This window comes from Chrysemys picta, chromosome 17 (genome assembly GCF_011386835.1).
Source record: "Chrysemys picta bellii isolate R12L10 chromosome 17, ASM1138683v2, whole genome shotgun sequence".
NCBI classification, from domain to species: Eukaryota; Metazoa; Chordata; order Testudines; family Emydidae; genus Chrysemys; species Chrysemys picta.
Window position 1 is genome coordinate 3,418,273 of NC_088807.1, and position 227,542 is coordinate 3,645,814.

At 55.8% G+C, this 227,542-nt stretch overlaps 6 protein-coding genes and 1 pseudogene across 13 annotated transcripts; 4 read left to right on the plus strand and 3 right to left on the minus strand.

Annotated features, from left to right (window-relative positions):
- Nucleotides 1-2,201: 2,201 nt before the first annotated feature.
- Nucleotides 2,202-101,538, plus strand: PAK4 (p21 (RAC1) activated kinase 4). 6 transcript variants are annotated; one of them, XM_008173188.4, is made up of 9 exons: nt 2,202-2,349; nt 70,651-70,874; nt 83,904-84,599; nt 85,744-86,217; nt 88,376-88,509; nt 90,154-90,280; nt 93,944-94,069; nt 96,104-96,238; nt 97,693-101,538. In XM_008173188.4, exons 2-9 carry the CDS (start codon nt 70,671-70,673, stop codon nt 97,846-97,848), a joined length of 2,052 nt encoding a protein of 683 aa, XP_008171410.2. In that variant the 5' UTR covers nt 2,202-2,349; nt 70,651-70,670; the 3' UTR covers nt 97,849-101,538. The 6 variants fall into 6 exon arrangements, 5 of the variants coding, with proteins under 5 accessions (XP_008171410.2, XP_008171409.2, XP_008171408.2 ...); XM_008173187.4 differs by lacking the exon at nt 2,202-2,349 and adding an exon at nt 43,725-44,009; XM_008173186.4 differs by lacking the exon at nt 2,202-2,349 and adding an exon at nt 51,147-51,291.
- Nucleotides 101,539-109,571: 8,033 nt separating this feature from the next.
- Nucleotides 109,572-117,890, plus strand: LOC112060276 (sushi domain-containing protein 6-like). 2 transcript variants are annotated; one of them, XM_065570886.1, is made up of 5 exons: nt 109,572-109,746; nt 111,444-111,588; nt 112,995-113,207; nt 115,112-115,250; nt 115,926-117,890. In XM_065570886.1, the coding sequence occupies exons 2-5, from the start codon at nt 111,480-111,482 to the stop codon at nt 116,248-116,250; spliced, it is 786 nt and encodes a 261-aa protein (XP_065426958.1). In that variant the 5' UTR covers nt 109,572-109,746; nt 111,444-111,479; the 3' UTR covers nt 116,251-117,890. The 2 variants fall into 2 exon arrangements, with proteins under 2 accessions (XP_065426958.1, XP_065426957.1); XM_065570885.1 differs by having other exon boundaries at nt 109,575-109,746; nt 115,112-115,259.
- Nucleotides 117,891-119,292: 1,402 nt separating this feature from the next.
- Nucleotides 119,293-126,884, plus strand: NCCRP1 (NCCRP1, F-box associated domain containing). Its single transcript, XM_065570887.1, has 6 exons — nt 119,293-119,787; nt 122,498-122,566; nt 123,924-124,011; nt 124,748-124,843; nt 125,622-125,763; nt 126,239-126,884. The coding sequence occupies exons 1-6, from the start codon at nt 119,592-119,594 to the stop codon at nt 126,377-126,379; spliced, it is 732 nt and encodes a 243-aa protein (XP_065426959.1). The 5' UTR covers nt 119,293-119,591; the 3' UTR covers nt 126,380-126,884.
- A 2,817-nt stretch (nt 126,885-129,701) lies between these two features.
- SYCN (syncollin) lies at nt 129,702-130,733 on the minus strand. The gene has a single exon (XM_005293196.4). The coding sequence runs from the start codon at nt 130,725-130,727 to the stop codon at nt 130,329-130,331; it is 399 nt and encodes a 132-aa protein (XP_005293253.1). The 5' UTR covers nt 130,728-130,733; the 3' UTR covers nt 129,702-130,328.
- Nucleotides 130,734-137,638: 6,905 nt separating this feature from the next.
- Nucleotides 137,639-140,951, minus strand: LOC103306473 (interferon lambda-3-like). The gene is made up of 5 exons (XM_008173201.1): nt 140,883-140,951; nt 140,300-140,371; nt 139,920-140,063; nt 138,545-138,634; nt 137,639-137,740 (listed from the first exon to the last, which is right to left on the minus strand). Exons 1-5 carry the CDS (start codon nt 140,949-140,951, stop codon nt 137,639-137,641), a joined length of 477 nt encoding a protein of 158 aa, XP_008171423.1.
- Nucleotides 140,952-152,306: 11,355 nt separating this feature from the next.
- Nucleotides 152,307-164,322, minus strand: LOC101950120 (cytochrome P450 2C23-like; annotated as a pseudogene).
- A 16,097-nt stretch (nt 164,323-180,419) lies between these two features.
- On the plus strand, nt 180,420-192,380 carry LOC101943104 (leucine-rich repeat and fibronectin type III domain-containing protein 1-like protein). 2 transcript variants are annotated; one of them, XR_010593434.1, is made up of 6 exons: nt 180,420-181,448; nt 186,506-187,892; nt 188,368-188,915; nt 191,054-191,171; nt 191,708-191,877; nt 192,099-192,380. XR_010593434.1 is itself a non-coding variant. In XM_065571172.1 (4 exons), exons 2-4 carry the CDS (start codon nt 186,526-186,528, stop codon nt 191,122-191,124), a joined length of 1,986 nt encoding a protein of 661 aa, XP_065427244.1. In that variant the 5' UTR covers nt 180,420-181,448; nt 186,506-186,525; the 3' UTR covers nt 191,125-191,694. The 2 variants fall into 2 exon arrangements, 1 of the variants encoding a protein (XP_065427244.1); XM_065571172.1 differs by lacking the exons at nt 191,708-191,877; nt 192,099-192,380 and having other exon boundaries at nt 191,054-191,694.
- The last annotated feature ends 35,162 nt before the right edge of the window (nt 192,381-227,542 follow it).

The following is a 227,542-nucleotide window of genomic DNA, read 5'->3' on the forward strand; positions in this document are numbered from 1 at the left end:
TAATAACTAGTGTTACTTACACAGCTCTTTATATCCTGTCATCTCAAAGCACTTGCCAGTGGTGGGTCTAATTTATCACCCTCCCTCCCCCGCAGAAAACCCCACTCCAATTTTGCAGATGGGGGAAATTGAGGCACAGAGAGGGGAACTGATCTGTCACAAGTCAGCAGCGGAGATGGGTATGGAATCCAGGCATCCTGCCTTGCCACACCCCCTCCCCATTCTTCTAATCATTCTGACTTGTAAACCCCTTTCTAACCACCAGACCCCACTCCCTCCTCGAGAGAACAGAACCCAGGAATTCGGATCCCCAGTCCTCCCCTGCCCTAAGAGCTAGGCCCTACTCCTCTCGCAGAGCTGGGCATAGAACCCAGGAGTCCAGGCTCGCCCCCCTACCCACCTCGCTCTAACCACTGCCCATTTTGCAGCTCATTTGTAGTCCTGGCAATGCTTCAAGGCTGGGGAATGCGCCGTGGAAATCCACAACTGATCGATTGACCTTTCAAGGGTAAAAAGGAATAAAAAAACACCAAATACCAGACTGACTCCGAACTACTGACATTCCGTAACCTGATCTCCGCACAGATTTCATGACCACATCACTAGAGCAGTTGGGGGAGTGGGGGTGTATACCCTATATAGTTCTACCAATCCAGCCCCTCGTGTAGACACTATTATACCGGTGCCTTATACCGGTATAGCTTCTTTCCCTTCCTGTACAGGGTTCGCTGTAAAGCACCTTTATCCTGGTAGAACTGCATTCACCCCAGGGGGTTGTACTACTTTGACTAGACTGGTATAAGGCACCTATATCATTTGATTATTTATTTGTATTATGGGACCCTCTAGGCGCCCCAGTTGTGACCCAGGACCCTGTCGTGCTAAGTTGCCTGGATGCCCATACAGCCCCATCTTCTCTGCCTCTGCTAGACAGAGTCCCTCCAGGACCCAGGCCGCCCAGTACCTGCTCTGTGATTAAGCAGGGGCTGTCGCTCGTCAGGGCTGTCAGACTGGCACTGAATTAACGCCAGTGACAAGCCGATGACTATTATTAGCTGCCATGTGGGTGGCTCATTCTTTGCCTTGCACTGTCAAAGTGCTTAATATAGTAAGTCGGTGAGGGCTGATTGCTGGCAGGAACTGCTGCTGGGAATGGCTGGGTTCTCAGGGGCAGTGCCGGCTGCGTTGATCCTAAATACAGCCCAGGTGGCCATGCCCTTTGGATCGTGACTTTACCTGTGCCCAATCAGCCTCATGACCCACCTGGGAGCTAGGTATTCTCCCCACAGTTTACAGAAGGGGAAACTGAGGCACAGGCAGGTGAAATGACTTGACCAAGGCCACACATGCAGACTCCCAGTTTCCTCCTTTAATCTCTAGACTGCAGGACACCTGGGTTCTATGTGTGCCACTGGGAAGGAGTTTTGTCTACTGACTGGAGAAGGGGGGTGACTGGGATTCAGGACTCCTGGTCAAATACCATGAGAACACCACAAGGGTTTGCAGCCCCGGGGTCTCACCTCTCACCTCCTGACGACGCCTCATGGTGCAATGATGGGACCGAGCGATGCTGGGGCCTGGACTCATGTCGTTTTGCGGCATGATGTCACATTTCAGCCGGAGCAAGTGACTTCAGGCCCCCAGGGGATGCTGTCGTATCATGCCACGACGTCCCATTTGCAAGACGATGTTAGGGGGGGATCAAATGACCTCAGCAAAAGCATCATAGCGCGTCGTGATGACAACCCCCTGTGGCCGGATGACGTCATGCCTTTTGGTGATGACATCAAAGCACAACATGATGACCCCCTGTCTTGCTCTGAGGACATGATTAGGGTGCCATGGCAACATCACATGCTCAAAATGGTGGCACTGCTGTCCCAAGATGACCCCTGCCCCCCCCCCGTGGCAGTCTGGGAAAGGTCAATAGGAGCCACCCCCCACGCCTCCATGCCCTAATACCCTCTTCCCGGGCTTTGAACCCACACTCCACAGAAAGGGGCGTCGTCCCCTTTAAGAGAAGGCACGCCTCCTTTCCTCCTCCCATCAATCAGCCTTTCCTTCAGCCAATCAGAACGCACAACGCCGCGAGCACTCTCTTCCTCCCTCCCCCGAGTGGGCAGTGCCCGCAGAGCGGCGTCGGTTCCGGCCAATCAGAGGTGGAGACTGGGAGGTGGGGGCGGGATTGCCTCCTCCCCCCCTCAGGAGGCGGTCCCTGTTGCCGGGGGAACGGGGCAGAGCAGAGGAAGGAGGGGGGTGTCCCCGGATGTTGGCTGGTTCCTAATATGGTGGCTGCGGCGGCGGAGTGACCAGGAGCCGGGGGGAGACAGCGCGAGAGCCCCCGAGCAGGTGCGGGGGGGGGCGTGGGTTGAGATGGGGGCACAGTTGGGGGGGAGGGCATGTGGGGGAGGGGGTGAGAGAGGAGGGGGAGTGTGGGGGGCTGGGGAGGGGGATCAAGGTGCGGGAGGGGGTGAGAGGAGGAGCTGAGCGGTATGTGGGGGATTGGGGGCTGGGGAGGGGGGATCAAGGTTGGGGAGGGGGTGAGAGAGGGGGAGAGAGAGGGGGTTTGGGGGCTGGGGAGGGGGATCAAGGTGGGGGAGGGGGTGAGAGAGGCGGAGCTGAGCGGTATGTGGGGGTTTGGAGGCTGGGGAGGGGGTGAGAGAGGAGGGGGAGCTGAGGGGTATGTGGGGGATTGGGGGAGGGGGATCAAGGTGGGGGAGGGGGTGAGAGAGGAGGAGCTGAGCGGTATGTGGGGGTTTGGGGGCTGGGGAGGGGGATCAAGGTGAGGGAGGGGGTGAGAGAGGAGGAGCTGAGCGGTATGTGGGGGTTTGGAGGCTGGGGAGGGGGTGAGAGAGGAGGGGGAGCTGAGGGGTATGTGGGGGATTGGGGGAGGGGGACAAAGGTGAGGGAGGGGTGAGAGGAGGAGCTGAGGGGTATGTGGGGGTTTGGAGGCTGGGGAGGGGGTGAGAGAGGAGGGGGAGCTGAGGGGTATGTGGGGGATTGGGGGAGGGGGATCAAGGTGGGGGAGGGGGTGAGAGAGGAGGAGCTGAGCGGTATGTGGGGGTTTGGGGGCTGGGGAGGGGGATCAAGGTGAGGGAGGGGTGAGAGAGGAGGAGCTGAGCGGTATGTGGGGGTTTGGAGGCTGGGGAGGGGGTGAGAGAGGAGGGGGAGCTGAGGGGTTGGCGGCACGAGGAGGATATAAAGGCATGGGGTGAGGGGGGGGGAGCGCTGTGTGTGCACGTAGAGCCCCGCCAATCTGCGGATGTCTGTGGACCACGTTTGCGGATCGGCATTGGGTACAATTTTTTGTACTGGTGCCGGGCTCTGTGTGGGGCTGGGATGTGTGAGCGGAGTGGGGCTGGGGGAAGGGGGCATGTGAGGGAAGTGAACACCTGAGAGGAAGGGGGAGTTGAGGGTGGGGGTATAGAGGGGAGCTGGGGGCATGTATGGGGCACATGTGCTGGGAGGGGGCAGCTGGGGCAGAGAGGACTTGAGGGAGGTGAGAGGAGTTAAGTGGGGGGGTTAAGAGGCCACTGAAGGGGTAAGTGAGGGGACTGGGGCACGTGAGGGTACTAGAAGGGGCTGCATGTGTGTGTGGCTGGGCAGGGTGAGGGACTCGGGGGTTGTAGAGGGTGGAGATCAGGGTGTAGGTGAATAGAGAAGAGGCCTCTGGATGCTCTGAGGGTGGGTGAGCTAGAAATGCTCGTAGAGGTTGGAGGGTGTCAGTAGAATGGATGGGGGGAGGAATGGCTGAAAAGTCGGGGCTCTGTTATATGTGACATGCTGCTGCGAGGGGTGGGCAGGACTGTTCCAAATGATGCATGACATCGTGTCAAAACCGTATACCAAATATATAACATCTGTGGTCACCACCACTTACTGTGTGGCAGGGGGCCTCAGAGAAAAGTCTTGTGTGGTGCCTCTCATCTGAGGATCTCCAAATGCTTAGTAGAGTTGGGTAAGAATTACCTCCCTCTCTGCGGTAAGATACTGAGATGCAGAGAGAGAGAGAGTGACTGGCTTGTGTCAAATGGGCGCCGGAGCTCGGAGTACAACCCAGGAGTCCGGATTGCTCTGATCCCCAGATAACACGTAGTGAAGACTACTTTAAAGTACCCTCTGCAGCTTTGCATATTCCACCATAGCGCCGCTACCGAATGTGGTCAAGCCTCACTTATTTGAATGAGAAGAGGGAGCTGTGGAAATGAATACATAGGGGATTTGACTGTTGAGGGGTGTTACTTTGTGTCTGGCAAATGGGAATTTTGGATAACCAAGGTCTCAGCAAAATGAGGCTTAGAGGGCAGACAGTGCTGTTTATCCTGAAAGGTTATACTGATATTTTTCCCTGGTGGGGAAAATCAAAGCAGGGGGAAATCGGTAAAATGAGACTGTTACTGCTACAGAAACACTCTAGTATAAAACTTTCCAAGCCCCCAGATGGCTTGTTGGAGGGTTTTTGTAGGAGTTGGCTCTTTTCCTCTGTGTTTGGTAACTGCGCTGGGTATGACAGTCGCTGGGAACAGCTGTCTCCGTTAGGAGATTCTAAGCTTCAATTAGCCTGAGTGGAGATGCCACTAATTGTTAGCAAGTGAAATGCAAGTGTAAATTAAAAGTTAAGTAAGGCTCAGCCTGCAAACGCTGAAGGTATTTTTATTTAGGAAATAAAAGATAGACATCAGTACCCTAGAGTAACAAAGGGAGAGAGCTCAACCCTCCTATATAGGCACATTGATCAGCAGATGTGCTCTGGGATATTTTTGCCATCACTGTTGCTTTTTATGACTGACATTTCAAAGCAGACAGTGTCCTGGTTTGTAACTCAATCCACGCTGATAATTAACGCATTCAATATCTCTGGCCGGCAGGAGCTGCCACATACGGAGGATGCGTTGGGTTAGCAATTTATAGCCACTAGAAAGCAGGTCTGAGAACGAATCCAGCTCTGTATGCTAGCTCCACATAGCTGTTGCAGTTGGAAGGAGCCGTTCATAAGAACACTTTTGAACTGTTAATTGGTTGCTTTTCCAATAGCTTTCATTTTTTTCTAAATATTAGGTCTGTCAATTAATCGCGGTTAACTCATGTGATTAACTCAAAATTAATCGCGTTTAATTGCAGTTTTAATCGCACTGTTAAACAATAGAATACCAATTGAAATGTATTAAATATTTTGAATGTTTTTCTACATTTTCATATATATTGTACAGTTTTCTGCGGTGTAATTGAAATGAAAGTGTATATTTTTGATTACAAATATTTGCACTGTCAAAATGATGAAAAATACCATTTCTTTTGTTTAATTCACCTCATACAAGTACTGTAGTGCAAACTCTTTATCATGAAAGTGCAACTTACAAATGTAGAATTATGCACAAAAAAACTGTTCAAAAATAAAACAATGTCAAATTTTAGAGCCTGCAAGTCCACTCAGTCCTACTTCTTGTTCAGCCAATTGTTCAGACAAACAAGTTGGTTTACATTTGCAGGAGATAATGCTGCCCGCTTCTTGTTTACAAAGTCACCTGAAGGTGAGAACAGGCGTTCTCATGGCACTGTTGCAGTCGGTATCACAAGATATTTACGTGCCAGATGTGCTAAAGATTCACACGTCCCTTCATGCTTCAACCACCATTCCAGGGGACATGCGTCCATGCTGATGACGAACTATGCTCGATAACCATCCAAAGCAGTGCGGACCGACAAATATTCATTTTCATCATTGAGTCAGACGCCACCAGCAGGTTGCTTTTTCTTTTTTGGTGGTTCGGGTTCTGTAGTTTCCATATCAGAGTATTGTTCTTTTAAGACTTCTGAAAGCATGCTCCACGCCTCGTCCCTCTCAGATTTTTGAAGGCACTTCAGATTCTTAAATCTTGGGTCAAGCGCTGTAGCTATCTTTAGAAATCTCACATTGGTACCTTCTTTGCATTTGTGAAATCTGCCGTGAAAGTGTTCTTAAAATGAACATGTGCTGGGTCATCATCTGAGACCGTTATGACATGAAATATATGGCAGAATGTGGGTAAAACAGAGCAGGAGACATACAGTTCTCCCCCACAGAGTTCAGTCTGTTTAAAAAAAAAAAATGCGTTAATTACATTGTTTAAATGAGTGTCATCAGCATGGAAGCATGCCCTCTGGAATGAAGGGGCATACAAATGTTTAGCATATCTGGCACATAAATATCTTGCAGTGCTGGCTACAAAAGTGCCGTGCAAATCTCTGTTCTCACTTTCTGGTGACATTGTAAATAAGAAGAGGGCAGCGTTATCTCCTGTAAATGTAAACACACTTGTTTGTCTTAGGGATGGTTGAACAAGAAGTAGGACTGGTAGGCTCTGAAGTTTTACTTTGTTTTGTTTTTGAGTGCAGTTATGTAACAAAAAACAAAAACCTACATTTGTAAGTTGCACTTTCACGACAAAGATTGCACTACAGGACTTGTATGAGGTGAATTGAAAAATACTATTTTGTTTGTTTTCAGTGCAGATACTTGTAATCAAAAATAAATATAAAGTGAGCGCTGTACACTTTGTATTCTGTGTTGTAATTGAAATCAATATATTTGAAAATGTAGAAAACATCCAAAAATAAATGGTATTCTATGATTGTTTAACAGCGCGATTAATGTTTGTAATCGCTTGACAGCCCTACTAAATATTTATATTTTTAATACTAACCCTGAGCACTTTCATTGCATTTCTCATGCTCGAAGAGCCCAGTAAACACCTGGGGTGGGGAGGGATGTAGATAAGATGATGATTGAGTTGATTCATGGAGCGCTTGAGGCCACCATTTTCCAAAGTGACGTTTGGTTTTTGAGTGCCCGAGGAGAGATGCTTTGGGCCGGACTTTCAGAGGTGCTGAATTCAATGGGAACTGTGAATGCTCAGCGCCTCAAACTGGGTGCCCAAAATTGAGCTTGTCACCAACTTTGTACAGCAGAACACTAGAAAGCCTCATCTCCTGCCTCTGTCCTCTAACCACTATCTAATGTTACCTCTTAAATAAATCCAATGGCAGGGCAAGGTGCTGCATTGACAGCCATGGGTGCAGAACTGCCCCTCTTCATCCCTGGACAGCACAGGCAATAGTAGGGTAAGTGGTTTTTTTTTTTTTTTTTTTTCCCTCTTCTACTCACATGCCTCAGCCCTGACCTGATGGCTAGAGCCCTGTGGATATCAGATGCAGTTGTATTGCTGACCATCTTTGTGGATCGGCTGCTGATCCAAATGTTTGTATCCGCACAGGGCTCTACTGATGGCCCTTCTTCCACTAGGAATGGGAAATGCGCCCATGGGGCATTCCATCCTTGCAGGAGGGGGCAGCAGCCTCTGCTGAGATTGCCAGCAGTGCAGATGGCCAGTGCCAACTATGGTGGCAGATCTTATGATGTGGGACCCACCCATTCATTTGAATTTGTTTTCCGCAGGCCACCAGTCAACCAATGATGGCTGTGCTGGGGTTAAGCTGACGAATGAGATACAAAGAATCCTCTTCTCTGGGTCACCAGGCTCTGAGGCCTAGATCCTCAAGGTGACTTCCATTGGAAGTTAGGAACCTAAATACCTTTTGAGGGTCTGGGACTCGATTACTTTCCCGCAGGGAAGAGCAATACAAAACTCGAAAGACTTCAGGATACTTTTTACTTGCAATTAAAATTTGCTGAACTTGGCAAAATTCAGCTGGACGCTCTTCAGGGTTGCAAGTCGAAATGGGCAGCATCTTTCACAATGGGCTAGTAAGCAGATGGACATTGGGTTTATTGAAAATAAACAGCTGCAAAGAGTGGCTAAAGGAGGACACAAAGGACCTTAGTAGCTTTGAAAAATGCTTTTTATCCAAAAGCCCTAAACACAGCCTGAGATGTCGCCAAGGAATTAGTCAGTTGCTGCCAGTAAAAACATTCGTTAATCCTGGCACCCTTGTAAGGAAAGTGCTTTCCTTTCCGATAAAGGAATAAACCTGTTAGCTGACTATATTGATTGGCCTTTGCATCTTGCAAACCCGGTTGGGGAAAGTTTTCTTGAAACCATGACTAAATTGAATGGACAAACAGAAACATTATGTGAAGCACCAAAAACCCCCCACAGCCCCGTAAGGTTTGGATTTGTTGATGGATGAAGATGTGCCCGGGACAACATCATGTTACTTTATAATCTGTGAATCAAGCTGGGGCTGGTATATCTAGCCAGGTGCTTCCTGGCATTTGTCTGGTGTCTCTTCTCCAATGTTTGTTAGTTTCATGCTTGTTTTGACTTTGCCCTCGCACCTCCTCCCTGCCCTGAAAAGTAAAGCTGGTTTCAGTCATTGAAAGCAGGGTTTATAATGGGAACTGAAACTCAAATATATGATCATAAACCATGTCTTGACCTTCCACTGCTGCTCGCTTTCGCGTTTGGCATGAAACCAACCACTGGAGACCGATCCCAGGGACGATACCAATGTGATTATGATCAGAGTCCACTTGCATTACACTTTACTTCCACTGAGGGGAAACGTGGTCTCTGCTCTCCCCTCCCCGCCCCCCCATGTTTGTTCCAGCACCCACATGTTTTTCAGATACCCAGTTAGTTTTGTATTTTATTTGCATGTGTTTGGATGATCGTTGTTTTTGCTAACACTTATCAGCACCACCAGAAGGAAACTCTTAAAAAATAAATAAATACAAATCACTAGGCTTTCTTCTTGCTCCACTGGTGGCCTCGTTTCATGCCTGTACTACTGCTTTGGGGAACGGCTGATTGTCGTGACTGGCTGCTCCCATGATTCTGCAGGTGTATCTCCAATGGCAAGATGGTGCAACTGACTTCTTTTATGTTTGCTTGTCAAAGAGCGCTCTGGCTGACTTCTTGTTCGTTAGCCACGTGTCTCATTGTGAATCTCTCTTCTCTCCGGCTCTGCCCTGCCAGGATACGTGGAAACTTAGTGTAGCTTTTGAGGCCAGAAGGGACCACTGATTATCGTCTAGTTGTGATCTCCTGCGTATCACAGGCCAGAGAATGTCACTCGGTGATTCCTGTATCTAATACAACTACTTGTGGTTAAACTACGGTATATCTTGGGCTGCCTTTCTAAATCTTGATTTGAAGACTCTTAAGTGATGGAGAATTTACCACATCCCTTGGTAATCTGTTCCAGTGGTTAGCCGCCACTGATCTTAATTTAAAAAAAAACAAACAAACCAACCCATTTTGAACTCTGCTGACTTAAGTTTCTAGCTCTTGGCTCTTCATTTGCCTTTTGTCTGCTGGATTAAAAAGCCTAGTATTGGATATCTTCTCTCCACATAGGTACTTGCAGACGTGATCAAGTTGCCTCTTAACCGTCTCTCTCTGACTTTCCCCTCCCTTCGGATTGTTTTCAATGGTAATGTAGGCTCCTAAGTGAAGGGAACTGCCACTTTCTCAGTTGGGAAGCATGAGGGAGAAGGAGACTTCCAACCACCCAACACTGTGATGATCACATTTATTTCTTTTTATTATTTTTAAATAGTAAAAAAGGCTCCTAGGGACCCGGATGTTCGTTCAGTATAATAATCAATCAGACAGGAACGAGGCCAGCCAGCCCTCTGCAGAAAAGCTCTCTTCCATCTCTTTGTTGTTCGGGGTTTCACACCCTCAGCCTTCTCCAAAAACCCTCTCTGGTTGAGTTCCGACCCAAGTTCATCTGCAGGCTGACAACGCTGAATAAAAACAACCACTCAGATTCTGTTCCTACCCCCTTGGAGGGTTCGGGACCTGAACCGTGGACATAGAAATGAAATCTAAAGCCCCACCCCCACCTCAGTGCTGAAATCATACAGTGCTTTATGACCAAAGAGCCCTTGTCCTCTGCCCCGAACAGCTGAGGTACAAGATGTAGGAGAGCCAGGTGAGAGGAATTGTGAGATGGATGGGTATCTTGCACGAGTCGACTTAAAGGGGGAGAGGAGGCTCACATAAGCTTCTATGGTCATCCGACTAGATGATCCCAATGGTCCCTTCTGCCCTTGGAATGTCTGAATCTTATGAAGGTTGCTTCCTTGGCAAACAGGAAGCATGAGGGGGTACCAGGCTGGGGTGGGGAGAAGAGGATGAATAGTGATGTAACGATCAGGGCATACAAATTGCCGGACTGGATCAGAGACACAGGGTTCACCTAGTCCAGTGTCATGTCTCTGATATTGGCCAGCGCCAAATACTTAAGAGGAAGGTCTAAGAACCTCCCCAGTAGAGCAGATGTGCGATAATCTATCGCCTACATTGGGTCTCGCTCTGGTCTCCTAATGAAAATTGATTCAAGCCCTGAAGCAAAAGGTTTAATATCCTTTACATTTGTTAGCATTAACTATGAGAACTCTGGATATTTTTAACCTAAATGCCCATGTCTCTCTGAATCTTGGCAAGGTCCTGACCTCAGCGACTTCCTGTGACTGTGAGTTCCACAGTCTAATTATTGGTTTTAAATTTGCCACTTTTTACATTTTATTGAATATCCCATGTTCACAAAGGCACAAGGCAGGGCAAGATTCGGGGAGGGGGATAGCTCAGTGGTTTGAGCATTGGCCTGCTAAACCCAGGGTTGTGAGTTCAATCCTTGAGGGGGCCACTTAGGGATGTGGGGCAAAATCAGGATGTGGTCCTGCTAGTGAAGGCAGGGGGCTGGACTCGATGACCTTTCAAGGTCCCTTCCAGCTCTATGAGATAGGATAAGATTCTGAATTCCTCTGAAGGTGAGGACATGGAGGGGAGAGGGAAGATCACCATGCCCAGGTAGATTGGAGTGGCGAGAGCTGAAAGGGAGAAAGAGACCGCAATTAAGATGTGATTCGGATTACTATAATGGAGCACTTGGAGGAACAAGTGGACTTCGGTGGTAGAGAAGGAAAGCAGCAGGACTTAATGAGAGACCAGTTAATGGGGAGGTAGCGAGAGGAGTGAAATGATGGTTCATGCGAGGTTGAGATTGGAAAGCACAGATGATGCTGGCAATGCCAGCATAGGTAGAGAAAGGAGGTGCAGGGGGTGATCAGAAGAAAAGATGTTCAGTTTTAGAAAGACTGAGGTAGAGAAGGTAGCGGGTGCAGAATACACTTATGTAACGTACATCTAATACTCGTCACTCTGAAATCAAAGGGGAGGGTTGATTCCTTGCGACTTGATTTTTTTTCTCTTCAGATTAATAATTTAGGAGTCGGTGGGTGGCAGCAGGGTGGGGTTGGGGGAGGAAGTTTATTTTTACATTGGAGTTGAGAATTGTTTTCTGCAGAGCCTTCTGTTGCTAATTGAGTGCCTGAAGAACCATCTCCCCCCCCACCCCGAACATCTTTGAGAGGCGAAGCTGTCAATTCTCTGCACCATCTGGATTTATGACTGGATCTGTCCTGTAGAGCAGTATTTCTCTGCACCCTAAGATACATCTTTCTACTTATTGGGAATTTGGCAGCCTCAGTCCCCCTCCTTCAGGATTTAGATTTGGGGTTAGTTCCTCTGTGTTTTGTTTTTTGTTTTTTTGTTTTTCTCCAGCCAGATCATTGCTCTGTTGGCTAAGGCCAAAGCACTGACCTCACTCTGTTATTTCATGCTCAATCTTTGTCTTTCCTTTTCATTAGAAGCCATAATTCTTTATGACTGCTTCTGAGTTGAGGAACTTCCTGACCATGCTGCATAGTTTTAAGACGACTTCTTCTAGGTCGAGTGTGTTGCGAATCTGTGGTCAGCCTGCCTAGAAAGGAAGGAGTTACATTTCGATCCCTATTGAATCAAGACCTAGGACCCTCCTGGATCATGTCGTATCCCGTTCATAAACTTATCAAGGATGTTACCGCTGTGCGGCAGTTTTGTCCATGCATGTCCTCTAGGCACATGAGTTTGGGCCTGATCTTGAAAGCAGCTGTGGACCGTTAACTTCCACTGAGGGCAGGGAATGGCAGCGACTCCGCACCCCTCAGAATCAGGCCCAGGACTTACTCTGAGCAGGGTTAGAGGGGAAAAATGCCAGATCCCGGCCTGTACCTCCACTTTTATCACTGCTGTTACCGGTGGTGATGCCCTGGTGATGAATGAAGAGTTCTTTATTTTCCTGCTTTAAACAAGGCCTTACTTCCATGCTCTAATTGTACAGCAAGATGAACAATGGGTTTCTGGGTATTATTTCACTGCAGAGTTAGCGCGAGTCATCAGTCCGTGAGTTAGCTTAGTGCAGGGATTGGCAACGTTTGGCTGCCGCGTCCGCAGGTTCGGGCGATGGTGGCTCCCACTGGCCGCTCCAGGCCAATGGGGGCTGCGGGAAGCGGCGGCCAGCACAGCCCTCATCCCGTGCCACTTCCCGCAGCCCCCGTTGGCCTGGAGCGGCGAACCGCGGCCAGTGAGAGCTTCCATCGGCCAAACCTGCGGACGTGGCAAGTAAACAAAGCGGCCCGGCCTGCCAAACGTTGCCGATCCCTGGCTTAGTGCGAGTGAGAGCAAACGCTCGTGTAGCACAAGGTGATACTGAACAGCAGTGCCCCTACGGCATTACTAGCGCTTGTTTTAGCAGCACCGGAGCTTCGACCCGTGCCCCCTCATGGACCCCAGCTAGCTGTAGTTTAAAACAGGACCTAACGCGAGCCAGAGATTTTTGTGCCTGGTTAGGGGCCGCACTCGAGTCATGTTGGGCTAACGTTGCAGTGAAGACCAGTCCCGTGAGCCTGCAAAAAGCTGAACGAGTGAGTCAGCTAGGACAGGACTGTGTGATTCTGATGCAAGCGGCATAATTAATGCTCATTACGGGAGTCTTGCCAACTCTCACCCGATCCTGTAAAACCAGAGAGACCTCTGCGCTCTGGGAAGTTGTGCTACTGAAATTGAATCTCCCAGGACCGGCGTCTCTTGTAACTGAAGTAGTATTATTAGTTGTTTGCACTGTGGGTATACGAGAAGCTTCGTCTCCACGGTGCTAGGCACCGTGCATTCAAAGTGCCTTTGCCCGTTGGGGGAGTGGTAGTTTATGATCAATTACTCCATGGTCACAAACTCCTCGTGGGTTGGCGTGTGGGTCGTAATGAACGTGGTAGGCCCCTTTTCTGAATGAGCTGTTTTTCAGAAGGCCTTTACGGCTCAGCAAAACATCCCAAGGATGTGCTGGTGCTTCCGTGAGGCCTAATGATGGCTGCATCGCTCTTTTGTGGTTTTTGTTTAATAAACGCTGATTTCCCCTGCGCTTCGGCAAGAACTGGAGGGATCGTAGCAAGAAGTGCTCGGCATTGAGCTGCGGCAGCGTTTGTCGTGTTTCCAAGACCGCTTTATGCAGCACAGGTGCAAACCCATTTTCTCAGCCAGTGCAACGTGTCGCCAGGGAGTTGCTTTTCCAACGATTTAGGCAATTGTTAAAATGGAAGCAGCCCCGTTCGCTCCACTCTCTATCCCCAGGCTTAATGGAAATCAGCCATTCCGAAGAGTCAGGTGCTTTCGGAAACCGAAATAGCGGTTTGCTGGCCCGAAGAATTCCAGATTGCTAATTTCTTATGTGGGCCTGGGGAGGCAGGATCATCTGTTAGCCCGGGGCTGTGACAAACTGGGACCGTTCTTAATGTGGCCTTTGAATGCTGAGCGGGGAGGTTGGCTGGGACGGTCTGCGTTGGGGGATGGGAGACTGGCCTTGAGGGAAGATACCTGAGCATGTAACCTGAGAACCCAGGAAGGGAGTTGGAGGCCAGGTGACACCGCTTCCCAGGGAAACTGGACAAAAGGCTGGGGGAGGAGGAGCCGGGGGAGGCTGGGTGAGAAACGCTGGAGGGAGGGAGAGTTTCAGGAGCTGGCTGGTGTAATGGAGGGAGCCCAGACAGGGCTCTGACCCACCCCCCCCCCCCAACGGGGCTGTGGTGCCCCTGGGACCCCAAGATGGACCTAACCGAGGGGGGTCCTGTTGTCTGTGCCTGCAAGACCTGTCTTGGACTGTGTTCCTGTCGTCTAAATAAACCTTCTGCTTTACTGGCTGGCTGAGAGTCATGGTGAATCGTAGGAAGCCGGGGGTGCAGGGCCTTGCGTCCCCCCACGCTCCGTGACAGGGTCAGAGTGCCACATCAGTGCTTTATGGTTTGGGGATGATTTTGTCTTTTTGTGAATTTTTTGCGGTGGGGGGGGGAGGGGGAGTCTGTCTATTGTTGCTAGTCGGGAGCTCCTGCATTCTTTCTGCAGCTTTGAACTGAATCCTTCAAAGCTCTCGCAAGACTAAATAATTCAGCGTTTGAGTGTGAGTTTCGAGTTCAGTTTACGGGCGATTCTGTTGCAGGTGGACAGAGGTTGTGTGTTGCCTTTCAAGCATCTCCCGAACACGGTAGTGGAGGATTTGACTCCGCGTGGCAGCGTCCCCCTGTTGACTTGGCTGGTGCGGTTTGCTCGGTGGTAATTGGTATTTTTAGGAATCCTTAGTCTCTCATGTAGCTTTCACAGGCTGGAATGTGCGTTCTGACATGTCAGTCTAATGGAAGAGGACAGGGAGAGAACACCTCACCGGACGTCGGCCGTATCAGGAGGGATGAGCTGGAGTGCTGATGAGATGCGCGGTCAGGAAAGTAACTGAAATACTTCCCTCGTGGATTTATTTTCTAAATGGACAACCCATCTAATTCTCAGTTACTGAGGGACAATCTCCACTCACTGATATATTTTGCTTTCCACACCCAAATCTCTGTACAACTTTTCACGAGCGATGTACCCGAGTATTCGGATGCTAATATCTAAACTGGATTGTTAAATCTGTTCACCTCAATTTGGGTTATTGTGGATTATGTACTCTATATATCATACGACTTTTAAAAACAAACTTTGTATTTGTGGTTAATCTAAGCACTGTACCCAGATGTACAGACACTCTTTCTCAACCTATGTATTCTATACTTTTTTTTAACATTAGCTTTAATAAAAATTTTAAATCTAATCCATCACACCGCTAAAAGGATTATTTGGGGTCAGAGTGATGTAAGGAAAACATTTGAGGTCTCCTTGCTAGAGCAGGAAATTGGGCAGAGGCGTGAGTTCAGTGGTTAGGCTTGTCCACTCTGTCTCTTAGGCCTTGGTTATGCCAACAAAATCCAGTCCTACGGCTGCTGCTCTGCCCTGAACACCTCCTGTTAAGGTCCTCCATCTAACTGCGATGTGGGCTGCAGTCACTAGGAATGTTGCCGGGGGATTAAGGTCAGCGTTCTTAAACTCTGAGTGTCCCGCCTCTTTATTTCGGCATAAGCCAGACTCGTTGATATGATCTGTATCTACTACCAACTCTTAGGGCTGGCCTACACCTAAAACACTGCATTGGCGCAGCGTAGAGTTACCGCCTCTCAGGGAGGTGGATTCTTAGTGGGAGACGCTCTCCCACTGACATAGCCCTGTCTCCGTGGATGGGTTGGGGGGAGAGAGGGGGAGCGGTGAGGTTGGTATAACTCTGTCGCTCAGGGGTGCGGATTTTTCACACTCCTGAGCAATGCAGTTATACGATATAGCTCTGTAGTGTAGACCAGACCTATGTTCGATCCCAGGCGTAATCCATCTTCCTCTTTTGTGGGTGCAAGCAAATAAAGCCAGGGCCCTGCCCCTGGATTCTTAAACATCCCATCCTGCAAATGGTTGGTGTGCAGAGAGGCAGTGAAGTCAACAGGCTTGTTGAATGGAGTTGTCTGCCTGGATCAAGCACGAGCAGCAACAAAGGATTGTGAGTAAGATGTCTGCCTATCCAAAGTGGGACAGAGACGACTTATCCTTAGGGCCCTACCAAATTCAGGCCCCGAAAAACTCGTCACGGGCCGTGAAAGCTGGTCTTTTGTCTAGTCTTTTATAGTTTCTACTGTTAGTTCTGCTTTTATGATTTCTCTTTACCCTTCTTTTTCTACCCCCCCCCCCCCCTTTTCTACCTTCAGGCCATACTCTATAGACTGCTTAACTAAAGTTTAGGCCCTGACCATTTCCCCCCCACAAATCTGGTCTTTTTGTGTGGTTTTACCCTATACTGTACAGATTTCTCGGGGGGGGGGGAGGAACAAGCGTTTCTCAAACTGGGGGTCCTGACCCAAAAGGGAGCTGGGTGGGTGGGTGTTGCAGGGTTATTGTGTGTGGGGGGGGTCACGGTATTGCCCCCCTTACTTCTGTGCTGCCTTCAGAGCTGGCTCGCCGGAGAGCGGCGGCTGCTAGCCGACCGCCCAGCTCTGAAGGCAGCAGCACAGATGTAAGGGGGGCAATACTGTGACCCCCCCCCTTACAATAACCACCTGAGCCCCCCCCCATACAAGCCCCTTTTGGGTCAGGACCCCTACAGTTACAACGCGGTGAAATTTCAGATCTAAATATCTGAAATCATGAAACTTACGATTTTTAAAATCCCATGACGGTGAAACTGACCAGAACGGACGGTGAATTTGTTAGGGCCCTACTTATCCTGCACAGAGATCGCTGTTTGCTAATTTGGCTTCGCTGGTTGGTCAGTCTATATTTTCTGCTTTTGGTAATGAATGGTAAGTGAGCGTTGTGGTGAGTAGACTCCACAGAAGATGTTTTTAAGGATGGATCTCAGTGAAGGTGAGGCTTGCAAGGGCAGGGGAGGCATTCCAAGCAGAAGAGGTGTCCTGCAAGAAGCAAAGTTGGCTGGTAGAAGGACGCAAATGGATCGACAAGGTGGGAAGGCTGGAGTGGAGCAAAGAGGGTGTCGGAAGGCGGGCATTGAAATAGGCAGGCGGGGAGTTGGACAGGGTCTTGAAGGGGAGCATTGGGGGGGGCTAACTGTGTGGATGCCTAGAGAAGGGCTTTGAATGGGGGTGACACCTGCTGAGCGCTTTGATAGGAAAGTGCTTCCCAGCGTGGGTTAAGTGTCGCCCCTGCTTTGCAGAAAGGAAGAACGAGCCGCAGAAGGGCAGTAATTCTCTCATGGTCGCCCAGTGAGGTTATGCCCCATCTTTTTCTGTGCCCCTCCAGAGCTTTGCACAAGGGGGTCCTGGGGCATTACCGTAATACACCTAATAGCCAAGCTGGCAGTAGAACCCAGGAGTCCAGTTCCCTATCTGCAGGGCCATGTAACCTTCCAAACATGTATAAGGAAGATGATTTGTAGGCACCAAGCATAGTGCTTTAGAACTGTATCCAACCTGCTCACCCCCTGCCTTCCCTGCACGCACAATTAGAGGGTGCGAATAAGCTATAATTTTAGTAAGTGATGTAAAGGGCTAATTAAAGGTTTTACTTGGCTAATCAGCTTGCAGTTTAATTAGCACCAAATGGTAACGACTTGCTGAAACATAAATTGACTTCTCGGCTGCTACCAGCTTGTTACATTATTGTTAATCGCCCGCTTTGGAGGAGTGTGGGCCGCATGAAGAGATGCGGCCCCGTGCGGGCATGCTACTCCTTCAGGGCTCCGTCACATCATGGTGGGGGGGCTCCCGTCACTCTGGAGAACCTGCCTCGGGTGGGGCAGCCTGTTTGTGTTCTAGGAGGGTGGGTTTTAAATAGGTCTGGCTCACCCTGACCAAGTGCTGTGTTCAGGGGGTGATGAAAGCTGAGAGTGGGGGGGTTTGTCCGTAGCATTTTGGATTGTGGAGTTTGTGGGCTGCTTTCTGGGTGTGCTGTTGGTGAACCCACCCCAGGGGAGCTGCATTTGTGAAATGGGTTTGGGTCTCCACCCTGTTCCTGCTGGATGGGTGTGTGCATGTTGTATCAACAAGCATTGACGCTAATGGCCTCTCTCTCAGGGGGGGCGGGGGGGCCTAGAACCAAACAGCTGATGGGAGACTGAATGCCCTTTTCACCCAGTGAACTGGTGAACAGTGTGGGGTGAGGAACCTCCATTTTCTGTTATACTCCCCTCCCCCAAATCCATTCAAAACGCTGCTGCTAAGATTACCTTCTGGCCTTGTCACTTTGACTGATCCCCTCCTAAGTCCATCCATTGGCTCCTCCCTTCCACGACATCCAACACACGCACCTTGTCTGTACTTTCAAATCCCTCCCTGAACTAGAGCTCCCCACCTACCCGACCTGTTATCCCATCGCAAGGTCGACTCCTGCCTTTCCTCCGCCAGTGATTGCCAGCTTCGGTCACTTGATTCTTTGCTTCTCCAGCAAGTGCTAGTGTTTTCCGCCCCCTCCCCTTCCTCTCCCCCTGTAGGTTGCCCCGTATGCAGGGGAAAAGCTCCTAATCAAAATCCATAAAGCCGCTATCTTGTCCCTCCTTAAAATTTGCCTCTGCTGAAATGTATACAGAGAAGTGCCACCTCATAAAGGCAAGGCAGGTTGCAAGTTGTGATTGTGTCTACTAATTTGTACGCATCTTATTTTTTCCCCCTCTCCCCACTGCAACCCGCTGGGGGGCTGGTCTAAGCTAGCGCTCCCAGTGGTGGATCTGCACGGGTGGGGAGTTTGACGGAGCAAGGGGTAGTGTGGAGACACCCACAGGAGATTGCAAAGGGTGTTGCTGATGGTTGAATTTAGAAATGAAGGATAGTCCCGTGGTTAGGACTTGGAGGATCTGGCTTCAATTCCCTGCTCTGCCATCGACTCCCCGTGTGACCTTGGGCAAGTCACTTCCCTTCTCTGTGTGTTTTTCCCCCATCTGTACAGTGGGAACACTATCCTCAACATCCCGCCGAGGTAAGGAAGCGTTAAATACATGAAAGATTGTGAGATTGATTGAATTGATGCCACTGGATTTTCCTCCTTTTCGGTTAAATGCCCTGACTTGCTACTTAACAATGTTGAAGCCTCATTGCTCCACCAGCATAATGGCTGGGGGAAAAGCTCGTCTATGTGCGTAATTAACGGGCTATTTAGGTGATATAGCTGGAGATGCCCGTGTCAGATCTTCTTGCATTCTTTGCATGCCTGCCTTCCCCGCCCCTTTTCCTCCCCATAGTCCTGCCTCAGTAGCAACCTTGTGCAGCGGAAAGGCAAAGCCACCGCACTGCTAAACTTGTACAGCTCACAGGATCCTGGTGGAGTCACTGGGCTATGGCTGTCTTTATGAAGTTGTTAGTCACGGTCTCTCCTGTGCTAAGGAGCCAAGCTAGTTCCCCCGGCGTTAGCTTTGTTTGGTGAAGTTTGTACTCCTGGTTTCTAGGTGGCCGAATCTCCTCCTGAGATGAAGTCATGAGTGCCTGGCCTCTAGGGAGAGGGAAAAGTGCGTGTTCTGTTTTCCTAACCTGGCCTTTCACAGTCTGTGCGACCGGGCTTTGAAACCCAGCTCTGTGTACGGATGATGTTGTGTGCTCTGGCATCTGTGCAACAAATGTTGGGTGCGGTAAGAATAGCTCCACATCCTTCGTGTGCTGCTGGAAAAAAGTCTCTTGCTGTCTGTCGTTGGCTGATTCCCTAATGTGGCATTAATAAGGAGTGTAGTCCTGGCTGAAATACTTGGATTCCAGCAGAGGCTGCATATCTGACTTGCCCTTGTGCTCAATTCCTCTGCAAATGAGCCCCTCGCCCAAATAGCATAACGGGGAAACCACTCCGAGATGGGTAAAACTTCTGTGATAAAAGGGGGGAATACAAAGGGGCCACATTACTCTGGTGCAAGCCCTGTGGAATTCCACCAAGGATGAATTTGGCCTTATAGACATGAGGCCTTGAAATTCCACCTGTCCTTAAGAAAGGGAACGCAGCTCGCTCTCGAGCTCTATAAATAAGCTGTATATTTATATAGCACTCCCTGTTGGGAGCTCCGTTATTCAGGACAATCCCTGTGGTGGGACGGTGGAATTTCCAGGGTTAGGCGCTTAGGACAGCCGGAACAACGTGATGGTTTCTAGCTGGAAATAGAACGTTGCAGTGGGTCCGCGAGGCTTCTGTTCTCCGTTCGTTCTGGCCAGGGCTGCGTGTGGGTAATGGCTAGAGAAGTACGAAAGCAAAGTGGATTATCCCTTGTACAGATTGGATGGCCTAATCTGTGTGGTGGCTCACGTGTAAGCGGAGTAGAGCTGGCTGGTTTGGTGTATAACTGGCATTGGTGAAAGACGCTGGATTATGTTAGACAGAACCCTTATCTCTACCCGGTCCTGGCCTTCGAAAAATAATACCGTGCGGCAATCCCGTTCAGATGCTTTCGATCCAAAAAGGCTCTCAAAGCACTAATGTTTGGGAGATTAAACCCTGTTTACTAATGGGGGAACTGAGGCACAGAGCAGGGATGTGACTGGCCCGGGTCACGCAGCGGAGCCAGACGTCCTGATTCCCAGTCCTGTGGTTCACCCTCCTCCCTTTTCAGACGCTGCAGCAATCCTGAACTAATCTGTTGCAGCTTTTTGCTTTGGAAAAAAGTGTGTGATCACACACGGAGAAATGACTTGCTTAGTGTGTGTGTCCCCGCCTCCCTTTTCCTTGTCTCACAGTGACAGTTGCGTGGGTGGTACCCGAAATAACCTCTTTGAACCTGCATTTCTCTGGTTTCATGCCAAATGACGACTGGGACTCCCATAATTTCTTTTAATGAAGAATTTGGATCCTTTTGTATGTGTGTCAACGGCTACACAGCAGTACACGGGGGACTGCTTGAACAAGAAGATCTGTGAAAGTGTTGCTATCTTATGAATATCTAAGAGAAGTCCTGGTTTTTGTGTGTGGTTTGTGGGTGTTTGTTTATTTATTTATTTGCTACAAATACTTCAGCTGATGATAAAAATGTTTGCTTGCCTTATAAAATCATTCAAAGATGATGCCTTTTAAAAAAAATTAAAGCTTCCAGCAAGAAAGCTGTTTTTGCACAGATCTTTCTCCTGTGTATCTCCTGTAACAGTCTCTTTTGTTGTTGTGGATCGTTGTGGTGGTCGTTATAAAACTCGGGAGGTGGTAATAATACGTAGCTCTTACATAATGCTTTTCATCAGAAGCCAAGATGTTAAAAAGTAACTGGCGAGATTGGCCCATCCAACATGAGAGGCCATATGGGGGCACTCCTGGGTTCGATTTCAAGTTTACCCCGTGGGCAGTGTCTACACTGGAGGTCGAGGTGGAATTTCCCACGTGGGTAGACGTACTCCTGATACAGTATCTCGGACTGAGCTTGTGTGCTAAGAATAGAAATGTAGCCGTGGCGGGGCGAGAGGCCAGCTGCCCTTGATATGATTCCATCCGAGACCCCAGATCCATTCTTGAGGAGCTAGTGCCTCCCACCATTTGTCCCATCATGGCTCCACGGCGATTTCGTAGCATGTTGGCTCGGTCGGCGCCAGCGCAGGTATGTCTGCGCAAGCTGGAAAAGCATCCCGGAGTTCAAAAAAGAATTGGATAAGTTCATGGAGGACAGGCCCATCCGTGGGTATTAGCCAGGATAGCTATGCCTCTGACTGCCAGATGCTGGGAATGGACGACAGGGGATGGGAACACTTGATTGCCCTGTTCTCTTCATTTCCCCCTGAAGCATTTGGGGGAATGAACAGACAGGATGCTGGGCTAGATGGACCATTGGTCTGACCCAGTCTGGCCGTTCTTATGTCTACACTGGTGCTGGAGAAACATGTGCATTGGGACCGTCCAGTTGCCGTGTTGTAAAAGGGCTTCCTATGTACTGGCCGCAGAATGGGTGGTGATGGGGTTTAGCACGTACCTGCTAAGGTGCTTTGGAAAGGCAAAGTCGTGTTTTCAGGGTGGAGGATATTTGTCTGTGTGGTTTGAATGTGTGCGACATGGTTAACTGTCGGCAGGCCTGTTTCCTTTGCCTTCCTTGACCTATGCTCCTGACACTTCCCTGCCAAAAGCAAGGGGTGACCGTGGACTTGACTGGAAGCGGTTAGGTATAAGTTCCAACGACCCAGCACGTTGAACATACTGCGTGAAGCCTGCACTTCGCTAGCGTAGTCCCTTGCACCAAAACCTCGTAAAGCTTTGAATCAAAACCGCTCCATGGGAGACCTGGAAAAACGCAGCATCTGACTGAATTGCTTTGAAGTGTTCCAGCTTATCCGCTCCTACCGTGAGAGTGGGCTGGATCGCTATCGCATGGAAAAACAGCTGAGCGAGAGCTGGTGCTGGGGAATCGGTTTCCTGTATTTTTTAAAGTTGGAGCAGCGGCTCTTATAAAATAAACAGTCACTTTCTATGGAAAGGTATCTCAAATCACTTCACCAACCCTAACTTTCACTCTGTTAACTGTATTATTTGTCATGGTTATTTGTTGAGTCCTGGTCTGCATTAGGAGGCTAGGTCGGTATAATTACATTGCTCGGGGGGTGAGAAATCCACACCACAACCGACGCAGTTAAACCAACCTACCCCCCGGTGTAGACACGGCTCGGTCGATGGATAGAGCCGTATGCGGCTACCAGATTTATACCGCGGATATCTGAGGAGCTACAGGGCTCTACTGGGGAATGACCACGGCAAACGCAAACGCATGTCGGGCTTCCACTTGCAGGAGCCAGTGTACTGAGCTGTCTTGCGCCTAGCAGTTTCCCTCGGTCTTACCTGGTAAGAGCCTAATTAAGACCCGCGTTGTTAAGTCTGCCACCCTTTTGAAATGGGAAATACGGCGTCGGATTCTAATCTCTCATCGGTGTAAATTGATTTCCATGGAGTTATTTGGATTCACAGCACTGTAAGGGAGAGGCGAGTTGGCTCCACAGTGGTATAGAAGGGGCAGTAGGAGGAGGAAACCACACTTCTGTAGCTCTTCAGTAAAGGAGTAGTGTTGTTGGAAAAGCGCTAGCATTTAGAAGTATAGTCTACTGACAGGTTACATTAAAATCCTCATTACAACATGTTCGCCTTTGGGGCTGCTGGGAGTGTAGGATTGATTATGCATGAATGAAAGGGACTTTGACTTAATTTGTGATTTCCTCCCCCCCCCCCCCCTTAATTTTTGTTGCTAGTGATCGTTTCCAGGCTGACGAGACCTCTCAGTGTAGTTCTGGGTGGATGTGCATGCTGTATGTTTTTTCCCCCTTGTCGGTTTTGGTGTCTCTTTGAATGAAACTTGTGCTACTAAAAGAAAGGAGAAGGTTGGCTCTAGAGCCAGTCAGCTACAATATATCCCTTCTTCCACAGCCATCCAGATTCTAGAAGGAATGAGAAGTGTAGCCATTTTGCACTGGGAAGACATAAGTTATCATTTGTGACGGCTTTCTCCTGGCTCAGGTGATGGTAATGACCGTTTAAACGTATTCAGTGCTACAAACCACAGAGTGATGCTACACACCGTAATTCCTGTGACGGTCTCTACTCTGGAGAGTTTACAGGTCACAGAATGATAGATTTTTTTAAGGCAGAGGGAGGGGACTGTGGGGATCATCTGATCTGACCCCCTGCACAGCACAAGCCGTAGAACCTCACACAACAATTCCTCCCTCAAGCTCTTGACTTCTGATGGAGCTTGAGTGCGTCTTTTAGAAAGACATCCAGCCTTGAGTTAAAGATTCCAAGTGTTTAGGTTCTCCACCACATCCCTAGGCAAGTTGTTCCAATGGTTAATTACCCAGACTGTTAAACGGCATGTTCTTTCTTTTTTTAAGAAATGTTTATTTAGGGAGTTCTAACAATTTTACAAATCCTTGCCATGTAAGTATCAGAAACAGAACCCTCGTTACAGCTGTTCGCTTTTGTTTTGAAGAGACATTCTATAGGAATATAGTCATCAGGTTTTTCTGTTTATCTGGGTGTTATAATGATGCCATTTTATGGCATCAGTAACACCCGTCTCATTTCTAGTGATGGTTATTACATTGAGTGAAATCTCAATACACACATCTAACAGACCAGGCATGTCTATCAAATGTTAGTATTCAGTGAAGTTGGACAGGTGCACTGTTTTTGGGGGTGTTTTTTGGAGGTGAATGTACTTTGTCTGAGTATTGAATTAAAGGTAATCAAATATCTGCCCTCGGTTTTGTTGATGCACCTTATTTCTGACCTGAGTTATCCAGCTTCAGCTTCCAACCCTTGGTTCTCATTCTGCCTTTTTCTGCTAGATTAAAAGAGCAATCAGAGATCTCTTCCCCAATAGGTACATGTAGACCGTGATCAAGTCCCTTCTTAGTTTTCTCATGGCTAAACTAAATAGATTGAGCTTTTTGAAGTAACACATGGAAAGCTTATGCTCTAATAAATTTGTTAGTCTCTAAGGTGCCACAAGTACTCCTGTTCTTTTTGCGGATACAGACTAACACGGCTGCTACTCTGAAACCTGAATTATTCTTGTAGCTCTCTTCTGAACCCGTTCCAGTTTTTGTCCTTGTGTTGTCAAGCTGTAAGCGACTTGCCAGGAAGTCTATGGCAGAGCAGAGATTTGAACCCAGGTCACTTCAGTCATATTTGTTGAGGTTCAGTGCTTCTGGAAATCAAGCCACATACCTGAATGCACATTTAGGAACCTGACTTTAGACACCCAAGTATGAAAACTTGGCCTCTTATAAACACAGGTCAGTTTCCAAAAGTGCAGAGTATCTTTGAACCCTTCCATTTTTGGGGAGTCCAACTTGAAATGCTTTAAAGGGTCTGGATTTTCAGAAAACTTTCTGCTCCAACCCTTTAAAACTCAGGCACCTTTCAGGTGTGTGAAGTTGAACATCCAGAACTTGAAGCCTCTTTAAACCGCTAGTCCTTTCTGGAAAAATCTTGGTCAGTGTAGTTAACTCTCCAGTTTGATTAGGTGCAATGCAGCAAGAAACCTCTGAAGCGTCCCAAAACTTTGTGCTAGTCAAACGCTTTGACCAGAGGTTACAACAGCAAGGCTTCAGAGTAGCAGCCGTGTTAGTCTGTATCCGCAAAAAGAAGAACAGGAGGACTTGTGGCACCTTAAGAAGTGGGCTATAGTCCACGAAAGCTTATGCTCTAATAAATTTGTTAGTCTCTAAGGTGCCACAAGTCCTCCTGTTCTTCTTTTAACAGCAAGGCTGTTTGATTTGGTTTGCCTTCAGAATGCAGCTGTATGTAAACAACCCAGTAATCCTCTAATTAAGCCTCTTTGAAATATTAAATAAACCCGTAAACTTCTTTTTAAAAACAAAACTGAATGCGTGTGTCCTCTGAAGCACTGGAAGAGACGTGGAAATATGCAACGGAGGCTGCCCTGAGTGTCTTTGGTTTCAGAGGCTTGTCTTACCAGCCATGTGAAAGTTATTCAGGTAGCCTGGGAAGAGCACACCACGCCACTGCAGCCTTCTAGGGTTTAAATACGTCAGCTTCATTTAGGCATGAGCATTGTGTAATCATAATTTTGCCTGGATCCAGGCTTCATGTTACTGCATGAATTATTTTCTAGAGCCTTGAGGTGCAACCTGTCACCCTTCCTCCCGCCCTGGTAGTTAGTCTGACACTACAATACTGGCTTCATGGTATTAGGATTAGGAATTTTACATCATCAGCCGGTTGGGGGGTGGCGGGAGGGGGAAGGAGACATTGCTCAGGTATAATGGTGGACGGGTCTGATGTTAAAAGGGGTAGAGATAGGCGTTCTCAATTAAGATAGAGAGAGACTAGACTGTCTTTTTTTTAATGCTGTCCAATAATGTGAAAGGGTCATGTGACTGGAAATAATGGCCAGAAAACAATGAATGAATATAAGGGGAAAATTCCTCTAGGCAGGGTGTAGCGAGCCTGTGGAATCCATTGCTAGAAGGAGGCAGTAATGCCCAGCGGAGAGAAGCACCGGAAAGGGCGTCAGAAATCCTGGATTCTGTTCCCAGCTGTGTCATTGACTTCTGCTGTGACCTTGGGTGAGTCACCTTACCTTTCTGTGCCTCCAGTCTTTGATCTCTCTACAATGAGGAGAGCCATATTTGTTTATTCATCTTCTTTTAAGTGGCTGGCAATCTATTGTTTATAAAATGGTGCAAAAGCGTTAATGCCTCATTCATTCATATATATATATATATATATATATATATATATATATATATGAAAACACCTTGGAATGCAAAACTTGATCGTGTTAATACTGACAGTGCCACTCTTGTACCGTATTTCAGCCTTGCAAAATTATCATGAGCATTTACACTGCTGGCGCAAAATCCAGTTGCCTGCTCTTACAACACTGATGACCCCCCCCCCCCCAATATTACTCGCCTCAGTGAAGCGAGGGAATGCAATTTTGCAAGGTTGCTTTGTGTGTGTATCTGTCGGGGGGGAAGCGAATACATTTTTAAAATATCCAGCTGCAGTATTTCTATTTATCTCTGGGAGCCAAGATAAGGGTAATTGGAGCTCCTGCTTCGGGGTATATACTGGAGTGTCTCCAGGGTATAGAAGGAATCTTCCCACCTCTGTGTGGTATTGTCAAGTGGTATTTTTAAGAAACGGGCTAAATATCGGGAAAGATTTCCTGGGAGATGAGAGATGGTCGGAGTAGTTTCCTTCGGGGAAGTAGCTGAAGCCCCAAGACTTAGGTCACTTAAAAGCAGTCTGGGTGAGCGTTGGAAAATAGAATGCAATCCGGACCCCTTTTGACAACCAAAATTCCTACGCGACCCCAAGAGGGGGGACCAAAGCCTGAGCCCTACTGCCCTGGGAAGGGGGGGGATTTAGTCCTGCTGTGCTGGGACGGGGGGGGAGGGGGGGTGATCAAAGCCCCAGGAGGGGGGCCTGTAACCTGAGCCTCGCCACCCAGAGCTGAAGCCCTTGGGCTTTGACTTTGGCCCAGGGCAGTGGGGCTTGGGCTTCGGGCCCAGGCCCCAGCAAGTCTTAACACCAGCCCTGGCGACCCACCGTTTGAAAACCTCTGGTTTAGATGTTACTCAATAACTTTTCTGTATCTCTAAAGCTTGTGAATTGGTCAGGTGTGTTACAGCTTTTATTTTTTACCGCGAGGTGTTGGCCAGCAGCCTGGAGTTGATAGTCTAATTGCAAAGCTTGTATTCGTTGCAAACTTAATAAAAACAAACCAAAAACAACCCCCCCCAAGGTCTTGCACACATGAGCAAACCCTGTGATGGTCTGGCTGTTTCTTAGGAAGACATTGAATAATGTCCCCATGGGTGCTCCGGTTCAGGTCTGGATGCGCCTCTCCAGCTGTTGATCCGAGTTTTTTCCATTAGCGTCGCTCATTCGGCCCAGGCATGCGCCCTCTGCCGCCTCTGTGTCGGGATGTGCGGGGGAACTGCTCTGTTCCTTCCCTACTGCCTCGACTTGAGAGTGAGCGTTAACCTGCCAGCCTTGAGGATGCCTTGGCTATTTCATATTCTTCTTCACCTATAGCTGTTTGTTAGGATTAATTAGTAGTTTGTTTTCCTCCTCTGTCCCCTTGGGGAGCCTTGTCTTTCTGGCAGGAGAGGCCTAGCTCGCCAGGTTTCACATGCTGCCTCTCCTCTGCCTGTGAGCGGTGTCCATTGCCTGGGAAAGCCCCACGTCTCTCAGAAGTGCAACTTCTGCCTGGCCCTCAAGTCTTTGGCAAGGAAGAACAGGGAGATTAAACCCAGACGGGATGGAGCGCTCCCTTGGGTCAGCTGCTGAGTCAGGTCAGGCGACTGCCACCACAACCACCCACCTCCTTTTCGGACAGATCCAGCACTCCTTCCACCCTGGCACAGGCTTCTCTTAAGAAAAAGGGAGGTTGCTGTAGGCTTCAGAGAAGGCTTCCAAAAAGAGGAGCACCGTCTCTCTCATCTCAGGGAGCCTGCTCTGAAAAAGCCCAGGGCCGCCGCAAGATCTATGGTCTCTGGAGCTGCAACCTCTTGGCTCACTACTATTGAATTAAAGGTGCTGGTAGAGCCCGAAAGCCCTGAGCTCGGGGGAGAGACCTGGCTCCGACAGGACTTCGGGGTTTAGGACAGCAAGTATGAGCACCCAGTCTGGTACCAGATGGCTCAGTCCTGCCTTTGGCACCTACCTGCTCTGCTCTGAGCAAGCAATGGTGCCAGACTCCATCGACACCTAAATCAGTAGGCCCACCATCAATGGCATCAATAGTGTTCTTGACTAACCCGTTGGTACCAATTTCTCTACTCAATACTGCAGGAGTTCAGATACACAAGGGCCGAGCCAGAATCCCTGTTCTTCATGGGTACTGAGCATCTCTTGGTACCGAGACCTCAATCTCCAGATTACTACCGTGTTATGGTATCCTTCAAGGATAAGGTCTCTTCATAGCCACACCCTAAATTCTTAACTAAGGTTCTTTCGGAGTTCTACCTTCACCAATCCGTTAATCTACCAATGTTTTCCCCCCAAAGTTGCTTAACTCTCTTCACGAGACCTGTTCTCATTCCCTGGATGGTAGAAGGGTGCTGGCCTTCTACTTGGTAGGACCAAGCAATTTTGAAAGTCATCCAGGCTGTTCATCTCCCTTGTGGATAGATCCAAGGTGTCCACAATCTCTGCTCAAAGACTACGGAGATGGAGATCTGGTGTATTGTCCCTTGTTACAAGGCTGCAGCCATTCACCCCCATCCCTCCCCAGAAGATAGCAGCACATTCCCCTAGATCAGCAGTGACCTCCACAGCATTGCTTAAGAACATACCAGGGTCTGAGATGTAGGGCTGCTACACAGGCTTCAGTAGGTACACTTTTTGAAACACTACCCCTTGATCCATGCTGTCAGATCCGATGCGGCACTTGGTACAGCAGTTCTATCTTCAGGTCTGGACTCCCTTCCGAAGCTCCCTCTGGGGAAATTGCTTGGAAATCACCTGAAGTGGGTTACCCATAGGGATGCTACTCCCTTTGTGCAGGAACTACAGCTCTTTGAGTTGTGTCCTCCTATGTGGGCTCTACTACCTGCGCTCCTCCCCCACCTGCTTTACGCTGTTCTCTGTGGGATGTTGTGGGGGAGAAGGAACTGAGGGCAGTTCGCCTGCACATCCCTATATATCCTTGATGTCCACCATGAGGAGGCATAGGACATGTGCACAGTCTGAGTGAGCATTGAGAATGGACAAATCTCCAATCAAGGGCTCGAGAGGGGTGTGCACACCTGAAGTGGAGTACCCATAAAGATGCACGTCTCGAAGAACCCTAGTTACTGCACCAAGTGAGTTACTTCTTCTTTTTGAGTTTGGTAGTCCCTTCTCTGTGCATGATATCTCTCGAGTTAGATATCGGGCACAAGGGGGGGAGGGATAGCTCAGTGGTTTGAGCATTGGCCTGCTAAACCCGGGGTTGTGAGTTCAATCCTTGAGGGGGTCATTTAGGGATCCGGGGCAAAATCTGTCAGGGACCAGTACTGTGAAGGCAGGGGACTGGACTCAATGACCTTTCAAGGTCCCTTCCAGTTCTAGGAGATAGAATATTTGGAGAGATACCTATTCTGGAGTTAAAATATTACTCCTGATCCTAAAATGCTGTAGGAAAGTTGTTCTTCTGATGCAGTAACCAGACAGGAAGGTCTCCAATCCTTTTTCCCCCAAATCTCACACACTTTTTGGATAGTTGATACTGACTGTTTCTAGCATGTTTATCTAAGGATCTCAAAGTTTATTACAAATAATGGCCTTTTGAGTTAGAGCCATATTCATCCTGTTTTATACAACAGGAAACAAAAGCCCGGAAGTCAGATGACTTGGCTGAGGTCACACACTGAGTCAGTGGTAGAACCAGGAATTGAAACTTGAAGTCCTTTGTCTCTACCAGCACTGTTTAAATGTTGAGTGATCCTATGACAACCACAGCCAGAGTGTAGGCATGTGGTTAGATGTAAATGAGGAAAGGTGAAGTCTAAGGCCAGGTCTACGCTGCCACGTACTTTGGTATAACTTGCATCACTCAGGAGTGTGAATAAACCAGCCCCCTGTGCAATGTATGCTCCTGAGGGCATTCTGCGCCAAAAAATTAAAAATTCTGCACACGCTATTTGTCAATAAATAAATGCAGAGGCTTCAGTGGGGAGCACAGGCCACTGGCTGCACGACAATGGGAGATCATCCTGCACACACACCCCACCCCAATCCCCAGGACACGGCCTCAGTGGTGAGGCTGCACCTGACCCTGACGTAACACAAGGCCTTCCCCAGAAACACCCTGGGGCCATGCTCCTCTGTGCCAGGTGTGGGGAAGGTAGGCTCAACCTGGCAGGATCTAAGTGTGGAGGGGCTGTGGGGGTGGGGGGATCCAGGGGTGGGGTGAGAGGATTCTGTATGGGACTATCTGGGTGCAGGCAGTCAGTGGGGGATCTAGATGTGGGGGGGATCTGGATGCACAGACGCTCATTGGGGGGTTCCAGGTGCAAGGGCAATGGGACTCTGCAAGGGCTTCCAAGTGAAGGTTGTTGGGGCTCAGAGGAGGGGTGTGGGGGTCTCAGTGGGGGCTCTGGGTGCTGGGGGAATGGGGCTTGGTGGAGTGGGGGTGGGTGAAGCTAGTTGGCGGTCAGTGGCCTGGGGGGCTGGATGTGGGGGCTCAGGGTGGTACAGGGGTGGGGCATTAGGGTGGGGGTTTGAGTGTGGGGAGCTCAGTGGGAGGTGGTCTGGGGGCAGGGTGGTGGTGCAGGGGGGGCTCCAGATGTAGGGGTTGAGGTTCAGTGGGGTGGGGTTTGGGCATGGAGGGCTAGGAGGGTTCTGGATGTACCAGATGAAGCTTGGCAGGGGTGTCTGGGTATGGGAAGTCCGGATGCACAGGGATGGGGGAGCAGCTGCCCATACAGTGACCCCTCCCCCCACAGCTGAGGTGCGATGGGACAGGAAGCAGGGGAGGATACTGAGCTTCCTGCATCTGGGGGAGGTTTCTGAGGGTGGGTCTGACACAGCCCCAGCCACTCCTTGCAGGGGAAGAGAAAGTTCCATCCTCTCCTGCCTCCAGCCAGCCGGGACTAGCCCCTGATCCCGGCTCAGGGTAGGAGCCACTGGCTGGGGTGTCCCCAGCCCCGCAGCGATTTACCTCTCCGCCAGCTGCTCCGGGTGCCTGAAACGATGTACCTGCACTGCTAGGGAGGGGTGCGTGACTGCTCCTGCAGCTTCCCTGTCAGAAAGTCATTTTTCTGCGGGGAAGCAAAGAAATCTCTGGGGGCCATGAATTCAGCGCACGCACAGTGGCGCAAAATCCCCCCAGGAGTAAACGTAAGTTACAGCAAACTAAGTGCCAATGTGGACAGCACTATGTCAGCGGGAGAGCTATCGCCTCTCGTGAAGGTGGATTTATTATGCAGATGGGAGAGCTCTCTTGTCAGCATAGAGCATCGTCACCAGACATGCTAGAGCGGAGCAGCTGTACTGGTGCTAGCTTCTAGTGTAGACTAGCCCTAAATCAAGAAGAGAGGCTTTTTCTATCCAAACGTGTCTGCTACACGCTCCAAAAGGCCCAGCCGATTTGCTTAGTCATTCTTCAGCCTTCATTGAGGGTGATGACTTAATGGCAGGTTTCTACTTCTGGGTTTCTCTGGTTTTGGTACCTCCCCCTTTTTGTTGAGTGACTTGAAGAGAGGCAGGGCTAGCATAAGAACAGGTTTCCCACACAGAAGCGATGTCCTTGATCTGCATGTGAGTCACTTGTGAAATCCTTTACTCCCCAGAGCTGTTTTATAGAGGAGGGAGCAGCACACCCCCCCTGGCTCCAGGAGTGTGAGAATCGGAGCTGGGCTGTGGCGCGGAGTGAGCTTTATACAGGCTCTTCGCTGACAGTATTTTACTGGGGATTCACAAGAAGAAATGTGATTTTGTTCTCCTTCTCTGGAAGCCTATAAGTTCAGGAAGACCCAACCAGTTCCTGTCTGTGTACACAGTCCACCAATTCAGACAGCTGCAACGGATTGCATCAGCGCTGATCACTTGGGGGAACTCTAACTGTACATTAATGCAAAGCACTCCAGGAAGGGGCTTTTGTGTGTTTGCTGCGAGAGTCAGCAAGAAGCTTAGTTATGTAGCAGAGCAGGAGGCTGGGTAGATGATCTTTGCCCCCAGGGAAAACTAGCAGTCTAGAAAGCAACAGGATAGTGAAATCCGTGCACATTGCTAGATGACCCCCAAACAAGCTCTCACTTCATAAGCCCCGGTGCTAACGGTTACAATGCCGCACAGTACAGCGTTGCTCCTTACTGTCACTTTGTGGTTTGTCAGAGCAAATGAGACTAACGAAGCTTAGCATTTCATGTAGCTCTTTAAAATATTTTCCCTTTCATCTGAGGATCTGAAAGTGCATGCAGATAGCTATCCAGTCTTTCGCAATGCCCTTCTCAAGCCTGTTCTACACTCGGTATTCTTATACTGGCAAAATCCTCCCTTGCGGATGCAGTTACATCCATGTGAAAGTGCCTATACGGCTTACGTTGGTTCAGGGAACGTATCCTTATACTGGCAAAATCCTCTAGTGTGGATGCAGTTACATCCGTGTGAAAGTGCCTATACGGCTTACGTTGGTTCAGGGAACTAGCAGGAGCTGTACTGGTATAAACACTTTGATGGTGATATAACTGTATCCACCCTAGGGCTTTTACCGGCATAGCTGTGTCAGTAAAATCTCCCCTCTCTGACATAGCTATGCTGATGCAACTGGGTGGTATAGACCATGCTTCAGTATAACTAGGACTTGGAGTAGGTAAGACAGCGCTACATTTTTCAGAGGGGGGAAACTGAGGCACGGAGGAAGTGTTGCAACAAGTCAGGAACAGAGCTGAGATAGGAACCTGGAAACTCCTGATGCCCTGCCCATTTGGCCATATGCCGCGTGACGTTCACTTCCTCCCCATGTCAAAGGAGGCCAAGTACTGAGCCTAAACTAATTTATTGTCCTGTTTGCTTATTTTTTTTTAAAGCCTCCTGAAGTCATTTTCCCTTTAGATTCGTCGGGGGGACGAGAGGGGGGGTTCGATTGCTGTTTCTGGCTGCTGATACATCCCCAGGTCGGCATGCGTCTTTGGAGAGAGTTAGAAGCATACTTGCGACAGGCTCCAGCTTGTCGAAATCAGCAGACTCTTGTGCAGAAAAGTTCTGTGCAAGCATATTCCCAGCGCTCTTGGGGCACGAACGATGGCATTGATGTCTCCTTGCGCGATACTGATGACCTCTTCAGGCAGGGTTGTGTCCTCATGTGGGACATCATGGCTGTGTAGGGACCCATAGAGCAACCTCAGCAGATTGCCCAACCTCCGCTGGCAGCCTGGGGAGCGTCCATATGAGTTATATGGTGCGTGGCCTGTTGTGAGCTCGCCCGGACAGATCTGAATGCCGCTGGCTCTGCGCTCGCCGGTCCCTACTGGTAAGTGCGGAATGTGGAGGCAAGATGGGTCAGGGACTGTGTGTGGCAGTGAGAGGGTTAAAATGATTCCTGAACGCTGGTCTATCATCGCCACTACTGGAGCACTTTTTGGGCAGGCAAACACGCTCGCCCTCATTGGCCACTTGATGTTAGAGCCTAACATGTATGTCAAACTGGTTAGCATTTTACTTCTGCCCCCGCTTCAGTAATGCCCTCGTGCCTAGGTAGCACCTTCCATCAAAGGCTCTCAAAGCCCTTCCCAAACGGGAAACCTCACTAGCCCCCTTACAGATGGGGGGAGGGGAGTATTATCTTCCTCCCAATTGCAGCCTTTGATTGCTACCCTAATCTAAACATTTACCCAAAGCCATTTTACAGAAGGGACATTGAAGGCAAAGAGGTGAAGTGAATTGCCCAGGGCAGTACTCCCACAGTGTTGCGTAGATCTGCTTTGAGCAGCAGGGTGGTAAAAATGCTCGTGACTACCTGTGCCCCCTTCTCTCACTTCCTGCTCGGGGATATCAGTTTGTGAAGTTATCTGGGAGGATCACTTAAATCAGGGGCGGCCAGCCTGAGCAGGAGAAGGAGCCAGAATGAGGGTGACCAGATAGCAAGTGTGAAAAATTGGGACAGGGGATGGGGGGTAATAGGAGCCTAGATAAGAAAAAGACCCAAGAATCGGGCCTGTCCCTATAGAATCGGGACATCTGGTCACCCTAGCCAGAATTTACCAATGTACATTGCCAAAGAACTACAGTAACATGTCAGCAGCTCCCCCCACTCCAACCTGCAGTGCCTCCTGCCCGCCGGCAGCCCCACCAATCAGTGCCTCCCTCCCCACGCCTGCCAAGGTGTGCAGGAGGCTCTGGTGCGGAGGGGGGAAGAGGGAGGGCATGGCAGGCTCGAGGGAAGGGGTGGAGTGGGGGCAGGGCCTGGGGTTGAGCCCTCCCTGGCACATTGGAAAGTTGGCATCTATAGCTCCAGCCCCGGAGTCGGTGCCTATGGAGGGAGTTGCACATTAACCTATGAAGAGCCGCATGCGGGCCACCCCTGATTTAAAGGGTGGTCCTTTTGACATTATGATGCATCATTTAGGTCTCCACTGTGCCCCCTTTGGGCCAATTGCCAGCAAATTGCTTTAGCCACTAGCCCACACTCATGGACACCTCGTATCTACGACCTCTGAATGCCCCGTCCTCACAGAAGCTTCTGGGATGGTGGGTCTCCTTGGTGTATCATGGCACAACAGGAGCGCAAGCTCTGGTTCTTCGAGTTCCTAGCCCAGATTCCATCTCTTTGTTCCCATGTTTATCTGTCTATGGGTCGGATCTTAGCCGGGGTGGGTGTGGACCGTCCTGGGATGGGAGAGACCCAAAGAAATACCAGGCTTCTACTGAATTGCCAATTCTGCTTCCAGTATGCAGCTATGTCTCCGTGAGTACTGAACCATTGTGATGCGAAGGGACACGTTGCTGCTGGAAGTGCCCTCCATGGAAGTGTCCATGGCCCTCACAACTCAAATATTTGTTGATGGATGTAATTGAAGGCAAGGGTGGGAACAATGGATTGGGGCTTGGACTCTAAGGAGGGCATCCAGTGTTGGTTTAAACACCAGTTTTACAAACCCAGCTAAAGTTAAGGCTAGAATTTACCAGCCGATATGCAGACTGACTGACTAAGAAGCAGACTAGTCAGTTATCAATCTCCGTGATTAAAAAGCAAACGCATTCCACTGGGTAGGAAAGACTTTAGCAAAGGATCAAATTTAAAAAAAAAAAAATCAAGACCACAGAGCTTTGTATGCGAGGAGCACAGAGTCTTATTAGCAACCCCAGGCTGAGGCCAAATGATATTTCGGTTGTTAAATAAATTGTGGTCCCAAGACTAAGGCTGTGTCTACGCTAGAGACCAGACAGCGGCTCAGTTGTAGTCTCCCGTGTAGCCGCTCTGTGCCGACGGGGGAGAGCTCTGCCATTGGCACAATTCAACCACCCGTGGCGAGCGGCGGTAGCTATGTCAGCAGAAAAGCGTCTCGTGCCAATATAGCGCTGTCCACACCGGTACATCTGTCAGTCGGGGGTGTGGGGAAAAAAAACGTTTTACCGACAGCAGTGTTCGTGTAGACGTGCCATATTGCAGCACAGAAAGAATGGAATCTTTAAATATCTGCCTTCTCTTTGGACTGACATACATAGTTCTGATTTGCAAAACGCATCGTTAGGGGGGTGAGAGTAAAGTGGAGTCTGATTAATAATGTATAAAACCGTTGCCGGCATGGCTTGGTGCAGTGGGTCTCCAACTTTTTTACTGGGTGACCCCTTTCACACAGCAAATCTATGAGTGCGACCCCCACCCCCCCAATAAATTAAACACACTGGAGGCAAGCGGGGTTTGGGGTGGAGGCTGACAGCTCGCGACACCTCATGACCCCCTGAGGGGTCCCGACCCCCGGTTTGAGAACCCATGGCTTAGTCAATAGTCAGTTCTCTCCCTGGCCATGGGCAAGACACTTCCCCTCTGTGCCGCTGTTTCCTCTCCCGCCCCTTGTTAAGACGGTAAGTTTTTCGGGAACTCTCTCTCAGGGTGTGTCTACACTGCTGGCCTGGGGTGTGATTTGCAGCTCCTGTAGACGTACTGAGCTAGCTTCAATCGAGCTAGCTCGGGGTACTGCGGCGACTGCATGGCCTTCAGCGTGGGCTGGCCTCCTGAGTAATTACCCGGCGTTGGGGGCGGATTTGCACAGCCTGCGCGGCTCCGGTGCGCGAGCGAACGAAATTCAAGTGAGCTCGGGTACGTGTGCGGAGCCGCAGGCGCGCCCTGGGATTGCAGCGTAGACTCAGCCTCGCTCTGTCTATGCAGCATAGCACAACGTGGCAAGTCTGCCTAGCCCTTTACTCAAGTTAGCCTAGCTCCAGTGACGGCCGCGGCACTCTGTAATCCTGCCTGTTGCTGCACTCACCTGTGCGTGGCACGAAGACATCTGGGGACACCTCCGCTGGTTCTTTGCGTTGCAATTAGCAGAGACGCTCCGTTTCTTTCCCGTTGAACTTGTCTGTCTTTTCTGGGCACACGGGGGAATTGTGGCATTGGAGGGTTAGCAGCATAGGCAGGGCCGACGCGGGGAGGGGAGGAAGCCGGTACAAATTACCAGGGACCCGCGGTCCGGAAGGGGGCCCAGCTTCCCCCCCTCTCGTCGGCCCTGTTTAGCCAGTCCGCCCTTGCTGGGGGGCCCAAAAAAATTCCGGACCCGGCTTCCCCCCCCTCTCGTCGGCCCTGTTAGCCAGTCTGCCCTTGCTGGGGGGCCCGAACCTGCTCTCGGCGGCCCTGAGCATAGGCGCCGACTTCCCCTCTTTCCCGGGGGGGCTTGACCCCCCCCCACCTCTGCCCTTGCCCTGCCCCCATTCCAACCCCTTCCCCAAAGTCTCTGCCCCCTCCCTGCCTTATTCCTACTCCTTTCCCAAATCCCCACCCCAGCCCCACCTTTTCCCGGCTTCCTCCCCTGAGCGTGCCATGTTCCTGCTTTCCCCTCCCTCCCGGAGCGTGCTAATGCCCCCCAAACAGCTGTTTGGCGGCGGTCTGGCGGGAAGCGCTGGGAGGTAGGCAGAGGAGCGGGGATGCGGCGCGCTCAGGGGAGGAGGAGGTGAGGAGGGGGCGGGGGGAGCTTGGCTGCCAGTGGGTGCAGAACACCCACTAATTTTTCCCCGTGGGTGCTCCAGCCCCGGAGCACCCATGAAGTCAGCGCCTATGGTTAGCAGCACTTGAGTGGAGCTAGCCTGCATCCACACTGCAGAGTGGTTGTAGTTTTAGTCTGTCTCCTGAGAGGCCAGCCAACTGGAATTAAAAACAACACTGCGTTCGGCTAAAGGGCTTGTGTGTGTGGATGGTGTTGAGTTAGGGGCAACACTAGTTCTAACCCAAGTTGTCTTTACAGCAGAGTTAAGCCCTCAGTTGGGGCCTCTAGGTGCTACCATGATACCTAATAATTAATAAATGGTAAGGGTCATCTAGTGAGGTGATGAAGAGCAGAAATATTGTGGACTGTCCCTGGGACTGTCTTCAGAACACTTTAGGATCGCTGGCAAATCTAGGACTTTGCTGTTAGTTTAAAAAAAAAACAAAAAAAACCCCAAGTTCATCAATCTTTAAGATCTTTGGGATCCGAGTATTTCCCTTGATGTGCTTTTATCTTTCTGTGAATTAATTAGTGGGTTTTTACTAGACTTCACTATGGATGCTGGATGGGTTGCGGGTTTTGGTTTTTTTTTTTTTTGCTATTGTCAACCAGAAAGAGCAGTTGTAGGGAATGTTTGTATTTATCGCAGCTTTTGAAGCCTTGTAAACTGGAGATTGTGACTTGTTGTACTGACATAATAGAGAAATAACTTTCCGGACGGGCAAAGGAGTGATGTACCTTGTACCTCACTAAACCCATCGCAAGCTGAGATACGTTGCAAGCTTGCATTCGTGTCCTCTTGTATTTCTTTTAGCGGTAGCCTGAGAGAGATAAAACAGCATATAAATATAAAAACCTTTTTTTGGTAAGGGAAGAAAACAAATGATGTGATGTATTCTCAAACCCACCTGCTTCCTGGGGAGTTGTGTGCCCCTGCCCTGGTATGGTGCATTTCAATGAAAATCTAGTGTTCTGATGGATGTACTGTCAGGCTCTTAAAGTTAACAGCATGTTTAGCTGAAGGCAGTGGCTCTGAATAATTGCCTTGTAAAAAGTGGACTGCTTTATCCACAGTGCAGTTCTGCTGGCGCACTCTCCCTCTGTCCTTTCTGTTCCTTTTGGGGTATGACTCCAACCCTGAAAACAAGAAATCCTATTCCTACTGTACAGTTCTGCCGCTTGCGTGTCTTTGCTTTTGTGTCTGTAGTTTGAGACTGTTCACAAACACCTCAGAGGGTCGTGAAGAATGAATTTGACGCTGTACAGCGCTATATTTTAAATCAACTTAGTGACACCCCTGCAGATTGCAGACCTTGGGTCCTAAACGCAGCCGGTGGAGGTACAGCAGGGGCCGTGGTCATGCAAGTGTCCCTCCCTTACACGCCCCAGCATACTTAAGTGCCGAACGCAGGTTGTCCTCCTCCCTGTGCCTTTCAGCTTATGTCTCTTTCTCCGGAGAGCGCCAGCAGGAGGGTCACTGGCTTTGGGCTAGCTGCCCAGGTATGTACGTTGGATCTTGGAAGAGGTTGTACTTGGGTGGCTAACCTGTGCCGCAGTGGCCATCCTGTTACTTTCCGTGCTTCTCTTGAGTAGTGCGTACATCTACCTGAGCTGGGAATGACGGCTCCCAGCTGCAGCGAACGTACCCTTATGGACATGGACACCTGTCGTCTAAGAAATAGGCCCAGAGCCACCTGTTTCCTTCCTATCTGCCTATGAACAGCCATTAGATTGCAACAGCTTCCAGTCCCTGCTGATCCTTGCCGCATTTGATTTTGTAATGAAAGGAATCTATGTCCCCTTGGTTGCCTGCCCCTTCTAGATCCCTGCTTGTATAGTGCCAGCATCCTTCCCGAAATACACGTTCGTTCTTGGGGTACGTCTTCACTACCCGCCGTATCGGCGGGTAGCAATCGATTTATCCGGGATCGATATATCGTGTCTCGTTAAGACGCGATATATCGATCCCCGAACGCGCTCACCGTCGACTTCGGAACTCCACCAGAGCGAGCAGCGGTAGCGCAGTCGACACGGGAGCCGCGGCCGTCGATCCCGCGCCGTGTGGACCCCAGGCAATTCGATCTAAGATACTTCGATCGAAGTTGCGTATCTTAGATCGATTTCCCCCCCCCCAGGGTAGACCAGCCCTTGGAGTATTCGGAGACTGCTAGAGCATAAGCACATCTTCCTTATGCCTCATCCTGCCAGGAGATGCTATCGCAAAGATAATCCGTTCAAATGTCCCTGGTATTTAAGTCTCTCAGGCTCAACAAGTAGTGCCGGACTAGATTGGCTCATAGTGGGGGTTTCCCCTCCCCTCTTGAAGAGCGGGAGGTTTGGTTTTCATTTGAAAATGATTTTTCTTGGATTCTCCTCCATCTTTCCAGTGTGATTCTGGGAATGCTTCCAAGGAACAGTTAAACAGTCCAAAGGCGGTGTGACTATTGATGGATCAAAATATATGACGAGAGAAAATAAATAAGAGGAAAATTAGCACAAATGGGAAGGGACCTGTCAACTTGCAAATCATGACGGACGATTAACGTGCCCAAATACGTGTTCCCTAGTTAAAAAAACAAAAACAAAACAAACTTCTCATTTTTATAACATAAAAAGGTCCTGGCCTTGTACGCTACAAGTTTTGGATGTTGTCCGGTATTCAAAGTACGCTTTATTTTCGGTTTATCAAATGCAGTTGTCTGATTTTAAGCTGCTTAAAAAACGTGGCAGTTTTGTTGTTGAGATGAGACTGTAGCACCACTGAATAAGACGACCCCCCCCCCCCCCCCCACACACACACACATTTGTACTGAAACAGTCCTGCTGTGTTTGCTATTCAGGATTTCCTTAGAGTTCATTTTGTGCTGATAAGACCTCAGTGCTGCCATTTCCCCCCCGCACCCCCTTCTGGACTTTCTAATGCATTTGAGGGAGGGTGGGGAATTGAAAGCTTAAACTCCCGCATATTGCCGTGATTCTCTCAAATGTGTTTCGCTACATGGATGGCTTGCACAGATGGACACAATGGATTTGCGGTGCTAAAGAATTGTCCAGGTTTTGTTTACAGGATGCACCAGTTAATTGGGCCAATCCAGCGGCATTTCCTGTTAGCTCAAACATTTAAAAAAAACCCAACAACCTGAATACGGACACAGACCTCATAACATTGAAACATTTTGACATTGGAAGCCTTGCATGTAGGCTTGGAGCCAGAGCTGGCAAGGACGTGAGCAGTTTCAGCCTCCCCTTCCCCCCAAGTCAATTGGAAACAGAGGGTACTCACCACCTCATAGGATTGGCCATTTAGGGCTTGTCTACACTACCCGGATCGGTGGGCAGCGATCAATCCAGCGTGGGTCGATTTATCGCGTCTAGTATAGACAAGATAAATCGACCGCTGAGCGCTCTCCCGTCGACTCCGGTACTCTGCCAGAACAAGGAGCGTAAGCGGGAGAGCGTCTGCTGTCGACTTACCACACTGAAGACATTGCAGTAAGTAGATCTAAGTACGTCAACTTCAGCTATGCTGTTCACGTAGCTGCAGTTGTCTCTTAGATCGACCCCGTGCAGTAGTGTAGACAAGCCCTTAGATTGGCAGACAATGCCATTCTTGGTTTACTTCCTGTGTGCCAAGGACAGATGGGTAGAAAGAAGTTTTAGACCGCCATGAGATCTAAGGACAAGGGTTAGGCAAGTTTATTAAATATGGGTTCTAAATTTCCTGGTTTAGGAGGTGGTTTAAATCACCCCGTTGGTCATCTGGCCTAGGTTTTATCATTAAACATCTTAACCTTGGGTTCCATCTTTTTCTTATTTTAAGATCATAAGCTAAAATCTGTGTAGAGCTTCATTAAGGCCTTGTTTACACTTAGCTATATCAGCAAACCCTCCTAGTGTAGATGCCGTTTATGCTGGCAAGAGGACTTGTATGTCGGTATAACTGTGCCTACACTAAGGCCGTTGCCTGCATGACTTTATCAGCAAAGGACCGCACACCTAACCAACAGCTATGCCAGCAAAACTTGTAAGTGTAGACAGATCCAAGGGAGACTTTAACCCACTGAGGAAAGAAAGGAGTGTGCTCTCATGCAGAGGTTTCCAAACCAAGCTCCATGGCAAAACTGGCTGGTTTTGGGGTCCTGGGGGGTAGTGTTGCCTACTGGATCGCGCATTGGACTGGGACCCAGGAGGCATGGGTTCTGTTCATGGCTGTGCCACTGGCCTGCTGGGTGACCTTGGGCAAGTCACTTCACCTTTCTGTGCCTCAGTTTCTCCATCTATAAAATGAAGATGATGGTACTTTACTCCCTTGTAAAGCACCCTGAGATCTATGGATTCAAAGTGCTATAAAAAGAGCAAGGTGGCAGTGGTCTCTTTTACAGCCGCTCAAGTTCAAAGAAACAAACCTACAAATACAATAAACAGCCATCCACGGAAGCAAGTGCAGTCATTGCAACAGGGATAGTGTGTTCCTGAGTAGAGACGCAGGGGGTCTGCTATTCTGAACAGGAAAGGTGTTGGCCATGGAATAATCTCGTACTAACGTGTGGTCGTCCAGGCTGCTGTAACAGTACTGCCAATCCCCCATGCGTTCAAATATCGTGTGTCTGACTTAAATATAATAATCAAGCCAAGTAAATTTTCTTTGCTTTCTGGGGTTGAGATCAGGTTTTTCAAGCTTTTCTCCTTAACCATGAGGGTTGCTTTGTTGTTTTCTTCCCTCCCACCCCGGTGAAAGCTGTGATTCTTGCACTCACTACTCCAGGAGCTGGGGCATTGAGGGGAAAATGCATAAAATCGCAAGGGTTTGGAACACTGCTAGGTGGACAATTTGACTCAGACCCCTTGCTCTGATTCAAACCGGGGTTTCTGGGTTCTGTTCCCAGACCATCCGCTGATTCCTTAGGGCACCGAATAAGGTAGTATCTATGAATACCTAGTAGGGAAGGGACAAACCACTTCGCGGTTGTGTGGCTCGGTTTCCCTTTCTCTCAAATATCTACAATCCCTCTCAGTGGGTGTTATGAGGTTTTAATGATTGATGCCGATAGTCTTTTGAGATCAGGTGAACAGTGCTAGAGGTGTCCTAGGTTGGGGGTGAGGTCCTTTAGAATGGCTGTTTTTGTAAACCAGTTGTTATGGGGGGTCCATTTACTGAGCCGGGAAATACCCCACGAGCGACAGCTGTTGGGCGAGCAGCTGCTTGTGGTGCTGGTGGGGGGAACTGGCCAGCTTTTTCCTGGAGGAATTTTCCCCTTCAGTGTTTTCAAACTGGCCCTACATTGCTGCCCTTATCCTCTCCCTCCCTCCCTTCCTCCTCTTTTGCTCCTCATCCGCTGACTAGAGCACTTGACTGGCTGCTTTGTTTCAAACTTTGCTGTTCCATTGGCTGCAGGCTCAAATCTTCTTGGGTTCCTGCTCCAGTTCTTGCTGCCTTCGCTTTTTAACCCTTGCCCTTCCAGATCCAGCGGACAGGGTGATGTGGGAGTCCAGCTGACCTTCCCGATTTCTACCAGATCCGGATGTGCTTTCAGCCCCAGATAGGGCTGAAAAAAAAACCCCTATTAAATTGCTACCTGTCAGGTGATTGCATAGTAAAACGACTGTAATTAATGCCTGGAACACGTAGGAAGGTTGTCAAGGCCTGAGATAAAATGTGACTTGTTTTGTTTTCTGTTAACCTGAAGGGAGAGTTTCCAGTGTTGAGAGGTGGCTGGCGACGTGGCGTTCAGTTAAGCGGGTTGCTGCTCTGTTCTGCCGTTCCACTCTGGTTCCTTGTGCTAAGGAGTTAATGCCACTCCAGCTCTCTGCTTTTTTTTTTTTTGCCTTAGCTTCGGTTTCTGTTGCTGGCAGCCTAGTGAAGTGTAACTGCAAGATGATGAAGGGAAGGAAAGTCCGGTTTCATTGTGTCGATTGCAGGGAACAGACTCCCTGGGCTGAGAAATAGGCACTTTTATTTGTGTTGCTATGGGGAGCTGCCCATTTCTTCATCTGATAAGAGGGGGTGGGACCGCAGAATAAGAGTGGAAAGTGAGAACGCGTGGGGGTAAGGAACGGGAGGAAATACCCTGTTAATAAAACCCTATTCCACACACTGTGTGTGCACAGATCATATCATGTAACTGTGACTGGACGAAGGGGTGAGGTGGGTTAAACAATAAACAATTGTGGCTTGTTCAAATAAAATCTTGTTAGGTAGAGGTAACTGGGGAGATCTACTATCAGAAGGATTTGGGGTGGGGGTGAGGTGGAGGATCAGGTCACATCTAAGTCTTCCCACTTTTTGTTTGTGCGGCCGTGGTTCTCAACCTGTGGTCACAGCCCTTGGGGCTAGGGTGACCAGATGGCAAGTTTGAAAAATCAGGATGGGGGGTAATAGGAGCCTATATAAGAAAAAGTCCCAAATATCAGGACTGTCCCTATAAAATCGGGACATCTGGTCACCCTACTTGGGGCGGTCCATGGACTCTGTCAAAGGGGTCTGCGAAAGGCTTAGACTAGAAACTGACTGAACAGAATTCAACGATCTATACAGACAATAGATTTCCAAAGGGGTCCGCATCTCCCTTTGCAATTTTTTTTAAGGGTTTGCAATTGAAAAAAGGCAGGGCACCACTGCCACTTCCGTCTTGGGGGAAATCTGAATATTGCTGCTCTGTTAGCAGCCGGCAGGGCTGCCACTTGGGGTGGGTGTCTTTGGGTTGAAAAGGTGGCTTGAGGGGCTGGTCTTGACTGACTTGTTACACCAGCTCCTGTGGTGATGGGTGCGCTGTTAAATCCCGAAAGTCGGTCTAATAAAATATATTACCTCATCCACCTCCTCTCTCATCAATCGGAACACACACAACCCCTGAGGTCTAGCAGGGAAGGAGCAACTGGGATTGTGTTTCTCTGTCCTCTACTCCCAATGCAGCAGCTCCCTTGCCAAGAAGTGGGTGGTGCTGCTCCCCCCCCCCCCCCCCTACACACACTCCCTTATCCCCAGTGCAGACCAATTGCCATGGATTTGGGGGGAGGTGCCTCACGGCAACGTCAGAAATCTGGGTCTTGCTGAAACTGAGGGCATGCATGCAAGCAAGCTGGGGTCAGGAGTAGCTGAGTTAGCGACTAGACCACCAGCCTCCTTCTCCACCAAGGAACAGAGCAAAGGAGGAAATCTAATCTCTTCTGGAGGGGGGGGGAGGAATTGTTTATTTTTATCAGCCTTTTTTCCCCCCTGGCATGTTTTCCTGTGTCCTGAGTTAAGGGTCTTCCTGCCCCCCTGCTCGTTAGCAGAAGGATGGTGAAGGTGAGTGGTTTGCTGCCTGGTTGCTTTATGCTGAGTTCAACACCGGGCGTTTTTTCGTAAGGGAGAGTTGACTCTGGACTGTCTCCTGCCTGATTGGAGCTGGGGGCGGCTGTATTTCAGAAGAACAAGGAGAGTCTCCCCAGCTTGAAGACCGGAGAAATGGACACCTGTTAGCAAGCTGGCTTTTGGGAGGTCGGGGGTGGGACTTGTATCTGTCCCTTTTTTCTGGAGAATATATTTCCTGTCTGGGATGGGGGTGGGGGTTCCCTTTTCTTCCACGCTAAAGTAAAAAAACAAACAAACAAAAACCACCTCCGCCTTACTTTTGTCACAAAATCTAAGCTGCCCAGGCGTGTGTGTGTGTGTGTGTGTGTGTGTGTGTGTTTATTCCTGATAAAATTGGGGATGGGGAAAGTTCTCCCTTTCCGTGTCCCCTCCTCAACAGCAGTGGTAAAACAAGAGCTGACTGCCTGATACAGGGCAAGGGTTTGAACTTTCAAAATTAACCCCCCAGTACCCACACTACATTCAGTTTCAACCTGCTTTTAGGTTGACTGTATAGGAAGGCTTGTTAGTGTGTCTGAGTCAATGATGGGGAAAATTTAGTGACTGCTCTTGGGATCAGCTGTTTTTTTCATTGCACGACTTGAATCTATTTCCTTATGATAACTATCTTTACACCTCTTGTCAACGGTCTTGATTATCACTACAAAAGTTTTTTTCCCCTGCTGATGACCTGTTATCTTAATTAATTAGCCTCTTAGAGCTGGTATGGCATCTTCTCTGTATGTATAATATATATACTCTTCATATATGTTCCATTCTATGCATCCGAAGAAGTGGGCTGTAGCCCACGAAAGCTTATGCTCAAATAAAATAGTTAGTCTCTAAGGTGCCACAAGTCCTCCTGTTTTGTGTGTGTGTGGTTGTCACAAAACATCAGCCTATGGAATCTAGTTGACAGCGATCATTGGGATCAACAGAGGAGAGCAGATTTGGGAGTGATTTGTTTTGGGAGCATTGGGTGAAATTTGCGAAAAGGGGGCTTTGAGATCCTTGAATGAAAGACTACAGATGACCAAAGTGAGACCCTTAATTTTTGTCATTACTCTCCAGAAAAATTAAATCTTCTATTATGCCGCTGGCAGAAATATGGAGTTTGAATGCCATTGAACTTAAGTAGACTGATATTTGGAGTGAAAATTCCACGAGCAAACTCAAGACAACTGGGTAGATCTTTTTCATGCCAAACTCCTTTTGTGATTATTAAATACACCTCTACCTCGATATAACGCTGTCCTCGGGAGCCAAAAAATCTTACCCTGTTATTGGTGAAACCGCGTTATATCGAACTTGCTTTGATCCGCCGGAGCACGCAGCCCCGCCCGCCTCTCCCGGAGCACTGCTTTACCACGTTATATCCGAATTCGTGTTATATTGGGTCGCGTTATATCAGGGTAGAGGTGTATATGAAGAGGCTGCAGAAGAACGAGGTTGAAATGTTGTGGTTTGCCCTGAATTGCCTTGCTGTTCTGTGAAGAAATAACTTTCCCTTCTGAACACTGTTTTACAATGAAATTTTTCCTGACCCTGAGATCAGGGAAAGGGGGGTGGCCTGTTTGAATTGTCATCCCAGTTTTACTCTGCGGACAGTTGGTTTACAGAAGGCCATGTCTCAGAACGGATTAGCTGCTTGAGGGCTGTAGAATGGATCCTGAATCTTCAAATTTGTTAGTCTCTAAGGTGCCACAAGTCCTCCTGTTCTTTTGAATCTTCAAAGTAACCCTCAGTGTAGTTTGAGAGTAGCAGCCGTGTGAGTCTGTATCCACAGAAAGAACAGAAGGACTTGTGGCACCTTAGAGACTAACACATTTATTGGAGCATAAGCTTTCGTGGGCTACAGCCCACTTCTTCGGATGCCTCAATGTAGTGACGGCCTTGCAAGGACTTGGGTGCCCGGGCTTGTGAACAGCTGCGCTGATGGGTGTTTAAGGTTTAGTTAAATTTTTGATCATGCATAGCTCTTCTCATTAGCAGATTTCAAAGTGCTTTGCAAAGGAGGTCGGTATCGTTGTCCCAATCTTACAAATGGGGAACTGAGGGGTGAAGTGACTTGCCTAACATCACCTAGCGGGCCAGTGGAAGTACTGGGAACAGAACTCGGGTCCCCGGAGTGACAGTCAAATGCTGTAGCCGCTGGGGCACACTAAGAAGGCAGTTTTCCTCTTCAGCTTTTGGTAGAAGCGGGGTGTGTGTGGCGGGGGGTGGGGAGGTTGTATATGCCTCTGATATAACTTAATTTTTTATTTTGACATGATTTCAGTGAACCTTCTTTGCTATTCTGTCTGATCACTGCAAATGTAACGCATGTTGACTTTGTGTACGCGAGAGAAACTTACAAAGGGTTTCCTACTGGTTTAGTTGAGCTGGTGGAGAGCCATAGTGTGGACAGGGTTCTGGAGGTCACACCTGGTTTTTTTGGTGTGTGGTGTTGTGGTTTTTTTGTTTTGTTTTGAATAACATTTAATTAGACAGGTTTCAGAGTAGCAGCCGTGTGAGTCTGTAGCCGCAAAAAGAACAGGAGTACTTGTGGCACCTTAGAGACTAACCCATTTATTAGAGCATAAGCTTTTGTGGGCTACAGCCCACTTCATCAACATTTTATTTAATTAGACAGACTTCTCCGCAGGTTTAACTAAAACCGGCTCTGGCCGCTTTGTCTTCTCTGAGGCACCTTCTGTCTATCGCTGGTTCAGCTGACCTGATATTATGTCTGGTAGGATTTCTTGGTAAGCTCAACGGGGCAGAGATTGTCGGTCTTTTTGTTCTGTGTTTGTACGGTGCCTACCGCAGTGGAGCTCTGGTCCATGATTATCTCCTAGATGTTACTACAATACAAAAAACTAATTCCCACAGCCATGAGGAGCAGCGATATAGTCAGGAAAAAGAACAGGAGGACTTGTGGCACCTTAGAGACTAACAAATTTATTAGAGCATAAGCTTTCGTGGACTACAGCCCACTTCTGAAATATAGTCAGGGTAAACTGAGTTTACCTACTTCTCACAGGGGGAGCATGAGGTTTAGTGTAGGTTAGGTTTCAGAGTAGCAGCCGTGTTAGTCTGTATCCGCAAAAAGAACAGGAGTCCTTGTGGTGTAGGTTAGCTTACCCACTTTTGGGGTTTTTTTGGACTACTACACCATTGAGCGCCGATGTTCTTTTCAGAAAACAGAATGTGTTTAAAAGCAAAGGTAAACGTTGCAAATTGCGTGAAGTGGTGTGGGGTTTTTTTTGTTTTTGTTTTTTTTAAGGCGTTGGGGGAAGAGAGAACTTACTCCGACCAGTGTGTCCAAATCAGGATAATGCAGATCTGGTTTTGGAGTTGTTTTTTGAGCTTCATGTTGATCTGTTTATAATTTGTCCATACTTATAGCAGAAAACTTACCTACCAGTGTATAAAACCCCAAAGCAGCCTGTTTCCAGGCATATCTGAACCAAGTTTTTTGTCAACCCCTGTTTTTCTTGCAATCAAACTCTCTCCCTCTTGATTTTAGTATTTTTAGGTGAAGGTGGTGGTAAACTCTTAGCCAGGGCAAAACTCTTAACTCTTGGGTGTATGCTGGCAGGAAGGAGTGCACTGGCTGGTGTGATATTTATCCAGGGCTGCTAAAAGTGTTGGTTAATGGCTGACTAATTAAACAAGGCAGAGAGATAAAGGGAATGTGACCTGGGTTAGGATAGCAGGCTGAGGAATGTAGCTCTAACTGGAGCACAATTTGGTATCTAGCAGTGAGTGGGGAACAGCAAGGGGAAAGCTGGCTTCTTGGCAGGGCAGGGGAAGGTTTAGACCAGTTGGGCAAAATGATCATGAAAATTCAGCAGCTGAGGTACAAACTCTACGTACTGAACTTGATGATGGAAAAGCAAACCTTTCCCTTGCCTCTTCCAAAAAAAAAAAAAAAAAATCACCCTGGATTTATAGCCACACCGGTCCCTTCTGGCCTTGGAATCTATCGAGTTTGCCCCAAATAATTCCTAAAACATAACTTTTTAGAAAAAACATGAGGTAGAAATTTGCAAGGTTAGCTTCTATTCCAAGGTTGAATAATTGGACGGCAGTACCTTATCTCATGGCTCTTAAGAGATATGCTGATGAAAAGCCCTGTATAAGAGCATGGTGGTGTTAGTAATATACTAATATCGTGTGTGAGAGAGAGAGAGAGAGAGAAAATACATCTCTGGTAACCTCCCATTTACTTAAGCCAAACACCAGCGCTTTTGAAAATGCTACCCCAAAAGGAGAGTGAACTGTGCCATTTGGCTAGGAGGGTTTCTGCTTGTACAGAGAAACTTGACGGAAGATAATAGCAAGAAGCTCTCTTGGGGAAGTGAAAGGAGGGTGTGAGGTGATTACACTTCATTCAGTGCCTAGTTAGCATCTGAAACTTGTGATACTGAGTCACTTGGTGGAAGTGGGGTGAAACTGTTAATGCCCTGCAAAGGGAAGGCAGTTTTCCTGGGTGTTACAAAAGCTGACCACAGAAGACCAGTGTGACTAAGAGGGAGGCATAGTTGTGGGTACTGACACTTTTACTAGCACAGGTGACTATAGTCAGCAGCGGAGCCCTTAGCCCAGGTTTCGCTGAGCCAGTAACCAGGTAGGTGACAGTACACCTCTACCCCGATAGAACACGAATTTGGATATAACACGGTAAAGCAGCGCTCCGGGGGGGCGGGGCTGCGCGCTCCGGGGGGGCGGGGCTGCGCGCTCCGGGGGGGCGGGGCTGCGCGCTCCGGCAGATTAAAGCAAGTTCGATATAACGCGGTAAGATTTGTTGGCTCCCGAGGACAGCGTTCTATCGGGATAGAGGTGTAGTAGGTGGCTAGTGTCTGTGGATGCCGGGTCTCTGTAAAGAGAATGACTTGAGCATGAGGGCTGGGCGCTCAGTTAAATTTGGGGCTCTTTAATAGGACAAAAGGACATGGTGAAAATCAAGATTGTCTCCTATTGCTGTTTTTATTCAGCCTTATGTCTATTATGGTAGAGCCTCAGGGCGAGCCAAGATTGGGGCCCTCTAGTGCTTAGTGCTGTACAAACGCAGAGTAATAGATGGTCCCTGCCCCAAAGAGGATACAATCGATGAAGGGGCAGTATATGCTACTCCCTGCGAAGAAACTGGATGGAGGTAGAGGCGTCCGTGTGGGGAAAGATGTTCCCGGTTGTGACGAAATGGGAGTGTTCTTAATGTTTTCTCTGAATACTGTGTGGGTGCCTCAGTTTCCCCTATACATTTCTTAGGCTCCAGTTTGCATAAATGGCCGTCACCCTGTATCCTGGCAACAAATGGCTGGGGCCCTTCCCCCCCCCCACCCCCCTTGCAAGGGAATAGCTAAAGGTGAACAAAGAGATCAGGTGACCTCCTGGCCCGGGAAAGAGACAAAGGCCAGAAAGGAGGGGTTGGAGCGGGTTTCAGTTGGGAGCTGGCTGGGGACGGGAAGTGAGTGCAGATGTGGGTGTCTCCATTGCTGGGCCCCAAAATGGACCCAGCTGAGGGGTCCTGTTCTCTGTACCTACAAGCTCTGTTTTAGACCCTGTTCCTGTCATCTAATAAACCTCTGTGTTACTGGTTGGCTGAGAGTCACGTCTGACTGCGAAGTGGGGGGTGCAGGACCCTCTGGCTTCCCCAGGACCCCGCCGGGGCGGACTCGCTGTGGGAAGCGCACGGAGGGGAATATGCTGAATGCTCCAAGGGCAGACCCAGGAGGTGAAGCCGTGTGAGCTCCGAGGAAGAGGAGGCTCCCCAAAGTCCTGACTGGCTTTGTGGGGGAGCAGTTCCAGAGCATCGCCCGGGGACACCGTGACACCGGTACTCCACAAATACCAGCTCGGCCCTGTGCTCCATGAATACCAGATGGCTTTGAGATTCATTAAAGGATGTGGTGGGTGGGAAAGGAAATCTCCAAGATTATGAAAGTTCTTGCAGGCTAGGAAGGAGGGTCTGTTCAGGTGCCTGAAATACACAAGCAGCCATTGATGCCTTCCCGCTTCAAGGGCAGGAACAGGTGAGGAATTGCGATGTTTGGATGAATAAAAGTGTGGGAAGTGGGGACAGGGCAGCCGATAGTGGGAGCAAGTTACAGTAACGGAGGCCAATGAAAGCGTTAACATTGGGCCATCTGGCAGCAAGCTAGATCCTCTAGTGACGTTTGGGATGATACACTGGATATAATCTATTCTAGAGAGTCTGTTCTGCCCTTTCCCCCTGTATTCTTGGCCCCCTGCTTGCAATCTAATTTCAGTCACACCCCGTGCGTCCAGAACTCCGTCCCAAAGGATCCATTTGATAGCTTGTTCCTTGCGCTGGATGTGAAAAAGAGGCCTTTCTCCTTCTGTGGTCACGAACGGTCCGATGGCATTTTCGGGAAGAGCAGGGAACGCTCTTGATAGGTTAGGAGATCTGTGTATTGTTCCTGGCTCTGCCCCTGATTCCCTGTATGACCCGGGCAAGTCACTTAATAGCTCTGTTCCTCAGTTTCCCTAGATGCAAAGGTGGGGGGTAATACTCCTCTCAGCAGCCCCTGGGGTAGGCGTTAATGCATTAAGTATATACAGCTCTTTGAGATCCTCTGACAAGGGTGTTCTAAAAGGGCAGCATATGATTTATCTCCTGTGTGAATTCAAATGTATGTAATTCCACTTACTGAAAATCCCCTGCCGTTTTATTAGGCTACAGGCTTATCCGCTTCCTCTTCTCAACTATTGTGTAAGCTGCTGCGTTCTGTTCAGCAGCTGCCACGTTCCACCCAAGAGATGGCTGCATTTCAGTGAGGAGGGGGAAATGGGGTTTATAGAGCTGAGACGCAATAGAATGCCTGTTTTTGTATGGTGGGTTTTTTTGTCTTGGTACCTTACCTCTTTGTTGTGGGATTGGAAGAGTTTCCAGTGAAACGAGTAGAAGCAGATCCCAGTGGGAACTCGGGAAGGCTAAGTGCTGGAATTCAAGAATAGTGTGGGCGGGATCTCTGACTCCTGGCCTGGGTGGTGCAAGTGGGGCAGGCCAGCCGGTTGATGCTGGAATGCGATTCAGTCTTGGAAGGGGGGGAGGAAGCTTCAAACCAACCAACTGGCGTCCGTCCGTGGAAGGAGGTGCAATGAGACGCTGAGGAGGAGGGGCCTAAAAATAATAAATAAAGAACATCTGTGTTTGAAGTTGCTCCCTGTGGCTGCCACAGAGCCTCCTGCAATACACCGGTGGAGATGAAGTCCCAGGAAGAATGGCCTTGTAAGTTTTCTTTTGAATGCATCTTTGCTTTTTCCCTGTGTAACTGAGTCTTCCGCCAGCAATACCCAAAGCTTTTAGCTAGATTTCAAGGATGGGATTTTCTGTGTCATCTCCTTTCACCTGCATGTTTCTTCTAATGTAGCTTGGGGCCTTGTAAGTTGCACAAGTAAATGCTCCGTGATCCTTTCTGGCTGCCTCATATTTCAAAGGAGTTTGCTCTGAGTACACCTCTCTAAGGCCTGGTATCCTAGTGGTTGTATCTATGATGGCCAGACGTATTCTGCGTTTTGTTAGTGGAGGTAAATAGGGACTGAGATGTTGGGCACTCCAAACAAATGACAAAGAGACACAGTACAGCTAGGCATACTGCATCTTTGCGATGTGACAGAATTGAAGTCTGTTTAAATATTTCAGCCTGAGTTAGCGGAATGAGAGCTGATCGGACATGGGTGAAGTATCTATGGCACACACTTTGTTGGTAGGTGCTGTAATACAAAGAGGTTTTTTTGGGGGGTGCTCTGTCAGCCTCCAGAGACAGATCAGGCTCTGTCCACCTCCCGGGCTTTGCGCAGAGTTTCTCCGTTCCGTGGAAATTGTGGATCGGATGTGCCTTTCCAGACCAGCCAGCATCTGGACGGGGAAAAGAAGAATGTGGCTGTTGCATGAGGGCATCCGCCTCCATTTGTTCTCTCATTTAGCACTTTGAGAAACAAATCATTTAAAAAAAACAAAAACAGGTGGTGTCCTGAAATACCAGGCTTCCTTTTGTTCGTTTTAATCATCTGCTTCCATGTTCTTGATCTCTGTGTTAGCTGTTTGTGTTTCCGCTGCGTTGGCTGCTTTTTATCAACAAACTGTTGTTTTTCCTGCAGTCGGGCTCCAGATGCTGCATCAGGGTTGGAACCCGCTTTGGTGCTGCAGAGGGGGAGAAATCTTGCCATCAAACCGCTGCTGGTGTGATGGTCTGTCAGGATTATCTCAATTAGCTGCCCCGCTAACGTAAAACTAGTCCTCATGCAACCAAGGTAAACTGAAGGATTATTATAGGATCTGAAGTGTTCTGCAAAGGTAACAGAGAGAAAAGAGTGGAGGGCACTTTTTAGATGTTAAAATCCTTGAATGGCTTTAAAAATTAAGTCTCAGAGGGGTAGCCGTGTTAGTCTGAATCCATAAAAACAACAAGGAGTCTGGTGGCACCTTAAAGACTAACCGATTTATTTGGACGTAAGCTTTCGTGGGTAAAAAATCCACTTCTTAAGATGCATCTGAAGAAGTGGGTTTTTTACCCACGAAAGCTTATGTCCAATTTTGTTAGTCTTTAAAGTGCCACCGGACTCCTCGTTGTTGTTTTTTTTTAATTTTGCTTTCAGATTTTGCCATGTTGTTTTCGGGCGAGTTAGGCACACGTATATCAATTTCCAATGCTGTCACCTGGTCAGGGCGCTGGGGATTTTACCCAGCGATATGCTTCAGTCCAGTGTATCAGCTCGGCTCCAGCTGAGAAGCCTCCACTGATCAGATTAATACGTAGAATTGTTGGGATCAACAAGCAGCGTAAGGATTTCCGCTATTTCTGGCTTCGTGAGGGGCCTGGCTAGTTGTGGGGACAGGTAATGGCTAAAGACCTTTTGGAGCTGGTGACCTACAAATCCAGAACAGGTCGGTAGTGACCCAAACACCCTGATTGCTCAACGGTTTATGGGAGTTGGCAGCCCTCGGTGTTATTCCTTGTGGACAGGTGCCAACATCATTCTCGGCAGGCTCTGCACAGGGGTCAATGGGATGGAAATACTCTGTCACCATTTGTCCTTCCAGGTCATGGGTGAGGCACTTGGCCAGAGGGGAGGTTTGCCGTGCTGCTGTCTGGATTATACCTGTTGTGTGGATTAGAAGGACTTTCTGTGCCGTCTAGTACGCCGAGTTCCTAATTGGTGACTGGGTGCCTAGGTGCTACATTAACACAAATAATAAACAATAATATATTAGACTGGGATTTTTCAACTGCAGCTTCAGCTGCCTAACGCCCTAGGGGCCTTTGACAATTCCATCCTTAGGCCTGGTCTGTGCTTAAAATTTAGATCCACCTAGCTACCTATAATAACAACAGTGAAAGATTCACCCTCCTGAACGCCATAGTTAAGATGACACACACACACCCCTCCCCCCCCCCACACACACACACCGTGTAGCTAGGTCAATGGAAGAATTCTTAGGTCAACCCAGCTACCGCCGCTCATAGAGCCGGATTAACTGTTGCGACTGAAAAACCCCTTCTGTCACTGTAGGAAGAGTCTACGTCACAGTGCCCATAGCATGGAGGTGGCCTCAGTTTCCAGAAGTCTCCATCTCGCCTCTTTCACCACCACTAAATTCACTCTAAAAGCTTTAAGGACCTGATCCGGTCCCGGGCCTGGCTAGTACTTGGATGGAAAACTACCTGGGGACTGCTGCTGTCCACAGCCTTTCTTTACCATTTTTCTCCTTGTCTTGTCCTTCCCCCCCACCCCCCCAGAGTATTCCCTCTGGAGTTAGTGGCATTACTTGCAGGAGTAAAGTTTGCCTGCTAGAGGCCTAAGTTGTCCAGCAAGTCAGAAGGAGAAGGAGAAGCTCGAGTCCTTATGCAGTTCTGCTGCTTGACCAGTACGTTTAACCGTGTTTCTGTGTGTTGCAGATGCCGATCCAGACATACTCCTGGTGCCTCATGATGGCGCATCTGCTTTATGTTCACTGTTAAGCCCCCTGACCTCTGACCACTAACTAAGACCGTGGTGCCCACCCACTGCTGCTTTGAGGAAGCCGGGATATTTGCAGATGTTTTTCTTTGTCAGGTTAATGCATTCAGCTGATAATTCACCAGCAGCAAGTGTTACACCAGGGACGAACGTGGCTCTGGATTTTTCCTAAGAAGGTGTAGATTTCCTCTTGCTTTCCCCCTTCTCTCCCCACCCCCATTACAAAATTTGGCCCACGTCTGTTTTTTGAGGTAGCTTTTTGTTCAAAAGTGGAAACTCTTACTAGCTTGTTTGTTCATACTGCGCACTTAACTCGCCTCTTCGAAATGTGCGCAATTGAATCTGGGGATTTTTTGATTTGAGATCGATTGCTTTGACAAGCGCCTACATCTCGGTGTCCCTGAGAAACTTGGGAAAGGGGTTGCCGCATATGCTCGCCTACACCAGAGGAGCCAGCCAGATGACTGAGTCAACCAGTTGCATTTAATAACTTTTGTACTATGGAATTGGCTAGGGTGAGCCAGCTGATGGGTTGTCGCCTGTTCTGTAGTTTATTAACTTCCCTCTATTCCTCTTAGGGTGACCAGATGTCCCGATTTTTATAGGGACAAGCCTGATTTTTTGGGTCTTTTTCTTATATAGGCTCCTATTTCCTCCCCCCCGTCCCGATTTTTCACATTTGTTGTCTAGTCACCCTAGTTCCTCTTCTGACCCGGGACTGTGGCGTGTGGTTTTTGGTTTTGTTTTTAAATGAAGTATCCTTACTATGCATTCACTGGATGGTCCATATCGGCTTGACGATGAGCAGGTGACTATAAGGCCACCAGCGCTGCCTATAATAGTGAGTAGAGGGAGTTGAAGCTCAGGTTTGTGTCGATGACCAGATATTTTCTTGTCTGACCAAGGTGGCTGGTGTAGGGAACACTGGGTTACAAGGGCTGTGCATTTACCAGCTGCTAGAAGAGTTGCCTTTCAGACATAGAAACATATTGTTATACCGAGGGTTTCTTTCTTGTCCGTTTGGATTGCTAACTCCTCAAGGAATGCATCGGTCATTATTTTTATCGTGTGTAGGGTTGGGGCCATAGTTGGTACTTTAACAAATGAGAGTTTGGAAAACAGGTTTGATATCCATCCCCTCTGTCACATTATCAATGGCCAAGAAGATCTCTCTCGTGTGCTCACTTTCGTCTTCGCTCCAGAGTGGACTATAGCTCATTGGGTTGGCTTTCCTTTCCTCCAGATATAACTTGTCTGGTCCAAAGGAAGGAAGAGGATGGGTAGGTGAGAGGATGGTGCTTGTCAGAATCATCTTAGATGGACAAACTCTTCATTTTCTCTGTGCCAGTTTCTGGAAGATTTCTTTGTTTCAGCAGCGATTTGCCAGCACTTTGAACTGCAACTGGGCAGGACCAAAGCTGTATCTTTGATTTTTAGAGGACACAGATGCTTAATGGTGTAAACAGACTTTCATTGTTGCCTGGCTTTGTTTATAAAACCAAAACAAAACACATTTGGGTCCACCCCATGGCCAGATTTCCTGTGTAATGCCAATCCAGAGCACAGCTCTAAGCCCTCTGTAAAACCCTCTTGAGTCCGCTTTGAACTTTGCGTAGTGGAGTTACTGAAATGGTAATAACAGACTATCCAGTGTCAAATTCCTGATCTGAGTCTGTATTTTAAAAACCCCAACCCAGAACACTGATCTGGAAACACTATCTGGAAATCTGACGCTCTGTTTTAAAAACGGTGCCTTCCCCCCACGTAAAGGGGAATATGGGCACTTTGATTTCTGCCCAAGATCAACAAAACTACACCCAAGTAAAAGTGTTTTGTACTTCACTAAAAAGGAATGGGATCAGGCTGTGCGGCTCACAGCTGCAACCCCTGGACTCCCTGGCACCGCAGTTCTGACCCCAGCTGGGTCAGCTCAGCCCCTTTATTCTTTCGGAGGCAGATAAACTGGCATCCAGGAAGGGAGTCAAGGGACATAGGACTGGAAGGGGCCCTCCTGCCTCAAGTCCAGTCCCTGCTATCACCGTCAACTCTGTGAGATCATCCCATTCAGAAACATACCAAGCGCCAACTTAGAACAGGTTTGGTGGTTTGCCCCCGCTGCTACTGTTGCAAGGTTATTCCAGAACCTCCCTCCTCTGATGGCTAGAAACCACCTTCTCCAGCCTCCATTGATCCCTGACTAGTTTATCCCCATTTGTTCTTGTGCCAGCAGCGTCCTTTAGCTTCAATAGCTCTTCTCTCTCCCTGGTGTTTACCCCCCCCCCCCCCTTTTCAGCCTCTTCTTATGAGGCGTCCTGTCCAATTAAAGGCCCGTCGTATCACTGACCTGAAGTAACACTCGGACTTCAGTGGTTCAGGAGCCAAGAAAGAGCCACGGTAGTGTGACCTGATAGTAAATGAACTAATCTATGTACATACATACTGTGAATGTGTGTGTAACATTCTCACCGCAAAATGACTGACCAGCTATTCTATAATTGGTTAAGAACATAGTAAAGGCATCCTGATTGGCCAGTAACTTGGATTGGTTGGTTGGTTAATTGAATCGGTGTTTTAATATGTGCTGCAAAGAGCCATTTGCGGGTCCCGAGCCTCAGTCTGAGTATCACTGCCTTTAGGTGCAATATATGGGCCCGAAGAGTCAAAGGCCTGTAACTGTCCAACATTAAACCGTTTTAAACAAGGTTCAGGCTTTGCTAGACGGAGACCTCTGCCTGTTGAGTACCATGGTGCAAACACCGTTAGAAATCCGTTCGAACCTTTAATAAAAGAAAAACCGATACAGCATTTGAAATGTAAAGTACTAAATAAGGCAACATCCCTTGTCCCTTTCGATCTACCCAGAGAGACTTTTTTAGAAAGACACCTCCACCCCCCGTTTGACAGTCTCTTAGATGGCTTTACACATGGTAATAACTGTCCTTTTGGGGAAAAGGAAGACACTTAGTTGAGATGGGCTGGAGCTGTTGCTGTTAGTCTGTTCCTGTTTCCTAGAAGGCAAAGCAAGACCAACACCCACCAGGGGAAAGAAAAGAACAGCAAAGCTAGAAAATGCAGCGTCTGTCTCTGGTTCTGATTCTCACTTGCAACCTTGCTGCTGGAGGAGGAATAGGCCCACCATATGGTCTGATCAGCCATTCTGAAACCTGGCAAGTTGCTGCCAGCATCAGACTAGGGAACAGCTGTTTCTGCAGAATCTATAGTCTTGGCCGGCTAAGCCCCATATTAGACAGAAGGCAGGGCAGGGGGTGCGGGGAGATGTGACTAGAGGTGTCTAATGTGTGGCTTACATCACAGGTGGTGATCAGGATTTAGCCAGAGCCGGTAGAGACGGCACTGTCATCTGGCTCTCTCTCTGGCCCAGTCTAGTTGGGACATCTCTCAGGATCAGGATGAAGAAGGTCCATGGTCCTAGGAGGTGGTGGGGATGGCAGCCATATGATGGTGAAGCTCTCTTCTTCCTCTTCTTCTCTTTTCTTTCAGTCAGCCAGCATCGCGATAGCCTCTCTGCCCGTCCATCTCTAACTTCCCCAAAAGTTTGTTCTGTTTAAGAACCCAAAAGGGAATGATGGGTGGAATAGCCCTTCCCCTCATTATTTTGCTCACCCATTCGGCCGAGTTTCTGACCCATCAATTTTCGTTCATTGACTTCCAGTCCCACCCCCTCTTGTTTGCCAGGCACAACTTTAACACAGTCCTTGAGTTATATCTGTAGGCCTTTTTGTTTGGACTAACCTAGCTCCCCCCCCCCCTCTTTTTTCGTAGATTTTCTCATCAACATGTTATAAGTTAGTGTGACACTTTATAAACTTTCTCACCGTTGAGCTCGCAATTTAAGGTGTATTTGTAAGCCCAGTTATCACTACAGGCACCACCAGGAATCTCTTTTTGTGGTGCTGTTTGGGTCATTACCACGTGGGCTTTCCTTCTGAGCAGCATCTCTGTGATCCCACAGCATGCGAAGACTTGTACATCAGTCAGATCTATCCCTGATTCAGTCCGCTAGCGGTGGAGCAGCATACACATTACTGAAACAGATACTTATTCTTATCAATTGACTGGGATTTGGAAAACTTTGAGAGCTAATCCTACAAACAATACCTCATACGAGCCTGGAAGCCTTTGGGGTCATTTTATCTAACGATTGCTCATATGAGGATTGGGTTCTTGGTTGCTTCAGTTGTCCCCATGCAGAGGAGCGCCCCATAAACATCTGCAAAGCTACCCCCATGTCCTCCTTTGCCGTCATGCCTACGAACACTTGGCAGGAGAGGAACCTGGTGTGCTGTGACCGATACCGTCTCATAGTTTCCTTGTGCGCCTCTGTTTGTCTACCACTTGTTATCTCTTGTCTTATCGGTAGATTGACTCTCCCTGCCCTATAAAGATTATGTTTTGGTCTGTCTGTACGCTACCTAGCACAGTCGGGTCCTGGGCCATGATTGGGATTCCTAGGCACTACCACAGTAGAAATAAGTTTTACCACTGAAGCCTTTCTTACCTACTGTCTATATCTGTGTAGCGTGAGTGCCCCTCAGAAGTTACGTTTCCCTGCCAGCAGAGGTAGACCTGGACGATCGATGGAATGTTTGCGTGGGTTCGTGAGTAGCGTGTATGTATGCAGAACTTTGGGGGGGAAGGCAACCCAAAGAGGGGATTTCCTCCATTAGTCAAGACAGTAGAACCTCAGAATTATGAACACCTCGAGGAATGGAGGTTGTTCTTAACTCGGAACAAAACGCTACGGTTCTTTCAAAGTTTGCAGCTAACATTGACTTAATACAGCTTTGAAATTTTACGATGCAGAAGAAAAATGCTGTTTCCCCCTTTATTTTTTAATAGTTTAACACAGAACTGTACTGTGTTTGCCGCTTTTGGGGAAGGGGGAGGGTGTTTGTCTCTGCTGTTGCCTGTGTGCTTCTGGTTCCAAATGAGGGGTGTGGTTGACTAGTCGGTTCGTAACTCTGAGGTTCTACTGTGGGGGAGGAACGGACCTGCCACCGGAGGCTGTGGTCCTTCAGTGGCTAGGGTCGTAAATAACTTTTAAACTATTAAAACTGTACCGGTTAAACACTTAACCGTTAGGCTCCGCTGCCATCCTTCATGCCCAGGATTCCCTTCCTCTTAGTAATTTTTTACTTACCGGCACCCCCTCTTCCCCCCCCCCCCCCCCCCCCCCACGTACCGGATTAAAAAAAGCTTTTACTGTCCTTCTATTTAGACACCTAAATATTTATTTATTTAGGCACCTAAACTTTTATTTATTTATTTTTATTTAAGGAGCAGAAGTTTGAAAACAGGGGCTGTCATTTTTTCCCTGACAGTTTCTTGTCAAGTTTGCAAGCAGATGACACAACAGGACATGAAGTATGTCTAATATTTTAAAGTAACTCTACTCTGGGAGACCCCAGGAGGCGGCTACCCCTGTTTTTGTAGGAAAAGTTGAATTTGCTCAGTGGCGGCGAGGTCCAGGGGCGTCTCGCTGTTCTAGACGTTGTGGTATCTTTATGACCCATCTAGTTTTCAAGCTGTTTGGCCTTTTTCTCCTCAACTATCCACTCCAAAGAGCCATGAACACAGTTCAGCTGAGCGCTGCTCCATGTGCCAGTTTGAGCGATAAGGAGGGCAGGTGTCGAAATGTCACCAGATCTTGGCACGCTCGGACTCGGGCTGTGCAAACATTAGGCAATGCTGCCTGAAGTTGTTCCTGTCACAAAGGAGCAAGGCCATGCTCTGGTTTTAATCCAGGAGACGATCTCCTTTCTTTATACGGTATTGCCCCTCCAGTGCCTGTAACTACCTCAGAGTCCACTGATTTTCTCGGCTCTCCCCTGGGTCCCAGGCAGAGTGACCCCACCCCCCAGCTCATTACGACAAGCACTGAACCAATGGTCTAGTGATGTGGAAACATCCAACGTCCACAGCCCGCAGGAGGGAATAGCTTGTTGTAGGGAACCCCTGTACATGTCAGTAGCCATTGGGGGGGGTAGGTATTGGGTCGGACTGAGCTGCAGTGCTCAGAGCCATCGCAGGGCGGCTGGTTCCAGTGGCAGTCGTGTTACTTGGCATACGTTGCCATGTGGTCTCAGGAGGGTGTTGCTTTCTGACCACGTTAGTGTCCCGGCCTGATCGTTCACGCATACTGCAGACCATCTGCCTGGTACAGCCTGGAGGGAGAAGTGGGTTGTGTTTGCCAAAGATTAGATAGGGCGGATGCACTCTGAATATCCAGGGCTGAAGACCCTCTTCTGCTTTTTGAATTTGGGACACATTTTCTCCTGACATTGGGAGACGCCTCTCCTAAAACGCACCATAACATTCTCCTCCCCATCCCGACTGGCCTGAACACCAGCTTTCCCAGACTTCAGCTTGATTCTGGATGAACTCCCGTGACTAGTAATGGAGGGATTCCTGCTCCCGTCTACATGTGGCTGAGATCTTCTCTGTTCTCTAAGCAGTCAGGATGAGAGTTGTGGGAAGAAGGCTTAAACATAATGCTTTTGTGAAAGCTTGTACCGAGCACCTTCTTGGCCTTGCCCCTCTAGGAGCCAGGTTGTAACAGAATGTGGTGCTAGCATCCTTCCCCTTTCAGAGCATGTGCCTTTTCAGTTGATATCAAGCTCCGTTTCCCAGGTGTGCTATGGTGCATTGGAAACCCGGGCTCACCCTCATATTGTCCACACACACGCATCTGTCTGCTTTGGGTCAGCAAGCACTCGGGTCCCAGGCCCCGTCCAGGGAGGATGGGGGTCTAAGCACAAGTCCTGCTGAGACTCTGGTCCAAACCCTATCATTTTGCAGTGTGGACACGTCTAGGGTGACCAGACCACAGGGATGAAATATCGGGACACGGGGGGGGCGGAGCAAAAAAAAAATGGCGGCGGAGCCAAAAAAAAAAAAAAAAAAAAAGCAGTTTCGCAGGGGCGGGGGGGGCATTAGCAGGCCCCAGCCGCGCCGGGCGCACGTGCTGCCCACCCCAGGGCAAAAGCTGGCCCCGATGCAGAAGGGGCTAGGGATAAAGAGGGCAGGGGGGGGGACAAGAAACAAAGTCCGGGGCTGGCCACGGCGTGGGCGTGCAAGGGGCCAGGGCTGGCACAGCCGAGCCACAGCAGCGGCCGGTCACCTGTGGGGCTCCAGGCTGGGCAACGGGCAGGAGCCAGGGCTTTTCCCAGCCCTGCAGAGCCTCCTGCCCCCCAGCCTGCCGTGGGCACATGCAGCGCGTCCCGCCGCCGGCAGGGAGCCCCACGCCTCTCCCGCTCGGCTGCGCTCCAGCGGCTCCTTCCAGGCGGGGCGAGCCGCTGGAGCGCGGCCAAGCAAGAGAGGCGCGGGGCTCCCTGTCAGCAGCGGGGAAGTTTATGGGGACCCCGGCTGGCCCCTCGCCCCTGTCCGCCGGCCTCCCTGCCTGGGACAAGTCTCGCCCCCGCAGCCTCTCTTCGCCGCGTGTCTCCGGCGGCCCACGCTGCCCACCCGGGCCAGAGCCAGCCCCGGCTGCTGCCTCCACAGCAGCGGCCGGTCTCCTGAGGGGCTCTCCGGGGCTCCAGGCTGGGCAACGGGCAGGAGCCAGGGCTTTTCCCAGCCCTGCAGAGCCTCCCGCTCCCCAGCCCGCCGTGGGCACATGCGGCGCGTCCCGCCGCCGGCATGGGAGCCCCGCGCCTCTCCCACTCGGCTGCGCTCCAGCGGCTTCTTCCCGGCGGGGCCGCGGCAACTTTCCCTTCCCCTCCCAGGCTCCTGGTAGTTGCCCGACCCTCCTCCTAACCTCCTCCCTCCATTGAGAGATCCAATGGGGGAAGGAGGGGGCGGAGTCGGGGTTGGGGGGGCGTGAGCGCCGGAGCCGAGGGTAAATTTCCTTCTTTGTCCCGCGTCCCGACCGAACATCGGTCGGGACGCGGGACAAAGAAGGAAATATCGGGACTGTCCCGATAAAATCGGGACGTCTGGTCACCCTAGACGCGTCTCAAGCCGCAGAAGGTCTGTGTGGTTCAGTAGGGACTCGTTAGCCCCGTTGTAAGACCTGGCTTCAGCAATTATAAACCCAGGTTTACAACGCAGTGTGGATCCTCAAGTACGGGCTTAAAAATACCAAGTCCTCATGGCCAAGTCCTACAGATGAGAGTCCATAATGCAGTGTAGACGTACCCATAGAGCCTTTCATCTCTAGGCCACTGGTTCTAATCCAGGTCAGTACTGAAACTGGGGGGCTATCTGGTGGTGGCCTATGTGAAATTAGTTGCTGAGGCTCGGACCAATTCCCATTGTATCTGTATCATGAACAATACCCACAGTTGACGTTAACGATGTCCCATTGTCAGCCCTCGTTAGAGACGAACACCCTCTCCCCCCCCCCCCCCCCCGACCTGTAGAATCGGTCCCTTTATGCTCCTAGCTGATATCCTATGGCAGGGGTGGCCAACCTGTAGGTCTGCAGCCACATGCGGCTCTTCAGACGTGAATATGCGGCTCCTTGTGTAGGCACCGACTCCAGGGCTGGAGCTACAGGCGCCAACTTTCCAGTGTGCTGGGGGGAGCTCCCTGCTCAACCCCTGGCTCTGCCACAGGCCCTGCCCCCACTCCACCCCTTCCTGCCTCCTCCCCAGAACCTGCCGTGCCCTCGCTCCTCCCCTTCCCCCCAGAGCCTCCTGCACGCCAGGAAACTGCTGATCGGGAGGTGCAGGCGCTGATCAGTGGGGCTGCGGGTGGGCAGGGGCAGCTCTGTTGTTTGGCTGCCCTAAGCCCGGCAGTCAGGCGGCCTTCGGCCGGACGCCTGCGGGTGGTCCGCTGGTCACGCGGATTCGGCGGCATTTCTGCGGATGATCTGCCGGTCCCACGCCTTGGGTGTACCCGCCGCCGAAGCCGCGGGACTGGCGGACCTCCCGCAGGCATGCCGCCGAAGGCTGCCTGACTGCCGCCCTCACAGCAACTGGCAGGCTGTCCCCCGCAGCTGGCCACCCAAGGCACGCGCTTGCTGCGCTGGTGCCTGGAGCCGTCCCTGTGGGTGGGCGGGAGGCACTGGGAGTGGGGCGGGGGAGCTGATGGGGGGCTGCTGACATATTACGGTGACTCTTTGGCAATGTCCATTGGTAAATTCTGGCTCCTTCTCAGGCTCAGATTGGCCACCCCTGCCCTATGGGCTGGGTTTACAGGATTTCCGAGAGGGGGTGGGTTTTAGGCTTCTGGAATATTGGATTGTGCCTGACATCAGTCTGAGCAGCATGTACCTAGCTATCCAGAAATGGACATGCTGCCTTCAGGCAGTCTGACGTGAGGGGTAGCCTGGGGAGCAAATCCAGCCTCTTCGTTCTACGTCGTTGTGGTGCAGGCAATAGTCTAGAGTGCCAAAGATGTAATTTGCCAGGAGCTGCCGTTAATAGCCTCTATAGTCACTTATCGTATAGCGAATAACTGCACAAGGAAAGGCCAGTTCTCTTTCCGCTCAAGTGGGGGGGAAACTTCAACAGGTTTCAGTGGGAGCAGGGTCTGGCTCAGCGCTTACAGAAATCATAGACATGTAGGACTGGAAGGGACCTCAGTAGGTCATCTAGTCCAGCCCCCTGTACTGAGGCAGCACATAATATCGCGAGATAGATGGGATTAGAAATTGCTGCTGGGTGAACAGCTCTGTTCTCAGCCTGGGGTTTGCACAGGGAAGGTGTGGATCCGCTCCTGCCTTGCATTGGGTTCTAGCCCTACTTCTAATCCTAGTTCCTTCTAGTCCTTTTTACGTAGCTGCTTGGAAGCCAGAAAAGGGGCAAACGGGACAGCGAAAGAAAGAGTCTGTTTTCTAAAGTTGGTTCCTCTTGGAAAATGCTTAAAGCCATAAAGGGATTATTCTTGAATTGCTTGATTAGCTTCTAAACATCGGCACTTCAAATGTTTGAGATATTTAGTTATCACGCGAAATATAAGGTGCCTCGTGGCCCAGGAATCCTTTTGCCTTTCTCGCTAGCACCTTTCATCCACGTTCTTTGCAAATGCCTCATTCTTGTGAGTTGGACTAATTAGCACCTTTTTTACAAGTAGGGAAACCGAGGCTGAACGGGGCAGTGGCTTACCTGAAGCCACATAGTGGCAGAGCAAGAAATAGAACCCACAATTGCTGACTCCAGTCTCTTGTTCCAACCACTAGAGATTGTGCATCTGTGCTCCTGGGCTCTCTTCCCAGCGATCTGTGCTGACGGCTGGACTCTCTCCCACAGGCAGGAGCAGTGCCTGAGAGAGGAGGACAGCTCTGTGAAGTTACAAGCAAGAGATTGCCTGGTCGGTCACTGCCAGATTTAGATTCACATTCCAGAGCGGCTTGCCTTTCTGCTCTTCTCCTTGCATCTTAATTGTTAAACTTTATTTTAATGGTTTTATTTTCTTCCTAGTTTAAATATTAATCCAAAATCAGGGACAACTGGCAAGCAAGTAAGGCAAAATGCCTAGAGGTCAGCTGTTCTGTTGGAAGAATAACAACTCAAGTACAAGCTATTTAATACGGGGAGCGGAGAGTAAATGAAGGAAGAAAACACAGGAGCACTTTGACTGGGAATATATTTATCCTGTGCCTTTGAGATCTCAGGGCTCTAGAATAAGACTGGTCTTCTCTGTTCAGACCCAGAGCTGGCCGCCTTGGGATTCTGCCCCCATGTGAAAACGGGGAAGTGACTGGCCCAAGATATCGCAGTGGGTTGGTGGTACAATTGCAAATGGAACCCATATCAATCCCGAAACATATATTTCCTTTGCAGAAACAACAAGGAGTCCGGTGGCACCTTAAAGACTAACAGCTTTATTTGGGCATAAGCTTTCGTGGGTAAAAACCTCACATCTTCTTGCATCTTTACCCACGAAAGCTTATGCCCAAATAAATCTGTTAGTCTTTAAGGTGCCACCAGACTCCTTGTTGTTTTTGTAGATACAGACCAACACGGCTACCCCCTGATACTTTCCTTTGCAGGTTACTTTTAAGCTATCTGTAGCCTTAAGAAATGAAAATCAAAACTAACATAACGGGCTTCTAAGGGTCTGTCTTCACTGCAGAGTCAACTTGAGCTTGCTCCAGTGAGAGCAGCCGCGCTCTGAAATAACACCCGAGTTGCTGCGTCCACACGGGTACTGCGCTCGTTTATATGTGGCACTAAGATTTGAGGGCGCATCCATCCCATGATTCTTAGCACTGCAGTAAGTTGAGCCGAACCATGAATTCTCCTGCAGTATGTTGTGGGAGAACGTGTGTGTTTCTTCTGGGCACGTGGTGGGGCTAGCGGGAAGGCACTGGAGGCCCCAGCAGCAGTCAAGTGGCGCTCGCAGGGTGGCTGTGTTAGCTGGCAGGCTGTGCCCACTCGAGCTCTGGTCTATACGCCTTCTCGGGCCAGCCAACCCTAGTTAACAGCACTACCGTGGGCGAGTGAAGGGCTACCTGCACGTGTTAAGATCAACGCTCCCTGCAAACAAGCCCTAGTAAGCAATCACACGTGCATTCATTGCAAAGCCTCCCTTGCCCCGAGTTGGATAGGTGACCCCGAACTCCCCGGTCACCCCTGGCAGAGGTCCCTCGAGGTCAGGGTTGGGGGGAGGAAGCATGCTGTGTCTTTTGCTGTGTACCTGCTCTCTAGATAAAGGCCTTCGCTCTCTGGGGCTGTCAATCCAGCACCATTCACTGGAGCTAGCTTAATTAGGTAAAAATAAATGACTTTTTTTTTTTTTCCTTTGGTACATTAATTAGTTTTACATTAGACACTGGAGCTGCATATGGTGGCTGGTTCCCATTAATTAAAAATGCTTATTTTTAAGCAGAAAAGCATGATGTGAGACGGGCCAGATTTTTCATCCTACGGTATCAGCGCTGAGTTGAGTTTTCTAGGTGCCCAGGTTGCATCGTGTGTGTGAGAGAGAGGGCGAGCGAGCTGCTCTCTGGGATGGCCCTGGCTGTTTTCAACTACTGTTGGGTTTAGGTTTTATTTCCCAGTTGATTCGGGGCTGCTTGAGACTTGCAGGAACAAGGCAAATAGCATCTAGTACTGGAGGCAGATTATTATTATATGGAGATATACCTCTCAGAGAGCTGGAAGGGACCGTGAAAGGTCATCGAGTCCAGTCCCCTGCCTTCACAGATTTTTGCCCCAGATCCCTAATGGCCCCCTCAAGGATTGAACTCACAACACTGGGTTTAGCAGGCTGATGCTCAAACCACTGAGCTATCCCTCCCCCCCAATGTAGCTGTAATTAGAACGGTCTTGGTGTAATTGTCACTCCAGTGCACCACCTGAGTGACCATACATCAGAAACCTCTGACGGCAGCACATCGCCCATCTCTAGCACTTCCCATTTGGGGGCTCAAAGTTCCTTACAAACAGGAAAGACTTTGGCCTCCTAAGATGTCCAACATAGAGGAGAATTGTCCCTATTCTGCAGAGGGCTAAGCAAAGAAAGGAGAGGCGAAGTGACTTCTTTAAAGCTGGCCTGCGAAGGGGTTGAAATTTTGGATAGACGGGACCTGGATTTCTAATGTGTTGGGGAGGCTGTTAGCTAGGGAGACCTGCTCTCACTCCAAGGCGGGGTAGATCAAGCACATCACAGAACTCCCAGTGCCCGGCAGCAGGGTCTGCGCGAACACTCAATGCGTGGCAGGCCAGCACGGGGTAGATTTACATTGCAGCTTGCTGCGAGCTAACAGACAAGCCCCAAGTCTCTCTCTGCCTCAGTTTCCCATTGGATGATAGCACTATCCTACCTCGCAAGGGGGGGCATTGTGAGGCTAAATTGGGAAGATTGGGGGCCCACGATGAGGTCAACATAGATATGGGGGGGGGGAGATAGCTCAGTGGTTTGAGCATCGGCCTGCTAAACCCAGGGTTGTGAGTTCAATCCTTGAGGGGGCCACTTAGGGATATGGGGCAAAATCAGTACTTGGTCCTGCGAGTGAAGGCAGGGGGCTGGACTCGATGTCCTTTCAAGGTCCCTTCCAGTTCTAGGAGATGGGATATCTCCATTAATTAATTAATTTATTTATTATGGATGGGGATATAAAAACAAGCCATCAGGCTACCTTTGTACCTCATATAGAAGCATGAAAAGGGCACACTTTATTTAGATCAGTGGTTCTCAACCGGGGATACACGTACCCCTGGGGGTGGGCAGCGGTCTTCTGGGGGTACATCAACTCATCTAGATATTTGCCTGGCTTTACTACAGGCTACATAAAAAGCACTAGTGAAGTCAGTGCACACTAAAATTTCATAGACCATGACTTGTTTATTCTGCTCTATAGGCACTGAAATGTCAGTACAATATTTATATTCCAATCTGTTATAATGACCTGATTAAAAACAAGAGAGTCGGCCATTGGTCAGTAACAGTGGGGCTGTGGCACTTTTGTGTTAGGACGTCTGATTTTTGTAAGCAAGTCGTTTTTAAGTGAGGTGAAAGTTGGGGTACACGAGCCAAACCCGATTCCTGAAGGGGTCCAGTCTGGAAAGGCTGAGAACCTCTGATTTAGACCCACCTGGACGATCCCACGGTAAGCAGCAGGAGTAGAGCGTAGACCTGGGAGATGGTGTTTCTGTGTCGCAGTAGCACCAAGAAGCTCAACGGTGCTGGACATTGTGGACCTGTGACTCGCAAAGGTGCTGTCCCAGCCCCGTAGTAACCCAGACAGCCATCCGTCCTCTCCTGGGTTAGGTGACGTCTCTCTCCCCAGTGGGTGGCTGGGGAAAATGATCGCTGTCCGTGACTTGTGTGCTGTGTGTGTTCAGTGTACCAGACAAAACAAGTTAGTTATTGGCTCCTCCCCTGTCCTAGATGGTGTCTGTGCTCATTTGCCTCCCAGAAACTTCTTACTTGTTTAGAACCACTCCTGAATCAAAACTGGTTTGGTGTGGTCTCTCGGGCAGCTGGTACTGGCAGCGTGGAGGAAACAGGAAGAGAGATTGTCTTCAGCTGTGCTGAGCCTTAAGTGGAGAGCTGGTTCAACCAACGAACCAACCCAGGAGGAAGGAATGATGACATGGTGACATGTCAGCAAAGCAGAACAATTGAGGTGGAGGTTCAGTGTGTCGAGGTGACCTTTAAATGTCTGCACAGCTGTTCTGATTGGTGCCAGAAGTGTGTGTGTGTGTGTGTGTGTGTGGTACTTAACAGAAATAGATATGCTCCCTCCCCCGAGAGAGTGAGCCTGTAAAAACGACACGTGAGAGGGGGTTTCCAGGATCTGCCTCCAAATTAGGCTGACATAGGAAGGAAGTGAGAGAGTTTGAGGGGAAACTAACGAAGATGATGCTAACTGGCACCCAGGACAAGAAAGAGAAGCAGGTGGCTGTAGAGGTGAGGTCATCTGGGGAAAGGCCATCGGAAAGTGAGAGGGTTTGAAGGTGGAAAGACACACGGGCAGGAATATTGTTCTGACCAGGAATGGCATATGAGAAATCCCAAAGGTGGAAGAGGTGGTAGGGACAGGATCGAGGTGAGAGATTTCGCACTGTTCCTTCAATATGAGCTGGTACAGCGGTACAAGTGAGCGGCCAGGAGTCCCGAAAAGCTCCATGTTGCTTTGGATGTGTAGCAGTTGTCATGTGGCTGCATCATCTTGACTGTGGGATCAGGCAAATGGAGGGACCTTAAATGCGACTGTCTCTGGTGAGGATTGGCTTCGTTGCATCCTGTCTTTGGCATCAATGCTGCCTTACCTGCCTGTGTGGGGATCAGAAACGTGTGCTGCTCTGTCTCGTAAATCTCTCTCTTTTTCTGAGCTTTGGCAGGACAGACGTAGCACAGAAGGGTTGGATTTCTCCTGGGCATTTCCCATTCATCTGTCTCGTGCACGCAGCAGGCATCTCCATCAGAGCAGAACCCTTCAGGCTGCTGAGATGTCTCATTCATGAAGCAGGAGCATGCTCGGGCCACGCTGCTCCCATCTGCCATGACATATGTGCCATCTGCACCGCATGGCTGTGGTGGCTCAGTGGGTGGGGTTCTTCTCCATTTCTTCTAGCTGGCTGACCAGGTGCTGTGGGGATGAAGTCCTGGCTGTTTGTTTCCTGTCTCCCTGTGAGCTCTGAGACATTGAACGTTTTGGGTAAGGGTGTATAGGGAAGGGAGATGAGACTGTCTCTAAGACCAGGAGCCAAGTGGGAGAATTTTAGCTGGTTTGTCCCAGATATTCTGACTTATTAGGCGGAGTGGAGTCCAATTAGATATTTCCTCCAAGCCGCGGAAGGAGCATGAGGACCAATCCCATAATTGTCTCAGACACTTGTGCAAACCAGATTTATAGATCTGTCTAGCAGGGGGACCTCTGTGTCTGGAAACTTACTCCTCTCCCATGTCAAGGGTTGTTTTGTTTGCTCCCTTGTGCTCGGCGCTGTACAAACACAACACAGCCACTTCTTGCCCCAAAGAGCTTACAATCTAAGGAAACTTCTATGCCTTACGCTTTCAAAAGTGACTGATTTTTGGGTGCCCAAGTTGGGGGACTCCTTAAAGGAACCTGATTTAAAGGAGCGCTTAGCTCCTGCCCCCTCAAATTCCGGCCGTATCTCAAGGTGGGCACCCAAAATAACTTCTGGAAATGTGTGCCCATGGATCCGTTCTGGGGTAGTTCGGCAGCTAGATTGTTGCAAATACAGCAGCAAAATTGGAGACTGACTAAAAATCCACCGCTCGCTCTTTTTAAACGAATGCGTGACTAGCTCCAGGCATTGGTAATGAGCGAGAGCCTCTTGCATCTGAGTTACCAGTTCAAATCCAGCCCATGACTGTAGTGACTAAAAGTTGTTTCCTATCTGATGACACTTGGACCTGTGTGAAGTGAGTTGGTGAGTCTCTGCCCGGTTCGTAGTGGACATGCATCCCCATCTCAAACCTCCCCCATAGCTGGTGCAAACTGGCCACCCCTTGTTGGCCACCTCAGCAGAGGCCAAGAATTGAATGGGCCTTCACGACTGAGCTGTCTTATACCTCACAAGGGGACCCCATCCCAGAGTATGGTGGGGCAATGACCTAAATCCATTCTCTACCTGATTGGGTGGCCAAGTTATAATAACTTACTGCTTAGGACTGTCAATCAAACTCCTTTCCCAAGCACTAAAAATCAGGTTAGCCTATATAAAAAAACCCAAACAAACTCCCTCCTCCCCCGTCTAGTTTGTCCATACATAACTGGGGCAGTGGGAGTCAGGAGATCTGGGTTGTTGTCCCAGGTCTGCCACTGACCTCTGTAAACTTGGGCGTGTCAGTTCAGGTCTCTGGGTGCCTCAGTTTGCTGCTCTGGGGATAGTATTTAATAGCCTTTTGAGGCTTAATACTCAAGTGCTTTGTGATGTTCTGACGGAGGATGTGAGAGACGTGCAAATCACCATCTCTGGTCTGTTGTAGAAGAGCATCCCCGTCCGGAAAGGGAGTTGGTAAAATGGTATCGAGGTGCTATGGGGTGACACAATTCTAAATCCTGTCTGACTGTATTTAGCTTGCCACATGATCCCTGATGGGCGACTTGAGTATTCTACTATACAGTCACCTTCTATTCTATAAAGGAGCTTGATAGATTTTTGTAGCCTCCCGTGATTCTCAGGCAGTTCCACGATGGTACATCCTCCCCTTCCTCCTTGACGTTGATTTTTCATTCCCCTCTCAGGTCTTGTAGCCAACGTCACCATGTTCAGCAAGAAGAAGAAACGCGTTGAGATCTCTGCTCCCTCAAACTTCGAGCACCGGGTCCACACTGGGTATGACCAACAAGAGCAGAAGTTCACCGGGCTGCCGAGGCAATGGCAGGGCATCATCGAGGAGTCGGCAAAGCGACCCAAGCCACTGGTGGATCCCGTGTACATCACGGCTATTCAGCACGGCTCGCAGAAGGTAGGTGGCCTGGTGTACCTTCACGCGGGCTCTGGTGTCTGCAAGAGCGAGGGGAGTTCTGGTGAATGAGGTCAGGTCGAGAGACCCTATAGTCCCTCCTTTCCCTAACAGAGCAATGGGGTCTGTCAAGGGGCCTCCGTATCTAGGGGTTCATACTTGTAACACAGGAATAACACCCCCACAGGACTCAGCACCTGCACTCTTAGCTTCAAGAAGTGCCACGTTGACCGCCCTGAAGGAGAAGGAAAACTTGGCCAGGGGCAATTTGTTCTCTTCCTTTACGTTTTTGAGGTGCCAGTTTGGCCAAGTAACATGGCAACTTGTTCTCCACAGCCCATTCCGTGTTTCTCCACCTCTCTCCTCAGGCTGCCAGCGAGGGGGCAGGTTTCAACAGCACCTTTATGTCCATGATGCCCTGCCTTCTTACTAAGAACAGGAGTGACCCCCGCCAAATCGCCTCTTGCTAGTCACCGAGAGCCATCGGTGGTTCCCAACGTGGGTCGATTTTAAGCTGTTAGGGCCAAAGGCTCCGTATTCCCTTCCCTGAGCCACCTGGTTCAATGGAGAGTTTAAAGATGTGTGAGGGGAAACACAGGTATTAAACGGCATTTACCCCCCTGCATATCACTCAATTCCCCTTTCCCAGTGCTTGTCTCTTCCATCATTCCTGTCCTTCAAACTTGGACCCTGGTGTGTCCGTTTGCTTTAGTCAAGAAGACCCAGCATCTGGAGATCACGCCTGCTTCCACGCTAACCCTAACGAATTATTTCTAAACCTATCCAGGTGAACGTGTCTAAATGAAGCATTAGTCCTTAGCAGGGAGAACTTGCCTGCTGTGACAGTGGCACGAAGGCTCTAGTATTTGCGTCGCTAATCGTCTGCTGCGTGTTTTCATGCACTGTTTCCTCCTCCCCCCCCCCCCCCGGCGTATGATTGCTCATAAAAAAGGAAAACCATTCAACTGGGTAAGGCACGGGAAGCAAGCAATTTAAAGGCCAGCCTGAAAACCAGAAATAGCGACATCTCCGACTCAGAGGTGTGTGTGTGGGAGGGATGGAGAAAGCTTGGTAATCTTGAATCCGTCTATTTCCAGGAGTATACGGAAGTCTTGCAATGCCTGGCCTTGCATCTCAATCCTGTGTGTGGGGAATTAGAAGTTCCCAAAGGTACACTGGAGAAGACTGATCGAGAACCTTAAATGTCACGGAAGAGAATTTCCTATGGCGTATGGAACTCAATGTGCTACCAGTTCAATCCCTAATGATGGGCTGGGTAGTTGGGGGCGAGTGGGGATGCCGGGGGATAGGGGCCATTGTGGGCTAGTAGGTGTAGAGCGGGACTGGAAGTCGGGGAGAGAAGTCGAGTCCCAGCTCTGCTACTGACCTGCTGCGTGACCTTGAACTAGTCACTTAAAGCTCTGTGTCTCAATTACAGGGAGGAGGCTTTAAAAAAAACAAAACGGGGGAGGTAGATCGACTCCCCTATTTAAAGCACTTTAGATACGCAGGTTAAAAAGTGCCGAGTTCCAGCAATGAGGGAGGTTGCTGGTAAAGACAAGCCTGTCATTTAACGCTCTTCTTGGCTATGTTTAAACAGCCCTCTGCGTATATTCGTTACAGACGGCCGAACTGGCTTTTATTCTACGTATGCACCTTCCCTTCAGCAGCAAATTGCAGGGCGTGTGAGGTCCGAGTCAAAGAAAGGACGAGGGAGCCCAACAGATGTTAAGGTCCCGCCTCAAAGGAAGCCAGCTCCAGCTTGGAGGACAGAGAGTCTTGTGGTGAGAGCATTACCTGGGCTGTGAGAGACCTGAATTCAATTCCTGCTCCACCACAGCCGTCCTGTGTCATCTCTGTGCCTTGGTGTCACACCTGTAAAAGGGGGATCTTTGCAGATTCCTTCCTAGCAGGGCGTTGAGCATAAATGTTAGAGATTGAGAGGGGCTCAGATATGGGGGTCAGATGAGAACCGTAGGCCAAAGTTCACTACTTCCAAAAAGTCCTTACTCAAAAGACGGCATGCTGGACACTTTCAGGAGCTACCTTGCATTGCTTTGATATGACATGGTAGCTCGAAGTCCAGCGCCACTCAGGGACCCAGCCCTCAGTTTTTCTCTCCAGCAGTTTGTATGCTGATTGCGATCTTCCCAGGAGCAGCCCTCCCTTGGATGGTGCTTGGAAGTAGGACTGTTTTAAAACCGGAGGCGATTTCTGGGATCATTCATTAAGTTGATGGGAATAGACAGTGCTCGGCACCTTGCAGACTAGGCCTAGATGAATGAAGGTATGTTAATGGTATTAAATGTAACGCTTCCAGGAGGTACCCAGCTTTGGGAGACACCTTGCTACCACCTGCCCTGAGCGTGAGAACTCATAGCATGTAGATAGGTTTATAGTGATAACAAGTAAAAGTTTATTTAAGAAAGTCTAGAGATTCAAATGATCGCAAGTAGAAGGATTGGAAACAAATGTTTACATAGAAACTAAAACCGTAACATGCATTCTAGAGCCTAGACGTACTTAACAAGGTACTCTCCTGTCTAATGAAGTATTGCTCGCTAGTGTTTTCCAGCCAGGCAGGCTGTGATCCCTGTTCCACGACACAAGCGATGCTGTCAGCTTGTCTCTTCAGGGAAGGATTCTGTGGGTCTCTTTGTAACCCCAGATACATCAAACCAGTCCTTTGATCTTCCTTCATAAACCAGGCACCGTTCTGCTGTGTTCCTTCCTCTAGATTCTGCTGTCTCTTGTGGATTTAGCAATTTCGATTAGCTGGTGGCTTAATATGAAAATAGACTTGCATTGTGAGAGAGACAATGACTAGCCAGAGAGAGAAGCGTCTACTATCCCCTGCCTGAACAGAACCAGAGGCATTTCACTACCTGCTGACCAGCCTTTAACATCAAGGCTCTAAGAACGTAACTTTTAGAATATTTGTGCACACACTTTGCAATGGCTAACTGCTCTTGGTAGATACCTCGCATGCCACCCTTGGGTGAATTGCTGGCCATATGCTTGACCCAGGGGATGCCTGTAAAACTCTCTCTGCTTGTTAGCACATAAAGAGGTTCCCGGAAGGTAAAGTATCCATCTCCAGTGATACCTTTCTCTTTCGGAAGCCAATGTTGCTCTTCCAGAAGCGGGAGGTTACAGCCGCTCGTCCAACCTGTGTCCCTTTGGCCCCCACCCTGACCTGCCTGAGCGCTCCAGCATTTTGATCTTTTGGACACCAGCATCCTTCTGTGGTAAACATTTAAGTGTAGCAGCAGCAGAGGTTTTGAAGCTAAAGAACTAGATAAGTTCATGGAGGATAGGTGCATCAATGGTTTTTAGCCAGGATGGGCAGGGATGGTGTCCCTAGCCTCTGTTTGTCGGAAGTTGGGAATGGGCGACAGGGGATGGATCACTTGATGATTCCCTGTTCTGTTCATTCCCTCTGGGGCACCTGGCACTGGCCACTGGCGGGAGACAGGATACCGGGCTAGATGGACCTTTGGTCTGCCCCAATCTGGCCGTTCCTAAGCTTGCATTCCTGCAGGGCTGGCCGGCCTCCTTCCCTTGGCTCGTCCGGTTAATAATGCTGCGGTGGAGCTGCTCCAAATGCTCTGCAAGTCTTCTGCTCGAGCGGCTTTACCAACAGCCCGCAGCCTCGCAGCGCTGGCTCCGTCCTAAGGGAGCTTGTCCCAGCCTTGCTCGTAGGTCTCTGTGTCTGCGGGAGGCCGAGTAGCAATGAACCTTCTTCCATCCTATCGATCCTCAAAGCACTTCGAGTGAGCCACAAACCCTGCACAGGCATTGCACCGCCCGCATTCAGCCCCCGAGCGGAGAACGGGTCCTGTGTTACTGTAACCCCTAGGAGCCCTCGTCACAGACCTCCTCGGTGCTGTGCAGACAGAGCCAAAAGACAGTGCCTACCCCAAGGAGCTTGCAATCTAAGGCCAGAGACAGACTGGGGAGCACGAGGAAACAATGAGACAGTCTTGGTCGGGATGACTGACTGTGGTCTCAGGGCTGGGACCGCTGGGTTGATGGATTTGCATCATCGTTGCTGCTTTCCACTAGCTTTCAGGGCCCGCCTCTCCCGCTGACCGGGTTGTTCAGCACATGGCAGGGTCAGGCCTGTGGAGACAGACTGTGATGTAATCCCTCGCCTAGGTGTCACGGGGTCAGACCGAAGGTAGGGCGGGCGACTCTCCCTGCTGGGGAGGATCCGTACGGAATCCGTGCCGGCAAACCAGAACCCGAAGGGCAAGCGGGATCTCTTTCCACACATAGGCACGGACTCCATGGGTGCTACGGGGCTGGAGCAGCCACAGGGAAAAATTGGTGGGTGCTTTGCACCCACCAGCAGCTCCCCCGCCCCAACTTGCCGCCGGGTCCTGCTTCTCCCCCCTCCCTCCCAGCGCTTGTGCCACAAAACAGCTGTTTCGCGCGGCAAGCCTGGGAAGGGGGGGGCGGGAGGAATGCGGCGCGCTTGCGGGAGGAGGCGAGGCCGTGGCGGGGATTTGGGGAGGGGTGGAGTTAGGGCAGGGACTTTGGGGCAGGGGTGGAGTCAGGGCAGGGCCGGGGAGGCAAGCACCCACCGGCGCAGAAAAAAGTTGGCACCTGTGTTTCCACACACGCTCCGCTGGGTTCTTGCAGCACTGGCCGAGCCAGCACTGGGAACTGCGGAGCCAGGGGTGTGACCGAGGGGAGGGAGGGGATTCACCTGTTGAGGAAACAGTCTCCCTAGGGGAATCAATTGCAGAGAGGGGTGGAGGGAGAATTGGTTGGACTGGGGAATTGCTTGATCCCCTTCCACACCACACCCACCGGTACTAGTTTGGCTCTGGCGGTGCGCCGGCGCCTTCTACCTGCTCTGATCTGCTGAGCTCAGCAGCATGGGAATCCGGAGGGGGACTGGTGTTTGCCCTGCATGAGTTGCTGTGGCAACAGGGGAAGAAAAAGCAGGGATTATGAGACACAAACAGGTTGAGCTGCGCTAGTTTTGTGGCGGAAGCGAAGATCTTTCCCTCCTCCCCTTCGTTTAATGTGACTGGGTGGAAAATGGGACTTGCCTGTCACTGAAAACCCTTCTCGGCTTTCCAGGGGGCCCCCACCTCCCCTGGGTTAGCAGTGATCCCACCCCCTCAATAGCACTGGAACATGATCTTTGTCCCCGGTTCAGCGGCCCTGACCTGGAAGGTCGTCTGTGATTCCTGCCCCGCTAGCCTGCCGCTTAAATCAAGGAAAGTGGCCCGCGGTCTCCTCAAAAGGTAGCCGGTGGCGACCCCTTCCCTGTAACTGCGTGGACAGCGTCGCTCAGTGGGAGTTTATTAAGCAACCCCAGCCGACGAGTAACGTAAGTCGGGCAAGCTCCAAGCACCAGCCGCTCTGGGTGCGAGCGTTTTATTAGGGCTACATCATAGGCCCGTATGTGTGCCAGCGGGGTGCTCCTGACGAATTCTGAATGGGGCCCTCAACCGGCACTGAAACTGGTGCCGCTCAGCGCAGGGGTTTGAAGGGGGAAAGCAACAGGCGACCCATGGACCTGAGTGTGTCAGAGTCCGTTCCCACAAGCCCACGGGAGCGCTGGGGGGGGAGGGGGGGCAGCGGCTGTGCGGTGTTGGGCTCCACCAGCCAAGCCCATCTCCTCCTCCTCCTTCTCACGGCAGCAGACCCCACAGGGTGGGAGGAGAGGAATAGGTGTATTACAGAGCACCTTGCTACACGTGTGTAGCACAGGGGAGGAGCCCTGGGACTCTTTCTGTCCTCCGGAGCATTGTCTTTCCGCTCCAGGCGCCTTTGGAAATCCAGTTAAAACCTCACCCCCTGTGGAGCCCAGGTGTTGTTGCAAAAACATGCCCAGGCCGACGGGGGGCTAATGCTTTTCGTGGGTGCCCAACCGGAAGTTTAGTTTACACTTAAAACATGTACTGGTCTAGCGACACCAGGCAGTTGGAAAATGAGGGCCCTTTCACAGAGATCCGAAATCCTTAATGGCTTTAAAATCGTCCCGTGAGCCACCTGATGGAGACCCTCCTTCCTGAGGTCTCAGCAAAACCCTTTGATCAGTCCGATTTTTCTCTTACCTCATTGGGTCCTCTCCACCCTGTCCCCTTTCTCCTGCACCAGGCTGTGGGTGGTTTTCGTTTTGTGGGCTGCAGGCATGAAAGCGCTGCCCTCCTTCGTCTGCTGCCAACCGAGCTAAAAATAAAGCCCCGTCCCAGACAGACGAGGAAACAGCCCTGGTTTTTTCGGGTCGCAGAGGCTGCTCCATCTTGTAAATTTTGCAGAGAAAATTGCCAGTTACCGTGCCGGAAGAGTGTTTTTCGTGGCACCCTGCTGCATTCCTGCTTTGGGTCACACGTGTCTGCCAGAGCTGTATTCCTGTGCTGACAATCTAGGCCGCAGACCTAACCATGCACTTGTCTGTCATGCCACCTTCAGCAGCTTTGTCCGCAGCTGTACGAAAGGCTGCCCTTCAGCTGGGGATGGGGCGTCCATAAACCTGATACCAGCCAGCAGGAGCCCCAATTCTATTACTGTGCCCACTAAACCAGTCTGGTTGGGGCATCGATTTCCTCTGCCTCACCCCTGCCTTTCCAGCGGCACACATTTTCCATGTGCACCAGCAGGAAGCACTTGTGCTGGCATTATGTGCTTACCTCTCCTCTGCTGGCTTAGAGGAGTGTGCATCCTCTTGACCAAGGTTGGGGGGGGAAGTGATGTGCCCAAGGTTACGCCAGTTTCAACTTGGAAACTCGCGAGTCAGTGGCAGAAGTGGGTTAGGTCTTAGGAGTCCAGATTCCCAGTATTTTCTGCGTAACTTCTGGGTTCTTCCACCCACAGCATTGCTGGTTTATAGTCTCGCGTAGCCACATGAAAGCTGGCTGCGTTGTGTTTGCAGAGCACAGGGGCCACACGGCGTCCCGGTTTGGCTCTCATTCAGCTGGGCCTCTTCGGGTTTCCTCTGAACTTTTGGATTAGGTGTGAAGGGGCTTGGAATGCATTTGATGATTTGCACTGAGCCGTCCCTCCCAAGAGGAGGGAGAGCCTGCCCACGTGAGGAAGCTGGGTGGATTTGTCGGAGCTGAAGAGTTGGATTCGGGGTAGCTTATGGGCTTGTTGATAAATACACTTGGGTATTGTTTGCTGGCTGAGTTCAACCTGCTCCGTTCCCGCATGTGGTGAGGCTGGCTCTGAAGTAGTGGCCGATTGCTGACTATCTGTGGCATCTGTTGCCTGCCTTCGTGTACAAAACGAAGCAACCGCCTCACTCCCATCCTCAAAGAGCTTCCCCTAGGAGCCGGTGGGAAATTGCCATCCTTGGGAGTTCATAAAGTCCACCACGGAGCTGCTCCAGTGCATCTTCGCTCCTAGCCTCCCCTCTCTGTCCCTCGGCGCAGTCTCCCTGCTGGGGTACGGGAGAGCCGTCTCTGCAGCATCCGTGGATCAACTGCCGTGTACTCCTCTCTGCCTCACCTACTCCGTCGTATTTGAAACCAGTTAGCTCTGATTCCCCTCTGGTTTAAACTGGTGTCAATGGATAGTAACGCCTTGACTTCATTAGAGGTGCACTGGCTGCTTACCCCTGTGAGTAGAGAGTTAGGGGACTCCTGCTGACGTTTGCAGTTCGGTCATAGACTATAAGGCCACAGTGGGGGCTGAGATCAACTTGTCTGACCTCCCAAGCCAGAGACCTGCCCCAAATAATTCATGTCTGAACTGGAGCAGATCTCTTAGAAAACCAGCCATGATGGGGAGTCCACCGCAAGCCTTGGTAAGTTGTTCCAGTGGTTAATTACTCTCTCTGTTTAAAAAAAAAAAAAAAAGTGCACCTTATTTCTGGTCTGAATTTGTCCCGTTTCAACTCCTAGCCACTGGATCTTATTTAGACCTTTGTCTGCAAGACTGAAGACCCCATTATCCAGTTTTTGTCTCCCATGTGTAGGTGCGTATAGACTGTGATCACGTCATTCTTTATCCTTCTCTTTGTGAAACTAACTAGATTGAGATCCGAGAGTCTCACTACAAGGCCGGTTTTCCAGTCCTTGAAATCATTCTCGTGGTTCTTTGGCCCTCTTCAGTTTATGAATGTCCTTCTTGAATTGCGGATACCAGAGCACACATTCCAGCAGCAGTCGCACCAGCGCCAGATACAGAACTCCTATAACTTCCCTGCTCCTACTTGAGATTCCTCTCTTTCTACATCCCTTTTGGCGCCAGCGTAATCGCTGGCCCCGTGGCGGCATTCCTCTGTAAACAAGCGCCGGAATTCCTCGTCTTCCATCCTGATCTGTCCGAACCAAGAGCGCTGCTGAAACTGAACAAGTGTTGCTGGAAGTTGTTGCTGGGTTTGGCTGTGGGTCTCCTCGTTGCTAATCTCGTCCTGGCACGTACCGTGGAGCGACGACGTCAATCCGGCGTGCCTCGGCTTTCCTCAGTGCCCCCGGTTCACCGCCGAGCGGTAGAGTTGGCATAACTGTGTGCGGTTCTGTAGGACTGTAGCTTTGTAGCTCGGCATCGCAGTGTCCCCACAGAGACTGCTGATGGGCATGAAACATGGCAGCAGCTGCTGCTCCTACATGAGCATTCTCCACGTGGGTCATCCGGTATTGACGCTGTTGGATGCTTGCCGGTAATCGTTAATATACAACACCATAAATGGCTGGCCTGCTGGGCCAGACAGATAACGGGTCTCTTCCCCACAGGGCCTTTGCCTGCACCACTGCCTTCTGCTCAGAGTAGAATGTAGCTATTGAGAACTTGTTCGGCCGTTTGAGGTTGGCCAGGGAAGGCCTATTTGAAACAGGGCAAAGGGCCAGGCATTTGGTCAGACTCGACTCTGTTCTTCATTGCCAGGGACCTCCTCTGAACCTTTCACCTTTCCCCCAGCTGTCCCCAAGACTGGGATCCATCTGTTAACAGCACAGCCCTAGCTTGGCTGCCCCCTTAGTCACATCTCCTTGCTGTGGTGAAAGTGTCTTCCTAGGCCCACGGACTCCTGAGGAGCAGGGGGTTCTTGCATCTGCATCCAAAGCCACTTTCCCTGGCAGCGTGGGACTCCAAGCTTATGCGGACGGGGTTGCTTGGATGAGATTCAGCTGCTCCGGCCGGAGTCTTGCCTGTCGGCCACTAGGCAACCGTGCGCTCTGCGGGAAAGACGCTACACGGTATAAATCCGTGTGCTGTGCAGGCAGAGGCTTGGCGCAGACGCCTGCGTATTGATCTGGCGGGGGAGCAGCTTTGAGGACGGCCTGCGGTGCTCTGGGGGTGCTGGCGACCGCGTGGCAGGGGACGGGAGGCGGGTTGCCGCATTGCACTGCAATAGGTGCTTAAAAATAAACCCCGTTGTTGTTCCGTGTGTGACGCTGCCCCCGTAATTTACCCAGTGCTGTCAGTCACCCTCCCCACTCCTCACCCCAGTCGCTGAAAGCAGGGCTGGGGGGGAGAGGGCAGCCGGGAGCTGCCTGTGAGAGCCATGGAGAGGACTGCAGCAGTGTGCAGTGAAGACAGGAGCAGAAGGAGGGAGCAGGCACCTTTGCAGGACATGACCCCACCACACTGATCCGTTCCTTAAGTGCCTTTTGGATTCCAAGGCTATAGAACCACTTGCCTGGGGATATGATCTGTGTTACGAGAACTTAGAACCTCTCCCTCCACTTTGCTGCCTGTTCCGCACCATAGCAGAGGCAGGATACGTGCAAGAAAAGACCATACAATCTACAAATAGTCTGTTTCTTTTGTGCCTCCTGCTTTGAGGTGGCACCTTCTTACTTTTCTGGAGACCAGCGGATCATCGCAGCCTGGGTCAGCCACCGTGCGGGAACCTCAGGGTGTAGGACACTGGTCTTCCAGATATCTAGATTCACACGGGAAGGAAGTCCTAGGTGAGTGGCTAGAGCAAGGTCTGCGATTGGACTCTCAAATATTCCTGGATTGAGGAGGAAGTGGTTAAAAGTCAGGACACCTGTGTTCTATTCCCTGGGTGCCCGTAATCTCTCTGTGCCTCACTTCCTACTCTAGAGAAAGGAGTGTCCGGCCTCAAAGCCTTTCCCGGGAGTTCTCAGCACCAAGCGGGCTCACAAGTGTGTTACAAATGCGACGGTCACTGCGTGAATTTCCAGTGATCCCAGAGGCCCTGGCACGGGCAGGTCTCTGGAGGACATGGGCCTCGAAGCATTAAACAGCCTAAATGTATTCCACCCCTCCTCTTACCGCTCTTAAATGGAGTTCGAGGCTTCAGCCTCTTCCTCCAACCAGTACCGGGGAGAAGGCAGCGTCCTGCGGAGAGCCTGCTGCAGCTGGATGTCGGCCAGGCTTCCCCTGGGAGAGAGAGCTGCTGCCGCTGCACATTTTGTTAACAGGCGTGTTTGTGGCAAAACAAAGGCCTCTCCGCGCTCGCGTCCGAGACGCTCGCCAAGGCCATCCAACGCAGTCCCCAGAGTCTGCTGGGGCTCCAGCCCTGAGGCGGAGCGGCCCTCCGATCTTCCCTAGCGAGTTGGGGACTTCTCTGGCAAGACTTATTCTGGCAGAGGGCCCGTTGACCTCGCTGGGAGTCTTGCCCCACAGACTCGAGGCCTTGTCTTCCTGCGTGCAGGCAGGGTTTCGTGCAGTACAGAGATGGGGAGGGGGAACAGGGGCGTAGGCCAGGAAGAAAGGAGTTGTGTCCTTAGCTGAGACTTCAAACGGGAAGGAGAGGTGGACAGCTACAGGAAGGCCGCTCCTGGTAGCGGCTGCTGCAAGGAAGAAGACTTTTGTGGCGAGGGGTTGGACCGCCGGGGGCTGGTGAAGCAGCTGCCGGTAGGGAAGCCAAGTTGGAGACGGGCGGAGAGAAGGCAGAGCTGGGGAAGAGCAGCTTGGCACAGGGCGGCCCAGGGAGTTGGCTGCGGGGGCGTTTTGTGCTCCCTGGGACACAGGAGGGTGAAGAAGTGTAAACAAGCAATGGGAGGGAGGGGCGAGGTTCTCTGCCGAGCGGCTTAAAACTCAATGGCTGGGAGGCTTTATAATCTGTGATCCCAGGAATTTCTGGCCGTGGGGCGGCTGGTGACTACAGCCCAAAGTGCCTCTGGCTTGTAGTAGCAATTCTTCGCATTCCTCTTCCCTCTGAGGGTCATCAGGGCTTGACAAAGAGCTTCACAGCGCCCCCTCTTTAACGAACTCGGAGTATCCCCAGCTCTCTTACACGGGGCTAGGGTGACCAGATGTCCTGATTTCCCCCCCCCCCTCCCCCCCCAAAAAAATCCCCATCCCGATTTTTCACACTTGCTGTCTGGTCATTCTACACGGGGCACGCCGAGGCCCTGACTCCAGTCCCCTGCTCCAGCCACTAACAGAGCCGACCTCTCAGCACGCCAGGCTGGGGGGCCTGAAAGCGACTGCAGTTGACCAGCAGAGACGCAACTGCTCTGCGCCACTTTCTGCATTACGCTTCAGCTCTTCTCCCGCATGGTAGCTGCTGCTGATTGCAAGCCCCCGAAGCGGTCAGTGGGATTCGGGCACCAGCTGAGCCGTTGTGGAGATGGTTCTGACCTGAGCTCGAACGCGGCTGGTGGTTGCATTCACGCTGTCTGCATTACAGACCCTGCTCGCCTCTTCGGCCCCATGGATGGAGTTTCTCTCCCCTCTCCCTCTTTCTTTCCCTAACTAGCTTCCTGGCGGGGGTCCTAGTGTTGCCAGGACGGGTCCCTCTGCTGTAGCCGCTAGCAGGATGGGTTTGTCTGGGAGGACCTCGTGCCTGCACGGCTGTATTATCACCACCTACAGCCCCGCTGTGCTAGACACCTCTATCACCCCTGCCACAAATTGCTTACGGACCCAGTAATCTTTTCTCCTTTCTGCTGTAAAAGGTTGGGGCTCTGTCCTGCTACCTCCCACAAGCCTGCTATCACATTACATCCAGACCTGCGGCACCATCTGCTCTTCCAGCCCTGGGCTCCCACACAGCTCTGCCTCCAGTCCCGAGCTGCTGCGCCCTAGGGCGGCTCAACCAAATGTCAGTCGTTCTGAGTTACGTGGTGTCTGTGGGTTGTTTTGGTGACGTTTTCATGTGCACCATCCCAGTTCGTTTTGTCAGCAAACTGCAAACACGCTCAGGTCGGGCCGAGGCGCAGGCCGCGGTTTTGTAATTGCTGCGTGTCCCTGCGTGATCAGACAGGCGAGCAAGCCCTTCCGTTTCGTAACTGGGGGGTGCCCAGAAACCCGCAGCCCATGCAAAGCCTCTGCCTCTCCAGGCTGGAGTTGGTAAGACAGGGCAGCCAGGTGAGAAGGGGAGGGGACTGGGCCATCATCCGACACAGCTGGAGGTGGGGAAAAGTCACGTCCTGCATAAATGAGCAGAGATGACGCCGTTTAGATAAAATACGTTCCCATAGGAGGTGGGGTTGGGAGTGTTAAACTCCAGGCTTTTCTAACCTGCAGAGAAAAGACATCAGTCAACGTTGCAAGGAAAGATGTAAAATCCCCCAGCCTAGCGACTGCCTGGCTTGGAGGCAGGCTCAGATCTATCCCGGGTTAACAGCGAGCTGGTTTCATAGAATATCAGGGTTGGAAGGGACCTCAGGAGGTATCTAGTCCAACCCCTTGCTCAAAGCAGGACCAATCCCCAGACAGATTTTTACCCCAAATGGCCCTCTTAAGGATTGAACTCACAACCCTGGGTTTAGCAGGCCAATGCTCAAACCACTGAGCTATCCCTCCCCACTGAGCCTCTGCGGTGACTCCTGCCTGAGAGGAGCTGGTGGGGATCTCCTCTCCGTCCGGAGCGGGCACCATACCCATTAGCAGTGCCTTTGCTGGCAGTAGCAGAGAGGCCAGGTGGATAGGACCTGGAGACTGTGAGCACATTGGGGGTGTGTGGAGGCGTGTGCTTGCACTGGTAGGTGTGAAGAGCCTGCCCCTTGTTTGTCCCTGTTGGTGTGTCTCCCAGTTGAGCCGCGTGGCTGCCACCCGGCACGTCATGTTCACCACCAGACGTTTCATTTTCCTTTTTTTTTTCTTTTCTGTGTGTCTGTGTGTTTTTTTTTCCATCCCATGTCCTGCGCGAAGACCATCGTGCGGGGCAACAAAACCGCCAAGGACGGCTCCCTGACCTGGCTGCTGGATGAGTTTGAGAACATGTCGGTGTCCCGCTCCAACTCGCTGCGCCGGGACAGCCCCCCCCTCCAGCCCCGCCGTGACCAGCTCTTCCACCAGAACGGCCTCAACGAGGGGCCGGGCAAAGCCCAGCCCCTCGAGGACAGGAATAAGGACCACAAAGAGAGGGCTCACCACCAGGCCAGGAACGAGCTGGATCGGGACAGGGAAAGGAACCGGGACAGGGAGGAGAACCGGGCCCACCCACAGCAGCCCCGAGGGCAGGAGCCCAGCGGCAAATCCACCAAGCACCCTGGCGGCAGGCCGCCCCCTCCTGAGTACCACAAGCCCTCTAAGGAGGGCAGGCCCAGGGCCCATGACCGGGATGGGAGGCGGGACTACCCGGCGGAGCGGGACTACAGCGAGCCGGCCGACCGCGTGGTCAGGCGGGATCGCAATGACGCCTCCGATAAGAGACCCAAGTCCACGTACACCGGGGAGAAAAGCCCACAATCCCCGCGGGACAAGCGCCCGCTCTCCGGGCCCAATATCCGGACTCCAAACATCCCAGTCTCCGAAGGGGTGATGAAGACAGCTCAGCAGACTGGCCGGCCTTTTAATACGTATCCACGAGCTGAGACTGACCCTGTCAGGGGCACAGGTTCTCAGGTAAAGGTTCCCCCACCCCTCAGGCCATGATCCAGGTTAGGTAAGAACCGAGCCCTCCTGACAATCCGGCAGCTAAGGCTGAGCTGTGTTCGGGCTCGGTTCGCTCCCAGCCTGCCATCAGTGCCCCCAGAGCAGATGCACTCTCCCAGGCAAAGCACCCCCCCTCCTTTGCTTCAGAAGTTAATCCTCCGCTAAGCGGCTTCTTCCATAAGGTATATCCCCTCGATCGATGTAAGGCCTGTCGAACCAGGTGTTTCTGGCAGGCTGCTGGCGTGGGTGGCGGGATGGTTTGGTGGACGCTTCTGTGCATCGTGGCGCTAAACGTCTAGCGTGCAGCGAAGATGGCTCGTTCCTTTCGAACAGCTGCACGCTCTGCAGGAGCCGGGTCCCTGGACCGCTGCCTCTGAGCCCTGTAGCAAGCCGACGCCACCGCTACCCTGGTCTCCTTCAGCGGCTGCATGCTCTGCATCACCACTGGCTTGGCTCCCTGTCCTCCTCTCGCAAGCCTTGCACTGCCGCACCGCGCTGTCATCCGGACGCAGCTTTGCTCCCTGCACTGTCTCCTGGAACTGCACCTGTCTCCTCTCCACGCTCTGCGTTCTCGGTAGCTCTCCCGCCCTGCGCACCTTTCCTGCTGCCGCCGCGCTCCCCATAGCAATCCTGCACCACCGCTGCCCTGTCCTTCCAGCTGCAGCCCCGCGCGGTGCGTTAGGAATGCTGACGGACGCTTGAGGCCTCTCTCGCAAGGCCGTGTCCGGTAGAAACACCTGTAGCTGCTGTCTGGATGTCTGGTTTTCTTTTTCCTTTCCTCGTACCTACTCCCTCTCCCCCACAGCCATCCCAGTGCAGATCTCTCTCTCTGTCTCTCTCATTCAGCAATAGGTAAATGCTAATCACTGCTGTCTCTCTTCAGACACTGTCTCAGCAGGGCTTCTCTGGTCACCCCATGGGAGGATGCCACACTGCCGGCTTTTCCTCTTCCTCCCTGTACCCTATTGGCAGGGAAGATTTCGGAGTGGGAAGCGGCTTTTGCTCCGTGCGAAGGCAGTCAGCGAGCGGGGGGCCTGGGTCTCCCGGCCTCTCTGTTCTAGGTTCAGCTTCTGATGTGCTGTTTGTCTTTTTTTTTTCCCCTCTCTCCTTGCAGGCAGAGCCCAGGTCTGCGAGGCCCCAGGAAATGGCGTCCAATGGGCCAGTAAGCGGGAGCAGTGGCTCCTCCAAGGTCCACCAGCCAGGCCAGCCGAGGTCCAAAAACCCAGAGCCGCCCCATCCGGGAATCTCCCCGCACGCATCAGAGCCCCTCTTAACTCGCATCCCCCAGTCAAACCCCCAGCCATCTTATTCCCAGCCGCTGCCGCCTCCTCCTCCCCCCACGGTCTCCCAGCAGCCCCGCTCCCCGCAGCGCGAGCCCCAACGGGTCTCCCACGAACAGTTCCGAGCCGCCCTGCAGATGGTGGTCGACCCGGGCGACCCCCGGACCTACCTGGACAACTTCATTAAAATCGGTGAAGGCTCCACGGGTATCGTCTGCATCGCCACGGTCAAGAGCACGGGGAAGCTGGTGGCCGTGAAGAAAATGGACCTGCGGAAGCAGCAAAGACGCGAACTGCTGTTTAATGAGGTAGGTGGCACATCTAACACACGGGAGCTTCTCCGCACCTAGCGGGGAGCCCCCCTTCTTCAGAGCCCTGCCTTACGGACAGGGGATAGTGGGGACCGCAGTCCCCTTCGGGCCGGAGGGTGTGCTGTCAGCGTGGGGCATGCAGTCAGCGCCACTATTGGGGTGCAAACTTGGAAGGGGAGCAGTCCATTTGGCCAGTCTCTTTGAAGTTGGTTCTGTCATGCTGTCCCCTGGGTGGAAAGTGTCTGGATTTGGGGGGAAAGTGGGGAGGGGGGATGTTTTGGAACGTCCTGTACACATGTGCGTTGCTATGTGTTGGAGAAGGAATTCACCCTTCGTTCCTGAGGGAGTTCGTTCTGCAGTCTCAGACCAGGCCCTGAAACGGCTTCGTCTCCTGGCCAGATGAGCTTCACCCTTATTGCAGAAACTTGTTCATAGTGACAGAGGGGTGTCGCTGATGACCGCGAACTTCATTGCCGAGTTTTAGTCCGTCTTTTAGCTATCCTGGGCCCAGGACATTGAGTGCCTTGAAGATAACGGCAGAAAGGTCTTTGGCCAACTCAAGATGCAGGCGGGCGTTCAGCAGGGTTTTCAGAAACGCCTGAGCGAGTTAGGTGCCTGACCTGCTTAGATGATTTTGAAAAATCTCACTAGGGGCCCGTCTGCATCTTTAGGTGCATAAATTCCTTCACAGGGCCGGCCCTTGGGCTCCCAATTCCCACTGACAGGTGATGAGACTAGACTCAGAAATCACTTCTGAAAATCGATGTAGGCTCCCCAGTTACATAGGTGCTCCTGGTCCCTGCCCCCTTCTCCTGATGAGTTTCCAGTCTGACATTGGCTGTACCAGGTCTTAGCGAAGGTTACGGCCGTGAAGTCACCCAGTGGCAGGTTACGGGTACAGGCACTTGTCTGTTCAGGGAAAAGGGCTGGCTTCTGGCTGCAGTGGGGAGAAGAGAAGGGCTCAGATAAACCTCCAGGCGTTGGGAGGGCGAACTTAAAGGAGCAGGGAGCATCCTTTAGGATGATCCTAAGGGGATTAATTAGGAGAAATGGGATGCGGTTAAACCGTGGAATATTTAGGCTGAATCTCAGGAGATGCTTCCTAGCCTTGGACTCTGTTACCGCAGCTTCTCTCGCACCGTGGTTCACACGGTACAGACTGGTCACGTGGCGATTGGCTCCTCCTCGTTTCCAGCTGCGAAACTGTAAGGAGCTAAAAATGCATCGGGCGCAGCGAATGTCACTTCTCTGTGTGAGCAACTGCAGCAGATTCCATTGGGAAACAGGGTGGCCTTGATTGGAAAGGGGGGTGAGTGACAGGGAATGGGAGGGGGCAGGGAGCCAGGAGGCAGAGACATGGCCGTGCTGTGGGGCGCTTTGGGAGCCCTGCTGTATGTAGCTGCAGAAATCGCCTTCCCTGTGGCAGCCCCGTTGCCTGAATCTCTTTAATCTGGGCTGGAGAAGGCACCACAAAACGCACCTCCGGGGAATGTCGCTGATCAAACAGGCCTGTTAATGCGGCGCTGTTACGGGTCCTTGTTAACCCTGGGCCGTCTGTCTGACCCTGAGCTCCCCAAGGGCAGCCACCCGATGCTTGAAGGTGCAGTGCGACTTCCTCCTTTCAGTTCGCTGCTTGGCAAAGCCCCTGCGTTCAGCTGAGTCTCCGGACTGCGCGGGCGGAGGCAGGATAGACGCTGGCTGCTCGCTGAGCCCTCTGCACTACCCCGGGTCAGCTAATGGGTTCGGATAGACACTCCCCATGTGTGCCTAGCATGGGCTCATTAGGGCGGGACCCCGTTAGCCTCGTTCCTCCCCGATCGCCGAACCAGCAACGCCCAATCCTCCCCCACTAAGCACTTACTGTTACCTCTCCCTCTGTGACTTCGGTCGCCCACATGGCAAATGCCACAGGGATACAGTCTCCTTGTAGAGCGAGTGCCACCCGAGCCGATCTCTAGCTAGGCTCTAGGGTGGAATTTCTGGTGGGGTGAACCCACATTCAAGTCAGGTTTCTTTTCCCCTCCTTTCTAAAAAGGCTTTTCTTCTATACGTCATGGAGCTGCGTCCTCGTTTGCATTGCCGGCTCTTAAACCCCACAGCCCCGTTCCTCTGCCGGCACCGGCCGTAATGCCCCGCTCTGCACCCTGCTTTTCAGGTGGTGATTATGAGGGACTACCAGCACGAGAACGTGGTGGAGATGTACAACAGCTACCTGGTGGGGGACGAGCTGTGGGTGGTGATGGAGTTCCTAGAAGGCGGAGCTCTGACGGATATCGTAACGCACACCAGGTACGACATCCTGCCCTGGGGCCTCGCACCTGGGCCAGCTGACCCCTCTGAAGCAAGGTCGGCAGCGGGCGTGGAAGTCCTAGATACAAAAGGAGCACTAGAAATGCCAAGGGCTGAGCGTGTGTGTCAGGCTCCAGGCCTGGACGCCAGGGAAGCCAGGCCGGATGGGTCTCAGTAGCTCCAGCTCAGGAGTGTGAAAAGCCGGAGGGCAGGAGAGGAGAGGGTTAGGGAGATGGAGGGGTAGGTTATGTTTGTGGGTCTCTCTCCGCCGCAGGGTTAACTCGGGTGCTGCCCCAACTCTCCCCTGAGTTCAGTGGGGCTGTGAACCCAGGCTAGCTGGCCCATGCGGACCCGAGTGAGGCTTTCATGCAGGCTGGTAACCTGCCCACTTCACAGTGAGGACGCAGGCTAAATCACCGAGCACGGATAATCTTCCAGTGCCTACCCACAATTCTCTCTGTGCGCCCAGGACAGACACATTCGCTGCGAAAGAGGTGTAGAGCGGCTCCGCTTCCTGCAGCGCGAAGACCCATGGGGTGTGCCCCCCGTAGCCCTAGCGACGCCCCTGGGGGGGGAGCGCAGCACCCGTGACTGGCTACACTAACCTGAGTGTGGCTGCCCTCACGGGGGAGGCTAGCGCGGGACTGTATCGCTCTGCAGGGATGACCCACCCAAAGAGACTAGCGCCAGCCCCAGACAGGCTACATCTGCACTGGCCAATCAGCTCGGATGACTGGCCTGGACTCCCTGGGCCAGCCCGGCCCGCGTGTGAGCAGCCACTCTGCAGGGCCGTACCCGAGTTACTGTCTCTCTGCGCTGTCTGAGGACCCAGCCCAAGGTTCTCTGGGAAATACTCCTGGTGTCTCAGCACAGTCCCTTGGGGGAGAACTCATCTTTCCTTCGGGGGATTTGTGGGAAGGGCACTGGAGGGTTATCAGGGCTCCAGTGACTTAGCCGGTGTCCTCGCTTTAGAGTGCACGGTTCCAGCTCAAGTTAAAGCAGAGCCGAAAATCTAGGGCCAGAACCCAGGAATCCTGACTCCCCAACCCCCACTGGAGCTGGGGACAGAACCCAGCAGACCTGACTCCCAGCCACGCTCCTGGGTCAGCTAGCTGGGCTTAAAACCCCTCCAAACCCAGGCCAGAGGTCTTCCTGTGTAGACGGTAGGGCTAGAGCCCAGGTTCCGTGTGTAGCATAGCTGTACCCCAGAGGCGAGTTTGGGGTGCAGGCATATCCTGTTCTAGGGGTGGGACTGCCGAGTAGCTCTCTGAGTTGCTTTTCTGCCTAGCACCCCCGCCCCATTGTGCGTGGGTCTCCCTTGCGGGTCTGCAGTTCTCCGTGAGCCCATTGCGTTCAGGTAGTGATCAGAGCTGGGTGTATCTGCTAAAGGCAGGCTGGGACTTTCCATCCTGGCTCTGCCAGACTCGCTGTGTGACCGTGAGCAAGTCCTTCCTCGGTTTCCCCATTTACGAAGTGGTGATAATGCTTCCCCCACCTAGGGTGGGTCTGAGGCGGAATGAGAGCTGGCAAAGCCCTTCCCGCCGGTCCGACGCTGGGCGCTACGCCAGGGCAGTTCCCCCTGTTACTGCAGAGCACTGGGAGGCGGGTGGCTTGTCGGTGCTCTGAACCTTTCTCTGCTTTCAGGATGAATGAAGAGCAGATCGCCGCCGTCTGCCTGGCTGTCCTGAAAGCACTTTCTGTCCTCCACGCCCAGGGGGTCATCCACCGAGACATCAAGAGCGACTCCATCCTGCTCACCCACGATGGCAAGGTAAGTCTCTCTCTCTCACTCACACTCACACTCACACTCTCACACTCACACTCACACTCACACTCACACTCACACTCACACTCACACACACACACACACACACACACACCCTCTGCTATGCTGGGGAGTCCTGCGGTAACAGAGGATTGCTGCACCTCTCCCGTGGGGACAGCGACACCTAGGGGCGCATTTCGGTATCTCTGCAACCGATAAATTGCTGGGTAAAGATAACAAGGAGTCCGGTGGCACCGTAAAGACTAAAAGATTTATTTGGGCGTAAGCTTTTGTGGGTAAAAACCCCACTTCTTCAGATGCATGGAGTGAAAATTACAGCTGCAGGCATTAAATACTGACACATGAAGAGAAGGGAGTTACCTTTCCAAGTAGAGAACCAGGGTTGACAAGGCCAATTCAGTCAGGGTGGATGTGGTCCACTCCCAATAATTGATGAGGAGGTGTCAATACCAAGAGAGGGAAAATTGCTTTTGTAGTGAGCCAGCCACTCCCAGTCCCTATTCAAGCCCCAATTGATGGTGTTAAATTTGCAAATGAATTGTAGCTCAGTAGTTTCTCTTTGCAGTCTGTTTTTGAAGGGTTTTTTTGTTCAAGTATGGCTACTTTTAAATCTATTGTTGAGTGTCCAGGGAGACTGAAGTGTTCTCCTACTGGCTTTTGTATGTTACCATTCCTGATGTCCGATTTGTGTCCATTTATTCTTTTACGTAGAGACTGTCCAGTTTGGCCGATGTACATGGCAGGGGGGCATTGCTGGCACGTGATCACATATATCACATTAGTAGACGTGCAGGTGAATGTGCCCCTGATGGTGTGGCTGATGTGGTTGGGTCTCTGATGGTGTCGCTAGAGTAGATATGGGGACAGAGTAGGCAACGGGGTTTGTTACAGGAATGGGTTCCTGGGTTAGTGTTTCTGTGGCGTGGTGTGTAGTTGCTAGTGAGTATTTGCTTCAGGTTGGGGGGTTGTCTGTAAGCGAGGACTGGCCTGTCTCCCAAGGTCTGTGAGAGTGAGGGATCGTTTTCCAGGATAGGTTGTAGATCGTTGATGATGTGCTAGAGAGGTTTTAGCTGGGGGCTGTACGTAATGGCCAGTGGTGTTCTGTTATTTTCCTTGTTGGGCCTGTCCTGTAGTAGGTGACTTCTGGGTACGTGTCTCGCTCTGTCAATCTGTTTCCTCACTTCCCCAGGTGGGTATTGTAGTTTTAAGAATGCTTGATAGAGATCTTGTAGGTGTTTGTCTCTGTCTGAGGGATTGGAGCAAATGCGGTTGTATCTTAGGGCTTGGCTGTAGACAATGGATCGTGTGGTGTGTCCTGGATGGAAGCTGGAGGCGTGTAGGGAAGTATAGCGGTCAGTAGGTTTCCGGTATAGGGTGATGTTTGTGACCATCATTTATTTGCACGGTAGTGTCCAGGAAGTGGCTCTCTTGTGTGGACTGGTCCAGGCTGAGGTTGATGGTGGGGGTGGAAATTGTTGAAATCTGGTGGAATTCTTCAAGGGCCTCCTTCCCGCGGGTCCATATGATGAAGATGTCCTGCAAGTAGAGGGGCGCTAGGGGGCGAGAGCTGAGGAAGCGTAGTTCTAAGTCAGCCATAAAAATGTTGGCATACCGTGGGGCCATGCGGGTACCCATAGCAGAGCCGCTGACTTGAAGGTATAAGTTGTCCCCAAATCTGAAGTGGTTGTGGGTGAGGACAAAGTCACAAAGCTCAGCCACCAGGTGTGCCGTGGCCTCATCAGGGACACCATCCTAGGGTTCTTGCCATTGGCTACGGCTCCCCTAGAGGGCTCGTCTCCACCGCAGCGTTAGCGTGAGTGTTGCCCCTAAGCCGACTCCCAGAAATCTCGAGCTTGGGTTAAGTGGCACTTTAAGCTGGTCCATTAGAGGGGGGTTGTTCATGGCTGAGGGTTGCTGACGTTGGAGTTTCAAGGGGGAATATTGCAGTGGAGACTCAGCGGCTCGCGCTACAACAACTCAGCTGCTAATCCGATCGCTCTGCGTAGCTGGAAGGGTGTTACGCACTCTAGCCACGCTCACTAGAACTAGCTAGACAGCGGTAACTCCAGGCTACTAACTGTTAGAGTGCAGATAAGCCCTTATCAATGTGCTAACTCGCGTGAGAACTCCACACTGCCCTGTCGTCACTAGGGGCTTGTGTAAGACACTACTACGCCAACAGGAGACCTTCTCCCATCACCGTGGTTAAGCCACGTCCCTGAGAGACGGTAGCTATGTCTCCCATCATCGCAGCACTGTCTACACTGGGGATTAGGTGGGTATAACGGTGTCGCTCAAGGGTGTGGATTTCTCCAAATTCTCCTGTTTTTGTTTTTACAACCTCCTTGCCTATTGATGTAGAATATGCTTTTTCCATCGTATGGGGAAGACGAGGGGAGCGGGCTGTGCAGGGGAAACCATCCAATTGACTGCGCCCTGCGAACAAATGTGGGGAAAGAAGTGGCGTGTTCTCTAATCTGGTTCAATTACCATCCTTTTAAAAACGGTTGTAAAAAGTAGGTTAAAAAACCCCTTCAGATAGTGTAAGCGGATTGTGTCCCCTTTAAAGCGGAACAAAAAAAGCTGTTTTTCACATGTACGTCTTCAGAGCGTGGTAGAAATGTGAGCTAAATGTCAGACTGGTAATGGAATATCCATGTTTTCTCTTTAAATAACCCTTCCGTTTTAAAATCAAGTTGTTCATCTTTTTAATTTCCTACCAGAGCCAAAGTAATTGGCTCTTTTTCCCTTTGTGGCTCATGGTGAGGCTTTGTTCTAGGTCTGAACAGCATGGTTACAAGTCTTAAGCTCACCTTCTTTCAGAACCTAACCCAGCCCACGAGAGCTAGAAACGATTGTGTAATGAAACCGACCAGTCTGTTTCAATACGGCACGCGTCTTGGCCTTTCCATGCCTTTCCGGGCAGTCCATCCGATTCACCAGGCACCCCTTTGGATACAAATCTGACTTCCTCACGAGCGAATCATACGGAAGCGGCGTCAGTCCCTCATGCAGATTTGCATTTGGTGTGCTTTAAATTAAAAAAAAAAAAAAAGCCCGAATGATCTTTCCTTTGGCTCCGTTTTCCGTCTGCCTGTGCAAATCCGCCTCATTTCTCAGGGTGTTTGCCAGCAGGCCCAGCAGATGCCGTTCAATAGCAGATTTTGAAATCTCAGTAACTCCCTGTGTCTCTTTTCCCCCCGGCTATCCTGGAGTAATTGCCTGCCAAGCTTAGCTTTGAATCTGAGCCATTTTGGAGTTATGCCGATGTGAAAAGGGTGTTTTGTTTACACCGATAAACTCCTGTGAAGCTCTTACACTTCTGAATATGGGGATTGTAAATCTCCTACTTGGGAGATTCCGATCACGGCGGGTGGAGGCTGGGGAGGAATTAGGGACTTCAAAACTAAACAACTTTGCAAACCGGCGTTGATCGCTGAAGTGTTGAGTAGCTTAGGCTATTTTTAGAATTCAACTTCAGACTCCTCTATGCTGCTTCTTCCTGGGTCTCATTTCAGTTGCATGTTTGGTCCCTCTTCCTTGCTGGGGGTCAAGGATTGCTCTCTGTGGCGTTGCAGGCCGGTATGGCCGCTGCCAGCCGTTTTCCCTGTGCTAACTCTCAACCCTTTTCCTTTCCTCTCTCCCTAGGTGAAGCTCTCTGATTTTGGGTTTTGCGCGCAAGTGAACAAAGAGGTCCCGCGGCGGAAGTCGCTGGTGGGAACCCCCTACTGGATGGCGCCAGAGCTCATCTCCCGACTACCTTATGGACCAGAGGTAAGGCTAGAGGGGCAGGGCCCTGGGATCCCTGGGGGACGTTCATCCTGGCCCCTTCCTGAGAAGGCTCATCGAAGGGCTAAGAAAGGCCACTGCTAGAGAAGGGAGATGGGAGCAATGGAAATGACGGAGTGTCAGGGAAACGAACACCCAGGGCCTGGGCGATCCCTAGTTTAATAAGCTGGTAACTTATGCTTCCCTCCCCCCAAATCGGGGATACAAACGGGGGCCTCGGCACAGCCAAGGGCGTTCTGATCCACCTGTCCACCCTGCAGGGAGATGAATAGATGGTAACCCCCCGGCAGTGCTAAACCCTAGAGGCTGCGGGACGGAAAGGTGGATGAAGCTTTTAGCTTCTCAGGTGCAGAGGGGAACAGCAAGTTCCCAGAGCTCGTGTGGCATGAGCTGGCAGGAGCCAGTCCACGTCCCACTGACGCTAACTGGTCCTTGGATCAGCAGCTCTGTGAGAATGCCGGTGGGTCACCAGGTCGCCGGTGGGGCAGAATTCAGTTTGTCTTGTTCTACAATTTTGATGCTGATGATTGCTGTGTATATGTGCACATTGTTTCCAATTTTTTGTAGACCGAAAGGTTCACAGTTGGGGGGGAAGTTCAGAAAAGCAGGGGAGGGGGGCAGTTAATTCTTTAACGACGGTAGAGGTTGAGATTCAAAAAGTTAAAGCTTTGTGGCTCTTAACCTGCAAATTGTCAGCATCACATGTCAAAATCGACAAAGTCAATAGCCTTAAACCAAACTCTCTCATACGTTCTCAAGCAGCAATTTCCTGACTTTGCCTGCCTGTACGTTTCAATGATCAGCAGTGGAAATGTTTCCCCTTGGTTTGTGGGTGTGCAGTGAACTTGACGGTTACACCCTAAAGGGTGGGTGGGTGGGTGTGTTTTTCTCTCCGTGCTCCCAAACCCCGGGGGCTTGTCTTGACTAGGAAAAGCAGATCATGTAAGGCGGAGTTAAATCAGATGTGCGGACTAAGCCTTGCTTGAACCTCTCTCACTTTTCCTAGGCAGGACAAACCCTGCAGAGGGCCAATTATTCCTGTAGCCGTGAAATCCGCTTGACTGTTCGTCTGCTTCTGGCACGTGTGTAGCAACAAAGGCCACTAGGTGGCGCTGTGTATAAATGCAAACTCGCCATAAGTGCGTTTGGGTCCTAAGAAGGGAAGTGCTCATGCTAACAGGCGCGGACGCGGAATGTGGTCCCTGTCTTTGGAAGACCTCCCTGCTTGCTTTCAGTTCATGGCATTCGTTCCTGTGCATCTATGTCGTAATAAAGCACTAGACACGCTTACGTCCCTGCTAATCAAGGGGCAAACTGTAGGGGGGGCGGGGGTTGGATTCCTGCGGTGACAGATTTAGAAACACGCCAGTCATCTGGTGTAGCAGGCTAGGCTCTGGGTTTCTATACCAGATGACTGGTGTTTCTAACGTGCGGCTGCCGTCTCTGTCGGATCCAGACTCCAGGCTGCCTTGCCTGGGGGAGTGTGGCCTAATCGCTCTCTCAGTGAGGCCCTGTGGTGCTTTTCACCTTTGGCGAGGGCACCGGTCTTTCTGATTTAAATAGGACACCGATGTGCTGCCCAGGGAACAGTGTCTAGCGACTAGAACAGGGGGAGGGATAGCTCAGTGGTTTGAGCATTGGCCTGCTAAACCCAGGGTTGTGAGTTCAATCCTCGAGGAGGCCATTTGGGGCAAAAATCTGTCTGGGGATTGGTCCTGCTTTGAGCAGGAGGTTGGACTAGATACCTCCTGAGGTCCCTTCCAACCCTGAGATTCTATGATACTGGGCTGGGAGCTGTTCCTGGACCGGGCACTTCCCCTCTGTGCTTCAGTTTCCCCTCCCTTTTGTCTATTTATGCTGTAAGCTCTGGGGACAGAGACTGCCCATCACTCTGCGTCTTGCAGTGCCCAGCACAGTGGGGCAGGTTTGGGGGCACAGCAGCCCCCCACCCCACCCGTCATTCCATCGCCAGTCGCTGTCCCTTCGCTTCCCTTTCGCCCATCTCTCCTCTCTTTGCAGGTGGATATCTGGTCCCTCGGCGTGATGGTGATCGAAATGGTGGATGGAGAGCCCCCTTATTTCAATGAGCCCCCCTTAAAGGCAATGAAGATGATCCGGGACAACCTGCCCCCGAAACTTAAAAATGTGCACAAGGTAATGAACGTGTTGGTCATCTCCTCCTCTCCCGAGTTAAGTAGGGTCAGGAACCTGGATGGGAGACCCACAGGCGTGGTCAGCTTCCGCAGCGCGTGGGCCTGGTTCTCCCTCAGATGGGCTTCCATGGGGGGCTGGGTATCCGCTCCAAACGCTTTAGCAAGCTGGCCTGGTGAACTGGGTTCCTTTGTATTTGGGGCCGGGGGGAGGAGACACACAGACACACCCCCTGAGGATGTTGACGTTTCACGGTGACTCTCTCACGTCCGGGAATGAGACGCAGATCCAGTCCCATGCGCGAATGCGCCCCTGGTGGGAGTGGCAAGAACCCGAGGGAGGCAGATTCCCAGCTCTGCCACCGCGCTGCCGAATGACCCTGGGCAAGTCCCTTCTCTCCCCGTTCGATTTCATGAAGCTGTCGGTACAGGGTGGGTGTGGAACAGGATAACGACAGGACCTGCGGACGTGTAGCAAAACCCTCTGTCTGCATTGAGAGAATATGCAACTATGACGTTGTGAGCTCTCCATACACGTCGTGTATGTGATATACGTGTGCGCTCGCACTCCTGCCGTTGGCTCTCCAAGTGAGAGCATGGGTGAACCATTGCCGCGTCGTGCCTCGGTTTCCCCTCCCACCTATTGTCCATTCTGAGCGCTTCGAGGCAGGGACGCCCTGTATGCACACAAGGGAGCAGTTCGTACGTGATCTACCGAAGGGCTTCCCTTGGTCGCGGCCACAGCTGGGGGCTGAGCTCCACGGGCCTGCGCAACCTGCCCTTTTTTTGGCCTGCTGAACCATGGAGCCTCCATGCGAGGAGTTAACAGCAACCACCCGTTTTACAGACTCGCTTCCGGCCGGCGGAGAGAGGTGCCCAGGAGAGCCGAGGCAGAGAGCTTTCTGCATTCTGCTCTCCCCTGGGGAACCCTGCCTCCATGTGCTCCGGCCCCCTCTGAAGAGCGGGGGGGACGGATGCTATAAAACCCGAAGAGCGGAGTCACTTGTTAGCATGGGTCTCTCTGGGTGCATGGAGGAGGGGTGTCTCGCGTGCACTCGGGTTTGATGTCTGGGGATGGATTGCTCTGTGGGTAGGGAGATGTCTTCCAGGAACTGTAACATTCTCTGTGACTCATTGCCAACTGCCCTGTTCCGCATCTGACTTCAGTGCCCAGATGACTTGGCACTTAAGGCCTGGGGTGAAATAAGGCGAGCTCAAGAGGCCTGTGCCCGCGGGAGGGAGGTTGTGCCAGTCCATAGCTTCTCCCCGTTCCCTTCCCCACCTCCAGCCCGTCCAGTCCCTGCCTGCTGCAGGATCCGGGTGGGTGGGTGGCCGACCCAGGGGAGCCTAGGGCTGATGTCCTGCTCCTCCAGCAGTGGCTTCTCTAATTCCCAGTGGCACTCGCTCTTCTCAGCCCCTGACTCACGACTGCTCCTTCCTCCTCCTCCTCCTCAACAGGTTTCTCCTTCCCTGAAAGGATTCCTGGACCGCTTGCTGGTGAGAGATCCGGTCCAGCGGGCCTCCGCCAGCGAACTCTTGAAACACCCCTTCCTGGCGAAGGCCGGGCCTCCTTCCAGCATCGTGCCGCTCATGCGGCAGAACCGGATGAGATGAGAGCGCCGGCTGCACCGGAGAGAGAGAGAGAGAGACGCGTGCGCCGTCTAACCGCTCCCCACACGGCCGGCCACGTCCCTGCCTCGGCCCCCGGCCCTCCGTTCTCCAGGGCGCCGCTGCCGTTCCCTTCGGCCGCCGCGCCAGGGACGGCGGGTCCCGACAGCCAGAGCAGCGGCACGAGCGTCCGGCTCTCTCGGTCCCTCCGGGGTCCCGGCGGGGCCAGCGGTTCCGCTAACTGGATTTACAACTGTGCCACTACTGTCGTGACTGTGGCAGGAGCTCTCCTGCCCGTCGCACCATGCTGCTGAGTGGAGGGGAGGTGGGGGGGCCAGCTAGGCGGGGTGGGGGTAGGTTTTTTTAAGGACTTTAAACTTTCTGATCAAAACGGTAGTTTTTACACACACACAGACGAGGCGGGGCCGGGAGCGACAGACACTAAGCAACTCAACACTGGAACTGGTAGCTTCGGGGTCTTCACCACACCGTCCCTCGCAGGAGACTAGAGGCTGCTGTTGCAGGGTCTCCATGCTGCCCCCGTGCCCCTCTCCCCGCTCGTTCTGCCTTGAGGTCTAGACGCGTGCTCCTGCTCGGTCCCTGGGATTGGGGGAGCAGGGAGCCGGCCCCCTGGCCTCTTTGCTTTATGGGTTCTTTTCCAGCCGAGTAGCCCCAAGTGCATGGCTCACCCGTCCCCCGGGGCCTCCAAAACGCAATCCACTCCGGCCCCCTGCGTCTAGACTGGTGGGGAGAGACTCTGGTATCCCAGCGTGCAATGCCCCTCCTTGATCTGTGCAGCCTTGCATGCTGGGATACCTGGCGTCTCTGCAGTGGAGGGGGAGGGAGGTTCCCAATGCTCCCGGCCTGTTGCCCTCTGTTTTGGGCAGCCTGTGGGGTCAGAGAAATGAAGGCCCCAGCGGCCTACGGGGACCAGAGGACGTTGTAGATCTCTGGTGTAGTCTGGGCTTTGGGGCTTGCTGGCTCATCCGCGAGAGATCCTGCCCGAGGGGGCTCCCCGTCCCTGGCAGGATCTTCCCCCTGCGTCCAGCTCAGCGCAGGGAGGAAGTGACCGGGTCTGGGCATTGGTGTGGGAAGGGAGCTCGGAGCTCAGCATCGGGCGGGGGCTGGCCTGAGCTGTGATCTCCGACACCAGCCAGGAAAGGGGGGCGGCTTCCCTACCCCTTAGAGAGACTTTTTGGTCCGAGGCTGGCAGGCCAGCAGCCCGCTCCCCGGCAGTGCCATGACGTGGCTCCGAAGGAAGAATCGTCCCGAACGTGGGCCAGAGTTTTGTTGCTTCTACTTTCCATTCTGCCAGGGGCGCCAGGGGGGGCTGCTCGGGGAGGGTCCCGCGTGCGGAAACTGAGCCATTTTGAGGAGGATCCCCCCCCCCCCCCCCGCGACATGCAATGAACATGCATGTCTCCTCTGCATGCTTTCTGGGGAGTGGGAGGGGCCCAGGGATGGTCTTTCTTTACACGCTTTTAGATACTTCAGTTAGAGCAACTGGTTCGCTGCCTTTTTTTCTTCTCTCCGGGAGCCCCCCTAATGCATCAGGAGTGGGCTAGTTACAGGCACAAGGGGATTGTTTGCGGTTATTTTACCTGGTTTCCCTGGCCCCTGGTTTCTTCTCTGCAGAACTGCCCATCAGTCGTGCTTCTCGCTGCAAGAGAACTACAGGGCAACCTGCCTCTAGAGGCTGACGGGGGAAGTGGGGGGAACGTGGGTCCAATCAGGTATTTTTATTTGCTGGGCCTAACCCTGCCATGGATGGGAATTGGCCCCCCTGAACTCACTGGGGAGAGCGGAAGTCGGTCCACGTGGGAGCCAGCCCCGGAAGTGGTGGAAGTCGGCTAATGCGTGAGATCTTCCAAAGCGCTCCGTGTCGGCCTAGCTCCGCTCTTACTGCGCCAGTGTCTTCCCGGGGTTTTTAGGGAGAGCAGGTTTGACCAGTGCTGCTCGGTCGGCCGAATCCGTGACCCGTTCTGGCTGCCTGGGGCGACTCGGAGGCTGTCTAGTTCATGCTCTTTCCCCATTGCGCTTTAGCCTTAGTGTTTTGAAACCTTTAAACTACTTCACTAAAAAACCCTGGCCGTGCCCGGCAGCGTGCCCAGGATGTGTGGATTCACACCCACCCACAACTGACCATGAGGCAAAGCTCTCCGGCCCCCGAACCCGGAGCTCCACCCAGACGGATTTACGGTGTGGGGGTGGGTCTTGTTCGATACAGCCCCTCGGGCACCGCGCTGTACCTCGGCTCTCCCTTCTCATCCCGGGCCCTTCGCCCAACTCCTGCCTGGGCTCCTGGGGGTTTTCTCAGCTTTGACACCTGCCGTTTCTCAGCCTGCTTGAATTGTAGCGAAGCCCGGGGGTGTGAGCCAGTCCCGTGCTGTACAGGACACACAGCCTTGCCACTTCACGCCCCTGGTCTGCTCTGACATAAACCACGTCGGCCGGCTCTGACTTCCTTCCCCCCCCGCGTAATCCACTCCCCTGATCTCCCCACACGGGAAGGTTTAACCGCCGTTTATTTTCGTTGGGGTTTTCAGATCAATGAGACAGACCTTTGCCTGTCTCTCTTGCTTCACCCGGTCATGATGTGTTACTGGGTGCTCAGACCCCTAACCTCTCACTGAGCTTCCCGGGGAGCGTGGGAGCTGGCGGGGGGGGGGGGGGGGAGAGAGAGACACTTTAGGGCTCAGAGACTGGAGCAGAAGGGCTTTGTGGGTCACACTCAACGTCCCTCTGGGCTGGCTCAGCATCTGGGGTCTCCTTTGAGCCAGTGGGACCTGGGGTGTGTGGTCGAGCGTTCCCAGGGGGCACGAGGACTGGGGGGAGGGGTTGTCCTTCCACTGGCGCCGGCGTTCGTCCCAATTTCTGCCACTGTACCAGCATCTGCTCCTGGGCGTGCCGGGCCAACTCCCCTCCTGGTTAAATCAGCCTCACGCGCGTGGGGCCTGCTCCCCAGCGGCTGTCGACCCATTGCAGGCCCCCAGTTTACATCAGCTGAGCATCCACTCCGTTCGCTCGCTCCTTCTCCGGGTGCCCCCTGCCACCAGCGCTGGGCTCTGGCCGAAGAGCTACTGCCCCTTTTTCTGAATCAGTCCCTCCCGCAGCGCCTGCTGCTGTGGGGAAAACCCCAGCGGCAGTTTGCTCACTGAATGACCGGGCAGTCCTGCTTCCCCACGCTACGGCAGCGCACGCCACCGGCGGACTTGTGACAATCGGCACCGGCTGTTACGCACCCCTGTAAGACACTAGCGCCCCCCTGCATCACAGCCTTCCCGGTGCGCCAATCCTCTGAGAAACCAGCCTATAAATGCCGAGGGGGGGCGGAGGGGATCCTGGCGAAGCGAACTGGTGAACTCTGTCTAGAAACAACTACTGATTTGTTTTCTTGTTACTATTTTTTTTAAAAGACGCTATTTATATTGTCATTTTGTAACACTACAGTATTCCCGATTGGGGGGGCGGGGGGTTGCGGGGTTGGCCAGATTTGCCGTGACACTAAAGGCTCCCAGCACCGAATCAGCCACGGACTGACTTGTATAAAACGGAATTGGTTCTTGCGCTGTGAGTTTGGGTTTGGGGGACTTTCTTGTTTTTGTTTTTGGTGGGCCTCAGCCAGGCAAAACTTTTCCACGAGTGTTGAGGTTAGTATGACAATTACAGGCTTTCTTTTTTTGGAGGAAAACGAAACGCTGGCCTTGTGTGGTTTTTGTCGGGGGAGGGTGGGGGGCGTATGTGCAGTTTCACGTGCTGCGGGGACTAGAGCTGGGGGTGGGGGGGTGCGGCCCGTTGCTTGCTCTCGATATGTTACAGATGGGCTGGAAGTTGAAGCCAGAGTCCAATTAGAAAGAAGACACCGCTTTATGATTACCCCTGGGCCCGAACTCCTGAGGGACGTACTGCGTTCTCCATCTCTTGCCATCTTCAAATCCAGGCTGGGGCCCAGCCCCGCCAAGCCTCGGAGTTTTCACTGATTTCAATGGAAACTGATTTCTTGGGGGGAGAATCTTGGGCTCCCCACGCAGGGGACATGGGTGGAGGCCTTCAGCCTCGGATCTACAGGTGATCCGACCTGGCTCTTCCTGGCCTAGCTGGTGTCAGTAACCGCCCCGTGGGGCTGTAGCGGCATGGTTTGAACATGCAGTGGGATCCCATGCTGGCCTGACAGGCCTGCCCTAATCAGCGCTGTAGAGAGAGAAAACGGGGAGTAAGGAGCAGGAGCCCCCCCTTAAGGGGGTACAGCTCCTGCTCAGCATCCCAGACTTCTTTAAAACAATACAAGGGGCGGGGGAGGGAATCACACACACCCCAGTGCCCTTTTAAAGTCATCAATCCCTCGGTGTCCCCAGTGTGCACTTTTAAAACAGAAAGTAACAGTCATCTTCAAAAATACCCTCCGGCCGTCTGTTCCCCCACATGGCTGGGAGGAAGGAAACTACAGATTTCCCAACTAGCCTCTTGGGGGGGGGGGGTGTCTGCTAGAGGTCCCACCGCACCAAGAAGCATATGGTAGAGAGGGTGTAAATGTCTCCTTCCCAGGAAGCTGGGCTAAGATCTGGCTCTCGCCCACCCCAGGCGGGCTGGGTCTGAAGCCCCCCTCCAGAGCGCACACGGAGTTTCAGGGCTGGGCCAGGCCCATCGCAAAGGGCACAGGCGCCGGTCCGGCTGTCCCAGTTCAGGATTGTTTCGGCTGGATAGCGCCTAGCCCAGATAGCGGCTGGTCCGTGCCGCCTAGAAGCCAGCGTCGTCTGTGCTAACCCCCCTTGTAGAGAATCCGCTGAAGAGCGTCCACACGCGCAGTTGCACCCAGCTCTGGTGAGTGCAGGACAACCAGCCACGGGTGGAATCACCCAGCGTTTCACCAGGACAAGGGCTAGGCCCCGAGCTCCCAGCACCTGCTGGTCAGCTAGATTAACCGAACCTGAAGAGCCAGGAGGCCTCTGGACAACGGAGCCGACAGCGTCTGCCCCAGTGGAGGGCAGGGGCCAGCAATGGGCTACAGCAGCCTCCCCCCCACCACGCCCGGCCCCCTCCGTGTTGCCATAAGTCAGACATGTGGTCAGGGGCCCAGGGTGAAATCTATTCACAGCCCCCCGTGGAGTTCAAGCCATGCGGCTCTGTACCTAGCCGCAGGCCCCGTCCGCACTGCAAAGGGCTGGCTTAGCGCCGTCGGCCAGGGCTGTGATCGCTGAGCGAGGCAACCCCCCCCCAGCGCAGACGCAGTTATCCCAAAGTTACGCTTTCCCGGGGACAGTTTGTCTTGCTGGGCAGGGCACTAGAATGAGGCAGGCCAGCCCATGCACTCGTTAGCCGGCATCCGTAGGAGTTTTTTGCTGGCCTAATAGCCTGGTGATGGCTCTGCGGGCAAAACACTCCTGGTGTAGACAGACCAGGTCAAATTCAGCCACTGGGTCAGCGAAGCCGGGGCTGGGCCCCGGGGCTCAAGGGGAGCGCGTTTGTGTGTAGACAAGGCCTCGGTTCCTGCAATTTCTCAGTCTCTATGACCTGCATGTTTCACAACGGCGCCGCGGGTCACAGCCTCCCCTTCTAGACAGGAACTGAATTCTTGCGGGGAGAAAATCTGTCTCATGAGTCTGGGTGCAATCAGGGGGCCCTGATCTCTGTCGGGGTTTGTTCAGCACCTGGCTCCATGGAGGCCCTGGACTCCACTGGGGCCAGGAGGTGCTGCCAGGATGGAACTATCCTCATCCTAAAAGGAGAGAGGCCGTTCCCCGACCACCGGGATTATGTTTGGCTTTCAAAGGGAGCCAGATACCACCATGATGGGCCCTGGCTATTGACCTCTTTTGACTAGAATAATTTTTGTAATAACCTACTGTGTCCTCACGGGGTGATTTTTAGCTGTAGGGTTACGGGGGGCGGGGAGGGGAGGAGGGGGGAGTCAGGTTCTGCTGGGTTCTGTCCCCATGCTGGGAGGAGTGTGGGGGTGTATTGGGTTCGAGAGGGGAGCTGGAAGCCAGGACTCCTGGGTTCTGTCCCCGTGCTGGGAGAGGCGTGGGGGTGTATTGGGTTCGAGAGGGGAGCTGGAAGCCAGGACTCCTGGGTTCTGTCCCCGTGCTGGGAGAGGCGTGGGGGTGTATTGGGTTCGAGAGGGGAGCTGGAAGCCAGGACTCCTGGGTTCTGTCCCTGTGCTGGGAGGGGCGTGGGGGTGTATTGGATTCGAGGGGGGAGCTGGAAGCCAGGACTCCTGGGTTCTGTCCCCGTGCTGGGAGGGGCGTGGGGGTGTATTGGGTTCGAGGGGGGAGCTGGAAGCCAGGACTCCTGGGTTCTGTCCCCGTGCTGGGAGGGGCGTGGGGGTGTATTGGGTTCGAGAGGGGAGCTGGAAGCCAGGACTCCTGGGTTCTGTCCCCGTGCTGGGAGGGGCGTGGGGGTGTATTGGGTTCGAGAGGGGAGCTGGAAGCCAGGACTCCTGGGTTCTATTCCCAGCTCTGTCCCTGACTGTGTGACTTGGCGGCTCGGAGAGGAGGAAATGACTTACCCAGTTTCCCTATCTCTGGGGCAATAATACTCCAGCTTGGGGACCCCGTGAGGATAAAGTCACGCCTGGTTGGAGAACTCTGGCTTTGGCTGCAGCTCAGAGCTCCACAGGAACCTACGTGTTCTGGGTGGCAGCCGGAGATACCCTAACATCCTGTTCTGCCCGGGCCGGGCCTCGCGCTCGCCTCCTACCCTGACGCTAGCCAGAGCGAGGGGATCCCCTACTGCTCTGCTGGGGGAGTCACAGCAGGCAGGGTCCTGTAGCCCCTGACACACAGCGGGAGCCTTGAAAGCCCGGGGAATTTCTGACCACCTGAGGCTTTCCCCAGGCTAAGGAAAGCCCCTTTCTTTCCCCAGCAGCACCAGTAGCGCTGAGATCTCTCCCACCACCCTCACGCGCTTTAACACGCCTGGTGGTGTCCTGCCTGCAGGGCCTCGGGGAGATCACAGTCCAAACCCACCTGCTGCAGCACCGAGCCTTCGCTTGAAATTCCATTCCCCCCACTCCAGGGGTCCTGTAGCCCCCACCGCCGCCTCCCCCTATACCCGTGGCCCCCATTTCCCCTCCCCACTAGTAGTAGTGATCTTTTTGGCTGGTTGGGGTCTGGGAAGTGCTGGTCCTGATGGGGGGGGGCGGGAAATGGGCAATGCCCCGACGTAGGGCCCTAATCTTGGCCAGAGTCTGTGCAGCGCCTGGCGCAATGAGGGCCCTGATCTCGGCTGGGGTCCGGGCTGCACCCAGCACACCGGGGCCCCAATCTCGGGGACTTCAGGTGCTACCGTCATGCATGTGATACCCAATATTTTCATCACCTCAGGGAGCGTTTGGATCCTCCCCATGTTCCGGTCATGGCTGTAACGATCTGGGTTCAGGGTGGGAAAGGGGCCCCGCGTCCCAGTGCCTCATGGGGAAGGTGCTGCTGCGTGAGTTGCTCCGGCTCAGCTCCCCCGCTGCCTCCCAGACCGAGGAACTGTTGGGGCCCAGTTGGATTCAAGGCAGCAGGTTTCGGCTCCTTGGCGTGGAGCCCTGCCCACGCCCGCTGTCGGCACCTCGGGAAATCGGTGCCGGGCTGAAGAATTCCAATTTCTTTTCCATGTGAAATTTTGAAAAATTTGGGGGGGTTCCCCCTTAAATTTCCCATGGAAAATTTTGGTGCTTTTTCAACCGCCTTCATTTTCAGTTTCCCCTAAACGTTGTCAGTAACCGCAGCCCTTTGAAACAAAACCCCGAGGATTTCACCGGGAAAGCGCCCTTGTTCCATGACATTAAACCACCGGAAAATCGTCAGCGGGGACGAACAAGGGTCACCTCCATCAAAAAGCCATTTACAGAAAAAACTCCTCCGATGAACCGAACCTCATGGGGCTCTAAGCAGGACTCATGGGCCGTGCCCGGGCTAGACAGCGGGGCTGCTTTAATCATCCTGGGGTAACTTGAGGGTCTGACTGCCCCAGGTGTGGAGGCATAAAGCACTCACACCTTGTTAGCATGAATTACATTACTGTAGTGCCTAGGAGGCCGTTGTGCCAGGCGCTGTACGTTTGTATTGCTATTGGGTGTATTATGGTAGCACCTAGGCGCCAGTCATGGAGCAGACCCCATCATGCCATGCGCTGTATATTATTATCACTATTTATTACGTGTATTATGGTGGCACCTAGGATCCCACTCACGGACACGGACCCCATTATGCCATGTGCTGTATATTATTATCATCACTATTTATTATATGTATTATGGTAGCACCTAGGAGTCACAGACATGGACCCCATTGTGCTAGGCAGGGGATACATTTTTACTGCTATTAGGTGAATTACAGTAGCACCAAGGTGTCCCACTCATGGTCCGGGACCTCACAGAGCTAGGTGCTCCCGTAATACACCTAATAGCAATACAAATGTACAGCGCCTGGCACCTTGGGGCATCTAGGTGCTATCGTAATAGACCTAATAGCAATATCCCAGTGCTGACACCCAGGCCCCTGCCCACCCAGGGGCAAGGCGTCAACCCAGATCACTTCACACCCAGTGAGCTTTCCTAGAGCGGCCTGGAGGATCAGCTCCCTTCGGGGCACTTCCTGTCCCATTCTTCGCTCACCAGAGCGATTCCTGAAGGTGACGACGCAGCTCAAAATCCACCCTCCCCACTGCATGTCTGAGTCCTAGCCCAGATCTAAAAATAGCCAGGCAGATGGCGAGATGGGCCGTGACTGACGAAGGAGGAAACAACCACCCTAGAGCTCGTGGAAAAGAGCTGTGAATCAGGCGGTTGAGGCACCCCGCCCCATAACATCCCGTTTCACCACATTTAGAGTCCGGGCCTCTACCGCATCCCTGCCCACCATGGGGCTCCGCAGCTTGGGCCAGGCACGTCGCAGCCAACAGGACAGCACGCTTGGAAGGTGCTGGGCACTGCTGGGGAGAGTGGCCCAGGGTTAGGATGTGAACCTGGGACTTGAAAGACCCTGGTTCAATTCCTTGCTCTGCCACAGACACCCTATGGGCAAGTCACTTAGCTGCTCTGTGCCTCAGTTTCCCCACCAGTACAATGGGCATAACAGCCCCACCTTACACAGGACAGTGTGAGGGGCTCAGAGATTAGGAGAACAGGGGCCAGGTAAGTACTTCAAATAATAATCTAGTTCTTATATAATAATCCCCAGCTCTAGTGCTTTACAGAGAGGTCAGTTGCCTCATCTGTTTTACATATGGGGAAACTGAGGCACTGGGTGGGGGAAGTAACGTTCCCAAGTTCCTAAGGGCAGTGGTATAGCTGGGGCTAGATCCCAAGATTCCTGATTGTCTAGCACTCTGTCTGCTAAAGGCAGAGGAGTTGGGGCCACCGATGACCCATGCTGCGAGTCTTAGACGGTCGGTGTTTTCCTACAGTCCCAGCTCCTGGAGACCTATTAATTCAATGTATTACGGTAATACCCAGTTGAGATCTGTGTCTGTACCGCGCCTGGCACAGTGGGGCTCTGGGCCATGACTGGGACTCCTAGATGCTACTGTAATACCTATAATAAATAATACAGGCTAAACAGACCAGATAGAAAAAAAGAATTATTCCCATTCTCCACATGGGGAAACTGAGGCACACGTCTGTCTAAAGACTCAAAAAAAACCCAAACAAAAACAGAGCGTCCAGAAAATTAGAACATCCCCCTGAGCGATGTCCTCATCCCTCACCTTGCTTGAGATGTGACTCAACAATTCTCCTTGTTCTCGCGCAATGCATCAATTCTCTTCTTTTTAGGCCTTATCTCTGTGGGGGACCTTGACTGGCATAGGCTAGTCCGGAGTAACCCGACACCGTTTTATAAAGAAGAAAGCAATAGACCAGTGCTTCCCTGGTAGGAGATCAACCCGTTATTCCTCTCCCAATTGTGGTTGGTTCAGAATCGCAGGAAATTCTCTGGTAGCATATTCACAGCCCATGCACCAATAAGCCAAGCTGCAAGGCAGAAGTTCTCCCTACTGGATCCCTTGTCTAGGGATAAGAACATAAGAACGGCCAGACTGGGTCAGACCAAAGGTCCAACTAGCCCAGTGTCAAGTCTTCCAATGCCAGGTGCCCCAGAGGGAATGAACAGAACAAGGAATCATCAAGTGATCCATCCCCTGTTGCCCATTCCAAGCTTCTGGCAAACAGAGGCTAGGGACACCATCCCTGCCCATCTTGGCTAATAGCCACTGATGGACCTATCCTCCATGAACTTATCTAGTTCTTTTTTTGAACCCTGTTATAGTCTTGGCCTTCACAACATCCTGTGGCAAGGAGTTCCACGGGTTGACCGTGCATTGGGTGAAGAAATACTTCCTTTGATAGCATCAAAACGGGTCTGTTTATAGATGTTTAGCAAGCGCTCGAAGAATGTTTTGAGCTATACTTGGAAGTCGGCCTCCTATAGCGATGTCTGTCAGGGGGATGATATTTTTTACCAGTCTAGCTATACTGGTATAGTCTGCTAGTCTGTAGGTGCAGTTATGGGGGATATAGGTGCCTCACACCTGGATAGCTTATTCCTCGTCCCATATAGGAATAGTGCTACGCTCTAGCTGGTGGAGTTGCTTTAACTAGGCCAGAATAGTTCAAACAGGCCAACTTTAAAGCGCAGTGAAGCATTTCAAGAATGGAGCACTCTGTTATTAATAGCCCGAAACCCCGGTGGCACAGTTATAAACAACTTACTAACCCACGGGGTCGAACTGATTGAAAACGCAAATTTTTAACTAAGAAAAATTGGGGAGGAAATGAAAACTGTTTGGTTTCCATAACAAAACTTTCCTAGACTTTTTTTTTTTTTTTCCTTTCAGTTTTTGGCCACCGAAAACTGAGGAGAGGGGACAGTTGGAAGCCAAAAAGATGTTAGTTTTTTTGCCAACGAAACCCCCCAATTTTGTATTTTATTTATTTATTTATTTGGGGGTTTGGCTGATCGAAAAGTGACGTTTTTAAAGGGCCGGAAGCCAAAAGCGTCTTAGGGTTTTCTTCCAAAACCAGAACCAAAACGCCCAAAAGATTTTGAGGGAAAAAGGACAATTTCAGGGAAACAAAAAGTTTCTTCCCCCCAAAAAACCATGTAGGGGTGGAAAAAAAAAATGTGGGAAAGAAGAAACTAGCATGAAAGGTTCATAGACCCACTGTGCTCATCTGGTCTGACCTGGATAACCCAGGTCCTAGGACTTCTCTGAGTGAATCCCTGTTCCAACGAGGTAGCTCTTTTAAAAACCGGGCCAGGTGGTGGGTTTTCTTTTGCCAAAGTGTGTCCCACCCCAGCCCTGATTGCCCCTGGGGATGTCCTGTCCAGCACCGTCACCAACCCCAAACCTGGACGGGTTAGAACTTGCCCTGGGAGATGCCCTTTAGTTGCTCCTTGGGGGCCTTTCCTGGCCTCTTGTCCCCGTGGGAAGGGCTGGCTCAGGCGGGGGAGGGAGAAGGGGGGCAGTAGGGGGCTGGCTCAGGCGGGGGGAGAAGGGGGGCAGTAGGGGGCTGGCTCAGGCGGGGGGAGGGGAGAAGGGGGGCAGTAGGGGGCTGGCTCAGGCGGGGGGGGCAGTAGGGGGCTGGCTCAGGCGGGGGGGGGAGAAGGGGGGCAGTAGGGGGCTGGCTCAGGCCGGGGGGGGGGGGAGAAGGAAATTGACTCGCGCTGGGAATTACCCCCCGCCCGCCCCACTCGGATTTTCCAGCCGCCCCTAGGGCGGAGCCGCCGCTTTAAAACCCGCCCCCGGGCCGGCGCCGGCTCCGCTTTGCGAGTTGCTCCTGGTGCCTGTCGGAGCCGGAGCCGGAGCTGCCGGGGGGACTCGCCCCGCGCCCCGTGCCCTGCGGGGTGACCCCGGCTCCGGAGCGGCCCCGGCCTGGAGGGGAGACGCGGCCGCCGTGATCCGGAGCGCCAGGACCCGGTGAGGGGGGGTCTCTCCGGGGGCGGAGGGGGACCCCAATGGGGAGCAGCAGGGACCCCGGCTGGGGCTGGGGCGAGAGACTGGGGGGTAGAATCTCTAGGGGCGCGGGGACCCCGGCGTGGGGTCTCCTGGGGCGCAGACGGGGGACCCCAGATGAGGTTGGGGTGCAGAAGTTGGAGAGGGGAAGAACCTTCGGGGTGCAGGGACCCCGGGATGGGGGTGGGGTCTCCAGGGGCGCAGGGATGGGGTTTACTGTCTTTCTTTCTCCAGGGGTGCAGGGATCTATTTGTCCCCATTTGAAGAGAAATGCCTGACCCCCTCCACTCCCCCGAGCAGCGGGCTGGGACCGGGACCCTGGGCATATCGGGGTGTGTGGATGCCCCTTGACAGTGGGGTGGGGGAATCGCTTCAGCTGTTGCTGGCTGGATCCCCCTTGAGACGCCTTGTTGGCCCGGGGCAGGGAGAGCCCTTTGGGGGCGTGGGGGTGTAGCCTTGAATCCTGTCCTTAACTCTGGCCCTGAGGCTAAGTGGCTCCTGGCATGGCCAGCCCTTTTTGGGGGGACCTGGGTGGGGGGGTCCCTCCTGCTCCAGGCCGCTTTGAAAGCCAATAACCTGTGGAGCCCATGGCTGCTCCCCATTTCCCTGCGTCTCAGAGTGCCGGGAGGCCGGGTGGGTGGCCAAGCCAAAGGGGAGATCTGGGTGCCCCCTGCCCCCCCGGCTGCAGAGAAAGGAGCTGTGACTTACCAGGGCACAGGCTGGCGAGTAGGGGGTGGCAGGTGGCCCCCATGTCCAAATCCAGCCCCAGCTGCTAGAGACCAGCGGTTATCAAGCCCCGTTTATCTAAAGCATTTTTGATGAACCTCTAACTAAACCAGGGGTGGGCAAACTTTTTGGCCCGAGGGCCACATCTGGGTATGGAAATTGTATGGCGGGCCATGAATGCTCACGAAATTGGGGTTGGGAGTGGAAGCGGGTGTGGGCTCTGGCTGGGGGAGCGGGCTCTGGGGTGGGGCCAGAAATGAGGCGTGCGGGAGAGGGCTCAGGGTGGGGATAGGGGGTTGGGGTGTGGGTGGGGGCATGAGGGCTCTGGCTGACGATGCGGGCTCTGGGGTGCAGGAGGGTAGGACTGAGGGGTTCGGAGGGTGGGAGGGGGATCAGGGCTGGGGCAGGGGGTTGGGGTGATAGAGGGGGTCAGGGGTGCAGGCTCTGGGTGGCACTTACTTCAAGCAACTCCCGGAAGCAGCGGCATGTCCCCCCTCCAGCTCCTACATGGAGGCGCAGCCAGGCGGCTCTGCGCCCTGCCCCATCTGCAGGTGCCATTGGCCGCGGTTGCCGGCCAATGGGAGCTGTGGGGGCAGCACTTGGGGTGGGGGCAGCATATGGAGCCCCCTGGCTGCCCCTATGTATAGGAGCCGGAGGGTGGACACGCCGCTGCTTCCAGGAGCCGCGGCATGTGCAGAGTGGGGCAAGACCCAGACCAGGAGCTCAAGGGTCGGATTAAAACATCTGAAGGGTCGGATGCGGCCCCCGGGCCATAGTTTGCCCACCCCTGAACTAAACCCATTTCTCCAAAGCCAGTGGGTGTGTCCCTCCAGGTTCTGACCCATAGCTTGGTACTGGGAGGGAGAGGGGTGGTGCTCACTTTGTAAGATGGATTATCAAGTCATACAGGATAGTAACGTGTTGGCTTATTACAGCTGGTTCTGCAGCTCTGGGCAGAGGCTACCGGTGAGATGGTGAAGGCGCCGGGATGTCCCGGGCTGCGCCGGCCCTCGGGTTACCTCCCCACGGCTCTGTTCTTCGCGGCACTCTGCGGCTCTGATGCTGGCCTCAGGAGGAAAGGTACTGGCTGGTTCTCACTTTCCAAACCTGCTCGTCTGCCTTTCCCTCCCCACCTGGGTGAAACCTTCCCATCAAAATGTTTTTGATGGAAAATCGGGTATTCAACAATCGGGTATTCGACAATTTTTTGGCAAAAAAAAATCTGCCTCCCCCTGGAAAACTTGGATGTTTTTTTAACTGAAGAACTGAGCACCTGAAAAGCAGAATATTTTCATTTGGCTAGGCTGCTGTGGGACCTCATGGGAGTTGTAGTCTGGGTGTCCCCTGCTCCTGTTCTCCTCTATAGGCCAGTTAGACTACACTTTCCATGATGCAACATGGTGTCCGTTCTTGGACACTGGAGGTGGGGAATTATGGGCGATCCTGGCTGTGGTGTATCATGGGAGTTGTAGTCCGGTCAGGCAGCCCGGCCTATAGAGGAGAATGAGGAGCATGAGGCACGTGAACTACAACTCCCATGAGGTGCTGCAGTAGCATTTCCGAATTGAAATATTTGGGTGCTTGAATCAAAAATGTCCAAGTGGAAAAACCTATTTCCTGACCGTCTCTGCAGCCTGCCCCATAGCTCCTGCCTTGGTCCCCAATGCCGCAGCTCTAGGAATAGGGGGGTGAGAGCTGGGCTGGCCGCTGGTTGGTCTCCCACCCCTCCCGCCGTAGATCGAGCCAACCCCGTAGCTAAGATGCCAGTAGCTGGCTGAAGTTAGGTGCAACGGCTGGTGCTGGGGGGAGCTCTCGGGAGAGAGCTTGATGGAGATGAGGAACGTAAAAGCCCAGACAGCTTCGCCGTGGGTTTGCGGGCAGCGGGCATTTCGTGGTTGGTGAGTCGCTACTTCTCCATCCCTTCCATGGAACCAGGAAGCCCCCTGCCATGCTGGTCTTGTGGCCAGCCCGAATCAGGCTGAAATCTGGAGCAAAGCTGGGGCGGGCGGGCGTCCTTCCCAGAGCAGCCAGACGCCGCAGGGAGCGGCATGGGGGACTCGGCGCCTCCGGATCTAACCTCTCTCTGCCCTGGGGGAAATTTGGGGTGAGGGGAGACGATCCAAGGGCAAGAGGGAGGAAAAAGAAGGGGCTGGAAGCATGCTGGGGTCCGGAGGGAGGGGAGAGAGAAACCAGCACGCTGCCCTTTGCCATCCCTGCGAGATAAGATATCCCCATCCTAGAGAGGTCATAGATCACCAGTGACTCTGCTGGGGAGAGATGCCCCATCCCTTTGCTCTAACCCGCTGGACCTCCCCTCCTCGCCCCTCCCAGAGCTGGGGAGAGAACCCAGGAGTTCTGGCATCCAGCAACCCCCCTACTCTAGCCACTAGTCCGCATCATGCTTCACTGCCTTCTTACCCCACTGAGGGGCTCCTGGTCCCCCTTGCCCCATTTTAACCCTCGATGTGCCTGTTCGTCCCTTCCAGATTGCCAGTTCCCGGACCCTTCCGATCACACTACCTACAGGTGCGCGTCCCCGGCGTGCAAGCTATCTCTGGGCAGCGGCGCGTTTAAGGCTGGCTCCATGGTGCAGCATTTCTGCGAAGCCGGCTACACCCTGGCCGGCCACCCTGGGGTCTCTGTCTGCAAGGGCGGCCAGTGGAGCGTGCTGAAGCCGGTCGTCTGCAAGCCCCTGGAAGGTCAGTGCGTGCCCAGCCCGGCTGTCCCTCTCCTGCTGCGATGGGCAAGGACCTCTGCCAGAGACGTGGCACCTACTGGACCCCTGCTGCAGCTCGCAGGGCCTGTTTGCCCAGCCCGGCAGCAGCGGCGAGTGTAGGCAGATGTGGTGCTGCCCTGGTGCTGAGAAATGGGTGCTGGGGGAAATGCAACCTCTGTGCCGCTTACGTCCTCATCTGTATTATCATTGTATATTGCAGTCGCACCTAGGAGCTGCCATCCATGCCCCTGGCTCCCATTGCGCCAGGCGCTGTACGTTTTTATTGCTATTAAGTATATTACGGTAGCGTGTGGGTGCCCCAGTCATAGACCACACTGTGCCAGGCGCTGTACAGTATGATTGCTATTAGATGTATTACGGTAGCACCTAGGCCCCCAAGTCATGGCCCAGGTCTCCATTGCACCCGGCGCTGTACGTATTTACTGCTATTAGGTGTATTACGGTAGCGTGTGGGTGCCCCAGTCATAGACCACATTGTTCCAGGCACTGTACAGTTTGATTGCTATTAGGTGCATTATGGTAGCACCTCGGACCCCACATGGCCCAGGTCCCCATTGTGCCAGGCGCTGTACAGACACCGAACAAAAAGAGGGCCCGACAAAGCCTAAAATCCAGGTATTAGCCCCATTCTGCAGCTGGGGACTGGAGGCCCAGGTTTACCAAGGTCCTTCGATGCCCGACTCCCGTGTAAAATCTGAGCCTTAGAGTGACTCGCCCCAGGCCAGCACCCTCCCCACCGTGTCCCGTCTCTGAACCCCGGGCCGACGGGCGCTAACCAGAGCTGTGGATTCATTCAGGCTCCGGCAGGAGCTCTGGCTCCCGGGCCCACCACCTCCCTAGGCGTCAGAGCCTGAGCCGTTATGTCTACACGGCTGCATTTAGCGCCGGAGCTCCAGGCCGGGTGGGAGTGGGGTTCTGAGACAGGCTGGGTAGACGGACCCACCCAGGCGCTTGCCAGCGGTCGCTCCCAGGCACGCCTTTGCCTTCACTCAGGAAACTGCGTCCCGCAGCGCGTGGGCGTCTCCCTGTGGCCGGGCTGCGTTTCCTCTCCGTTACGCTCCTCTTCTGGGGGGGGGTGGGGATGTGTGAAGCTGCTGGTGGAAACTTCCTCCTGCTCCGCGACCGGGGTACGCAGCCCGTGTGACACCTGCTGGGTGGGGGGGAGGCGGGATGGTGGACGCACAGAGGAGACCCCCAGCCATCATGGCCCCATCTGCCCCTGAGCTGTTCCCTCGCCCCCTGCCCTCGCTGGCATCCCCATCTCTGTTCCAGGAGGGATGCTGGCACCCACAGAAATTGGGGTGTGCTGTCCCCGCTCCAGACCACTAACCTATTAACTAAAGAGAGGCTGCGTGGCCTAGTGGATAGAGCACTGCGACGCGGGAGACCTGGTTTCTGTTCCCTTGGCCAGCTGGATGACCTTGGACAAGTCACCGCATCGCCCTGTGCCTCAGTTTCCCCACCCACCCTTTGCCTATTTAGACTGAGCTGTGAGAGACCGGTAAGGGGGGGCGGGCAGTGTCCCTGGGTCTGGGCGGCGCCTGGCACAAGAGGGGGACCCCCATCTTGGCTGGATTCTGTGCAACCAAGGTCCCCCAGATCTTGGTGTTGCCAGGTGCGGTGGGATTTCCCTCTATAGAGGCACCTGCCTTCCTGGCACCTGAGAGCCATCTAGGGCCTGGAGGGTGCATGTCTCCCATCTGGGTTTCGAGTCCCTCTGGCTGCTTGTTGTTTAATGCATCCCCTTGGGGGTCGGGCTCGAGTTTGGGGGGGCTGGTACCGGAGATCTGGCCGCCTTGAGCTGCAGGTGGCTGTGAAATGTCCCAGCTGCTGTGTGTGACCCGCTGACCTTCTCCTCCCCCCCAGGATCCCCGGTGCCTCACCCCGGCTCGGTCATCACTGTCTCCTCCATCCCCATGGTGGCTGCGGCCTCGGTGACGGCATCCGCCCTGCTGCTGGTGGCCATGGTGTGTGTCCTGGTGGGGCCGAAACCCTGCAGCCACAGGTGCTGGAGGTGAGCTCCGCCGCCTTACTGGGGTGTGGGGGGGGGTTCCCCGGCTGCAGCAACGATGCTGGGGGGGCAGGTGCAAGCCTGTGCTCCCTTCTCCCATGGGTTGATGCTCCCCCAGGGGTCCAGCCCCCATCCTCTGTCTCTCCCCTTCCTACCCAGCCCCTCGGGACGCGTGGGTCTGACTCGCCCTCGGGCCTCGACTCATCTTGGCCCGTTCAGTCCGTGTGACCCCGAGGCGGGACTAGGGGGCACCACGCTGCAGGGGACGGGGCTGCGCAGAGGGTGCTGGGGAAACTGACGCCCACCGAGAAGGGAAGTGACTTGCGCAGGGTCAGTGACAGGACCAGGGCTCTCAGCTCCCCTGCGCTAACCACTAGCCCCCACACTCCTCCCAGAGCCAGGGAGAGAACCCAGGCGTCCTGGCTCCCAGCCCCCCCCGCGCTACCCACTAGCCCCCGCACTCCTCCCAGAGCCAGGGAGAGAACCCAGGCGTCCTGGCTCCTAGCCCGTGCTCTAACCACTAGACCCCTTGCACCCTACCCCCACTACTTCCTATTGTCATGGCAGTCCTACCCCCCCTTGCAGTGGGGCCCCAGCGGGGGGGGGAGAAGGGTCTGGGGCCCTGGGGCGCAGCTGTGAACTTGACGAGGTCTCCCCGTCCCTGAGCAGGTGGTACGAGCCCATGGAGGAGTCCGAGGTGAGCACCGTCGACAGCTGCCCAGTGCCGCTCCCGTCTTACGAGGAGGCCGTCTATGGCTCCCAGGGGTGCCCCGTGCCGCCCGCTCCCCCCACGCCGACGCCCCTCATCCTCTCCAGGGGCCTGGCCCCCCCATCGGAAACAGCCGAGCCCTGTTGGAGTCCGGAGGCCGCCACCCCGCCCCCTTCCTACCAGGAGAGCCAAGCGGCAGCTGCGGGCGGCTCCGGCCTGGCCCGGCCCACGGTGCCCCCTGCCTGGTTCCTGTTCCCCGGGGCTGCAAAGGACCCGCGCAGGTAGCCGGGGGACTGGGGGTCCCCGGCAGGGCCCCGACACTACAGCAGAGACGCCTCATTTGAAGCACATGCAGCCTGCTCCATCTTTTAACTTGCTGGGTGGGGGGGGAGAGGACCATTCCCCCCCTCCCCAGTTACTCAGCATCTCGTGAAGCTGATGGGACCGAAGCAGCCCCCCTCGGAGGGGCGTGTGCAGCCTTCCGCCTGGATGGGGGCCCCCGGGGCTGAGGGACCGGCCTTCTGCCCCCCCCCAAGCTAACGGCTCTGTCTCCGAGGGGCCGACCTTTGCCAGCCGGCTGGTAGCCGCCGGCTCAGCGTGTCCTGACCTCTCTGCACTGCCGCCCCGTGGGATCCCACTTTTCCCTGCCCCCCCCCCCCCCCCCCCCACCGGGGTGTCAGTTCCCAGCAGAGCCGTCAAGGGTTAACTCAGGGAACGGCTGCCACCTCCCTCCAGCTGTGAGGATGGGGGGGGGGGGGCAGATTTCTCCCCCCCCCCCCCCCCCCCCCGGGTTCCTAATGCTCTGGTGGACATCCCCTGGGCTTCTTCCATTCTTGGGGGGGCCTCCTCTGTGGTCAGCAACCTCCCCCCACCCCCCAAAAAGAGACCCTGCTCCCCCCAGCTTTCCTGTGCTCCCCTCACCCCCCCCCGCCACCGTCCGTGGGTCCCTGCTGCCCCCTGCTGGAAGGAAGGAGCCCTGCCCTGTGTGTGTGTCTGGGTCCCCATCCATGACCTTACTGGAGGGGGTGAGCCCTGCCCCCCCTCCCATGTCCGTCTGTCCAGCTCCATGCACTTTGTGTGTGTGTGTGTGTGTGGGGGGGGGGGATTAAAACAACCCAGGCTGCTGTATCCCTGGGCCATACTGATGCCCACCCAGGTCGCAGGTGCTGCTCCATGGCACCGGGGCTGGCAGGCAGGGGCAGTTGCACCCACATCCCAGCTGGGGGTGCCGTAGCTGCACCCTGCCTCCCTAGCGCTCCCCTGGGCGGGTGGCTCTTGTCTCCTTCCCCCTCCCTGTCCCTGCCCTTCCCACCCCCATCACCCGCGCTCCCTGGCTTGGCTACAGGGGGGTGAGCTGGCACCCCTGGTGGGGGGAGCAGAGGGTGGGGGGAAGCGGCTGCAGGTTTGAATCCCGGCTGCCCCCAGGCCCATCCCGCACAACAACCGCTGGGTCCTTGGCGGGTGCTGGGCAGGGGTGAATCTTGGGCTATTCCTCGACGGGGGGCCTGGCTTCCTGTCTCCGCCCCCCCCCCCCGCCCTCCTCTCCCCCTCGTCACATGTCACAAGGGGGCTTGTGGCTGCAAGTGTCCAGTGGCCCAGGGGCCAGGTAACCCCACGAAGCTCCTGTTAAAGCCGGGTCAGGTGCTAGGGCTGACGTGCCAACACATGGGCACAAACACACGCGCGCGCCTGCCCGCCACGGGGCTGGTTTTGCACAAGCTTGATTGTTCTAGGTTGGTATTTAATGACTCTGGGTTTGTTTTTCTTTGCTTTGATGTATTTAATGGGGGGGAGTATTTCTCAACACCCCCCCCCAATTTGTGCACCCCTCCCCCCACCCATCTGTGATGCTGGGGGGTGGGGGGGTTGTGTCCTGGGGGCTGTGAAGGAGCCGAGGTGCTAATTAAAACACTCACCCCGCCTGCCCCTTGTCTCCCATGTCTGGTTTTGTGCAGGGGAGGGGCCGAGTGTTAGAACTAGGAGTGTGGGGGGTATAAGCCCCCATTTGTCCTTCTGATCGCCCCCCCCGCCTTGTCCCCCTATACTCCCAAAGGCTGTTGAGTGCACCCCTCCCCCCCCGTTGGCCTTGGCGGCGGGAGGCAGGTGCTTGAAGTTCGGCGGGAGGGATGTGTGTGGGGGGGCCTTGACTTGGCCTCCTGCCTGGTTGTATGTGCCAGAGGCTCAGAGAGGCAGGGCGTCCCCTCTCTGCCACCCCCCCAATTCCAGTCAGAGCCGGTGGGAACTACAGCCCTTAATCCGGGCTGGCCGAGACCCCTGCTAGGCCTGTCACCCCTTCCCTGGTTCCGGCCCCCCTGCTGGGGAACAATGGGGCTCCCAGCTCGATTCCCCCAGCCCCACCTGCCCCCCTTTTGTGGTGGGACAGGGCCCTCAGGCCTTCCCCCCCCCCCCCGCTTGGGAGGAGGGGCAAGTCCCCTGTGCTTAGCGTTAGCCCTTTGATTTCATCCCAGCTGGTCCCTGCTCGTCCCCTCGCCTGGTGGGACACCCCCTTCGAAGGGCTGCTGACCACACTGGCCCCTGGCTACAGGGACCGGGGGGGTTAAATCGACCCTGGGGCTGCTCAGTCCGGCGGGGCCTGGCCCCCTCTCTGCTCTCCTGTATGTGGCCCAGTCGCTGTGGCTGCCGCAGGGGTCCAGTGGGGGACCCAAAGCTAGGACCCCACACCGGTGCTGCGGCCCCCCCAAGGGGCTGCTGGGTGATTCCAGCTCCCCCCCCTTGTGCCCATGCCAGTTGCATTAAATCCCTTAGCAGGAAGGCTGAAGCGCCGAGGCCGGCCCTCAGTTAGTTGGGGCGTTGCTGTTAGCTGTGACGTTCCACCCCAGCCCTGGCTGCATCTCTCGGCAAAGGGGCTGGAAGCTGCTAGAAACAAGGATGCTGTTGCCTCCCACTGGCCCTTTGTCTGCGTGGGAGGGAGCGGCCCCCAGGGCCCAGCCGGCCACAGGAATCGGGTGTCAAGGAAGAGACAGTGGGAGGCAGTGGCCCGGCCTGTCTGGGCACCTGGCTTCCTTTGTTGTGCTGGGGCTGGACCGACAGGTTCTGATCCCTGATCTGGTTTGTTTCAAACCGCTTCCTGGTGGAGGGTGCAGGGCCCTGCCCCCATGGAGCTGGGCTTGGCCCAGGTCCCATCAGCACCCCGCTCTGCCCTTTCTCTTCCTAGCTCTGGGCAGGAGTAGCTGGGGGAGGGGAGAGGCTAGGACTCTTGGGTTCCTGTCCCAGCTCTGGGAAGGGGGGGTGTTGGGGGAGGGGGGTGGGGATTGAGGGCCTCAGCAGAGTTGGGGAGCCCGGGGCTGGGCGAGAAGGGGGCTGTGGGTCAGGAGCGAGGGGCCCCGGCAGAGCTGGGGGGCTGGGCCCCTCCGGTGCTGCAGAGCCGAGCGCTCTCCTTGGGGCTGCGCCTTTGCGGCTTGCACAACAAGTGTGTACGTGCCCCGCCTGCCCACAGCCCGTGTCATCACCTCCCCACCCCCAGCTCGGCTGGATTCCCCCACCCCACGGTTGCCCCACAAACCTTCCTGTTCCTCCTCCCCTCCCCTGGCCGGGGCCCGCCCTGGGCAGGGATCCCAGCTCCCCAGTCTCCCTCCTCCAGCCCCGAGTGCCTGCAACCCCTCGGGATGGCGTCCCAGCAGCTGCGGGCCCAGACCCTGCCCCTCTCCCCCGGGGCCCAGGAGCGGGGCTGGCAGCAGCAGTTCGAAGGGGCCTGGGAGCTGGGCCGCAGGGGGGTCCCCCTGCCCAGGGACCCCGACTGGAAAGCCCTGTGCGAGCACAAGCCCTTCGAGAGGAACCTGCTACAGAGCCCGAACCCCGAAGGTAACGTCTGTCCCGCCGCGAGCGACCGATGCCAGCTGCCCCCCCACACACACCTGCTCCAGCCCCCGGGGCAGGGCCTGGCTTCTCGGCTGAGTCAGCCCCAGCTGGGGGGAGAGCGGGGGGGGGGGAAGTGGGCCGGGGAGGAATTGGGGGGGAGGGGGGTATATGTACGGTGGTAACAGCCGGGGTCCCGTAGTGCCAGGTGCTGCACACCGTCCCGGCGCTGAAAAGCTCCCAGTCTCGCCAGCCAGGGTGGGGAAGGGAAGGGGGAAGGGCATGAGCCCGGGGGGCATCTGGTTAATAAACCCCGGGGTGTGCCTGGCGAGTGGAGGGTCTGCGCAGGACTCGGGGGGGGCGGGGAGTTCCCCTCCTATGGAGCTATTTTGAAAGGTCCCCAGATCCCTCCCCTGTAGGGTGACCAGATGTCCTGATTTTATAAGGACAGCCCCGATTTTTGGGTCTTTTTCTTATCTAGGCTCCTATTACCCCCCACCCCCAATTTTTCACATTTGCTGTCTGGTCACCCTGCCCCCCTCCCCCCAGGGCCTAGCCGGCCGCTGGGCCAGAGCCAAGTGTGGGTGGGCTGGAATGCGGCCGGGGGAGCCCGACCAGCTGCGCCTGCTACCCCGCCCATGCGCCAGGCACCTGCCTTGCTCGCTCCAGTAACTGGCCCACTCGCCCCAGGGCCACTCCAGTACCGTGCGGCATGGGAAGGGTTAATCAGTGCTGCTACCCTCCCCTACTCCAACAGAGGGGTCCGGGGTCAACAGCTGTCCCTCCCCAGAGGTGGCTGCAACTCAGCACTGGGGAGGGATCTCTGTAAACAGCGGCCGTGCCCCTCCCCAGAGGTGGCTGCGTTTCAGCCCTGGGGAGGGATCTCTGTAAACAGCGGCCGTGCCTCTCCCCAGAGGTGGCTGCGTTTCAGCACTGGGGAGGGCTCTCTGTAAACAGCGGCCGTGCCTCTCCCCAGAGGTGGCTGCGTTTCAGCACTGGGGAGGGATCTCTGTAAACAGCGGCCGTGCCTCTCCCCAGAGGTGGCTGCATCTCAGCACTGGGGAGGGATCTCTGTAAACCACGGCCGTGCCTCTCCCCAGAGGTGGCTGCGTTTCAGCACTGGGGAGGGATCTCTGTAAACCACGGCCGTGCCCCTCCCCAGAGGTGGCTGCGTTTCAGCACTGGGGAGGGATCTCTGTAAACCAGGGCCGTGCCTCTCCCCAGAGGTGGCTGCATCTCAGCACTGGGGAGGGATCTCTGTAAACCACGGCCGTGCCTCTCCCCAGAGCTGGCTGCGTTTCAGCACTGGGGAGGGATCTCTGTAAACAGCGGCCGTGCCTCTCCCCAGAGGTGGCTGCGTTTCAGCACTGGGGAGGGATCTCTGTAAACCACGGCCGTGCCTCTCCCCAGAGGTGGCTGCGTTTCAGCACTGGGGAGGGATCTCTGTAAACCACGGCCGTGCCTCTCCCCAGAGGTGGCTGCGTTTCAGCACTGGGGAGGGCTCTCTGTAAACAGCGGCCGTGCCTCTCCCCAGAGGTGGCTGCGTTTCAGCACTGGGGAGGGATCTCTGTAAACCACGGCCGTGCCTCTCCCCAGAGGTGGCTGCGTTTCAGCACTGGGGAGGGATCTCTGTAAACAGCGGCCGTGCCTCTCCCCAGAGCTGGCTGCGTTTCAGCACTGGGGAGGGATCTCTGTAAACAGCGGCCGTGCCTCTCCCCAGAGGTGGCTGCGTTTCAGCACTGGGGAGGGATCTCTGTAAACAGCGGCCGTGCCTCTCCCCAGAGGTGGCTGCGTTTCAGCACTGGGGAGGGCTCTCCGTGTCAACAGCTGCTCTGCTCCTCCCCAGAGGTGGCTGTAGCATATGGTGTTTCAGTGCAGTTGATGGCCTGCTACTGCACCCTACTCGAGAGGCAGCTGCATCCCAGTGCTGGGTGAGGGATCCCTGTGTTAACAGCTGCCACCTCCCACCCCAGAGGCAGCTGGTTGTCAGTGCAGGGTGAGGGATTTTGTATAAAGCCCCCCACGTCCCACCTGAGAGACAGCCGCATCTCGCTGCTAGTTGAGGGATCCCCGTATAAACAGCTGCCGTGCCCCACCCCAGAGGCAGCCGCATCTCAGGCAATGTGATTTCCTGTTTGGGATGTGCTGTGGGATCCCTCGGGGGCGGGAGGGTGGGGTTAACGTCTCGCCCGAAGGCAGCCCAGTCTCCGGGGAGGTCTCTGCTGCAGGGAAGGAGGCTCGGGGGCCTGTCCCAGCTCGTCTCTCTGGAGGAAAGGGGATTTCGCTCCGATGCCAGTCCCAGCCATTAGAGCTGCTGCTCTGGGACTGCTCCAGCAGCTCGATGAATCAGCAAACTCCCCCCGCCCCGCTTACAAATAGTTCTCCCCCATGGCGCCTTCCAGAACCCTCCCCGGCTACTCTCCAGGGGGGAAACTGAGGCACCGAGCAGGGAAGGGGCTTGGCCAAAGCCACGCAGAGAACCCAGGAGTCCGGGATCCCAGCTCCTCCCACTAGCCCCCGCTCTGTGATGCAACCCAGGCGTCCTGACTCCGATGCTAACCACTGAGCCACGCTGCCTCCCTGTAAGAAGGGCAGAGGAGCGGGGACGGGGGGGGGGGGAGCTGCTGGGCTGGGATTGTGCAGGGCTGGGGGGGTGTCGTGCTTAGGCTGGAGGGATGACTATGTTGTGTGTTTCATTCCCCACCCCCCCCAACAGGTGTGAACATTTCGGAGCCAGCTCCTCGCCAGCCACCCAACAGTCCCCGGGGGCCGCTGGAGTCCTTGGGTGAGTGCAGGGAAGGGGAGCCTGGGGCAGGGCTGGTTGCCAAGGAACCAAATAGCCCCCCTCCCCCTCTGTCCTCCTATGGGGCACTGAGCAGCGTAGGCATTGGGCCTGGCCCTGCTGGAGGGCCGGGGGCTGGGAGCTGCCTTGTGTGTCCCAGGAGGGGCAGCATCAGGCAGGAAAGCCCACCTCTGCGTACTTCACCCCTGCTTCACGGCCTCCCCCCACGGGGCTAAGTCGGATGCCCGTCGATTTCCCCGGGGGCAGCTGAATCCCTGTATAAACTGCTGCCACGTCCCACCCCAGAGTCAGCTGCGTCGCCGCTCTGGGCGAGGGCTCCCTGTATAAACCGCTGCCTCGTCCCACCCCAGAGTCAGCTGCATCACCGCTCCGGGCGAGGGCTCCCTGTATAAACCGCTGCCACGTCTCACCCCAGAGTCAGCTGCATCGCCGCTCCGGGCGAGGGCTCCCTGTATAAACCGCTGCCTCGTCCCACCCCAGAGTCAGCTGCGTCGCCGCTCCGGGCGAGGGCTCCCTGTATAAACCGCTGCCTCGTCCCACCCCAGAGTCAGCTGCGTCGCCGCTCCGGGCGAGGGCTCCCTGTATAAACCGCTGCCACGTCCCACCCCAGAGTCAGCTGCGTCGCCGCTCCGGGCGAGGGCTCCCTGTATAAACCGCTGCCACGTCCCACCCCAGAGTCAGCTGCGTCGCCGCTCCGGGCGAGGGCTCCCTGTATAAGCCGCTGCCACGTCCCACCCCAGAGTCAGCTGCATCGCCGCTCCGGGCGAGGGCTCCCTGTATAAACCGCTGCCACGTCCCACCCCAGAATCAGCTGCGTCGCCGCTCCGGGCGAGGGCTCCCTGTATAAACCGCTGCCTCGTCCCACCCCAGAGTCAGCTGCGTCGCCGCTCCGGGCGAGGTCTCCCTGTATAAACCGCTGCCTCGTCCCACCCCAGAGTCAGCTGCGTCGCCGCTCCGGGCGAGGGCTCCCTGTATAAGCCGCTGCCTCGTCCCACCCCAGCGTCAGCTGCGTCGCCGCTCCGGGCGAGGGCTCCCTGTATAAACCGCTGCCACGTCCCACCCCAGAGTCAGCTGCGTCGCCGCTCCGGGCGAGGGCTCCCTGTATAAGCCGCTGCCACGTCCCACCCCAGAGTCAGCTGCATCGCCGCTCCGGGCGAGGGCTCCCTGTATAAACCGCTGCCACGTCCCACCCCAGCATCAGCTGCGTCGCCGCTCCAGGCGAGGACTCCCTGAATAAGCCGCTGGTCCTCCCTAGAGCCAGCTGCATCTCTTGTGCTCCTGGTTGCTGTCAGGGAGGCTTTTTTCTGCTGCTTTTAACCCTCCTTGTAACCCTCCCCAGGTAATTTCAGCGGCTGGGCCATTAGCACCGAGGAGCTCCCTCCCCAGACGGGCGACAAGAAGCCCGGCTCTGCGGCTCCGCGCTTGAGGTGAGCAGCCGTCCCGGGCCAGCCTGGAGATCTGGTGGCTACTTGTGACTGGGCCATCGCCGTGGTTTAGGGCCCTCCTGTCACCCCCTGCGCCCGCGCAGCTCAAGCAGGAGATCTGGGCGCGCTGGGCACGTGTCTCCCTGGGCTGGGTCCGAAGAGAGGGAGCTGGGCATGTGTCTGGCTGGCTAGTGCAGCCCCCCTGGGGGGTGGGGGGGAGGCCTAATTCTGGAGCTGGTTGCTTTACTCACCTAGCCAGTGGCACCACCCGGGCTAGGTTAGGCCAGGGTGTAGATCGCCCCGTGTGGCAACATTGGGTGGTGCAGGCTTGAGGCGCCAAGAGGGAACCAGAGGGCGGGTCTGAATCCAGCAGCCTCCGTGAAGAATGATGAGTCTTATTTATTAGCTGGCTTACCGTGGCACCCAGGCACGCCAGTTATAGACTAGGCCCCCATTGCGCCAGGCGCTGTACGTTGTCGTTGCTATTAGGTGTATTACGGTAGCTCCTCGGCGCCCCAGTCGTGGCCCAGGCCCCCACTACGCCAGGCGCTGTACGTTGTCGTTGCTATTAGGTGTATTACGGTAGCTCCTCGGCGCCCCAGTCGTGGCCCAGGCCCCCACTGTGCCAGGCGCTGTACGGACACAGAACGGAAAGATGCTCCCTGCCCTGTATGCCCGTCCCCTGCGGTTCCTGGCTGCCCTGCTCCTCCCTGATCCTTTTCCTTCCCCCTCCTTGCAGCTGGTGCATCAAACAGCAGCGGGTCGACCTGCTGGCCGAGGGGCTGTGGGAAGAGCTCCTGGACTCCTACCAGCCGAACATCACCGTCATGGACTGGTACCGGCTCTTCTTTGGATGCTCTGGGGGGCGGGTCCCAATCGCTGCCTCCACATCTCCCCTCCCCCGGTAGCTGGTCCAGCTCCCCAGGGCCAGATCTGAGCCCTGTCTTGGATCCCATGGGGGTGCTGGCCAGGGTGCAGTCCCTTGGTTGGGCAGAAGGGGGGGGGGCGCATCGTCCTTTCCCACGCCCTGCGCAGAGCCACGTCCAGGCTATGGGGCAGGAAAGACCGTAGGGCAGCGGGGATGGCACTCGGCTGAGAATCAGGACACCTGGGTTCTATTCCTGGCTCTGCCTCCTGGGCGACCGTCCCTTCTCTTGTGCCTCAGTTCCCCCACCTGTGATAATTTGGGAGTCCTGGCTCTCCATCCTCTCTGCTGTAACCACTAGACTCTACTTCCCTCCCAGAGCTGGGGTGAGAACCCAGGAGTCCTGACTCCCCCCCACACTAACCACTAGACCTCCCGCCCCCGCCAGAAGTGGGGACAGAACCCAGGAGTCCTGCCTCCCTCTAGCCTAGGCTTTGCCTGTAAAATGAGGATCATGAAACTGCCCCCCTCTGGGGGCCGCTGTGAGCTCTGCTGATGAAACACTAGGTCACAGCTGTTCTATTTGCCGGAGAGAAATGGGATTTCTTGAGCTTCTTCCCTTAGAGCATCCCCCTCCCGCCCTTCGTTCCCGCCCGGTAATGGGGGCCAACTCCCCCGGTTCACCCCAGATATGGGCAGCGGGGTGGGGCGGGATGGCTCGTGTTACCTGCCCTCTGTTCCGGTGCAGGTACGAAGACAGCCGTCTGGCCGAAACCGTGTACCAACTGCACGTCCGGCTTCTGGCCGCCGACGGGCAGACGCCCCTGCGGGAATTCCACCACCAGGGCCCCGAGCATGGGGCATCCCAGGAGAAGAAGAACTGGTGTCATGTAAGGGAGACGCGGCCCCCCCCCCCCGGGAAGGGAGGGGGGCGAGACAGCTAAGGAGTAGCAGGGGTAGGGGTGACTTGGATACACAATGTCTGGGCTAGGTCCCAGTCTCCTTAGCGTGCCAGGCCCCAAGGACCCCCTGAGGCAGGCCCATAACTTGAGGGAAACTGAGGCATGCATCGGCATCATGCAAATATTACAGCTGCTTCCCACTTGGTCACAGGGGGATTGGACCTTGCCAGTGCAGTGGGCGGTTAGCTCTCCTGGTTTGCACTTCTGATTCTGTTGGTGACACTGAGTCAAGGCACATCAAGTCCGTGCCTCAGTTTCCCCAGTTGCCCAGTGGGTGGTTGAGCACAGAGGGAGATGGGGACTGGGCTGGGGCGCCAGGGCTGGGGAAGATGCAGCGCTGGGTCAGGCTCGGTGTCTCTTTGGGGCCGTGGGCTCAGGTCCTGATGTTTTCCCCGTTTCGAAGGTTTCCCACGTTTTCCATGACTACGGCCCGGGAGCGCGCTACGTCCATTTCCAGCACCGGACCTTGGACGCCGAGACGCCGGGTGGGTTCTGCCGCACCAGAGCGACGGACAGCAGCGTCTCCGTGCAGCTGCGGGACTGACGGATGGGCCAGCAGCCGGGGGGCGGGGGAGGGCGCGGTTCGGTTTCTGTTCCCCCGGGGGCTGACGGCAGTACCCGGGCAAAAGCCGGTGCTGGATTCACTTGGAGCGGAGAGCCGTGTCCCCTCTCTGTGCCCTGGGGGCAAAGCGGGGGCTGGGTGAGGCCTGTCAGGTCAGTCTCACTGCGGGGGGCTGGGAGCCAGAACTCCTGGGTTCTATGCCCAGCTCTGGGAGGGGTGTGGGGGGTCTAGTGGTTAGAGTGGGGGTGGGGCAGTCTGGGAGCCAGGACTCCTGGGTTCTATTCCTAGCTCTGGAAGGGGAGTGGGGTCTCGTGGTTAGCCCTCCTGGTTTGCACTTCTGATTCTGTCTGTGACACTGAGTCAAGGCACGTCAGGTCCGTGCCTCAGTTTCCCCAGTTGCCCAGTGGGGTGATAGTTGCAGGGGAACTGTGAGGCTGCATTCAAGATGGGACCTGAGCAGTGGCATTAAAGAATTTCTGGTGCTTCCTGTGAGCCTACAGCCTGTCTTCTTGGCCTCAGCCCCCGTTGCCCCTTCCCCTGTGGTATACCAAAGCCAGTGTTTATTGAGTGCTACCCCGACCCCAGAGGTGGTTGCAACCTAGCGTCGGGCGAAGGTTCCCTGTATAAACAGCCCCTGGGCTCCACCCCAGAGGCAGCTGCATCTCAACTCCAGGCGAGGGATCCCTGTGTTAGCTGCTGCTGTGCCTGCATCCCAGTGTCGGGTGAGAGAGCCCTGTATGAACAGCTGCCACGCTCCACCCCAGAGACAGCTGCAGCTGGTGAAGGATCCCTGTATAAACAGCCCTGCCCCAGCTGTCCAGTGGTTTGGGCTCCCAAGCTCAATTTCTTATACCAGTAGAAGCCTGCCATAGCAGGTAGAGCTTCTCCCACTTCACCAAGTGAAATAAGCTACCCCGGCGTGACACTCTATACCTCAGGGGAGCGCCCTATAAACCCCGTGTTCCTCATTTATAGAGAATTGTGATATTTCACTACCGGGGTCGGCAGCCCTTCAGAAGTGGTGGGCCGAGTCTTCATGTATTCACTCTGGCTGAAGGTTTCACGTGCCAGTCATCCATTTTAACCTTTTTAGAAGGTCTCTTTCTAGAAGTCTAGACTATAGAACTAAACTGTTGTATGTAAAGTCAATAAGGTTTTTAAAATGTTTAAGAAGCTTCATTTAAAATTAAATTAAAATGCGGAGCCCCTTGGACCGGTGGCCAGGCCCCGGGCAGCGTGAGTGCCACCGAAAAGCAACTCGCGTGCCACTTTTGGCACGGGGGCCATAGGTTGCCTACTCCTCTCTAAAGCAGGCCTTGGGAGGTATCACGGGAAAGGTTACGATCTGCTGAAAGCCACTGTTCTCTCTAAATACGTATCTCACTGGTGCCTATGAAGTTATGACCAAGTGCTGTATGGTGGTCACTAAAACATGCCGTGAGCTGGGGAATCGCCCGGATATTAACCCCCCAGAGAGCGAACAAGGAAAGTAACCAACGCCCGGGCGGGTGTCGAACAGCCATGGTCCAGCAAGGGAGCTACAATGCAGTGACTCACCCCCTGCATGAGGCCACTCCAGGGGAACTGCTCAACCTTGCCTGGAGAGAGCGGGACCAGATGTCCCGATTTTATAGGGACAGTCCCAATATTTGGGGCTTTTTCCTATATAGGCTCCTATTACCCCCCACCCCCGTCCCGATTTTTCACACTTGCTGTTTGGTCGTCCTACCTGGCGACTCAGCCATGCCCCCCAGCCATGCCTGGACTTGCGTTCTCCAAGCACATGGATTTAGGGTATAAAACAGAGCACAGGGGTCCCGGGCTTCACCTTTCTCCTTCCCCCACGCACCCTGCAAGCAACAAGAACGCTCAGAAGACTGAAGACTCCAACAGGGGGGTCTGGCCCAGGTTTCAAGGGGGAAACCTGTGTATTATGAACTGTGCCATCCAGTGGGGTGAGAAAACTGCTTGATCGAAATCCTGCCCAGTGTCTTACAGGTTTAGGATTGAGATTTCCTTGGTAACTAACTCTGACTTTTTGCCTCTCACTTATAATCGCTTAAATCAGTGCTCTCACACTTTTGTACCGGTGACCCCTTTCACACAGCAAGTCTCTGAGTGTGACTCCCCCCTTATAAACTAAAAACACTTTTTAATATATTTAACACCATTATAAATGCTGGAGGCGAAGCGGGGTTTGGGCTGGAGGCTGACAGCTCACGACCACCCATGTAATAACCTCGCGACCCCCTCAGGGGTCCTGACCCCTAGTTTGAGAACCCCTGACTTAAATCGCTCTTTTTGTAATCAATTTACTGTTTCTCCTTCCCAGTGAGTTTGGACTGGAGTGCTTGGTACATCTGCTTAAGTTTCCAAAGGCCGGGGTATGTCCACTTTCCGTTGCTGACGTGGTGACTCAATGAATAAACTCACCTTGCTCGAAAAAGGGTCTTGAGCAGTGCCAGCTATTCCTAAAATACAAGGCTGGGAGGATTTGGGTGGTGCCTTTCTCTGGGTGATTCGTGAGTAGCTCCGGGATTCATGCAATCTAGCTGGGTGCGGGACTCCACATGCCATTGTACTGAGTGTTAACAGCACCTGGTGCTTGCTACCAGTAAGGCATTGACAACCCCCAGGATAGTGAGACAAGGGGGCACAGTGGGCCCACCCCAGGGATCCCCTCACACCCGGTAAAAGGGCATTTACGCTGATAGCGCTGCGTGGACACGGGAGCCTTTGCCACTATAGAAATCGCACCCAACCACCACTCTCCTCACCGGCATTGCCAAAACTTCCCGCCGCAGACCTGGCCCGAGTCACTCTGTGCCTCAGTTTCCCCAGCTGTACAATAGAGAGCTTTGACACTCAAGTACCGGCTGAGACAGCTAAACCCTGAGTGGGAAATGAGAGAGGCAGTGTGGCCTGGCTGGATTCTATCCCTGGCTCTGCCACTCACCGGCTGGGTGACCTTGGACAAGTCACCGCCCCGCTCCGTGCCTCAGTTTCCCCATGTGTGAAATGGGGATCGTGCTACCGCCCTCCTTGGTGCAGTGCGTTGCGAACTGCTGCTGGAAGAGCTAGCAATGATTAGTATTGTCTCATCAGCACAGTTATGTTTATTGCAGGGGAAGGCGTGATAAAAGCCCGGGGGCGGGGGAGAGGGTTTAATGAGAATCGGATCTAGGGGGTAAAACCAAGCTAGGCCTACGTGCTCGAAGATTACCGCCGCCGGGAAGTATTAAGCAGAGCATTGAACCTCTCTGGCTGCTAGATGGATGCTGAATTAGGTCGCTCAGACCAGCTAAAAGCTGAAGTTTGTGATCTATTTGTTAATATCAACTGATGGTTATTTGGTACTGCCGAGAATGCGTTAGGTGCTGGATAAAGTTCAGATTGACACAGCCGCCCCCCAACGGGGTTTGAAATTTAAAGGGGAATTTACCAGCCGCTCTCCACAGCTCCCTGATGCCGAGATGCTTTTCCAGTGGCGTGTTCTTGCCGGAAAATCACCCAGGTTTCAGACAAACAGCACACCTGCGAAAGCTGGACTAAAGCCATTCCAGATGCCTCAGCCCGAGGGGGCTGGGGACGTGGGCACGAACCCATGGTGCTGTGAGCTGGCAGCAATCCCTCAGGCGCTGTGGGATAGCTGTTCCTGGAGGCGGACAGCATGGTGGTGTGCGGGCACTGAATACCAAAGCTGTCAGGGATGCAGGTTGCCCAGTTAGAGGTTTGGTGTTAGCAGTGAGATTAAGGATTGGCCCAGCTGGAGGTTTGGTGCCAGCGGTGGGATAAAGGCTTGGCCCGGCGGAAGGTTTGGTGCCAGCGGTGGGATAAAGGCTTGGCCCGGCGGAAGGTTTGGTGCCAGCGGTGGGATAAAGGCTTGGCCCGGCTGGAGGCCTGGTCTCACTGCTTCTCCCCTGGCCTCGCCTCAGTTGCACTTGCAGTAGTAGGCGGAGATGGAGTTGTCCCAGTCCCCGAAGAGCCCCTTCTTGATCTCCCGCAGCCGATATACCACCCCGCTGTTGAACTTGCGGCTGTAGCCTTCCTTGCCGTTCCTGGACCAGACGCTGAGATCGCAGCGCGGCGCCACCACCAGGGAGGAGATCTTGTCGTTCCAGCCGAGCGGTATGTAGGGGACGTCGTCGCCGGGCTGCACCTGCAGCACGTTGCCCCCGCAGCACTGGGCGTAGTAGGGGCTGTCGTCGGTGTACAGCTGGGCACAGATCTTGCTCCCGTCCGCGTTCTTCAGATCCGCCGGCGCCGGGCACTGGGCCCAGGCCGAGGCCAGGAGCAGAGGAAGGAGGAGCAGGGGGTGAGCGGTGGCCATCGTCCCGGTGCCGATGGGGGAGCCGCCGCAGCGGTTCTCGTTTATAGAGCCCCACCCCCTTCCGAGGCTGGGGCCCTGCCGGGGGCGGAGCCCAAGGACACCAGAGGCAGGTGTGATAAGGGTGGGAAAAGGAAAAGCTGGTGGCACAGCAGAGCACCGCGTGTCCTGCCAAGGGAGCTCCCCCAGCCGAGGCCTCACGCAGGCACCTGGGGCGGGGGCAGCTAATGGGGGGGGGGACTGCTCCCCCTGGAAAGGTGGAGGTCACTCACCGCTGCCCCCCAATGGGCTGGGAGGAGTTGGAAGTGTTATTGTCCTCCCCCTATTTTATAGCTAGGGAAACTGAGGCGTGGGAGGGCCCGGAGGTCATCCAGGAGTCCTGGCTCCCCAAACTGGTTGTGCTGTAACCACGAGATATCACTGGCAGTAGAACCCAGGAGTCCTGCCGCTGGCCTCTACTTGCTCTAACCATTAGACCCCGCCCCCCTCCCAGAGCAGGGAAGGGAACCCAGGCCTCCTGACTCCCAGTCCGTCCTGCTAGTCAGGACGCCTGGGTTCTGCCACGCGACCTTGGGCGAGTCGTTTCACTCGCTCTGTGCCTCAGTTTCCCTGGCAGAGCGGAAATGAGCAACGCGATCCCCTGGCCCCAGCGCAGGGCTGCTCCGGGTACTCCCCAAGCGGCCGCCACCTACCTTCCCTGCAGCCCTAGGACGCCAGGGTTTCATTTTCACCCCCCCAGCAGGAGGGAGAGCAGTTCCCCTTCCTCCCACCCCCACCAGCTGGAACGACACATGACAAGCTCCCCCCACTTCTGCGGCAGTGACAGGTGTGTGCTTTCCCCCGGGCCATCCATCCCTCCCCTCCCCCGGGTCACGGCCCCGAACCGAGTGGGGAGGGGAGAGTCTGATCCTTTCATCCGCTTCCAGCCAAGTTCATTCCCAAGGACGTGGCCTTCTCCAGGCAGCTCTGCAAACATCTGCAAGATCGGCTCCCCGCCTGGGGACGCCGGATCCTTTCCAGAGCCGAGCGGACGAAACTTGGGGCCCGATCTCTACCGGCAGGTAGGCCCCTAAGGACACCAGGAGACACCTAGGGGGATCCTCGTGAAGTGCCTAGCTGCTTTCTGTGCCTAAATCCCTTTGTAAAATCCAGCCCAATGCTCTCTGCTAGGGACCTGGTATTCCCTTGGGAATAGCAGGGACAGAGGAGGGAAGTATTGTTACTCATTCACTTATTTTTGAAGCCCTTCTGCATGCAAAGAAGACCAGGCTGGTGATTAGGATGCGGGCCTGGCTCTCTGGTGGCGCTTTTCCAGCAGTGACTTTGAGCAAGCCATCGACGGGGGGGTACACCAGTGGCGAGTCGCTACTCACTGTGAAAGTCGACCCCCCTGTGACGGGTTGGATCACAGAAACCCCCTTGGGAGCTGCCACCCGATGTGCAAAGACTACCCCTGCTTCTGTTTTCCCTGCCAGCTCAGGACTCCAGCACCCTGTCTTGCTGAGCCAGACACAGATCCAGGGTCCGAATCACTTGTCCCAAAGCTGCAAGTTACCTGTAAACAGCTCACAGAAGTGTGCTTGTCTTTAGCACTCAGATGCCCAACTCCCAATGGGGTCTAAACCCAGATAAATCCGTTTTACCCTGCATAAAGCTTATGCAGGGCAAACTCAGAAATTGTTCGCCCTCTAGAACACTGATAGAGAGATATGCACAGTTGTTTGCTCCCCCAGGTATTAATACATACTCTGAGTAAATTACTAAATAGAAAGTGATTTTATTAAATACAGAAAATAGGATTTAAGTGGTTCAAAGTAGTAACAGACAGAACAAAATAAGTCACCAAGCAAAATAAAATAAAATGCGCAAATCTATGTCTAATCAAACTAAATACAGATAATCTCACCCTCAGAGATGCTTCAGTAAGCTTTTCTCAGACTGGACCCCTCCCAGGCCTGGGCACAATTCTTTCCCCTGGTACAGCTCTTGTTGCAGCTCAGGTGGTAGCTAGGGGATTCTTCATGATGGCTCCTCCCCTTCTCTGTTCTCTTCCCCCCTTTATATATCTTTTGCATAAGGCGGGAACCCTTTGTCCATCTGGGTTTCCACCCCCCCCCTCACTGGAAAAGCACCAGGTTAAAGATGGATTCCAGTTCAGGTGACATGATCACATGTCACTGCAAGACTTCATTACTCACTTGCCAGCACACACATATACAGGAAGACTCACAGGTAAATACAGCCATCTGCAGACAATGGGAGTCATCAAGATTCCAAACCATCATTAATGGTCCACACTTTACACAATTACAATAGGCCCTCAGGTTACATTTTATATTTCTAGTTTTAGATACAAGAGTGGTACATTTATACAAATCAGATGATCACACTCAGTAGATTATAAGCTTTGTAATGATACCTTACAAGAGACCTTTTGCATGAGGCATATCCCAGTTACGTTACATTCACTTATTACCGTATTTTCTCTAAAACCATCTCAGTTACATTATATTGACTTATTATCAAGTTTTTATAAAACCATATAGACTGCACAACGTCACACCCCCTCACAGTAAAATCTCTGGGGGTGTCTGTTTCCTTGGGAGAACAGCGCTGCCTTTGTCTATAGAGGCCTTGTCAAAGTTCCTTCCCCACTCTGAACTTTAGGGTACAGATGTAGGGACCTGCATGAAAACCTCTAAGCTTCTCTACCAGCTTAGATCTGGTCCGCTGCCACCACTCCCAGTGTGCTAACTCCCTTCCCTGGGTAGCCTTGAGAGACTCTTCACCAATTCCCTGGTGAATACAGATCCAAACCCCTTGGATCTTAAAACAAGGAGGAATTAATTATTCCCCCCCCCCTTCCATTTTCCCCCACCAATTCCTGGTGAGTCCAGATCAATCCCCTTGGATCTTAGAACAAGGAAAAATCAATCAGGTTCTTAAAAAGAAGGCTTTTAATTAAAGAAAAAGGTAAAAATCATCTCTGTAAAATCAGGATGGAAAATAACTTTAATCAAACTTAAAGAGCCCAGAGGACCCCCCTCTAGCCTTAGGTTCAAAGTTAGAGCAAACAGAGGTAAACACCCTAGTAAAAGGTACATTTACAAGTTGAGAAAACAAAGATAAAACTAACACGCCTTGCCTGGCTGTACTTACAAGTTTGAAATATGAGAGACTTGTTCAGAAAGATGTGGAGAGCCTGGATTGATGTTTGTTCCCTCTCAGTCCCAAGAGCGAACAACCCCCAAAACAAAGAGCACAAACAAAAGCCTTCCCCCCACCAAGATTTGAAAGTATCTTGTCCCCTTATTGGTCCTTTGGGTCAGATGCCAGCCAGGTTACCTGAGCTTCTTAACCCTTTACAGGTAAAAGGCTTTTGGAGTCTCTGGTCAGGAGGGATTTTATAGTACTGTACACAGGAGGGCTGTTACCCTTCCCTTTATAGTTATGACAGGCCTTGTGGGGGAGTCCCCGGGTGGGGCTGTCAGTCCTGCAAACCCCTCGCCTTGGCGGGCGAGCTGCCTCTGGAGAGGTGCTACGGGGTGGTTACTTTCCTGGCATGGTTCCCTTCAGGTGGGAGGAGCCTGGCAGAGTGGGGCGGGGCTTAGCCCCTCACCACCACCTGGGACTAACTAGTGGCTTCCCAGGTGATGGGTCTTGGGTAAGAGGCCTTGGGACAGCTCAGGGGACGGGGAGAGGAGGCCACCCAGTCGCCCCACCTCGCTAACGCGGAGCTGGTCTGATTTGCAGAAATAAACCCGTCCCCGGAGAAAATCTCCTGACAAGTCTGGGAGTGCTACGGGGGCCGGTGAGTCAACCCCACTGGTTTACAGGGTGCGGGGACCCCCTGTGCAGGTTGGTGCTTTGTTGAGAGGCCGAGGATCCCGGTGGTCTGGAGCCGTTTGGGAGTTTCCAGCAACTTGAGAGTGCGTTAGCAAGGCCCAGCGGGGCTGGAGGCCCTGGGGCAGGGGCTGCATGGGGAGATCAGGATGGCGGTTTCTTTACAAGGCCGCGCCCAGCCCTCGGTGTGGGGAAAACCTTGACCGTGCCCTGCCTAAACCTGAAATGAGCTTGGGAGAGGCATGAACGGCCCCGTTCCTTCTCACTCTAAACTGCTGCAATCCCATGGATGGGGGAGGGGACGGCCCACATGTGGGGTGTGTCATGGGCCCTGCATGGCCTTCGTTGGGGGTAACTGGTTGCTGAGCAGCTTAGAGGGGAGGCCGGTGCGGCTCAGCAGGGCGAGTCCAGAGGAAGGGAGGGAACAGCAGAGCCAGAATCCGTAACCTGAGCAAGTGTAACATTGACAGACCCCGGTCGTCAGGATCGAACCTGGGACCTCTGGCGCTTCGCTAACGCTGTGCAGCAGCCTCGTTTGCTCTCTCGCTCAGTGGTCTCGTTCTGCTAGATGGGACACAACACCACACCCAGGTGTGTGGGTTACACAAGGTGCTTTGCTCCCAGCTTCTGTGGGCCTAGTGCCCGGCCCCTGGCCTGGGAGGCAGGACGCCTGGGTTCTCTTCTTGTCGCTGGCCTGCGGGTCTGACATTGCGCGAGTCGAGGCCCGGAGAGACCCTAACACAGCCCGAGCTCCCACAAGAGAATGTGGCCCATCCCCCGAATGCCCTGGGAATGGAACCCAGGAGTCCAGGGTCTGCCCCACCAGTCCTGCCTTCAAGGACCCACATGTCTCTTCGCAGGCGGCTAAGGCGACATTAGCCAAGTGTCCCGGCAGGAGGTGTGTATCTTTTTCCTCCCCTCCCATCTCTTAGCAGCGACTGTGCTGGGCGAATCTGGGACTCCAGGATCTGGGTTGTTAAGGACACCCCCGAACAGGATGAGAGCTGACAATGCTAGAACTATGGGAAACTGGTCTGATGAGTTTGCTTGCATGGAAGGCCATCGCCTAGGGTGACCAGACAGCAAATGTGAAAAATCGGGACGGGGGTGGGGGGTAATACGAGCCTATATAAGAAGAAGACCCAAAAATCGGGACTGTCCCTATAAAATGGGGACATCTGGTCACCCTACCATTGCTAGGATACGGTAACGCAGCGGGCTGTTGTTCCGGATGCCTGGGTTCAGTTCCTGGCTCTCGGCATAACTCTGGGCAAGTCGCTTTCCCTCCCTGGGCCTCAGTTTCCCCACAGTTTCCTGTAACGCGGGGATGACGATAATCCTGCTTTGTCCACTGGACGCTCTTTGTCTCTCCCCCGGGTCTTGTGCACCCTTGGAGCCTGGGGGTGCTACCGTAATACACGTAACGCTGGGTCCGTTTCCACAGGTTGTTTTGTTGCGTTCTGGGGGGCTCTGCCGTGGGGCTCTCGTTCGCTCGCCCTGGGTTCAGAGGGGATGAAAAGGAAAGTGAAAGCGAAACGGTGTCGGAGCCGGGAGGAATTCCCAGGTTGAGGAGAGAGAACTTGGGCGCTACATTAAATCAAGATTATACAAGAGTCCCAGCCCTGCGCTTCTCTGGACGGATCCCAGCTGCCGAGGAAGAGCAGTACATGATTAATGAACCCGGTGCCCTCTTAGGAGTGGAATCTGTGTTCACTCCTGGCGGCGCCCTGTCCCTGTCCCGTGGTGGCTGTAGCCTTGGCTACATTGCCGGGGCCTTGTGCATGGGTTCGAGCCCCGTGGCTGGGCCTTGCCGGGGCCTTGTGCATTCATGGGTTCGAGCCCCGTGGCCGGGCCTTGCTCTAGCGCGGCAAGACCCAGAGCTGGTGGGTTTGATCCCACCATGTCTTATTCAAAGCTGCCCCGTGTCCTTTCCTTCAGCAGCTGCTTTGGGGACGGCGTTCGAAAGCCCCAAGAATGATGCAAATGGAACTGCTCTCCCAGCCCGGCCCAAGCCCTAGGGCGATGCAGATGACAAGAAATACGTGGGCTTTTTTATTTTTTAACCAGCCTTTTTATTCACCCTGACATAAGGCACAACACAGCGATAGGAAAGTTTCAAGGACAAAGCGAAATGTCTCCATCATCGCTCAAAATGATACAGTGTCGAGAGCTCCAATTCTCCCTCCCCATTCTGAAATCACAGGCTCCCTGCCACTCACATAATAAATAATTATTAAAAAAAACCCTCCATTAGCAGTACAGGGCACATGACACATGTCTGAGCAGTTCTCAATCCCCCCAGCAGAGGGCGGCATTGCATGTACACACAAGTCGGCTCCTTGCACCATGTCGGTCTCTCTTAACAGATGATCTAAGTCATAGACGACGAACCGTGAATAAATAAATATCGAATGAAACTCCAGTTTCAATAATTACCCCCTGATTCAGGGATTGAAAATAAATTACATAAATAAGACACACATCCTGTAACATTGCTGCAGTCAGGGACGGCAGATTGCACCGTAAAACACGAATGCAGAATTTCTTCGGCTGGAATGAAATTCACCCCCTGGGTAGCCGTGCGCTCCTTCTACACAGGGTTGAATTTCTCTCACTAGTGAGCAGAAACCAGCACCGTCTACGTGAAACCGCTGAGAACTATTGGAAATGTCAGAATCACGAGTTTTGAAAATTCAACAGTTTGGAAATCCAACAACGCTGTCCACCCGCTTCAGAGTGAGTTTGCAAATCAGGGATAAAAAGCCACAAAACTGGCCATGCTGATCGCGAGTCCCTTTCGAAAAGGTTAGGCCTTAATTTCTTAAAGGAGAGGAAATTAGCCAGGGGAACGGCTACATTGACCTGAGAAGGCGAGTCGGGAGAAAGCTACATCGTGTGACTGTTTTCCAGCCAGTCATGAGCCAGGATCTTCTCCTGGTATGTAACAAATACAAGACTTAAAAATATATAAGGTCCCACGCACCCTTTCTCTCTCTCTCCCCCCCCCCCCCATTTCAGTTCTGTAGATGTCCGGTCTAGTGGTAGCAGGGCAGGTAGACGGCGACAGGGTTTCAGTGGCAGGACTCGTTGAACTTGTGGGCAACATTCTGCAGATCGTTCAGTAGGCGGAAGAGGTTGAAGATCATAGCTTCCTCCAGGCATCTGGCAGACCCCTAGGACCAGAGAAATAGCAAGTGGACTTTACAGCTTGTCACAGCTGCAGGTTCAAAGCCCGGCACGGAGCGCTGGGGGGTGCGTGGCGGCGGCAGGGGATAGAACTCGGGTCACTTGGGCTCAAGGAGAATCGCCGCTAGCTGTCAGCACCAGAAGGGATAGGACACAGGGTTGTAGTGTTGTGACTCGAGCCAGCAAGTACAGATGTGCACAGAGTTCACTACTATCCCAATGGTGTCTTTCCTTCTCAGCGGCTCAGGGTGCCCCTCCCCATCTCACCTTAACTGGCCCCAATGCCCCAGAGTGCAGCTGAACAGGGATTTATCTGCAGTGGCCTTAGGGTAGCACCTAAGAGCCTCAGTCACGGAGCAGGACCCTATTATGTCAGGTGCTGTACGTTCTTCTGCTTCCAGGTTTAAACTCATCTCTGGGATGAGTTCTTATTGCTACTAGGTAAATTACGGTAGGTCGCCATGGCAGTAGGTGCTGTACATTTGTATTGCTAGTAGGTGTATTACGGTAGCATCTAGACACCCCGGTCATGGAGCAGAACCCCCCTCTCCCCGTGCCAGGTCTGTACATTTGTATTGCTAGTAGGTGCATTACGGTAGCACCTAGACACCCCGGCCATGGAGCAGAACCCCCCTCTCCCCGTGCCAGGTGCTGTACATTTGTATTGCTAGTAGGTGTATTACGGTAGCACCTATGCGCCCTGGCCACAGTGCAGGATCCCCCAGACGCCAGGCGCTGTACAAACCCAGACCCACAGGGCAAAGGGCCGTGGCGCCGTCCCGCATCCTCACCTCGCTTTTTCCGGCGTAGGCGTTCCGGAGCCATCTGGCGAGGACGGGCTGCTGCGCAGCAGGGTCGCCACCCAGGCCCTTCAGCTGGATCTGAAAGACGGCGCAGAAGGCGTTACGAACGGCCCCCTCTCTGGCGTGCCGAGGGCGGGCAGCAGCTGTGTTCGGCCTGCCGCTCGCTGGGTGGCACCAGCCTCACCTTTATGGAAACGTCTCCCACCCAGGGACTCCCCAGGCTCCGGCTGGGCGTTTGCGCCTCCGGAAAAGCCAAACCACCGGCTTTCAATTCCCTCCCGGCTGGCTCGCGGCACGTTGGATTTCATTGGGATCCAGCGACCGGAGCTGCTTCCCCAGCTTGGGCGTAAGAGGGTCTGGGCCGGCATGCAGCAGGTTGTGGGGTATATTAGAAGGGAGTAGTAGTTGTGAGTTGCTTTGTGTGCGTGTGTGTAAATATAATCCAGATACTCATTGCACCGAAAGAAGCTGCCTTCCGCTCACCTTAAACTGAGCTAAAGAAATACGTTTTCACGTGACGGGCAATTGGCCTGTGGAACTCATTGGCACAGGAAGTTGGCGAGCTCAGTGTAACGGGGTGGCCTGCCCCTTTAAGAGCCTGGGGCCAGCCAACCCTGGTCTATGATCAGCCCCGGCTGGGAAGGGCAGGTGTTTTCTGGAAAAGCTCATGGGGGTGGGGAAACTGAGGCAGCAACTAGCCTGAGGCGAGACTGGGGAAGGTGGTGATGTGCCTGGCAGGAATTTAGCAAGCTTTAGGAAGGGATGTTTCTACGGCGCACAAGAATCGCCGGTGTTATAAGAGCTAATGCTAATTTTAAGATTTTGGGCAGGGAAACTGAGGTTTCTGCTTCCAGGTTTAAACTCATCCCTGGGCATTCGTGATCAGGATGCTGGCTGCTGTCAGAGAGGGGATGCCGGGTTAGACCGTCCTCAGCTCTGATCCATCCTGGAGACTCCTGTGTTCGTTACGAACTGGATTCTGTGCTCCGTTAGGCTGTGACCCAGGGGGTGGAACCTAGCCCCGAGTTCAGGAATCCACGAAACCCTCCGCGGACATGCAGCAGCCTCTGAGGTGGGGAGCGAGGTGAACAATCCAGAGCTTGCTAGATCCCATCCAACTGCAGGGGCACGTGGGGATAGAGAGGGCAGCTAGGCTGGAACGGCCGTGTTAAAATCGCTGAACCAACGCAGCGGGGCTGCATCTCAGCGCTATGTGCGGGATCCCTGTATACACAGCTCTTGTGTCCCACCCCGGAGGTGGCTGCATCTCAGTGCCGGGCAAGAGATCCCTGTATAAACAGCTGCCACGTCCCACCCCAGAGGCTGCTGCATCCCTGTGGTCGTCATCCGTGCTGATACTCACACAGCTCCTCAGGTCCTCCTGGATACTCGCCAGGATCTCCAGGGGCTTGGACGCGTTCCTGACCAGCTCGGGATCGCTGAGGTTCTGAATGACCCTGATGGTCACATCCACTTTCTTCTCCAGCACCAGCAAGTTTTGACATTCCTGGGGGGCACAGCAGAGGGATGTCTGTGTGAGACCAGAGGGGGCAGCAGGGGACCCTCAGGGCTGGGGTCAGAGGGCAGGGCTGGGGGATCGCCCAGGCATGGGGTGGGGAAGAGGGATGGGAGGGGGTGGGGGAGAGGGAAGGGTAGGAGGAAGGGAGGGGGAAGGGTGGGATGGGGCAGAGAGGGGGAGAGGGAGTCGGGTTGGGCGTGTGTCTCCGCCGTGGGGTCTCTCACCGACAGCTTGTCCAGCTTCCGGCGGAAGATCCTGGCGGAACAGTTCGCAGCAGGGTCCCGGAGCATCTCATTCTGTGGGGAAAGGCAACGCAGGTGGTTAGTCGTTCCTTGCCCACGCAGCGAAACGTCTTCCATTCGGGCATCAGAGCAACGCAGGGTCGCACTTTCCCCTAGAGTGACTCCATTCTCGGCAGCCACCCATGAGATGCAGCCATCTCTGGGGTGGGACGGGGGACTGGGATCCCTCACCCAGTGCTGAGATGCAGCCACCTCTGGGGCAGAACGCGGCAGTGGCTGGGCAGCCGCACAGCCGTGCTCGCACCACCCTTTAGGACAGGAAGTGGCAATCACTTCCTCCTGTATCCCACTGAAACTACCAGGGGCAGCATGAAACGTACAGTTTGGCTCCAGTACTGGGGTTTACCCCCACCCCTTGTCCTAACTCTTCAGTTCCCGAGGGATCGGACAGCGGTTTTACATCATGAGAGTTGCCTCTACTCACGTATTTATCCCTGAAGTCCTTAAAGGCTTGGTTATATGGGGGGGAAATGGATTTGTATTGGGAAAGTTGGCAATTCTTTACTGGAGCCCCTTCGGCAAAAGCGTCCACCAATGCCAGCAGGAGAGCTGAGACTAGCAGCGTCCGGCTCATAGTGACTGCACCTGGGAAAAAAAACAATCTCCTTAGTATGGTCTTTTCCCCACACAACATTAGGGCAGAGAGAAAATTTTCAGCCCAAACTTTTTGGGGTGGGGGGACCTGGTGACCCCAAAATGTTTTTGCCAATTTGTGTCAGCTCGGTCGAATTGATTTGGTCAAAAGTTTTGAGGGTATTTTTGGTTTGGCCTGACTTTGTTTTTCAAATATCCTTCAGTTTTATTTCGAGAGCAATCAAAACTGAAAGGAAGCCTTTTGTTTGACCCCAAATTAAATTGTTTTTATTTTTTTAGACTTTTCGTTAGGCTCCAAATTTTGAAAAATTTCCTTTTCGGTTTGACCTGAAACTATTTTTTTTCTTATTTTTAAACCAACCCCCCCCCACCACCATTGTTCACACAAGGGAGCCCCTCTGTTAATCATGCTTGGATTCATCAACCGCCAGTCCAGATTGCTTTCACTTGAGCTATCCGCAGTCCTTCTGTGTCTGACTTTCCTCACGACGCACACGCAAGGTAGGGAAGTGCTGTTATCCCCTTTTATAGATGGGGAAACTGAGGCACAGAGCGGCAGCGTGACTCCTCCAGGGTCACATCGGAAGGGGGTGGCAGAGCAGGGAATTGCATTCCAGAGTCCGCCTTAATCAGTGTCACACCCTTTTTCTGTACACGGTCCGCTAAGGTGAGTCTGCGGGACCCGGGCTTCTGGCCTTGGGGATTTGAAGCCCATGCTGGCGTGTCCACACTGCATGGTAAACCTAGACTCGCAGTTGCTGGACCCGGGTCTGGCAGCCGCGGTAACGCATCCACACTGCACTACACGGACCTCCTGAGCCGGCGCTGCAGTCTGAGCTGCGTCCACACTGCAAAAGGCCAGGGCTGGGACCCGAGTCCCAGCAGAAATGAGCATTGACCCACCCTCCTATCCAAGGGCCTGGAGCCTGCGTGTTTGCTGACCCGAGTCAGACAGGTTTGTGTGTGGACGGGAGGCGGGCGTGGGCTCCAACACGAGTCAGAGCTTGAGCTTTGTGAGCAGTGTAGACGTGCCCTGGTGGAGTGACATCATTAGCAAGAGGTCATTGTCCTCTAGCAGAACTAGTCACTAGAACCCGCGGGGAATGAACTGCGTTGGGGGAGGGGGTGTACCTACCCCCCACTGGGCCGGAGGGGGTTAACCCCATGCTGTGGGCCGAGGAAGCCACACACCTCTTTGCCCCTGCTGGGCATGCTCCCACTGGGACAGCCCAGCTCTGGCGTGGCAGCCAATGAACCCAGACTGGATTCTGGGTTGGAACCTCAACAGCCCCCCAGCTGGCCGCCGGTGCCGAGGGACCCCCGCGTTGGAAGAAAGGGGAGGAAGCGACCCGGGGAAGGGGATGACCGAGACTGAGCAGCGAGGACCCTGGGTCGAGACCCGGTGGAGAAGGATGGGCCCGGGTCCCCCTGCCCCGTCCAACCTGCCGCAGACACCGCCGACGGGCAGGGAGGTGAATTGGGCTGCCGAAGGCCATAGGCTTTGGCCTTTAGGCCGTATTGTCCTGAACTCTGGGACAGCCCTTTTGATTCTGGCCATGGGGCTGTACCACCCTGGGAAGGACGGCTACTTAGGCTTTAACCACTAGGCCTTACTGTCCCAAAGCCCAGGTCAGCGATAGCGACTCAGTCTATGGGGCCAGACTGCCCTAAGGGGCTGACGGGGTGAAGCTACCCTGCAACAGGAGGGGAAATGTCACAATTAGTCATTTATTTTGTATTCTCCTACCACCAAGGAGCCCCAGGCTTGGACCAAGACCCCACTGTGCTGGGGGCTGTACATTTTATTGCTATTAGGTGTATTACGGTAGCGTCCAGGCTCCATTGTGCCAGGTGACCTAGGAACACACAGAACAAGCCGGTCCCTGCCACCTCGCTCCCTTCTTGCACTGCGCGGGAATATTCATGTTCCGTAATGATCTGCCGACTGGCTTCCCCTTGGCTTCGGGGTGTCCGGTTTCTCGCTCTTGAAATGCGCCGGACCCCTGGCATTAGGTGATCTCACACACGCTGAATGCCAGGCCCACCGCGAGCGAGTTTCCCTGTGTGGCCAACTTCCCACGTCTCTGGGACGTCCACGGAGAGCGTTCGCGTCACAGATGGGGGCGACTCGTGTGAGTCAGTCTCCGACACCGGCGTATAATTAAAAATCCAGCGGGGTTCCACGGATCTTAAAGAATGCTTCCTCGGGAAAAGGAACAATTTTGTCGCCGCTAAGCCGGCTTCATCAACACTCTGCTACGTTTGGTTTCTAATGAATACCAACGAGGCGGGATTGCTTCACTCCTCGAGCTGCAGCAATTGAATTGGCTGTTTGCCTTGTGTGTTACGGTCGTTCTCCATCCCGCGTGGCAGGCGTTTGCAGCACAGAAATTGCGGGAGTACCATCATTCGGCTCTAAGAACGAAACGGTCATTTTTGCCCACGGACGTAATGATCGGAGTTGATTTCTATTGAACTTGAAGGAACTGAAGGGGGCGGGGGGTACGTGGATGGATAGATGAGTTTGTGGGGAGGGAGGGGTGGATAGCTAGAAGGGAGTGTGTGGGGATGGATGGATGAATATACCTTGAATCCTGCATGCAGCGCGGGTCGCCCCATCTCAAAAAGATATAGGAACTGGAAAAAGTCCAGAGAAGGGCAACAAACACGATTAGGGGATGGAACAACTTCCATATGAGGAGAGTATCAGAGGGGTAGCCGTGTTAGTCTAGATCTGTAAAAAGAGTCCTGTGGCACCTTCTAGACTAACAGACGTATTGGAGCATAAGCTTTCGTGGGTGAATTCCCACTTCGTCAGATGCATGTAGTCATATGAGGAGAGATTCAAAAGACTGGGAGTTTTCAGCTTGGAAAAGAGACGACCGGAGGGGGGCGGGATATGATAGTCTATAAAATTGTGACTGGTATGGAGAAAGTGAATAAGGAAGTGTTATTTACCCCTTCTCATAACACAAGAACTAGGGGGTCACCCAATGAAATGAATAGGCAGCGGGTTTTAAACAAACAAAAGGAAGCATTTCATCACACAACACACGGTTAACCTGTGGAACTCCTTGCCAGGGGATGTTGTGAAGGCCAAGACTATAACAGCATTCAATAAGAATGAGATCAGTTCCTGGAGGACAGGTCCATGAATGGCTATTAGCCAAGATGCGCAGGGATCTAACCCATGCACTGGGTGTCCCTAAACCTCTGACTACCAGAAGCTGGGAATGGGTGACAGGGGATGGATCACTTGATGATTCCTTGTTCTGTTCATTCCCTCTGAAGCACCTGGCATTGGCCACTGTTGGAAGACAGGACACTGGGCTAGATGGACCGTGTGGCTGTTCTTATGATGAGTGTGTCCAGGGCAGGATGGCGGGAGGAAAGGAGGGGTGTCGTGGGGTGGATAGGAACAGAAGGAGCAGAACGAAGCTCTGTGTTTTTCCAGGCTGTATTTGTGTTTACTCCCAGGCAGACGTAATTGCATAATTACTGTATCGGGAAGCTCAGATAAATAAAATAGTGGATGTGCTTGTGGCGAAAGCCTGATCCTTTTCAGAAACGCAAGAAGATAATTATGGGACTTGCCGGAGTCTGCCGAGCGAAGTCGTTCATTGCCAGGCGCAGTTTGGATTTCAATTATTTTTTAACAACATTTACATCCGCAAATTGAGTAACGGGGTGATTAGCACAAAGCAAGAATCTGGTCCGGGGCTACTATGCTGCCGAAGGAATCACGATGGCTCGGTCCTATCTCAGTGCTACTGTGTTACTTGGGCGCTGAGTTGTGTCTCTGTTCACTGCCTCAGTTTTCCCTTCTCTAAAATGGGTTAACACTGTCCTGACTTTGTAAGGCCAAATCACCAGGTGGTGGTAATTGGCCGTAATTCCACTGAAGTCAGTGAGGCCAGCTTCCCAGCTGGTATAAATTCAGCCTCTTCTCCACAACTTCAAGGACCCGAAACTTTCTTCGTTTGAAGTGAGAGAGAGATTTTCACCCAACAGTATCTGAGGCAGCAAAAGTTGGCCAAACCATTTTTTCACCAGGTTGTAAACAGGTTGTAAACAACCTAAAGAAATCTATTAGCGCTGGCTGGAAAATAGAGGGTTTTTTTTCCCTGGGGAAAATGTGGACTTTTTGTTAAAGAGCAGAAACCCGAAATTTTCGAATCAAAAACTGGCGAAGGCCAAAAAGATTTAGGCCAAAAGCTGCCAACACCTGAAAAGTTTTCGCTGAGACTCCGAACGGTTTAGGCCCAAAACCGCCCAAAGCGAAATCATTCTAGACCAAAAGCAGATTTATTTTGGGGGGCAGAAATTAAAAAATTGAGGCCAAAACCCTGAACGTGTTCAGAAGAAAAGGAGAAAAATCAAAGCCGGAAATGAAAAAAATTTGCAGCCCTGAAAAATCTGGTCGGGGTTTTCCTGAGAAAACGGGAACGTTTCTGTGGAAAGCGGGCACCTTCTGCGAAAACTTTCATCCGGGCAAACCCTTCCTCCCCCATTTTCCCATCACACGGAAGTTTCGACCCTAAAGCCATACCTGTGAGAGCGATTGCCCGGATGTCGGTTCGGTTCCCCTGGATGCTGGGATCTCTTTCCGCCTGCTTTTCGCTGCTGATTGTGTGTCTGCTGCCCCATCGCTATGGCTTTTATGCCCCGGCTGTTTTCTGTTTGTAACCTTGCGAAAAGAAAACATGGTTTTGCTTTTGGTGCCCGTTTGGAAAGAGAAAATGGAAAGGTTGGGCAGGGGTGTGCAAGCAGGCCGGGTTGCAGGGGAATGATCTTTTGGAGAGGAAACTCTAGGTGGTATCCTGGCTAAGTGACGTAAGATTTGGAGAGGTTTTGTACAATGTTAGCATAAGCTTGCCCCTGTGGGCATGAGGTCTCGACCAATAGGAAACCACGCCAGGAAGAACTAAAAAGGACTTTCCCCTTGCTCACGAAATCCCAGGTCGAGTTTGCTTTGCTGGGTGGTTTTCGCTCTGGTTTGCACCGAACCGGCGGGAGTCACGGGGGCTCAAGTCTGTCAGGGGCACACGAGAAAACTTTCTGCTGATGCCAAGGGGCAAAAGTCAGCAAGGTGCTGGAGGCAGGTTGGCCAGAGTTTGAGCTGTGGCAGCTGGGGCCAGGCCCCGCTTATTTGGGCCAGAAGTGCTGGGAGATCTGAGGTTCGGAGGGGTGGGGGTGGGTTTGGCCTCTGATACGGACCAGGAATTGGACATGAAATTAGGATCCGGATGTCAAGGGCCAGTTTTGTACGTCAGTCTCTACTTTACACAGATCCAGGAGATGCTTTATATCAGGAAGGGGGGTGGAACAGCAGCCGGCACTGAAGGTTGAGAGCCAGGACTCCTGGGTTCTCCCAGCTCCAGGGGGCAGCAAGATCTAGTGGTCAGTGCAGAAGATTGGGAGCTAGGACTGCTGGGTTCAAATTTCAGCTCTGGGAGAGAGCAGGGCCTACTAGTTAAAGTGGGAGTGGGGGGCCTAGACTGCTGGGTTTATTCCCAGCCCTGGGAGGGGAGTGGGGTCCAGTGGTTAGAACAGGGGGGGCTGGGCGCCAGGACTCCTGGGTTCTATCCCCAGCTCTGGGAGGGGAGTGTGGTTTAGTGGTTGGAGTGGGGCTGGGCGCCAGGACTTCTGGGTTCTGTCCCCAGCTCTGGGAGGGGAGTGGGGTTTAGTGGTTAGAGTGGGAGGGGAGCTGGGAGCCAGGACTCCTGGGTTCTATCCCCAGCTCTGGGAGGGAAGTGGTGTTTAGTGGTTAGAGTGGGAAGGGAGCTGGGAGCCAGGACTCCTGGGTTCTATCCCCAGCTCTGGGAGGGGAGTGTGGTTTAGTGGTTGGAGCAGGAGGGGGGCTGGGAGCCAGGACTCCTGGGTTCTGTCCCCAGTTGTGGGAGGAGAGTGGGATCTAGTGGTTAGAGTGGGAGGGGGGCTGGAGCCAGGACTCCTGGGTTCTAATACAAGGCCTGGGAAGCAGCACACTCACACCTCGCTCAGAGTTTCCTGCATGGATAGGTTTGGGTGCATTCCCCGGAGCTGGGTCTCTGTCACGCGTTATGTCCCACCCCACCAAGCCTGTGTTATACAGTCCTTGGCCATTTCAACCCCCGACTTCCAGGCCCCAGCTCGACGTGGCAGAAAATCCACAGCCAGGCCCTAGCAAAAGTGTGGGATCTTCTGGAATCCGGGAAGTTTGGGAATATCTGAGCGATCTGAGATTATATTTTTCTCCATGTGGGATATAAATTATTGGAAGAACAAATATTGACTGATAGGTGTATTACGGTAGCTCTTAGGCACCCCGGTCATGGCCTAGACCCACATTGTGCCAGGTGCTGTACATTTTTGTTGCTACTAGGTATATGACAGTAGCCAGGATCCTGCTGTATCAGGTGCTGTACAAACCCAGACCAGAAAGACAGTCCCTGCCCCAGTGAGTTTCAGCCTCGGTTTGTGGCTCCTCTAATGCGTCAACCTGGCCCCATTTCGAAACGTCTAAAGCAGAAACCACCCAGCCAAGGACCCAGAGAACAGCTGGGTCCCTTTGTCACCCGTGCTGTGTCCTAAGCTGCAGGGTGTGGGAACCGCCAGCAGGGGGCCCTGCAGCACCCATCAAAAGGGCTTTTCAGTGGAATTGGAAACCATCTGGCATCCGAAGGGGAAGATGCCCAGTAAAACAGGCCTGAGATGTAGATTTTTATTTTTTTTTGTAAACTTAAACAACAAAACAACCTAACCCCACTCCCCCCAAAACCAGCCCCCCTAAAATCCCCCACCCCAAACCAATAACATCCCAACAGAGATTAAAAACAGAAAATCTGAAGGAAATAGTTACCTCTAAACTGGTAAACGGTCCCCACCAATGCTGGCCACCCAAACATGGCCAGATTGAAGTTGATGGAAGGAAGAGCTGTTTTGTTTTGTTTTTTAAACACCCAGGCCAAATTAGCCTGGGGAACTCCTGGCCGCAGGCCGAGAGAGGGACAGGAGTCCTTTGAAGCACCTGGGACCAGCCGCTGTCAGAGATGGGCCATTGGAGTAGCTGGGCCTGATGAATCAATTCAGAGGTTTGAAGGTGTGACGAAGTGGGACCGTTCTTAATGTTTCCTCTGAATACTGTAGGGGTGCCTCAGTTTCCCCTATGCATTTCTTAAGTCTCTAGGTGGTGGGATAAAGGCCAGTGTGCATAAATGGCCAACACTCTGTCTCCTGGCAACTAATGGCCGGGGCCCTTCCCCCCTGCAAGGGCATAGCTAAAGGTGTTTGAGAACAAAGACATCAGGTGACCTCCTGGCCCAGGAAAGAGACAAAGGCCAGAGGGGGAGGGGCTGGAGGGTGAGTCAGTTTGGAGCTGGCTGAGGACGGGGAGTGAGTGCAGACGGGGTTGTCTGGCTCGCTGCCCCTCCCCCAAATGGACTCGGCTGAGGGGTCCTGTTCTCTGTACCTACAAGCTCTGTTTTAGACCCTGTTCCTGTCATCTAATAAACCTCTGTGTTACTGGCTGGCTGAGAGTCACGTCTGACTGTGGAGTCAGGGTGCAGGACGCTCTGGCTTCCCCAGGACCCCGCCTGGGCGGACTCACTGTGGGAAGCGCACGGAGGGGCATATGCTGAATGCTCCACGGTCAGACCCAGGAAGGTGACTTCTTGCCTGAAGACAGTCTGCTCCGAGAGGGGAGGCTCCCCCAGAGTCCTGACTGGCGGCATTGCCCGGGGACTCCGTGACAGAAGGCCAGAAGGGGTCCAAGATTTGGTCCGTATCATTTGGTTTAAAAAAGAAATGTCTATAAATCCCAGAGCAGGAAGGCAGGAAATGCACCTGATGCCAGTGTCTTCCTTTCTAGGCGGGTAGATTTGTAAGGCATGAAGGGACTGTTGGATCTCCTAGTGTCTGACCCATGGAACCGATCAGAGACTTTCATTCCGATCCCTTGGTGCTGAGTTTGGTTAACGCACGTCCTCCAGACAGGCAGCCAGCCGGGATCTGACTCCAGAGATGGAGAATTCACCCCGTCCCCGCCGTGTTCATTGCAACGGTTAATCGCCCGCACTGTGAAAAATCGCGGCTTGATTTCCAGCGGGAATCTGTCTGGGTTTGGCATCCAGCCATTGGCGCGACTGAAGGGCGGTTTTAGTCTCTGATAGGTTTCCCGCCGTGGAGGTGTTTAGACATCGGGATTGACTTACCTCTCTGTCTCTTCTCTTTGACTGACCTCCTAAAGTCTCTCCCTGCCGGGCAATTTCTCCCGCCCTCAAAGAATTTTTGTGGCTCTGCCCTGCCCCCTCACCAGCTTTCAACGTCCGCTTGAAAACACGGCCCCCAGAGCTGGTCACATTAGCCCAGTATTGGTCTCATCAAGGTTGTACGCAGAGGTGAAATCCCCTCGCTACCCTCACGTATACATCCCAGGACCGCATCAACTCTGCTAGCCCCAGCGCCACCCGGGGACCTCACGTGGAGCTGCTTGTCTGCCATGATCACTAAACCTTTTCTAGGGTCCCTGCTTTCCAGGAGGCAGCCCCCATTCTGGAGGGATGAATGTCTGTTTCAAATCTTGCAAAACCTGCCTACAGGGAAGTTCTTGCCCAGCGAATAATAATCCCTCGCTCGTAGCAGCAGGGAGATCTCAAAGCACTTTACAAAAGAGGCTGGTATCGATATCCCCATTTTACAGATGGGGAAAACTGAGGCACGGGGGCGGGGGAAGTGACTGGCCCAAGGTTGCCCAGCAAACCAGTGGATTAGAACCCAGGTGTCCCGAGTCCCAGACCAGTGCTCTGTCCAGTGCCTCCCTCCTAGGAGTGTGTCTGTTCCCGATACATTTTTATCCTCCCTGACATACCTATGGGTGACCCTGCTATCTAGGTACATGTGTAGCCCTTGCTTCTACCTCCCGTGCTGCGCATGGCACCCCACATAAGCCTGCTCTATCTGCCAGCAGGGTGGGAGTGATCAGGAAGTTGCCCCACAGTGCAGTCCTGAGGATACCAGCTCTCTGCCTCAGTGACATCTTGTGGCGGTGAGTTCCACAGGTTAACGGTGTGGTCCTTCGATCAGTTGCCTTTCAATTTCCCTGGACAGCCCACGACTCTGACCAGTGATCAGGGCCTTGTTTGACAATAATCCGAGCCAACAGGGGCACTCGGCTACCTTTCTGGATTGTACACGCCTCTAGCCACGTTCCTTCTGACTTCTTCTCTCCTGGAACGGCCTTGTTCTTTTCAACCCCTCTTCATTTCATCATAGACTATCAGGGTTGGAAGGGACCTCAGGAGGTATCTAGTCCAACCCCCTGCTCAAAGCAGGACCAACCCCAACTAAATCATCCCAGCCAGGGCTTTGTCAAACCTGACCTTAAAAACCTCTAAGGAAGGAGATTCCACCACCTCCCTAGGGAACCCATTCCAGTGCTTCACCACCCTCCTAGTGAAATAGTGTTTCCTAATATCCAACCTAGACCTCCCCCACTGCAACTTGAGACCATTGCTCCTTGTTCTGTCATCTGCCACCACGGAGAACAGCCGAGCTCCATCCTCTTTGGAACCCCCCTTCAGGTAGTTGAAAGCAGCTATCAAATCCCCCCTCACTCTTCTCTTCTGCAGACTAAACAATCCCAGTTCCCTCAGCCTCTCCTCATAAGTCATGTGCTCCAGACCCCTAATCATTTTTGTTGCCCTCCGCTGGACTCTTTCCAATTTTTCCACATCCTTCTTGTAGTGTGGGGCCCAAAACTGGACACAGTACTCCAGATGAGGCCTCACCAATGTTGAATAGAGGAGAATGATCATGTCCCTCGATCTGCTGGCAATGCCCCTACTTATACAGCCCCAAATGCCGTTAGCGTTCCTGGCAACAAGGGCACACTGTCGACTCATATCCAGCTTCTCGTCCACTGTGACCCCTAGGTCCTTTTCTGCAGAACTGCTGCCTAGCCAGTTGGTCCCTAGTCTGTAGCAGTGAATGGGATTCTTCCGTCCTAAGTGCAGGACTCTGCACTTGTCCTTGTTGAACCTCATCAGGTTTCTTTTGGCCCAATCCTCTAATTTGTCTAGGTCACTCTGTATCCTATCCCCACCCTCCAGCGTATCTAACACTCCTCCCAGTTTAGTGTCATCTGCAAACTTGCTGAGGGTGCAATTCATCCCATCAGTCAGATCATTAATTTCATCATAAACTTCTCTTGCTCGATCTCTGCTCCGGCTCCCCTCTTGCGGAGCGGAAGCAGGCTGCTGTGTGTGTGTGTGTGTGTGTGTGGGGGGGGGGGGGACGGTCTTGCTATGCCCATCCCTGTGATGCTATCGTCAATATCACTTTCAGCCCCGCCGCGTGTCCCTCCGGCTTTCGCGATGCCCATCGAGCGGCTGCGTCGCGCTGAGCCGTCAGCGAGATCGTTTTCCCCGCACGCTCACTTTTTATTGAGAGCTCATCAGCTCGAACGCGAGGCTCCAATTGCCCTTTGCGATGAGCAGCCCCTCGCTTGCACGTCAGCAATCAATTCCCCGCCGGCATCGCTTAGCGCTCGCTAAAGTAAACATCTCATTTCGTGTCACCCACTCGTTTGAGTCCGCGCCTTCCCTACGTTGTTCATAAAAACCCGCCGCTGCCGCGGCCTCCCAGCAGAACCACAGGGCGGCCGACGCTTAACCTTTCGCTATATTGAAAATTACCGGGCTCTGTCTCAAAGACGCCGATTTCTGACCCAAGACAGGGCTTCACTTCTCAGCCCTTTGGCAGGGAGCGATTTTCTTTACTAGGCACGTGCTGTGCGGGGGACGGCGCTGGAACGTGGGTGACTTGCTTCCCCCACTCGATGCCTCAGTTTCCCCACAGTCCTCCTTTGTAAAGCGCGTTGAGATCCACGGCTGACAAGTGCTAGGCGGTGGTGTTTATTAGGTGTATTACGGTAGCACCTACCGGCCCCGGTTGAGAGTTTGGCCCAATCCTGCACAGGTACAGAGTGAGAGATAGCCCCAGCCCCCCAAGAGCTTACAGTCTCAATAGACAAAGGGTGGGAGGGGAAACTGAGGCACACAGTGGGGCTTGGATGTGTCCAGTCGCTCACTGGCTGGAAGAGAACCCAGGTGTCCTGAGTCCCGTCCAGCACCCTACCCCCTTCCCTGATCACTTGGTGCTGAGTTCCCACCTCTAAAAAACTGACGAGAGAGACGCAGGATGGGCAATGGGAAACTGAGGCTCAGAGACAAGAAGTGAGTTACCCAAAGTCTGACACCCCCTCCCCCCCCATCCTTCCACATGCCTGATATTAACCGGTTTGTCTTTCCCCTTGTCTCATTGATGGCCACGAAACATACAAAGACATGGCCAAGCGTTCTGGTCTTTTCTTCCATTTATTCTGTCAATTTTCTGGAAGCGCCTTTCTGAGAAAGACCCCCAGGGCATTTCTACAAGCGAGCTACAGGCAGACAGCATGCGTGAGACACTATCCATGGCCAAGCGCTGAGGACGGCTCTCGGGGAAACACATCCAGAAGAATTCAGCACCAGGAAAAAGCAGGTTCAAACGCGCTGACCACAGCCCAGCAGTGCCAGGGTTAATTATCATTGGAGTTAGGTAATTATTAAGGAGGGGAAACTGAGGCACAGAGCTGAGATGTGACTTGCCCAAGCAGGCCAGTGGTAGAGACAGGACTAGAACTCAGGGGCCCAAGCTCCAACTCTGAACAGCTGGGCCCCACAGCACTATGGCCCAACTGTTTGCTGGCCTGTGCATCATGGGTGTGTAGATGTGAATTCACAAAGGCAGATTCTGATCTCAGTCACTCCGGAGCGACGCCGCTGCCATCCAGGAAGGTGTTCCGGATTTACACTCGTCTGTGACTGCAATTCCAGTCTGGTTCCTACTCCACTGAAGTCAGCGGAGTATTTCCCCCCCAGTGTAAATGAAATCCGGATCTGGCTCCAGGAGCATTGGTGTGAATGGAGAGAGAATGGGTGTGAATGGAGAGTGACTCTGGATGTGCACCACAGTGTGAATGAGGGCAGGAGCTGGCCCAGAGGGCATTGACGTGACTCCAGGTTGACCCCAGCATGGAAGACATCTGGGTCTGGCTCCTTCCCTCCCTGCCCCACTCTACGCTGGCCGTGGGACGGCACGGAGCTTGTAGGAGAGGCCCTGGCCACGGAAAGCCCTCCGCAGCGAGGCCAAGTCGATGGCCCCAGGGTCCGTGAGCAGCTCCAGGGTGAAGCTCTGCAGCAGGGTGGTTATGAACAGGAAGATCTCCGCCTTGGCCAGCCCTTCCCCAGGACACATGCGCTTCCCTGGAGGGGGGGGACAAGACGACAAGCCCGTCAGTTGGGTCTCGTCGGGCCATGTGGGGGCTGCCTCCAGCACCCAGCTGAGAACTGCAGCAGCCCCCGAGAAGGAGCAAGTCGCCTCTTGCGGAGACGCTCCATCTCTTTCCATCTCACCTTTTCTCCAACCCGCGGCGCCTTTTAGGGGCTCTTCTCAGTCCCCTCTCCAGGGGGGAGCAGCAGTTTTAGAAGACAGCTCCTGCCCCAGCAAGTGCCCAGTTGAAACAGGCAATGAGGGGAGGGGAAACTGAGGCACAGAGCGGGGAAGCGACTTGGCCCAGGTCACCCGGCAGAGCAGAGGATAGAACCCAGGTGTCCTGAGTCCCTGCCCCAGGGGGCTGCTGTGTTCTGTCGTACGCACCCGGAGCAGGACCCAGTAGAATGACAGAAGATCTGGGTTGGAAGGGACCTCAGGAGGTATCTAGTCCAACCCCCTGCTCAAAGCACGACCCACCCCAACTAAATCACCCCAGCCAGGGCTTTGTCAAGCTGGGCCTTAAAAACCTCCAAGGAAGGAGATTCCACCACCTCCCTAGGGAACCCATTCCAGTGCTTCACCACCCTCCTAGGGAAATAGTGTTTCCTAATATCCAACCTAAACCTCCCCCACTGCAACTTGAGACCATTGCTCCTTGTTCTGTCATCTGCTACCACTGAGAACAGTCTAGATCCATCCTCTTTGGAACCCCCTTCAGGCAGTTGAAAGCAGCTATCAAATCCCCCCTCACTCTTCTCTTCTGGGGACTAAACAATCCCAGTTCCCTCAGCCTCTCCTCATAAGTCATGTGCTCCAGCCCCCTGATCATTTTTGTTGCCCTCCGCTGGACTCTTTCCAATTCTTCCACATCCTTCTTGTAGTCTGGGGCCCCAAACTGGACACAGTACTCCAGATGAGGCCTCACCAATGTCGAATAGAGGGGAATGATCACGTCCCTTGATCTGCTGGCAATGCCCCTACTTATACAGCCCAAAATGCCGTTAGCCTTCTTGGCAACAAGGGCACACTGTTGATTCATATCCAGCTTCTCGTCCACTGTAACCCCTAGGTCCTTTTTTGCAGAACTGCCGCTTAGCCATTCGGTCCCTAGTCTGTAGCAGTGCATGGGATTCTTCCGTCCTAAGTGCAGGACTCTGCACTTGTCCTTGTTGAACCTCATCAGGTTTCTTTTGGCCCAATCCTCCGATTTGTCTAGGTCACTCTGGACCCTATCCCTACCCTCCAGCGTATCTACCTCTCCCCCCAGCTTAGTGTCATCCGTGAACTTGCTGACGGTGCAATTCATCCCATCCTCCAGATCATTAATGGAGCTGTAGAACAAAACCGGCCCCAGGACCGACCCTTGGGGCACTCCGCTTGAAACCGGCTGCCAACTAGACATGGAGCCGTTGATCACTACCCGTTGAGCCCAGAAGTAGTGATGTCACCCCGTGAAATCCCCTGGCTGTAGGTCAGGCGAGAGGCTGGCAAGGCGCGTGTGTGTGTGTGTGTGTGTGTGAGAGAGAGAGAGAGAGACAGGAGGCGAACCCGTGTCCACATTACCTGCAGAGAACGGCATGGCCGTGTCTCTCTTCCTGAATGCTCCGTTCTCATCTAAGAAATGACCCGGGTTAAAATCCTCCGGGGTCTCCCAGCTGGCTGGGTCGAAGTGCACCGAGGCTAGGAGAGGGATGATGGTCGTACCCTGGGGTGGACGGGGACAAGACACCGACAGCGCGAGGTTTTAGTCATTTTACAGTAATAGGAGTGGAAAGAAAATAACAGCCCCTGCTATGTCCCTTTCCCAAAGAGGGAAACTGAGGCACGGGGCAGGTAAGGGATGGGCCCTAGATCACACACTGGACAGCGGAGCGGGGAGGAGACTCCAGGATGTCCTGCTCCTATGCTGGCCGAGTAACATTTCATGGCCAAGCTGGGTAGGGGATCCCTTCTCCCACCACTGAAAGGCAGCCACCTCTGGGGTGGAACGGGGCAGCTCCTCGCCCAGGCGTCCTTTGCTTGAGGCTGAGATGCAGCCACCTCTGGGGTGGGACGGGGCGGCTCCTCACCCAGGAGTCCCTTGCTTGGCGCTGAGATGCAGCCACCTCTGGGGTGGAACGGGGCAGCTGCTCGCCCAGGCGTCCCTTGCTTGGTGCTGAGATGCAGCCACCTCTGGGGTGGGACGGGGCAGCTGCTCGCCCAGGCGTCCCTTGCTTGGCGCTGAGATGCAGCCACCTCTGGGGTGGGATGCAGCCACAGTTTAGTGGCCCAGCAGCTTGGGGAAGTGAACGTTATAAAGGGGCAGGGTGGCATTTCCTCAGCTCGACCTGGGCCAGTGAACCCCCCGCACCGCATTGGGGCCAGCGCTGGCTGGGTGTGGGGGGGGTCTCACCTGTGGGATGAGGTACCCCCGGAAGGGGGTGGGACGGGTGGTGGTGTGCGGCAGGCTCGTGGGTACCACGTCGACGTAGCGCTGGAGTTCATGCAGCACGGCATTGGTGTAGGGCAGCCGTAGCCGGTCCTCCAGGGCGGGGGGCCGAGCCCCTGCCCACCTCCCTGTCCAGCTCTCCATGTACCCGCGCTGCAAGGAGACACAGGTGGCCCTGGCATGCCGGGGAAGGGGGGGCTCCCCCCATGTGTGTCCCCTCCCACTTCCATCCTCCCCTTCTCACCCATCCCCCCCAATGTCTCTCCCCACCCCCAATGGCCAGCCCCCCTCTTCCAGACAGCAACACATTTCCCAGGATGCTTTGCATCACTTTTCCTGCCCTCCCCCAGGTTGGTTGGCCTCCCCATGATGGCTCGGGGTACGGGGTGGGATGGGGAGAGCTCCTACCTCCTTCAACCCTCCCACCCGCCTGGCTGGGGGCTCTGCCCCTGCACCCCCTCCCCTATGCCTCCTTCTCGCTTCTTGGACCCTGTTCTTGTGGCCCCCACCCTGCCCTTGGGGACTGGGATGGGGGGCGGGGGCTGTAAGTCCCCTTTGTTCTCCCTTTGCCCAGTGCCCAATGTAATGCAGAGCAACCTCAGGGCTGCTCTAATTCATAGGACGCCCCCTATGGGCCCTGGGGGAGCAGAGAATAGCCACAGTGCAGTGTGCTCTGGCCACGCCCCTGATCTGCCCCCTATGGGCCCTGGGGGGCAGTGAATAGCCACAGCGCAGGGCGCTCTGGTCATGCCCCCGATCCGCCCCCTCTGGGCCCTGACTGGGAGCAAGGCCCTTGCATCTGCTTCCCCCTGACTGGGGTGGCCACCCTATGCGAGGGAATGGAAGGGTGGGATCCTCGGGGGCGGGGGCAGTCCCCCTCCTTTTGAGAGCCTTTTACTGCTGCCTGAGGATGGAGCCGTCTGTCTGGTGCCAGCCGGGGTGCCCCCAGCAGGGAGCGTTGGGGATTATCGGCACCCTGGGAAGGAGCCAGCATGTCTCAGCCGCTCGCACCCACCTTGCACATCCGGGAACTTGCCGATCACCAGCAGGGCGAATTGGACGGTGTTGCTGGTGGTCTCTATGCCGGCGACGAACAGGGAGCTGACCAGTGCCAGCAGGTTCTGGTCCTCAAACTCCGTCTGCTCCTTCCCTCGCTCCTAGCACAGGGCCAAGGGGGACGGGGACGGGACCCCAGTGAGGCACAATCCCACCCCGCCACCACAACCCGGGGCAAGGGGCGCCCCCGCCAGCCACCGCTGCCCAGCTCCCGGCCCCAGGCCCTGGGGAGATGGAGGGACGGTCGGCCTGGCTCCAGGGGGCTGGGAGGACCCGGCGTCGGGGCAGGAATCTGAGTTGGAGGTGAGAGGACCTGAGCCCACGTAGGGTGCCGAGTAGAGTCAGTGACTGGCTAGATAGCTAGAGGGGTGTGTCTGGGGATGCAGGGGTTGGTGGATGGAGGGGTCTGGGGATGCAGGGGTGGGTTGATTTAGGGGTTTCCATGGGGTTGGAGGATGGGTGCAGGAGTGGGGGTTGTCTGGGTTGAGGGGTGTCCGTGGGGATGGGTGGAGGATGGGTGGGTTGAGGGGTGACCATGGGGATGAATGGGGGGATTGGGTGGGGGGGTGGAAAGAAGGGGGGCATGGTTGGGAGGAAGGGGAGTGGGGGCATGGGTGGGGCTGTGTGGGTTGAGGGGTGTCCATAGGGATGGATGGGGGAGGGGTGGGGTGTGCGTGGGAGGATTGGTGGGGTGTGTGGATTGAGGGGTGTCCATAGGGATGGATGGGTGAGGGGTGTCCATGGGGAATGTATGGTGGGGGATTGGTTGAGGGGTGTCCATGGGGGATGGGCAGGGGGATGGGTGGATTGAGGGGTGTCCATGGGGATTGGGGTGGGGGGAGAGTGTGGTGGGGGATGGGTGGAGGATGGGTGGGTTGAGGGGTGTCCATGGGGATGGGCGGAGGATGGGTGAGTTGAGGGGTGTCCATGGGGATTGGGGTGGGTTGAGGGGTGTCCATGGGGATGGGTGGGGGGGAGAGTGTGGTGGGGGATGGGTGGAGGATGGGTGGGTTGAGGGGTGTCCGTGGGGATTGGTGGGGGTGTGTGGATTGAGGGGTGTCCATGGGGATGGGCGGAGGATGGGTGAGTTGAAGGGTGTCCATGGGGATTGGTGGGTTGAGGGGTGTCCATGGGGATGGGCGGGGGGATGGGTGAGTTGAGGGGTGTCCATGGGGATGGGCGGGGGAATGGGTGAGTTGAGGGGTGTCCATGGGGATTGATGGGGGTGTGTGAGTTGAGGGGTGTCCATGGGGATGGGCGGGGGAATGGGTGGGTTGAGGGGTGTCCATGGGGATGGGCGGGGGAATGGGTGGGTTGAGGGGTGTCCATGGGGATGGGTGGGGTTGTGTGGATTGAGGGGTGTCCATGGGGATGGGCGGGGGAATGGGCGGGTTGAGGGTTGTCCATGGGGATTGGTGGGGGTGTGTGGGTTGAGGGTTGTCCATGGGGATGGGTGGGGGTGTGTGGGTTGAGGGGTGTCCATGGGGGATGAGCGGGGGGATGGGTGGGTTGAGGGGTGTCCATGGGGATTGGTGAGGGTGTGTGGGTTGAGGGGTGTCCATGGGGATGGGCGGGGGAATGGGTGGGTTGAGGGGTTGTCCATGGGGATGGGCGGGGGAATGGGTGGGTTGAGGGGTGTCCATGGGGATTGGTGGGGGTGTGTGGGTTGAGGGGTGTCCATGGGGGATGAGCGGGGGGATGGGTGGATTGAGGGGTGTCCATGGGGATTGGTGGGGGTGTGTGGGTTGAGGGGTGTCCATGGGGGATGAGCGGGGGAATGGGTGGGTTGAGGGGTGTCCATGGGGATTGGTGGGGGTGTGTGGGTTGAGGGGTGTCCATGGGGGATGGGCGGGGGAATGGGTGAGTTGAGGGGTGTCCATGGGGATTGATGGGGGTGTGTGAGTTGAGGGGTGTCCATGGGGATGGGCGGGGGGAATGGGTGGGTTGAGGGGTGTCCATGGGGATGGGCGGGGGAATGGGTGGGTTGAGGGGTGTCCATGGGGATGGGTGGGGTTGTGTGGATTGAGGGGTGTCCATGGGGATGGGCGGGGGAATGGGCGGGTTGAGGGTTGTCCATGGGGATTGGTGGGGGTGTGTGGGTTGAGGGTTGTCCATGGGGATGGGTGGGGGTGTGTGGGTTGAGGGGTGTCCATGGGGGATGAGCGGGGGGATGGGTGGGTTGAGGGGTGTCCATGGGGATTGGTGAGGGTGTGTGGGTTGAGGGGTGTCCATGGGGATGGGCGGGGGAATGGGTGGGTTGAGGGTGTCCATGGGGATGGGCGGGGGAATGGGTGGGTTGAGGGGTGTCCATGGGGATTGGTGGGGGTGTGTGGGTTGAGGGGTGTCCATGGGGGATGAGCGGGGGGATGGGTGGATTGAGGGGTGTCCATGGGGATTGGTGGGGGTGTGTGGGTTGAGGGGTGTCCATGGGGGATGAGCGGGGGAATGGGTGGGTTGAGGGGTGTCCATGGGGATTGGTGGGGGGTGTGTGGGTTGAGGGGTGTCCATGGGGGATGGGCGGGGGAATGGGTGGGTTGAGGGGTGTCCATGGGGATGGGCGGGGGAATGGGGGGTTGAGGGGTGTCCATGGGGATGGGCGGGGGAATGGGTGGGTTGAGGGGTGTCCATGGGGGATGAGCGGGGGGATGGGTGGGTTGAAGGGTGTTCATGGGGATTGGTGGGGGTGTGTGGGTTGAGGGGTGTCCATGGGGGATGAGCGGGGGGATGGGTGAGTTGAAGGGTGTCCATGGGGATTGGTGGGGGTGTGTGGGTTGAGGGGTGTCCATGGGGATGGGCGGGGGAATGGGTGGGTTGAGGGGTGTCCATGGGGATTGGTGGGGGTGTGTGGGTTGAGGGGTGTCCATGGGGGATGAGCGGGGGAATGGGTGGGTTGAGGGGTGTCCATGGGGATTGGTGGGGGTGTGTGGGTTGAGGGGTGTCCATGGGGGATGGGCGGGGGAATGGGTGGGTTGAGGGGTGTCCATGGGGATGGGCGGGGGAATGGGGGGTTGAGGGGTGTCCATGGGGATGGGCGGGGGAATGGGTGGGTTGAGGGGTGTCCATGGGGGATGAGCGGGGGGATGGGTGGGTTGAAGGGTGTTCATGGGGATTGGTGGGGGTGTGTGGGTTGAGGGGTGTCCATGGGGGATGAGCGGGGGGGATGGGTGGGTTGAGGGGTGTCCATGGGGATTGGTGAGGGTGTGTGGGTTGAGGGGTGTCCATGGGGATGGGCGGGGGAATGGGTGGGTTGAGGGGTGTCCATGGGGATTGGTGGGGGTGTGTGGGTTGAGGGTGTCCATGGGGATGGGCGGGGGAATGGGTGGGTTGAGGGGTGTCCATGGGGATGGGCGGGGGGAATGGGTGGGTTGAGGGGTGTCCATGGGGATGGCCGGGTGGGCGGAGGCATGTGTGGGGAGGGGGTGCAGGGGTATCTATGGGGATCTAGCTGCAGGATCCCATCAACCCCCCCAGTCAATGGAACTGAATTCCAGCTGCGGTCCCCTCCTCTGCCGCTGACTCCTCCTGTCCCCCGGGACGCCCCTCACCTTGGCCTGCTGCAGGAAGAAGTAGTCGATGAGGTCGCGGGGGGCGCTGGGGTCCAGGCTGCGCCGGTGGGACTCCATCTGGGCCTGGATGAAGGCTCTGAGGTGCTCGTATTCCCTGAAGATTTGCCAGTGCTGGCCGGGCAGGAAGTGCACGATACCCGGGAAGGTATTGTACAGCTGCGCGGGGGGTGGGGGGGAGCAGAGAGATGGGACAGAGCCGGGGGGGGGGGGTGACGGTTAATAGCAGGCAGGGAGAAGGGAGGCTAAAGCGCTGGGCTGGAATTCAGCAGCCCTGGGTTCTCATCCCACCGCTGCCATCTGCTGGGTGTCCGGGTGCCCAAGCACCGCCCCTCGCTGCCTCAGTTTCCCCCCGGAGGCTGCTGAGCAGAGCTGGCTGGGAAATGGCTTTCCCCTCTGGTGAGCAGCGGAAAAAATGTCCTGCCCTCAATCGGGACATCTCGCAAATCCTCACAAACCCAAACCGGGGGCGAGAGAAATTCCGGCACGGGGCTGTCGAAAGGTTCATTTCGGCGCCCGCCTCCTCTGCGTTTGCTTTTGCGACAAATTCACAGAGGCTTGGCAGCGAAAAGTCATGTGGACGCAAAACCCTGGAACTTTTTCCTTTCGAAAACCGTCCGCGCCGGAGGGGACAAGTTTTTCGGAAGTGGGGAATTCATCAAAACGGGCCCTTTCCCCACACTGGGGAATCGGCGTTTTCCAAGGGGAAACCGGTTTGTCGAAGAATTCCCGACCCGCTGAAGGTATGTCCCGGCCGCAGGAATGGGCTAGTGGCTGTGCCCAGAGAGAGGGGGCCGCAGCCCAGCGAGCGGCTGGTTTGGTGGTTTGGGGCTGGGAGCATTGGGCCCCCGGGTACCTGCGCCGGGAGGGAGCGGAAGTAGCACATGTAGGACATGATGAGACGCTGGAGCTCCTGGAATTCCTCGTTGTCGCTGCTGAATCGGGTCCCCATCACCACGGAGCAGATGACGTTGGCGACGGCCCGGGTGAGGTCGGGCACTGGGTCGAACGCGTGCCCTGCGACGGGGGGGGGGGGAGACAGACAGCAGGGAACAAGTCCCAGATGGGGAAACCAGAGAGTGTCCAGGAGTCCTGGCTCCCACCCCCTCCTCCCCCAACTACTAGACCCAACTCCCCTCCCAGAGCTGGGATAGAACCCAGGAGTCCTGGCTCCGCCCCGCCCCGAGCTGCGAGCTCTGGACTGTGAGCTCACCCAGTTCTAACCACTAGTCCCCACTCCCTTCCCTCAGCTGGGGATAGAACCCAGGAGTCCGGGCTCCCAGACCCTCCTGCTCTAACCACTAGACCCCACTCCCCTCCTGCAGCTGGAGTCCTGACAGCTCCTGCCCCCTGCTCTAACTACTCTCAGACACTTCCCTTCCAGAGCCAGGGCTCCCAGGACTCGCCGTCGGGTGCCCGAGGCTCACTGGCGGGGGCTGCTGCTCTGTGCCCGTGTGGCAGCATCAGGCCCGCCGCTGCTCACCTTGTTTGTCAGCCACAGCTTGGGCGAGGTGCTGCGCCTCCTCCTGCACCCGCTGCTCCAGCGGGCCTCTTGCCCATGCCCAAGTTCCGGAGGGTGGTGAGGGTGAACCGACGCAGCTGCCTCCAGCGCTCTCCGTTGGTGTTAACGAATCCTGCCACAGCACCGGGGGGACGTCATCTAATGTCGTTAACAGAGGCCCCGGCTCCTCTTCCAGAGCTGGGATAGAACCCAGGAGTCCTACTTCCCACCCACCCCGGCTCTAACCACTGGACCCCACTCCCCTCCCAGAGCTGGGATAGAACCCAGGAGTCCTGGCTCCCAGCCTTCCCCTGCTCTAACCACTAGATCCCACTCCCCTCCCAGGGCTGGGGATAGAACCCAGGAGTCCTACTTCCCACCCACCCCGGCTCTAACCACTGGACCCCACTCCCCTCCCAGAGCTGGGATAGAACCCAGGAGTCCTGGCTCCCAGCTCCCCCCTGCTCTAACCACTAGACCCCACTCCCCTCCCAGAGCTGAGATACAACCCAGGAGTCCTGGCTCCCAGCTCCCCCCTGCTCTAACCACTAGACCCCACTCCCCTCCCAGAGCTGAGATACAACCCAGGAGTCCTGGCTTCCAGCTCCCCCTGCTCTAACCACCAGCCCCCACTCCCCACCCAGAGCTGGGCTAGAAATGGGGAGGAATAGCTCAGTGGTTTGAGCAACCCAGGGTTGTGAGTTCAATCCTTGAGGGGGCCACTTAGGGATCTGGGGCAAAATCAGTACTTGGTCCTGCTAGTGAAGGCAGGGGGCTGGACTCAACTCAATGACCTTTCAAGGTCCCTTCCAGTTCCATGAGATAGGCATATCTCCATATTTAACCCAGGAGTCCTGGCTTCCAGCCCCCCCCATTCCCACTCCCAGCTCTAACCATTAGATCCCCAACCACTGCGTTAGGTTAGCAGGGGTCACACAAACAACCACTTCCTGAGGTTAGTTGGAAATGTGTGCTCCTGGCTGTGAAAAGAGAAAGAGGGGGAAAAAAGCACCATTTTTCTGGACACTTCTTTGAGGTTTTTCATCATCTCTCGCCCCCCCCCAAAAAAGGCCAAAGAAGGTGGTGGTAATCTCCAGCGACAGGCACTCACCGTACCCCTGAGTCAACTGCTTGAGCAAGGGGATGGGTGCCCGGCCGCTGAATTCCTCGCTGTGTTCCACCAGGGCTTCGCGCACCACCTCGTACCCGCACAGCACCACCGTGGGCCTCGGCCCCAGCCAGACGGTGAAGATGGGACCGTACTCCTGGCAGAGCTGGGGGTGGGAATTGCAGCGGGAGGGGGAGGGTAAGACAGCAAAATGGGGCATGGGAGGGAATTAATCAAGGAATAGGGGACCCCGCTGTTTCTACCTATGGCGGCTTTAGCCTCAGTTTCCCCTCAGGGCAGAGATGGGGAAAGCAACTTTGCTTTGCGCTTCTTGCACCATGCCTGGCCCCCAGTGTAATTTAGAGCAGCCTCAGGACTGCTGTAACTCGTGATCCGCCCCCTATGGGCCCTGGGGGGGCAGAGAACAGCCACAGCTCAGTGCGCTCTGGCCATGCCCCCGATCCGCCCCCTATGAGCCCTGGGGGACAGAGAACAGCCACAGCTCAGTGCGCTCTGGCCACGCCCCGATCCGCCCCCTATGGGCCCTGGGGGGACAGAGAACAGCCACAGCTCAGTACGCTCTGGCCACGCCCCCGATCCGCCCCCTATGGGCCCTGGGGGGGCAGAGAACAGCCACAGCTCAGTACGCTCTGGCCACGCCCCCGATCCGCCCCCTATGGGCCCTGGGGGGGCAGAAAACAGCCACAGCTCAGTGTGCTCTGGCCACGCCCCCGATCCGCCCCTATGGGCCCTGGGGGGGCAGAGAATAGCTGCACAGTGCTTTGGCCACACCCCCTGATTCAACCCCCCCTCCCCCCGGGCCCTGGGGCTGCCAATTTTGATTCTGATCTCTGGAGGACTCATCACATGGCCCAATTAACCTTTAATTCCTGCAGACTCCAGGACAAGCCTGGAGGGTTGGCAATTTTAGGCTGGCTAGACCGTGGGGAGCTGGCGGGGGACGGGGAGCTAGATCGAGGAGTGGGGATGGGGATGGACAGAGGGGTGGGCAGGGCAATCGGTAACTCCATTGCACCTGCAGATAGAAAGCAAGACGCCTGCCAGACTGGGTGGGAGCCGCCTTTGGCCCCGGGTGTTGGGCTCCAGCCCCGGCGCCCGGGCCCAGCCCCTTTCCTTACCCAGCGGTAGGATCGGTAGAGCGGGAGGACATTCTGGGTCAGGTTCCCCAGCACGGGCAGGGGGGCTGGCCCTGGGGGGAGGCGCCCTGGCCCCTGGCCCGATGGGGCTCGGAAGAGGAGGAGGAAGAGGAGGAGAAGAAGGCAGCCCGTGATCAACATGGCACCAGGCTCCATCCTCCTCGGCTGGGGTCAGCGCTGCCCGCACGGCCCGGCTGCCTCAGGAGGTGTCCGGCAGTGCCCCGCGGCTAATGGCCCCCGGCCTTATAGCTGGCCACAGGCTGCCTCCCCGGTCACTGATTAACTCGCTGGGCTGGCCCCCGCCACGGCAGTTGTACATTGACCTTGGCAGCCAGGGCTGGCCCTCCGCAGCCATCAAGGGACTGTAGCCTCCCGGCAGCCTCCCCCCACCCATTCCTGCAGCAAGTCCTCCCAAATGAACCTAACTCCCTCTGTCCCCAGCACCCCCCCAGCCTGGGCAGGGTCGGTCCCTGCGCCCTCGGCCCCACAGCAAGGGGCCCCGATCAACACACGCAGGGGTTTATCCGTGCAGTCACGCACCAGGGGCCCCGCTCTGCCTGGGAGCTGCCCCGGTGTCCCGCTGCCCGTGGGGCGGGTAGATTTGGCACGGTCCCTCGCTGACCTTTGGGCTCTCGGCTTTCTCCACCCCCTGAGGGCCTCCTGGGATGAACAGCTCCATAGCAGCGTGGCAGGGCTGCCCCCCCCCCCCCCCCCCGGGCATGCTGCCATCACCCTAAAGAGGAGAAATCTTTAACTCGTGATCCGCCCCCATGGGCCCTGCGGGGGCAGAGAACAGCCACAGCTCAGTGTGCTCTGGCCACGCACCCAGGGGGGGTCGGTGCAGACTGTGATCCCAGCCTCAGTGGTGCGGCCTAGTGGCTGGAGCGTTAGAGTGGGTCCCAGGAGGCCTGGCTTCTCTTCCAGCTCCGGCATTGGCAGTGTCTGCTGGGGCAAGTCACCCCCCTCCCCTCCCTTCGTGCCTCAGTTTCCCATCTGCGCAATAGGGACAATGCCGCTGCGCTCCTCAGCGAAGCGCATTGAGATCGCTGGGGGGGGAACAGCTGGGGATTGTTACTAACCTGGGCCTAGGCACACCTTGCCTGCCGGCCCCAGGGTCCCTCCCCCTTTCCCTCTGGCTTCGGGAGTGCGGGTGGTATTGACTCCCCCACATCTCCAATGGCGACGACCATAATTAGCGTCAGAGCTGCAGCTGGGGGGTACTGGAGCGGTGCTAAGCTGGGTATTGGAGGAGTGTGTGGAGGGGAAAGGAGGCAGCTGCATCTCTGCACCGGGTGAGGGGTCCCTGTATAACCAGCCCCCATGCTCCACCCCAGAGGTGGCTGCATCTCAGCACCAGGTGAGGGGGTCCTGTATAAACAGCCCCCGCGCCCCACCCCAGAGGTGGCTGCAATTTGGCCCCACTCACGTACACGAAGGCGCGGATTGTGTTAGGCAAATCCAACCCCTGGCATTCGGGAGCCGTGTTTTCTGATCAGAATGAATCGATGCAAGTGGACACGTGGAAAGGGGCAGCTCGTGAGATAAACCACAACGGTACCAGATCCAGAGAGCCTGGAGCTAGCCAGGGCCTGGCTCACACAGAGACCTGCCTCTAAAGAAATCCGTCCAGCAAAGCAGCCACTCCTGGATTTGCTTGACGTGCTGGACTCTTAATTCGCCTTACTTGTTGTTCCCTCCTCCACCCACCCTGTTCGCCTGCCCCGCCTCCCCCGGTATGTACCCAGAGAACGGTTCATTTGGTAGCTTTTTCACCATTTTTTCACCATGTTAATTCCTGGGCAGTGTTAAAATAAAAACCGCGCCCAAAGGGGCCCCGGCGTGTGTGCACACCCTGTTACGCCTGGAGCCAGGCTCGGACATGCCCGGTCCCTGCACGTGAACTCAGCGTGCGTCGCACTTTCTCCCTCGCACGCACACACACGCCCGCGGCCCTTGGTTGTGGCTGTACGGCGCGAGGGGGGTGGGGACGCGCCGGAGTGAGGGGTTAAAGAGCCCCGGCCCCCCACTACACCTGCAAACCCTGGAGAAGGGGCCCACCTGATCTGGGTTTGCTGGAGCGCCTGACCCGGCCACGGCTGAAAAGAAGCCAACTGGGGGAAGTGAGGGGTCTGGTGGGAAGCGCTCTAAGGGGTAGCCATGTAACGTGCCCAGGAGCAGGGATCCGGAGTGGCGTCACTCTGGATTAACCTGGCGTCAATCCGAGCAGAATCTGGCCCCCCACATAAGGGGCATGAGGGGCCAGGGGCAGATCACCTGGCACAGGGTGGCGCCAGCCCCCGGGGATGCAGAGGCCTCTGGTGCCAGCCATGCAGGGAGCAGAGCAGGGGGGGGGCACTGGCAGGGAGGGGGCGTCACGTGGTAAGATGCCAGGGCTGTTCAGGGGAGGAAAGCCCAGATTCTCAAGGATAATTGGGCTCCTCATGTCTGTTGAAATCAAGGGGAGTCCTGGGTTCTGTCCCCAGCACTGGGAGGGGAGTGGGGTCTAGTGGTTAGAGCAGCAGGGGCTGGGAGCCAGGACTCCTGGGTTCTATTCCCAGTTCTGGGAGGGGAGTGGGGTCTAGTGGTTAGAGCAGGGGGCTGGGAGCCAGGACTCCTGGGTTCTATTCCCAGTTCTGGGAGGGGAGTGGGGTCCAGTGGTTAGGGCTGGGATCCAGGACTCCTGGGTTCTATCCCCAGCACTGGGAGGGGAGTGGGGTCTAGTGGTTAGAGCGGGGGGGGGGGGAGGGCTGGGAGCCAGGACTCCTGGGCTCTCTTCGCTGCTTGTTCAGTGCCCTTGTTTGAATCGATTCACCAGCCCTGCGGCTCAATGCGGCTCCCACTCTTGGCTCTTTGAGGCCAAACTGGCGGGTGGCGAATTTCCCTCCTCCCCTTTGCTATGGGGAGAGCCAGGAGACTCCCCGAGGAGCGAGTCCCGGCTCCAGCGTCTCCCCTGCCGCAGGGCGTGCGCGGCTTTTGGCTGGAAGAACCGTCCCAGTGACAGCTTAATTATATGTCACAGCCCAGAGGCGGCGGGGGGAAGGGGAATTATTGCTTCAGAAGAAGGGAAATCCTCTATGGTGCTGGCCTTCTCCTTGGGATTTCCCCTCTCCCCCCAGCAGGGTTCCCCGCTGACTGATTTGTTAGGATTATAATAATGAGCTTATAGTTCACCGCTGCCTCGCAGCCAGAAAGAGTCCCAAGGCGTATGAGACGCTGCATGTAAAAATAGCTAATGGATGAGATGCAGCCACCTCTGGGGTGGGGTATGGCAGCTGTTTATACTGGGATCCCTTGCCCAGGGCTGAGATGCAGCTACCTCTGGGGTGGGGCACGGCAGCTGTTTATACAGGGGTTTCGCACCGATTGCTGAGATGCAGCCGCCTCTGGGGCATGGTGTGGCAGCTGTTTATATAGGGGTCCCTTGCCCAGGGCTGTGATGTACTGACTCCCAGCCCCCTCCTCCCCCCCCCGCTCTAACCACTAGCCCCCACTCAGTTGGGGTCTGTGCAGCTCCCAGCACAACGGATGGGGGAGGGGGAGCTTGCCACCGTCCAATCTGTCCCAGGGGAATCTGTGCAGCCTGGCTGTGCCTCTCTCTGCTGGGGCCGCCCAGCGCTGGGCTAGCAGGTCGGGCGTGTGGGGCACTGGCAGAGCTGGGGGGACAGGGCCGCCCAGCGCTGGGCTGCAGGTCGGGCGTGTGGGGCACTGGCAGGGCTGGGGGGAGCCCAGGGCTGAGCTAGCAGGGGGCTGCGGGTCGGGAGTGAGGGGCACCGGCAGAGCTGGGGGGACCCAGGGCTGGGCTAGCAGGGGCTGCGGGTCGGGAGTGAGGGGCACCGGCAGAGCTGGGGGGGGCTGGGCTGGGCTAGCAGGGGGCTGCGGGTCGGGAGTGAGGGGCACCGGCAGAGCTGGGGGGCAGGGCTGGGCTAGCAGGGGGCTGCGGGGCGGGAGTGAGGGGCACCGGCAGAGCTGGGGGGAGCCCAGGACCGGGCTAGCAGGGGCTGCGGGTCGGGAGTGAGGGGCACCGGCAGAGCTGGGGGGACCCAGGGCCGGGCTAGCAGGGGCTGTGGGTCGGGAGTGAGGGGCACCGGCAGAGCTGGGGGGAGCCCAGGACCGGGCTAGCAGGGGCTGCGGGTCGGGAGTGAGGTGCACTGGCAGAGCTGGGGGGACAGGGCCGCCCAGCGCTGGGCTGCGGGTCGGGAGTGAGGGGCACTGGCAGAGCTGGGGGGACAGGGCCGCCCAGCGCTGGGCTGCAGGTCGGGCGTGTGGGGCACTGGCAGGGCTGGGGGGAGCCCAGGGCTGGGCTAGCAGGGGGCTGCGGGTCGGGAGTGAGGGGCACCGGCAGAGCTGGGGGGACCCAGGGCTGGGCTAGCAGGGGCTGCGGGTCGGGAGTGAGGGGCACCGGCAGAGCTGGGAGGGGGCTGGGCTGGGCTAGCAGGGGGCTGCGGGTCGGGAGTGAGGGGCACCGGCAGAGCTGGGGGAGCCCAGGACCGGGCTAGCAGGGGCTGCGGGTCGGGAGTGAGGGGCACCGGCAGAGCTGGGGGGACCCAGGGCTGGGCTAGCAGGGGCTGCGGGTCGGGAGTGAGGGGCACCGGCAGAGCTGGGGGGACCCAGGGCCGGGCTAGCAGGGGCTGCGGGTCAGGAGTGAGGGGCACCGGCAGAGCTGGGGGGACCCAGGACCGGGCTAGCAGGGGCTGCGGGTCGGGAGTGAGGGGCACTGGCAGAGCTGGGGGGACAGGGCTGGGCTAGCAGGGGCTGTGGGTCGGGAGTGAGGGGCACCGGCAGAGCTGGGGGCGGGCTGGGCTGGGCTGGGCTAGCAGGGGGCTGCGGGTCGGGAGTGAGGGGCACCGGCAGAGCTGGGGGGGCAGGGCTGGGCTAGCAGGGGGCTGCGGGGCGGAAGTGAGGGGCACCGGCAGAGCTGGGGGGGGCTGGGCTGGGCTAGCAGGGGGCTGCGGGGCGGGAGTGAGGGGCACCGGCAGAGCTGGGGGGGGGCTGGGCTGGGCTAGCAGGGGGCTGCGGGTCGGGAGTGAGGGGCACCGGCAGAGCTGGGGGGGCAGGGCTGGGCTAGCAGGGGGCTGCGGGGCGGGAGTGAGGGGCACCGGCAGAGCTGGGGGGAGCCCAGGACCGGGCTATCAGGGGCTGCGGGTCGGGAGTGAGGGGCACCGGCAGAGCTGCGGGGGCAGGGCTGGGCTGGCAGGGGGCTGCAGGGCGGGAGTGAGGGGCACCGGCAGAGCTGGGGGGGGCAGGACTGGACTGGCAGGGGGCTGCAGGGCGGGAGTGAGGGGCACCGGCGGAGCTGGGGGGGGGGGCTGGGCTGGGCTAGCAGGGGCTGCGGGTCGGGAGTGAGGGGCACCGGCAGAGCTGGGGGGGCAGGGCCGGGCTAGCAGGGGGCTGCGGGTCGGGAGTGAGGGGCACCGGCAGAGCTGGGAGGGGGCTGGGCTGGGCTAGCAGGGGGCTGCGGGTCGGGAGTGAGGGGCACCGGCAGAGCTGGGGGGCAGGGCTGGGCTAGCAGGGGGCTGCGGGGCGGGAGTGAGGGGCACCGGCAGAGCTGGGGGGGCTGGGCTGGGCTAGCAGGGGGCTGCGGGTCGGGAGTGAGGGGCACCGGCAGAGCTGGGGGGGCAGGGCTGGGCTAGCAGGGGGCTGCGGGTCGGGAGTGAGGGGCACCGGCAGAGCTGGGGGGAGCCCAGGACCGGGCTAGCAGGGGCTGCGGGTCGGGAGTGAGGGGCACCGGCACAGCTGGGGGGGGGGGAAGGGCTAGCAGGGGGCTGCGGGTCGGGAGTGAGGGGCCCCGGCAGAGCTGGGGGAGGGAGCCCACGGCTGAGCTAGCGGCGGGAGGGCAGCAGAGATGGGGGTCACCGGCTCCATCCCTAATTGGGGTGGAGACTCCTGGGGGCAGGCACCTGCAGGGCCCTTAGGCTGCCCAGGAGCTGGAAAGCCCCCCCTTGCAGACGGACTAAACAAAACCCTCACAGATCCACCTGCCTCCCCTCCCCCAGCCCGAACCGCCCTGGGCCCAGCAATAGGGTTACCATACGTCCTCTTTTTCCCGGACATGACCGGCTTTTCGGCACTCAAACCCCCGTCCGGGGGGAATTGCCAAAAAGCCGAACATGTCCGGGAAAATGGCGGCTCTGCTCCTCCCCGACTCTTCGGCTCTGTTTAAGAGCCGGGCTGCCCGAGCGCTACGGGCTTCGGGCAGCCTCGTGCCTCCAGACCCTGCGCCGCCGGAGCCCAGGAGGGGAAGTGCCCGGCTGTGGGCGCAGGGTCTGGGGGCATGGGGGCTGCCCAAAGCCTGAGCGCTACCGGCTTCACGGTTTGCCAGGCAGCCTCCAGACCCTGCGCCCCCGGCTGGGCGCTTCCCCTCCCGGGCTCCAGCTGCGCTGGGGAAGCGCCGGCCGGGGGCGCAGGGTCTGGGGGCTGCCCGGCAAACCATGAAGCTGGTAGCACTGGGGCAGCCCTTTCCCCCTGGCTGGGAGTGGGAGGGAGGAGGGGGCGGAGTTAGGGTGGGGAAGGGGCGTGGTTGGGGCGGGGTTAGGGGTGGGGGGAAATGGGCGGGGCCAGGGCCCGTGGAGGGGCCTCTTTTTTTATTTTTGAGATATGGTAACCCTACCCAGCAAGATTCCCAGGCAGCCCAATTCCCAGCTGCTCCGGCCTGGATCGTGGCCTAAAACCTCTGGGTGCGTCTGTCTGGCGCTGCCTGGGGGTGTCCTGCCCTCCCTGGCCGGTTTTGGGGAGCGCCACTAACCCCCTCCCTTCCCCCCTCCCAGCATGGTGGGATCGGGGCTCCCAGCCTGGGAGATTCATTTGCTGCTCCCCTGCCCCCAGGCCTCTGGGGCTCTGAATGGTTAACTAGTTAGATGTTAATGAGAGAGTGGCAGAGGCTGGGGGAGGGGAGGCTGCTTTAGGGGGGTCGGGATTCGCGCCCCACGGGGAGCGGTTCAGGGCGACCGCAGGCCGGGGGAAGGGTCAGCTGCCCAGTCCTGGGCTTCCCCCAACCCCAGCCCTGCCGGCGCCCCTCACTCCCGACCCGCAGCCCCACCCTCCCATTCGCTCGGTTGTGGTGAACGTTTTTGGGTCCCTTGTGATAAGACTCCAGGCTGAACAACTTGCACGCCTGGGGGTGCCCCCTAGCCCGGGAACAAGGTGGGTCCCGTGGTTGGGGCTGGGAACCCAGACTCCTGGGTACCACCCCTGACTTTCCCAGAGACTCCTTTTTGCTCTTCCGCCTCCCTGTGCCTCAGTTTCCCCTCCCTCCCTTCTTCCCACTGCCCTGCACAGGGGGCTGGGGTTGTTCCTTCATGCCCAAGAGGCAGGGAACTCTAGGGGATTCGAATGAGGAAGGGATCAGAAGGGGGAAAAGGGGCTATGAAATGACAGGCTAACTGAGGAGGGCAAGGAAAGGGTTAATCCCAGCCAAGGCCCCAGGACCAGGGCTGGGCCGTATAGTTATTGACAGCCTGGTGCAGCCAGGGTGTGAGGACTTGCTGAGAAGCTGCGATTATTGAGGTCAGGTAGGAAAGCGGGGCGGGGGGGGGGGAGCCCGGGGGGAGCCATAACCTACCTTGGAAAGTAGGCCACAGAAATGCCAACTCAGCACTTTGGGGGGGAGGGACGGTGGAGTTGGGGGCCCCGGAGAACGAGATATAGGAGCAGGATGGCGTGGGGGGGGGGCGGGGCAGCGGAGTCTGGCAACATGCAGAGAAGGAGGAGATTCTGGGCATGAAGGAGAAAGGATCCGAGCCTTCAGCTGGCACCACTGGGCCTGTGTATGAGACCTGGTCCCCCATCGCGCCAGGCGCTGCACAGACCGCGACCGAGATCAGGGCCCCGTTGTGCTGGGCGCTACCCAGACCCCAGCCGAGATCAGGGCCCCATCGGGCCGGGTGCTGCCCAGACCCCAATTGAGATCAGGGCCCCATCGGGCCGGGTGCTGCCCAGACCCCAATTGAGATCAGGCCCAGGGCATTGGCAATACCCAGGAGTCCTGACTCTAACCACTGGACCCCACTCCCCTCCCAGACCTGGGTTAGAACCCAGGAATCCTGGCTCCCCCCCCCACTCTAACCGCTGCACCCCATTTTCACACTTCCACATACATGCCTGGCTCCCTGCTCTAACCACTAGCCCCATCCCCGCCCAGACTGCGATCGGGGGCCCCCACTGCTCCCGGCGGTGCTCACACACACAGAGCGGGACGCTGCCCCTTCCCCAGATGGTTCATGCTGTAACCACGCAGCCGGGTTAACGTGTCCCCTGAGGAACCCACAAACTCGTGTCCCGAGTGACCCCAGCGCAGTTTGCTGAGTACAGGAGCCGGCAGCGCTGATCATCTCACAGCAGCAGGTTCCTGACCATCCCAGGTCGAGGCTGCCACAGCTAGACAGGCCCCTGCTGCCCTGTCACCGTCCTTCCCCGGCTCCTAGGGAAGGCACCCGAGGGCTGGTCTGACAGCACGGAGCCAGAGCCAGGGAGTGAGTGGGGCAGCTGGGGGACGGATTGGCAGGGAGACCAATGGACAAGGCCTGGGGGTAAAGAAAGAAAGCAGAAGAAATGAGAGGAAAAGAGAAAGAAAAGAAAAAAGAAAGGAAAATCCAGTCAGCAAGAAAGAAAGAAAGAAAAGTCTGATCAAAAGGAAAGAAAGCAGAAGAAAGGAAAGGAAAAGAGAAAGAAAAGAAAGGAAAATCCAATCAGAAAGAAAGACAGACAGACCCACTGGCCCTGCCCTTTCTCCTCAATCTCCCACCAGCTGTCCCCTCCACACCTGCCTTTCCCACCCTCTGGCTTCCACCCCCACCCCATGGCGTGTGCGCATAGGGGTGTGCTCACTTGCCCACGCGAGAGCCGTGTGTCAGCATAGGCGGCGTGGGCATTGGGGGGCGTGCGAGGCCGGGGGTGCCAGTGAGCAGGGGGCTTTGCACGCGTGTGCGTGCACCTGCCGGGACTGTGTGCGTGGCCGTGTTCTCACGTGTATTCTGGGTGGGACACCCCCCAGCTGGGGCAGGGGGCTGGGAATTGGAGCTGTGACTGGCTGTAGGGCAGGGCTGGGGAATTAGTGCATTGGGCATCTCTGCATGGGACTCCTGCACAGGGATGTTTGGGGTGAGGGGGGGCGCTGGGCTCCCCAGAGACCCTCCCCAGCACTGTGTGGCTGGCAGAGGGGCCATGTGTCCATGGGTGAGAGAAAGAGGCAGCGTGGCCTAGTGGAGCGACCACCAGACTGGGATCTAGGAGTCAATGTCACTGCCTCGCCCCGTGCCTCAGTTTCCCCTCCTGCCTCTTTGGAGCGGGGACTGTGTGTCTTCAATGGGGCGGTTGCTAGTGTGACGCCCAAGAACAACCCCAGCTGGATGACTGAGGACGCGGCCAGGAAGGGGCCTTGGCCGTCTAGCCGCATCCGGCCCTTTCACGAGGTTGCCCAGCTAGGGAGTGCTCAAATGCAGCCTCTTCTGGGGTGGAGCGGTGACAGGAGAGGGAGGGAAGGAGAATCCAGGGGCTTTTGGCTGCTGGAGCATAACAAGGATTTGACAGTAACACCCTGCTCTGGGGACGAGGCCCACGCACCATTTGATGGCCAGAGACAGCGAGCACCCCAGTTTTGGGTTTCACGGGGATTGTGGGAACTTCAGATGTCCGGCGCCCGTGTGCAGCACAATGGGGCATTGGGGTCAGCCCTGATTGCCAGGGGAGAGCGCCCCCTACTGGCCCCCTGCTCCCTGCAGCACAGCACCCCCTAGCGCCCCACTGGGGTGGTGGCGTTAGAACGGTTTCAGAGGGGAGAGCGCCCCCTACTGGGCCCCTGCCCCACTTCCTGCAGCACAGCGCCCCCTAGTTCCGCAAAGCCATTAGGGCAGGTTCAGTGGGCGTCGTGCTACCATTTCACCCCGGCTCTGGCACGAGGAGACCTCGTGGCCCCGGGGAGTCCCATGCGGCTGCGGCTCAGGCAATGACATCTCCGCAGGCCCCGGAGCCTCTGACAAGGACAGATGTCTGCAACAAGAAAATAAATACTAAGCAGGATGTAGAGTTTAAATAAACTGCAATCCCGGCAGCTGCGCGGACAGAGAACTGACCGGGGCTTGAGCTGCCGGCTCTGGGGGGAACCAGAGCGAAACATGAAACCTGTTAATTCCCAATATAAACAGTCTGCATCAAGAGGCATCGTTCATCCCCCTCCAGTTGCTCTGGGGGCTCGGCCGCTGGAGCGATTCCTGAATAACTGCCCCCTTTTATGTTTGCTCCCGACCTAGAATCTGAATCTGTTTCCCAGTGTAGACACACCCTGTGCGCGTCGAATCACGATGACTAGGAACAAGGCACCCTTGTCACCAGAACATGAGCGTCTCCCAGTGGCGTTAATCAGGAACAGTTAATCGGCTTTAAATTCCCACCTGACCTTAATCCGGATTAATTTTCCTGTGTAGACAAACCCTAAATCTCTATCAATTTTCCTCCAGCCACGCTCATTCGCTGTTAATTCTTCCTTCCCTATTCAAGCACCACCATCTGCCTTTATCCGTTGGGCCAGTCCCTATTTGCCATTAATTATCCATTATTCTCCTGGCAGCTTCGTTTCTGGCCTTCGGATGTTACCCAGCAAATAACCATGCTGGGCGCTGCTTGAGAAATCTCTTCTTTCTCCTGCCTTCGCCAGGTTCCCTGGCTCAGGAATCCCTTCGCTCACCCCAGGAGCGCCTGCGGCCTTCCATGGGCCGCCTGGCTGCTCTGACTGGCCCTATCTCAGCCCCGGTGAATGCTTGCTGACCCCCTGACAGCTGTGGCATGGGGCAGTGGGTCTAGCATCAGAATGCCTGGGTTCTATTTGAGGCTGTGCTGCTAGGCGACCCTGGGCTAGTCCCGACCCCTCTCTGTGCCTCGGTTTCCCCCATTACAGTAATGGGGGCCAGCTAGGCCTGGCTAGTAACTAACCAACCCCTGGCAACTCCACCAGCTTCTCCCAACGCTTCTCATTTCACCCTCTGTCAGTGCCTCAGGGGCCCATCTACCCCGGCGTCTTACCTCCAGACGTTGCCCCCGAGTGGGTGACGACGCACAATGAGAGACAGTCCCTCCCACAGCTTCCAGCCAAAATAGGCAAGGGAAGGATCGTGTCCCCTGTCTTCCAGAGGAGCCCCAGAGAGATGAAGTGACGCGCCTAGGAACGGACCCGAGATCTCTTAACTCGAGCCGCTTGTTTTGTCGGGAAATGGGGGTTTATCGAAATTGAAACGTTTCCCGGGAAAGGGCCGTTTGCCAAGGCATTTTTTTTTTATTGGAAGCAAAAAAATAAAATCCACTTTTTCGGCTGGAAACAACTTTGTTACTTAACAGTCATCAGAATAAAATAAAAACAGTTGAAATTGAAATGAAACAGTTAGGACTGCGATACATTTTATCAGTTCACGAACGTTTTTGGCCCAGGGGATGGGAAAAACTTTTGCTGTGTTGAAAACGTTCCGCTGGATGGGAAAACCCGATTCCCGCCCAGCTCCCAGACCACCCTTCCTCCCATCTCTTGGACCCTTGTGGCAGTGAGTTCCACTGGTGAGTGACATCACACGGTGTCGCTTTTGCTTCGCGATTGGCCAGCCTGTCTAACTAACTGGGCGGTGTCTGACCAAGTCTGGATCTGCGTCGGGATCAGCGTGGGATATCTCTGGAACAATTCACCCTCCCGCCCTGTTTCCAGCTCGGACACGGAGCCAGACAGTAGCACGCACCCAATGACGAGGAATGTCTTTTACTGGGCCAACTTCTGCTGCCGGAGGAGACCAACTTTTGAGTTCCACAGGGCCTGGAAAGCCCCACCAACCCTGCAAAGAAATCAGCAACTGTTTCAGGGTTGGGCGCTTGTTTCCGCCTGGGGTTGGCTGGCAGTCAGGCCTGTTTACCCAGGTTGGTCCCAAGGTGAAATGTCAGGCCCCCTCCAGCCCTGCCTAGAACACAGCCAGACGTTTGCTTTCCAGATGGCCTCGTTTTTTGGGTTTTGGTTTTAGTTGAAAGGGGAAAATCTCGGCGTGGGGCTAAACCCTGCTGTGCGAGGCCTGAGGGTGAGGTTTGCTGGGGGACCGGGGCCTAAGGTGGAGGATCTCTCTCTCTGGATCTATTGCTGCACCGTCCTTTGAGCAGCTGTGCATGGGAATGGCTGAGAGAGAAGGGGTGGGGGGTGGCCCATCAACAGGACTCCTGGGTTCTATCCCTGGCTCTGGGAAAGGAGTGGGGGTCTAGACGCTAGAGCAGGGGGGGTTTAGTGGTTAGAAATTGGGAAGCTGGGAGCCAGGACTCCTGGGTTCTATTCCTAGCACTGGGAGGGAAGTGTGGTCCACTGGTCAGAGCAAGGGGGGGCTGGGTGTCAGGATGCCTCACTTCCATCCCTGGCTCAAGGAGAAGGGGCTAGAGGGGGGGTGGGGTCTAGTGGTTAGAGATGGGGGACTGGGAGCCAGGACTCCGGGGTTCTATCCCCAGCTCTCCTAGGGAAGTCGGGTCTAGTGATTAGAGTGGAGGGCAGGGTGTCAGGTTCTGTCCCTGGCTCTAGCAGAGGGGGTCTAGTGGTTAGACATGGGGGGGCGGAGACCCAGGACTCCTGGGTGAAATCCCTGGCTCTGATTTTGCGGTGACCCCTTGTCCCCTCTGGCTGCCTCAGTTTCACCTTCTGCAAAACCCAGCCAATGGTAGCGACCCACCCGAGGCTTACAAGCCTCCAGTCAGCGGCGGCTGTAGGACTAGAGGGGCCGGAGAGACCCAGCTCCCCTCAGCCGCTGGCTAGCAGGGTCGCCATGGGGCTGGCCCAGGGTTGTTCAGCGGCACCAGGGGAGCGAGGGCCCAGACCCCAGCACCAGGGAATGGGGCAGGTGGGGAAGCCACTGTCTGTGTGACACAGACATGCTGCCATATTCTTCTCCTCCCCATCCCAGATCTAGCCCAGCATCCCGCCCCGTCCCTGCCAGCCGGGGGCTGACGCATGGGCCCCTCTGCCCCGGCATTGTGCCTGCAGGAGCTCAGTGGGGAGGGGAGGGGAAAGGGCACAGAGAACCCGGAGCGAGGGGAGGGGGGAGCAGAGAGAGGGAACCGCAGCTGGGTGATGAGAGTGACACCCCCCTGCAGCTCAGCAGGTGTCCCTCAATCCCGACCCGCATCCCAACCCTCGGCTCCCCACCACCCTCATCTCTGGCGATGCCCCTCAATCCCGACCCGCCGCCCCCTGCTAGCCCAGCCCTGGGCTCCCCCCATCTCCGGAGCTATCCTTCAATCGCTGCGTCTCCAGCCCCCACTCTGCACGCGGCCACTCCACCCCCGGCTGCGTGGGGGGGGGGGGGTTGGGAGGGCATGTTAAAGCCCGGCTTAGACGGCTGGAGGCCCCCCAGCGCCTGCCCCTGTCTCTGCTGATCATATAAGGACAGCGGGAGCCGTGCTGCAGCGCTGACCTTTAGAGACGCAGCCAGGGAGACACCAGCAGCCTCCCCCGCCCCAGCCCAATTCTGCCCCCCCCCCCGCCCCATCAGGGCCCGGGGGTTGCACATGCCTGGACAGTCGGTGGCTCCTCTCAGCAAGCCAGGCTGGGAGTGCGGACGCCTGGGCTCCCTCCCCAGCTCTGGGAGGGGAGTGGGGTCTAGTGGTGAGAGTGGAGGGGGATGGTAGGTGGCCTGTTCTGCAGCACAGCGCCCCCTACTGAGCCCCTCCCTGCTCCCGGCAGCACAGCACCCCCTACTGAGCCCAGCGCCCCACTCCCCGCTGCCGAGCCCCCTTTCCTGCTCCCTGCAGCCCAGTCCCCCCGGCCGAGCCCCCACCCCACTCCCCGCAGCCCAGCACCCCCTGCTGAGCCCCCGCCCCGCTCCCTGCCGCCCAGCACCCCCTGCTGAGCCCCCGCCCCGCTCCCCACTGCCCAGCGCCCCCTGCGGAGCCCCCGCCCCGCTCCCTGCCGCCCAGCACCCCCGTGCTGTGCTGAGGCTAATCCAGATCTTTCTTGCCAGAGGTTTGAGCAGTTCGCAGCTTACAGGGGTGGACGAGAATTGGGGGTTGGGCTGCTCCCCCACCCAGCTCCCTGGTGTCCTGTCCCCCTTGGGGGTGAGGTGTGCCCCCCGTGAGGGGAGGGGGTCTTGCCTGCCTCCGCCCCCTGCCCTTTGTGGGCTGCTGTGGGGTGAGGGGCTGATCCAGGGGGGGTGTTTCCCTGCAGGATGTTTCACCGGGACTCTCTGCCCCGGCCAGGCTGGGAGTTAGGGGAAGGTGGGGGATGGGGGGAACCGCAAATGCCTCAGCTCGATGGCCCCCGGGCGTGGCTCTGTGCCAGCGCTGGGAGCAGGGGCTGCTGCTCTAGCTTTGGGCAAACTAGGCCTCTGTCTGAGGCGGCAGGGGAGGCCCGGCCAGACCGGAGGAGTGGCACTGCCACCTGGCGCTTGGGCCCCTCCGAATCATCAGCAGACTGGCCATGCCCCTCTGCAAAGCCCGACACGTTCGCCTCACGCAGGAGAACTTCGGTTCTGGGGGGTAGGAGTTGTTTTGCTGGGTGCTGGTCAGGTGGTACAGCAGGGGGCTGGTTGCCAGGCGCTGGTCATGGCAATGCTGCAGGGGACTGATTGCCAGGGACTGGTCACGGGCATACAGCAGCAGGGGGCTGGTTGCTGGTTGCCAGGCACTGGTCACTGGGACATAGCCGGGTGCTGGTTGCCAGGCACTGGTCACAGAGATACAGCAGCAGGGAGCTGGTTGCTGGGCACTGGTTGCCAGGCACTGGTCACCGGGTACAGCAGCAGGGGGCTGGTTGCCAGGCACTGGTCACTGGGATACAGCAGGGGGTTGGTTGCCAGGCACTGGTCACTGGGTACAGCAGCAGGGGGCTGGTTGCTGGGCACTGGTTGCCAGGCACTAGTCACTGGGTACAGCAACAGGGGGCTGGTTGCTGGGCACTGGTCACTGCGATACAGCAGGGGGCTGGTTGCCAGGCACTGGTCACTGGGTACAGCAGCAGGGGGCTGGTTGCTGGGCGCTGGTTGCCAGGCACTGGTCACTGTGAATACAGCAGGGGGTTGGTTGCCAGGCACTGGTCACTGGGTACAGCAGGGGGCTGGTTGCCAGGCACTGGTCACTGGGATACAGCGGGGGGTTGGTTGCCAGGCACTGGTCACTGGGTACAGCAGCAGGGGGCTGGTTGCTGGGCGCTGGTTGCCAGGCACTAGTCACTGGGTACAGCATCAGGGGGCTGGTTGCTGGGCCCTGGTCACTGCGATACAGCAGGGGGTTGGTTGCCAGGCACTGGTCACTGCGATACAGCAGGGGGTTGGTTGCCAGGCACTGGTCACTGGGTACAGCAGCAGGGGGCTGGTTGCTGGGCACTGGTTGCCAGGCACTGGTCACTGGGTACAGCAACAGGGGGATGGTTGCTGGGCACTGGTTGCCAGGCACTGGTCACTGGGATACAGCAGGGGGCTGGTTGCCAGGCACTAGTCACTGGGTACAGCAGCAGGGGGCTGGTTGCTGGGCGCTGGTTGCCAGGCACTAGTCACTGGGTACAGCAGCAGGGGGCTGGTTGCTGGGCGCTGGTTGCCAGGCACTAGTCACTGGGTACAGCAGCAGGGGGCTGGTTGCTGGGCGCTGGTTGCCAGGCACTGGTCACTGGGTACAGCAGCAGGGGGCTGGTTGCTGGGCACTGGTTGCCAGGCACTAGTCACTGGGTACAGCATCAGGGGGCTGGTTGCTGGGCCCTGGTCACTGCGATACAGCAGGGGGCTGGATGCCAGGCACTGGTCACTGAGATACAGCAGGGGGTTGGTTGCCAGGCACTGGTCACTGCGATACAGCAGGGGGTTGGTTGCCAGGCACTGGTCACTGGGTACAGCAGCAGGGGGCTGGTTGCTGGGCACTGGTTGCCAGGCACTGGTCACTGGGTACAGCAACAGGGGGCTGGTTGCTGGGCACTGGTTGCCAGGCACTGGTCACTGGGATACAGCAGGGGGCTGGTTGCCAGGCACTGGTCACTGGGATACAGCGGGGGGCTGGTTGCCAGGCACTGGTCACTGGGTACAGCAGCAGGGGGCTGGTTGCTGGTCACTGGTCACTGGGATACAGCAGGGGGCTGGTTGCTGGTCACTGGTCACTGGGTACAGCAGCAGGGGGCTGGTTGCCAGGCACTGGTCACTGGGTACAGCAGGGGGCTGGTTGCCAGGCACTGGTCACTGGGATACAGCGGGGGGTTGGTTGCCAGGCACTGGTCACTGCGATACAGCAGCAGGGGGCTGGTTGCTGGGCGCTGGCAAGACGCAGGGGGGAGGGGAGCTGGCGCTGACGGAGGGGGACGCTGTGCCTTTAAGAGCGGGGCTGTGTGGGCCCTGCCCCCTGCTTTGCATATTCATGAGGCCCGGGGGCCGCTCCCAGCCTGGGCGAGCGGCCGTGCTGGGCTGCAGGGACCGGCCCGTCACCGCCACCGCCCCGCGCGGCTCCCTGCACCGGCCCTGCGGCGCCCGGAGAGGGCAGGGGGCGGCGGGGCTGCCCGGTCCAGCGGTATCCCGGCAACCAGCGCCCGGGACCCAGCAACAAGCATCCTGCTGTATCCCAGCAACCAGCGCCCGGCAACCGGCCCCCCGCTGCATCCCGGCGCCGGGGACCAGCCTGGCCCCGGCTGGGGGGTTGCATTCGCCATCTGGACCTTTCACCCCTGGACACCCCCCCACCACCCTCGTCCCAGGGAGATTTGGCCCGATCCTGAGCGTGCCCGCCCCGGGGGCAGAGCTGGGACCGTGTGTGTGTGTGGGGGGGTCCAGAACCGGTACCCGAGCCCCCCCCCCCAGGATGGACGGCTGGCGGCTGTTGCTCCGAAGCAGCGACCTCCCCCGCTCCTGACCGCCCCCCCTTCCCCGCGCCAGAAGCTGCTTTGGGGTCAGTCAGAAGGGGCAGCCCCCCCCCCCACTTCCTGTATCAGCACCGAGCTAAAACCCTGGCCTGGATCAGGCCCCTGGCTCTGGGGAGACGCAGCTACCCCCCTCCCCCATTGCCTGACCCCCCCCCCCCGCACTGCTTTGAAACTCACCCCCTCTGACCTCCAATCCAGGCTGGATATTTGACACCCCACTTCCCAGCCTGGGACGAACCCTGGATAGGGAGGAGCGAGGCGCTGGCTCTTGGGGGTGCTGCCGGGGTACAGCATCACAGCAGCCGGAGGGGAGAGCCCCCGGCACTCAGATCCCCCCGATATTTTTGGGGGGGATTTGCCTTAGCCATCCGGGCTCAGCCTCAGGACCCCCCCAGCTGGGAGGTTGGAGCCAGCGTGGACCGCTGAGTTGTGGCATTAGCCAGCTTGGCCCCCCCCAACCCCGACCTGAGCCCAGACCCCCGCCCAGCCGGACGCTCCTGAAGGTTTATGGCTTGCTGGAACCAAAGCGTGAGGTAGGTGAGCGCCTCCCTCTGGCTGTGACTTGTCGGGGCTGCCATCGCTGGGTGGGGGCCGGCCTGATGGGACGTGGGGGGGAAAGGCCAACTTGGGGAGACGTCAGAAAGGGGCACGAGGAGTCAGCTGAGAGCTTGGCCTCTTGTCGTTAGCCTGCGGAACTCACTGCCACAGGGTTTTGACTGGCGCAAAGGTGGTGGGAGATGTCTGTGGATGAGAGCGGCATCGTCTGGGGAGGGGGAGCCACCCCCAGGTGTCAGGGCACGGCTGTCTTGAAGCGGGCAGGCAGCATTGAAAGGCTAGTACTGTGGGGACATTGGGAGTGGAGGGGGTGGGGAACTGTCCTGACACGGTTCCCCCTCCCCCATCGCTGCAAAATTCAACTAAAATCACAAGCCTGTCATTCTGCCACCGGACCCCACCCTGGCGGCGCCACCCCCCAAACCGAACTGGAGGAGCAGGGTGGCCTGATGGTGGGGGGGAGGGGGGCTCACCCTGGCTGGAGGAAGGGCCAGTCTGGCTGCCCATCCCCCCCAGCTGCCCATCTCCCCCGCATCCCGCCTGGGGCTCATTGATTTCACTGTTTGTCCGTCCCCAGCAGAGATTTGAGGGCGGGGCTGTGTGTGGATGTAGTCTGGACCCCCCCATCACCCATAAGTCCATGGGGCTGGGGGGACATCCCACAGAGCACATGTGAGTCATGCCTGATTTGCCCCACTGCCCTGAGGGGGGGTGGGGCAGAGGATCTATCCTGGGAGCGGGAGGGGAGCATTGCAATCAGACTCACTGATGCTTCCTCCCCTCTGCACCGGGGGGGGGGGGGGGGGGGTTGGAGGCGGGGGGGCACAGGCCAGGGGTTAAATCCCACCACTGCACAGCCGGCTCCGAATCCCATGCACGGGGGGCGGGGTGTGTCTATGACCAGGGGTCGTGCCCCGAATGCCCCCCCCAGCATGGGGGGTGGGTGAAGTGTGTTGGGACAGGGCGGCTGGAAGGGGCTGTCAGAGGAGTGTGTGGGGGGATAGAGGGCATGCAGGAGGGAGGCTGTCAGGGCAGGGGGTGCTAGAGGGCACGAGGGGGTGACAGTGGGCATGTGGGGGGCCTGTAATGGGGCAGTAGATGGTGTGTTGGGGGAGGGGCAAACGGGTGTGTGTCGGGGAGTTTATTGGGGATGTGTTGGGGGGCATATGGGTGTTGGGGCATTGGCGGGTGTGGGGACCTGAGGGTGTTTGGGGGCGGGGCGTGTTGGGGAAAGGGGCGGGGTCAGGCCTGCCTTGCCCCAGGTCCCCGGTGGAGCAGGCGGGATGACAGGGGCAGCTGGCCAAGGTTACACCTGCCTGTTGCCTGCTCCGCCTCACTCCAGCCCAGGAGGTCGCTGCAGACTCCCTGCCCCCTGCCCCACTGCCCAGATGAGGGTCCTGGCTCCGGCGGGGAGAGACGCCACGTGGGAGGAGGGGCAGCGGCCCTGGCCGCTGCCGGGGAGTGGTCACCATACCTGGGCAACGGGGTGGCCAGGCCCAGCGGTGTGATCTGTGACGGAGAGGCGGGATACCGGGTTAGATGGGCCCATTGGCCAGGGCCAGGAAGTGCTACCTGAGTGGAGATGCAGCTGGGAGCCCCTCACACCCAGCTGGGCCCTGGGAGCTGGGCCAGGCCCAGGAGGTGGCGCGGGGAGCTGGGCCAAGCCCAGGAGGCGCCGTTGGGAGCTGCGGTGGCTTCAGGCTGTTGTTCAGGGTTCTGATCTGGCGGGACCCAGATTTCGGGCCTGGTTCCGGTGAGGTTTGGGTTGCCCCGAACAGCCGAGACTCCCAGCGTCCTGGGCCAAAAGCACAAGATATCCCCCAGAACCAGAACATCTATCTGGGTCCGAGTCCGCCCCACAGCTGGACTGATGAGGGGCCAGCTGGGATCTCGGGACAGGAACCCAACCCAGATTGCAAGGGGGTCAGATATGAGGTTTGAGGAGCTCCCGGGAATCGGGGTGCCCAAGGCCAGGATACCTGGGGGCTGCAGGTTGGGATAGAGGGGCATTGGTAGAGCTGTGGGGCAAAGCCCAAGGCCAGGATACCTGGGGGCTGCAGGTTGGGATAGAGGGGCATTGGTAGAGCTGTGGGGCAGAGCCCAGGGCTGGGATACCTGGGGGCTGCAGGTTGGGATAGAGGGGCATTGGTAGAGCTGTGGGGCAGATCCCAGGGCTGGGATACCTGGGGGCTGCAGATTGGGATAGTGGGGCATTGGTAGAGCTGTGGGGCAGAGCCCAGGGCTGAGATACCGGGGGGCTGCAGATTGGGATAGTGGGGCATTGGTAGAGCTGTGGGGCAGAGCCCAGGGCTGGGATACCTGGGGGCTGCGGGTCAGGATTGAGGGACATCGGTGTGAATGAAGAAGTATCACTGAGATGCAAGAGCAGGGAAGGGGTATCAGGACTCCTGGGTTCTCCTCCCTGCCCCAGAAGGGAGTATTACCCAGGGGTGACAGAGGTGGCATGGCCTGGGAATTAGGACTCCTGGGTTCCATTTCTGGCTGGGACACTGGGTGATGCCTCAGTTTCCCCATCTGTGAAATGGGGTGTGAGATACAGCCCCTCCCCTCCCCCTGCTGTGAAGGGCCCAGCCAGCCAGCCCAGCTGATGCGGGTCAGCCGCACCGGCATCCCGCACACGCCTACAATGCTGGCTTAGATCCCTGGCAGACCCTGCCGCCACCTTCCCCTATGTGGGCTGCGGGCGGGGGCTGCGTCAGGAGGCTAATCAGCTTGGATTAGCCTTGGATTCCCGAATTAAACCCGGTGGGGGTGGGGGGCCTGGGAATCCAAACAAAGCTGCAGGTTCCTGCAGGTGGGGGGTGCGGTGGGGGACACAGAACAAATCGGAGGCCACAGACTGGCTCAGAGCCCGGAGCTCCCCTCACTCCAGGTCTCCCGGTGCCCCTCAATCCCGACCCGCAGCCCCCCACTAGCCCAGCCCTGGGCTCCCCCCCCAGCTCTCCAGTCTTGTCCAGACTGACATTGGCCGGGTTTAACTCTCCTGATCTGGTTACAGCAGCACCACTCCTCTAGTGTGGCTGTGTTTAGAGGGGGATAAAGCAGTACGGACGCTCCAGCGTGGGAAGGGGAATGGGTTCCCTTGAGCCGGCTAGACCTGCGTCCACACTGGGGGATTAACGGCTCACGTCATCCAGCTTCCCTTCCCAAGCAGGAGCACTAGAACCATCTCTATCGTTACACAGGGCAGCGGGGGTCAGCTGGCCTCACGTGACCCCGAGCGTTCGATGCTCCGGAGCCCGGCCTCCCCAAAACCACGAGGCTGGGTTCAAAGAGAATCTGGAAAACGTTTGTTTCCTTTGCGGCTGAGCCGCCGCGGGGGCGTGTCGGAGCTTTGCGGCCGCGAGGGGGAGAACTGCGCTTTCTTTGAATCTCATGATTCCGGCAGCTGGGGCTTTGAGAAGAGACTGAAAAGCTGCAAGAGGCGCCGGTTGGCCGCCCGTTTGGCCCGAGCAAAGGAGGGGAAAACCCCCCGAGCTCAACGCCCACACGGCGCCTTCGAATGAACTCCCGCGCTGACGCTTCCCTGCTCAGCGCCACTCCGGAGCCGCTGTGAGACGGACTGTCCCTTGTTTGAACTTGTCGGAAACTTTCCGGCGTGCCACCGGTCCCCGTGCCATTTAGCAAAGCCACATGGCTCCTAATGACGTCGTTAATTTGTTAATTAGTAGGCGATGGCTCCAGGTGCTTTCCGTCCGCCCCCGGATTTCCAGACCCCCGCTTGGCGGCGGTCTTGAATGGAATGAAATTGCTTCAGAATTCAAACCCCCAAACGTTCAGGGTTTTCCTTCTGGAAATGGTTTGTCTCCCCGGACATGGGTGCAGGGGGGGTTGTTATTGTAGGGTAGCTTGGGAGCTGTTGGGTTGTGTACAGTACATAGGTTTGTTAGAGTAGGGTCTCATGTGAAGGCCGGGCGACATGAGTTCGTTGTGATTGTTATTGTAGGGTCGCGGTCAGGACCGGGCTGGTGAGTTTTGATTTTTAAAACACCGTCCAGGCGGGGTAGATCCTTCTTTCCTCTGGGAGAAGCCAGAGTGACTCTGGATTGACGCCGGAGGAGCCAGGCTCCGAATCTGGCCCATCCCAGGATGCACTTCCATGACCCCGACATTGAGTGGGGCTGGATGAGGTGCGTGTGGGGGGAATGGCCGTGGCCTGTAGGGGAGGGGGTTGAGGAGATGCATGGGGGGGGGGCACAGCTTGCTGCCCCCCCGTGCCGTGCACATAGCCTGGTGCTGCCCCCGCTGCTCCTGTCTCTTCTGCCAGGCGGCCCCACTGCCCTGCTCACCCGGGGCCCCCCAGCTGCTGCCCCCCCAATCTGCACCAGGGCTGAGTTGTCCCGGCTTTGCCAAGTCCTCAGTGCGTCGGGGCAGGGGAGGGCTTTGGGCAGCTCCTTCTGGACCCCAGTTGCCTCCCTCACTTTGTTCCTGGGGGCTGCTGGGAGGGGCCTGGGGTGTGTGTGTGCCCCGGGGACTGCTGGGAAAGGTGGGAGGGGGGTGTACCCTGGGGGCTGCTGGGAAGGTCTGGGGTGGGGCACCTGTACCCTGAGGGATGCTGGGAAGAGTCTGGGGGTGTGTGTGTGCGCCCTGGGGGCTGCTGAGAAAGGACTTGGGGGGCGGGGCGGGGGGAAGCGTGTGCACCCCTGGGCCTAAAGGGAAGGATCTGTGGATAAAGGGTTACTTGGCCCATTTTATAGGGTAGGAAACTGAGGCACAGAAAGGGCAGGTTAGTAGCCCAAAGCCACACAGAGTCAGTTCTAAAATAGGGCATGGAACCCAGGAGTCCTGGCTCCCAGCCCCCAGCTCTCACCACTAGCCCCCACTCCCCTCCCAGAGCCAGGGATACAACCCAGGAGTCCTGGCTCCCAGCCCCCTGCTCTCACTGCTAGCCCGCACTTCCCCTCCAGGAGCTAGGAGTCGCGCAGGGCACCCCCTGCTGGTGAAGGAGGATACAGTCCCGGGTAAGAAAGGCTCTGCTCTCACCTGGCCCGTCTCTCTCCTTCTCTCCCTGCAGCCGGGCCCCCTGACAGTGCCATGGAGCGCCTGCTGCTCTACGCCCTGGCCCTCTGCCTGGGCCCCTCCCATGCCCAGCTGTGCCCCCCCCGCTGCACGTGCCAGAACCTGTCCCCCTCGCTGGCCGTCCTGTGCGCCCGCGCCGGGCTGCTCTTCGTGCCCGGGCTCCTCGACCGGCGCACGGCCGAGCTGCGGCTGACGGACAACTTCATCGCGGCCGTGCGGCGCCGGGACTTCGCCAACATGACGCGCCTGGTGCACCTGACCCTCTCCCGCAACGCCATCCGCCAGCTGGTGCCCTTCGCCTTCGCCGACCTGCGCGGCCTGCGGGCCCTCCACCTGGACGGCAACCGCCTGCCGGCCATCGGGGCTCAGCAGCTCCGGGGCCTGCCCAACTTGCGCCACCTTATCCTGGGTAACAACCAGCTGCAGGCCGTGGCGCCCGGCGCCTTCGACGACTTCGCCGGCACCCTGGAGGACCTGGACCTGTCCTACAACAACCTGGCCCGGCTGCCCTGGGAGACCATCCGTCGCCTTAGCAACGTCAACTCCCTCAGCCTGGACCACAACCTCATCGCCCACGTGCCCCAAGGCGTCTTCGCCAACCTGCACAAACTGGCCCGGCTGGACATGACCTCCAACCGGCTGAAGAAGATCCCCCCGGACCCGCTTTTCCTCCGCCTGCCCGTCTATGCCAAGTCGAAGGGCTCGCCCCTCTCCTCCCTGGTGCTCAGCTTCGGGGGTAACCCCTTGCACTGCAACTGCGAGCTTCTCTGGCTCCGGCGCCTGGCGCGCGAGGACGACCTGGAGACCTGCGCCTCGCCGCCCGAGCTCCTGGGCAAGTACTTCTGGAGCGTCCCCGAGGAGGAGTTTGTCTGCCAGCTGCCCGTCATCACCCACCACACGGGCCGGCTGGTGGTGACGGAGGGCCAGGCGGCCACCTTGCGCTGCCGCGGGGCGGGCGACCCCGAGCCGGCGGTGCACTGGCTCTCTCCGGAGGGGAAGCTGGTGGCCAACGGCTCCCGGACGCTGGCCTATGAGAACGGCAGCCTGGAGATCCTGGTGGCCGCCATCCAGGACGCCGGCGCCTTCACCTGTGTGGCTTCCAACGCTGCCGGCGAGGCCACCGCCTCCGTGGAGCTGCAGGTCAGCCCCTTGCCCCAGCTCGCCGACGGCACCCGCCCCCCAGCACCCGGGCCCTCGGATATCCTCACCTCGGCCAAGGCGGGCGCCAACGGGAGCGCCGCCCCGCGAGACGGGGGGGTCCTGGCCTCCGAGCTCTCGGCGTCCTCTGCCCTCATTCGCTGGGTCCCGCCGCGGCCCGGGCCCGGCGTCCGCATGTACCAAATCCAGTACAACAGCTCCTCCGATGAGACCCTGGTGTACAGGTGAGCCCATGCCGCTGGGCGGGGGGTGCCGGGCTCGGGTCGGGGGGGCGGTCTGAGTGGTTCTGGCCTGGGTCGGCCAATGGGTCTCGCCTGGGTGGCTCTGGGCTGGGGGGTCCCATCTGGGTGGCTCTGGGCTGGAGGTTTTTGGGGGGTGGATTCCATCTGAGGGGCTTGTGGCCGGGGGGAGGTCTGCGCTAACCAACATAGAGGGGTGTGGCCATGGGGTGGGGGTGCTAGAGGAGGGTAGCAGGGTGGCCGTGGGACGGGGCGTGGAGGAGGGTAGCAGGGTGGCTGTGGGGCGCTGGAGGAGGGTAGCAGGGTGGCTGTGGGGCGGGGGGCGCTGGAGGAGGGTAGCAGGGTGGCCATGGGGCAGGGCGTGGAGGAGGGTAGCAGGGTGGCCGTGGGGCGGGGGGCGAGGTGGGGGAGGGATCCCGGCTGCAGGCATCGCTCATCGCTCCCCCTCCCACCCCCCCAGGATGATCCCCCCGCCCAGTAGGGCCTTCCTGGTGAAGGACCTGGCGGCGGGGCGGGCCTACGACCTGTGCGTGCTGGCCGTCTACGACGACGGGGCGACGGCGCTGACGGCCACCCGCCCCCTGGGCTGCGTCCGCTTCAGCACCCAGCCCGGCTCCCCGCAGTGCCGCTCCCTGCACGCCCACTTCCTGGGCGGCACCATGATCATCATCATCGGCGGGATCATCGTCGCCTCCGTCCTGCTCTTCATCATCATCCTCATGATTCGCTACAAGGCCCACGACGGGAACAAGAAGGCCCAGGTCAGCAACGTCTGTTCCCAGACCAACGGCGGGCAGCCCCCGGCCTCCCGGGCGCAGGATGGGGCCGACGACAGGGCCAGGGAACTCAACGGGGTGGCCCCGAGCAAGGACTGCGAGAAGGGGCTGGCCACCCGTGGCCAAGAGGCGGGTGCGGGGGAGACACCCTCTCCCAGGAGGAGGAAGTGGTCAAGGACTAGTCTAGACCTCCAGAGCAAGTGCCCCGTGCCCGGCCGAGCCGAGGAACAAGGTAACGGGCGTGGTGAGGATCTGCCCGGAGGGGGCAGGGTTTTGTGGCACGCGTGGTGCAGGATGCTCCATGCGTCTTCCGTGGCTGGTCCTTGCAAGCATCATAGCTGGAGGAGAACCATATTGGAGACTCCAGCAAGAGGGAGCTCAGCCCCCCAGGCGCCTAGCCAAGGGCATTCCCTACGGGTCCTTCTCCAGCATTGGGGCCTCTCTGAGCAACATTGACCCTCGCGGCCCTGGGCAGGGGCGGGGGGATGGAAGCTAAGCAAAGGGTTTGGAAGGCAAGGATTGGAGAGGTCTGTAAAGAGTTAAAAAGGGAGGGGAACAGGCACCTGGATGCTATGGGGATGGATGGATGGATGGACGGATGGAGACTGAGTAGACAGAGGGATAGATCCCTGCTGTCCATGGAAAGGTGGGTTGATGGAAAGGTAGAAGAGGGGCAAATAGATGCATACTGCCAGTGGCTGCATGGGTGGATGGATAGAAAGATAATGTGAATGGATAGATGGATAGTTTGGGTGGAAGGACAAATGGTTAGTGTCACGGAGTATTGGGGGACTCAGGGCCCTGCACCCCCGGCTTCCTGCGATTCACCATGACTCTCAGCCAGCCAGTAAAGCAGAAGGTTTATTTGGATGACAGGAATACAGTCCAAGACAGGTCTTGCAGGCACAGACAACAGGGCCCCCCTCAGTTAGGTCCAGCTTGGGGTCCCAGGGCATCCCAGCCCACCCCCCTTGGGGGGGGGGGGGTCAGAGCCATCTCTGCCTCCCAGCCATCTCTCCAGCCCGCTTCCAGCACTCTGCCTTCAGCGACCCCTCCCACAGCCTTTGTTCAGTTTCCCGGGCCAAGGTGTCACCTGGCCTCCAACCCCTTCCTGGGTTCTCATGTTACACGCTCAGGTATTCGCCTTCAGGCAGTCTCCCATCCTCCAATGCAGACTATCCTAGCCACACTCCCGTGTCAGCATTCACAGACCACAGTAAGAACAGTCCCAGTTCGTCACAGGTAGACATAATGCTGACGGGCGGGTGGATGGACGATGGGTAATGCAGATGGGTGGATGATGAATGGATGGACAAATGGGTAATGCGGGTGGGTGGATGGACGGATGGGTAATGCAGGCGGGTGGATGGATGGATAATGCAGACAGATGGCTGGATGGAAGGATGGGTAATGCAGACGGGTGGATGGATGGACAGACGGATGGGTAATGCAGACGGGCAGGTGAATGGATGGACGGATGGCTAATGCAGGTGGATGGACGGATGGGTAATGCAGACAGGTGGATGGTTGGATGGACGGTCGGATGGGTAATGCAGACGGGTGGATGATGGATGGACGGACAGATGGACAATGCAGGTGGATGGACGGATGGGTAATGCAGACAGGTGGATGATGGATGGATGGACAGACGGATGGGTAACGTGGGCGGATGGACGGATGGGTAATGCAGACGGGCGGGTGAATGGATGGACGGATGGGTAATGCAGACGGGTGGATGATGGATGGATGGACGGACGGATGGGTAACGTGGGTGGATGGACGGATGGGTAATGCAGACGGGTGAGTGGATGGATGGATGGGTAATGCAGACGGGTGGGTGGATGGATGAACGGATGGGTAATGCAGGTGGATGGACCGATGTGTAATGCAGACAGGTGGATGGTTGGATGGACTGACGGATGGGTGATGCAGACAGGTGGGTGGATGGATGGATGGGTAATGCAGACGGGTGGATGATGAATGGACGGATGGGTAATGCAGACAAGTGGGTGGATGGACGGCTGGATAATGCAGACAGATGGCTGGCTGGCTGGATAATGCAGACAGATGGCTGGCTGGCTGGATAATGCAGACAGATGGCTGGATGGACGGATGGGTAATGCAGATGGGTGGATGGATGGGCGGATGGGTAATGCAGACGGGTGGATGGATGGACAGATGGGTAATGCAGATGGGTGGACGGATGGGTAATGCAGGTGGATGGATGGATGGACGGATGGGTAATGCAGATGGGTGGATGATTGGATGGGTGGATGGACAGACAGACTTGTTCCAAGCAGCCTGATGGAGCCCGTCCGGTCACTGCTCCAGCACCCAACCAACCCGCCTTGTTTGTCCCCTTTTTGGCAGCCCCCCCGGAGGCGGTGCCCCCCATGGGTGAGAGGAGACGGGCCAGTGAATGGACCGATGTGAAGATCTGAGCATCTCACCCAGCAGGAGAGTGGCTGAGCCATCAGGGCACCCTCAGGTGTGGGTGTCCCTCATCCAGGGAGGCCAGGCGGGGGGGAGGCCGGGAGCTGCTGCGCCGAGCGTCTCCACTGGGGGCACTGTCACTCTTTCATCTGCAGCGGGTGATGTGGGGGAGCCGGGGGCGTCACACGGACCCTCTGCCTGCACCTAAGAGTTGAGCAGTGGGTGCCAAGATTGCCCACAGTGACTCTGGATTGACCCTGGCGGGCTGAGATCAGAACCCGCCTGGCCCCATTGCAATCATGGAGTGACTCCTGATTGAGCCCAGAGGGCTGAGATCAGAATCCGGCCTGGCCCCATTGCAGTCAGGGGGTGACTCTGGATTGACCCCAGAGGGCTGAGATCAGAACCCGGCCTGGCCCCATTGCATTCGGTGGTTTCAGACCCATAGGCTGAGGGGATCAGAGTGGCAGGATCTGCTGGGGCCACTGGGGCTCCGTTGTGCCCCTCTCCAGCCCCTCTCTGCCCCCTCCCTGCCCCACATCCTCAAGGTCCATCTCTGCCCAGCCTCACTCTTTCTTCTTCTCTCTCCAGATCCCCGTGGTCACCGGAAGCAGTGGGGCCCCCCTCCCTGCCCCCTCGGGGTTCCCATTTCACGCCCACCACCCAGCAGCCTGGACCATATGGGACCCTGGGAGCCGGACTGGGCCCCTTCCTCCTCCCCCCCGGAACGGGGCCTGTGAGGGGGTGTGCCCAGACAGGTGGTGAGTGTGGGCCCTGATCGGGGTTGGGGGGAGGCATCTCTAGTGAATCAGTTCCCCACCCTGTGGACCCTCGCTTTGACCCCGACCCCAGGGCCACAGCCCACAGGGATGGGGAAGAGATGGGGGGTGGCTGTTCCCCTGCAGAGCCTGACTACCTCTCTGCCCCCCCTCAGCACTCAGCCCTCAGGCACTGACCCCATCTCTCTCTCTCTCTGTTTCAGGGCTTTTCAAGGACCCCGTTTCTCCAGGGGATGGTGCCGCCCACCCTTGCCCTAGCTCAGGGTTTGTCCTGGGCCAGCCATGCTGGGGGAGGGGGGGTCCCGCTACACCACCCGCCCCCTGAACCCCGGTTCTTGCCTGCAGCCTTGGCAGGTGTTTTTCTATGACACCCCCCCACACACGCGTTTTCGAACGGTGTCTATAATTTTCTAATAAACTTGCCTGCTCCGAGTGGGCCCTGGCTGGGAGCTGTCACTGGACCCGGGGGATCACTAGCGGGGCTGGGGGGTGGCTGCATGGGGGGTGTCAGGGCAGGGTCATGATCTGGGGGTTATTATAGCAGGGGTGGGGATGGACCGCTGTACGGGGGGCATTGTGGGAGGGTCAGTGTCAGGGGGGCACCACAGTGAGGAGCTGGGGGTGGTCGTTGCATGGGGGGGATTGAACTGGGAGAGGGGGTGTCACTGCCCTGGAGAATCATTGCAGCAAAGGAGAGGAATGTGTCACCTCTGGGAAGGTGGCCCTAGTGATGAAAGCGGAGGTGGGGGCTGGGAGCCAGGACTCCTGGGTTCCCCTCCCCTTCCCCCCCTCCCATATGGGATCGTGGGGCCTTCCTGCAACCTGCTTTTCCGACCAGCGGTAGTCTCCTTCCAGCCCGGCCGTCTATCTCCAGCCAAGCCCATGGAGTGTCTTACCCCCCCTCGCACAGCAATGGGTTCAGGCTCTCGGCAAACTCAGGCAGCGTCGGTCACACCCAGGGCGGCTCGCCCTGTTTCTCAGCAATAGACTCAGGCTCTCCCCGAGACAGGCAGGCGGGAGAGGCACCAGCGGGCCTGGGAGGAGGCCCTGGGCAGCACTTCCTCACCCGCCTTCGTTAGGAGCGAAATAAAATGATTCTAAACCCAGCCAGGCCTGATGGATTCGCTGCCACGGCCCCACCGGGGAGGAGGGATGTCGATCTCATCGGACGCTGCGGCTGAGGGGAGCCCGAGTGGTGCCAGCTCACGGCTGGGGTGGCAGGGCTTTGGGGGTTGGGATTGAGGGGCATTGGCAGAGCTGGGGGGGGAGCCATGGGCTGGAGTTACAGGGGGCTGCAGATTGGGAGTGAGGGGCACCAGCAGAGCTGGGGGAGGGGAGTCCTGCCTGCCCATCCCCCACCTCTAGGCATCCGATCATGTTCCCAGACCCGTCTGGTTTGAATTTGGGTAAGTGGAGCAGTGCGGGGCCAGCCAGGTGGGTGTCCAGATGGGAGCCCTGGGCTCTGACGGCCAGAGGTCCCCTCACTCGGGGGACGGGGGTACCTGGGATGCTTGTCTGAACACGGGGCTGAAGTCCCTTCTCCGGAGGCAGGACTCCTGGGTTCTTTCCCCAGCTCTGGGAGGGGAGTGGGAGCTAGTGGTTAGAGTGGGGTGGAGCTGGCAGTCAGGACTTCTGGGTTTGGCCCTGGAGGGGAGTGGGGGCTAGTAGTTATAGCCAGTCTCACTCCAAACGGGGGGGGGGCGGTGAATTCAGAGGGATGAGGTGGGGCTAACACGCGCAAAGGGGAAAGAAACTGACAAAACTGTAGTGGCAGGGCTGGGCAATTAACAGTTCCCCGGGGGGGGGGGGGGGGGGGGCTGCTCCCCGCACAGCCCCTCACCGCGCTGTGGCTTCCAGCCACTCCCCTGCCCCGGAAAGCTTTCAAATCTGCGGGCTGGTTGCGCTTGGCCCAGGAGGCCCTGAATAATTTAGGCCGCCGCCTTGTTAAGTGGCTTTTGCTTTGAAAAATGCATGTGGGATTGTGTGTTTGTCTGAGCGGGGGGGGATGCGGGGAGCGGAAAGGCACCGGGGGGATGTCTACACGGCCAGCGAAGCTGTAAGCGTGGCATGGGATTTCACGCCGAGCCAGCGCCGATTCCTCCAGGTAAACTAAACAACCGGCGTAGTTTCGGAACAAGGGTGAAGCTGAACCGGACTCAGCCGCTCTTAGCCCAAAAGCGGCGCGTCCACACTGGTGTCTGCATCGCTTCGGCTAGGTTGGTTTAAAAGCCCATTTGGCTCTGCTGCAGAAAAAGGGGGTGTTTGTGCCTTGGGACGGTTCCTCGCTGTATAGTCCCCAGGAGATGAGGCCTGGGTCAGCAAGAGTTGGTGGGGCGAGGTGGAAGGACTGATAAAGGGACAGATAGATGGAGGGGTGGATGGATGGACAGATCACTGGATGGATGGGTAGCCGGATGGCTGGATCAGCGAATAGATGAGTGGATGGATGGATGGATACATGGGTGGATGGTTGGATGGTTGGATGGATGGTAGACAGACGGATGAGTGGATGGATGGATGGTAGACGGATGGATGAGTGGATAGATGGATGGATGGTAGACGGATGGATGAGTGGATAGATGGATGTTGGACAGATGGATTGATGAGTGGATAGATGGATGGATGGTAGACAGACAGATGGATGGTGGACAGATGGATGAGTGGAAAGACAAATCGATGGATGAGTGGATGAATGGATGGTGGACAGAGACGGATGGATGAGTGGATAGATGGATGGATTGTAGACAGATGGATGGATGAGTGGATAGATGGATTGTAGACAGACAGATGGATGAGTGGATGGATGATGGACAGAGATGGATGGATGCATTGTAGACAGACAGATGGATGAGTGGATAAATGGATGGATGGAAGACAGATGGATGGATGAGTGGATAGATGGATGCTTGATGGACAGAAGGATCTGGTTCCAGTGTCATTCTCCCTGTGGCTGTTGCTCCGTCTGGTCTCCATGTGATGACAGCCAGACACAACATCGGTGCCCAAAATGGACCTGGCAGGGAGCCGTGCCCCCTCAGCTACCCACCCAGCCATGCCATGGCCTGAGACATACCCCCCATGCCCCTCTCCTGAGGGGTCAAAGGTACCTCTGGCACTAACCGGCGCTGGCAGCCTCAGCCGTGAATGGGCAACCATTGGGTGATGGGGCATGAGGGCCCCTCTGCCCACAGGCACTACTCTGGGACTCATGGGGGTGAGGGTGGGGCAGCACCTCCATGCCCTGCCCCGGGTACTCCAGGGGGCAGCACCGTTATCCCTCCGAGGGATTGCACCCCGAGTGCAGCATCCGCTCTGGATGGCTCTGCCCGTGGATGGGGATGGGGGGGAGACAAAGCCTCCGGCAGCATCTGCTCATCCCGCCGCGGAGCGCGTTGGCCTCGTTAATAGCCGGTATTTAGGACGAGATCTCCATGGCAACCGTGCCTTAAATTTTCCCCGCTGCCTTTATGGGGTTTTTTTGTTGTTTTTTTTAAAAGCCCATTTGCCGCTGTGACAACAGCCTGGGTGGTTGGGGGCCTTGGCGGGCGGAGGAGGGAAATGGGGAGTCATGTCTCACCCCAAAGCCTGGGGCAGAGAAGCTAAAGTCACCCCACGAGCCCCAATGGTGTTAATGCCAGTGGTGAGTTGAAATCAAGGAGTTGAAAGGAGGGGAGTGCAGGAGACTGGGAGTCAGGACTCCTGGGTTCTATCCCTGGCTCTGGGAAGGGAGTGGGGGCTAGTAGTTTAGAGCAGGGGTTGGTGAGGCTGGGAATCAGGACTCCTGGGACCCCAGCTCTGCTATGGTAGGGTGACCTTGGCCGAATCACCGCTCAAGAATTCTGCCTCAGTTTCCCCCCCCACACACACCTTTTGTGCAATTAAACTGGAAGCCCTTTGGGGCAGGGACTGTCTCTCGGTGTGGGGGAGCAGCGCCTGGCACAATGGGGGGCCCTGATCTCGGTCAGGGTGTGAGCAGCGCCTGGCACGACGGGGCCCCGATCTCAGTTGTGGTCTGGGCAGTACCTGGCATGACAGCCTTGGTGCTGAGGCCTTCATGAGGTGCTTCTCCCCCGTCCCCAGAGAGGGGAATTTTTTGCATTTACTGCTTGGGAAATAGCTCCGGGGGAAGTGGGGTGTAGTGGTTAAAGTGTGTATGTGTGTTGGAGGTGGGGGAGGGGCAGATGTCAGGACTCCTGGGTTCCATTGCCAGTTCTGCCACTGACACCCCATATGACCCTGAGGCAGGCCGTGCCCCCACCCCATGCCTCAGTTTCCCCATGCTGCAGAAAAGGGGGAATCGTGCTGCCGGCTCCCTGTAATGCTAGCAACTGTGTCAGGGCAAATCGGTTGATTGCAACCAATGGGCGGTGTGTGCCTGGCCAGGGGCTGAAGCATTTGGGCCATGTGGCTAGTCCTGCATGTCCCTTGTTCAAACTCCCCCCATCCCCGCGCCCCAAGACCCTGAGCCACCGCTGCCCCTCGTCTGACCTAGCCCCCTGCAAAGTGGCTGCCGAATGCTACCGGATCAGCCCCCACCCCTACCCAGGACTGGGAATGGCCCCCGTGAGAAGGTCAGACGCTGGCAAATTTCATCAGCTGGGCACCTCAGGTAACAAGCTGCCGTGTTCCTCCCCAGAGGCGGCTGCATCTCAGTGCTGGGTGAGGGATCCCTGTATAAACAGCCCCTGCAACTGGCCCCAGAAGCAACCGTATGATCTCAGTGCTGGGCGTATAAACAGCTGCCATACACCCGCCCCTTCCGCCCCCTCCCCCCGTTTATACCGGGATCCCATGCGCAGCACTGCGATGCAGCCACCTCTGGGGTGGGTCACAGGGGCTGTTTATACTGGGACCTCTCGCTCAGCACTGAGATGCAGCCATGTCTCAGGCGGAACAGGGGCTGTTTATACAGAGACACCCCCCCCTCACCCAGCACTGAGGTGCAGCTGGCTCTGGGGTGAGTCACAGAGACCCCCCTTGTTGCCCCTCACATGCACACACTCATGAAAACTCTTCCCCCGCACACAGACGCCCACGCGCTCCCCCTCTGCTGTGGCTGATTCATCCCCGCACATGTGGGGGAGTGCCCCCCACTTTCATGGTCTGCTGTTGCCATGGAGATGGGGTGGGGGAGGGGCCTTCAGCTGGTGTTAGCCTGGCAAAGGCCTATCTCAGCGGACTGAGATGGATGCGGGGGGTGGGGGGGCGGGAGCGGAGCAGGAAGGTGGGCAGAGGGGGCATAGAGGTGGGGTAGGGCAGGGAATGGAGGAATGAGGGGAGGCCCAGCCAGGTTGTGGGGGGGCTGCCCTCCAAAGAGAACCGTAAGTGGCGGCAGGAGGCCTTGCTGAGAGGGCTACTGGCGCACTTGGAGGGGCCTCGTGGTTAGAGCAGGGGGGCTGGGAGCCAGGACGCCTGGGTTCTATCCCTGGCTCTGGGAGGGGACTTGGTGACAGATCAGAATCTGCCCCCCTGCCCCATTGCAGTCAGGGGGTGACTCCGGATTAACCCCGGGGGGGCTGAGATCAGAACCCGGCCCGGCCCCATTGCAGTCAGGGGGTGACTCCGGATTGACGCCGGGGGGGCTGAGATCAGAACCCGGCCCGGCCCCATTGCAGTCAGGGGGTGACTCCGGATTAACCCCGGGGGGGGCTGAGATCAGAACCCAGCCTGGCCCCATTGCAGTCAGGGGGTGACTCTGGATTGACCCCGGGGGGCTGAGATCAGAACCCGGCCTGACCCCATTGCAGTCAGGGGGTGACTCCGGATTGACCCCGGGGGGCTGAGATCAGAACCCGGCCTGACCTCATTGCAGTCAGGGGGTGACTCCGGATTGACAGCAGGACGCATGATCAGAACCACCCTGTGTCTGTGACCCGTCTTGCTAGTGCCGCCCACCCCCCGGTGTGGATCCGAGCCACCAGCCCAGCGGGACGGACGGATCCCCCCGCCACTCGCCCCCAGGGTCCCTCTGGCCCCTGGTGCTAACGGGCTGCGAAGTCCGTCCGACTCGGGGGACCCCAAAGGCCCTGGCTCGGGGGCTGGTGGGGATCGAACGCCAGAACCTGGGGAAGGGACTCGGGGGAGGGGGTGGGGGTCAGTTTTCTACTCTGAAGTGAGTGCCCCCCCACCCCTTTAACCCCCCCAGCCAGCCCTGGTATCGGAGCAGGCCCTGGGGAGCATTTGGCTGGTGCATGTCGCCACCTGCTGGGGAGCTGGTGGAGCTACATGGGGTACCCCCCAAGTGAGCTCTCAGCCCCACTCGCTCCCCCCACCCCCCAGGGCTCCCGGGTGTCATGGCCCCATGGGTCAGCATGTGACCCGGCTTCAGGAGGGGTCAGAGCCCAGATGTGGCGCTGCTGGGGGTCACAGGGCCGAGACACCCCCCCGAATGGTGTGGGGTTGTCAGACAGGGCCTTCCGGCTAACCGCTGCTCTGGGGTGGGGTTGGGGGGTCCCTTTGTGGGGCTGGGGGGAGTGTCAGGGCTGGAGTGACCCCCAATATTGCCAGAGCCCTGGGGGGCAGGGTATACATGGTAACTAACCTCCCCCCCAAAGTGTGTGGGGCTACACCCCCACCTCCCTGCCCCACCCCCACCATCAGCCCCACTGCCCTCTGGCCCCCACCTACCCTACTGCACAGCCAGCCCCACTGTGTCCCTAACCCATCCCTCACCCATAGGCAACCCCATTGTCCCCACCTACCCCCCCCCACAGCCAGCCTCACTGCCCCCTGCCCCCCACCTCCCCTACCCCACAGCCCTCCTACCCCCCATCTAACCCACCCCCACAACCAGCCCCACTGTGTCCTTACCCCACTCCCTAACCCCTTCGGCAGCCCCACTGCCCCCACCTACCCCCCAGAGCCATCTTACTCTGCCCTACACAGCCCTCCTGCCCTCTATCTCCCCACCCTCACAGCCAGCCCCACACTGGGGGTTTGATGGGAGGGAGGGGGTGAGCAGCACCAGGGATGGGGGAGGGGAGCGGGAACCCTCTCGGGATTTGGCTCTGTAGCCTAGGGAGCAAGGGGCTGCAGGTGGTGGGTGGCACAGTGGGGCTGGCTGTGGGGGATCAGACCCAGCCAGAGGGTTAACAACGGGGCCAGCAGGGGAACTGGGATTCCAGCAGCAGGCAGCAGAGGGCACGGCCAGCTCCTTTCCTCTGGCCAGCCCCCTGGGCTGGGACTGTGATGAGCTCCAGCGTTGGGCTGGTCAGTGCCAGGAGGGGAGACCCAGAGGGAAAACCGACCTGCAGCAGGGGTGGGTGGGCACTTGCCCCTGGCAGCCAACGTTGACCTCAGCACTGGGGTCGGCATGGGCAGCAGCACTGTGCCGGATACACCCGGGGGAAACTCAGAGCGATGGGCTCAGGCTCTCTGCAGACTCAGGCAGGGTCGTTGCGTCATTACACTCAGCCCTGCACAGCCTCAGTGGGGGTGTTGCCGCTTCGGTTACAGTCGGAGCCCTGCACAGCCTCAGTGGGGTGTTGCCGCTTCGGTTACAGTCGGAGCCCTGCACAGCCTCAGTGGGGTGTTGCCGCTTCGGTTACAGTCGGAGCCCTGCACAGCCTCAGTGGGGTGTTGCCGCTTCGGTTACAGTCGGAGCCCTGCACAGCCTCAGTGGGGTGTTGCCGCTTCGGTTACAGTCGGAGCCCTGCACAGCCTCAGTGGGGTGTTGCCGCTTCGGTTACAGTCGGAGCCCTGCACAGCCTCAGTGGGGTGTTGCCGCTTCGGTTACAGTCGGAGCCCTGCACAGCCTCAGTGGGGTGTTGCTGCTTCGGTTACAGTCGGAGCCCTGCACAGCCTCAGTGGGGTGTTGCCACTTCGGTTACAGTCAGAGCCCTGCACAGCCTCAGTGGGGTGTTGCCGCTTCGGTTACAGTCGGAGCCCTGCACAGCCTCAGTGGGGTGTTGCCGCTTCGGTTACAGTCGGAGCCCTGCACAGCCTCAGTGGGGTGTTGCCGCTTCGGTTACAGTCAGAGCCCTGCACAGCCTCAGTGGGGTGTTGCCGCTTCGGTTACAGTCGGAGCCCTGCACAGCCTCAGTGGGGTGTTGCCGCTTCGGTTACAGTCGGAGCCCTGTCTCAGGCTCTCTGCAGACTCAGGCTGCACTGGTTACACCGGCATCACATTTTCAAGCTTTTTTTTGCCAATCACAAAGGTTGACAATGCCCCGTGGACAATATTCTGGTGCCATCACATGGTTCCAGGTGCCAGGGCCCCAGGTATAGGCCTGTAGCGCCTGTCTGGGTCCTGAGTCCTACAATAACAAAAAAGTGTGCATAGCAGAGCACTCAGGAGAGACCCTACAATAACAAATGAGTGTGAGCAGTTCTGGTGGCCCTAGTTAATGTGGTCTCTAGGGGAGAGAGGACTCCTGGGTTCTGTCCCCAGCTCTGGGAGGGGAGTGGGGTCTAGTGGTTAAAGCTGAGGTGGTGGTTGGGGGAGTGCCGGGAGCTAGGACTACTGGGTTCTGTCCCCAGCTCGGGGAGGGGAATGGGTCTAGTGGTCCCACAGCCATTGCCCTGGTTCTCTCCCCCCTTCCCCCTCGTTCTGTCAGTCAGATCGGGAGCTAGTATGGTTGTAATTGGAAAAAGAGTTAATGGAGCTGAAGAAACGGATGGTTCCCCCTTGCGCCTCCCCAGCCCTGAGCCTGGGTTATTGATGTTGTTTTAACGGCTCATTTCATCTCCAGTCCCAGAAGGTTAAGGCACCACGGAGGGAAGAGGCGATGGCTAACCCAGCCGGGAGAGGACGGGGAAAAACTCGGGCTGCCATCCCTGATTATTGGTGAGCTGTACGGCGGTAGTCCTGGGCCAAGCCCCCAGTGTGCTAGATGATGTACATTTTTATGGCTATTAGGTGTATTACGGTAGAACCTCAGCACCCAAGTCATGGACCAGCCTCCAGTGTGCCGGGCGCTGTACATTTTGATGGCTATTAGGTGTATTACAGTGGCTCCTAGGAGCCTCAGTTATGGACCAAGCCCCCTGTGCGCCAGGCGCTGTACAGACATGGAACAGACTGATGGTCCTTGCGTCCCAGCTTGACTCAGGCTCAGACCCGTCACCCCCGTGGAGTCCTGGGCCCCTGGGTCTGGGCCTCAGGTAAGCACGATTTGGGTGTAGACAGAAGGGGGCGGGGTTAGTCTGGAGCCTGAGTGCGAATCCTGGGCTGACGTTGCAGTGCTGATGTAGCCTCAGTTTGCCCAGCTGTAGAACGGGCCCAGCGGGGTTGCTCTCTGACGAGTGAACAGAACGAGGGGAGCGCAGGTTTTAAAGGTTTGTTTCCCAGATGCAGCCGAACCTCAGCCAATCAGCGTCAACTATTCAGTGTGAGCGAACGGTGTGTGTGCGTGTGTGTGGAATAACCCCTAGCTCTTCACAGCCGGTGAGCTCAAAGCCCTTTACAAAGGAGGGCGGTGTCATGACCCCCATTGTACAGATGGGGAAACTGAGGCACGGAGCAGGGACGTGACTTGCCCAAAGTCACCCAGCGGGCAGAGCTGGGTATAGAACCCAGGTGTCCGGTACCCTGTCTGCCCACAGCTCATTTTTAGTACCTCTTAGGCCAGGCCCACACTCCCCACAGGTATATTCACACTCTGCAGAAGGGTAGCCCAGGTGGTACAATAGCAAGTGGGCGGTGCCATATTTTGGCCCCGCCCCTGGGTGGAGCTTATTTGGTGGGTGGAGCTGGGAGAACTCATCCCATTTCTTATGAGTGAGCACCTAATAGAGCCAGCCACAGACCAGCTACTCCAGCCCCAGCCTATGCCAGCAAGGGATGCTATGGGGCATGAGCAGGCCCGCTGGCTGTGGGGGAACTCCTGTCTACCCCAGCCTCTCCCAGCAGGGGGTGCTGTGGGGAGCAGGGTAGGAGCTGGCTGTGGGGGGAGCTCCTGTCTACTCCAGCCCTGGCCTTTCCCAGCAGGAGGTGCTGTGGGGAGCAGGGCAGAACCCCCAGCTCTGTCAGATTTCCCCACTGTGCTAGGTGCTGTACAAACACAGAGCACACAAATGCCTCCATTCGAGCCCTGGGTCCTTTGCAGATGGGACGGGACCCCCGGGGGCAGGTTGGCGAAATACAGCTTACAAATCGCCCCTGTGGGTTTTTAATCCTGGGGGGGAAGAAAAAGAGAGAGAAAATTCACAGCAAAAGGGCCCTTAATTTTCCTGCCCATTACTTCATCGATTGTCGGTTAGTTTAGCCGGGACAGATCAATAATTAATTAGTGTGCTGGGCTGGCGAGCCGGCTGTTTTAAAAGCGACTGGGATGGCAGGGTGAAGCCTGGACTGCTTAATTACCATAGGAACTTCAGCCACAATTAAACTCCAGCTGATCAACCCCTGAGCTTAACTGCATCCCGGGCTAGGGGGCCTAGCACGGTCCCAGCATGCACCGATGTACCAGAGCCCATCGGTTCCTTGGAAAGGGCTGTAGGGTGAATGGACCTCTTAGGTCCTCCAGTCCTGGCCTCTCCCAGCAGGGGGCGCTGTGGGGAGCAGGGCAGGAGCTGGGTGTGGGCGGAGCTCCCGGCTACTCCAGTCCCGGCCTCTCCCTGCAGGGGGCGCTGTGGGGAGCAGGGCAGGAGCTGGGTGTGGGCGGAGCTCCCGGCTACTCCAGTCCCAGCCTCTCCCTGCAGGGGGCGCTGTGGGGAGCGGGGCAGGAGCTGGGTGTGGGCGGAGCTCCCGGCTACTCCAGTCCTGGTCTCGCCCAGCAGGGGGCGCTGTGGGGAGCAGGGCAGGAGCTGGCTGTGGGCGGAGCTCCTGGCTACTCCAGTCCTGGTCTCGCCCAGCAGGGGGCGCTGTGGGGAGCAGGGCAGGAGCTGGGTGTGGGCGGAGCTCCCGGCTACTCCAGTCCTGGTCTCGCCCAGCAGGGGGCGCTGTGGGGAGCAGGGCAGGAGCTGGGTGTGGGCGGAGCTCCCGGCTACTCCAGTCCCGGCCTCTCCCTGCAGGGGGCGCTGTGGGGAGCAGGGCAGGAGCTGGGTGTGGGCGGAGCTCCTGGCTACTCCAGTCCCAGCCTCTCTCTGCAGGGGGCGCTGTGGGGAGCAGGGCAGGAGCTGGGTGTGGGCGGAGCTCCCGGCTACTCCAGTCCCGGCCTCGCCCAGCAGGGGGCGCTGTGCTGTGGAAAGTGGGGTAGGTGACTCAGCAGAGGGCCCTCCCCTCTCTGTCAGTGCTGACCCCAATGCATGGCACTAGGGGGCACTGTGCTGCAGGGAGCAGGGGGAGAGGCGCAGCAGGGGGCGCTCTGCTCTCTCGGGCAGTGCTGAGCCAGCCCTAGGGGGCGCTGTGCTGCCCCCGGATCAGCTGGTCTAGCCAAGATCCCGAGCAAAGGCAGGCCGGTTAGTTTTGCAAGCAGACGGGAATTATACCTGGCTTCTCTGAGTCTTAGCTGCATGTAGCGGGCCGGGCCCCGGGCTCAGGCCAAACCCGGCCACTGCCAGGAACGCCAGCGGGGGATCAGCCCCGGAGCCCGCGCTCCTGGCGCATCTGCTGGCTCTGCCAACTGCCTCTCGCTGGAGAGGCGAAAGCTTGGGTAGTTGGTCTGGCTTGGGAGAGGAAGGCGCTAAGGTCCAGCTCCTCCAATGTATTTAGGCACCTAACTCCTATGGGAGTGGCACGCCAAGCTACCACAGCGGCTCAGGACCTAAGGGGCCGCCTGGAGCAACGTGGCTCAGTTTCCCCGCCCTGCCGCGCCGTTCGCCACCTCCTCCCGTCTCCGAGCACTTCCCCCGACCGAGCGACTTGCTAATTTCCTGCACCCTGGGAATAGCCGCGGGTTTGGATTGTGTTGACAGTGGAGTAATTTTTAAATAGGATGTTAAGAGCCCCGGAATGAATCACCGGTCCCCGGAGCGCCGCGCCGGAGAGGCTGTTCAGATTAACGAGAGGGAGAGAGCGAGAGGATTGCCACTAAATCAACCCCCTGACAAGGGCTCTCAACTGTTGTTGGCTGAGTGTGTGTGTGAGTGTGTGTGAGTGTGGTGTGTGCCGGCGTGGGGGGTGCGGATGTGCATGTGTGACTGCACAGAAGTTTGGGGGTGTATGTGTCTGAATGAATGGGTACGCACCCTGGGGGGCAGGGAATAGCCACAGCGCAGTGTGCCCCGGCCACGCCCCCGCCCCCTATGGGCCCTGGGGGGCAGGGAATAGCCACAGCGCAGGGCACTCCAGTCACCCCCGCAATCCACAGGGAACACACCAGAGCGAGTGTGGAATCAGTCCCCCCTGACTCGAGTGGAGTTACTCCTGATTCACGCTGCGGCGAGGGGCGAATCTAAACTCGCTCATCTTTGTGGAGTGTTTGCTCAGGCGAGTTCTGAACACGGCGCACGGGACCGCAGCTCAGAGCTGGCCCGTTCCTTCCCTCTCGGCCCCCTTCGTTGCCTTTGAACCCGCCACCTGCGTTTTGGGTGTTTGCCCCAGCGGAGAACGCACCCCCTCCCTCCCTAACTAGGCGGCGGAGTTTGCCTTTGAGAGCGCCGGGCGGCGTTAGTCTGGGCTCCTGGTGCCTGGTTCACTTTTGCTTTATTTACCAAGCCAGGGAAAAGCCAGAGGGGGAGAAATATAGTTTAACAAGCTCTGTTATTTCACTGCAGCAGCCTCGTTAAATAACCCAGGCAGCTGGAGCGGGGCTGCGCAGAGACAAACCAGCAGGAACAAGACGCAAGGGAACAAGTGTCAGGGCCCAGAGCCCCAGCCACTGGAAACTGGCCTTGCTCTGTTCAAGTCATTGGGGCCAAATCCCTGGCTGGTGTCAATCAGCCAGAGCTCCCGTGGGAGTTAACGGCGCCAGCTTCCCCACGGGGGCAAATTGGCTTTGTTCCATTGGAGTCAATAGGGCCAGATCCGCAGCTGATTGGAATCATAGAAATCAGAGAAATCTCGGCCTGGAAGTCAGAGGTCGTCAAGTCCAGCCCCCTGCCCTGAGGCAAGGCCATGTAAACCTAGACCAGCCCCGATAGGGGTTTGTCCAGCTTCTTCCTAAAAACCTCCAGGGACGGGGAATCCCACAACCTCCCTTGGGAGCCTGTTCCGGAGCTTCACTCCCCGGAGAGTTAGAAAGTTTGTCCCAATATCTCCCCTAAATCTCCCTTGCTGTGGATTACACCCGTTACCTCCTTCCTGCCGTCAGCGGACATGGAGAACAACCGATCCCTGTCCGATTGATCACAGCCCTTAGCGTAGTTGAAAACTGTTCGCCGATCCCCGCTCAGACTTCTTTCCTCCAGACTAAACAGACCCAGGTGGTTTTTTTTTAGCTTTTCCTCCTAGGGCAGGTTTGCTAAACCTTTGATCCTTTTTATTGCTCGGCAAAAGTGTGGTGTCCGGAATTGGCCACCGTCCTCCGGCTGAGGCCTCACCAGTGCCGAGTAGCGTGGGCTCATTACCTCCTGTGTCTCACGTACGACGTGCCTGTTAATACAGCCCAGAACGATACTAGCCTTTTTTGCAGCTTTTGGGCGTTCGAGTGGATCACATTGTTGACTCACAGTTAGTTTGCGATCCACTCGAACGCCCAGATCCTGCCGCCCGTGGCCGGTTGTTCCCCAGTTTGTAGAGCTGCGTCTGATTTTTCCTCCCCAAGTGACGTACTTTGCACTTGTCTTTACTGGATTTCATCCTGTTGATTTCAGACCCATTCTCCAATTTGTCAAGGGCCTTTTGAATTCCACTCCTGTCCACCACAATGCTTGTCATCCCGCCCAGCTCAGCGTCAGCCGCGAATTTGAAAAGCAGACCCTCCACTCCATTCTCCAAGTCATTAAGGCAAATATTGAACAGTGCCGGACCCAGGACTGCCCCTGCGGGACCCCACCAGCTACGCTCTCCCAACTGACAGCAAACCATTGATAACTACGCCCTGAGTAGGGTCTGTCAGTCAGCTGGGCACCCACCTTACAGTCATTTCATCTAGGCCGCATTCCCCTCGTTTGCTTAGGAGGATGTCAAACGCCTTGCTAAAATTAAGCTACATCCCATCTACTGCTTCTCCCCCATCCACTAGGCCAGGAACCCTGTCAAAGAAGGAAATTAGGTTGGTTTGGGACGATTTGTTCTTGACAAAGCCATGCTGGCTATTCCTCATCACCCCATTATCCTCTAGGTGCTTGCAAATTGATTGTTTAATAATTGGTTCCAGTATCTTCCCAGGTATCAGAGTTAGACTGGCTGGTCTGTAATTCCCTGGTTCTTCTTTGGTCCCCTTTTTAAAGATAGGTGCTATGTTTGCCCTTCTCGGGTCCTCTGGGACCTCTCGTCTCCTCCAGCAGCTCTCAAAGATCGGTCCGAGATTGCCTCAGCTGAATCAGCGTCACTCTACTGAATGCCATGGGGCCAGATACCCATCTGGTGTAAACTGGTGTCACTCCACTGGCTGCAATGGGGCCGGATCCCCATCTGGTGTCAACTGGTGTCACTCCACTGGCTGCAATGGGGCCGGATCCCCATCTGGTGTCAACTGGTGTCACTCCACTGGCTGCAATGGGGCCGGATCCCCATCTGGCATAAGACAACTCCACTCCATCTAGGTTAACAGAGCAAGGCCTGTTTATGCCGCTGGCAGTGTAGTCCAGTGGGTAGCGCACCGCTCTGCAGGTCAGCAGGCCCTGAGTCCGAGCCAGAAAACAGCGAGAGGGACGACAGGAACAGGGCTGGGTCCAAGGCAGGAGGGGGTTGAGACCGGGCCAGAGCATGGCAGGGCCTGTCTCACCCGCAGGGCAGGGACCTCCTCGCTCAGACAGCTTCCATCCTATGGCCCCTCCGAGCTTAAATAGTGTGCCGGGACCAATCAGCGATGCTGGGAGTCCTGCCAATCAGGCCCTCTGTGGGCGGGACATCCTGCGATGCTTGGGTTGGAGCCTGTGCCTTTGCCAGGCGGTGGCGCCGGTGTAGCCGTGGGCCAGCAGCCGTAGACCGGTGGCTGAAGCATGTTAATGACGAGGGGCCGAGAAGCGAATGGCTGTGATCCTCTCCCCTAGGAGTCCCCAGATTGGAGCGGGGAGGCCGGGGAAGGCGGCCGGAGCCGGCGTCTTGTCTAGCCAGCGCGTTTCTCCCCGGCAGTAAATTAAGGTTGTAAACCGTGCTCTCTCCTCCCCGATGAAAGGCCAGCGAGACAGGAGCAGCGCCGGGGAGCCCCCTGTGAAATAATCAGCACTCCCCGCAGGTGTCTTGGGGCCTGGGCTTGGAGATTTGTGAGCTTCCCCGTAATGAAGCCAGGAGAAAGGAAGAGTTCAGGAGACGTCCAACATACTGATTGCGCCCGCCGGCGCCGCAGTGAATGCAAAGCAGGCTCTGCCTTGAGGCACAGAGGCACCCGGGCGGGCTGTCGCTCTCCACATCTTCCCCGCCGGCTGTCACCACCAGGGGGTCACCCTGTTATTACCACAGCGCCTTGGTGCCTTAGTCATGGTCCCGGCCCACACTGTGCCAGGCGCTGTACATTTTTATTGCTATTAAGTGTATTAGGGTAGCACCGTGGCACCCCAGGACTCCACAGAGCCATGCTAACGCTTCGTGCTCCCCCAGTGCCTCCCATCCACCTGCAGAGCTGCCAAAGGGTCAGGCTTGTGGCTACGGCACAAATCTGCAAGTCAGGACTCCTGGGTTCTCTGCCCAGCTCTGGGAGGGGAGTGGGGCCCGGCGGGTGAAAGCAGGGGGAGCTGGGAGGCAGGACTCCTGGGTTCCACTCCCCAAATCCCCACGGTGCCATGTGATCTTGGGCAAAGCTCTCTGCTGCTCTGTGCCTCAGTTTCCCTCTCTGTGGTCCTGAGGTGGGAGCTAATTACTGAGGTGAAAGCAGTTGCCAGCAACGCCAGTTGTGCTCCCGGCAGGGCGGGGTGTCCGTGCCAACGACAAGGAGGGTATAAATCATTCCAGCGAGAGCCAGAAACAACAAAACAAGGAGCCAATCTCCAGTGAGTGTCTCTTCCCCTTCCTGCGTTTGGGGACAAGTGGCTTGAAGCCCTCTTTGCACTCGCTGTATTCTGCACCCCGCCTTCATGGCTGGTCAAGCTCAGGCTCCATCCCCCCCCCAAATAACCCCAGCCCAGTGCAGTCCGGCCACGCCGATCACTCCACCCATTATAAAACAAGGGGGTACGGCACCGGGCTGGGAGCCAGCAGACCAGGGTTCTAATCATGGTGCTGCTGCCGGGTGTCACTTCTGCCCAGTCCCTCCAAGGGGTTTGGGGCCAGATTTCCCACTGCAATCAGGGGGAGTTAGAGGCCTAAATACCTTTGAGGATCTGGGCCGGAGACGCTTCGTTTCTCAGTTTCCCCCAGTCACATGGGGGCAGCGCAGCCGGCCTTCCCTTCCGACTGAGGGCAGCACCCTGGAATAGCGAGGGGGCGTCACTGAAATTCACTCCGCAGCGGGTAGCTGTGTCGCTGCCACCCTCGAAATAGTCAGGAGTGGGGTAAAGGGCTGGGCACTGAGGGGTCTACACACCCCTTCATCCATCCATCCATCCATCCATCCAACCTCAGACACCCCATCTGTCTACAGGCCTCTTCATCCATCCATCCATCCAACCTCAGACACCCCATCTGTCTACACGCCCCTTCATCCATCCATCCTCAGACACCCCCATCTATCTGTCTACACACCCCTTCATCCACCCATCCATACTCAGACACGCCATCTGTCTACACACCCCTTCATCCATCCATCCTCAGACACCCCCATCTATCTGTCTACACACCCCTTCATCCACCCATCCATACTCAGACACGCCATCTGTCTACACACCCCTTCATCCACCCATCCATACTCAGACACCCCATCTGTCTACACGCCCCTTCATCCATCCATCCATCCTCAGACACCCCCATCTATCTGTCTACACACCCCTTCAGCCACCCATCCTCAGACACCCCCATCTATCTGTCTACACACCCCTTCATCCATCCATCCATCCATCTTCAGACACCCCCATCTATCTGTCTACACACTCCTCCATCCATCCTCAGACACCCCCATCTATCTGTCTACACACCCCTTCATCCATCCATCCATCCTCAGACACCCCCATCTATCTGTCTACACACTCCTCCATCCATCCTCAGACACCCCCATCTATCTGTCTACACACCCCTTCATCCATCCATCCATCTTCAGACACCCCCATCTATCTGTCTACACACCCCTCCATCCATCTGCAGATACATCTATCCATACCCGTACACCCGCTCTATCTATCTATCCTCAGCCACCCCATCTATCTATCTATCTATCTATCTATCTATCTATCTATCTATCTATCTATCTATCTATCTATCTATCCCCATACACCCCCTCTATCTATCTATCTATCTATCTATCTATCTATCTATCCCCATACACCCCCTCTATCTATCTATCTATCTATCTATCTATCTATCTATCTATCTATCTATCTATCTATCTATCTCCATACACCCCATCTATCTATCTATCTATCTATCTATCTATCTATCTATCTATCTATCTATCTATCCCCATACACCCCCTCTATCTATCTATCTATCTATCTATCTATCTATCTATCTATCTATCCCCATACACCCCCTCTATCTATCTATCTATCTATCTATCTATCTATCTATCTATCTATCTATCTATCTATCTCCATACACCCCATCTATCTATCTATCTATCTATCTATCTATCTATCTATCTATCTATCTATCTATCTATCTATCTATCCCCATACACCCCCTCTATCTATCTATCTATCTATCTATCTATCTATCTATCTATCTATCTATCTATCCCCATACACCCCCTCTATCTATCTATCTATCTATGCTCCCCCCCCCCATCCATCCATCCCAGGGTTCTTTATTCGGGCTGCTGGCCTCAGCCGGCCCCGGTGGTTCTCCAGCGCCCGTCTGCGCTGCCCAGTGGCCCCGGCAGGCCTCTCCCTGTGTCCCCAGCTGGACTCCAGTGCCAGCGCTCGCAGTGGAGGCTGGAGTCGGCCCTGAGGTTGCCATGGCGATCCGGCAGCATTAAAGGAAGGCGCCCGGCTCCTTCCTCCTCGGTATTTACTGCAATCGGGCTTGGTGCAGGATCAGGGGGGCGAGAGATAATAACGCCCGGGCGGCGATCCCCACGGCGGGGCTGTGCCAGAGAGTCCCTCTGCCCCGTCCCAGCAGCCCCGGGGTTCCCGCAGCCAGGAGCATGGGCTGCGGCCCTGTCACGACAGCAGGGCTGGGGCCGCGGGCAGGAGGTGGTGCAGCGAACCCGGGCCTGGCCGCGGGCATGAGTCGGGGCTCGGGAGTCTGGGTCGTTGGGAGCTCAGACTCTGGAACGCACGTGGGGGGCCGAGTGTTGAGCTCCCAAGGCGATGCTGTGACCCCCGTCTATGGGTCTAGCCATCCCATCCCCCATGCTAGCTACGTCCAGCCCCCCATGTCCTCACCCCATCGATCCATCCATCCCATCCCCCCCACTAGCTACATCACCCCCCATGTCCTCACCCCATCGATCCATCCATCCCATCCCCCCGCTAGCTACGTCCAGCCCCCCATGTCCTTACCCCATCGATCCATCCATCCCATCCCCCCGCTAGCTACATCACCCCCCGTGTCCTCACCCCATCGATCCATCCATCCCATCCCTCCCGCTAGCTACATCACCCCCCATGTCCTCACCCCATCGATCCATCCATCCCATCCCCCCGCTAGCTACATCACCCCCCATGTCCTCACCCCATCCATCCATCCATCCCATCCCCCCGCTAGCTACATCACCCCCCGTGTCCTCACCCCATCGATCCATCCATCCCATCCCTCCCACTAGCTACATCACCCCCCGTGTCCTCACCCCATCGATCCATCCATCCCATCCCTCCCACTAGCTACATCACCCCCCGTGTCCTCACCCCATCGATCCATCCATCCCATCCCCCCCGCTAGCTACATCACCCCCCGTGTCCTCACCCCATCGATCCATCCATCCCATCCCCCCCGCTAGCTACATCACCACCCCCCGTGTCCTCACCCCATCGATCCATCCATCCCATCCCCCCGCTAGCTACATCACCCCCCGTGTCCTCACCCCATCGATCCATCCATCCCATCCCCCCCGCTAGCTACATCACCACCCCCCGTGTCCTCACCCCATCGATCCATCCATCCCATCCCCCCCGCTAGCTACATCACCCCCCATGTCCTCACCCCATCGATCCATCCCATCCCCCCGCTAGCTACATCACCCCCCATGTCCTCACCCCATCGATCCATCCATCCCATCCCCCCCGCTAGCTACATCACCCCCCGTGTCTTCACCCCATCGATCCATCCATCCGATCCCCCCCGCTAGCTACATCACCCCCATGTCCTCACCCCATCGATCCATCCATCCCATCCCCCCCGCTAGCTACATCACCCCCCATGTCCTCACCCCATCGATCCATCCATCCCATCCCCCCGCTAGCTACATCACCCCCCATGTCCTCACCCCATCGATCCATCCATCCCATCCCCCCCGCTAGCTACATCACCCCCCATGTCCTCACCCCATCGATCCATCCATCCCATCCCCCCCGCTAGCTACATCACCCCCCATGTCCTCACCCCATTGATCCATCCCATCCCATCCCCCCGCTAGCTACATCACCCCCCATGTCCTCACCCCATCCATCCATCCATCCCATCCCCCCCGCTAGCTACATCACCCCCTGTGTCCTCACCCCATCGATCCATCCATCCCATCCCCCCACTAGCTACATCACCCCCCATGTCCTCACCCCATCGATCCATCCATCCCATCCCTCCCGCTAGCTACAGCCAGCCCCCTTCATGCTCTCACCCCATCGATCCATCCATCCCATCCCCCCGCTAGCTACATCACCCCCCATGTCCTCACCCCATCGATCCATCCATCCCATCCCCCCCGCTAGCTACATCACCACCCCCCGTGTCCTCACCCCATCGATCCATCCATCCCATCCCCCCCGCTAGCTACATCACCCCCCATGTCCTCACCCCATTGATCCATCCCATCCCATCCCCCCGCTAGCTACATCACCCCCTGTGTCCTCACCCCATCGATCCATCCATCCCATCCCCCCACTAGCTACATCACCCCCCATGTCCTCACCCCATCGATCCATCCATCCCATCCCTCCCGCTAGCTACAGCCAGCCCCCTTCATGCTCTCACCCCATTGATCCATCCCATGCCATCCAGACGCCAACGATCCAATTGCAGAAAACCGAACACCCCTGCCCCGCCCCTCCCGAGGCCCCGCCCCCACTCACTCCATCCCCCCTCCCTCTGTTCTCCCCCACCTTCACTCATTTTCACCGGGTAGGCAGGTGATTGGGGTGCAAGAGGGGGTGAGGGCTCTGGGGTGGGGCCAGGGTTCAAAGTGTGGGAGGGGGCTCCGGGCTGGGGGATAGGGTGTGGGAGGAGGGACGGGCTCTGGGCTGGGAGTGTGGGCTCTGGAGTGGGGCCAGAAATGAGGGTTTGGGGGGGCTCCGGGCTGGGGCAGGGGCTTGGGGTGCAGGTTCTGGGGGGGAGTTTGCTTGCAGGAGGGGGCTCAGGGCTGGGACAGGGGGTTGGGGTGCAGGAGGGGGCATGGGGTGTGGGTTCTGGGAGGGAGTTAGGGTACAGGAGGGGGTTCCAACCTCAGGCAGGGGGTTGGGGTACAGGTGGGGGTTCAGGGTGCAGGCTCCGGGTGGTGCTTACTTCAGGAGGCTCCTGGAAGTGGCCAGCATTTCCCTCCGGCTCCTACGCGGCGGTGTAGCCAGGCGGTTCTGCATGCCCCCCATCCACAGGCATCACCCCCGCAGCTCTCATTGGCCGCGGTTCCTGGACAACGGGAGCTGTGAAGCCAGTGCTCAGGGTGGGGGCAGCACGCGGCACCCCATGGCCTCGCCTCCACCTAGGAGCCGGAGGGAAATGCCGGTCACGTGGAGCCCCTCTGCGCCGCCGACCGGACTTTTAATGGCCCGATCAGTGCTGACCAGAGCTGCTGGGCGTTCCGGTTGAAAACCAGACACCTGGCAACTCTAATCTGGATGTAAGCGGGGGGAAAGGTCCCGCTATTGTGGGGAACTTTCCTGGTTAACACACTGCCCCGGTGGGTGGCTAGTGAAAGGATCTGAGTTCTCGCACCAGCTCCCTTTACCCAGAGGCTGCCTGACCTCGAGGGCTCCCCTTCCTTCCTCCCGTGTGGCAGAGGCCTCGTAACCCCGACTAGGCTGGGCCCAGGATTCCTGGGGGGCTGGACGCCCCACCTTGTCATGGTCACCTAGGGCAGGGGCGAGGGTGTCCCCACTCCGGGGAGTCTCTCTCTGCACTGGATGCTTCCCTGACCCACTGATCATTGCACAGAGCTCAAACAAATACAATGGATTAAACAGCAACCCCCATCTAAACAATAAGGAAAAAATGGGAAAGGTGGCTAGGGGCGTCTCCCTGCGCTGGGCCCACTGCCCAGGGTCCGTCTCACTCTATCCAGCTGGTCTGGACGGCTCCAGCCCCATACACCCTATCTATCTATCTATCTATCTATCTATCTATCTATCTATCTATCTATCTATCTATCTATCCCCATACACCCTCTCTCTCTCTCTCTCTCTCTCTCTCTCTCTCTATCTATCCCCATACACCCCCTCTATCTATCTATCTATCTATCTATCCCCATACACCCCCTCTATCTATCTATCTATCTATCTATCTATCTATCTATCTATCTATCTATCTATCTAACCCCATACACCCCCTGCTCCTCTGGTCCCTCTGGCTCTGGGGCTCTGCTCCCCAGCTCAGTTCGGGCTCCTGCTCTCCCCTTAACTCTGGCCCAAGCAATTCCAGCTCCCGTGGAGGATGGGACCCCTTGGCCTCCTGACTCCCTCATTGGCCTGCCTGCCCTGTCAATCAGGCTGACCTGAAGCATTGGCCTCTCCCCATTGGCCCTGGGGACTGTCAGTCGCAGGGTTCTGATTTTCCATCGACCCTTCCCCTTACTTTTGGTCCTGGGAGGTAGCCACCCCCCCGCCCATATTAACTTTTGTAAGGGGTCAACAGTCCCCTTACATGGAGAAATAGGATGTTAATTATCCTTACTAATGAGGCTGAGGATCCAGGGCTGGGAGGAAGGAAGGGAGGGGGGAAATGCAGCAGTTTGGGGGCATTTTTCTTGGCGATAACAGCCTACTACTGCTGCCAGCAGAGGGGGCTGTTTCTTCAGCACAGGGCTGCGCTGTGGAGGGAAGGTGGCGGGTTCCGTGCCACAATGGGGAATGTTTGGACAGGGAAGGGGGGAGATGCTGGGTGCCATGTGCCTGGAGGTCAGCGGGCCAGGCCGTGGGGGGCCCAGGCTCAGATCCCATCTGGCACATCCCAGGGATGAAAAGCAGGGAAAGAGCTGGGGGAGGGGGGTCTTCAGGAGAGCCCTGCCGGTGCCCCTCAATCCTGACCCACAGTCCCCCTGCTAGGGGATCCCCTCCTAGCCCTGCCGGTGCCCCTCAATCCTGACCCACAGCCCCCCTGCTAGGGGATCCCCTCCTAGCCCTGCCGGTGCCCCTCAATCCTGACCCACAGCCCCCCTGCTAGGGGATCCCCTCCTAGCCCTGCCGGTGCTCCTCAATCCTGACCCACAGCCCCCTTCTATCCCCCATGTGTCTCTACCCCGGGGCACGCCCTCCTCCTGCCCTGCACTTCTTGCCTGACACCGCTCAGCATGACGACTTTATCCTCTTCCCCAGGGTGATGGCCCGGCCAGGATCGAGGGCAGATCAATCGTACCATCGATTTTCCCACTCGCCTCACTCCTGGTGGCTTCAGCAAAATGCAGCTGTAAATCCTGCGCCACTTGCTGCTCCCACCCCCGGGAACCCCGATCAGCTGAGCCGGGCGGCTGCGGGGAGGTAACGCAGCGGGCAACACCCTATGGATGGAGCAGGAGATCCTCAACGCCGAGGGAGTCCCTGGACTGGGAAAGCAGGGAGGGATTCCGCCAGAGAGGAAATGCGGCCACCTCTGGGGTGGGACGCAGCGGCCACCTCATACAACGATATCAGAGGAGTAAAAGCACCTAGAAACTACAGAGGTCAGACAGGAGAGCGAGAGGGTCTGGGGCTAGGCGGATGGACAGACAGACAAACGGCTTGAGATCTAAGATGACAAGTGATCCAGGCCTCAGTTTACAGCACCTTCAGCAGCACAGACGCCCCCTGCAATGGAGCATTGGGGTCAGCACTGACTCAGAAGGGAGAGTGCCCCCTGCTGAGCCCCCCGCCCCGATCCCTAGACCCTAAAACTGCCCACCTGGCTTTACCAGCATCTTTATAAGGAGGCCACCTCACACCCCAGAACTGATCCAACTCGCTCTACCCTCATCCTGACCGACAGAAAGAACAGGGCTGATTAGCAGATAACCTTGATTTCCAAGGGCTGCCTTTCCCCCGCAGCTGCCACATCTGATGTAAGCACCAATCACCCTTACTGAATGGGGGAGGCACCCTGGTGACAGATGATGTGGGAAAAGCTGAAGTACTCAATGCTTTTTTTGCCTCGGTCTTCACAGACAAGGTCAGCTCCCAGACTGCGGCACTGGGCAACACAGTATGGGGAGGAGGTGAGCAGCCCTCAGTGGTGAAAGAACAGGTTAAGGACTATTTAGAAAAGTTGGACGTGCACAAGTCCATGGGGCCGGGTGCACTGCATCTGAGGGTGCTGAGGGAGTTGGCTGATGTGATTGCAGAGCCATTGGCCATTATCTTTGAAAAGGATCCGGGGAACTACAGACCAGTCAGCGTCACCTCAGTCCCTGGAAAAATCATGGAGCAGGTCCTCAAGGAATCCATTTTGAAGCACTTGGAGGACAGGAAGGTGATCAGGAACAGTTAACATGGATTCACCAAGGGCAAGTCATGCCTGACCAACCTGACTGCCTTCTATGATGAGATAACTGGCTCTGTGGATATGGGGAAAGTGGTGGACGTGATATATCTTGACTTTAGCAAAGCTTTTGATACGGTCTCCCACAGTGTTCTTGCCAGCAAGTTAAAGAAGTATGGGCTGGATGAATGGACTATTAGGTGGATAGAACGCTGGCTAGATCGTCGGGCTCATAGTGATCAACGGCTCCATGTCTAGTTGGCAGCCGGTATCAAGCGGAGTGCCCCAGGGGTTGGTCCTGGGGCCGATTTTGTTCAACAGCTTCATTAATGATCTGGAGGATGGGATGAATTGCACCGTCAGCAAGTTCACGGATGACACTAAGCTGGGGGGAGAGGTAGATACACTGGAGGGTAGGGATAGAGTCCAGAGTGACCTAGACAAATTGGAAGATTGGGCCAAAAGAAATCTGATGAGGTTCAACAAGGACAAGTGCAGAGTCCTGCATTTAGGAAGGAAGAATCCCATGCACCGCTACAGGCTGGGAACCGAGTGGCTAGGCGGCAGTTCTGCAGAAAAGGACCTGGGGATTACAGTGGACGAGAAGCTGGATATCAGTCAGCAGTGTGCCCTTGTTGCCAAGAAGGCCAACGGCATATTGGGCTGCATTAGTAGGAGCATTGACAGCAGACCGAGGGACGTGATCATTCCCCTTTATTCGGCACTGGTGAGGCCACACCTGGAGTACTGCATCCAGTTTTGGTCCCCCCACTACAGAAGGGATGTGGACAAATTGGAGAGAGTCCAGCGGAGGGCAACAAAAATGACTAGGGGGCTGGAGCACATGACTTACGAGGAGAGGCTGAGGGAACTGGGGTTATTTAGTCTGCAGAAGAGAAGAGTGGGGGGGGATTTGATAGCAGCCTTCAACTACCTGAAGCGGGGCTCCAAAAAGGATGGAGCTCGGCTGTTCTCAGTGGTGGCAGATGACAGAACAAGGAGCAATGGTCTCAAGTTGCAGTGGGGGAGGTCCAGGTTGGATATTAGGAAACACTATTTCACTAGCAGGGTGGTGAAGCACCGGAATGGGTTACCTAGGGAGATGGTGGAATCTCCATCCTTAGAGGGGTAGCCGTGTTAGTCTGAATCTGTGAAAGGCAACAGAGGATCCTGTGCCACCTTTGAGACAAACAGAAGTATTGGGAGCATAAGCTTTCGTGGGTAAGAACCTCACTTCTTCAGATGCAAGACTTGCATCTGAAGAAGTGAGGTTCTTACCCACGAAAGCTTATGCTCCCAATACTTCTGTTAGTCTCAAAGGTGCCACAGGACCCTCTGTTGCTCCTTCCTTAGAGGTTTTTAAGGCCCGGCTTGACAAAGCCCTGGCTGGGATGATTTAGTTGGGGTTGGTCCTGCTTTGAGCAGGGGGTTGGACTAGATACCTCCTGAGGTCCCTTCCAACCCGGATATTCTATGATTCCATGAGTTAAAGCAGCCACAGGCCATTAGCACGGGGGGCTGGGGTGGGCTATACAAGGACTCCACTGCCAGCAAGTCTTCAAGCTACTATTCTGTGCCGTACAGTATCTCAGCTGAGATCAGGGCCCCCCATTGTGCCAGCCGCTGCACAGACACATGTGCAACAAAGAGCTTACGGACTAAAGAGCCAGAAGGTGGGAGGGGAAACTGAGGCACGAGGCGAGGAAGTGACTCGCCCAAGATCGGGGGGGGGGGGGGGCGGGGGGGCAGATCTTGCCGGCCGTTTTGGGCACTGGGTTTGTGGGGTGCAATGCAGCAAGTGGGGATCTCGGCCTTGGGCTACGTGGGTTTTGTCAACGGGTCATGGAAATCCCCTATTTGTTTTGGGGGGGTGGTCACATGTGTGCATGCACCAGTGCATGGGCTTGCACCAATAGTGTGTGTGCAGCAGTTCATGGGCTTGCACCAATTGCATGTGCGTGCACCAGCGTATGGGCTCAGGTAAACTGCATGTGTGTGTGTGTGTGTACGTGCACCATCCCGTGCTCCACTCACCACAGGAATGGCGCCGCCTCCTGGCCGTTCTGGGGGTTAGCTCCCTGAGGCTGGCGCCCCTTCCAGCGGTTATACCCCATCTCCCGGTCAGCCGGCAGCCCCTCCCTCACTCCAAGCACCGCAGCGTCCTCTTTGTGACTCCAGCCAGGGCACTCAGGGGTAGAGTCTGTCAAAGTCTCTGCCACTCCCACCCCTGCTGCTGCCAGCTCCCTGGGTTTATATCAGGGCTGCCCAGAGGGGGTCAAGTGGGGCAATTTGCCCCAGGCCCCGGGCCCCACAGGGGCCCCCATGAGAATATAGTATTCTATAGTATTGCAACTTTTTTTTAAGGAAGGGGCCCCTGAAATTGCTTTGCCCCAGGCCCCCTGAATCCTCTGGGCAGCCCTGGTTTATATCAGCCCTGCCCATCTCCACCAGGTGAGCTCCCGTCTAATCCAGGGTCTCCGCCCAGCCGGTAGCTTCCTCCTTTGCTGCTTAATAGGTTCACTGGCCCACCTGGCCTCCGTCAGTCCCTTCAGGGCAAGCGTGGGGTGGACACTCCGTCACAGAGCCAACCCCAATACTCCGTGTGTGGGTGGGTGTGGGGGGCTCACACTAATTGTGGGTGGGTGGGCGGGTGTGCATACACCACTGTATGGGCTCACACCGATTGTGTGTGTGTGTGTGTGTGATTGCACCAGTGTACAGACTCACACCGATTCTGTGAGTGTGTGTGTGTGTGTGTGCTTGCACCAGTGTACAGACTCACATCAATTCTGTGTGTGTGTGTGTGTGATTGCACCAGTGTACAGACTCACATCAATTCTGTGTGTGTTTACACCAGTGTATGGGCTCACACCAATTCTCTGTGTGTGTGTGTGTGATTGCACCAGTGTACAGACTCACACCGATTCTGTGAGTGTGTGTGTGTGTGCTTGCACCAGTGTACAGACTCACACCAATTCTGTGTGTGTGTGTGCTTGCACCAGTGTACAGACTCACACCAATTCTGTGTGTGTGTGTGTGTGTGTGTGTGTGTGTGCTTGCACCAGTGTACAGACTCACACCAATTCTGTGTGTGTGTGTGCTTGCACCAGTGTACAGACTCACACCGATTCTGTGAGTGTGTGTGTGTGTGTGTGTGCTTGCACCAGTGTACAGACTCACACCAATTCTGTGTGTGTGTGTGTGATTGCACCAGTGTACAGACTCACACCGATTCTGTGTGTGCTTACACCAGTGTACAGACTCACACCAATTCTGTGTGTGTGTGTGCATGCACCAGTGTATGGGCTCATGCAAACTGTACGTGCGTGTGTTTGTGTGCGTGTGTGTGTATGTGTGTGTGTCTGAGAATGTGCACCAATGTGCGGGGGGGGGCGTAAACAAACTGTGTACATTTGTGTACACCAGGTTTGGGCCTACACTCTAATTGCATGTATGGGTATGTCTGTGCACCAACGTATGGGCCTGTGCCCATATTGTGTGTGCGCTTGTGCACGCACCTGTTTCTAGGCTCCCACAAACACTGAGTGTAGGGCACAGCGCACGTGCTTGCAGGGCCAGTGTCTGAATGCATGTGCTGTCAATGTATGTGTGTAAAGGTACAACCGGTACGTTGCTCTAGCGGGAGCCACCAGGTGTCACTGTTAATTTCGCAAGAGCGTTTGCTTTGCAGCCGGACCACTCTCAGCCTTTGCGGATGCGCTGCATTGTTGTTAGTTTCACGATGTTCTTTTCACGGGGAGCTGTCTAATTAGAGCCAATTCCCAGGGCCAAAATGCTCGCTGGGACCTGGGCGTTGATGTGGGGATTAATGGGCTGAGATCCCTGACAGTGGGGGTTGCCTAGGTGCCATTTGCGACCACCTCTGTTCCAGGACGGGGGCATATAGTTAAACTAATCTGCATCACACATTTATTTTCCAATGGGAAACTGCAAGGCCATGAAATCCGCTAGGGCTTGGCAAAGGGGTGATCATATTACGGGTGGTCTTGGGACAATTCCATTTTTCTCAGTAAATGTCGGCAAGCGTCGATTTCATGCAAAGCAGCGAAAATATTTCCATGGATAATCACCGAAATTTACCAATAGGCGCAGTAAGAAAAATATGCGTGAGAATTTAGGAGTCAAAATCCAGTGATTCAGACTGTTGCATTAGGCTTGTTACAACCGGGATAGCGAATGAATGGTTCTATACAGGCCAGGTTTGGGGGGAGGGATAGCTCAGTGGTTTGAGCATTGGCCTGCTAAACCCAGGGTTGTGAGTTCAATCCTTGAGGGGGCCACTTGGGGATCTGGGGCAAAATCAGTACTTGGTCCTGCTAGTGAAGGCAGGGGGCTGGACTCAATGACCTTTCAAGGTCCCTTCCAGTTCTAGGAGATGGGATATCTCCATTAATTTAATTTAATTTAATTTGTTGAGTTAAGGCTGTTTTCTTTGTATATTTGGACATACAGTGTTGACAATTTGTGTTTATAAAGCGTCTCCTGTCATTAAATAAATGGCTGACCAGTGACCACCTTCCCCCCCAATTTTCTGCAACTGTGACTATTTAAAGTGATACAAATCCAAAAAAAGTTTAACCCTCTACAGCGAAATTAGTGGTATATTATCTGTATATCATCAAAATTACAACAAATAAACCACACATTCTGCCAAGTCTAATGATGTGTGGGGTGTTTGTGTATCAGTGTGTACTCACAAGATGTGTGCATAGCCGTGTGTGTATCAGTGTTTGGGCTTACAAGTTGTGTGTGTGTGTGCATCTCTGTGTGTTTGTGCTCACAAAGGTGTGCTTACAAGTTGTGAGTGTGCTTGCATTTCTGTGTGCACGCACTCATCCTAGTTGTGTGTATGAATATCAGTGTGTGTGTGTGTCGGTGTGCTTACATGTGAATGTGTCTGCATCTATGTATGTGTGCGCTTACTAGTTGTGTGTGTATGGACCAGTACTTGTGATTACAAACTGTGTGTGCATCTCTGTTTGTCTGTGTGTGCATATCAGTGTGTGTGTCAGTGTGCTGACAAGTTGAACGTGTGTGTGCATAACTGTGCGTATGCAGGCTTACAAGTTGTGGCTATCCATGTGTGTCGGGGTACTTACAAGTTGTATGTGCGTGCATCTCTGTGTTTGTGTGGGCACAAGTTGTGTGCATAGCTGGTTGTGTGTGTAGCGGTGTGTGTGCTTACAAGTTGTGTGTGTGCGTATCTATTTGTGTGTGTATCCGTGTGTGTATCCGTGTCGGGGCTTATAAATTGTGGGTGTGCATATCTCTGCATGTGTGCTTACAAGTTGTGTGTGTGCACACAGCTGCATGAGTGTGTGTCAATCTCCAGTTTGTGGGGTTGAAACCAGCTCTCGCTGCTGAAACCACATCCAAGGAGCTGCCGAGTCTTATGCTCTGGGAAATACGACGTGTCAAAAGAAACCCTCCCTGCAAAGGAGAGGCAGAGAGAAGGGAGCAGGCCTGGACCTGGTGTAGCCTGGACCCTCCTGCCCTGGCAGATCCCTGCGACCGCTGCGGAAATTGAAGAGGGAGCAGCAGGGCTGGGCATTGCAGCGCTGGGAGAGGCAAATGGGGGAGATGCGAGCGACTGCGGGCCGGGACCCAGAGACGAATGGGCAGTTGCAGGGGTTTCGAGGTTTCAGGAGGCTGGGCGGGTGTCGGGACTCCTGGGTTCTCTCCCGGGCACTGAGAGGGCAGTGGGATCCAGTAGTTAGAGCAGGTGGGTGCTGGGAATCAGGATTGCTGGGTTCTATTCCTGGTCCTGGAAGGGGACTGGAGTCTTGTGGGGTATGGAGGGGGGAGGGGCTGGGACTCAGGACTCCTGGTTCTATCCTTGGCAGGCCCACGGAGTCCACATGTGATGGGCATCCTCCATGAAAACCCCTCGCTCTTCATCCCGGCCCAGTTCTGGCCCCTCTCAACTGCAACACTCACGACAGCCTCTCCTGGGGTCGTCCCCCGTAACCGCCTGGGGGATCCAAGCCTCAGCTACCTGGCGCTGACCCTGCAAAGGGAGTGAACGCGACGTCCTGTGCTGTACGTGAGATAGAACCCAGGAGTCCTGACTCCCTGCTCTAACCAATAGCCTCCACTCCCCTCCCAGAGCCAGGAATAGAACGCCTGAGTCTTGATTCCCCAGGCCCCACCCTGCTCTAACCACTAGACCCCCTTACCCGCCCAGAGCCAGGAACAGAACCTAGGAGTCCTGACTCCCAGCCCCCCTGCTCTAACCACTAGACCCCCTTACCTGCCCAGAGCCAGGAACAGAACCCAGGAGTCCTGACTCCCAGCCCCCCTGCTCTAACCACTAGACTCCCTTACCTGCCCGGAGCCAGGAACAGAACCCAGGAGTCCTGGCTCCCAGCCCCCATCTCCGCTGCTCCAATGCACCCGAACTAATTTCCTTTCAAAATAGAAGCAAGAAACCTCCCCCCAACCCCCACATCCCCCTGTTCATTATTCATGGCCCCAGGCCCCTTTCCCAACTGATTCAGAGCGGCCGAGTCCAGAAACGCCGGCAAAGATGATTAAGAAGCCTTAGAAATTAATCCCACAAGAAAGAAGGGCCCAGCACGATTTCAAAGGGCACCGCTCATTATATTATTGTTCGGCACCTCCCCCACCCCCGGTCTCTCCCTGGGCTCCGTAAGATCTTTATTGACTCAGGGTTCACAGGGGACGGGGCAGGCGGTGGAAAGGGAGAAGGGGAGCTGGGACGAGAGGGGAGAGACAAAGACAAGAGGCAGCATCCCACTTCCGTCAGCCACAAGACACCATCGTAATCATCATCTGATTTGAGCAGTGTCGTGACCCCCCCCCAAGCCCGGGTACAGATGGGGAAACTGAGGCACGGAGCGGCCAGGTGAGCAGCCCAAGGTCACTCAGCAGGGCAGTGGCAGAGAGCGATGGCTGGTCTTTTAGAAGGCGCTGTCCGCTATCCGTGCTAAGATGCCAGGTGATGGAGCCGCCGTTGCGTCCCTAGGACTGTTCTAACTCACCCTCCGCCCCCTATAGGCCCTGGGGGGCAGAGAACAGCCACAGAACAGTGGGCTCCGGCCATGCCCACGATGCACCCCATATGCCAGGGACTGGGAGCAGGACCCTTACGCCAGCTCCCCATTGGTCCCTGAGGTCTCCTGTGCTCGGGGGGGAAAGATGTTGTTTTCAGGGGGCCAGTCCCACCCAAGCACGGCTCAGATTGGGGCCGTCGGCTTCCTTGCAGTGACGCCCGCTGGCCCCCCACAGCAGGTGTCTCAAGCCCCTGCCACCCCCGGGCCCTGGCTCTGCAGCCCCTGAGAGGCTGGGGGTGGGGGGATTTCCTAGCAAAGGGGGGCAGAGCTTCTGGGATGCAGCCGGGGCCCATGGCCTGTCCAGACTAGGGACGCAGGGCTGGGTGCCCTCCAGCCCCCCGGCCAGGTGCGTGTAGGGAGGGGGTGTTGGCAGTCGACACAACACCTAGGGGCGAAGGGGAGACAGGAGGAAGAACCATCGTCAAACACCCCAACCCAGATGGCTGCCGCTGCCATGGAAACGGCTCCGGAGCCGCGGCGCTGAAAGACGGAGCGTGACAGAGAGCCGGGAAGGGGGGGCCGCCCCCCCCCACGCATCCGCTGGGGGCATGGCGGGAGAGACCCCAGAGCTCAGAGACCACAGCCCGCCACAGCACCAGAGATTGCTGGGGGGCTGCCCCCGAACCTCCTCTTCCGGGGGAAACCCCTGCAGCCGACACAGGCCAACACCCTCCTCCCAGGTCCCTACATCCTGACCCCCAGATTTCCCACTCCCAACTCTAACCACTAGACCTCCCTCCCTGAGCTGGGCATAGAACCCAGGAGTCCTGGCTCCCAGCCCCCCCTGCTCTAACCACTAGATCCCACTCCCCTTCCAGAGCCAGGGATAGAACCAAGGAGTCCTGACTCCCAGCCCCCCTGCTCTAACCACTAGATCCCACTCCCCTCCCAGAGCTGGGGATAGAACCCAGGCGTCCTGGCTCCCAGCCCTCCCCTGCTCTAACCACTAGACCCCACTCCCCTCTCCTCCTTTCCCAGTGCAGGGGATAGAATCCAGGCTTCCTGATGCCTGGTGCTGACCGTCCTGCTCATCCCCGCTTGGCTGCCCCCAGCTAGCCCCTGTTAAAAGTACAACTGCCGTGTCCACACTAGCTAAGGCCCCTTTCCCCGGGTACAGCCGGCCCCAGTCTGACGGCTGTCCGGTGCCTGGCCTGCCAGGCCGTGGAGCACCGACGGGAGCAATCCGCGTTTGGGGCCAGGAGGCACCATTGCATCGTCTTGTCTGATCTCCTTGGGAACCCGGGTCCGAGAATTCCCCCACCCCTGTTCCCGCTATGCTGAGCCCAGAGCCCTGGTGCAGGGCCAAAGCCTCCTCCCGTCAGGGTTTGATGGGCTCAAGACGCGGGCTCTGCCGGTTACTCACCCTCACCGGTCAGACTGGCTTGAACTTCCGGCTGCTGGGCCTCGCACGGCTGAGATCGCAACCCCGTTGGGAGCCGGGCTTTGGGCCTAGGGAAGCCAGGTCCCCAGCCCCCTGGCTGATTAGCTCACGACATATCAGCCCTTGCTACAGACAGTCCCCTCCGGCGTGCCAGCCAACCCGGCAGACAAGCTCCGTGCAAGCCGGGAGACTTGTCTCCTTCCCCGCCAGCTGCTGGGCCAGCAAGAGACATTGCCTCCCCGCATCTTGTCTCTCTGCTTCTCTGGGACCGACGACGTAGCAGCAACACTCCTACGGCACTGCAGGGGGCGCAGTAACCGGAGGGGTCAGAAGTGATGCATTGTGGGATAGCAGCAGGAGGACAGGGCCGGGGGGAGGGGGGGGCGCGATTGTGGAAAGGCAGGGAGGACGGTAAGAATCCCTGGCTCTTATTATTAGAGCACCTGTAGCGCTTTACAATGGAGCGTTAGCCCCCTTTTATTGCTGGGGAAACTGAGGCACGGAGCGGGGCAGGGACAAGTTCACCCAGCGAGCCAGGGGCAGTACTGGGAGCAGATGGTGCTGAGTCCCAGTGCACTGCTCTGTCCATAGGCCCCACTGTAGCAGCCCTTGATTGTCAGGTCACCGGGCGGGCAGTTAGAGGGAGCAGCTCCAATGGAAAACTCTCTTGAGCCCGAGACTGTCCTCCGCCCCCCAGTGGTGCCAGCCCCGTGACCACAGGGCGTTCCAGCCAGGCGCTGTGGGGTTGTGGCTGGATGGGGGTCAGGTGTCATTGCTGGCGTATCGCCCCCGGGCATCCTCCAAACCAGCCTTTCCAAATCTCCCTCGAGCTCCATGTCTTCGCCTCCAGGCTGCAGCGCTGGGCTCCGCATGCGGCTTGTTCTCCGCAGCCGGTGTTCGCTCGCACCCCCAAGCCGACTACGCCCTCTCTCTGCTCACACAGCCAGGAGGGACGGATTGGCCCCCGGGTCATCAGGTACTGAGCCGGTTCCTCCAGGCAATGTGCCTGCCCAGAGGGGAACCCAGGAGTCCTGGATCCCACCGACCTGCCAGCTCCATCACACGCTCCTCACGGAGATGGGACTAGAACCCAGGAGTGCCAATTCCCATCCCCTCCAGCCAGCGCCCCCTAGAGGGGAAAGGCCTCATATCCCATTCTCCGCCCCCCCTGAGCCAGCCAATCCCAGCTAATTATCTTTTGACGATTTTATACATTTCCAGCATGGTTTGACTATTGGTGGTAAGCCAATAATAATAATAATAATAATAATAATAACGAGCTTATTTCCGTAATAAGTTAATTATCATGTAAAATCATTAACATAACAATGAGCCTCTTTACCATAACAAGCTAATTGCAACAAGGTGCTTACTGTAGCCCCTCATTAGCATAGCAACAAGCTAATTACCACAATAATGAGCTCATTATGGTGCATCATTAGCATACTAATTAGCTTATTTGCATGGAAGCATCTGATCTCTTTTACTGGCTTCTCACTGGTAATTTTTCTTGCCTTTCCCAAAATTGCCAAGACATCAGGAACGTATAAGACAACCAGACGGGGGTCATACTGATTCCTGTATTACACTTCCTGGCAATTAGTCAAAGCCAGTTTGTCAGGGCTTAGTCATCTGTGCATTGAGCCAAAAAAAGTCACAATGTTACATCACAACAGGGTGGCATCATGCTGAGATGCCAGAGGTGGCAACAGGTTGTGCTGACCCAAAAAAGGACCAGAAGCTGGGCTCTTGTGACCTAAATATCTTACCAAGCTGGGCTTGCTTTTTCATTTTCCCAGTGAGATCTACCAGACAAGACAAGTTTGACATTTGTCCTCAGCCGCTTCTGAGTGAACCCAGGGAAGCGTTCCAAGGAGAGTGTGCGTGGTTTTTTGTTTTTGTTTTGGTTGGGTCTCTCTTTAGACTAACTCAAAAGCATCTGGGCTGATTGCCTGCAAACTTTCCACCCCGGAGCATGGAAAACTGCCGCCTGGATGGAAAACGCTTGGGAAAGTTATGAGCAAGTGGAAAAAAGGGACGAGAGAATTCGCAGCAAGAAAAGTTGTTAGCTGGGGGCATTGGACCAAAGTTACGGGAAAGATGAGCCGGGGGGATGGGGGGTGAGAGATTAAGCTCAGATCAGAGACTGACTCACACGCACGTTGTAGCTCTTCTTGTTGCATCTGCCAATGGCTTCAGTGAACTGCTCAGCGTCCCATAAAATGCAAGCAGCCGGGCTCTCCGGGGAGCTCCCGTGCCTTGCTCGTCCAGCTGCTCCGGCCGCTCAGCCTGGCATCCGGGCTCTGCGGCCTGGCACTGCCCCGTGCAGCTTGGGGGGCGGGGGGGAGAGAATCAGCAGTGCTGAGATCTGGGCAAGCCGGGGGGCAGAACCTGGCTGGCTGACGCGGCCCCCAGGACACGCAGGGGCCGATCAGCACCGTGCAATGCATCCTCCACTGTATGTACTGTCGGCAAACACGCAAACACTACTCCTAATACACACACACACACACACACACACACACACACACACACACACACACACTGCCTCCAATCAGCGCACACACACACACACACACACACACACACACTGCCTCCAATCAGCGCACACACACACACACACACACACACACACACACACACACACACACACACACACACACACACGTTGGCTCTGCCCTCCACCGGCTGGATCTTCACAGAGCCTGTTTGTAATTTCACAGGGTGTCTCCAGTGCCCCGCCCCGTTCCCGGCCCAGGGGAGGCTGAGCTCTGGGGCGGGCGCACAGGCCAGGGGCACCTTCCTGGCCCTTCCTTCAACGCGGCGACCTCCCCCCGGCTCCGCCAATCTTCCGCCACCAGCGGCTTTCCTGCGCCCAGTGAGCGGGGTCAGGGCCCAGCCACACACAGCTGTGGGGGGAGTTCCCAGCTACTGCAGTCCTGGCCTCTCCCAGCAGGGGGCGCTGTGAGGAGTGGGGCAGGAGCTGGGTGTGGGGGGGCTCCCAGCTACTCCAGTTCTGGCCTGTCCCAGCAGAGGGCGCTGTGGGGAGTGGGGCAGGATCTGGCTATGGGGGGGGCTCCCAGCTACACCAGTTTTGGCCTGTCCCAGCAGGGGGCGCTGTGGGGAGTGGGGCAGGATCTGGCTATGGGGGGGCTCCCAGCTACTCTAGTTCTGGCCTGTCCCAGCAGGGGGCGCTGTGAGGAGTGGGGCAGGAGCTGGCTGTGGGGGGGCTCCCAGCTACACCAGTTCTGGCCTGTCCCAGCAGGGGGCGCTGTGGGGAGTGGGGCAGGAGCTGGGTGTGGGGGGAGCTCCCAGCTACACCAGTTCTGGCCTGTCCCAGCA

Excerpts from the sequence above, each read along its gene's own strand:
- PAK4 (XM_008173186.4), top strand. The coding sequence starts at position 51,267 with ATGAAGTCCCAGGAAGAATGGCCTT. Across the intron at positions 88,510-90,153 it reads GATATCGTAACGCACACCAG|GATGAATGAAGAGCAGATCG; the intron begins GTACGACATCCT and ends CTCTGCTTTCAG. Across the intron at positions 94,070-96,103 it reads GACTACCTTATGGACCAGAG|GTGGATATCTGGTCCCTCGG; the intron begins GTAAGGCTAGAG and ends CTCTCTTTGCAG.
- LOC112060276 (XM_065570885.1), top strand. The coding sequence starts at position 111,480 with ATGGTGAAGGCGCCGGGATGTCCCGGGCTGCGCCGGCCCTCGGGTTAC. Across the intron at positions 113,208-115,111 it reads CGTCTGCAAGCCCCTGGAAG|GATCCCCGGTGCCTCACCCC; the intron begins GTCAGTGCGTGC and ends CCTCCCCCCCAG. Across the intron at positions 115,260-115,925 it reads TGCAGCCACAGGTGCTGGAG|GTGGTACGAGCCCATGGAGG; the intron begins GTGAGCTCCGCC and ends GTCCCTGAGCAG.
- NCCRP1 (XM_065570887.1), top strand. The coding sequence starts at position 119,592 with ATGGCGTCCCAGCAGCTGCGGGCCCAGACCCTGCCCCTCTCCCCCGGG. Across the intron at positions 119,788-122,497 it reads ACAGAGCCCGAACCCCGAAG|GTGTGAACATTTCGGAGCCA; the intron begins GTAACGTCTGTC and ends CCCCCCCAACAG. Across the intron at positions 124,012-124,747 it reads TCTGCGGCTCCGCGCTTGAG|CTGGTGCATCAAACAGCAGC; the intron begins GTGAGCAGCCGT and ends CCCTCCTTGCAG.
- SYCN (XM_005293196.4), bottom strand. The coding sequence starts at position 130,727 with ATGGCCACCGCTCACCCCCTGCTCCTCCTTCCTCTGCTCCTGGCCTCG.
- LOC103306473 (XM_008173201.1), bottom strand. The coding sequence starts at position 140,951 with ATGAGCCGGACGCTGCTAGTCTCAGCTCTCCTGCTGGCATTGGTGGAC. Across the intron at positions 138,635-139,919 it reads AGGAGGACCTGAGGAGCTGT|ATCCAGCTGAAGGGCCTGGG; the intron begins GTGAGTATCAGC and ends GCCGTCTTTCAG. Across the intron at positions 137,741-138,544 it reads CCTACGCCGGAAAAAGCGAG|GGGTCTGCCAGATGCCTGGA; the intron begins GTGAGGATGCGG and ends CTCTGGTCCTAG.
- LOC101943104 (XM_065571172.1), top strand. The coding sequence starts at position 186,526 with ATGGAGCGCCTGCTGCTCTACGCCCTGGCCCTCTGCCTGGGCCCCTCC. Across the intron at positions 187,893-188,367 it reads GATGAGACCCTGGTGTACAG|GATGATCCCCCCGCCCAGTA; the intron begins GTGAGCCCATGC and ends CCACCCCCCCAG. Across the intron at positions 188,916-191,053 it reads CGGCCGAGCCGAGGAACAAG|CCCCCCCGGAGGCGGTGCCC; the intron begins GTAACGGGCGTG and ends CCTTTTTGGCAG.